The sequence below is a fragment of the Myotis nattereri genome (assembly GCF_964212035.1).
Source record: "Myotis nattereri genome assembly, chromosome: 15".
Classification (NCBI taxonomy): Eukaryota; Metazoa; Chordata; class Mammalia; order Chiroptera; family Vespertilionidae; genus Myotis; species Myotis nattereri.
Window position 1 is genome coordinate 39,437,957 of NC_138090.1, and position 284,180 is coordinate 39,722,136.

A 284,180-nucleotide genomic window follows, 5' to 3' on the forward strand; every position below is an offset into this window, starting at 1 on the left:
TTCCAGTGAAACACAATTTCCCTAAAATCACCTTCATTTTTCATCAAAGAGACTGCGTTAAGTCTAGTTTCAATTTGGCCTGTTTGTTTGCATAAACACAACAAGAATAGCAATAGATCATATAGGCTCTTTAAATCTGCTTTGCTGGAGTCTCAAAAGGAATCTTCAGATTGAGCTTTAATCAGCACCTCTGGGTGAAGAAGTCAAGCCACAGCTGCCATCAGGCTTTTCCGGTAATACCTATAGGTTTGGGTGAATTCCTCATGTTCTTAAGGTCTCAAAAAATATTTTGAAGTTCCTTCCTTGCCATCTTTCAGGAAAGCAACCTTCGTTCCTTACCCGGAAAGACTGCCATGAACCATGTGAATAAGCAAGGTACCAGGCTATTTCCCCAATGGGCTTTTATCAGCTTCGAAAGTCGATCTTAATTCCTTAAAGTTTTCTGGTGACATTCAGGCATGACTCTTTTAGGCATGACATTCCTGTCAAAGTCTTGGATAATGAAACCAGAATTAGAAATTGGTCTTATTGAATTTATGCAAACATATATATTGCCATGAATCATTCATTAAGAATTGCCATATTATCCCAACTGGTGTGGCTCAGTGGTTGAGCATCGACCCATGAACTAGGAGATCGTGGTTCAATTCCTGGTCAGGGCACGTGCCCAGATTGCAAGCTCGATGCCCAGTAGGTGGTGTGCAGGAGGCAGTCTATCAATGGTTCACTCTCATTATTGATGTTTCTATCTCTCTCTCCCTCTGCCTTCCTTTCTGAAATCAATAGAAACATTAAAACACACACAAAAAAGAATTGACGGATGACAGCATGGTGCATGCAGGCTGCAGCTTGGTGACATGGGCACCAGGGGCTGAGGCAACTGGGTTGTCAGGGAAGATCCCCACTGCTATCACTTGTGGCTGCCCTCCAAAACCAGGAAACTGAAGCTTTATGGGCAAAGATTCTTAATGTGTTTTGTTCACTCTTTCTCCAGTGCCTTAAGTCCTGCAACTAATAGGCTCTTTGCCAAGTATTTGTTAAATGAGGGGGTCTTATGCCCAAGATAACACAAGAGTGTGGAAGTATTGAGCCCTGGCTGGATAGCCCAATTGGTTGGAGAGTCGCAATAGCCAAGGTTGTGGGTTCCATCTGGTTTAGGGCTCATACAAGAATCCACCTATGAATGTATCAATAGATCGATGTTTTTATCTCTGAAATCAATAAATTAAAAAAAATTAATAACTGTGGTAGTGTCAAGCTCTGGACCCTGTGGATTTGCCTCCATAACGTGGATTCATTATTATTATTGATTTCAGAGAAGAAGGGAGAGGGAGAAATAGAAACATCAATGATGAGAGAGAATCATTGATTGGCTGTCTCCTGCACGGCCCCCCCTGGGGATCGAACCCACAACCCAGCCAGGTGCCCTGACCGGGAATCGAACCATCACCTCCTGGTTCATAGGTCAATGCTCAACCACTGAGTCATGCTGGCCGGGCCATAACCTGGATCCTTAACCACCATCATATCCCCCTCATGTCCTCCACTAGTGAGAGCAGCAAGTCAGGGAGGGCATCAATCCCATCTTACACGTGTTTTCCCAAGTGCATTAGTCATTCCCCATTTTAGACCCAATTTTCCCAGGGCAGTTCCAATTCTAATGCATCATTTGACAGCTTCAATGTTTTCTACCCCTGGTAGGAATTGTATGGGCAGGGTTCAGGACTTTTGGCATAAATCCTTATCTGGAGGTGGAAACACTGATGTCCTAAATCCCTGATTAGACAAGGCAGTTCATTCTGCCATGGGGGAGCACAGTACCATATGGGGAGGCAAATCAGCAGCTGAAACTGGGAAGCTGGCTCTGCCTTGTGCACATACCAAAGTTTCTTGCAGATGAAGAAAAGGCACCATGGCTTATAGCAGTGGTTCTCAACCTTGGCTGCACATTAGAATCACCTGGGACTCTTTTTAAAATCCTGATTTCTGGGCCTCATCCTCCGGAAATTCTGTTTCTTTGTTACTAATGTTGTGGCCCCACCCCATAACAAAGAAACAGAATTTCCAGAGGATGGGGCCCAGAAATCAGAATTCTAAAAAGATTCCCAGGTGATTCTAATGTGCAGCCAAGGTTGAGAACCACTGGTTTATAGAAAACGTTTAATTGGTTCCATCAGCAATTCTAGCACCTGTTTTTCTGAAAGGGAGGCAGAATCAATCTACCCAGAGGTTCTGAGGTGTGAGGGTCGCTGAGGAGCCCCTTGGCCCCCACCTCCCCAAGAATTGCCAAATTCTGGAGAGTAAAGTAGGGAGAAAAATATAAAGCAAAAGGAAAACCCTTGTCCTTTTAAAAGAGTGAAAAGGACCGAACCCTAACTCTGTATCAAACAGCTAAAAGGTAAGCAGATAGCATTCTTTACATGGGCAAATACATTTCATAACTTGTAGAAACATAGACTCCGTTATTGGCAAACATACACTTTTAAGAGGCATTCTTCCACGAGACAGGTATTAAAAAGCAGAAAGAAACAGCTAAAATTGATTGAACAAGTTAAGCTGATTTGTTCAGACTAAGGTTTTTCTCAATAAAATTTACCTCCTAGAAATTTGCATTCTAAAAGATAGCTCAGATAAGAATTTTTTTTTTCCTTTTAATCCTCACTGGAGAATATTTTTCCATTGATTTTTAGGCAGAGTGGAAGAGAGAGGGGAAGACAGAGAGAAACATTGATGTGAGAGAAACACATCAATTGGTTGCCTCCTGCACAAGCCCCAACCAGGGCCCAGGCTGGGAAGGAGCCTGCAACGAAGGTACATACCCTTGACCAGAATCGAAACCGGGACCCTTTGGTCCGCAGGCCAACACTCTATCCACTGAGCCAAACCGGCTAGGGCAAGAATTCTTAAAGAAGACCATACATTTGCATCTCAAAGGTACAGACTTTGGTTTCATAAAACCAGTTATCTGTAAGCCCTTTCCTTGAGGGAGCCAGAGTTAAATTTCTGCCAGTTGGTGAGTATGCACCCGAAATGGGATCTCTTGAAGCACTGTGGATAGAGGCGATATTGCCCATTGTTTTCGGGGAGAGAAAACTTTCTTCCCTAAAAAAGAGGAAGAAATTGGATAACTGAGGGAGGCGTGAGCATCTTCAGTGCTTCCTAGTCTCATGTCACACAACCAAAACCCAGGATGGTGCGTGACCTCTTCTCTGCTGGCCATTGGCATCCCAAAGTTGTTGCTGCCATACCGGCCAGCTGTGGGTCCCACTGCCTTGCCCCTCCCCTGATGAGGCAGAGACTTTCGTGAAGAGGGCAATACATGTCCAGGTATGGAGCCTTACCAACAGTCACAGAGGTGGTCAGGCACTGCTTAGCTGGACTCACTCTGCTAAGGATTCCTGGTTGTTGGCCCCCCGCAGTAGCTAGCCTTACGGGAAGTCCCCAACCTCATGTCTGCCTGCATGAGGGGTGCCTAGTACCGCCACTGCCTTGGGTGGAAGAACTCATACTATAACTCTGGCCTTTAGCAGTTGGGCTAGTAACTTGTCGCCCTGCTCTTCCTGTTCTCAGCAGCTCCAGTCCTTCAAGAGGTCTAGTAAGGTTAGGGCAGCCTCTCCTAGGAGGGAAAGGAACGTTCCTGTTAAACTGTCCTGAGGATTAGCTGGGCTAGCCAGACAGAGAGAGCACCCAGCACCCTGGAAGATCATAAAATGCTTGATACCCTGGGTATGAGAAGGCACAGAAGGTGTGAGAGAGATTAATATTCAGTCCGTCTCCAGTTTAGTTTCCTATTGTGGGGGTTCTTTTAAAGTCATTATTTCCCAATCTTGGAGGGAAGGTGGGGGAGGGTGGGTGGGTGGGAGGTAACCAACCAAGGAAACCAAGGTTTGCATATGTACACGGCCCATGGGCACAGACAGCTTTGCAGGAGGTGAGGGAGGGCCTGGGGTGGGTGTGGGTGTGGCTGGAGGGGGTGCGAGGGGAGAGAACATATATAATACTTTCAACAATAAGGAATTATTTTAAAAAAATAATAAAATTTTAAAAATAAAAAATAAATTAAAATCATTACTTCCCAATTAGTTTACTATAAACCTTCCTTCCTGTGAGTGCTTGCATCTGAAGCTTTTTACTTACTGCGCACCTGCGGGAACATTAAGGAGGACTTGGATCTGGGCGTTTTGGGCCTGGGAGGCATGACTCACTATGTAAACTGCACAGCCGGGGAGTTTGATGCCTGGGTGCAGATAAGCAGTTGCAGTCACAGCACGAGCCAGGAGTGGGGTGGCAGGCTGGGGTCCCCAGGTGGGCACTCTGGCTGCGGTGTCAGCTTCCATTCCACTGGGCTCCATCCAGGCTGCGCGGCAGGGGGCTGCACTAGCCACTCAATCAGCTCCCAGGTCATGAGCACGAGGCCAAATGGAGGTGCCTAGCCCCTCCGGCCAAAAGTCTATGTGTCTGGTGCTTTGAAAAGCCAAAACTCAAAATGGCAGAGTGTGGAATAAGGGAAGGTCTATCGATTGAGAAGGCGCCAACCCAGAAGATGTGAAACTTAGTGGCGCCTCAAATCCACGTGGCTCACTGGACCGGGCCAGGAGTTTTGAGGGATTAGGGGGAAACAGGTATTGGAAATGCTGATGATGCGAGTTTTAATGGGAGAACCTTGGAACTTGGCCATTTGTGGTCCAGAGATGTCAACACTGGATCTTCCTGGACAAGGACCCTTGGCTTCGGAAAGGGTTCTGTGTTCAAGTTTCTAGTATGCCCTGGTCCTCTGGTTTGTAGCGGGGGAGGGGAATGAGACTGGTTCAGGTGCGTCAGCAGCATGACTTGCAGTTTGGGTCTGTTGACTCTGAAAGGCAATTCAGTATCTCGTTAAACAGGATAGGACCATTTTGATCTGGTTTTTCGGTTACAATTATATACTCCCCCCAAAATGGAAAGCAGAGTGTCAGAGAGATATTTGTAAACCCATGTTTATGGCACTAGAAGGTAGAAGTAACTCAAGTGTTCATCAATGGTTGGCTGGATAAACAAAATATGGTATATGCACACAGTGGAGTATAATTCATATTTAAAAAGAATAAAGAAGAAAAAAGAAAATAAAAAGGAAATAAATTCTGACACATGCTATAACATAGATGGACCGTGAGGGCATAATGCTAAGTGAAATAAGCCTGTCACAAAAAGACAAATACTATGTGATTCCCCTCATAGGAGGTACCTAGACTAGTCAAACTCATAGAGACAAAGAGAATGGTGGTTGCCAAGGCTGAGGTAGGGGAAGTGGGGAGTTAGTGTTTGATGGATACAGTTTAAGTTTGACAAGAGGAAAAGGGACCTGAAGATGGGGTGGACAACAATGTAAATGTACAGTATCATTAAACTGTAACTCAAAAATGGTCAAGTTGGTAAATCAGAACTTTTACCACAATGGGCCAATGCCAAAGCACATCCTCAGGGCAACACGAAGTTGGTGAGTACAAAATGCCATTTACGTCCAACTTGAAAGCATAAAGCAACGCTGTCTAATGATTGTGAGACAAAAGTATGTAGAAAAGGAGACATAACTCAGTGTTATCCTTCCCAAGACCGTGGCTGGGAGTGAGGGGTGGGACTGGGAGGAAGAGGGAGATGTGGAATATCTGGGTTGTCAGAGCTAGGATCTGAAACCTGGTAGCCTTGGCTTTGAATCTGCAATCTGGCCCTTCCTCTAGGCTTAATGCCAAGTCCATGGGTTCCTGGTGCAGAAGGGTCAGGGACTCAGGCACCTGCCTCCATCTGAGAGCCAGCTCCTGGCTGAGACAGACTCCTGCACCCAGTCACTGCCCTGACTCGGTGCCCCTCACAGCAGGTAAGAGGCCAGCTCAGGAACCAGGCTGCAATGGGCCCGGGTCCAGCTGGGTGATGTTGGGTAGGCTGCTGCCCTCTCCCTGTGAGATTTAGTTTTTCATCTTGTAAAATGGAATGGAAGCAATATATAAATCAAGGAGGGCCCTGGCTGGTTTGGCTCAGCAGATAGAGCGTCGGACTGCGGACCGAGGGGTCCCGGGTTCAATTCCAGTTTAATTCCAGTTCAATTCCAATACAGGGTTGTGGGCTTGGTCCCCAGTTGAGGACGTGCAGGAGGCAGCCAATCAATGATTCTCTCTCATCATTGATGTTTCTAGCTCTCTCTCCCTCTCCCTTCCTCTCTGAAATCAATAAAAATATATTTTAAATCAAGGGGGAATTGAGAGGAGTTGATGAAATAGTGTTCCTAAGACTTTTAGCAATGTGCCAGGGACAGGGAAGGGCATTAATATTACTTTTTAAAAAATGCTTTTATTAATTTAAAATTTATTATTTTATTATTTTTCTAATCCTCACCTGAGGATAATTTTCCATTGATTTTTAGATAAACTGGAAGGGAGGGAGGAAGGACAGCGTGGGCGGGGAGAGAGAGAGAGAGAAACATCCATTGGCTGTCTCCCACATGTACCCCAACCAGGCCTGGGGATCAAACCTGCAACACAGGTATATGCCCTTGACCAGGAATCAAACCCATGACCCTTTGGTGTAAGGGCCGATGTTCTAACCACTTAGTAACATAAGCCAAGACATTTTTATTGATTTTTAGAGAGAGAGGAAGGGAGAAGAAGAGAGAAATAGAAACATCTGTGAGAGAGAAATATCCCGCACAAACCCCAACCAGGCCCAGGGGTCGAACCTGCAACCCAGGTACCTGCCCTGACTGGGAATTGAATCGGCGACCTCTGGTGCATGGGAGGACGCTCAACCAACTGAGCCACACTGGCTGGCCGGGCTTACTGTTGTTTTTAAAATTATTATTACATGTTCCCTGGGTGGAAGGGCTCGAGAAAGCTCAAACATCACCCAATGGTAATCCAGTTGGCCCTTGACCTCCCCATTCGCATAACAGATAGAATCGTACCTCTCTGGGGCAAGGACAACAACATTCACACTAACACCAGTTCCCTCCAATGAGGCTGGCACCAAATCAGAACTCAGACATACTCAGAACATTCACCTCCTTCTATGCCCCACGTCCAGCACTAGCTGGGAAAGTCATATATTTTTATTGATTTCAGAGAGGAAGGGAGAGGGAGAGAGAGATAGAAACATCAATGATGATCAGCTGTCTCCTGCATGCCACACACTGGGGATCGAGCCTGCAACCCAGGCACGTTCCCTGACCGGGAATTGAACCTCGACCTCCTGGTTCATAGGTCGATGCTCACCACTGAGCCATGCTGATATGATCCCTGACCCTGATCCGGGCAACCAATGGATGTGTCTCTCTTTCTCTCTCCCCTTCTCCTCCCTACTTTCCACTCTCACTCACTCTCTCAAAATAAAAAAAAAAAAATCAATAGAAAAAATATCCTCAGGTAAGGATTAAAAACAAAAAAAGGAACTGCAACCCTGTGAGGGAGTGCTGCATTTTACTCCTGAATTCCACACGCATTTATGCAGCACCAACTTGCAAGTGGGAACACAGCAGTGAACAAGAAAGGCAAAGTGTTTACCCTTCTGGAGCTGAAAACAGGCAATAAATAAGTAAAGGTGTAAATAATAGAATATAGGAGGGTGGTAAGTACTATGGAAAAAAAAAAAAGAAAAGCAGGGAAGGGGGATAAAAAGTACAGGGGAAGAGGCCCTCCCCAAGAGTTTGAGCTGAGATCTGAAGGGGATAAGGGATTAGTCATGTCAATATCTGGGGAAGGAGTGCTCCTAGAGGGGAAAAAGGAAGTGCAAAGGCCCTGTGGCAGGAGCAAGGAACAAGAAGGCCTGTGGGCTGGACTCCAGGGAGCAAAGGAGAGGGTAGTAGGAAATGTGTCTAGAGAAATGATGGGGGCAGGCGGTGGGGGCTTTGTGGCAATGGTGTGGACTTTGTCTTTTCTCCTTAGTGAGATGGAGCCACAGGCGAACTGAGCAGGGGAGGGATGTGCCTGGCTCAGGTGTTTACAGACACCTGCTGCATGGGAAGCAGGGTAGAGACAGGCAATACTGGAGGAAGGATGCTGCTGTGAGACAAGTGTCAGCAGAGGAGGGTGGACAGGACCAGGGCAGGGCCACTGAGCAGGAAAAAGTGGACTGCTCCTGGATATACAAGGTGTCCCCCCCAAATGCATACACACTTTAATAGCTGATAGCTCAATTTTGAAAATGAAATATCCTATATAATAAAAGGCTAATATGCAACTAGACCGAATGGCAGAACAGCCGAAACAACCGAACAACTGGTCGCTATGACATGCGCTGACCACCAGGGGCTGCGCGCGGAACATGGCGGGTGTCAGCAGCAGGCGGCAGAGCATGGAAAATGGCAGGCATCGGCTGGGGCAGGATGGTGGAACAGGTGACCAGGGGCACCAGACCAAGGCGGGGCGCCGGTTGCTGTCATCAGGGCAAACCTCTGGTGGGTACTGAAAATTCTTTGCTTCCGTGCACCGTGGTCCTGCTGGGCACTTGCACCTGCTGCTGGTGCCAGCCCTGCTGGCACCCTCTGCCGGCACTGGAGCCACCACTCGCACCTGCTGCCAGCGCCCAGTGCTCGCCCTGATCGCTCAGCACCGTCAGCGGGTGAAAGCAGAGGCTGCCAGCCCCGATTGCCCCTGAGGGCTTCTCCACCTCCCCCTACTCCTGATGGGCAATCAGGGCAGCAGTTTCCGCTTGCACCGCTGCTGGCACCGGCCCCAACTGCTCTGTGCTGTCAGTGGGTGCGAGTGGGGCCAGTGCCGTCAGTGCATGGGAGTGGTGGTAGCAGGAGCAGGGCTGCCAGCCGACAGGGGACCTGGGGCCATGGCAGTAGGGGCCGGGCAGGGGTGCAGAGGATGGGCTGAGACCCGCCCCTGTGCCCACCACCACAGCCTCATGGCCCACAGTTCCTTTCAAGGTGCACGAATTTGTGCACTGGGCCCCTAGTATTTTAATAAATACTGCCTTTATAATTATTCAAAGTGTGTGTATATGTTTTTGGAGAACACTCTATATTTGCAAGTGAAATCTACTGGGTTTGCTGGAGAACTGGGTGTTGGGTGCAGAGCCACATTGGGGATGCATGGGGCCGCAGGCAAAGGTTTTTTGTGGAGACCCTGTCTATAGAAACTATTTGACTGAAAAATGTGTTACCAAATTCATGGACCTAAATGAGATATAGTGATTTTCCAATGAAGATTTAGAATAATGGATAGAGAAGAAGTACTATGTGTTTGATTATCATTCAGAGTGTCCAAGTACCATCTCTTTATGTTCTTTATTGCCCGTTGTGTCATTTCTGGCTAATTGAACAGTGCTCATCATGAGAATGAGGCTGCAATACTGTTATTCTTCATGTTCTTCTTGCCTCTGTTGATCTCATGTCCTTCATTTAGCTCTGGTCACATCATTACTCACAACACCGGGAACACCATCATGCCATCATGAACACCAGTGTCTGATGACCTTTTCAAGGCTTTTTTTAAATGTATATTTTATTGATTTCAGAGAGGAAGGGAGAGGGAGAGAGAGATAGAAACATTAATGACGAGAGAGATAATCACTGATCGGCTGCCTCCTGCATGCCCCACACTGGAAATTGAGCCCAAAATCGGGCATGTGCCCTGACTGGGAATTGAACCATGACCTCCTGGCTCATAGGTCGATGCTCAACTACTGAGCCACACCGGCCAGGCTGTTCTCAAGGTTTTCATGGGCTTTGCTGATGATGAACACAAATGCAATTCTTTTTAAAAAATCTTTATTGTTTGAAAGTATTACATGTGTCCTGTTTTTCCCCCACTGACCCCGTCAAGCCTGCCCTGCCTTCCACCCCAGGCCTTCACCACCCTATTGTCTATGTCCATGACAAATGCAATTTTTAATCAGAGGATGTAGGAAAATGTGAGCGAGATTTTTTTCTGGTCAGGTTAAATGGTCGTGCTTAGAATTTCCTGGTGTAAATGCAGAACACATAATCTGATCAGGTGTTTCTTCCTAGTACATCCTTTAGACCATGATCCCTGCAGTCCTAGCATCTTTCAACCTTGACCATGCCCTTGCCTTCCACACACCACCCCCAGCGAGGATATAGGAAGCAAAAGGAGTGGCCGCATGTCCTCCCACATCTAGCAAAGCTTAAGACTGACCTGGGAAGCATGCTGTTGCCCGTTGCCTGGAGGGAACCATGGGGTTGCGGAGTCATGGTCTCGATGGCCGAGTATGGAGAAGGCACTGGCCAGTCCTTTAAGAAGCTGCTGTCTCTTCCGGGCAGAGGGGTTACAGGCCATGAATAAGAATAGTTTCTGGGGTACAAATACAGGGATTGCCACCCATAGCAGAGAAAGAAGTTGGCAACTGTTCTCTGCAGGGACATGGCCTTATTGTAAATTCAAGTTTACTAAATAATTAGCCTCTATATTGAAAATTGGGGAAAGCACACTTCTCAGATAACAGGCCATTTAGATGAGAAGATGCTGAGCGTTTATAATCTGTATTTTGAGCAGGAAGCATACGGTGGGTTCTGATGATGCTTTGTTTTGACTTGTAAAGGAAAACCCGGTTTCTCCTCCCCACCCAGGGAAAACCCTGCTTTCCCTGTGAGCGCTTCTCCTTTGAGTCTCCTTTACTTTTCACACAGAACACTTCACTTCTGATACTTCTGGTCACCAATGCGTCAGTGTTTCCCCCACAGCAAGCAATTCTGTGCTGACATTATTTATTGGGAAATAGCGTCAGATCCCACAGGTTAAGGGCTCAGTCCCACAAGACTGTCCGCCTGAGCTTCTGACCAACTGACTAGATTGGAGGTTTCCACGACCCCCTCCTCAGGTTCGATTAAATTGCTAGAGTGGCTCACAGAACTCAGGGAAACACATTTGCCATTTATTAAAGAATAAGATAAAGGATACAGATGAACATTCAGAAGAAGGGATACAGAGGGCGAGGTCTGGGCTGGGGGGGGGGGCGGCTGAGCACAGGGGCTTTGTCCCCCTAGGCCTGAGGTGTGTCAGCCTCCTGTAGACGTGCTCGCCCACCTGTAAGCTCTCCACACCTCGTACTGTATAATGAGGCTCCCTCATAGGCATGGTCAATGTTAACTCTGTTTCCAGCCATCCCCCCTCTCTGGAGAAGGAAGGAGGGGCTGAAAATTCCAAGCTCTAAGCATGGCTTGCTCTTTCTGGTGACCAGCCCCATCCAGGAGCCAGCCAGGATGGGGTCAGAGACCAAATCTTAGAACAATAATGTTCTTATCACTTGGGAAATTACAAGGGTTTCAAGAACCCTGTGATATGAACCAAGAGCAGAAAAAGGCACCTGTGTTATCGCCACCCCACCCTGGGTGCAGTGGACCGGGGGCAGCTGGGTGGTGAGAACTGGTGCACAGACCCACCTACTCGGCTCCAGCCCAAGGGATGGAGACAGACAGCGGCTGTTCCAGAGCCCTGCACTTGTCCCGTGTTTCCGGGTGAGGCATCTACAATCAGCATGCCCACACTATTTTGGCAGCTGGCCATTAGGAACCATCAGCTTGTCAGGCTGCTCACCTGGAACTGGGGTCCAGCCACAGGGCCCTAGATGACCCACCCCGTTAGGACGAAAGGCTTGGAATTCCTCAGGGCTTCCAGAGGACCCCATGCAAATGTGGGGGTGGGGGTGTAGGGGTAGAGCCTGGAGAACATCTTAAAGGGAAGAAACAGAATGGGACCCACAGGGGTCCTGGTCTGAATTCGGGGTAACCTGCCAAGACCGCACGGCAGCCCTGGCTTAGGGAACATGGAAGAAAGTGCTGCCGAGTGCAGGGCTCCCACTTCCTGGTCTAAGGATGCTCCTGGTGGGGTGTGAGAGACACAGAAAATCCAGATCAACTCCAAGGTTTCTGGTCTAAGAACAGAAGAGATCGCGCTGCCATTGACAGAGCCAGGAAGTATGAGGGAGAAGCAGGTGGGGAAATCAGGACTCAATTTTGGGGAAACTGAGGCTCAGAACCGTTAAACCCAAAGACGTAGTCGGGTAAGGATGTGAACCGATTGTGTCTTGTCGTCCCAGGCGACACTGCCTGCCCCAACCCCATGTGAAGTACCATTTAAAGCATTTATGATACATGAGGCCTAGTGCTGTGCATGTTTCATAAATGAGCTCAGTTCGTCCTCCCAACAATGGGCATTCTGACCCCCTTTCAGGGGAAACAAAAGAGGCTCAGAAAAGATCTTGTGTAAGGCCTCAGACTAAGGAGGTGGCAGAGACCAGTGGACCTTGAATCCAAGCCCATGTGTGCACTCCCAGAGCCATTTCTCCCCTTCTGTCCTGGGATTGTTTTTCCTGAGGTTCCCTCCTGTCCTCCCACTGGGAATCAGGAAGCTGAAGGGCCTCATCTTTGCCACCTTGGGAGCCACAGGGCCTCATTCCTGCTATTTTATTTGCGTTGCTCAGAGCCAGCTGGCCCCAGCCCAATGTGGCCTGGTATCACTAGGCCTGCAAGGCCATGGGAAAGGCACACAAAGGAAGGCACCACTCCACCTGAGAAAGGGCCATTGTGGGTCTGTCCATATCTCCAGGACCCAGGTGTGCCCAGAAGAAGGGTCCCTGCACTGTTGGCGTGGGGGACTTCACTGTGGATTGTGCCCCACGCCTGCCAGGTGCCCAGGTCAAGTACTCAACTCTGTTTTCTCACACCCACATCCAACTCTCAGCAAGCCCTGCCAGTTCCAACTTCATAAATCCATCTAGAACTCACCCCTCCTCTCTTCGCCACGGTGGCCACCCTGGTCCTATTCACACTCACCCCCGGTCTAGCCAATTGAAATAGTTCCTCTATAGTCTCCCCGCTCCCTCTCCCTCACCCTCTGTCTGTCCCTACACCCAGAGGGTCCCTGTGAACACCTGTATCAGTCTCCTCTGCTCAGAGCCCTCTGGTGGTGCTATCCTACACTGGGCTAAGGTCAGAGTCCTCATCATGGCCCCTGAGGCCTCACACAATCTTTCCCCACCTCCTCTTTACCCCCATGACCTCCCACTTGCCCCCTTGCTTCCCTGCTCCAGCCACTTGGGCCTCCTTGCTATTCCATGAACATCTCAAGCATATTTCACACCTCAGGGTCTTTGCACTGGTTATTTCCTCCTGGTGGGACAATCCCCATTGCTCCCTTTCTCCCCTCCTTTAAGTCTTTGCTCAACTGCCACCTTCTCAGCCAGGCCTTCCCTGACAACCATGTTTAATATTACCACCCACCCTTTCTATGATCCTGACCCTGCTCTGTTTCTCTCAGAAGCTTTCCATGGGCTTTTCCACCAGCTGCCCTTCATGGTCTCATTCATCCAGCTACTGGGCATGGCCACCTTCCCAGACTTCCCTGTGCATTCCTTGCCCACTGTGCCAGTGCTCCAGGGCGGCTGGTCAGGTTGGTAGCTTAAAACAGAAATTTATTTTCTCACTGTTCTGTTGGACAGAAATCCAAAATCAGCTTCACTGGGCTAGAGACAATTATCACTATGGCTATATTCTTTCTAGAGGCTCTAAGGCAACGATGGCGAACCTATGACACACGTGTCAGAGGTGACAAGCGAACACATTTTTTTGGTTGATTTCTCTTTGTTAAATGGCATTTAAATGTATAAAATAAATATCAAAAATATAAGCCTTTGTTTTACTATGGTTGCAAATATCAAAAAATTTCTATATGTGACACGGCACCAGAGTTAAGTTAGGGTTTTTCAAAATGCTGACACGCCGAGCTCAAAAGGTTTGCCATCACTGCTCTAAGGGAAAATTCATTTCTGGACTCTTCCAGCTTCTGGTGGCTGCCAGCAATCCTTGGCTTGTGGCTACATCACTTCAATCTCTACCTCCAAAGTCACATTGTCTTCTCCTCTTCTGTGTGCAACCTCCCTCTGCTCCTCATTTATAAGGACACTTGTGATGGCCTTTAGGGCCCATGGGGATTATCCAGGATAATTTCTGCATCTCAAGATCTTTAACTTCATCACATCTGCAAAGGCTTTTTCCATATGTGGTGGTGTGGTGGTGGTGGTGGTGGTGGTGAATCATTTCCCTCTGGCCAGGTGGCTCAGTTGGTTGTAGTGTTGTCCTGTACACCAAAAGGTTGCAGGTTCGATTCCCGGTCAGGGTACATACCTAGGTTGCATGTTTGATTCCTGGCTGGGGCATATATGGGAGGCAATGGATCAGTGTTTCTCACATCTCTTCTCTTTTCTTCTTCTTCTTCTTCTTCTTCTTCTTCTTCTTCTTCTTCTTCTTCTTCTTCCTCTCTCTCTCTCTCTCTCTCTCTCTCTCTCTCTCTCTCTCCCTCTCTCTCTCTCCCTCTTTCTCTCTTTCTCCCTTACCTTCTCCCTTCTTCTCTCTCTTGAATCAGTAAACATATGTTCAGGTGAGGATAAATAAATAAAATAATTTTCTCTTTACCCTTCTGAGTTCTTGGCTGAGATCCTCTGTAATAAAAGACAGATTAACAAGAGAAAAACAAATAGAAATTTACTAACATGTATACCTCACTCACACATGGGAGATATCTGAAATTGAGTAATTCCCCAGGTGGCCCAAGCCACTACCTTAAATACTATCTTCAATTAAAGACAAAAGAATGGGTGGGTAGGGAGCAGTTACGGGAAGTTACCAAGGAAAGAAAAGCAAACAGTGGGTAAGATTGTTCGTAGATTTAAGTGGGTGCCTTCCTCATTGATAAGATTCTCTGATGATTTACAGTCTTCCACCTCTTTCTGGAACAGAGAGGGAGACACACTTACTGAGGGTGATTTCCTTACAAATGTTCTTACAAAAGGGTAACTTCTACTCTGGTTTTAGAGTTTCTCTTGTGTTTGCAGTTTTTCAAAATGATCAGCTCAAAATAATCCCTACACCAAAGAGGCTATTTTGCAATGGTGTATTCTGCTACCCTTTACATATAAGACAACATTCATAGGTTCTAGGGTTTGGGACCTGGATATATTTAGGCATATATATATTTGTGACTGGTAGTTCACAACACGTGTTACTTAAATTGTCACCTGTGATCACCTATCACTTACAGGGTTAGCTCCAGTCCACACGGGTCTCCTTGCTGACCAAGGAAAAAGGCCATTATCAATCAGGGCTGTCTGCTTCCTTGTTCTTATTTCTATTTTCTCCCTGAAGCTCCTTTGAAATGCAAGGGCTTCTTAAGTACAGAGAAAACTCTCCTGGCCTCTCATGGGCTAAATGGTAGTGGGTCCTGGGGAGCTCAGCACATTTCCACCTCAGCATGTACTTGATGTAACAGACTGGCATGTGGGAAAGCCTGCTGTGGAAGTCAGACACTGTGGAGGTCCCCGCCCTCCCCACCCCCCCCCCCCATACTCCTACAACCTCTTCTCTGGTGAGGAGCCCCTCTAGGGGCCAGTTCTGATTAGGCTGATCAGTGAACCACATATCCTTTGGCAGTTATTGGTTCAGATATGGGCACCAGGCCCAATTCTGGCCAATGGGATGCAAAGGGAAGTTTGTTGGGGGGAGAGGGGAGTGATTCTGGGAAAATGTAGAAAAAAGGGATCACAGATCTCAGAGGCTTTGTGGTTTACTAGAACAACATGGAAGGAATTACTGGGGACACCTACAAGTTGGATGAGTACCACATTCCCATTCCTTGAGAGGTGTAGATTGTCAGCCATAAAAGAAGGAAGTAAAAGACAATGGATTTCTTTCAGGACCATAAATCATGGGGCCAGCTGGTCTGGTAGAATCTTACACTGTTGGGAAATAGTGTGGGCTGTTGAGTTGGCAATTAAATTATAGATTAGCCACTGTTTTCATTTTTTATTTACTTATTTTTATTTATTTATTTATTGCCACTGTTTTTAGAGCTGTCTGCAAAGATTCTGATGACATACTCTTTAGGGGATCATAGTATTGGTCCACGAGGAAGAAAACACAGAAATCTATCATGTGGATTGAGATCTTAGATTTTCTCTAAATGACAGTCTACACAACATGTAAATCCATCTACTAAGGCAGCTGATCTATTCTTTGACCTGTCATTTGAGAGGCATCAGAATATGCCACCCCAAAATATGCCATTAAGAACCAACAGACTCGGTGAAGGGGATCAAGATGGTGGCGGTTTAGGCAGATGCGTCCCATGTCTTGTCCTGGAGCAAATGGAGTAAGCACCTGAAACTAATAACACCCACCCCAAATTGACAAAATTACTCAGCTGGTGAGACAGTTTACAGCTGGGAAGGGCAGAGCTCCCCCGGAAAGCAGATCCAAGCAACAGCAACCTCCTGATCGCCACACCCTCTGTCTGAGGAACAGCAGCTGTACGTGAAGCCTCCCCCCACCAGCCAGAAGAGCCACCACAGCTGTGAACAGCACCCACCAGAGGAGCTGCTGCCAACTGAAGAGCAGCTGCTACCACAACAGCCCGAGGAGCCACTGCCACCCAGGGAGTAGCCACTGAACGACTCAACATCTGGATATGTTGGTGAGATCAAACATGGGTAGACAAAGAAACCCCCAAAGGAAAGAAAAGGAGGACTCGTCAGAAAAGCAGCTAACTGATACAGAGGCATGCAACGTGACAGAAAAAGAATTTAGATTAATGGTCCTAGAGTGCATAAACCGGATGGAGGGAAAAAAATCAACAACTTATGCAAGAAGCAAGAAGAAACAGATGAAAAAAAAATTATTAACTTATCTAAGAACCAAGAAGAAATGAAGAGCGATATAGCTGCAATAAAAAACACCATTGAAAGTTTCAACAGTAGACTAGGAGAAGCGGAGGACCAAATTAGTGAATTAGAAGACAAGGAAGCAAAACACACCCAAACTGAACTGCTATTGGAGAAAAAATTAAAAGACAGGAGGAGAGCCTAAGGGAGCTTTGGGACAACATGAAATGAAACAACATACAAATAATAGGAGTGCCAGAACAACAGAAAGAGGAACAAGGATTAGAAAACCTATTCAAAGAAATAATATCAGAAAACTTCCCTGAGGTGGGGAAGAAAAAAGTCACACAAGCACAGAGAGTCTTAAACAAGGTGAACCCAAAAAGACCCACACCAAGACACATCATAATTACCAAGGCAAATGTTCAGGACAAAGAGAGAATCTTACAGGCTGCAAGAGAGAGATGGAAAGTTACATACAAGGGATCTTCCATTAGATTATCAAATGATTTCTCAACAGAAACACATCAGGCCAGAAAAGAATGAATGGAAATTTACAAAGTGATGCAAAGCAAAGGACTGAATCCAAGAATACTCTATCCAGCAAGGCTATCATTCAAAATTGAAGGGGAAATAAGAAGCTTCACAGAAAAAAAAAAAGGCAAAGGGAGTTTATCACCACCAAGCCAGCAATGCAAGAAATGCTAAAGGGATGGTGTAAAAAGAAGAAATAAAAAGCTCAGAAAGAAAACAGCAACACAAAAAAAGAAATGGCTACAAACAAGTACCTTTCAATAATAACTTTAAATGTAAACGGACTAAATGCTCCAACCAAAAGACATCGAGTGGCTGAATGGTTAAAAAAAACATGACTCATATCAAACTGTATTACAAAGCCACTGTTCTCAAAACTGCCTGGTACTGGCACAAGAACAGACATATAGATCAATGGAATAGAATAGAGAGCCCAGAAATCGGCCCGAACCAATATGCTCAATTAATATTTGACAAAGGAGGCAAGAACATACAATGGAGTCAAGACAGTCTCTTCAATAAATGGTGTTGGGAAAATTGGACAGATACATGCACGAAAATGAAACTAGACCACCAACTTACACCATACACAAAAATAAACTAAAAATGGATAAAGGACTTAAATGTACGAAGGGAAACCATAAAAATTCTAGAAGAATCCAAAGGCAAAAAAATCTCAGACATATGCCAAAGCAATTTCTTCACTGATACAGCTCCTAGGGCACATGAAACTAAAGAGAAAATGAACAAATGGGACTACATCAAAATAAAAAGCTTCTGCACAGCAAAAGAAACCATCAACAAAACAACAAGAAAGACCACTGTGTGGGAAAACATATTTGCCAATGTCATATCTGATAAGGGCCTAATCTCCAAAATTTATAGGGAACTCATACAACTTAACAAAAGGAAGATAAACAATCCAATCAAAAAATGGGCAAAGGACCTAAATAGACACCTTTCAAAAGAGGACATTCAGAAAACAAAGAGACATATGAAAACATGCTCAAAGTCACTAATCATCCGAGAGATGCAAATCAAAATAATAATGAAGTACCATCTCACACCTGTCAGACTGGCTATCATCAACAAATCAACAAACGACAAGTGCTGGAGAGGATGTGGAGAAAAAGGAACACTCATGCACTGCTGGTGGGAATGCAGACTGGTGCAGCCACTATGGAAGACAGTATGGAGTTTCCTAAAAAAACTAAAAATGAAACTCCCATTTGACCCTGTGATTCCACTTCTAGGTATATATCCCAAGAAACCAGAAACACCAATCAGAAAGGATATATGCACCCATATGTTCATAGCAGCACAATTCACCATAGCTAAGACCTGGAAACAGCCTAAGTGCCCCTCAGTAGATGAATGGATTAGAAAACTGTGGTACATCTACACGATGGAATACTATGCTGCTGTAAAAATGACGGAACTCTTACCATTTGCAATGGCATGGGTGGAACTGGAGAGCATTATGCTAAGTGAAATAAGCCAGTCAATGAAGGAAAAATACCACATGATCTCACTCATTTATGGATAATAAAGACCATTATAAACTTATGAACAAAAATAGATACAGAGGCAGAGCTGCCTCAAACGGATTGTAAAACTATAGCGGGAAGCCGGGGAGAGTAGGGGGGCAAAAGTGGGTGGGGGTAAGAGATCAACCGAAGGACTTATATGCATGCATATAAGCATAACCAATGGAGATAAGACACTGGGGGGTAGGGGAGGCCAGGGGATTGTCAAAGGCAGGAGAAAAAAGGAGATATATGTAATACCCTTTGTAATACTTTAAGCAATAAAACAAGATAAAATAAAATAAAAACAAACCTGTAGGTGACAAAAAAAAAAAAAAAAAAAAAGAACCAGCAGACACAGGAAAAGCTCTAAAACAGAGCACAACCAGGAGGCAGCTAGTGGATGATTCTCTCTTGTCCTTGATGTTTCAATCTCTCCCTTCCTCTCTGAAATCAATGAAAATATATATTTTTTAAAAATAAATAAAACAGGGCACAAGTTTTCCTTTTGTAAAGTGTAAAATTTAATAAGGAAAACCTTGCTAAGATAGAGTTGGGAGGCCAGAAGAGGAGCCCTCGTTCCCTACCACTCATGGTCAATGATCACAAACAGGAAAAGACTTACCTGGCATATCTAACAGGAAGATGTGTTCTACCTTGCTACCCCAGGCAGGAGGAAGATCTTCTGTCAGTCAACAGCTCAGTCAATGAGAGAGTGTCACAACTCAGCCAACAAAAAGCCACTGTACTTCGAACCCCCACTTCCTCCAATGGACTCATTGTTTGTACCAACCTTCCCATCTCCCTCCTTTCCTCTATAGAAGAACATTAGTCTCCTTTGTTCTACAGACTTGCCTATGATTTTGCCACAGCTTGCATGTCCCAAATTGTAATTCTTTACTGTTTCTGAATAAATCGATTTTTACTGGTAAAGTAACTAATTATTTTATGATTTAGGTCAACAAAAGGAAATTTACATTTATGAAGGAAATTTTCATTTGTAGGTTTCCCTCTCCTTACCAGGAACAAGAGGACTCTTAATAGCTCTCATCAATGGAGAATACAGGACCTCAAGCTGTATAACAGATCTTATTAAACAACCTTTTTTACCAAACTTTTCCCAGAAAACTTCCCTTAACTTGCCTCCCCTTTCCCCCAAAGCCCCAAACTCTTTTTAGTTTGTTTTAGCCTAAGATAATATATTAACTTGAGTTGTAACCACTCCTTTGGTTTACTCAACAATGGGTACATCCATTTGCACGTGTGATGCACATGTTACTAAACTTCTTGTTAGAATGGAAAAAAGGGCCTTTCTTTTCCTTTGCTGTAGCCTTCCACAGTTTATGAGAAGCACCTGGAAATTAAACCCCAAGATTGTTAGCTCCTCTGATTCAAACAGCCCCTCTTGTTCAAACTGCAAGACAAGATAAGTTACTCTCAAAGCTACATTCTTGCATACACCTCCTCCCTGTTGGTTTACAACCCAAGGATAATTAGTATAAAGTTCCCTTCCCTGCTCCTCTTCAAACAAGCCTCTTTTGAACTTTTCATAATTTTTGCTCTAAGAATATCTTACAGGCTTCGGAAAAATTCTGATAAGACACTTCCCTAGGACATTTGCCCAGATTGTCTCCTGAAGAACTAACAAACTACAACCCCTCTGATGTCTGCTCAGTTTCAGCCCCCAAATAGCCCTCTTTTCCTTGTCAACAGCAGCCAAAATTTTAAAAGGGGGAGCAGTTTTTTGTTCTTTGCTTTCCTACTGATTAGAAATGCATCGGCCCTTTCCCTCTGGGGAAAGTAAAATAAATTCCCTCTCTCTATATCTATCTCTTCTCTCAGTTGTGAATTCTTCTAGACGACTTTCTGGATGAAGCCGGGGCTGTGAAAGCCTACTCCTGCACAAATTTTTTGCATAAGGCCTCTAGTATTTATAATAACTGTTATTGTTCTTCTGATTGATAAATACTTTTCATTTGCTTTATCTGATAGTATAGAAATATATGCTTTGAAATTGCCTCTTTCTCTTTGAGTAAACTAGATCTTAATCCTAGATGAGTGAGAGAGACCACTATTTAATTTATTTTTCTATAACTATATTATAGCTCCCTGGGCACTTCAGATTTTAAAGGGGTTTCCCAGAATGTTTGTAATAGATGAAATTTGGTTACTTTTTTTTTTTTTAATGATGACCAGGGTTCTTCTTTTCTAAAAATATGGGGAGATCTCCTGTATCACAAAATAAATTGGGATTATCACAAATAAAAGAAGTTTCAGTGATTGATTTTACAGAGACAGAAAAAGAAGAAGAAGAAGAAGAAGAAGAAGAAGAAGAAGAAGAAGAAGAAAGAGAGAGAGAGAGAGAGAGAGAGAGAGAGAGAGAGAGAAACATCAATTTGTTGTCCCACTTATTTAAGCATTCATTGGTTGATTCTTTTTTCCCCCCAGAGTTTAGGACTTCTAATTTGTCCTATAGCTGATGAAGCAAAATTATGATAAAACATTCTGCTTTTCTTTATACCCCAACACACACACACACACACACACACGCACACGCACACGCACACACAAACTATTTGTAGGGAAAAAAATGGTTTTCTACATGGGAAGAAACAATATAAATTCAAAACTTACAGATAAGGGTTAGCTCTATCATTCCTCTCTTTAAAAAGTTTATACGAATATCCAGACAAAACCAACTGGGTATCTCCTTTGAAATGTTACCTAAATGGATTTCCAAGTAGACCACAGGACTGTATACTGTCTTGGAATGTCCTTAGAAGGCTCTGTCATTGATCAGGTAACAGAGTGAAAACAACAGAGTCCTTTCTTTTTCAAATGGAAGATGGAAAGACAGGGGTAGAAGAAACTATTCAAACTTCATCTTCTTTCCTTGTGGCTTATGGTCTCCTCCTCCTCTTCTGCCTCCTCGACCTCCAAAACTTCCCCAGCCTCTACCTCCAAAGCCACCTCTGCCTCCACCATGACCCCCGAAGCGACCTTCACCCTTAGGCTTGGCCCAGTCCAAATTAACTTTGTTTCCATCAATTTCACCATTTTCCATGCCTCCTTGGCAGCTTTGGCATCTCCCTCACTGTTGAGGTTTACAAAACCAAACCATTTGGAAGAGCCCGTCTCCCGATAAGTGACTATCCTTGCCCGGATAGAGCCATCAAATGTCTCTTCCGCAGTCTCCTCAGACAGACCTTTGACAAACAGAGTTTTGGTTGGCTGGCTATCATTAGGTGATCCTCTGGGTCATTGCAATTCTAGCCTGATTTCTCTGCCCTCTATTTCTCTTTTATTTCAGGAATTTAAAGCTTCTTTAGCATCTTCAAATGAAGCAAATTCTATAAATGCATACCCTTTAGATTTGCCATTTTGGTTCTGGGGCACTTTGGTAAAAGTTGCCTTCTCAAATACTTCCTGAAGAGTTTCTTCTGTTGCACTGTAGGAAAGGTTGCTTAAAACCAGAATTTTTGATTTACCATTCCAAGTGCTGTTCTTTCCATCCCTATGGTCTTGATTTTGACCTTTCCAGTATAGTACAGAGAAATGGATCGCCCATCTATTTCTGTTCCCTGCTTTTCTTCCAAGGTTTTCTCTGCATCAGCTTCTGTCTTAAATTCAATATAAGCAATCCATTTATTCTTCCCATCCTTGCTGACTAATCTGATCTCCATAACATCTTCAAACACTTCTTTTAATTTGTCCTGAGTAACTTTACCACATAAGGCAGATTTTTTTGCCAAAAGTATTCTTGCATCTCTATCTTTCCTAATGCCTTTTTCCTTTGTTTTTTTTTTTTCTAGTTTAATTTCATTGCCAACAACTTTTAAATCAGTGAGTTCTAAGGCTTTTTCCAGGTCCTCAGAAGATTAAAAACCCACATAGCCCAACTTCCTGGACACACCAATTCTGATGTCTACAACAGCAAGATCGTTTTTAGCAAAAACATTACTGATACCCATTTTTTAATTCAGGAGCAGTCTTGCTGGAGTTCAGGTTTCCATCAAAGAGAATGAAAGCCGTAGTTGGTTCTGTGGCTTCTAATTTCTGTTTCTTGGCCTCAGGAGTAGCTTTCTGTTTGGCCATTTCCTTCTTTTGTTTTCCAGGTGCTTCTTTGACAGGCTCTTCCTCCTCCTCTTCATCTTCCTCCTCCTCCTGTTCCTCATCATTGTCCTCCTCATCAACTTCATCCTCCTCCTCTTTATCATCCTCCTCTTCATCCTCAACTGTGCTCTTAGCCTTCGCAGGAACAGCTTTTATGGGAGCTTTCTTACTTTTGGCTGGTGCAATCTCCATGGGTTCTTTTTCAGAGTCATCTTCTTCATCATCCTCATCTTCATCACCATCTTCCATCCTCATCTTCATCATCATCCTCACCATCTGAGGCAGGAGCAGCAGCGTAGCTTTCATCAGTGCTGGCTCAAATTCATCCTCATCTTCATCCTCCTCCTTCTCCTCCTCCTCCTCCTCCTCCTCCTCATCCTCTTCCTCATCCTCCTCTTCACTGTCATCATCATCTTCCTCATCACTATCTTCCTTCTTGGCATTCTTGCCATTCTTTGCTCTCTTGACTGGGGTGGCTGCTCCCCTTTTTCCAGGGGTTGCTACCAGTGCTTTGCCTGTTGTGCCACCCTTCTTACCAGGTGTGGCTAATGCTTTGGCTGGTGTAACTGCTGCCTTTTTTCCAGGGGTGACAACCACTTTCTTGCCTGGTGTGGCAACTGCAATCTTTTTTGTTGGGGAAACCATCATCTTCTTTCCTGGAGTTGTGGTAGCCTTCTTTTTTTAAAATTTAAATTTTTTATTGTTTTAAGTATTAGATGAGTCTCCCTTTTCCCCCATTGACCTCTCCTTGGCCACCCCCACCCCCAAGCACAAGCCCTTACCCCCTATCTGTGTCCATTGGTTTTGCTCATATGTGTGCATACAAGTCCTTTGGTTGATCTCTTACTCCCTCACCCCCTGCCTTCCTTCATAGGTAGTACAGTCTGTTCGATGCTTCTATATCTCTGGTTCTATTTTTGTTCATCAGTTTATGTTGTTCATTATATTCCACAAATGAGTGAGATCATGTGATATTTATCTTTCTCTGACTGACTTATTTCACTTAACATAATGCTCTTTAGTTCCATCCATGCTGTTACAAATGGTAAGAATTCTTTCTTTTTTTAAAGCAGCATAGAATTCCATTGTGTAGATGTACCTGTGGTAGCCTTCTTGCCTTTTTTTCTGAGGAATGATAACTTCTTCTCTACTGCTTTCATCTTCTTCATCTGACATTTCCTCATCTTCACTATCTTCTACCTCCTTTGGAGGGGGAGCCATTTTCTTAGGGTTACCTTGATTTTTACCGGCCTTTGTGAGCTTCACTATAATGGCAGCTTATGACAGTGGAGTGTGTGCCCAGAGGAATCAAACAGCGTCGATGGTGGCCGCTGGTACCAGAAGAACCAGAGCACGTTCATTTCTCTACCAGCTAGAGTTCAAGACTTCATTGGTTGATTCTTGTATGTGCCCTGACTGGGGATTGAACATGCAACCTTGGAGTATCAGGATGATGTTCTAACCAAGTGAACTACCCAGGAAGGGCTAATTAGCTGTGTTTTTTCTAAGATGCCTTTTATAAGCAAGGTATCTTAGAGTTGGTGAAATAGGGTGTATCAGAGCCTATAGCACCGAAAGTGCCAGGTAAGTGTTAATCAGTGTCATTACTAATTGCTTCTTCTGAACACCTGAACAGTATCCTTCTCCCTCTTGGGGAAGGTTCCTCAGGAAGACAAGGTTCTCTCTCTCTCTCTCTCTCTCTCTCTCTCTCTCTCTCTCTCTCTCTCTCTCTCTCCTGCTGAAGTCAAACAAGGAGTCATGTTGTATTGGTGTTGGCAGCCTTCCAACAATAATGTGAGGATGAAGCTGAAGCTAGGGACCGCAGAGTAGGGAAACACAAACCTGGGCTGCCAATGACATCACTGAGCATCTGGACAGACCATCAAATCTCTGTATGTTTATTTGCAGCCCAAAGCATTCATTGATGGAAGTTGTGTGTGTATGTGGGTGTACAAGTATGAGTGAGTGTGCGTATTTGTAAACATTTTCCCTGAAACACTGGTGGGTTCTGAGAGTTCTGAACATGAGCTGTTTTTACTAGTATTTTTATTTGGCCACTGGCCCACTCTAAGCCACCTAAGGGAGTATTCTCCCAGACGCTCTTTCACCACCCAATGCTACAGATGTCTGGGAAGCCCAGTGCAAGAGATTTATGGGTAACCAGGATGTGGTTGTTCAAAAGTGCTCAGAGGCACCTCCTACCCCATCTCCCCAGTACCTTTGACACAGCAGCAAACTCTTCTGTCTCCAACCCTGGAGGGCTCTGACTTTATTACCTCTCTTCAGACATCCAATCAATCATTCCTGTCTTCTCTTCTACATCTCTGGGCCAGTTTCCCACCTTCAACAGAAAAATCTCTCTGGAAATTGTCACCTATTTCCTCCAAGAACAGCATCTCTCAAAGAGTAGAACACACTAGTGAGATCTTAGGTGGTACAAAAAAATGAACATTTATTTTTTCAAAGAAAAAAATGTTAAAAAGTGATATAAAGTTACCCTTTAACTAAATTAAGTCTAAAATTGATTTAAAAAAGAATAGTAAGTAAATAATAGTTGAAGTAGTCCTCAAATATAGCTAAAAATCTCAAATGGTACATGATCCACTGAGGTTTGGGAAACTTGGCCTTAGAGAAACTGCACTGTTTCCCCAGGTGATAGCCCCAATTTGTGTGGTTTGGACATAAACTGGGGCTATCACCTGGGGAAACATAGTGCAGAGTTTACCCTCTTTCTTTCTTGGGTCTTCTCTTCATGTGCATGGGTGTCCAACACCAAGCTGGCCAAAATGAGGGTTGATGGTGATCGCCAAGCAGCTAACTGTCTCTGTGAGAAGCCTCAAAGAGATTATATTTACACTAGAGGCCTTGATGCATGAAACTTGTGCAAGAGTAGGCCTTCCTTCCCCTGGCTGCAAGCACTGGATTCCCTCTGGCACCCGGACCCGGGCTTCCCTCACAGCCCTAGCTTCATCCAGAAGGTTGTCCGGAAGGATGTCTGATCTAATTAGCATATTACACTTTTATTATTATAGACTAGAGGCCCAATGCACAAAATTCATGCAGGCGGGGGCGGGGGGGGGGGAGGTCCCTCAGCCCGGCCTGCACCCTCTCCAATCCAGGACCCTCGGGGGATGTCCGACTGCTGGGTCAGGCCTGATCCCCATGGGACATCCTTCTTTCAATCCGGGACTGCTGGCTCCTAACCACTCATCTGCCTGCCGGCCTGATCCCCCTAACTGCTCTCCCGTGCCAGCCTCATCACTCCTAACTGCCTCTGCCTCAGCTCGGCCACCATGGCTTTGTCCGGAAGGACATCCGGAAGGTCATCCAGAAGACGTCCTGTCTAATTAGCATATTACCCTTTTATTAGCATAGATTAGAGACCCAGTGCATGAAATTCATGCACAGGGCGGGAGTCCCTCAGCCCGGCCTTCACCATCTTCAATCTGGGACCCTTCAGGGGATGTCTGACTGCCTGTTTAGGCTAACTGCCTCTGCCTGCCAGCCTGATCGCCCCTACCTTGCCCCCCTGCTGGCCTTATTGCTCCTACCTTGCCCCCTTGCCAGCCTGATTGACCCTAACTTGCTCCCCTGGCAGCCTAATCTTCCCTAACCACCTTTGTCTTGGCCCTGGCCTAAGCCCCAGTCTGGCCTCCCTCTGCAGGAGGCGACCTGGTGGATCAGGGTAAGGTGCCGCCCCCATTACCCCACTGCTCCTGCCACTGCTGGCCTGATCTTGGGCTTTTTGCAGCTGCCCACAGCTGCCTGAGCCTGGACCCTTCACAGCCACGCCTCGGCCCTCACAGCTGCTGCAGCTTTGTCTGGAAGGACGTCTGGAACATGTCTGTCCTAATTAGCATATTACCCTTTTATTAGTATAGATGATTCAAAGTCAGATGCAATTCAGAATACTTTTCCTGAAGTAGCACCTGCAGGTAATGCTCACGGTCATGTTTCTTAATGCTCGTGGAAGCATGGGGGTGGGGGTGGTGGCTATGGAGTACTGGGATAAGCTGTGGAATGCAAGACACCAGAGTTCAGTTCCAGGCTTTACCACTGACTAGTTAGATGATATGAACAAGCTACCTAATCACTCTGACCTCAGTTTCCTCATCTGTAAAGTGGAAATGACTAATAAGGAAACATACTTCCTGTGCTGTGAGCACTCAATGAGATAAGGAATATACAATCCTTTGAGTGCTTGAAATCAATAAGGGAGGATAGAAAGACAAGTTAGATGACTCCAGAAGTGGGACACTGTAAAGAGCACCCATCCTGGACTTCTTCAAAAAGTCACCATCCTAGAAAATAAATGTATGTATATGTGGAAAACTGTTCTAAACTCAAAGGGAATATAGGCACATAACAACCAAAGCTATGACTGAATCTTTTTTTTTAAAATATATTTTATTGATTTTTTTACAGAGAGGAAGGGAGAGGGATAGAGAGTTAGAAACATCGATGAGAGAGAAACATCGAGCAGCTGCCTTCTGCACACCCCCTACTGGGGATGTGCTCACAACCAAGGTACATGCCCTTGACCGGAATCGAACCTGGGACCCTTGCGTCCACAGGCCGACGCTCTATCCACTGAACCAAACCAGTCAGGCATGACTGAATCTTGATTGAATCATGATTTTGGAAAACTTAGAAAGGGGAAGGGAGGGAGGGAGGTAAGGCAAATAAAACCCACTATAAAAGACAATCTTGAGGCCATTAGGGAAATTTGAGATGGACCAAGTAGAAGGTAATACGGACTTAGGAGGGATGATGGAAGTACTTGAGTCGGAGAATGACCCGATTCTTAGATGTGTGCTTAAGTATTTAGGGTGAACAGTCATCATGTCTGCAACTTACTCTCAAAAGCCTCAGAAAAAAAAAAAAAACACAAAAAAAACAAGAACAAAGCAAACAGAGCAAATTATTAATAATTATTAAATCTAGATGGAAGTAATAGGTTGTGTTTATCCTATTCTCTCATTTTTCTGTATGTTTGAAACTTCTAGTAAAAAAGGTTTTGCAAACAAAACACCCATTGTGACAATAGATTCTCCTGACTGAAGGCAGGGCTGGAAACCCATTGGGAAGGGGGAGTGTTTAGAAGAGATAGACTCCACTTGATGCTCAAAGTTTCTATCGATGGTAGATGTCCCTGCTGAACTAATGGACACGTTGCCCACCCCACAGCCAAGCCCCTTACCCCTGGATTAGAGAGCCCTATTTTTTTTCAGGTACCAGTCAGCAATATTCTCAGGGAATTGTTTTCATTTGAGGTTGAGATGTCCAGGTCTGTGGGAAGAATGATGGGGGTGGGCTTTGGGGAGTTCCTCCTGCTTGATAAAAACTGAGGTATATACACTCCCTTGAGTTGGAGGGGTTCAGAGATTGGGAGGGGCATGATGAGGGGGACTTTGGGATAAGGCAATGCTCTATTTCTTGGTGGTTACATGGGTGTTTGCACTATAGTAATTCATTTATGCTGTATAGTTATGTACTTCTCCATGTGCATGTGGCAGAGTTGAGTGAAAATTCAGTCATGCAGGAGGCACTGGGGCCATCTTGGGACAACGAGGAGGCTGGTCCCAGGACGGATGCCACCATGCTGAGGAGGAGGAAAGGGAAAAATGGCCAGAGACGCCCCTTGCTGCCATCGCTGAGCCACTGCACTAACCAGGTATAGCCCTGCCTCAACCCTCCTGGTTCTGAAGGAGCATAAATGTCCTTATCTTCAGAGCCTTTTGGAATTGGGTTTCCTTTTGCCACATCCCAGATAGTCTTGGGCAACATGTTGGGGCCCTCCAAGACCACCTTTGGGTTTGGTCATTCACTAGGTACACTCACTCACAGGACTCAAAAGTTGTAATCCTCACAGTTATAGTTTGTTACAGTAAAGGATCCAAAGCAAAATCAGCAAAGGGAAAAGGGGGAGAAAAAGGGTTTCAAAGGAAACCAGGCACAAGCTTTCAAGAGTCCTTTCCCACTGCAGTCACACTGGATGTACGTAAGTCCCCCGGCAATGGCATGTGGCAACACATGCAAAGTGCTGTCTACCTGGGAACTCAGGAGTCCAGAGTTGTTGCTGTGGTCTGCCACTCAGGCACATGGTGGCAGTAACTGAAACTCCAGACCCCCAAAAGGGGAGCAGGTGTTCAACCACAAAGGACCTTGTTTGCACACACTATCTAGACAGGTGCTTGGGGTGATTTAAGACTCCAAGCATGCAAGACACTTATCAGAACATTTAGAGAGCCTAATTCCCAGGTGTTGGCCAAGGGCCAGTCATGACAACAGGACCTTCTTGAGAATGTGCAGGATTTGAGCAACTCAGGTCTGTTGAGTTAATTCTTTCCTGCATAAGTATTATCATGATCCTCATTTAAAAATATATTTTTATTGATTTCAGAGAGAAATGGAGAGGGAGAGGGAGAGCTAAACACATCAATGACGAGATAGAATCATGGATTGGCTGCCTCCTGCATGCCCCACTCTGGGGATCGAGCCCCCAACTTGGGCACTGGGGACCAAGCCACACTGGCTGGCCATTATCCTCATTTTTTAATTTGAGGAAATGGAGGTCCAGAGGAGTTAAGAGATGTGCCCAAAGTCACCCAGCTAATAAGGGGTGGAGTTCTTAAGTCCTTATGTTTCTCCTTCAAGTTGGCCACACCACTAGGGCCCACTGTCTGGGTCAGAGTAACATGACCGTGGGCTGGCCTTGGCTCAGGGGCCTGCAGTCTACATGCTTAGAACATCTGGAGATTCCACTGAAATGCCGTGGAATCAAAGAGGGCAAATCCCCAAAGGGAAAGGAAAGGAGGAAGACCAGGCAAAGGGATAGACAAGTCAACAAATTTCTCGAGGAAAGAACTTGTTTGGGAAGCCATTGCCCCTGGAACAGTGAGAGGGGACCTTGAGCCACGGCCTGCAGAATGGGCCTGCAAGACGAGCAAGGTGAAGCCAGGTGGGAAGTGGGAGGGAGACAGGAAATCAGGGCTTCACTGGCTAACTGGCTGCTCACACCCTCTACCTTCCTGCTCCTCCCCACCACAAAGCCCAGACAGCTCAACATTTGAACCCAGGACCCCCAAAACTAATGAGACTATTTTCTACAGCAATGCTTTAGGAATTGTGGTAGAGAGACTCATTCCTGGAGTGGCTGCTACTCCCCAGGGGTGCTTGGGTTTTTGTTACAGGGATTTTGGGGAGCGTGAGGAGGCCAAATGTCCCATGAGGTGGCCCATAGTGTTCCGGATAGTCAGTCCCATGAGACATTGGAGGTAGAGAACCTGTTTCTAGTTACCCAGACTCAGTACTGAGCTCCATTTTACTCATAAAAAACATTTACAATTTTCTAGAATGCAAATACTGGTTAAAACAAGGGAGGTTTATCCTTAGCCAGTTGCTCAATGGTTAGAGTGTTGGCCTGGGGACCAAAGGGTTTTGGGTTTGATTACCAGTCAAGGGCAAATGCCTCAGCTGCAGGTTCAATCCCAGCCCCACACCTATCCCCTACCCCCCATCGGCTCCAGGAGGCAACCAATCAATGTGTCTCACAGCCACGCTTCACTCTCTTCCCCTTCCCTCCTTCCCTTCTATTTTCTCTAAAAATCAATGGAAAAAATATCTTCAGCTGAGGATTAAAAAAAAAACAGCAAGGGAGGTTTGTACATTGTTTACCGTTTTGTTCTTTGAATCACCAGTACAGTGTGCTTGGGTCTGTTTTCATTTGTGGTACTCCTGACAGCATTCTCGAAGATTCTGCCCCTAGTACAGACCCTAAACCCCATAATTATGTTTTGCAGTTTAATCAGACTGAGCATTTCATAATTGTATTACAAATAACTTTACTCTTATTCTTCCTTTGTATTACAATGAGACCATTATCTTGATTAAATTTTTTTGTATGTGGATAGGTTACATTATCCATAAATTTCATTACAGGGTAGTAAAAAGAGCCTATAAAAACATTTATTATAACACTAATCTATGGCAATAAATATCAGAACAGCTGTTATCCCCAGGTGTGAGAGTGGGTGGTGAGAGGACTGACAATAAAGGGGCACAAAAAAACTTTCTGGAGTGATAGAAATGTCCTCTACCTTGACTGGGTGGTATACAATTGTCAAAACTCATCGAACTGGGTATTTATAGTGGCTGTATTTCATTGTCATAGTGATGTAGATTATACCTCACTCAAATTGAATACAAAACATAAATTTTAAAAATATCTGAATAGAAAAGTTTAAAATACATATTTGTTATAGAAAGGAGGCTTTGGGCCTGCTAAGGCCTTGAAATGAATGAAGTGGATTTGGACAGGCACTTAACACAAAAGTGAGAAAGAACAGAACAGCCTACCTCAGCCAGCACTGCTGTGGACAATGCTGGGTTGGGCATCCTACACAAGATACAGAAAACTTTCAGCTAAATAATAGGTGCAGAGATGTATGTGTGCTGAGTTGTAATGTAAATACTTTTCTGATTCTGAACTGGAGGCAAGAAAGTTTGAAAACCACACTCTAAAATAGGAGTCACTGGATGTTCAAAATGATCAGCCGTCTTTTGACACAAGACCCACTCAGGACAGAGGTTTCACACGGAGGTGCCTGTCACATAGCCTTCTTGATAATTTCTGATTCTCCTACAACGACGACAACATTATTGAACGTGACCACATTACCCCAGCTTTACCGGAGAAGCCTGCGGTGAGGAGTTTGTGTTTCCAAGATAATTAAATGTGGTAGCTTAAGTTCTCATAACAGGAATTACAGGGGAGGGAGAGAAAGGGTGGTGGGCTAAGACATTTAAACCTTGATTTTTTTTTTTAAAAAAGAATAGTTTATTGACTTTTAGAGAGAGGATGAGAGAGGGAGAGAGAAAAACATCAATGTGAGAAAGAAACATCAATCAGCTGCCTCCTGCACACCCCCTACTGGGCATGGGGTTTTCAACTTGAGCATGTGCCCTTGACCAGGATTTGAACTGGCAACCACCTGGTGCACCGGGTGATGCCCAACCGAGTCACACTAGCCATGGCTAAATCTTCATCTTTTATAGAGAAAGTCTAAATTTGATCAATTCAGAATTAATACTACCAAAAATGGGGAAAATACAAATCATATCACACACTAAGGGCCAATTTCCCTAATATGTATATAAATTTCCCACAATCAAGGCACAATTCCATGGGGAAAAATGCACAGAGAATATGAACGGATAGTTCCTAGAAAAGGAAATAAATGTGGCTCTTCAATATATGAGAAGATAGAAGGCATGACTTGAAGCAAAATAAATACAGATTGAAACAGTACTGAGATATCACTGTTTACTAAAACAAATTGGTAAGCACAAAAAGGTTGGCAACAGCTGTATTGGCAAGACCCCAGTGGGGGGAAAGCACACACTGTTGGTGAGAGTGTCAACTGGTAGACAGCCTGCGGCAGCATTAGAAATGCACCTACTCTCTGACCCAGAAATTCGTGTGTAGGAGAACGGCACATGCAGAGAGCGCAAAAAGATGCGTGCATGAGGTTCGTCATTACAATGCTCTGAAAGAGCAAAAGATAGGGGACAACCTAAATATCCCTCAGTAGGGAATTGGTTACGTAAGTCATGGTTCTTCCAACACAGCATGATGTGAAGTCATGAAAAACAAATCTCTCAATAGTTCCTCACTGTCACCAATGACCTCTGTGTTGCTAAATCCAGAGTTCAATTCTTTCAGTAACCTTGGTCCATCGGCAGCATTTTAAAAAATATGACAGAGAATCATTGATCGGCTGCCTCCTGCACGCCCCACACTGAGGATTGAGCCTGCAACCCTGGCATGTGCCCTGCCTGGGAATCAAACTGTGACCTTCTGGTTCATAGGTTGATGCTCAACCACTGAGCCACTGGCGGGGCCACAAGCAGCATATGGCATGGTTAAGCAATCCATCCTTCTTTTTTTTGTTTGGCTTTCAGAATAGTACGCCTGTTGGATGTTCCTTTGATACGGGATTTTTGGACTGGAACATGAGGTGTTCCCCTGGGCAGGATGGCTTCCCCCATTCTTTGTCTGTCAGGGTTGAAGAATGAAACCACGGACAGAAGATGGTATAGCAAAAGTGGAAATTTATTGAAGATCAAGTACAGACTCCCACATGGGGAGGAGGAAAGAATCTCACAGCACAGACTCCCACATGGGGAGGGGGAAGAGTCCCACCGAGTTTCTTTTTCCCGGGTTTATAAAGGCTGCAGTTTTGTGCCTCGATATCCCCTCTGATTGGCCACTGTTCCCCTTTGATTTGCTCACCATAGCAATTTCTGAGCTCAAAGGTCAAACCTCACATGGGACATGTGAGGCCCTCCTTCTTTATTTTGTAAATATAGACCTTTGGTTACTCCTAGTTCCCTTATCTTACGGAAATGTAACTACTGCCTCTCCCAACCTCCGTGTCTTATGGAAATATAACTTCTGCTGGCTCCCTGCTCCCTTGTCATATGGAAATGTACCCTTTTGCATCGCTTAGCCCTGTATATAAATTTCCCACATCCTTAATTTTAAAAATTCCCTAAATCTGCCTATTTCACCCCTAAACATTTCTATTTCACCTTCGCAATCTCAAGATTTGGTTCTTGGTCCTGACCTCTTCCCATTGGTGTTCACAACCAGTCTCATGGCCTTAAATACCATTGTAAGCTCTTGGCTTTCAAATTTCTCTCCCCAGCCTGATCTCTCCTCTCCACTCCAAACTCCTAACCCAACTGCCTGTTTGGGGTCCTCATTTGGATAAGAAAACCAAATTCCTGATTTTCTTGCGCAAATCTTTTCTCTCTGCCCTTAGCGAAAGATGACTCATCCTTCCAGTTGTTCAAGCCAAAAACTTTGGGGTTGTCCTTTATTCTTTTGTTTCTCTTTCATTCTCTATCCAGTCTGACATAAAATTCTATCAATTCTACCTTCAAAATCTACTCAAAGTATGATCACATTTCACCACCTCCATCCTCTCACCATACTTGGTCCTGTCCATTGTTGCCTCCTGCCTGTATCATCTCAGCAGCCTCCTCACTGATCTCCCTGCTTCTATTTGTCTCCTTCTTGTGTCCACCTGAGTTGATAAAAATAGACCCTTTCCAGGATATATCACAGTAAAAATTCAGAACTCTGGGAACAAAAAGATTTAACAAGCTTTGGGGTGTGTGTTGGGGGGAAGGTGACAGATCATCATCATTATCAACAACAAAAGATCAAAAAACAGAATGGGTTTAGATCTTTCAAGAAGAAGACAAGGAGAGCAATGCCTTTAAAATTCTGAAGGAAATTACTTTCTGTTCCTGAATTCCTTAGCCAGCCAAACTATCAATCAAGGAGGTTGAAGACATTTTCTGATGTGCAAACTCTCAAAAATTGACCTCCTGAGAAACCTTCCTTAAGAAGCTACAGGATGTGCTCCACCACAACGACAGCATCACCAAGAAAGAGGAAAGACTGGGTTTCCCAACACAAGACAGAAGTGAGGGGAGTCCCCAGGGTGATGAAAATTCCAGTGTGCCAGCTGGGTATCAAGGTTAGAGGTCAACCAGTTAAATAGGCCCATGTGACTCAACAGACAGTCATGTTGAGGGCTGTCATCACCAGCAAGCCAACCGCCATTTTGCTGTTTTGTTTTGATTTTTAACCTGAAGAGATAATGTCTAGGTAAGGTGAACTACATTCTTTTCTCTACTTGACTTGTCCTGCCTATGATGGAGTTACCGCTCTCCCTCCGGATCCACTGAGGATGCTCACTTCTCCACCACTAAACGTGCTGCTTGGCCCCCACGTGTGAGAGCTTGTGGGAGGCTGCAGTAGTCTCAGAAGTGGAAAACACAGAGCTGAAAACATTCCTGCTGGCCATTCAGGACACGGCCCACATTTCAGCCCTGACAGCTACTCTCATTTGTGGTTAGCCATGTGCTTTCTAGGATTCACTCATGTCCTTGCCCACTCAATCCACCAGAAAGGGTTTGCTAGACTCTCAGGTAAGCTGACACCAGATTTTGACCTGGATATGGTCCAGCTCATCCTCTCCCAGGGACTTCTGTTTAAGAGTGGACAGCCTGAAAACTCAACCATATAGTGGAAAACAGGTAAAATTTAAATAGTATGTAGTCTAATTAATAATATTATACCAATATAAATTTGTTAGTTTTTCCAAATGTACCATCTATATATATAAAAGGCTAATATGCTAAGTGTCCCTCCTACTGTCTGACCAGTTGCTATGATGCACACTGACCACCAGGGGCAGGCGCTCAATGCAGGAGCTGCCATAACATGCACTAGCCAGCACCACCGACCTGGCACAGACAAACCAACATTTGGCTTCCCCCAACTGGGACACAGGCCCTGGCACCACCCCAGAGTGACACCCCACCAAATTGCAGCCAACACTACCAAGACCCCATGGCACAAAATGTAGCCCACAGCCCAGCCCAGCCTGGAAATGGTTGCCGTGGGCTCTGGGTAATGATGTCACGTAGCAATGCCTGGCTTCCTCTCCCTAGTGACTAGCCTCCTTAGACTTTCTTCAGCCCAGGAACACGACTTGCTTTATAGCCAGGTGGAAATATTTTACACTTTAACTAAATGTTTGTAAAGTGTTTTCCTGTGACTCCTCTCATTTGATCCTCACAGAAGTCCTGGAGTAGGTAGGAGACTCAGTGGAATCCTATTTTCTTTTCATTAGCCAGAAAATGGAGATTTAGAAAGTTTAGAAACTTGACCCAACTGAAAAGAAGAAATGGTGGATCTTGAAAATGACTTCAGGTTTTCTCACTGCGCAGAATATAATCAAACACTGCTGCAGTTAAATATTTTACCCTTTGTTCTCCCTGCATGATCTACAATAATAATCTGCTTCGTGTTGATATTTACTGCTGTTTTGCTGACAATTACCTGAAAAAGAAGTTGGGGTGCTTCACTGGGCTGGAAAAAGTTTAGCTAAATCAGAAAGCAGGTCTAATTAAGCAATTTTATCTCTATATATAAAGCTCTCTCTGGCATCAATCACATGTGTGTGTTTCCATCTGTCATTGTTGATTGTGAATTTGGTTGACACTTCTATTATAGAGAAAGGGCAAATAGCGATATTAAAATATTTCTTCTAATTACTTTCCTTTCAATGTGCACAAATTCATGCACCGGGCCACTAGTAGTGACATAAAATCCTCCCTAACTCCTCAACGCAACTCCAACAGAAAATGTAGCCAAACAACAGGATAATAAAGTTGGGCAAATACTGATGAGAGCTCTCATTTGTTGAGGATCTATTCTGTCCCAGTTCTCAATCCTGGATCTTGTGGAGTCATCACTCCCACCCCATGGCTGCACAGTGTTAGGAGATGCTGCTGTACTTGAGGCCTGAAGCCTAGGATAGCCAATGTCTTGGCAGAGGGATGATCTGGAGATGGTGGAGCCCAGTGGTTAAGACTGGAAGCACAGGGCCCTGGGGATGAATCTCAGCTCTTCTTATTATTAAGTGTGATCTCAGGTAGGTGAGCTCAGTTTCCTCTTCTAGAAAGTGAGAGTATGAAGGAAGGTGTATGGAATCCACAGTCACACTCATGGTACCTGACACAGAGTGAGTGGCTAACTGGCTGTCGCCATGTTTATGAGGATGAGTGTTCAGGGGGGCTGCCCTGGGTCGGTCACAGGAAGCTTCCATATCCAAGATGGTGAGTCACCTTTCCTTCCTGCTACAATTTGAAGCAGGGTGGAATCTCTCAGGAGGTGAGCTGTGCCCTGGGCATGCCCCTCACCTTTGGTGGCTCACAGGTCCCCTGACATGTGACATCACAGTCAGAATGAAGTCATGGAGCACAAATGTTGGGATGAGAGGAAATGGTTCTCTGCTTGCCTCTTCCTCCCAGCCTCAAATGCTTGGACCCAGCATTTAGCCGGGTTCCTTCTGAAGCCATGGGGCCTCGGGGATGGGCACTGCTGTGTAACCTTAGTTGGGCAGGGGTATGGAAGTCAAGATTAGGTTCATGCTTTCAATAGTTGGTAGGACTCATCCACATGTCCAATGGTTTAACGAATCTTTATTGTGCACCTACATGCGCCAGACAGACCAGCTCCCTGACTTCCTAATGTTGACAGTCTAGTGGGGGAAGTTAGACAGTAAACATAACACATAAGTAAATATTATAGTCAATTGGGAGGTAATGATCGCATGTGAAAATACTGGGCAGGATAAGCTCAGGGCAGTGGTTGGCAACCTACAGCCTGCAGGTCAAGTCCAGGCCATCATTTGTTTCTGTACAGTTCCAAGCAAGAATGGTTTTTATATTTTTTTAATGTTTGGGAAGTCAAGAGAAAAAGATTTCATGACACAAAAAATTTACATGAAATTCACATGTCCATAAATAAAGTGTCCATAAATAAAGTTTTTTTGGAAAACAGCCAAGCTTATTGGGTTACATATTGTCTGTGGCTGGTTTTGTGTTATAACCACAGAGTTCAGTGGCTGTGACAGAGACCATATATAGCTTACAAAGTCTAAACTATTTAATATCTTGCCCTTCATAGAAAAAAGTTTGCAGACCTCTCTCTGGCTTGGGGGACTGTAAATGGTATGTGGAGGTGGATTGCAATTATATTAGAAAGTCAAAAATAGCCTCACTGAGAAAGTGATGTTTGGGTAAAGCCCGAAGGAGGGAGAGAGAGCTATGTATGCATCAGGGGAAGAATATTCCAGGTAGAGGGAACAGCCAGTGCAAGGCCCTGAGGTAGTATGTGTCCATTCTGCTCAAGAAACAGTGCAGAAGCCTCTGTGCCTGGAGCAGAGTGAGCAGGGGGTGAGTAGTGGGAGATAAGGGCAGATGGTGACAGACAGATCATGTGGGGTGGGCCGTGGGGAGGACTTAGGCTTTACCCTGAGTAAGATGGAGCCACAGAGGGCTCAGGGCAGGGGAGGGCCATGATCTGACTCCAGTGTTAGCAAGCCTCACTGATTGCATGAGGGGAACAGACTGAGGGGGCAGGACTAGATCAGGGGGACTCAGGAGGGGCTGCTGAAATTGGCCAGAGGGAGATGATGAGTAGAGGCTGGGAAGGAGGGAAGTGGGCAGATTCTGGGTAGATTTGAAGGTGGAGCTGACAGTAATCCAAAGAGGGGGAAAAGTTCTTCCTAAAAGTGCTCACATTCCAAGCTTTCAAATCAGACACACTAAGGTTCTCATCCCAGCTTGGCTACAGTCCAGCTGTGTAATCTTAGGTAAGTTGCTCAGTTTCCTCATCTATAAAATGGGGTAAATAACTGGGGTGTAATATTAGTGGGATCATTCATGCACAGCACTTAGTATGTGACCTGTCACACGGGGAGTGCTCCCCACAAGGCAGCTGTGATAATAGAATCATTCCCCAGCTTGATCCAGGTCACTGTCCCTGAGGTGTATGTCCCTTTTGGAAGGGAGCTGTCCTTCCCCAACTCACCTCATCTGGCTCTCACACTCCTCCTCTGCCCCTTGCCAAGCCAAGGGTCTGATGGTGGCACAAGGAGGTGCTAAGCCTTGCTGAGCCTCAGTTTCCTCATCTGTAAAATGGACTTTGTAAAATCTGCAGTAGATAGGGCCATTAGATGAACCATTTCACATCCAGAGCTCCTGGTGAACACCAAGTTCGCAGGAACCAGCAGTGGCTCTGTTTTCACCATGACCATCAACAACAGCTACATGGATCTCTTTGAATATTTTCCTAGCATTTTATGAAAATTTTTAAACACACAGGAAAACTGAAAGATTTTACAAGGAGCACACACATATACCTACCTCCTGGATCCTACCATTAACATTTTACTACTTCTGCTTTCTCCACCCATCTGTTCATTCCTCTATCTATCCATCAGTCCATTTTATTTTTTTATGATGAATTTCATCCAGAAATATTTTTATTAAGATTTTGAAGACTCAGTTTACACTAAGCACTGTTTTTAGCTCATTACATCCTTTTATTCATCTAATTCTCATAATGGTTCTCTGAAACATATCAAGTATGCAGTGTGGCATATTATCCCCATTTTGTAGATGAGGAAATTGAGGCACAGAGAAGCAAATGACTTATAGCTACTAAAGATTAGAGTTGGGTTTGAATTTGGGCCATCAGGCTCCAAAGCCTTGACTTTTGTCCCTAATGCCATCTCTCTTCTCAGAATGGGTGAAGTATGCCCACAATGGATATCATGCAGCCAGTATATGAGAATGTTTGTCAGAGTCCAGTAAAAATAACACTGGGCTATGGTATGATCATGATTCAACTCAGATCCTATGTCTAAGAAAAAAAACAATGCTCCAAGGAAGGGCACTCACTGTTACTAGTGGTAGCTTAGGGGTAAATGGACACTGAATGATGAGATGAAATCCTTTGTTAATAATGGTAGCTTCTACTAATTGAGCTCTATCTTTGGGCCCCACCCTGTTTTACAGGTTTTACATGTTGTATCTTTCCAAGCACTTGTGAGGTAAGCACTGCTATACCCATTTTAGGTATCAAGACACTGAGGCTACGAGAAGGGCAGGGCCCACCCAAGTTTCCCCAACCAAGAAGTGGCAGAACCAGGATTTAAATCCAGGCTTGTCAGTTCGCTGAACCATTAATCTCTTTGACTCTTCCTACTTTCTTATTTTTCAATAATAAAAAAAAATTACTTTCATCATGAAAAGATACTTTTTAAAAAGAAATTTTCTTAAGAAAGTAGACTCATTTATCTTTATTTTATTAGCCATGTATGTTCCTTTGATGAAATTTAAAGCCCTACCTCACACCATACACAATTCCAGATAGATTGCCACTTTAAATGTAATGCAAAATGATAATGCTTTTGGGAAATAACATAAGAGAATATCAGCATATTTTGGAGGTATGGAAATATTTCTTATACCCTGGCTTGTGTGGCTCAGTTGGTTGGGTGTTGTCCCATGCACAGAAAGGTTGCCGGTATCATTCCTGGTCAGGGCAGATGTCTGGGTTGTAGGCTCCATCCCCAGTAGGGGACATGTAGGAGGCAGCCAATGGATGTCTCGCTCTCATTGATGTTTCTCTCTCTCCCTCTCCCTTCCTCTCTCTTTCTAAAAATCCATTTTTAAAAAGCTATTAGTATTTCTTAAGTGTGATGTAATAGTAACTATCCTTTAGGAAAAATTTGAAAAGTTGGACTATGCTAAAATTAAGACCTTCTCTGCATTAAAAAATGCCATTAGGCCCAGCTGGTATGACTCAGTGGTTGAGCGTCGACCTATGAACCAGAAGGTCACAGTTCGATTCCCAGTCAGGGCACATGCCTGGGTTGTGAGTTTGATCCCATAGGGGACATGCAAGAGGCAGCATATCAATGATTCTCTTTCATCACTGATTTTAGAAAATCTTTATTGTTGAGAGTATTACAGATGTTCCCTCCTCCTCCCCCATTACACCTCTCCACATGGTTCCCAACCCGCACCAGGCCTTCATCACCCTACTGTCTGTGTCCATAGGTAAGATCTTTGGTTAATCCACGGGTGGGCAAACTTTTTGACTTGAGGGCCACAATGGGTTCTTAAACTGAACCGGAGGGCCGGAACAAAAGCATGGATGGAGTGTTTGTGTGAACTAATATAAATTCAAAGTAAACATCATTACATAAAAGGGTACGGTCTTTTTTTTTTTTTAGTTTTATTCATTTCAAACAGGCCAGATCCGGCCCGCGGGCCGTAGTTTGCCCACGGCTGGAATCTCTTCCTATTCCTTCCCACCCCCCACTCCCCTCAGAGATTCATCAGTTTGTTCCATGCCTCTGATTCTATTATATTCACCAGTTTATTTTATTCATTAGATTTCTTGTTTGTTTATTTTGATTTTTAGATTCAATTGTTGATACATATGTATTTGTTGCCATTTTGTTGTTCACATGTTTTATCTCTTCTTCTTCCTATTCTTCTTCCTCTTCTTAAAGAGTACCCTTCAACATTTCATGTAGTATTGGCTAGGTGGTGGTGAACTCCTTTAGCTTTTTCTTGTTTGTGAAGCTCTTTAGCTGAACCTCAATTCTAAAAGAGAGCTTTGCTGGGTAGAGTAATCTTGGTTGTAGGCCCTTGCTATTTGTCACTTTGAATATTTCTTGCCACTCCCTTCTGGCCTGCAAAGTTTCTGTTGACAGTTGTATGGGCGCTCCCTTGTAGATAACTAACTGCTTTTCTCTTGCTGCTTTTAAGATTCTGTGTCTTTAGCCCTTGGAATTTTAATTATGATGTGTCTTGGTGTGGGCCTCTCTGGGTTCCTCTTGTTTGGGACTCTCTGCACTTTCTGGACATGTAAATCTATTTCTTTCACCAGATAGGGGAAGTTTTCTGTTATTATTTCTTCAAATAGGTTTTCAATATCTTGCTCTCTCTCTTCTCCTTCTGCTATCCCCATAATGTGAATGTTGACATGCTCCCAGAGGCTCCTTACACTATCTTCATATTTTTGAATTCTTTTTTCTTTTTGCTCTCCTAATTGGATGTTTTTCACTTCCTCATATTCCATATAGTTGATTTGATTCTCAGGCTCCTCTACTCTACTGTTTAATCCCTATAAATTATTCTTATTTCAGTTACTATATACTTAATTTCTGACTGATCCTTTCTCATGTCTTTGACATTTTCACTAAGATCCTTGAAAGTCTCATGAGGATTCTTGAGTAATGTTATAACCATGGTTTTGAACTCTGTATCCAAAAGTTTGCTTGCTTCCATTTCTTTCATTTGTGACATGATTCTTTGTCTCCCCATTTTGGCTGCTTTCTTGTGTTTGTTTCTTAATATTAGGTAGAGCTGCTATGTCTCCTGGAATTGGTAGAGTGGCCTTGCATAGTAGGTGTCCTGTAGGGCCCAGTGGCTCAGCCTCCCCAGTCTCCTGAGCTGGGCACTCTAGGTGCATCCTGGTGTGCGCTGTGTGCACAGTCTTGTAGTTGAGCCTTGATTGCTGTTGGCATCACTGGGAGGAATTGACCTCCAGGTCAATTGGCTGTGAGGACCAGTTGCAGCTACAGTGGGAGACCTACTGTGCAGGAGACACCCTTATGGAGCAGAGTGGGGCTTTGGTGTTCACTGAGTCATCCCCTTGAGTGTGTCATTTATGAGTATGTATAGTTGTAATCTGCTATGGTCTGAAGCTGTCCACCAGGTGCACTGGCTCTGGGGCCTCCAGGAAAGTGCAAAGCCAGCCACTGCCTGGGGCCTCCCGCAGGAGCTATTTGTAATGTGTTTGGAGATGCCCAGGTGAAGCCCAGCTGTGAAACAAGGCAGGCTCATGCTAGTGCCAGGTCTTGGGCCTTTTAGTGATAGGTTTGGGGCTCCCTGACCCAGCTGCAGCTTGTTTTAGAGATTTTAGCAAAGTCTGAAGCCTGAGCAGGGACAGGCCATTCATATGAAAAATCAGCTGCAAACAGGTTGGGTGGGGCTGTGAATTGGATGGAGTGGGGTCTCAGAGAATCACTACAGTGGAGCAAACAGCTATATATGCCAGTCAGCCCTTTGACCAGGGAGGTCTCAGCACAGGAACAATGTCCCCTGTGCGCACCTCTGTCTAGAAGAAAGCCACCCCAAGTTCCTGCCCCAATGCCAGTCCATCCAGTTCCTCCTTGTATGTGTCTGGGTCTCTCAGTGCCTTGCCCTGGCCCTGGAGCTCAGAGGAAGTTGGACCTTGTAAGTTCAGTTTATGCACCAGCCCTTTAAAAGAAACCCCTGCATCTCCAGCAGCCTCCTTGTCACTGAGCCCCAATCCCTGCTAGTTTCTACAGCTTGAAGTTATGGGAACTTCTTTTTCCATCTCTGGAATCCTGGGCTAAGGATCTGGTGTGGAACTAGGACCCCTTGGTCCTCATGGGTGGCCTCCACAGAAATAATCTCCCTCCCGATTGAAAAAATGGCACATATGGGTGTTGGTCCAGCCCATTCCAAACTTCTGCCCCTCCTACCAGTCTCAGTGTGCTTTTTTCTTTACTTCTCTAGTTGTAGGACTTCCACTCATCCAGCTTTCAGGCCGTTCTGAATGATGGTTATTCTGTATTTTAGTTGTAATTTTGATGTGATTGTGGGAGGCGTGAGTACAGGCGTTTACCTGTACCACCATCTTGGTTCTTTCGCCACATCATTGATTTTTCTATCTCTCTCTCCCTCTCCCTTCCTCTCTGAAATCAACAAAAAATATATTTTTTAATTAAAAAAAATTTTTTTTAGTCCTCACCTGAGGATAATTTTCCATTGATTTTTAGAAAGAGTGGAAGAAAGAGGGAAAGTCAGAGAGAAATATCATGAGAGAAAAACACACTGATTGGTTGCCTCCTGCATGAGCCTGGACCAGGGCAGGCCTTTGACCAGAATTGAACCCAGGACCCTTTAGTCTGCAGGCCAATGCTCTATCCACTAAGCCAAATCAGTTCTCTCCTGTATGAGCCTGGACCAGGGCTTGGGCTGGGGAGAAGCCTGCAACTAAGGTACATGCCCTTGACCAGAATTGAAGCCAGGACCCTTCGGTCTACAGTCCGACACTCTATCCACTGAGCCAAACTGGCTAGGGCAAAAAATATAATTTGAAAACTGCCATTAAGAGAGTGAAAAGGCAAGCCATAGAGTAGATGTGTATAGTATGTACAACTAATAAATGGCTGGTATCCAGAATATATAAAGAACAAGTCCATTTTTTAAAAAAATGGACAACCCAATAGAAAATTGGGCAAGACACTTGAACAAGAGCATCTTGAAAAGGATGTCCAAAAGGCCATGAAAAGTGTTCAATGAAAAGTGTTCAATAAAAAGTGTTCAATTCTATTACTCATCAGGAAAATGCAAATTAAAACTACAATGAGCTACATCCAACAAAATGTTTAAAATTAAAACGTCTAACATGGCCAAGTGTTGGCAAGGATGTGGAGCAATGGAAATGCCCTGGAGGGAGAAGAAATTATTACAACTGCTTTGGAAAGCTTTTGGTTCTATTGACTAAACACACACACACACACACACACACACACACACACACACACACATACTCTATGACCCAGCCAGTCTTGCTTTCATACCCAAGAGAAATGTATATATATATATATATATATATATATATATATATATATATATATTCATGTTATGTTGTGAATATTCTAGAACAAAATATGTACTAGAATGTTAAGAGCAAAAAGCCAACAAAGGGAAACAATTCAAACTTCCATCAACCGTTTCTGGCAGATGACAGAAATTGCAGTGTACTCCACAGTAGACTACTACTCAGCAAAGAGAAGGACTGAATTGCATTTCCATACTCAGCCCAGATGAATTTCACAATCATAACATTGAGTGAAAAAAGCCAAGCACAAGAGTCCGTACTGTATAATTCTGTTTACATCATGTGGAAAGTAAGGAAAGAAAGCCCCTGTATTCAGGAAGGCACACTTTTACCTACGTCAGTAAAATGGGCACCTTCATAGGGAGAGAGAAAGTAGTGCCTGGCAGGAGGCAGAAGGGGGCTCGTGGAAAGCTGGTAAAATTTGCTTCTTCATCTGGGTGGTGGTGACACAAATGTGCTCCCTTTGTCAAAATTCATTAAGTGGAAAATTTATGTTTCAGGTACATTTCTGTATGTGTGTCATATGTCACAATAAAAAAGATTTGAATAATGTAAAAATAACTTACTGGCCAGTTTGACTCAGTGGATAGAGCATCAGTCTGCGGACTGAAGGGTCTGGGTTTGATTCCAGTCAAGGGCACATGCCTGGGTTGTGGGCTTGATCCCCAGTGGGACCCAACTGGGGCGTGCAGGAGGCAGCCAATCAGTGATTCTCTCTCATCATTGATCGAGGAAATCAATAAAAATATATACTAAAAATACTTTTAAAATGACTTTGAAAAGTAGGTTCACCATAGCTTTATCTTACAAACTGGGCAAACTAATGTCTTAGGTACAATAAATAATTGGAAGGAATGTGTGTGGTATTTGCTCTGTTTAGCACTGTTCTAAGAGATTCATAGCTCCTACCTTATTTAATCCTCACAACAACCCTTTGAGGTAGTTACTATTGTTATGTGCATTTAACAAATGGGGACACTGAGGCATAGTAAGGTATGCTCAAGCTAGATCTAAACACAGGCCATGTAGTCCTACAGTATATGCTCTGCTCACCAGAGTCTTCACCCTAAAGAGTGAAATAAGAGCCCTACTGGCATAGCTCAGTGGTTGAGTATTGACCTATGAATCAGGAGGTCACAGTACGATTCCTGGTCAGGGCATATGCCTGGGTTGTGGGCTTGATCCCCAGTGTGGGGCCTGCAGGAGGCAGCCAATCCTTGTTTCTCTTTCATCATTGATGTTTCTATCTATCCCTCTCTGAAATCAATAAAAATATGTTTTTTTTAAAAAGAGTGAAATAAGAAATAGGAAAGTGGAAGTATATTTCTCAAAACACAAAGGTATCTAAAAAGAGAAACTAGAAATCATTCGATGGTTGTCCTGAGAGTAGGGGAGGGGCAATAAGTGAGCTATGAAGCCTCACCCACCATGATTCCAGTGGGGCCTTTTAACTTAAATGGTTCATGGAATTCAGGGATTGTGTGAACTTGGATGGGAAAAACAATGACCTCTTTGCTTTTACTACATTTTAACTTGGCAGTCTTCAAAATGCAGTTTGGAAACCCTGTTAGTCCCCAAGACCCTTTTCAGGGGGTTAATGAAATCAAACTATTTCATAATAAGAATTGCTGATGTAATTGCAATTTAGTATGCCTTTCTGCCATGTGGTGGGGAAGTGTGGGGGCAGGGGAAAGGGATTGGGGTGTGTGTGAACAGACCACAGGATTATTAGCAATCTCTAGCTTTGTCATGAGAAGAAAACACATGTTTTCAAATCCCATACAGTCACTGCAGGACTCTCAAACATCTTTTACACACACATCAAAACTTCTAAATTACCAGAGTTTTGGGACCTGCCACTAGGACCCGAAGTTTAATGCATGAAAAAAGAAGCATATACTATGCTGCTGCACACCTGAAACTAATACAACATAATAATAAATGAAAACAGTAATTTGAAGGTAAAATAAAAAGGAAGCACATAATTCAACTATCGTTAAACGAGGAATAAACTCAAATATAAAAACTCAAAAAAAAGAATCACATACACTACTGTATCCCATATTTGTTTAAAAAATACTTGTACATCTATAAAAACTGTTTGTACATTTGTACTTTTGCTGCTGCTCCAGGAACCCTCAAGCACTCTTTGCGGCGAGCCACCCACAGCCTTCCAACAGCGCACAAAGGTTTACACATTCTCACTTGCTTCCTCCTAGACCCCAGGGCATTTCTGGAGTTCATGCATTAGTATAGAAATAACAGCTGATTCTTATCCAGCCCTCACTCTGGGCCAAGCTGCAGTCTCAGCATGAAGTTTCATGTGTCAACTGGTTTAATCCCCACAACAGCCCATTAGGGTACGTACCATTATCACCTTCATTTTACAGGTAAAGAACCCGAGACCCGCGCGACCAGCATGGCTCAGTGGTTTGATTCAGGCTCAGGGCTCATGCCCGGGTTGCTGGCTGGATCCCCAGTGTGGGGCGTGCAGGAGGCAGCCCATCAAGGATTCTCTCTCATCATCGATGTTTCTAGCTCCCTCTCCCTCTCTCTCCGAAATCAATAAAAATCAATGTATTTAAAAAACAAAAAAAAGAATCCGAGACGCATCGAAGCCGAGTAACCGGCCCAGGGCACACAGCTCAGAAGCAGCACAGTCCCGCCTGTGTTTTCTCCGGCCAAGGGGTGGGGGTGGGGTGGTCTGGGGGAGACTCGGTGGGCTTAGCTTGTTGGGGGGAGGCAAGTGGGAGGAACTGGGAGGAAGATGAAGCCTGCGAACAGGAGGGGGATCCCACGGGTCCACGGGTCGCAGGCGCTGGTGCCAGCACACCTGGGCACCGAGGGATCCGTCAGGGGCAGGGGTGGGGGTCGAGGTCCGTACCCTGGGGGCTCCGCAGCTGCGGGGTGGGGCGCCTGGGGGACAAGCGCAGCCTTACCCGTCTGGGCGCTCACCTGGTGGCCCGCTTGGAGGTGGCGGCGGCGGCGGCGTACCAAACCTTTCTGGGTCCCCCTTCTCACGCCCCGCCCTGGGGGAGGGGGACGGGTGGGCGTGGGACGCCCAGGACCGGCCGGACCTGTGGGACCCGGGGCCCTAGTTGTCTGCGGAGCCTGTCACTCGGAGAAGACAGGCTCTTCCGGGGCTGGGACGGCTGTGGGCGGCGGGATGCCTCCGCGCCCGCAAACTCATAAATACCGCAGCCGCACTGGTGGCCGGAGACGCGCGTGCAAGCAGTTGGCGCCCTCGAGGGTGAGCCGGGACCCGGAGGGCGCCCCCGCCCCAGCTCCCTGCCCTGGCAGGTCCTGGGGAGCTGGGACCTAACTGGAGCCGGCAGGGAAGGGCTGCGGAGAAGGGGGGTGGGTATAAGGTGGAGATGGGGTGGGTGGGGACTGGGGTCACAAAGGCAGGATGGGGTGCTGGTGGGGGGATGGCAGAGGGGATGGGGCCGCTCCAGGTAGGATGGACTTCTGAGGGATCTGGGGGTGGAATGGAGCATTCAGGTCACTAAGACCAAAACAGAAGGCTGGAGGATGGAGTAAAGTGATGAGGTCTCTGAGGGCAGGGTGGAATGCTAGGGATGTAGGGAATCAGGTAGAAGAAACTGGGGTTACTAAAAGCGGAATGGAATGCTGGGGGGTGGGGTTACCAAAGGGAACTTCCTACTTGAGCCCCCTCTCACTCCCAAGCCTCTTGCGCTGAGAGTGAGCTGTGGTTAAGAGCCAGGGCTCATGGGTTCCAATCTGGGCTCCATCACATCCGAGCTGTGCAGCTGAATCACTGGGTTGCTCATTTTCCTAATCTGTGATATGGGCTGTTGATCACAGTGGCCACCACACGGAGGAATGCTGCGAGGCTCCCATGAGTTAATCTATGCAAAGTGCGAGGCACCGAGGAGGCTCAGATTGCGTTGGCTGCTTGGTAGTGATCATCTTTTTGTTTGCTCTCCAGCATCTGGATAACCACCCCTGGAAGACCTCCCTTCCATCCTGCCTCACTCCCAGTGACATTGCCTGATCCTGCTCCATTCTTCATCCTCCCAGCCCCTCCTGCTCTCCCTGACGGAATCTAACCTTCTACGGCCCCCATCCCTTCCCCCTCTCTGCCCCCTCCACCACCACTATGGGCCCCTTTCTTCCCTGCTGGTCCTGCTGCTGTCTGCTCCTGTTTTTCTCCCTGGGAGTCCAGGGGGCCCCAAAGGATCCCAATGCTGCCCCGGAGCAAGTCCACCTGTCGTACCCAGGTAAGAGTCTGGGACCCCTCCCAGGACAGTTCCCAGTGAGGCCCATTGGGTCGGGGGCTCAGGAATCACACACTGATGGCTGGGAGGCCCTAGGCTGGTGGCTGGCCCTTCCTGAGCCTCAGTTGTCTGCCTCTGTTAAGTGGGGATCGCCAGCAGGGCTGGTTCGTCTGGCTGTGTGGGAGATGATTCTGGTGCCCGGCCTATCGTAAGTGCCCTCCAAAGGGGGCTGCTATTGCTCTTGTTCATTGTGTAACTGCTCATTGTGTCCCCACAAGGCTGTCTCCTGATCCTTGATCACGAGGTGGTGGTGCACTGGGTAGTAAGGTCTTGGGCCATGGACACTTTGCATACAGACTCCTGGGTTTGAATCCCAACTTTGCTACCTACCTGCTGTGTGACCCTGGGCAAGTGACTTAACTTCTCTGGACAACAGAATAACAGTAGTGTGATCTCATAGTGAGGAATAAATGAGATGTTACCTGTGAAGTGGCAAAAAGAAAAACAAACAAACAAATACAAAGCTTGGTGTGTAGCAGAGGTTCTCATATGTTTTTGTCTCAGGACCCCTTAGCACAGCTACAATTCTTGAGAACCTCAAAGAGCTTTAGTTTATGTGAGTTATATCCATAGCATTTGCCATATTAGAAACCAAAACCATTTAGAAATATTTATTGTCATTTAAATGAATAGTAATAAACCCATTCTGCATTAAGGTAAATGACATTTTTCATGAATAATAACGATATTTTACAAAGAAAAGAAATCTAGTGAAAAGAATGCCATTGAGTTACATTTGTTTAAGTCACTTTAATGTCTGGAGACAGCTTGATCCTCCTCACATCTGCTTCTGCTTCAGTCTGTTTCGATAATATGCTGCTTTGGAAGTTATATATGAAGAAAATTTGGTCTCATGCAGACATGTGGTTGAAACAGAGAAGAGGATTTTAAAAGGAGTTTCAAATAATTGTGGCTATACCTTTTTTTGCACCAAAACTCAACCCACCCTCCTGTGTTCCTTCCTTCCCTCTTTTCCTCCCTCCCTTGCTAATTATTTTAGCTTTTTATTTTGAAATAATTCTAGACTTACAGAAGAGTCACAAAGATAGTGCACTTCCCGTACATCTTTCACCCAGCTTCCCTTAATGTTGATTTCTTATGTGTCCATGGTACCATTGTCAAGCTAAGGGCTTAACATTGGTATCACATTACTAACTAAACCAGGGATTTTTTTTTTCATATTTCACCATCTTTTCCACTAATGTCTTTATTCTAATCCAGGGTCCATTGTAGGATCGCATGTTGCATCTAGCTGCCATGTCTCTTGTCCCCTCCTATCTGGGACACTTTCTCAAATGTTCCTTGTTTTCTGTGTCCTTGACACTTTTAAGGAAGATAGTTTCTTAAAGATTAGTTGCAATGTGGAATCTGAAACTGCATGAATGAACTAGCTTTGGCATTTGTTGACCCAGTGACCTTGGACAAGGCACTTTGCCTGGAGACCTCTGAGACAAAAGGAACAACGATAAAATCCATCTCAGGGAGCTGCTAGGAAAATCCAGAGATCACAGCTGTCCTTTGGCCCACAAAAGGATAGTAGGAAATATACTCTGACTAAGTGCTCCAGAAGGATCACTCAACTGACCTCATTCTGGGCCTTAAGCTCTTGGTACTATTGTTATTCCCATTATACAGAAGAGTAAACAGGCTCGTGAAGATGAAGAGTCTGACCCTAGGTCACACATTCTAGAATTTGAACCTAAGCAACTCAAGAGCCATGGTATTTGTTTTAAGACATTATATTTTGTACTAATTTTAGACTTAACAGAAAATTTGCAAAAATATTATAGAGTTTCTATATCCTTCCACCCAGTCTCTCCTAATGTTAACATCTTACCTAACCATGGCACTATTTTTTTAAAAAATATTTTTATTGATTTCAGAGATGAAGGGAGAGAGAGAGAAAGAGATAGAAACATCAATGATGAGAGAAAATCATTGATCGGCTGCCTCCTGCATGCCCCATACTGGGGATCCGGCCCACAACCCGGGCATGTGTCCTGACTGGGAATTGAACTGTGACTTCCTGGTTCATAGGTCAACGCTCAGTCACTGAGCCATGCTGGCCAGGCTGGCACTATTATTAATACCAGTCACATTGGTACAACGCTATTAATTAAACTACAGATTTTGTTCGGACTTCACCAGTTTTCCACTGATTTAGTTATTTAATATTTAGTTGTTGTGTCTACTTAGTATCCTGCAATCTCCAGTTTCTCAGTCTTTCCTTACCTTCCATCATCTTGACATTTTTGAGTACTGAGCAGGTATTTTGTAGGACATCCCTCACTTTGTGTTTGTCTGATATTTTCTCATGATTGGAGCTAAGTTATGTGTTTTTATGGCAAATGACAAAGATGTGATGTTGTGTCCTTCCTAATGCATGATGCCGACATGGCTTATTGCTATTACTGGTGATGCTGACTGTCATTGCTTAGTTCTTGGGTTTCTCCATTGTAAAGTTTTTATTCTTTACTTTGTTGTTAATAAATATCTTGGGGAAGATTCCTTGAGACTACAAAAATCATATTTCTTTTTAAACTTGTCCACTAATATTAGCACCCATTGGTGAATCTTGTCTGCAGCAATTATTAGCATGATGTTCACCTAATTGTGATTTTGTAATCTTCTAATTCTCTCTTTTCATCTAATTGAAATTTTATTCTAAAGAAAGGCTGTCCTTCCCTCCTCCATTAATTTATTTATTCAATTATTTCTTTATATCAGTATAGACTCATGGATACTTATTTTATTCCATGGCTTAAAATTCTGTACTATCATTATTTATTTTGTGGCTCAAATTGTTCCTGATTTGGTCTTTTGCAATTCCTTCAGAATGGCTTCTGTGTCCTTTTATTTTTATTTTTTATTTTTGTTAATCCTCACTCACAGCTATTTTTTCCATTGAATTTTAGAGAGGGTGGAAGGGAGGGTGGGGAAAAGAGGGTGGAAGGGAGGGTGGTGAAGAGAGAGATAAACATTGGTGTGAGAGAGACACATCGATTGGTTGCTTCCTGAACGTGCCCCGACTGGGCTAGGGATCGAACCTGCAACCCAGGTATGTGCCCTTGATCGGGAATCGAACCTGTGATCCTTTGGTGCTCGGACCAATGCTCTGACACTGAGCAATGCTGGCCAGGGCAGCTTTTGTATTCTGTTCACAAAGCCCCTTTATTTTTGAGCACTTCCTCACTGTCTGGCACCTCAAATTATTCCAGGCTCATCCTGTATATTTCCTGCCCATCTCTGTAATCAACAACTTCTCCAAAGAGCCCTGATTCCTTCCATTGGAGAATGGGTAATTAGAAATCAAGTTCTTAACACTAGGTGTGCTCATTGCCACTGAGGTGAGATTGTTTCTAGGTCCTCACAAATGAACTAGGCCATACGTGTGGGTATGTTTATTAGCATGTGCCACGTCTACACTTCTGTATCTATCTGTGTATATATATATATTTTTTAATATATTTTTTATTGATTAAGATATTACATATGTGTCCTTATCCCCACGTTACCCCCTACCCCCCCCTCTCATGCGCTCACCCCCGCCCCCCATTTTCCGTGTCCGTTGGTTAGGCCTATATGCTTGCATATAAGTCCTTTGGTTGATCTTTTCCCCTTACCCCCACCCTCCCCTACCTTCCCTCCAAGGCCCGACAGTCCAATCAATGCCTCTCCGTCTCTGGATCAGTCCTTGTTCATCAGTTTATGTTGTTCATTATATTCCACAAATGAGTGAGATCATGTGGTATTTATCCGCTCTCCAGTTCCATCCATGCTGTGGCAAATGGTAAGAGTTCCTTTTTCTTCTTCCTCTTCTTAAAGAATACCTTTCAGCATTTCATATAATGCTGGTTTGGTGGTGATGAACTCCTTTAGCTTTTTCTTATCTGTGAAGCTCTTTATCTGACCTTCTATTCTGAATGATAGCTTTGCTGGATAAAGTAATCTTGGTTGTAGGTTCTTGCTATTCATCACTTTGAATATTTCTTGCCACTCTCTTCTGGCCTGCATGGTTTCTGTTGAGAAATCAGCTGGCAGTCGTATGGGTACTCCCTTGTAGGTAACTGACTGTCTTTCTCTTGCTGCTTTTAAAATTCTTTCTTTGTCTTTTGCTCTTGGCATTTTAATTATGATGTGTCTTGGTGTGGTCCTCTTTGGGTTCCTTTTGTTTGGGATTCTCTGCGCTTCCTGGACTTGTAAGTCTATTTCTTTCACCAGGTAGGGGAAGTTTTCTGTCATTATTTCTTCAGATAGGTTTTCAATATCTTGCCCTCTCTCTCCTTCTGGTACCCCTATAATTCTGATGTTGGTACGCTTGAAGTTGTCCCAGAGGCTCCTTACACTATCTTCATATTTTTGGAATCTTTTTCTTTTTTCTTTTTCGGTTGGGTATTTTTTGTTTCTTTGTATTTCAAATCTTTGACTTGATTCTTGGGATCCTCTTGTCTGCTGTTGGATCTCTGTATATTATTCTTTATTTCAGTCAGTGTATGCTTAATTTCTAGTTGGTCTTTTTTCATATCCTCCAGGGTCTCACTAAGTTTATTGGCCATTTCCATAAAATTCTTGAAAAACCTTATAAACGTGGTTTTGAACTCTATATTCAGTCGTTTGCTTTCCTCCATTTCTGTCATTTGTGACCTGTTTCTTTGTCTCCGTATTTTTTTATGCTTCCCTGTGTTGGTAGAGTGGTTTTGTGTGCTAGGTGTCCCGTAGGGCCCAGTGGCTCAGCCTCCCCAGTTACCTGAGGTGGACAATCTTGGTACACCCCCTTGTGGGCTTTGTGCACAGTCTTGTTGTAGTTATGCCTTCATTGTTGTAGGATCACTGGGAGGAATTGACCTCCAGGCCAATTGGCAGTGAGAATCAGCTGTGTCTGCAGTGGGAGAACTTCTGTGCTGAAGACACCCTTCTGGGGCAAGACTTGCTTCAGTGGGGCTTTGGTGCTCACTGAGTCTGCCCCCTGAGTGTGTCCCTTATGGATCTGAGCAGTTGTAATCCGGATGGTCCCCCTCTGACCATTGGGTACACTGGCTCTTGGCTCTAAGGAGGTGCTAATTTAGCCTCTGCCTGAGGTTACCCAGCAGGAGCTACGAAGAGAACTGAAGATTCCCCTTCCTTTTTTGGAGTTTGGAGGTGCCCTGATGAGGCCCAGCTGTGAAGCAATGCAAGCTGCTGTGGGGCCTTGGGCCTTCTCTTGGAAGTTCTGGGTCTGTCTGGCCCAGCTGCAATTTGTTAGGTAATTTTCAGGTTGCAAAGGGCCAGGGCATTCATATGCAAAAGCCTCTGCCACAGCCTGGGTAGGGCGGGGTCTCGGGGAATCAAAGGGCGGAGCAAGCAGCTATGGCTGGTCCTCAGCCCTGCCCTAAGGGGCCGCGCGTCTCAGTGTCCCGATAATTGCTGCAAGCACCTCTGAAGGAAAGCCACCCTCGAGTTCTGAGTTCTGCCTGCTGCCAGACAGTCCAGTTTCTCCCCGTATGAGTCCTGGGTCCCCAGAGACTTCCCGGAACCGGAGTTCAGAGCAGTCGGGAGCTTGTGACTCCCTCCCAATTCAAAAAGACAGCCGCGTCCCCAGGTGCCAGCCCCTTTCCGCGCGCACGCGTGTGCCTGCGAGCCTCTGTACCTCTGCACTTTACTTCTGCAGCTCCTCTGGCTCTCAGCATGCTTTTCTCTTTCCTTCTAGTTGTAGAATTTCCACTCAGCCAGCCTTCCTGTAGTTCTGGATGATGTCCGTTTTGTCTTTTCGTTGTATTTTTGAAGTTGTTGTGGGAGGCAGCAATTTCCCGGTGTTTACCTATGCTGCCATCTTCCTGATCTGCTTATCTGTGTATATATTAAATGCCATGGGATCATACTGATATCTCTGATTTCAGTCCAACATCAAAGCTTTATTTTTCCTTCTTTCTTTGTTTGTAACTTCTTTCTCCAACATTGAGAACCATAGCTCCCACTATCTACATACACTTACTTGTTCAGTGCTACTCTATAATAATAAAAGGCTAATATGCAAATGGTCATCACACCCTCACGCCGTAACGACTGATCAGCAGGAGGCTGCGTTTCTGCCCAGCGCCAGCTGGGGACGTGATGCACCTGCAGGGCTTGAAGGGAGTGGGGCTGGCTAGGTCTGGGTCTCGCCCAATGGGGGTGAGGCCAGCCAGATCTGGGTCTCGCTCGATTTCGAGGCACACGCGGGTGGGCGGGGACTTGATTCTGGGTCCTGTGGCATGCCCCAGACTCTGACAGGAGGGAGGAGGGAGCCGGATACCCACACCCAGGACCCACACAGCAGGGCGGCAGCAGTTAGGGGCGATCAGGCCAGCAGATAGGTGAGCAGTTAGGAGCCAGGGGTCCCAGATTGTGAGAGGGATGTCCGACTGCCGGTTTAGGCCCAATTGGACATCCCCTGCGGGGTCCTGGATTGGAGAAGGTGCAGGCTGGGCTAAGGGACCGACCCCCACTCCCCCCCTGCACGAATTTTGTGCACTGGGCCTCTAGTATAGACATAAAGTCGATTCAGAATTGTTTGCCAGTATCCCTGTGAGAACACTTATTGAATGATGGCACTTATATGCAGTCCTTTTTCTCTGTCATCTTACAGTGCCCAGTCAAGACCTATTTTCCACAGTTACTTTTCTTCCCCAACCCTTCAGTGTGGTTACTTTATTCATTTTTAAATATAGTTACGTCCATTTGTTAGTGTTTATATTCCATACTAGCTTCTCCCTACATCCTGGGTAATTTTGTTAGTTTACTTTTAGGGTGTATGAAGGAGATATGAAACATGACTATAGCTTTTAGAATTCAGAATTTTTATGCAAAAAAGATAGACTCAGAGCGGCATCCTCCCTCCTCATTCCTACTTCTCCATTTCTCCTTTCCCCTACCCCTTACTTTCCCAACCACCTCAGGTAAGTAATCCATCTCGTTAGTTTCTAGTATATCCTCCCTGTATTTTCTTTGTACAAATGAGCATATCTTTGTATATTGTCTTATATCCTCGTCCAGGAAGAGTAGCTAACTATACTCTTGTATACTTTGCTTTTTAAATTTATCTGTATGTCCCAGACGTCATTCCATGTCCTACAGCTCCCAGAGCTTGTCCTCTTTCTTTTTGACACTGCGTAGTGCTCCACTGTACACATGTTGTAGGGTTTATTCAGTCACCCTCCTACATACGGGCCTTTCAGTTGTTTCTGGTATATGGTGATTGGACAGTGTGGCAACCAGTAACCTTGTGCGTGTGCATTTTCATGGTGCGGGTGAAGTTATTATCATTGCTGTTGTGACATGATGGAACCAGGAACCAGATGGGAGGTGAATATGCAACATTACACTATACCTCATGATATTTTTAAAACCTTGATTTGGTTGCTAATGTTTAAGAATTCAGAACAATCACTTAAAAGTCTGGATTTGTGTATCTATCTATATATACTCGGGACATAAAAACCACAATATAAAAATTTACTCTAGAAACTGACAGATTTGGTGGCACTGGGCCTGCTTCTTGCATGGCAGGTATCCCCAGAGCTGAGCAATGGCTGCTCCTTTTAGACCAGGCAGAGTCTGCAGTTTGCCACCACCCACCCCCGCAGCGCCATACTGTCTTGCTCCATACAGCTGGCCCTTTCCCCCATTTATATTACCTAGCTGGCCTCTAGACATCTGAGTTTATAACCCCTAAATGATATTATGTATGTAAAATGTTTGGCACAAGGCCTGCACATAGTAAATAATAATAATAATAATAATAATAATAATATCCATTCACTCATATAACCCTAACCATGCCAGGCACTGTTTCAAATACTTTACTTATATTTATTAATCTATGCCTCATAACAACCCTATAGAATAGGTACTTTATTATTCCATTTGACAGATAAGGAAACTGAGGCACAGTGAGGCAGTGACTTGCCCAAGGAAAGCACAGCTTGGAAATGGCAGAGCTGGGATTGAACTTGGGAAGCTCCACAACCTCTGTCCTTAACTACGGAGTCTTCAGGAGCTGTTAATCATTGCCCTCACTCTCTCTGCACATCTCTCCCTGCCCTGCCCTGCCAGGCCTCACTGCCCAGCCCCTCTCTATTCCTTTCTGCCCAGGTGAGCCGGGCTCCATGACTGTAACCTGGACCACATGGGTCCCAACCCAGTCTGAAGTACAGTTTGGGCTGCAGTTATCAGGGCCCCTGCCCCTCCGGGCCCAGGGCACCGTCAGCCCCTTTGTGGATGGGGGTTTTCTCCAGCGGAAGCTCTACATACACCGCGTCACGCTGCAGGGGCTGCTGCCAGGGGTCCAGTATGGTGAGAGGGGTCCCGGCCCGGGTGTTGAGGCGGGAATGGGAAGAGGAGTGGGATATGGATTGGAAGCTGCCACTGGCAGGTGGCTCAGGCTGGGCTGGTAACTCCTCTGCGTGTCTGAGACACTGGGATAAAAATGGAAGGTGTTGGGGACCTGGGGTGAGATGGACAGAAGAGGCATGGGTCAGACTCATCCAACCCCCCCTGCCTCCTCCCTCTACCAACTGAAGATGGGTGGGGGTGGAGGAGACACACGGAGGCCCCCCGCTGACTGTGACCTTCCCCTTCCTCCCAGTTTACCGCTGTGGCAGTACTCAGGGTTGGAGCCGCCGGTTCCGCTTCAGGGCCCTAAAGAATGGGTCCCACTGGAGCCCCCTTCTGGCTGTATTTGGAGACCTGGGGGCTGACAACCCGAGGGCCCTACCCCGGCTGCGCAGGGACACTCAGCAGGGCATGTACGATGCTGTTCTCCATGTGGGTGAGGCATTGGCAAGGGTGTGCCTGGAGGTATGGGGCGGGGGTGGGGTGGGGGGAGTGGGAAACTGGGGTGGGAGGCAACGCCAGGACTGTAGAGGGGGCTGGGGCAAGGGCCAGTGTGGTTCTGAGGGGACTGGGGATGAGGCTGGCCATGGAGATGGTGTCTGTAATGCTGGACTCCCCCGGTTAAAATCCAGCTCCCACCTTAGAGCTACTGCATGGTTTTCTCCTGTGTTATTATTACTGGAATAAGATGTGTTCAGAATTCAGGGGACTGTTGTGATAACTAAATAAGTTGGCATTGCCCGGCACGTCAGTGTTGGTTATTATCATTGTGCTGTGACTTGAGGGACAGAGCCAGATGTGGGGTGAAGCCTGGGCTGGTGTGGTTCGAAGCCACAGACTCGAAGTGGACCCCTCGGTGCGATTTCCGGATCGTCACTAACCGGCTCTGTGACCTTGGGCGAGTGCTTAACCTCTCGGGGCCTCAGTTTCTCCAGCTGAAATGGGATGATAGCACCCACCTCAGAGAGTGTTTTGAAGATTCTAATGATCAAGCATGTACAGGCTTTGGGACTGTGCCTGGTGTAAACCCAGTACCAGACTATGTCAGTCTCAGGGAGGGCACAGGAGGCCGGCAGAGACGAGGCCGCTATGATCCGAGCACAGGAGACTAGCTTGGTCCTGTGGGGTCTCAGGGGCCAGAGGTTCAGGAAACACTTCAAGTGCACACATGGGTGGGTGGGAGGCAGGGGTCAGAGAGCTGGGATGGCTCAGAGGCCAGAGGATGCCCAGCCCACACCTGAGCAACCAGTCTCTCCGTCTGGAGAAAGCAGAGCTAGTTCTGGGTCCTCACTCTCCCCTCGCCCGCTGCCCCCTCCCCAGGAGACTTTGCCTACAACATGGATCAGGACAACGCTCGTGTCGGCGACGAGTTCATGCGTCTCATCGAGCCTGTGGCTGCCAGCCTCCCGTACATGACATGCCCTGGGAATCATGAGGAACGCTAGTAAGGGCCAGGGGCCTCGGGGTGGGCATGGGCCTGGCCGATGAGAACAGATAGGTCCTCTTTAGTGTTTCACCTCAGTCCCTCATACTGCAGCAGCTTCTTTGTGGTAGTGAGAGGAGAGGAGGGATGGTCTGGGAGCCAGACTTGACCTCAGGGACCTCAGGGTCCTCAGGAGATGGGTGGATGGGGCACCCAGACCCTCCCCCCATCCTTTTACTTCCTTTTATCCAGCAACTTCTCTAACTACAAGGCTCGCTTCAGCATGCCCGGAAACAGTGAGGGCCTGTGGTACAGGTAACCTGAGGGATCGGGGGGGGGGGGGGGGCAGCGGGGGGAGCACTGGGGGACTGACCTTGCTGCCCTGAAGGATGGGAGATATAGCACAGACCCTATCTCTGATCCCTGCCTTTTGACCCCTCAGCTGGGATCTGGGCCCTGCGCACATCATCTCCTTCTCCACCGAAGTATATTTCTACCTCCACTACGGCCGCCACCTGGTCGAGAGACAGTTTCACTGGCTGGAGAGAGACCTCCAGGTAACTGGGTGGAGATACCTGTCACCTCTTGGACCTGCCTCCCCTCCCCTCCTACTGCCACCTCTCACGCTGGCCCTGCTCTCTAGAAAGCCAATAAGGACCGGGCAGCCCGGCCGTGGATCATCACCATGGGTCACCGGCCCATGTACTGTTCCAATGCGGATGTGGATGACTGTACGTGGCATGAAAGCAAGGTGAGGACCCCTCCCTGGGCAGGGTGCTGAGAGCCAGCAGGGGATCTGCCCGGATCATCCCTCACTCTTTGCTCCTCCTGCCCAGGTTCGAAAAGGCCTCTTCGGCAAGTTATTTGGATTAGAGGATCTTTTCTACAAATACGGTAAGTGACTCGGGGACCGGGAAGTGCTCCCTGGCCCCGGTCCCACCCTCAACCTGGACGCAGGGGCCTGACCCCCACTTGCTCTGTCTCAGGGGTCGACCTGCAGCTGTGGGCTCATGAGCACTCGTACGAACGACTGTGGCCAATTTACAACTACCAGGTGAGGTTCAGGGAGGGCTGAGGGCTGCTGTCAATGGACCCTCCTGAGACCCTCTGGTCTGGTCTGGAATGACTCACCCCTCTTCCTTGTCCCCTTCTCCAGGTATTTAACGGCAGCCGAGAGATGCCCTACACCAACCCTCGAGGCCCTGTCCACATCATCACAGGATCTGCTGTGAGCAGGGCGGCAAAGGGTGCCTCTGGCTTCTCTCCTGCTGCTATTTATGGAGGGTTGAACTTGTACCAGCTGGGGTGCTGCATGCTTCATACAGTCCCTATCACTAACTCAACCTAGCAACATGCCCACTGCACAGATGTGGAAACAGAGGCCCAGACAGTCAAATACTCACTGACCGTCACAAGTTCAATAGGTGACAGGGGTTGGGCACTTGCCCAGGTCGACTGGATGGATCCACAGGCAGAGGGCTTATTATTATTATTACTAGAGGGCTGGTGCACGGATTCGTGCACATTGAAAGGAAATTAATTAGAAGAAATATTTTAGAGGCCAGGGAGGGACCACAGGAGACTGGCCGGCCGGGAGGGACGGAAGGAGGGCTCCAGGGTGTGTCTGGCCCTTCTCGCCCAGTCCCGATTGGCCGGACCCCAGCAGCAAGCTAACCTACCAGTTGGAGCGTCTGCCCCCTGGTGGCCAGTGCACGTCATAGCAACTGGTCGAACGGTTGAACAAATGGTTGGACACTTAGCATATCAGGCTTTTATTATATAGGATTGTAATTGAACTCCAGACTTCATTCACATTCCACCCCTTTGTCACCAATGGCCTATTTCTGTTCTAGAATCCCACATTGTATGTAGTTATTGCGTCTTCTTAGTCTCCTCCAATCTGTCACAGTCCCTCAGTCTTTGCTTTTCTTTCATCATTCACATATTTGCAGACCCTCGTGTTTTGCAGAGTGCCCTCATTTTGGGTTTATGTAACATTTTCTCATGCTGAGATTCAGGTATGCATTTTGGGCAAGACGACCACAGAGGTGCTGTCATGTCCTCTCAGCGCATCAGACCAGGGAGTATGGGATGTCCGTGTGTCTCTACCCTGGAGGGGTTTCTCGGAATCACCAGCTTAAGGAAGTAGCTGCTGGGTTCGCCACCACAGAGTTATTATATCTCCCTTTTAAATTAATAAACATCTTGGGGGAGATCCTTTAAGACCATGCAAATGTCGTGTTTCTCCTCAAACTTTCATGTATACATGTGTATATATATATGCACAAATTTTTGACTGTCAGTGGGTCTTGCCTGCAACAATTAACACTGTGGTGTTCTCCTGGGATCTTCCAGTTCCCTCCTTCCTCCTAGACTTATTATAATCCTCTTGTGAGGAAACGCTGTCCCTCTGCCTCACTTATTTGGTTAGTTAGCTATTGACTTATACAGAAGTGGACTCATGGGTAATTATTTTATTCTGCACGCTATGATCCAATGCTATTGACTCTTTGCTGCTCAGGTTGCTCCAGCTCTGGCCACTGGGAACTCTTCAGGTCAGTCCCCTTTCCTTTCGACGGGAGCACTTCCTTCCTCTTTGGCACTATAAGGTGCTCAGGATCATCTTGTGGTTCCCCTGCCCCCACCTTGGAATCAGTCACTTCTGCAAGGAGAGAGGCTCATTTTATTTATTTTATTATTATTTTTTCATGGTGAAAATGAGATTTTTAACAACACTCCTGAGAGCGGGTGCCCATTGTACAGGAACACCGAGAGGCTCATTTTAAAAGCTGATTCTTACAAATTAGTACGAGCCTCTGGTGATAAAAATTCAAACAGTACCGAGGTCAGGAGGTGAACACCAGCCATCTACACCCCTTCTTGCTCCCACTCTCAGCTGTTCCCTCTCTTGCTAGCATTTAGAATGTCCTCTGCATGTACAAGTAATTGTCTACATGGAAATGTGTTACTACATCACCCACTTTTTAAAAAATATATATTTCTTTATTGATTTCAGAGAGGAAGGGAGAGGGAGAGAGAGAGACAGAACCATCAATGATGAGAGAGAATCATTGGTCGGCTGCCTCCTGAACGCCCCCTACTGGGGATCGAGCTCACAACCCGGGCATGTGCCCTTGGCCAGAATTGAACCTGGGACCCTCCAGTCCGCAGGCCAACGCTCTATACACCGAGCCAAACCGGCTAGGGCTCTATCACCCACTTTTTAAAAACAACTTGGATCACGCTTCATACCTTTGCAGTTCTCAACCTTGGTGCCTGTTAGAATACCTGAGAGGTTTTAAAACTCCGATGACTGGGCTCTACCCCAAACCAAACACTAGAACCTTCTAAGGATGGGCCCTGGTGATGCACACCTGAGTAGTCACTCCAGGAGCAGGAAACAGAACACAATCATCACCAGAGGCTCCTCAGGCCCATAGGTGATCGCTGATTGCTATTCTGATCTTTATTAGCACAGATTAGTTTTTCTCTAAATTAGAATTTTGAAATGATTCCACATGTATAGGAAAGTTGCAAAAAAATAATACCAAGACTTTCCATATCCCCTTGACCAAGATTTCCCAATGTGAACATTTAACCATACTTGTTTTAATCTCTCTCTATGTATACATGTGTATATATGCACATATATACATTTTATTACTATTTTCAGATCCAGTGAAGAATACGTTTCAGAAATTATGCCCCTGTCCCTCTCTGTCTGTCTTTCCTAAAAAACAAGGACATTATCTTATCTCTTATCATTACAGTGTGATAATCAAATTCAAGTAGTTAACCTTGATAAAATGCTATTACTACCTGATCCACAGAGCTTGTTCAGATTTAGCCATTTGTCCCACTCCTGTCCTTTAAATCAAAGCAAAGAATTTTTCTGGCCCAGGATCTAGTCTAAAATCACATGTTCTATTTCGGTGTCTTGTCTCTTTAGCTTCCTTTCATCGGAAACATTTCCCTACTCCGTCTTCATTTTTCATGACCTTGAAAAATTTGAAGAGTATAGCAAAATCATTTTGTAGAACATACCTCGATCTGGGTTTGTTTGATGTTTGCTCAGGTAGATGGAAGTTAATCCCTTTTTGATAAGAATACACAAAATTGATACCGCGTTCTCAGGACATCCTCCTAGGAGGCAAGTGGTATCTCTTTAACCCCTTTAAGCCTCAGTTTCCCATCCTGTAGATGTGGTAGGGAACCGTCTCATTGCTGATGGTGTTCACGCTGATCACTTCGTTAAGGTGGTGTCTGCTGGCCTCTCCACCGTAGTCCTCTCCCCACTCTTTTTAATTCACAAGTGTCTCCTGGAGAGATACTTCGAGGCTATGCAAATATCATGTTAAACCTCAAACTTTCACCACTAGTTAGTTTTACCATCTAGTGATAATTCTTGCTTCAGTCAGTTATTATAATGATGGCTGCAAATGGTAATTTTTTTGAGCTCCCTCACTCACCTGGCATATTCTCCTGTAAGAACGAGCACTCCCTTTTTGGTAATTTTAAAAAGATATCTTGGAGTGTCTACCGTTCAGTGAGGGTTGAGACCCTCCAATTTCTTCTGCTTTGCAATTGCATTTTCCCTTTAATGATACATCCTGGCCCCTTTCTATATCACCCTGCTTTGTAATGGTTGTGCTATAATTTACTTAACTGACCCCACTGATGGGCACTTGGGTGGCTTCCAGCTCGGGGCTTTTACAGAAAACGCTGCAGTGGACAGTGTCATACGGCCATGCACTTTCCAGAAGACCCGGCCAGGGTGCCTGGCTGGGTCAAACACGCACTTGTGAGCATTATTGACGTCAAGTTTTAACTGACTTTTTCTCCCTTGGGGGCAGCAGGGTCCTGGCCTGGCAGGCTGTTTCTGCGCCTCTGCGGGTCCCCGCCTGCCCGGCCGCCCCGGTCTGAACAATTGTCCCTTGCAGGGCTGTGAGGAGCGGCTGACCCGCTTCACCCTCTTCCCGCGGCCTTGGAGCGCCGTGCGGGTGAAGGAGTACGGGTACACGCGGCTACACATCCTCAACGGGACCCACGTCCACATCCAGCAGGTGTCCGATGACCAGGTCAGTGAGGGGTGCCCGGGTCACCATCCTGAGTCGCCAGGCGCAGCTGAGAACTCTAGGGCCAGGAATCTTGGGTTCAGATCTTGCCTCTGCTACCTACCAGCTAGATGACCTCAAGGAACTTAACTTTGAGCCACAGTTTTCACATCTGCCAAATGGAGATGTTTAATAGTTTCTACCTCACAGGATGATATGGGGTTAAGTGACTTATTATATATAAAGTACTTAAAACAGCTTTTAAAACATGGTAAATTCTATAGCTACTCTGCTGGAGTCCAGCCCCAGCGGGTCCAGGGGTCCCCAAAGGTGTGGACGGAGTCGGCGAAGAAGGAATGACAAGGAGGCAGCGTTCAGTTGATCAGCAGCCTAGCCAGGATCTCTAGCCAGGATCTCCAGCCAAGTTCTGGTCTGGATCTCCAGCGAAGTTCTGTGTCCATGTTCTCTTGCTAGGTTCTCCAGCCAAGTTCTGGTCTGGATCTCCAGAGAGGTTCTGCTCTGGATCTCCAGCGAAGTTCTGGTTAGGATCTCCAGCCAGGTTCTGTGGCCATGTTCCCTCTCTAGGTTCTCCAGCCAGGTTCTGTCCAGGTACTCCAGCCAGGTTCAGTCACCAGGTTCTAGTCAGGTTCTCTTGCCAATTTCTGTAGTCAAGTTCAGTCCAGGATCTTTTGCCATGTTCTCTCCAGCGAAGTTCTTCTGTCTCTAGGTTCTGTCTTCTGAGTTCTGTGTTGTTACATCTGTATTTATACCAGTTGATTCCAATCCTATCAATCTCTATTACAAAGGTTAGGGCGTTTCTTATCTCCATTCCAGGGAGTAAAGATTATGTAGCTTAAGCATGATTGTTCATAGTTAAAGTGATTAATTACCCGCCTGGCACTTAGTTAAGAGGTTTTATTCCCTCCCTAACTTCAGGGGAAAATCCCTACCTGGGGAAACAACCTTTCTCAGAGAGGTGACCTTGGTTAAAACACATAGTGCCAAGAAGGTGAGCAAACATATTAAGAACAGTATGCCATATATGCCAGGTCCCTTGAAACAGCAAGGATGGACCGGCTCCCGGCACTACTTGTCAACATGAAGCAGGGGAAAGAAAAAGATAGGTGCTGGGCGGTGGGTAAGGGAAGCCAATACCATGTGTGTGTGGTCCAGGTGGCTTCAGGTTAGATGGACCCAAATGATCATGCCCACGTTTCTTTATTTTTGTTATTATAATTTTAAAATAATGATAATCACTATGATTTGTTGAGCACCTATTCTGTACCAGGTGCTGGGCTAGACACTGTATATTTAGTAGCACTTTAGTCACAACAATCCCATGGGGAGGATTTTCTTTCCGTTTTACAGATGAGAGAACTGAGCTCAGAGAGAGAAGGAATTTTCACCCAGCCGGAGGGTGGCAGAACTGGCATCTGACCCCAAAGACCGTGCTCTTTTTATTACACGTAACTACCATTTACTGAGTGGCACATATGCCAGGGCAGGCTGTCGTGCGTATTACTTTTTTCTGTCCTCCCTAGTTTATGGAACGTGGAAGCTTGGCTCAGAGTCAGGTCACGTGCATAAGGCCACACAGAGTGGCTGCGCTGGGATTAAAGCGAGGTTTGTCTGACTCCAGGTTTGTGCTCTAACAGCAATAGCCTGCATTACACAGCCCTTTCCAAATCTCATCTCATTCCCACCACGTCTACAAGGTAGATGCTCTTATTACCATCTTGCAGATAAGGAAAATGGAGGCTCAGAGAGATCTAGCAAGTTGCCCAAGGGCACACAGCACATCGGAGGCAAAGCTGGCATGTGAACCCAGGCTACCTGGCTCCAGAGTCTAGGCCAGTGGTGACGAACCTATGACACGCGTGTCAGAGGTGACACGCGAACTCATTTTTTGGGTTGATTTTTCTTTGTTAAATGGCATTTAAATATATAAAATAAATATCAAAAATATAAGTCTTTGTTTTACTATGGTTGCAAATATCAAAAAATTTCTATATGTGACACGGCACCAGAGTTAAGTTAGGGTTTTTTCAAAATGCTGACACGCCGAGCTCAAAAGTTTCGCCATTGCTGTTCTAGGCCTTCAGTCCTTATGTCATCTTTTTTGTTACTTGCAGGATGGAAAGATTGTGGACGATGTATGGGTGGTGAGACCCCTGCTCCACCGGATGATGTACCTCTAGGAACGGGGCGACTCTGAGCCTTGCGGCCTATGTAACCGGACACCACCCATGCCCGGCTGGGGAGCCAGGGCAGGCCTTGACTCCTCTGCCTTCCTGAGGGCCCATGTGGATGAATGCGGCCCTGAGGGGGCTGGGCAGCTCCCCCTCCTGGAGAGGTGGGGGTCCCCAGCGGCTGTGTTCGAAGGGCAGTTGCGGACACAGACAGACACAGACACACAGGTGGGTGGCACAGCCCTGCCCCCTCTGCATAGCACCGACTGGGCGGTGCCCGCAGGGCCTCGGGAATGAAGAGGCTCATGGCTGTGGCTCCTTGGACTCTGCACTTCTGCTGGGGATGCCCGCTAGGGCACGCCTCTCCTGCCTGTGCAGGAGAGGGGGTGGGGGCGAGAGGTGTGGCCAGCCCCAAGTCTGAAAGGTGGGCACGGCCATCAGGCACCACTCTCCAGCAGGTGGCAATGGTGACTTGCCCCCCACCCCACCCCCAGGCCTGCCCTCGGCGCACCCATAGCCAGAAAATGCTAATGACTGTCTTTTTGTGTCACGGTTCCCCAGCCTGGCAATGGCTTATCCTGGAAGTGGAGAAGGGTTACCACTCCTGCCTTCCAGCTGGGGTGGCTGACGAGCCTTAGGTGCTCATTGGCCTGCTGTTTCCCTCCCCTTTCCTCCTTCCCCTGTTTCCCTTCTTCCTTTCTTTTATTCGACCATTATTTATTGAGCACCTACCATGTGCCAGGCTTTGTTCTCAGTCCTGGGGAGACAGCCATGAACAGGACAGAGGTCTCTGCCCTAGTGACATTCTACCCGGTGAAAGATGGCAAACCTAATAAACAAGTAAAATATATAATGGTGTCACTATTTAGTGATATGGGCTCAGAAAAAGCAGGGAAGAGGGATGGAGACTAGGGGAGGGAGTATGAGGCGGGGCCACATGGGCAGTGTTCCAGGCAGAGAAGCAGCTGGTGCAAAGGCCCTGCGCCACAAACGTGCCTGCCCTGTCAGAGGATCAGCGGGGAAGCCAGTGCCTGGAGCAGAGAGGATGAGGGGGAGGAGGGGGTGGTGAGTGAGGGGCAGACTTGCGGGCCCTTGTGGGACACATCCTGAGTGAGAGGGGGTCACGGCAGGGCTCTGAGCCGGTTGATGAACATGCTCTGACTCCAGCTCTCCCGAAGGTATCCGTGACTTCCACTTCTGCAGGCCAACCTCACATCTGTCCTTCCATTGCACTGACTCTGTCAGCCTCCTCACATCTTATTCCCACTCACCGCCCCCCCCCCCCCCCATCCAGCCCAAAACACACTGGCTCCTGGCAGTTTCTTTTTTTAAAAACTTTTATTTGTATTGTTGACACTATTACAGATGTCCCCATCCCCCACACACACACTTTGCCCACCTCCACCCAGCCCCAGCCCCCTTTCCTCTAGCCATGACCTCACTGTTGCCTGTGTCTGTGGGCTATAATTATGTTCTTTAGCTAATCCCGTCACCTTTTTTCACCCAGTCTCCTCCACCCCCACCCCACCCCTCACCCCTGCCCTCTGACAGCTGTCAGCCTGTTCCATGAATCCATGCCTGTTTCTACTTCGTTCGTCAGTTGATCTTGAACACACCAAGCTGCTTCTGCCGTGGGGCCTGTGCACTGGATCTTTGCTCTCTGAGGGCCCTCTCCCCAGCTCATCCCAGGCTGGCACCGTCTGAGGCCTCGGATCACAGCCTTCCCTGACAACCCAGTTAACATAACCACACCCAGTCTCTGTCCCACCCTGTGTACGTCAATTCTAGCTCTTGGCTTTCTACAGTTCTTTTATTGATTTGTTAACCATTCATTGTCAATCTGCCCTGCTGGGCTGGGGGTCTGTGAGGGTGGAGGCCCAGACCATCTTGTTCATTCCTGGGTCTTTCACCTCCCTCAAGCTCTCCCAGGCCCTTCTCAGGCTGGGTTAGGACCCTGGACACCCCCACTTCAACCCCGCCCTTTCTGGGCCAGCACTGTCTGGGGGTGGGTCTGTCTCCACCACTGGACTGTCAACCCAGGAGGGTGGTGTCCAGGGCTCGAACCAGCCCAGCCCAGCACAAGATAGATGCTTAATAAATATTTGTTGCCTTAATGAAGGCTGCCACATGCCAGATGCCGGGCAGACAGCAATGAATCAGAGCTGGTCAGGCCTGGCATGTTCTGTGTGTACTGAGGGAGGCTGTGAGCGTGCCCGGGCGATGGGGTCCACAGAGAGCAAAGGCCTGGCACGGGAGCCAGACAGAAACCCGGTTAAATCTCAGCCCTGCCACTTCCAGTGGGATGTGGAGTCCTTAGCCCTCTCTGAGCCTCTGTTTCTTCATCTGCAACAAAAGACTGATCACACCTTGTGGGGTTGCCTTGGGATTAAATGAGTTGAAAGCTTTGGTGTTGTTGTCCTTGACTCCTCTTTTTTTCATGCCCATAATCAATTACCTAATAAATTCTGTTAGTTTGTCTTTAAATTTATCTAGAATGTGTCTCCTCCCATTTGTAAGGCCACACCCTGGCCTAGTCCTATCCACCTTATCTCTTATCTTGGTCTTGCTGCTCCTGTTCCTGCCACCACCCTCTGCTTCTCACACACAGCAAAGGGACCTGGGGACTCCACATCAGCCGTGTCTCTCCCTTGCTGAGCCCTCTTGTGGCTCCGTCGCACTTGGGGCAAAAGCCAGTGTCCTCCCCGTGGACCGTCCCACATGAGCTGACCCCAATACCTCCCTGCCCTTATCTGCCACTAGCTGTCCTCGCCCACCCTGCTTCAAATCCATCAGGTTACCCTCCTGGGTTTTCACTGGCTGTTCCTGGGCCTGGGACTCTGCCCCCAGGTACTCACATGGCGCCCTCTCACTCCTTCAGGCCTCTGATCAAATCTCACCTTTTCAGTGACGCTTCTCTGACCACCTGTTTGAAAGAATATTTCATCCCCCACCTCCCAGCCCCTTTCCCTGCTTTATTTTCCTTTGGCCATTTCGACTTTGTGACCTACCATGTAGATACATGTTTAGTTACGTATTCTTTATTTCCTCCATCAGAATGTGAGCCAGGGTGCAGGGGTTTCTGCAGCCCCAGTACCCAATACATATTAGTTGCACATTGTAATTACTTGGATAGAAGTTGGTGGAATGAGTGAAGGAAGGAGAAATAAAGGTAAAATGCTTAACACAGACCTGGCACTGAGGGAGCAGGTAGCAAATAATAGGGATGATGGTGATTTAGGTGAATCAGATTAAAGCCCAACCCTTAGGGCACCTGCTGCTAGGCGCACAGGAGACAGGCACGTACAGCTGGTTGCAACACCTGTGATATGTGACATGCACAGGAAGTGACAGGTGGCAGGGCCAGAGACTCTGAGTCTTCTGGGAGACAGAGCTGAGCAAGGCTTTTGGAGGCTGCACAGAGGCCTGCCTAAGCAGGACGGGGCGAATGCTCCCAGAAGCAGCAGCAGGGCCCAGGGGAGAGCTTGTGGAGTGGCTGGGGGTCTGTGCAGAGATAAGGAGTGGAAAGCTGTGGGTTTGGGGATTCATTCATTAACAACTTTTATTTACTAAAGTCCTTCATTGCTCACATCAGTCAGAAATGGTTTCTGCTGATTGTAGCCAAGAACCGTGAAAGATCTGTGCGCTGTGATGCAAGCGCTGGAAATGCTGTGGTGGCCCAGATGACATTTTCCTCCTTGTGAAACTTAAATTCTACCCGGGGAGGTAAAGAAGCTGAAAACATACTGTCACATGGTAATTCCAGTGTGGGATAGCAACGTTGCTCTAGATATGGTATTCAGAGAGGAGGTGACATTTGAACCAAAAGACAGGGAGTTGGTCAAAGCAAAGACCTGGAAGAGTGACCCAAGCAGAGGGGCCAGCAGGTGTAAGGTCCTGAGGCAGGACTGAGTGTGTGTGTTTAAGAATCAACCGTGAGGCCAGGGTGGCTGCTGTGGAGTGAGCAGGATTGCCAGGTACAATATGGATGCCCAGTTAAATTTGAATTTCAGATAAACAATAAATACATTTTTAGTATAAGTATGTTCCAAATATTGCATAGGATATATTTATCCTAAAAAAATGACTTGGGGTTTCTTGAAATTCCATTTTAATTGGGATCCTGTATTTTATTGGCTAAGTTTTTATTGCAGTCCTAAGTGTGAGCAAGAAAGTTGAGGAGCTGAGGACAGAGGACATAGAGAGGGCAAAAGCTCTCCTCTGGGTCCTACATGCATGCCTGAGGAGACAGGGGCCTCTCTGAGGTCTGTAGGGGTCCCTACTCCCCGGGCAGTGGCTGCACCTCCCCACCCCCTCCTCCCTTCAAAGACCTCCTCCAAGATCTTTGCTACTTAATTTCAGCAAATTTAAAAGATGATAATATCCTTATTTTTCTTCAGGAGAGAAAATAACACAGTCAAATTCAAACCATGCAAAAATCTATACATATAAAAGGCTAAGTGACCATGTGACCGGCCGGTAGGTATGATGCGCACTGACCACCAGGGGGCAGACACTCAATGCAGGAGCTGCTGAGCTGCGGTGACTAGGCAGCAGTGGTTCTGGGGTGTGCACCCAGAACCAGAGAGGAGGGAATCTGATTCCAGGGTGTGTCACCCAAGAACCACCATCTCCCAATCTGGGACCCCTCAGGGGATGTCAGAGAGCCGGTTTCAGACCTATCCATGCAGGTCAGTCCAAGGAACTCCACCTGCTGGAGGGACCATTCTGCAGACACCCTTTGAGCCACAGTGCTGCCCCAGGAGCAGCTGGCTGGGAAGTGGGGAGGGACCACAGGAGGCTGGCTCCAAGGTGTGTCTGGCCTCACCCCCCCCCCCCCGCCCCCATCTCACCCAGTCCTTCCCTGCCGGCCCCTTCTAATTAATTTCCTTTCAATGCGCATGAATCCGTGCACCAGGGCACTAGTAAATAAATAAAATAGAGCCAGAAAATTTCTGGCTGTCCTATTCCTAACAGCTTCTAACTTTAAACATTTTAATTTTTTTCATTATAACCCTAGATTTAACAGAAAAAATGTAAAGCCCAGCAGGCGTGGCTCTGTGGTTGAGTGTTGACCTGTGAACCAGGAGGTCATGTTCAATTCCTGGTCAGGGCACATGCCCAGGTTGTGGGCTCAATTCCCAGTGTGGGGCGTGCAGGAGGCAGCCAATCAATGATTCTCATCATTGATGTTTCTCCCTTTCCCTCTCCCTTTCCCTTCCTCTCTGAAATCAATAAAAATATATTTTTTTTAAATGTAGATACTATTGAACTCGCTTTGGCAGCACATGTGCTAAAAGTCTAGTGATACAGAGATTACCATGGCCCTGTGTGAGGATGACATGCAAAGTCGTGAAGCGTTCCATATGTCTCATTTGGCAATACAGCATAAACAAATATTGATTATGTTGTACACCTGAAACTAACATAATATTATATGTCAAATATGTCTGAATTTTTAAAAAGAAAGAAAATACTAATATATGATATGGGTGAGTTTGTACCCTGCTTTTCTTTCCCACATAAGTTAAATTGGGCAGAATATCATCTCCATTCTGTTGTTGATTTTTTTCATTTTAAAAAGTAAACTTTATTTTTGAAACAGTTTTAGATTTACAGAAAAATTTCAAAGATAGAATAGAGTTCCCATAAACCCCATACCCAGTTTCCCCTGTTATTAAAATCTTCTCCTTAGTGGAATACATTTGTTACAATTAAGGAACCACTATTGACACATTATTATTAACTGATGTCTATACTTTATTCTACTGCATTTTAGTTTAAATATAACTTCATTGAGATGTAATTTAGAAAAAAAAGAGATGTAATTTATTACAATTAACTTCACCCTTTGAAAGTGTACAGTTTGAGTTTTGACATGTGCATTCCCATGTAACCACAATCAAGAATCAGAATATTTCCATCACCCCACTTTCCCTTCTGTCCCTTTGCCATTAATCCTTTCCTCTGTCCCCCAGCCTCAGGCAATAACCAATCTGCTCTCTGTCACTACAGAACTACCTTTTCCAGAATGCTAGCAATGGAATCAGGTAGTATGTAACCCTTCGAGATTAGCTGCTTTCACCTAGCCTAACACATTTGTAATTCACCCACGGTGTCCTGCTTACCAATAGTTCCTTTTTGTTACTGAGTAGTGTCCCATGGAATGGATCTACTGCAATGTATTTATCTGTTAACCATTTCAGGGACATTTGGGGTTGTTTCCAGTTTGGGGCAATTATGAAAACAACTGCTTTGAACATTACTGTACTAGTCATGGATATCCAGGGGTGGACAAAAGTGGGTTTATAGTTGTTTGAATGGAAAAAGACATGCAGATTATGATTATTACAATAGCTCTATTAACTCAAAAGACTCTTACAATGGCACAGTCTCACTTAGGTATAATCTCATAAGTGCTCAAATTGCCGGCTTTCATTATTCATATGCTCTTGTACTCTACTTCCTAAACTCCCTGTTTTGCGTACTCACAACTGTATACCTCCGTTTGCCCACCCCTGTATATGTTTTCATTTCTCCTGAGTAAATACTTAGGAGTGGGCTCATTGGGGCCTGTATCTTCGGCATTCTGTGGCTGCATGGATGTATTTCATGACATGTTTTGAGTTCTGCTATCACCTTATTTTGTTATATTATTTATTTGTTCATGTGTTTATTATCTATCTCTTGAGCATTTGTTCTCTGAAAAAGAAGAGAAATAGGAGCCTAAACCCTGGAGTAGGCTGCTGAGTGACTTTAGAGAAGTTATTTAACCTCTCCATGCTTCAGTTTGCACATTTGTTGAATGGCATGCATAGGGCTGTTGCAGAGATTAAATGAAATAGTAAAGGGCCTGCTATACAGAAAATGCTCAATAAATGTTTGTAGTCATCATTAGTCAAGATGGCTTGGCATATAGATGGCATTCAATGAATATATTGAATGAACTTTAGCCATTCTAAGAACATCAGCTTTGAAGTCAGACTTCCTGGTTAAAATTCCAGCAAAGCTGCTTAGAGGTGGTGGGACTTTGCTCCCCTTCCTACCTTACTCCCATGCCTGTTTCCTGGCCTGTTAAATGGGGCTAAGGATCCCATCTTCTAGATAAGTGAGGAGACAGGTAAAATCATGTAGTGTTTAGAGAGGTTGGCCAGCTGGGGGAGATTAGCTGTGGGAGCACACTGACCACCAGGGGGCAGCTCCTGGTTGAGCATCTGCCCCCTGGTGGTCAGTGCACATCATAGCGACCAGTCGTTCTGGTCGTTTGGTTGTAATGGTCGCTTAGGCTTTTATAGATATACTAGAGGCCTGGTGCACGAAATTCATGCATGAGTGTGAGTGTGTGTGTGTGTGTGTGTGTGTGTGACCACAGCAACCCAGCACTGACTTCCGGTTGGTCGAGCCTAAGATCGTTTTGCATGTTATGGACCCTGGGTTTTTATATATTAGGATAGATAGTATGGAGTTTCCTCAAAAAATTAAATATGGAACTGCCATTTGACCCAGTGACCCCGCTTCTAGAAAAATATCCTAAGAAACCTGAAACACCAATCAGAAAGAATGTATGCACCCCTATGTTCATAGCAGCACAATTTACAATAGCTAAGATCTGGAAACAACCCAAGTGCCCATCAGTAGATGAGTGGATAAAAAATCTGTGGTACATTTACACCATGGAATACTTTGCAGCAGTAAAAAAAAGGATCTCTTAGCCTTTGAGACAGCATGGAGGGACCTGGAGAGTATTATGCTAAGTGAAATAAGCCAGTCAGAGAAAGACAAGTATCACATGATCTCACTCATATGTGGAATCTAAGGAACAAAAGAAACTGATGAACAAAATAGATCCAGAGACATAGAAGCATAGAACAGACTATGGAACCTCAGAGAGAAAAGGAGGGGGGGGGGGCGGGGGGGAAGGGCGGGAGAAGATCAAAGAACTTGTATGCATATATGCATAGCCCATGGACACAGACAATAGGGTAATGAAGGCCTGGGGCAGCCTAGAAGGGGTCAATGGGAGAAATAAATAAATAAATAAATAAATAAATAAATAAGAAAAAAGATCTGTTTAATAGTGTTAAAGAACAAAACAACAAAATAAGTTTTAGGATCTAATTAGCTTTATTAAGTGATTCATTAATTAAGTAGCACTCCATCTAGCAACTAGAAGTGAGCATCAAGGAGTTGTACAAGGAGGAAGGTTTTAATAGGCAGAAAGAGGATGGTACTAAGAAAAGAGTGAATTTTAAAAAATCCTCACCTGAGAATATTTTTTCCATTGATCTGTAGAGAGTGGAAAGGAGGGAGAAGGGGAGAAAGAGAAAGGAGAGAGAGAGAGAGAGAGAGAGAGAGAGGTGAGAGAGATAGATCGTACCTCCTGCATGTGCCTGACTGGAGCCAGGAATTGAACCCACAACCAAGGTACGTGCCCTTGACCAGTAATTGAACCCATGATCCTTTGGGGCCGATATTCCTGAGGCAAACTGGCCAGGGCAAAAGTGAATTTTTCAAGCAAGATCACCTTTCCTTAGGGCAGTGGTTCTCAACCTTCCTAATGCTGCGACCCTTTAATACAGTTCCTCATGTTGTGGTGACCCCCAACCATAAAAATTATTTTCGTTGCTACTTCATAACTGTAATTTTGCTACTGTTATGAATCGTAATGTAAATATCTGATATGCAGGGTGTATTTTCATTGTTACAAATTGAACATAATTAAAGCATAGTGATTAATCACAAAAACAATATGTAATTATATATGTGTTTTCCAATGGTCTTAGGCGGCCCTGTGAAAGGGTCATTCGACCCCCAAAGGGGTCGCGACCCACAGGTTGAGAACCGCTGCTTTAAATTGAGAGAGAAACATCGGCAGGTTGCCTCCACATGTGCCCCGACCAAGGCTCGAACCCGCCACCTTTTGGTGTACAGGACGGTGCTCCAACCAACTGAGCCACGTGTCACAGGTTGAGAACCGCTGCTTTAGGGGAAGGCATGGGGGGTCTTATCAGGCAGATTACCTCATTAGTGTTGATCAAGAAATTCCTGACTGGTTTAAAACTCCACTCATGGGAGAGGCTGGAACTGCAATTAGGTTAGTTATTAAGTTTTGGTTTGGTGACGGGTTTAGCAAAAGTGACTCCATTTTGCCCTAGCCAGTTTGACTCAGTGGCTAGAGCGCTGGCCCTCAGACTGAAGGGTAGCGTGTTCAATTCTGGTCAAAGGCACATACCTCAGCTGCAGACTCGATCCCACACATGTGTGGGAGGCAACCAATCGATGTGTCTCTATCACATCACATCAATGTTTCTCTCTTTCTATCTCTCCCCTCCCATCCACTCTCTATAAAGGTCAATGGAAAGAGTTTCCCCGAGTGAGAATTAACAAATAAACAAAAAAGTGACTCCATTTTGGCTGTTTCTTTTTAAAAAAATATATTTTATTGATTTTTACAGAGAGGAAGGGAGAGAGATAGAGAGTTAAAAACCTTGATGAGAGAGAAACATTGATCAGCTGCCTCCTGCACACCTCCTACTGGGGATGTGCCCGCAACCAAGGTACATGCCCTTGACTGGAGCTGAACCTGGGACCCTTCAGTCCACAGGCTGATGCTCTATCCACTGAGCCAAACTGGTTAGGGCTTGGCTGTTTCTTTTTTTAAAATTTTTTAAACAATAGCCATTTTATTAATTTCTTGTTCACCAACTTTATTTTTTTCTTATCTATTGTTTGTATTTTTAACTTTTGTTCATGTCCTTTGCCTATTTTTCTATTGTATGTTCACCTTTCATATTGATTTTTTAAAAATAATTTCATTGATTTTTTACAGAGAGGAAGGGAGAGAGACAGAGAGTTAGAAACATCAATGAGAGAGAAACATCAATCAGCTGCCTCCTGCACATCTCCCACTGGGGATGTGCCCGCAACCCAGGTACATGCCCTTGACCGGAATCGAACCTGGGACCTTTCAGTCCGCAGGCCGACGCTCTATCCACTGAGCCAAACCGGTTTCGGCTCATATTGATTTTTAAATGTTCTTTACATATGATGGAAGAAAGCTTTGCTTGCCATTCATATGTTGTCACTTCTCTTTTTCCTTGATGTATTGAAATGGATCATTTTTATTAACCCAAATCTACCTCACCCGCCTTTCCTATTTCTATCCTTTGAGGGTCACCTCCTCACCACCACCTCCAGGAAGCCTTCTCTATAGAAGGCTCTTTAGAGATGATTATTTTTTTCTCTCAGAACCCCAAAATAAGAGGGCCTGATAGCCTATCCTGAATAAGCCCTTGGAGCAGGTCTGTCACCAGGCTTATTCCAGGGGTCTGATCTCTGGCAGATTCCCAACTAAGTTACAAGGGTGCTTCCTGCAAAATGGGTTCTAGAGCCTAATGCCTTGCAATTTGTGCAGCGCATTGAAGAGGCAAAGGCTGTACCTGGCTCTCCTATCACTGTGACCCGACTAAAGTGCAGACATTTCAGTTACTAGCCTTGTATGTGTGATGCTTTTTGTTTGTTTAAATATGTTTTTATTGATTTCAGAGAGGAAGGGGAAGGGAGAGAGAGATAGAAACATCAATGATGAGAGAGAATCATTGATCAGCTGCCTCCTGCACGCCCCCCACTGGGGAACAAGCCCGCTACCTGGGCATGTGCCCTTGACTAGTATCGAACCTGGGACCCTTCAGCCCGCAGGCCGTTACGCTCTATCCACTGAGCAAACCCTGCTGGTGCTTGTGTATGTTTTTTTTTAAATGGAACCTCTGTACGGATAAAGAGTTCAAAAGTGTGCAAAACCAAGAATGTTTAATGTTGGCGAGGCTACTTTATTTAAAGGGCATATTCCCTCTGAACGTGGTGGGGTGTGAATTGGATCCCTGTAACACAATTTGGCAATGTGTGTCCCAGGCCATGTGGAGGCAGCAGAGGGCAGTTAGCGAGAGCCTGGGAGTCAAAGCTGGGGATGAATCCTAGCTCTGCCCCTTAGCTTGTGAGACTTGAGCAAAGTTATTTCTATAAGCCTCAGGTTCCTCCTCTGCGAAACAGGGGTGGTCATAGCTACTGTTGTTAAAATTACATGGCCTAGTACCATGCACAGAAATGCTAGAAACATGGAAACGGTTACTATTATTAAATCTTAAAAATGTGCATTTCTTCTGATCCAGCAGTTCCATTTGTGATAATCTATTCAAAGGAAATAAGGCAATAATAATTATTATTTTAATTTTTATTTATTGATTTGAGGGGGAGAGAGAGAGAGAAAGGGAGAGAGAGAGATGTTCATTTATTTATGCATTCATATTATGTATGTGCCCTGATGGGGGATTGAACCCACAATCTTGGCATATCAGGATGACACTCTAACCTACTGAGCTACCTGGCCAGGGCCAAAGGCAATAATTACTGATGTGCACAAATATTTGCCTGCTTTGATTTATTTGTGGGGAGAGATTATTTATAATAGCAAAATATTTATCACAGCTTAGAAGGTCAACAAGAAAAAGACTAATGGTCACCCTGGCCCCATTGCTCACTTGGTTGAAGCGTCCTCCCAAACAACAAAAGGTTGGTGTGTAATTCCTGGTCAGGGCGCATATCTAGGTTATGGTTAGATACTGGCTGGGCATGCATAAGGGGGCAGCTGATACATGTTTCCCTCTCACATTTCACATCAATGTTTCTCTCTTTCTCTCTGGGTGAGAATTAAAAAAAACTAAAAAGCTAAAACTAATGATCTTAAAGAATACTTAATGGCATGGGAAGTATTGGTGATATTTATACTCTTGTTTAAAAAGATGCAAAATTCTTTACTACTTTTTACATATTTAAAATTTTTCAATTATAGTTGACATCCATTATTATATTAGTTTCAGATGTACATCATAGTGGTTAGAATTTATATACTCACCAAGTGATCCCTTTCATACATAGTTATTACAATATTATTGACTATATTCCTTATGCTGTACTCTACATCTCCATGACTATTTTCTACCTACCAATATATGCTTCTTAATCCCTCACCTTTTTTACCCAGTCCTCCAATCCCACTCCCATCTGGCAACCATCAGTTTGTTCTCTGTAAAAAGATACAAAATTCTTTATAAATGTGTGTTTCTGGTTCTATTAAAAAATGTAGTTAAAAATACAGAAAAAAATGACTCCATGCATTTATTCATTCATTGCTTCCTAAGGCATTAATTAAATGTCTATTATGTGCTAGACACTGTGCTGGGGCAGGGGAGATACATTACACATTTAAGAGTATCTCTGAGGAGATGGAATTACAATTCATCCAACCATCCATTCAACAAACGTTTATTGAGCATCTAATCTACATGCCAATAACGCCAGGCCCTGAGCATGCACAATGAACAAAACACAAACATCCACGCTCTCATGGAGCCGACATTCCAGCAGGAGAGACAACCAAAAATCAACAACTATGAATAGCTAATTATCCAGTATGTTAAAAGGTGTTTTGAGCAACAGAAAATAAGAAAAAACAGACAAGGTAAGGGATTTACTAGCATGTAAGAGGAATATTTGCTGCTGTTGTTAGGGTGGGAGGAACAGTCCCATTGATAAGCTGTCGTTTGAGTAAAACCCTGAAGGAGCAGAGGGAAGGAGCGGAAAGAATACCTGGGGGAAGGGTGTTTCCAGATAGAGGGAACAGCCACCGCAAAGACCTTGGAGTGGAAGAGCACCTGGTATTTTTCTGGAAAAGCAAAGTCCTGGAGCCCAGTGAGTGAAATCATGGAACATGTTGTCCGAGTTTAGTTTATGATTTCTGGTGTGGTATGTGTGTGTGTGTGTGTATATATACATATATATTTAAAATTTTATTTAAAAGGTTAAGATTAAATAGAATCTTGGTTCCAGGTGAAGTTCCCGGATTCAGACAGACAGACCGTCGTCCAAAACTCATTATTTACTTCTTGTAATCCCAAACCCTTCTGAGCCTCAGTTTCTTTATCTGTAAAACTGTTATCAATAATACAATCGGGTTGCAGTGAGTGTTCAGCAAGACAATGCCTTGCTGGGTGTCTGGAAGATAGTAAATGCTTTAAGAACTGTTTCTGGTCATTATCGTCCATTACTGCCTTCCAACCCCTGAACTTCTTTCCGGGGAAGGTGGGAATGACCATTACAAGAGAATAGTCATTTCCCCTTTAAGAACTAGAGTGGGCTGGGATCCAGCCTCCCCGCACCTTTTCCAAATTTCCCAATCCCGGCTTGGCATTTTCCGCCCGGAGGTCTCCGATTGGACAATCTGCACCAATCAGAGGCCGGAGCGGGCGCTGCCAGGCGCTCATCTCCGCCCCTAAGCGGGCCCTGCCCCCTACCCGGTCAGCCCTGTTGCTATAGGGACTGGTGGGCGGCGAAGGGGGAAAGCCCCGGATGTTCGTTGGGTATTCAACATGGCGGCGGCAGTGGCCGCGGTGGCGGCGGCACAGGAGACCTGAGGGCGACGCGAAGGCGGGAGTTCCGAGCCGAGCAGCCAGGCCGCTAGCGTCTACGGCGTCGAGCCGGTAGGATAAGCAGTCTGGCCAGGGTAATGGGGTGGTCTGGGCGGTGGAAGCGGAGTGGGTTAACGTAGTAAAGAGGGGGCGGGGCCGCTGGGGTCAAAGTTCACTCGTGGAGGGTAGGGTCGCGCCGCGCGTCGAGGGTCAGTGATAGAGGAGGTCAAAGGTCAAACTAACGAAAGGGGTGTGGCCAAGGGTAGCGCAAAGTTCGAAATTTGAAGTGGGGGGCGTGCTAGAGGGGGGTGGGGCGAGTGTCAAAAAAGGGGGCTAAAATAATAATTTGAGGAGAGGGTGCGCCTCCGATGGTCAGAGGTCACAATCTTGGGGGGATAGGAGGACAGGTGGAAGGTTAAGGCAGCAACCAGTGGGGCAGATGAATGAGATTTAGGTTGGGGGGCATCTTTTATGGGATCAAAGGTGAGGCATGGACAAAGGGGAGAAATCAAGGGTCAAAAGTTAAAACCCAAGTGGGACATATTGCCCGGATGGGTTGGGGGACAGGACATCCAAGGGAGAGGTCAAAGGTGATATTTGGTGGGGGAGAGGGGAGCCCCCTTCCACAAATAATGACAATAATAGCAAACAGTCGTAAAGCCCTATGTGTCAGGCCCTGTGCATGTTGAATCCTGACTGCAGCCCGGTGGGGTTGGTGCCTTACTAAAGGCTACGTGACTGGCCCAGGGTCACATAATGAGGAAGTTTGCAGCTGGGATTCTAACTCTGAAGTTCTGGGCTGAGTTCTATGCCTCTTAAATAATCACAGTATCGGTTAATATTTAATATGGGTTAGCACACCACTCAATGCCCTGTGTGCCTGGTCTTATTATACCACAATCTTGTGACGTGGGTACTAAATAGACCCACTTTACAGACAGAAAAGTGAGGTTCAGAGAGCTTCTGCTAAGTCACAGGCAGATTCCAGGCTGGGTCTGAATCCCAGAGCTCCCACCCCTGATCACTACATTGTAAATTGCTGAAGGTCTGTATTTTTTTTTTTCTTTTCTTCATATATATAGATTTTAGAAAGGAAGGGAGAGGGAGAGAGAGAGAAACGAGAGAAACATCAGTGATGAGAGAGAATCATTGATTGGCTGCCTTCTGCCCGCCCCCCACTGGGGACCGAGCCCACAGCCCTACCACTGACGCTCTATCCACTGAGCCAAACTGGCTAGGGCTGAAGGTCTGTTTTTGGAAGCAGAGACTGGGCAAGGCTGGGCCACTCCCTGAGCAGGAAAGGATTGTCTGTTTGGCCTCCATGGAAGGGTGTGATCTGGGAAGAGAGGCTCCCCTGGGCTTATGGGATGGGGTGTTTGTGGGTGGCCTGGAGTCCAAGTATGTCTAATGGGCTTCTGGCTGGGAGGGTGTCCTTGGGTGGTACCCTGTACAAAGTTGGGTGTTTTCTCTGCTTAAAACCCTCAGCTCTCATCCTGGTCCTCAGTTGCTCCCCCTTCATTTCCTCCTGCTCTCCCATTCCTCGCCTCAGTCCACCCGCATTGGCCTCTGCTGTTCTTCAACTCCGTAGACTGACACCTGCAGGTCTTCGACCTTCTTGTTGTCTGTGCCTGGGATCCTTTCCCACGCTGCCCCTCTCATTTGTCACTCACCCACAGCCCTACCAGGACCACCCAGCTCTCCCTGCCCTCAGACACTCTTTTTTTTGTTTCCTCCCCAGCCCTCACCCTGTCCTTACCTTGGTTGTCAGCCTCTCCCACTAAAATGTGAGCTCCTCAATGGGCAGAAATCGCTCCATGTTGCTCTTGCCCTGAATCCCCACTGACGCGCTGCCTGGCTTGTGGGGATGCTCTGTTGTGGGGGTTGAATGTTGGGTGCTGTGCTGGGTGCGGGAACTGTAGCAGTGGACAAGACACATGGAGCCTGGGGCTCTGGGTCCCTTGGTCGGAGAAGACATGGTCTGCGAGGACGTGTCCAGGGAGCCAGGAGAGTGCCCGGACCTGGCCCCCAAGCTGGGCTGGGGACTGTGTCCCTGGGAACATCCCCTGGGTAAGTTCTGAAGGATGAGTAGGACGAATGGGAAATGGCAAACCAGGCAGGAGGAAAAGTTGTCTGTGAGTGGAGGCCAGGGACGGATACAGAGTTGGGGGCTTGTCGGTCACAAGCAGCCTGTAGGCGTACACCTGCAGGCCTGTGGGAGACCACTAGGGTGCCCAGTCTGGGAGGGGGAGGGAGCAGAGGTGGAGGAATAGCTGCCTGTGTCTGTGGAGCTGTGAGGCAATACGAGGGAGCAGTTCAGAAAGCAGACACGAGCAGGGATGCCGGGTTCTCACCCCGCTCCATCACTCACAGGCTGTGTGACCGTGGGCCGGTTGCTTAACTTTTCTGGGCCTCAGTTTCCTCTTCTGGAAAACAGGCCTAATGATAGTGGCTACCTCACAGTGTCCAGTGTGCCCAAGGCCTGGCACACAGTCGGTGCTGTGTGTGCACTAACTTGATGTTGCTGCTGCTCCTGCTACCTCAGAGATGATGGAGGGGCCTCTCTCTACCTGCCTCCTGGCTTTCTCTAGCAGCCACCCGTCCCTGGCTCTAGCAGTGTCACTGAGTGGGTGGACTCTCCAGGCAGCCTTGCGAGGCCAGCCCAGCCCTTGTGGTGCAAGCTCACTCAGCATCTCAGGGCTCAGCACAGGGAAGGAGCAGAGGGGCTTGGCGTTGAGGACCCACGTTCTGGTCCCTGCCCTGTCACTTACCAGCCGTGGGACCTTGGGCAAGAGATTCTTATGTGCCAGTTGTGTTCCTTGTGATACATTTTAGACTATCAACAAAAATAGAGTTTTCAGTATACCAGAACACCGACATCTCCAGCATCTGGCCTGGGACAGAACATGTAGTGGATGCAGTTAAAAGCTCCACTCCTCTGCCCACCCCTCCCAGTCCTTCCTGCCAGTGGCTGCTCCTGTCCTGGAATTTGGTGTATAGCGTTTCTCTGCAGGCTGTCACACTTTCGCTGTCCTGAATTATATTCACAAATGCTAGAGCAATAGCTCTCAACCCCAGCTGCACATTGCTATGTAGTGTAGTCACCTAGAGAGCTTTCAAAACACTGTTGTCCAGGCCCACCATAGATATTCTGCCGGGTTCCTGGCCGGGGCGGGGGGTGGGGAGGGTGCAGCAATAGTATGAGGTTCTCAGGAACTGCCAGGGTTGACCACCACCATTTTACAGGTCATGTAAGTGGCATCACGATGAGCAGTCTGCTTCTGTGCAGCATTAGGGTTGGGTATTTCTTTGTGTGGATGTGTAGGTCTAGGGCAGTCATTTGTTTTCCTTGCTGTCGAGTGTTTCTTTTTGTGATTTCTGCCACACAGGAGTTCACTTTTCGGTGGCCATTTAAGTGGTTTCCCATTGGGACTGTAACAAACAGCACTGCAGTGAACCTTCTAGAAAGTGTTTCCTTTTGTACTATCAATGGCCAGAGTCTCTCTTGAGCACATGTCTTGCTTGCCTTCCAAATTGCTTTCCTGAATGTTTGTACAGTGCGCTTCCCAGTAGGACTTGCGGGTTCCCTTTCCTCTGCGTCCTGCTTTGGGCACTTTGGTGGCTCTTGCTGAGATGATTTATTCAATCATGAGATGGTAGGTTTTATGGCCTTCCAGGCTGGTGGGGCACAGTTGGGGAGATGGTTCATGTGATGGGCTTAGGTGGGGCCTGACAAGCACCGCTGAGCCCCAGAGGGCTTCGACCTTTGCCTTCTAGGGCATTTGGGACAGTGACTGCAGCTTTGACCCAGCTCTCCTTGGGCTTCTCCCACGGCACACAGTTGGGGAAGGAAACTATACTGCCTTGGGCCTCCTCAGGCAGGAGGCAGGGAAGAAGAAGGTGAAGCTTAGACGGGAAGGGCAAAGCCTTGCTACACTCATGTGTCTGACCATTGGTCCCAGTGGTGACCAACACAGCCATTGGCCCATCCCTCTTTCCATGGCCCATTGTATTATAGTACAACTAGAGGCCCAGTGCACGAAATTCTTGCACAGGTGGGGTCCCTAAGCCTGGCCGGTGATCAGGGCCTATCGGGGCCGGGCTGGCCAGGGCCTGCCAGCCAGGGGGAGGGACCGCGGGAGGTTTGCTGGCCAGGGGGAGGAACCCGGGGGAAGTTGGCTGGCCGTGGGAGGTTGGCTGTGGGAGTGCACTGACCACCAGGGGCAGCTCCTGCATTGAGCATCTGCCCCCTGGTGGTCAGTGCGCATCATAGCAACTGGTTGACTTGTCTGTTCCGGTCGTTCAGTTGTAACTGTCACTTAGGCTTTTATATATATAGATGAAAGAGACAGACTTGTCCTCAGACAGTGACAGCCCAGAGTGGTCGGGGCTGGGATAGGGAAGGCACATGGACTGTAGGAATCCAGAGGCGGTGCCTGTCACAGCCTGGGAAGTCATTGAGAACTTTCTGGAGGAAACATCTGATCAATAAGAGTGAGACAGGTCTACAAAGAAGATGGAAAGAATATAACAGTGAGGATGGAAAGTACAAAGGCCCTCAGGTCCAAATTAGTTTGGGAGAGTCAAGTATCATCAAGGAGGCCAGTGTGGCAGAGTGGGCAATGAGATTGAGGAGGTGGGGAGGATGTGGAAGGTAGAGCAGGTGCTTTCAGATTGAGGGAAGGATGGATTTCACTGTGTGTAATGGAGAGTCATTGGAGGGCTTTAAGCAATGTCTGGTTTCCTTTCATAAAGATTTCTCAGGCTACCCTGTGGGGAACAGATCATGGAGGGCAGTGGCAGGGAGACCCGAGGGGAGGTACTGTGATAGTTGAATAGAAGAGGGGGCATAGGACGAGGGTGGCAGTGATGGAGGAGGGTTAGATGTGCTGACCAAGATTTACACACATTAACTCATTTGATCTTCACAACAACCTACAAGGTAGGTACTGTTATCATCCCCATTTTAGAGATGAGTAAACTGAGATCCAGAGAAGAATGTTACTTGTCTAAGGTCACACAGCAGGCAAGTGGCAGAGGCAGGACTTAAACTCCACACCTTCGGGCCCCAGAGTCGCTGCTTGTTGTGGTTACTTGCAATGATTTGGAAGTGTTTTTTGTTTTTGTTTTTATTGATTTGAAAGAGAGAGGAGGGGAGAGGGACAGAGAGATAGAAACATCGATGAGAAATATTAATCGGCTGCCTCACATACACACCACCTACTGGAATTGAGCCCGCTACCCAGGCATGTGCCCTGACTCGGAATCAAGCAGTGATCTCATGGTTCCTAGGTTGACACTCAACCACTGAGCCACACCAGCTGGGCCCAGGCTGCTCTTTAGATGGAAGCTCCTTGGAAGCCTGTTCAACCTGCATAGTTTCCGGACTCTGGGTCCCTATCTCCCTCAGGGACCCCCACATCCCTCTTCCCTTTTTTGTCTATCACCTCATCCCTCCTTGTCCTGCTGGCTCACCGTGAGCCAGACTTCCTGGCCAGACGCCGCTTGGGGTGTCCCCAGCAGCTGTTTCTCCCATCAGCCGAGCCGGGTGGCCACAGATGCAGCCAGCAGGAAGCAGTCTCCTTCCAAGGCACAGTTAGGGAAATGGGACCCTTCCCGCCCCAACCACCCATCCGGGGCTGGGGCTTATTGTCTGCCAGCTGCCTTGGCCCACAGGAAGGGTGGGGGGGCAAGGAGGGTAGGAAGGGGAGCTTTCCTAAGTCCCAGGGAGCCAACCATGGCAGATTTGGCAGAAGCCACTATTCACTGTAGCCTGTCTCCTGGGGCCCTCTGGTCCCACCCTGACCTTCCCCAGGATGCGAGGTGATATGCTGCCGCCCTCAGGGCCACACTGGCCACACATGTCCTTCAGCCTGACCCCACTTTCCCCAGCTGGGGCCCCTGAGGAAGAGACATTCGTAGCCTGTTGGGAGAATTGGAGGAGATAAGGCTATAGAGTGCTTTAGCGCATTGCCTGGCACACGGTAAGCTGGGGGTAGGTGTCCTCCTCTGGGCTGCAGCCTCCTCCTCACCTCTCCCAGCCTCTAGTGACACTGCACTAACCCCAGCTCCCTGCTTACCAGGCGCTGGATCGTGCTTTACGGCCATCAGCACAGTGGCACCACCGCAGACCCTGAGGAGGAGGTGTTATTAACCTCATTTCTCTTTTCCTGCATTTTAATTTTCAGAAGACACATTTTTGCTCCATGTGCCTGTGTTATCTAGTCTCCTAAGTAATCGCTGAGACCCTGAGCCCAGCACAGAAGGGCGTACAGTGACAAGGCCCTCTCTTTCCCGTTCTGGCCGGCTGTTCCTCTCCCAGAGGCAGCCATTGTTCCCAGTTCTCTTTTTTGTGGTATTTGTTCCTACACATGTTCTCCCCCCTTTGTTTTTACGCCAGTGGAGCCAACTTCCCATGTTTGTATTCTGTCCTGCCCCCTTGCATTTTTCACTTTATTTATTTTTTTTGTTAAGTATATTTGTATTGATTTCAGAGAGGAAGGGAGAGGGAGAGAAAGAAACATCAATGATGGGAGAGAATCATTGATTGGCTGCCTCCTGTGCACGCCCCCTACTGGGGATGGAGCACACAACCCGGGCATGTGCCCATTACTGGAATTGAACCTGGGAGCCTTCAGTCTATAGGCCGACGCTCTATCCAGTGAGCCAAACCAGCTAGGGCAGCATTTTTCACTCTTAAGTTCTGTGTCAGGGCAGAGTGCTTCCTTGTGCTGGTGGTGGCTGTCATGTTCCGTGGCATGCCGATGGCCATTCAGGCCTTCTGGGCTTTCCCTCCTCTGAACAGGGCTGCACATGCCTGGGAAACAGCTGTGGATTCACCTCTGGAGTTGGGCTGGGGTCCAGTAGCTCGCCGGCAGTGTCCTGGGCTTCCTGAGAGCACATTCCCCTTTATACCCCCATCCCAGTGGCTGTTGGCACCAAGGTTTCCTCACCTGCTGGTCATGTGGACAGGGTGTTATCTGATGCTTCAAAGTTTGCCTGTCAGATAGGTACCAAATGACTCTTGTTGTGGCTCTGATTTTAACTTGAGTAAAGTCTTTATGTTTATTGAAAGCCATCTGGGCCTCCTTTTCTGGGAGCTGTCTATTCATGATATTTTTACTTTACCTGAGAAGTGGAAACTAAGGGATAGCCTGGAAACCCCACAGCAAGTAAGCCTGACCCCGACTTGAACCCAGGCTTTCCTGGCTCCAGTTTGTAGCTCTTTTTTTCCCCCTTTCCAATTTGTAGCTCTTAACCTGTCTGACACAGTGAAGGGCATGGACTCTGGAGCCGGCTTTGCCACTACTGGCTGTGTGATCCCAGACAAGTCACTTCACCTCTCTGTGCCTCAGTGTCATCTGTAAGATGGGATGTTAATGGTATCTCTTCATAGGGTTGTCTTGAGGTTATAAATGCATAATCATCAGGCAGAATGCATAGCAAGTGCTCAAAGACAGTTATCTGCTAGCATTACTACTCAGTATTAGTCTATATTGTAGTATTCACAGAAAGTACTGTTCTTTCTGTGAACTAATGTATTGGATCTTCCCAGCACCCCCAAGTCGTAGGTGTTACTATTCCCCTTTCATAGGGGAGGAAATTGAGAACCTGGGAGACTTGCCTGGGGTCACAGAGCCAGCAGGGCTGGGATTTGGCCCCAGGCTGCTGGCTGCCCAGTCTGGCTCCAACCACTATGACACACCACCTGTGCTACCCCCTTAACTAAGCCTCCCTCCCGCCCCCTCTTGTCTCCTCAGTCCAGGCAGGCTGCAGCAGAACTATGAAGGGGAACACCTTGACAGATGGGGTCATCAGGCAGGGTCCCCACATAGGGCCTCCCTCTTGGGCCTTCCCTGCTTCCTCTCCAGGTGTCCCAGCCTGGAAACTCCTGATAAAGGAGCATTGTGCTATGGTTTCGGCTGGCTTTCCCAGTCTGGTTTCAGCCACTCCCACACCAGGGAAGTAGCCTGCTGTCCTGGGCCTCCCCCCACCTCTCCTCCTCTCTTTCTGCCCTTCCCTCCTCAGTCAGTGCTGGCAATGGGGAGAAAGTAGGACATTGCAGGAGGGCAGGGCTCTTCTGTATATCAGCCCCCGGGTGAGGATTCCCCCAGGGAGTTCTGCCTCCTCTCTCCCTAGGGACCCCTCCTCTGCTGTCTTCGGGGGCCTCCACAGCCCCAGTCCCCTTCCCCCACACTTCCACAGCATCCTGGCCCCAGGTTATTTGACTCTGAAATGCCATGTATATATACACATAGAAAAGTGTATGTCAGTTTGATAGACACTTCACCCACCACACCAAGGTAAAGACAGAGAGCTCAACATCCTAGAAGCCCCCATCACCCCCTTGATCACAACTCCACTAGTAATCACTCCCCTTATCTCGGGAGTCACCATGTCCCTGTGTTTCCGGGTAGCTTTTACGAGGTGTGCATCCCTGAATTCTAGAGTGCCACCTTGCCTGCTTTTGAACTTCACATAAATGGGATCCTTTGCATGTCCTTGTTTGAGTCTACCTTCTTTCATCCTCTGTCCCCATGTTTGCATGTACTGTCAGTTCATTCACCCTCCTTGCTGTGTGGTATCCTATGCTGTGAACAAATCATAACTTAGTTCTCTGTCTCCTGCTGTGTAGGTGTGAACATCCTCTTTGAATGTGCCCACTGTGCGTGTGTGCATGACTTTCTCCAGGGAATAGGTGCAGGGTGCTCCGGTCAGAGGGTAGGGTATCATCACCTTTAGTGGACCCCGCCCTGCAGCTTTCCAGAGTGCTTGTACCTGTGCACACACCCAATCCTCACCAACACTTGGTTTGTCATACGTTTGAATTAACCTTGAAACATTTTATATTCTGTTCATCTGCAAAAGTAACACGTGCTTGTTATCATTGAGATGAGTCCCTCGTGTCATTTTCTCCTCCCTGTGTTCCTGTCCATGCCAGCTCTTACCTGTCCTACCTACAGGAGTCAAGTGCTTATTCCTGGATAAGCCCTGTGCTGGGGGCATGGGACCCAGAGTTGAACACAAAAGGCTCTGTCACTGAGCTCAGTCCTAGTAGGGGACACAGAGACGGGAAAAAAAGCCCCATCTCCCCTCAGTGACCTTGTTTGGGTAACAGGCACCCCATCCATCCTCTCAATTGGGCCAAGAATCTGGTATCATCCTGACTCATCTTGCCCTTTTCCTCCGTATCCATGAGATCAGGAAAGCCTGTTGCTCTACCTTCAGAATAGAACCTGGTGCCTTTCCCTCTTCTTTATCGTTACCCCCAATTCAACCCACCCTCATCTCCCCCGGGCCATTCAGCAGTATCCTCCCTCCTCCCTTCCCGCTGGCTCCATAGTCTGCCCCCACAGAAGCCAGAGGGAGCCTGAGTCACATCATGACCCTTTCCTGCTGGGGACCCTCCCGTGGCTTCATTTCTCTCAGGAAATGCCTCCAAGGCTCCACAAGATTCTTGTCCAGTTTTTCTTTTCTCAAGGATATTTTTTCCATTGATTTTTAGAGAGAGTGGAAGGGGGGGGGGGAGAGAGAGAGAGAGAGAGAGAGAGGTGAGAGAGACACATTGATTGGTTGCTTCCCGCATGCACCTGACTGCAACCCAGGTACATGCCCTTGACCAGGAATGGAACCCATGACTCTTTGGACCCCAGGCCGATGCTCTAACCACTGAGCCAAAACCCACCAGGGCTGGCCCGGCTTTTCTGCTCACCATTGCTGTACCATTCCTAGAGCAGTCTAGGCTAGGCCCTGTCTCAGGGCCTTTGTTCATGCTGCTCTTTCAGAAACTTGTCTCTCTTGCCCCCCCACCTTCCCCTGCTTGATTTTCTCTATAGCACTCATCATTACTACTTACATTACATTATGATTTGTGGTTCTGTTGGTTTATTGTCCCCACTGTCCATAACTTAGCTTTATAACTTAGCTTACTGTGTCCCTTTGCTATATTCTCAGAGCATGATGTGTAGTAGTCGCTCAGTAAACACTGGTGGACCAATGTGAATGAATGAATGAATGAATGAATGAATGAGCTATAATAAGTAGTGAGTGTCATTGCCAGAATGTAGGATGGGGATCCGCCCTGGGTGAGGAGTACAGAGCAGGCTTCCTGAGGAGGAAATGGCACTTGCAGTTAGCTTAGAGAGGAGGAGGGTAGGGGCACTGGTGGCGGAGGGAGCTGCCTGTGCAGGAGTTTAGGCGGGAGCATGCAGGGGCACTTTAGGACCTGAAGAAAGACCAACATCAGTGTCAGTTCTCCAGGTGGTCTGGATTCGAATGATCACAGCCACTCGAGCCTCTCTCTGTCTCAGTTTCTTTCTCTCTCTAGACCTGAGGTTACTCTGGGTGTCTGGACATCTCTGAAGTTCTGCCCCTAACATCCTTCCCCAGGGCCTGGCATGAAAATGTGAATGTGATTGTTTTTTTCTTCCCACAAATACTCTGGAGTGCCTGGCCCTTAGTGCCCTCCAGGGACACAGTGGTAGATAAATAGACCCAGTTGCTACCCAGTTTGGAGCCTGCCTCCAGGACTCTGAGCCTTCTGAGGCACCCCTGCATGGAGGCAGGAGGAGGCCTGAAATAATCTTGGGCCTGGGCGTCTTTATTCCTCAGGCTGATTGAGTAAAAGGAAAACAAATTGAGGGTTTGCAGTGCCAGGCCCAGTGACCCACACAGCACCACCCACTTCTGCCTAATCCTTCCTGGAATCCCAGAAGGTGGCTACGACCATCGGACCTGCTTCACAGATGAGGGTGAGAGTGACACCAGTGGTGTGTGCTTGGCTCACCCTGCAAGCTGGTGCTGAGCACATGTGGTGGCATCTCCTTGTGGTGCTAATTTGCATTCCCCTGGTGGCAGGTCAGGAGAAAGAGCTCTCCACATGTTTTCGAACATCCCGAGAGCCTGTCCTGTGAAGTAGCCCTTCATGTCGCGTGCCTGTTTTTCCCTTGGGCTGTCTGCGTGTTTATCTCTGAGTTAAATTAAATCCTAGATTCTGGAGGAGAGCCTTTGTTTCTAAGATGTTACACTATCTTCTCCCAGTCTGCAGCTTGCGTTTTCACTTTTTAAATTGTCTTTCGTTGAACAAAAGTGCTTAATTTTAATGTCAAATGTGTCACTCATTTCCTTTGTAGTTTTATGGTTCTGCTTTTCACATTTATTCTATTTGTTCTGGAATTGGTGTGTGTGTGTGGTAAGCATCCAGTTTTATATTTTCCACCTAGATCCCCATTTATTAAAAACAGACCAACTTTTCTCCACTGCGGCCCTGATCATAAATCATGTCTCTGTCTAAGTGGGCCTGTTTCTGGAAGCTCTCTTCCTTTCTCACTCTGTTTTTCTATTCCCGTAGCAATACTACACTGTCCTAATTTTAGTTATAATAAGTCTAGATCATGAGAAAACAAGCCCTCCCACTTATCTTGGTCATTCTTGGCTTTTTGTAATTTTGTTTAAATATTAGACAAGCATCTGTCACACACACAGATATGGCATAGACTCTTTCATTCCATGAATGTGGTCTATATTTATTTATGTCTTTTCTGATGGCTCTCAGAGAAGTGTCATAGTTTTCCATCACAGTCCTTGTTTACCTCTTGTTGGATTTTTTAAAAAATATATTTTTATTGATTTCAGAGAGGAAGGGAGAGGGAAGAGAGATAGAAATATCAATGATGAGAGAGGATCATTGATTAGCTGCCTTCTGCATGCCCCCTTCTGGGGATCAAGCCCACAACCCGGGCATGTGCCCTTGACCAGAATCGAACCTGGGACCCTTCAGTCCTCAGGCTGACACTCTATCTACTGAGCCAAACCAGCTAGGGCACCTCTTGTTGGATTTACCCCCAGGTACTTCATGCTGTGGCAGGGGGAGCCTGGGCTCTCCTCTCCAGTGAGGTGCCTTGCTCACTAGGTTGGGCCTTGTTGGGTGAAGCTCTCATAGCAGTGGCAGGGCCCACCTCCCCCATTCCCTGCTTCCTCCCTGGCACCATCCTGGGCCCTAGCAGAGGACAGGCAGGGTGCCTGCAGAAGAGGTTGTAATTTTCCTGCATGACGTTAAGCCTAATGAAAGGTTTTCCTTGACTAATCAGTTTATGGTTTAATTATCTGGAACAGGCTCAGGAATACGGGAAGTAGGTCTGGTGGGAATCTCACAGTGTGGCTAGAAGGAGCCAGGGCATAGCTCTACCATAGGAGGTGTCAAAACTGGTATACCCCAACGCCCTGCAGCAGGCCAGTTGGGCTTCTCCATGTCTGTGAGAGAAGATGTGGAGGGCAGCAGGTTCGGTTGAGGTTAGAATGGGTCCCTTTCTGCTTAGAATCCTTCACAGCTCTGTTGCCCAGGGAGGAGGCCAGGACCCAGTCCCTCCTCTGGTCCATAGGCCTGCTCCCTTCTGCTTGCTGGCTGCATTAACACCTGGCTGGCCTTTGTTTAGTGCTCTCACTTCATTTATTCTTTGGGTCTTGGCCTGAAGGTCACTAACTCTGGGAAGCCATGCCAGGCTGCCCCACCAGCCAGAGCAGGTCCAGAGCAGGTGATAAGCTCCACCCTCCCCATGCCTGCTGTCAGGGTTACTCATTACACCACTGATAAGTGCTTCGCAAAGGGGATGCCTGGGCTGGGCCTTATGGTCTAGCACTTGAGTTGCAGGGGACCCAAGCGGAGAAGCCGTTCAGGACTGGTGCTCCTACGTGAGGGCTGGAGTGGGTGTTCAGGCCTGGAGGACTGTGTGCTGGCTGAGGCCTTCTCCCGGGAGGCGCCTGGCTGGACTGGACTGGACTGAGGATGGGCTCCTGGGAGTTTGTTGAAGGGGGAGGGGACCTGGAGATGGCCGTGCCAAGCCTGGCTTCATTCCTTGCATTCCTTAGCAGGCCCCAGACTCTTGGTGTCCTAAGGTGGGGGAGGGTGGACAGGCAGAGCGTGTGTGTGGCGGGGGGGGGGGGGGGGGGGGGGGGCCTTCTGGGCAATTGACCCTGTCCCTCCCCACTCTTCCCCTCCTTGTCCCTCCCTCTGCCTAGCTCATCAGTGTGTCTCACTCTATACTTCCTCCAGAGGCTCAGGCCTGGGTCTGTGTGTCCAGTCCTTCCTCCAGCCCCCTCATCCCACACTCACCCTTGGCTACACATTAGAGTTACCTGGTGGGGCCTCTGTACAGGGACCCAAGCCCAGACTGTTTGAATCCAAATCTCTGGCTGTGGGCCTAAGTGTTGGTTTTTTTTCTTAAAGCTCCCTGGTGACTCTAGTATGATGCTGAGCTGGGATGAGAGCCACTGGCCTACAGGAATGACAGCAAACATGTATTCGCTTTTGTGATGTTCAGGACGCTTCTCTAGGCTTCTCACATGGTGTGATTAAGTCATGTCCCCCTCACAGGCACACTATAGGAAGACATTACTCCCATGTTATGGATGAGACCATGGAGGCCCTGGCGGTGCAGCCTCTGCCACTGTCCTGTCTCCCCAACCCCCATCCCTGATCTGGACTGCATCTCTCTGTCTCCCCACCTTCTGCCTTTCTCCCTGTCTCTCTCCCTTCTTCCCACCCTCAATTTCCACTCTCCCCCACCCCACCCCCATCCCCCAGCAGAAGCTTTCCCAGGCTCCTCGTTTAGAGCCAGGATCCCCCTGATGCCACAGAAGGGAGCTGGTTTCTGCAGGCCCAGGGCAAGGATGGGAAGGATGCAGGTGTCATTGTGCACCAGCCTCCCTCACTGTTTCTGGAGTGCAGGGAGTGGGGGAGGGCACCCATCCTGCCAAAGTTGGGGGTACTGGGGCTGGCTCTGCAACCTTGTCGGGAGGACCATCTAGGCTGGTGAACCCTGACAGATCCTGTGACCCTTACCCTTCCATGGGCCCCAAATTTGGTGTCATCTGTTACCATTAACTTTTCAGGATCCTATGGAGCAGCTGATGGTTTAATGTCAGCAGAGGTTTATGCTAAGATGTGAATGCTCTGTATCTGGAGCCTTTATTATTTGATGGGAATGAGAGCCCAGCGCTCCCATGCCTGGCAAGGACTGGGGCCCCAGCTACCTCTGTGACCTTGGGTCAGGCCCTGTGTCCCAGATGTCTCTTCATTGGTTCCCACATCTGGAGCAGGAGAAGGATTCTGGCTGCCTCCCAGTTTAGCTGCGTGCATTAAGTGAGTCAGTGTGAGCGCCTGTGTGACGCTCAGCAGAGGGCTGCCGTCATTATGTCATTATGGTTGCTGTTGCCTCGATTACTGTTACAGTTATTAGAGGCAGGTACATGTTTGGATTAATAGTTAAGATTCACGGGGTGAGTGATCCATAATTCTTTGCTATTATGACTAGGTCACATTTCCTGTTGTATAATGTTAAAAGTCTCATAAAACATCATATACTTTAACTATAAATATTTCAGATTTTCCTCCTTTAAGAGATAAGGCATCTTTAAAAAAAAAAATAGCCACAATACCATTATCACAGGAAAAAACAACAACAAAATAATTCCTTCATCTCCTCACATTACCCCAATTGTCTATCACCTTTTTTTCAGTTTGTGTGTTTGAGTTGGAGTGCAGACAAAGGTCAACGCTTTTGGATTTGGTTGGTATGTGCTCTGTAGTCCATAAATTTACCCTTCAGTTCTTTTGTGTCCTTGCTGTTTGGGTCATTTATCTTTCAAAGACCCTGGCCTTTTGTCTACATCTGGCTGATGCTTTTTGCGGTGCCATCTAACATGTTCCTCTATACCCTGTGCTTTTTGTAAATTGGGACTTAGGTTAGAGACTTGGTTATAATTAAGTTGTGTTTCTTTCATGAATAGTATGTGCCTGGGTGACTTTAAAAATAAATTTAGTTAAGTTTTATAAAAAGTGAGTGGATTGAAAAAGAACTTCAGTTGCTGCTAGTAGGGCTGGTACCCGGATATAGCAGAGTAAGAGGGGAGAACTGAAGGACTGAGATTTGGGAATTCCTGAGAACAGAGGGCTCAGTATTAGCTCCCAGCCTGCAGTGAACCGCTGTCATAAATGCACAGCTTAGGGCTCTTGCTTTGCTAGGACATAAGCCCCCAGATGAGAACTGTCCCTGACCCCTATCCCCTTCAGCCTGGCCTGGTGGTTAAGCCTGAGAGACAGAGCTAGACTCTGCCCTTGGCCACACTGGGAACCTTTCTCATCCCTTGCCTGCTTCCTCCTGCATAACATGATGGGAAGGCTGTGGTCAGGACTCAGTGACCACGCGGAAAAGGGCATGGTGCCTGGCGTGTGCTCTGGGGCTGCTGTTCTGCATTTAGTGTAGATCTCTTTGACCTCAACTGTGTCACCCTCCCCTCCAACTCTCCCTTCCTGCCACGCTGGCCTCCACGCACACATCTTGAAATGTATCAGGCGGGCTGTAGTCCTTGGGCCTTTGCAGTGGCCATTCCCCCCACCTTCAGTGCTCTCCTCATGGCTCCCTCACTTCTTCTGGTCTTGCTCACATGCCACCCCCCAGACCTCCCTGACTGTATTCTCTGGCCCCTCTCTCACTTGTTATATACATTTTTATTTACTTGTGTATTGTCTTATATCCAACACTAGAATTTCTGCTCCAAAAAAGAGGGACTGTCTTACTCACTGCTGTGTCCCCAAAGCCTAAAACAGTGCTTGACAACTGAGTGCATAATAAAGGATTGCTTAATGCGTGAACTAATGAGAGAATGAACATGGTTAAGTGAATGGACTTTGGCACAGGTTAGACCTGCCATGGAACCCTGACTCTGATATACACCGTGTGACCTTGGGCTGGCACCTCTCCTCCCTGAGCCATTTTCCTCCTCTGCAACATGGGGGTGTTAGCAGCACCTTGTTTTGCAACAGCATGCTACCCACATATATGCTTTTTAGCTGGCCTCACGACTGTCCTTTGTCTCCAGCACAAGGCACAGGTGAGCCAGCCAGGGCTGTCCCTGCCGTGGAGACACTTTATCAAATCGTAAATAAGTCCTTCTAGTCTGTGTGACCAGCTGTGGTGCCCCAGAGCCGTCCAAGGATATGGATAGGTGAGTCCCCAGGGCCAGAAAGGCTCCCTGGGGAAGGTGACTCACAAAGGACATGAGAGCGCCAGGATGTGGAGAGACCTGTGTGCTGTGGCCGAGTCAGGGCTCTGTGGCTGGCTACTTCCAGGCCGTTGTCTTCCTTTCAAGAAGCAAGCAAAGAGCTGTAAGGGGCCAGGAAGGACTGCTGCTCTGATTATAGTAGCAGTTCCAGGAGTGCATGCGTGTGTGTGTGTGTGTGTGTGTGTGTGTGTGTGAGAGAGAGAGAGAGAGAGAGAGAGAGAGAGAGAGAGAGAGAGAGAGAGAATGCGTGCAATCTCATCTGGCCAGCATAGCTCAGTGGTTGAGCATAGACCTATGAACCAGGAAGTCACAGTACGATTCCCAGACAGGACATATACCTGGGTTGCAGGCTTGATCCCCAGTGTGGGGTGTGCTGGAGGCAGCCAATCAATAATTCTTTTTCATCATTTCTGTTTCTCTCTCTCTCTCTCTCTCTCTCTCTCTCTCTCTCTCTCCCCCTTCCTCTCTGAAATCAATAAAAATCCTATATAATAAAAGGCTAATATGCAAATTGTCCCCTCAACTAGGAATTCAACCAGGGGGCAGAGCCGGCCAGCCGGTCAACCGCCTGCAGCCCCTCCCCCCATCTGGCCCCACTCCTGATCAGCACCCCCACCCCGATTGGGGGCGGGGCTGTTCCCCAACTGCCTGCAGCCTGATCGGCCCTGATTGGGGCGGATCAGCTGAACCCCACCCGTGCACAAATTTGTGCACTGGGCCTCTAGTATATTATAAAAAATAAGAGAGCCAGTGCGCACATGCATGTGTAGATGAAGCTGCCAGCTGTCAGAATTGCTATCACTGGTGTTTCCTGCATGGGAGTGTAAAATATGACGTGTATATAAAAGTGTATAGAACCTCCCTGTTCAGTTTAATGAATAATTATAAAGCAAACACTCATCTGTTGACAACCTGGTGAAGACAAGCATCGCCAATGCCCTAAAAGCCCCCTCCTTCATGTGCTCTTTCTAGCATTATCAAATAAATGCAATAATCTTTTCTTCTTTTAATTATTACCTCTTTTTGTACAGTATGAAAGATTTCAGATGTCCCAGGAGAATAGAGAATCACCTGATGAACCCCCTCAGGCCTGATGCGCAGCTAGGAGAGAAAACACTCTTGATATGATTAAAGTCCTCCAGATGCCTTCCCCCAGGTACCCAAGAGCCTCACTGTGGTCCCTCCCTGGGCTTCCCTAAATAGTATACTGGATGATTCTCCAGGTTTTAAAACGGTGTAAATGATCCCAGGCTGCCAGTACTTGGCTGCAGCTTGCTCTCAATATTTTGCTCTTGAGGTTTCTCTGGGTGGATAAATGAAGTTCCGTACCAATAGGGATACATCCAGCATTGATCAGAGCCCGCACCCCCTCCACCCCAGCCAGATAAAAGCAGCCTGCCCTGCTGGAACTCAGGAGGGCACTTGGGGCTCGTCTGTCCTAGGCCCACAGCCCCCACCCCAGCCTGGCATTGCCTCCAAGTGAAAGTGGGCATTTTGGGGGGTGGGGAGCACTGCTAGCTTTGCAGGTCACCAAATGGAATTCAGTTACAGGTCCTTGATGTGTAAGGGGCTTCCCCTAAGCATCTGTAAGGTAAGAATGGATTATCACCTGGGATCTGTCCAGAGAAAGCTGAGGCACTCCCTCCATGTGGGAATAGATTGGGGGTTGAGGTGGGAGGGTCTCTTCTCTTTGGCTTCTCCTGAGAGCACTGTTTAGTGATCTCATCTAGCAGCTCATGGAGAGGCCCTCTGGGTTGGAGATTATTATCAAAGGCTCTGGATCTGGAAGCCTGGGTTTGCCACCTAGCTCTGCCATCTACTAGTTGGGTGACCTTGGGCATGTGGCACCCTTAACCCTTTGGCCTGTTCCCCCATTTATAAAATCAGATTGTATAAAGGTTATTTAATCTATGTAAAGCACTCAAAAGAGAGCTAGCACATAGAAACCTCTTAATGAATCCTAGTTCTCAATATTATTGTCATTATTGCCATTCACTCATTCATTTTGTAGATACTCACTGAGTTCATCCCTGGGCTGGCTGATGCCTGAGACAGGCTGGTGGCCTGATAGCCCAAAGTCCTACCCTCATGGAACTTGAGGCAGTGACATTCTAGAGTCACCTTGCGGAAAGCACAGTCCATAATGTCCCAGCTCTAGCCTAGGAAATCAGGGAGGCTTCCTGGAGTAGGAGACATCTGAGCAACTGGCTGGAAGAGGAACAGAAGTTAGTGTGTGGAAGGCTGTTTTAAGGAGCATGAACAGCATATTCAAAGGCTAAAAGTTGGGAAAGGGGTTGACATTTTTAATAAAATTATTTTTAATTAAAAATTTTGAGTTAATTGTTGATTCACATGTAGTTGTAAGAAATAATTCAGAGAGAGCCCTTGTGCCCTTTTCCCAGTTTTCCCAGTGGCAACATTTGGCAAGTCTATAGTTAGTACAAGAAAACAACCTGGATATTGATGTGGATATGGTCAAAATACAGAACATTTTATCACAAAGATTCCTCCTGATGCCTTTTTATAGCTACATCCCCCCCTGGCCTGTCCCTAACTCCTGGCAACCACTTATCTGTCTATTCCCAGTTTTTATAATTCTGTCATTTCAAGAATCTATCTATCTATCTATATAAAAGCCTAAGTGACCATTTGACCTGTAGCTATGATGCACACTGACCACCAGGGGGCAGATGCTCAACGCACAGGCATGGAAACATGGAATAGACTGATGAATCTCAGAGGGAAGGGAGGAGGGGAGAGGGCGGAAAGAGACTAACCAAAGATCTTATATGTATACTAGAGGCCTGGTGCATGGATTTGTGCACCGGTGGGGTCCTTCAGCCTGGCCTGCAGGGATCCGGCAGAAACCAGCCGTTTGACACCCCCCGAGGGGTCCCAGATTGTGAGAGGGCGCAGGCCAGGCCGAGGGATACCACTGGTGCACGAATCGTGCACCAGGCCTCTAGTATATATATAAAACCCTAATATGCAAATAGACCAAACAGCGGAACAACCGGTTGCTATGACATATGCTGACCACCAGGGGGTGCGCGCAGAACATGGTGGGCATTGACCGCAGCAGGATAGTGGAGCAGGTGAGCGGGGGTGCCAGAACAAGGCGGGGCACCTGTCGCTGTCATCAGGGTGAGCCTCTGGTGGCTACTGAAAATCCTTTGCCTCTGTGCACTGTGGCCCCGCCTGGCACTTGCACCTGTTGCCAGTGCCAGAGCCACTGCTCACACCCGCTGCCGGTGCCTGGCGCTGGCCCCGATTGCTTGGCGTCATCAGCGGATGTGAGCAGCGGCTGCCAGCCCCGATCGCCCCTGAGGGCTTCTCCTCCTCCCCCTGCTCCCGAGGGGCAATCAGGGCAGCAGCCACCGCTCACACCCACTACTGGTGCCAGCCCAATCCCTCTGCGCCGTCAGTGTGTGGGAGCAGCGGTGGCGGGAGCAGAGCTGCCGGCAGACAGGGGACTGGGGGCTGGGCAGGGGCGCAGAGGATGGGCCAAGACCCTCCCTCTGCCCACCACAGCCTCGCGGCCCACAGTTTCTTTCAAGGTGTACGAATTTGTGCATTGGGCCCTTAGTGTTATATAAATGGAATCATGCTATATGTAACCTTTTGGGGTTGACTTTTTTTCACTAAGTATATTCTCTGGAGATAAGTACCTGAATTCATTCCCTTGATATGAATGTACCACAGTTTGTTTAACCATTCACCCATTGAAGGACATCTGGGTTGTTTATAGTTTAGGGTGATGACAAATAAAGCTGCTATAAACAGCCACATACAGGATTATGTGTGAATGTAAATTTTCATTTCTCTGGGACAAATACCCAGAAGTGCAGCTGCTGGGTGGTATGGTAGCTGCATGTTTAAAGAAACCGCCACATTGTTTTCTAGCGTGGCTGCACCATCTTACATCCCCACCAGCAATGCAATGCATGGGCGATCCAGTTTCTCTGCATCCCCACCAGCATTTGTTGTTGTCACTATTTTTCACTTTAGCTGGTATAATAGGTGTGTAATCATAACTCACTGTGGCTTTAATTTGTATTTCTCTAATGGCTAATGATGTTGAACACCCTTTCAGGTGCTTATCTGTCATCTGTGCATCCTCTTTGGTGAAGTGTCTCTTCCTGTCTTCTGTCCATTTGTTAATTGGATTGTTTGGGGTTTTTTGTGTGTTTTTTAAACTAAGTTTTGAGAGTTCTTTGTCTCTTCTAGATATTACTCCTTTGCCAGATAAGGAGTTTGTAAATGTTTTCTCCCAGTTTTTAGTTTTTTATCCTCTTCACATGGGCTTTTGCAAAACAGACGTTTTTAATTTTGATGAGGTGTAATTGATTAAATTTTCCTTTTATGGATCTTGCTTTTGGTGTCATGTTTAAGAACTCTGCACCTAGCCCTAGATTCTGAAGATTCACCTATTTGTTGTCTAAAAGTTTTATACTTTTAACATTTTACATTTAGCTCTATGATCCTTAATGAATTAATATTTGTGCAAATTGTAAGGTTTGGATCAAGGTCCCTTTATTTATTTATTTATTTATTTATTTATTTATTTATTTTTTGCATGTTGATATCTAGTTGTTCTAGCACCATTTGTTGAAAATGCTGACTTTTCTCCATTGAATTGCTTATGCTTCTTTGTAAAAAAAAAATAAGTTACCAGAGTAAGATACCCGTTTACACCTACCAAGATGGCTATTATTTAAAAAATAGGAAAATAACAAATATTGGTGAGGATGTAATATTCCTACCATGCATTGCTGGTAGGAATATTAAATGGAGCAGCCACTGTGGAAGACAGTTCAGTCATTTCTTAAAAGGTTAAATACAGAACTACCATAGCAATTCCAATCCTAGGTATAAGTCCAAAAGACTTGGACAGATATTTGTATACCAGTGTTCATAGTTGCATTATTCACAGTAGCTAAAAAGTAAAAGGTTTAAGTGTCTATTAACAAATAAATGAATACACAGAAGAATCAAGATGGCGGCATAGGTAAATGCCTGTACTCATTGCCTCTCACAACCACATGAAAACTAAACAACTCATTACAACTAAAATACTAAACAACCATCGTTCAGAACCACCTGAAAGCTGATTGAATGGAAGTCCTACAACTGGAGAAGTAAATAAGAAAGCACATTGAGACTGGTAGGAGGGGCGGAGGTACAGACCAGGACTGGCACCCATGTGTGCCGCTTTTTTTAATCAGGAGGGAGATCATTTTGTGGAGGCCACCCATGAGGAACAAGGAGTCCCAGACCCACACCAGACCTCCAGCACAGGGTTCCAGAGCTGGGAAGAGGAGTACCCGCAACTATGGGCTGTAAAAACAGTAGTTTGTAGCTGAGTGACACCAAGGCTGCTGGAGACCCAAGTGTTCCATTTAACGGGCTGGGCACAAACGTACTCAGACTCCCAGTACAGGTGGCTTTGGGGGACACAAACACATATGGGGAGGAAGTGGGTTGTCTGGCATTGGGGCAGGAACTTGGGGTGGCTTTCTCCCAGATGGGGTTGCTCACAGGGGTCATTGCTCCTGTACTGGAAACTCGTCTTTCGCAGGGCTGACTGACAGCCATATCTGAGTCTCCATCAGCCTAGACCACACTGTTTGCTGTATCATGGGTATTCCCTGACACCCTGCCCCAACCAAGTTGCAGCCCTGCCCAAGTTTGCAGCAGCTTTTCCATATGAATGGCCTGTCCTGGCTCAGGCTTCAGCCTTTGCTAAAATCTCTCTCAAACAAGCTTCAAGGAGGTGCCAGCATGCCCCAAGCTTATCAATAAAAGGCCCAACCCCAGCACTAGCACCAGCCTTCCTTACTTCCCAGCTGGGCCTTGCCTGGGTGCCGGGGTCCAGCCCCAGCGGGTCCAGGGGTCCCCAAAGGTGTGGACAGAGTCGGCGAAGAAGGAATGACATGGTGACAGCGTTCAGTTGATCAGCAGCCTAGCCAGGATCTCCAGCCAAGTTCTGGTCTCGATCTCCAGAGAGGTTCTGATTAGGATCTCCAGCCAGGTTCTGTGTCCATGGTCTCTTGCTAGGTTTTCCAGCCAGGTTCTCCAGGTTCTCCAGCCAGGTTCTGTAGCCATGTTCCCTCGCTAGGTTCTCCAGCCAGGTTCTGTCCAGGTTCTCCAGCCAGGTTCAGTCACCAGGTTCTAGTTAGGTTCTCTTGCCAATTTCTGTAGTCAGGTTCAGTCCAGGATCTTTTGCCATGTTCTCTCCAGCGAAGTTCTTCTGTCTCTAGAGAACGTTCTGTGTAGGTTCTGTGCCTAGGTTCTGTCTCTCTCTCTCTCTCTCTCTCTCCTAAGTTCTGTGTCTTGTTGTCTTGTTACAACTGTATTTATACCAGTTGATTCAATCCTATCAATCTCTATTACAAAGGTTAGGGCATTTCTTATCTCCATTCCAGGGAGTAAAGATCATGTAGCTTAAGCATGATTGTTTGTAGTGATTAACTACCCGCCTGGCACTTAGTTAAGGAGTTTCATCCCCTCCCTTACTTCAGGGAAAAATTCCTACCTGGGGAAACAACCTTTCTAGGAGAGGCATCCCCTCCCTGACTTCAGGGAAAAATTCCTACCTGGGGAAACAACCTTTCTCGGAGAGGTGACCTTGGTTAAAACACACAGCGCTAAGGGGAGCAAACATATTAAGAACAGTATGCCATATATGCCAGGTCCTTTGAAACAGCAAGGATGGACCGGCTCCCGGCAAATTCCCCCTTTTTTATTTTTTAAAAGCAGGCATTAAAAAGAAAAACCTGAAATGCTCTCTTGTATCCATTTTAAGAATAGGATTGGCGCTTTCCGCTATTACCTGAGTCCTGATCTATCACCCCAGGGAGAGCTTGCCAATCCTGCACTTTCCCGGGGTGGAAAGGCTGCAGTGGGGTTAAGGATAAGGCTCCTTGGGCCTACCTTCTCCCATGCCATTACATTTACCTTTCCTTCCTCAGAAAAGCATGGACATATTTCTTGTATAAAACGTTCTGTCTGACTGGGAGTAACCTTAATTCCTCTGCTAGCAAGCATATATGTTAAAAGATCAATACAGAGTCTTATTTCTTTAGACTCAGTATGGCACATCTTCTTAATCTAAAGATCAATACAGAGTCTTCTTTCTTTGGACTCAGTATGGCACATCTTCTCAATCTAAGTTCTGTACTATCCACCTTCTTACCCTACTTATCCTCTATCCAAGCCCAATACAAATAGAAAATAGCAGCCATATGTAGATCCCTCTATAGCTCCTGTTAGGTGGCCCCAGGCAGTGGCTGACTTTGCATCTCCCTGGAGGCCCTAGAGCCAGTGCGCCTGGTGGGCAGCTTCAGACCATAGCAGATTACAACTCTACGCATCCATAAGCGATGCATTCAAGGGGCAGACTCAGTGAGCACCAAAGCCCCACTGAAGCAAATCCTGCTCCATTGGGGTGTTTCCTGCACAGCAGCTCTCCCACTGTAGCTACAGCTGGTCCTCACAGCTAATTGACCTCCCAGAGTTGCCAAAAGCAGTTAAGGCTTAAATAAAAGACTGTGCACACAGCCCACACAGGGGTGCACCAAGAGTGCCCAGCTCAGAAGACTGGGGAGGCTGAGCCAATGGGCCCTACAAGATATCTACTACATAAGGCCACTCTACCAATTCCTGGAGACATAGAAACTCTACCTAATACATAGAAACAAACACAGAGAAGCAGCCAAAATGTGCAAAGAAACATGTCACAAATGAAAGTAAGCAAGCAAACTACTGGATACAGAATTTAAAACCATGGTTATAAGGTTGCTTAAGAATCTTCATGAGACTTTCAAAAATCTTAGTGAGAATGTCAAGGACATGAAAAAGGACCGGTCAGAAATAAAGCATACACTAACTGAAATAAGGAATAACTTACTGGGATTCAATAGTAGAGTAGAGGATTCCGAGAATCAAATCAAGGATTTGGAATATAAGGAAGCAAAAAACACCCAATCAGAAGAACAACAACAACAAAAAGAATCCAAAAATATGAAGATAGAGTAAGGAGCCTCTGGGACAGCATCAGGTGTTCCAACATTCGCATTACGGAGGTACCAGAAGAAGAAGAGAGAGAGCAGGATATTGAAAACCTAGTTGAAGAAATAATGACAGAAAACTTTGCCTACCTGGTGAAAGAAATAGACTTACAAGTCCAGGAAGCACAGAGAATCCCAAAAAAGAGGAATCCAAAGAGGCCTACACCAAGACACATAATTAAAATGTCAAGGGCTAAAGACAAAGAATTTTAAAAGCAGCAAGAGAAAAGCAGTTAGTCACCTACAAGGGAGCGCCCATACAACTTGTCAGCTGATTTCTCAGCAGAAACTTTGCAGGCCAGAAGGGAGTAGCAAGAAATATTCAGTGATGAATAGCAAGGAACTGCAATCAAGATTACTCTACCCAGCAAAGCTATCGTTTAGAATAGAAGGTCAGATAAAGATCTTCACAGACAAGAAAAAGCTAAAGGAATTCATCACCACCAAACCAGTATTACATGAAATGTTTAAGGGTATTCTTTAAGAAGAGGAAGAAGGAGAAGAAGAGGAAGAGATACAAATTATGAACAATAAAATGGCAACAAATATATATCAACAATAGAATCTAAAAATCAAAATAAATGAACAAGAAATCTGATGAACAAAATAAACTGGTGAGTAAAATAGAGTCAGAGGAAGCATTGGACAGACTGACGAATCTCAGAGGAAAAGGGGGGAGGGACGGTGGAGAGTGGTAGGAAGAGATTAACCAAATACCTTAACTATAGACACAGATAGTAAGGTGGTGAAGGGATGGGGCAGGAATTGGGTGAAGGGAGGCAAAGAGGGGAAAATAGGGGGGCATCTGTAATACTCTCAACAGTAAAGATTTTCTTTTTTTTAATTTTTAAAAAAATATATTTTATTGATTTTTCATAGAGTGGAAGGGAGAGGGATAGAAAGTTAGAAACATCAATGAGAGGGAATCATCGATCAGCTGCCTCCTGCATACTCCCCACTGGGGATGTGCCTGCAACCAAGGTACCTGCCCTTGATAGGAATCGAACCCAGGACCCTTCAGTCTGCAGGCCAACGCTCTATCCACTGAGCCAAACCGGTTAGGCCCAACAATAAAGATTTTAAAGAAATAAAATACGTAGATACACAAATTGTAGAATATTATTCAGTCATGTAAAAGGAAGGAGACCTGGCCGGTCTTGCTCAGTTAATTGGGTGACATCCTGTGCACCAGGAGGTTTCCTGTTCCATTTCCGGTCAGAGCACATGGCTGGGCTAGGTTTTCAATCCCAAGTAGGGGGTGTACAGGAAGCATCCTATCAGTGTTGCAGCCTCACATTGATGTTTCTTTCCAGAAACCAATAAAAACTATTCTTTAGCCTTGGCTGGTATTTCAGTGGTTAGAACACCAACCTGGGCACTGCAGGGTTGCGGGTTCAGTTCCCAGTCAAGGGCATGAACCTGGTTGCAGTTTGTTCTCTGCCCTGGTCATGCTGGATGCAACCAATCAATGTGTCTCTCTCACATTGGTGTGTGTTCTCTCTCTCTCTCTCCCCCCCCCCCCCCTCCGTCTTTTCTATTCTATCTAAAAGCAATGGAAAAATATCCTCAGGTGAAGAGTAATACAAAAACAAAACAAACAAAACTATTCTTAAAAAAAAAAAAAAGAAGGAAATTTTGATATATGCTACCAATATGAATGGACTTTGAAAACATTATACTAAGTGAAATGAGCCAAACATGTGGCTCAGTGGTTGAGTGTCAACCCATGAACCAGGAAGTCATGGTTAGATTTCAGGTCAGGGCATATGCCTGGGTTGCGAGCTTGGTCCCCTATAGAGGATGTGCAGGAAAGAGGCAGCCGATCAATGATTCTCTCTCATCATTGATGTTTCCCTCTCTCCTTCACCCTTCCTCTCTCTGTAACCAGTAACATATTAAGGAGAAAAAAAAAGAAATGAGCCAACCATAGAAGAAATAATGCAAGAATCCATTTACATAATTTGCCTAGAATAGGCTAATTCATAGAGACTGAAAATGGAATAGAATTTACCAGGGGCTGAGGAGGAGAGGATGGGGAGCTATTGTTTAATGTATACAGGATTTGCATTAAAGTTTTGGGTAAAGACAGTGATAGTGATTACACGACATTGTGAATGTATTTAATGTCATGGAATTATCCATGTTACATACAGCTAAAGTGATAAGTATTAGGTATGTTTTAACACAGTGAAAAATATCAGTGTTTTAAAATGTTAGGTATATTTGTGTGGATCTGTTTCTGCGTCCTCTCTCTGGTTACTGATCTATGTGTTTATCCACACTCCTGATTACTGTAGCTGTCTTTTAGGCCTTTATATTAGAGACAGTGAGTCCTCCCACTTTATTCATCTTTTTCAAAATGGAGCTGTTCTAGGGCCTGGGCCTGGCAGTTTTGGAGCTCCTCTCAGGCTCCCTTGTGTGAAAAATGGCACTATGGTTTACCCAGCTTCAGAGTCACCCTTGGCACCTGCCTTGTCCTCAGTCCCCTTATCAATGAGCCTTGCTTTTTCTTGGCAGACATAGCTCTGTCCTCCTCTCTTCATGTCCAACCTTCCTGACTACCTTCATCAGTTGCTGGAGCAGTGATGCGCTCTTGTCACGTGTCCTCACACCTCTCTGGCCCCCTTAGTTCCGTCCTCCACAGACAAGGCAGCTAGAGTTACGTCTTCCAAATGCAGGCCCTCTGGCTCACCCATGGCCTGGCTCCACCACACCCCTGTCCCTCCAGCCTGTGAGTCTCAGCTGAATTTCACATTTAATTTGTGTGATTTTTGACTCTAAGCCCCACAGGGCAAGGACCATGCTGCACCCCCTCCCCAGCCTGTGCAGCACATGGTGGACACGCATTGGACTTCTATTGGTGGAATCCATGAATGTGGGAAGGAAGCTGCATGCTGCTGGAGCTGATGACTGGAGGAGGAGTGTGTTGGGAAATGAGACCGAGAGGTGGCAAGAGCCTGGGGAACCTGGGGAGGAGGTAGCTTTAGCTGTGCTGGCCACAGTAAGTAAGGTGAGGGACATCAGGTTTACAAAGCTCTCCCTGCCCATGCAGAGAAATAGGCAAGAGATACTCAGCAGTAAAGGAATTCTGACTCTTATGAAGGATGTGCAGCTGCTAAGCAGAAAAAAAGCAGATGACAACTAGGCTGAGGGGACAACTTCACCTGTCTGACTGGCAAGGAGTTTGACAATCCCATGGGCTGTGAGGCCCTCACACTGGACAACTTGGCAGTGCTGAGCTTTGCCTGCAGTTTCACTTCTAGACATTTGACCCACGGGCACACCTGTGAAATGACATCTGTACGTGGTTGTCATTGCTGCACTGTTTGTAAGAGCTCAAGGCTGGAAACCACCGGTGGTGACTGGTTCAAGGCACCTTGGCCCTTCCATGCAGGGCTGCACTTTGCGGAGATCAAGGCATGGAAAGACTAAGAGATACTGTTTATATTTTTTCTATTAAGTTATAATAAGGTTTTTATTAATAAACAAAATAGATAAACTATAAATAACATAAGTAAATATAACATTTTAAAATAATATAAATTGTTAGTATACATGATGGAAAGTGAATAAAGCATAAAACATAGCATAACCAATTATTATAAAGGGAAGACCTACATAGCCCCTGCCTCCCCAGGCCCTCCCGCCCCAGTGGCAGCCCCTTCCCTGACTTTCAAAGCAGTCACGGCCTTGCTTTTCTCTTTGGTTTTACCCCCTCTGTATAGATCCCTAAACAGTGTATTTCATTTTGTAGGTTTCAGACTTTTTCTGGACAAAATCATAGGATGTGTTTTATGTCTCACTTCTTTTGTTAGCATCGTTTTGCTATTCGTGCACATGCAGCTATGGCCATTCCTTGTCACTCTTGTGTACTATTCCATGCAGCCAGTAGATCACACTTGATTATCCATTTCCTGTGGATGAGCATTTGCATTGTTTCCAGTCTCTGGCAGATTCAGATTGTGCTTCTTGAACCTTCCCATACCTGTCCCTGGAGCCCAAGGGCCAAATTTTGCGTGGTAGGCTCCTAGGGGAGCGCTGGCCAGGTCCCAAGTGTGTGTCTTCACCTTTACTAGATGCTGCCAAACTCCTCCTGGTGCCAGCAGCACAGGAGAACCAAGAAATGTTCTTGAAAAAAGCAGGTGCAGAATAATTATGTGGTATGCTGCCATTTAAAGAGTGTGTCAGTGTAAGTGTGTACCCACATACATACGTGCATTTGTAGGCTCTCTCAGAAAGGACAAAAAAGAGGTTGTTTCCGGGGCCAAGCTAGGACAGGGCAGGAGGCCATCCTGTCACTGCTTACCCTCTGGTGCCATTGGCTTTTGAACCATGTGTCTGCATTATAAAGAGACAGACACTGAGATGGAAAGAAAGAAAGGGCAGAGATGAAGCCCAAATGTGTCAGAATGTTAATAGTTGGGAATCTGAGCAGTAGATTTTATGGGGGTTCACTGGTTTAGTCTCTATTTTGAGGTATGTTTAAAAAGTTTATAATAAAATCTGTTCCAGTGTGAGAGGATCTTCGACGACCTCTCCTGGCCCCTGAGGCCTATCACCAGGAGAACCTCTTGTTTCCAATGAGACTTCTAGAGGCTTGATGCACCCTCCTTCCTCCCTTCCCCTTCTCTCCTCTGTGCCTCCCCTTAGAAACTCGCTCCCCTTTGCTGGCCACTACTCGCTTCCCCCACCAGAGCCCAAACCAGCCTATCCAGTTTGGGGAGGTTAGAGGAGCCGCCTCCCTTGGCTCATGTCTGGGTGGCTGCCTGACAGGTGCTCCACCCTGGTGGGGGAGGAGTGGCTTGGGATCTGGGACTTCTGGGGTCCCCTACCTACCCTGCTGTAGCCCTGGGAGCCTCTGGCTTACTGAACAGGTGATGGACAGGAGCGGGTTTGAGGGATTTCCAGGCCCTCCTGGTCTGAGTGATGGGAGTCCTGTGGGAGTTGGCCACTGTGGGGGAATGGGAATGACTCAGGTTTCTGTCCCCCTGTCTGCCTGGGCTGCTCACTGTTCTCACTGGGCTCACCAGCAACTGGGCATCTTTCCTGGACCCAGCCACCTACTCGAACCCGGTCCCTGTCACTCACAGGACCCTTCAGTGAGGAAGCCCAGAGCAGGGAGTTTTGTCTAGTTTGTTCATTGCTGAGTTCTCAGGGCCTTCAACCGGCCTGCCTGGTATGTGCTAAGAGCTCAGCCCATGTGTGAACCAGTGGGGGAGACAGACATTCAGAGACAGTGACAGCCGGGAGTGGTAGCACTGGGATAAGGCCCAGAGGGGGCACCTGACCCAGCCTAGCGTGCCAGGAGGGCATCCTGCAGGAGCAGCCTGTGGTAGGCTCCAAAGGGTGAACAGGGGTGAACCTAATAGCCGACCCCTGCCCCCAAGTCCTCCTTCATGGGTGAGACAGACAGAAACAAACAAATTTCACACCAGGAACTCTGACCTGGGCCAGCGAAGGCTTTGTAGAGGAAGCGAGATCTAAGGGCAACGGGTGTGAGGTAGGGCAGCACGGCCCCTTCTTAATCCCCCTTTCTGAGTGTCTTTTTCTCCTGTTCTGGAATGGGGGTTCTGAACAAGTTAGCCTGCTGCTCAGAAAAGCTGGTTTAGGGCACAGGCACTGGGACAGGTGGCAGGCGCCCAACTTCCCTGCCTCAGTTTCCTCTGATGTAAATGGGCCCGATAAAGTACTTGTCCATTGAGGGGAGCAGTGAGGTAAAATGACTGAATGTGTGTCAAGGCTAAGAGTAGAGCCACTTGTTTTCAGAAGGGTTAGTCACATCCTGGAAGACAGAGCCAGCATGGCACAGCCCTTTCTCTCTCCCCATTCCCACCATCCATATCTCCCAGCCCTACACCTAGAGATGGCGATGTGGGGGTTTCACCATGAACTGGATCTTCCCCTTCTGGTTAGGCTGCAAGTCTCAGGCCCGTCCTCATGCATGAGTGGGGCAGAGCTAGAGAGGCTACTTTCGTTGTCTTTTCTCTAAGCTCTTGCTGGACTCACAGCCTGGAAGTGGGGGGAGCAGAGAATACATCCAGCCCCAGATCTCCAGCCACCCCTCCATATCAGAGCCCCATCCCTCTGTCCTGCCCCCAGCCTGGATCATTGTTTCAAACCTAGCTGCCCGCCAGCTGCTCTTAGGCACTGTGCAGCACTGCTTGCTTCCCTAACGCCTGGCATCTAGCCTACCATGGGGAACGAGGTGGGGTTGTGGGGGTGCTAGTGGGGTACTGGCCCTCTGAAGCAAGGGCTGTGGTTGGAGTCTCCTCTGCCTGTGTCCCTGCCTAGCCCCTCCCTCTGCCGGACATTGTGGTGATGGTGATGTGGCCCAGGCTCTCCAGACTCAGCTCCGCCTCCCTCTGTCTCTCCCTCCCATTCTCCCCCTCCCTCCTCCTGTGGGCTGGAGCCACAGGGAGCTCAACTTCTGCCAGGGCAGGGCAGCGTCACCACCCACTGCCAGGGAGGCTGGGGCACAAAGCCCAGCCAGCTCTCCTTGGTGGGTGCGTGTGTTGGAGAGCCAGGGGAGCCCCTTTGGTACCCGCTCCCTGCTCTCCCAGCTGGAAGCCTCTGTCTGTGGCTCACCCAATGAGGGTGGCCCAGGACCCAGGGAAGAGGATGGTGGAGGTGAGCTGGCCCTGGCCTCAGGCAGGAGGGGAGGATAAGGAAGGGCTGCACTGGGTGTGAAGAGGGTAGTCCTGCTGCCTGGTCACCTGAGCCAGTGTGAGCATGTGATCAAGGGGCCACACCTTTACTGGGCCCAGGAGCAGGGTTCCTGTGTTGGTGGCAGGTGTCTTTGCTGGGCCTTACCACATGTCTCAGTTCAGGTCGCTGAGCATGTCAGTGGGAGCGCCTTCCTGGGGTCTGGTTTGCATGGGGTGGTTCTGAGGGGCTGTGCCTCTCTAGGTGACTGACCCTGGAGTTGGCCGTGGCTGTGCCTGGGTCTGCCATGGGGACTCATTGCATAGTGTGTGTGGATCTGGGCTTGTGTGGGTCTATGATCTAACTCTGTCCTGGGGAATGTTCCTGGTGTGTGTATGGGGTCCTGGGTCTGCCTTTCTAGGGAAGTCCAGCAGTTACGATCCATCTGTGGAATTGTGTGTGTGCATGCATGCGCCTGTGTTTCTGGCTGGTGGCCCAGGTCTGTATTGTGTGTGTCATTGACATGTGTCTGTGGGTCTCTTTCAGGAATGCCTGCACCTCTGGGATGTGTGTGGGTCTTTATAATGGTTTTGGAAGGGTCCTGAGTGCATGGGTGCTTCAGAGACCTGGCTGTGACTCTCCTAGTGTCTGACCCTTCCATGCTGAGAGCTTCCCCTGAGCCAGCCCCACTTTAAGACTGCTTCCCCCACCTTCTCCCATTGATGCCTCACATTTCCTTTGGACTTGCTCTATGGGTGCCCATATCCGAGAGGCAGGAGCTGAGGCTCAGGGTGTGATGTCCCTTCCCATGCTCAGGCTCTACAGCCGCTGCCTCTGTGGAGTTGGCATGACTGCTGCTGGCCCTGGCTGCTCAGGGAGTTTTCTGTACAACCATGGTGTGTGTTCCTGTGCGTCTGTGGTTGTGTAGCTGGATGTTTATGCTGAGTCTGTGATATGGTCTCTGTAGATGATTGTGCTTCTGTGTCCAGGATGTGTGTGTGTGTGTGTGTGTGTGTGTGTGTGTGTGTGTGTGTGTCAGGGAGTTGTATGGCAGGGGAGGGCTTGAGTTCCGGGGACCTGGGAGGGCTCCAGAGCCTCTTTTCTGCCTGTACCCTCTCCCTCCTTCCTGCCCTGCCTTAGGGAAGAATGAATGAAGTCTAATCTGATTTCCCCGTCCCTGCGGACTCACCCACACTCAGGTTTGCTGTGGCATTCATTCCTACCCTGGGCAACTCTGGGGGGAGAGGGATACCAACAGAGCCCTTTGTGTCTGTGCCCTCTTGTGCCTGGCCAGGAGGGCAGGGGTATTCGAAGCTGGGGCTGCCAGAGGAGCTAACTGGCCTCCCTTGAACCTCTGAGCACCAGCCTGGGCCCAGCTAGATAAAGGAAGTGGCATCTTTTCATTCAACCACAGTCAGAGCTGTGCTCTCTCCCCCCCGCCCCCCCCTCCCTTTGCTGGGCAGGGCTGGGCACACAGGGTGGCTGAGATGGCCCCAGACCCTGTCCTCTTGGAGGCTCCCAGTCCAGCGGGAGAGGCAGATGTGTCCTCAGACAGTGGCAGCCCATTACACTCTCCCACTCCAGCCCTAGAGAAAGTAAGACTTAACAGAGATAGTAAGACTGGCACATTTGCTCTGGCAGGAGAGGAACTTGCCCAGCACCCACTTTTATTTATTTGTCCCTGATTCATTCAACAGCAGCAGCAGCAGCAACAATGGCAGTAAGTATTAATAACAGCAGCTAACATGTAGTGAGGACCCATGGGTGCCATGCACTCTTTTAAATGTCATCTCATTCTATTGTCTAGACCAGCCGTGGGCAAACTATGGCCCGCGGGCCGGATCCGGCCCGTTTGAAATGAATAAAACTATTGAAAAAAAGACCATACCCTTTTATGTAATGATGTTTACTTTGAATTTATATTAGTTCACACAAACACTCCATCCATGCTTTTGTTCCGGCCCTCCGGTCCAGTTTAAGAACCCATTGTGACCCTCAAGTCAAAAAGTTTGCCCACCCCTGGTCTAGACATTCCTGGGACATAAGAGACTTGTTCCCCTCCGTTTGCAGATGAGGACATTGAGGCCCAGAGAGGTTGAGTCACTTGCTCAGAGACACACAGCTTGGCAGTGGTGGAGCTGGTATCTGAGCCTGGGCAGTCTGCTCTTAGCCACCAACTGCCTGCTGAGCCCTTGTACTGGCACAATCTGTATGAAGGCCTGGTGGGGGAGAATGGCACTGTGTCTGGCCAGAATTCAGAGAGCAGGGCTGCTTCTCACTCCCCAGGCTGCTGACTCCAGGCTCTGCTTCCCAAGACCAGGGTGAACCCAGATAGATCTATGTGCTTCTGTGAGCTTTCACCCGCTGGGGAGACTCATGGATTTCCAGCAGCATCCTCCACTCTATGACTTGCCTCTTGTCTGTAGCCCAAATATGCTGCCCCCTTCCTCAGATTTCCAGCTTAGGCCACATGGCTGGGGCAGGCCTCCCTGTGGTGGGGAGGACCTGGGATAGACTCCCAGTGGGTGCTTCTTGTGTTTGGGACACACACCTGGTTATTTACTAAATAGCCAGGTTCACTAGGACTTGGGCCCCAGTTCCTTCTCAGGCATCAGATCAGACTTCCAGACAGTGTGGGATGGGCCTTGGGGCTCCTATCTGCCCTCTGCCCCCAACACCCTTCCCTGCCTCTCCTCAGGGTCTGGACTCATCACACTGGCAAGAGCATCACTCCTTGTCCACTGATATTTACTGAGTGCCTACTGTGTGCTCGTGTCCTACTCTGGATGGCAGGGACACAGCAAGAACAAGACAGGCCCCTGCTCTCCGGGAGCCGACATTGTACTGAGGGGAGAGGTGATGCCAGGTAGTAATAAATGCCATGGAGAAATTGTGAGAGGGGGTCAGGGGAGGCCTCTCTGAGGCAGTTTTATTTACACTAAGACCTGAATGTCAAGAAAGGGTGAGCCATGCAGCTCTGGGCAGAGAAAATAGTAGATGCAAAGGCCCTAAGGCTGGAACAAGATTCCTATGTCTAAAACGAAAGAAGAGACACCAGTGTGGTTGGAGTAAAGTGAGGGGAGGAGACAAGGTCCTGAGGTTGGCAGGGCCCACTGGGCAGTGCCATGTTAAGTCACAGTTTGAGCCGAGGTGGAAGCCCTTGTCGAGTTTTATTTGTTTAACATTTTTTCAGATTCCCTCCTAACCAAGGCAGCCTTTCTGATCCTGATTCTGGTTATCACTAGTGAAATTGTCTCTGTTCTGGTTCTTATCCCTTAAACCTCTGGGGTCTGTTGTCTGGAATGGAGGCACTGGCTAGAGCCAGGGCCACTGGGAAGCAGGAGGCTGAGGAGGCATCAACAAGGCCTCTCTGTCAGAATGGTTGCTTCTGTGACCTGGTGCTGGGCAGCCCCGTGCAGTGACTTCCCCTCTCTGGGCCTGTTTTCCTGGTTTGGGAAACAGGAAGGAAGAGGACTCCATACCCACCCACCCAAGAACTATTTGGAAGGCTCATCGTGGCCGGATCTGCATGCCTGGCATAGGCTCAGGCCAGAGTCAGCATCGAAGCATGTCTCTGTCCTCTCTATCCACCCAGCTGCCTCTAAGGGGTGACCTGTTCTAGGTGCTGAGATCCGGTCATGACCAACCAAAATGTGGTTCCCACCTGTGTGGAGCCACAGGAGATAACAATAGACACACTCATGACCGTATAACATATTAGGTGATACTAAGGGCCAGCAGAGAGTGGACCAAGTGCCAGAATGTGCCAGGTGTTTGTGGGATGTGTTGATGGGCAAGACCAGACCATGCCCCTGCCCCCGGGGAGCTCACACTCCAGCTCAAGTTGTATCATTGGTCCTTGGCAAGTCCTACCAACTCGGCCTTTATAGCGAGCCTGGAACCTGCCCACTGCTTCCGCTTCCACCATCCCCATGTGGTCTCCCCCTGGACCCTCAAGCCTCCTCTTCCCCGGTTCCCTGCTCCAGTCCCAACTCCAGGGTCTGTGCTGCTCGCACAGCGCCAGGCCCTGTCTCTCCCCTGCCAGATCTTTCTGTGGCTCCATCTCACTCAGGAAAAAGCCAGTGTCCTCCCCCGTGGTTCACAAATTCCTACTCGATCTGCCCCCACGGCCTGCCTGCCCTCCTCTTTCATCTCGTGCTCCCTCGCTGCCCAGGCCCCAGCCACTTAGACTGACTTCTACTCTTTGTCCATGTCAGGCCTGTTCCTACCTCAGGACATCTGCCCTGGCTGTTCTTGCTGCCCAGTGCTCTTCCTCCAGGTACCCACATGGCTCCCCCTTCCCTCCCTATTTAGGTCCCTCCTCAAGTGTCACCTTCTCAGCAAGGCCCTCCCAGACCTCATTGAAAATTCTAACCTCCCCTTACCCTCCTGATCCATTTCATTTTCTTCTCATCACTTATCTGACTTATTAGCTGTTTTTCGGATTTATCTCATCTGTTTACAGTCTCCTTACCCCTAAACCGTGAGCTCTGTTGGGGCAGGGATGTTTCTGGCTGTTCAGGCCACTGCTGTCGGCCCTGCCTTGCCTGGTAGATATCAGCTCTCAGTAGACAGTGATGTTTGGATAGTGGGTTTGTGAGTGTCACGGGGTCATTGTGGGTAGAGTAGGTGTTTGACAAGGAGGGGGGCATGTGTCAGTCACAGGTATGTGAGAATTTCTTGGAGGAACTAGGTTCATGGGGCGAAGCTTGAGTGATTTGGATGGGGGACAGCAAGAGCTGAGGAAGGGTGCGGAGGTGGGAATGGCATGGGATGTTAAGAAGGGCAGTGAGGAGCTTGCTGTCAGCTAGAAGGTAAACTGGCTTTTCCCTCCATTGTCAGAACACAGCCCAGAGAGGTAGGCAGTAAACTGAGGTAGGGAGAGGTTTCCTGGAGCTGGTAGGTAAAGATCACGGCAGAAGGGTGAGCAGGAGCCAGTGGTGGAAGCCCTGAGTGCAGCTGGGGACAGTGAGCGCTTCATAGTCCCCTTCCTGGTTTGGGTTTCAGTTTGGTGAAGATGTTGTGATCCCAGTCACATCCCCTCTCTGCCCCTGGGCCTTTGGGTTCCAGCTGGGTCAGCTCCCTTCACTACCAGGGGAGCAGCTTTATACAGAGCCTGCAGCGGGGAGGGAGTAGGAGGTAAGGATTTTACACATGCGCACACACACCCAGACAGCTTTGTCACACAGTGGCTCTTGCTCTTCTGCCTGTTTCCTCTCATGAAAGGTCAGAGGGTAGAACAAGCCAGAGTGACTGGAAAAACTGAAGCTTTTGCTAGGACAGGTTGAAAACTGCCTGTTCCATATGAGAAATGATGTAATTGAAAAGATTTTTTAAAATTGAAACAAACATTTTAGAGTAGGATGCAAAAATGTGTCTGCATTCTTGGGATCAGACACTGGACTTCAGAGGGGTCTGTGTCCTGGCTGGTGGCTGCGGGCTTCATGCTGTCCTCTTCATTCTGTCTGAGCCCACTGGTTCACGCTCTGCCTCTGGGCTCCACGGCTTTCTCTGCCAGTTTCATAGTCTGCCTGTGCAGAGGCTGAGACACGAGAACAGGAAAGTAATGTAGTGGGTACAGATGAATCTGTGGGCCCAGCCATGTTGCAGGCATTGGGGTACAGTGGGGAGCAATTGAATGACAGGCCCTGCTCTCATGGAGCAGACATTCTAGTAGGTGAGACAGACACTGAAGAATTACACACACACACACACACACACACACAATGTATGGAAATGCAATGAGGGAAAAATAAAGCAGAGAAAGGGGGCATAGAGAGTGATAGGACAGGAACAGGGACATTTGAGCAGAGATGTGGGTGGAGGGAAGGAGAGAGAGCGCCATGTGCAAACCAGTGAGAAGTAAGTTCCAGCAGTTAGCAACCACCAGTGCAAAGGCCCTGAGGTGGGAGCGTTTCTAGGGTTTGAAGAATAGTGAGGAAGCCCATGTAGCTGGGGTAGAGTGAGCAAGGGGGTGTGAGGAAGGACAAAGGGGAGAAGTGATGGGCCTTGTGGGTTACAGGGAGGAGTCTTTGTGGGCCAAAGTAGGGTTTAAGGATGTTGACTCTGGAGTGAATAGGACTGTCTCCCAACTTCAGTTCTGCTGGATGCCCTTAGTGCAGGATTTCACTTTGTGAGCCTCAGTTTCCACATCTTCAAAATGGGCATGAGAATAACCACTTCACTGAGATTGTGAGCTCAGCATCAGCATCTGTGCAGGGTTGTGAGGTCCGCTGGTGTTGATGGGAGTGTAAATACTGGGGCTGGGCCTCAGCGAGCCACATGTGGTAGTAGGGAATGGCTTTCAGACACCTTTTCCGCTGCAGCCTGTCACACCAAAGGCCTGTGGGAAAGGGGATAAGGAATCACGGGGGAGGGGAGGCAGCTGCCCCACTTGTGCTGCCTCTTGCTCTCCCTGGGGGCCGGGGCCAGACAGGTCAGATAGGAAGTAGGGACCCTCCCCCTGAGAAAGGTTCAGGGCAGGAGAAGAAGGACAAGATCTTGGTGGGGAGAGGGGAGGAGGCCAGGACCTACCCCGAGATGATAATGATGATGATAATATCATGGCTGCAGCTGGCTAGTATACCTCAGTGGTTGAACACTGACCCATGAACCAAGAGTTCACTGATTCGGTTCCCGGTCAGGGCACATGCCCAGGTTGCAGGCTCAGTCCTCAACAGGGGGTGTACAGGAGGCAGCTGGACAATATTTCTCTTTCACCAGTGTTTCTATCTCTCTATCCATCTCCCTTTCTCTCTCTCTAAAAATCAATAAAAACATGTAAAAATTAATTTACAAAATAGCATGGCATGGTGTCCAACTCTCTGGGTTCAAAGCCTGGGTGCCTTGGACAAGGGGCTCATCTCTGAACCTCGGGGTCCCATCTGTGAATTGGGGATGATAAGAGTGCCTCTCTCAGAGGTTACTGTGAGGATGGAGTGGGATTAGGCACAGAGAGCATCAAGCAGGGCCCAGCACATAAGAATCTCCCAAGAGGCAGCTGCTGCTAATTTCGAAAACTGGGTTGGACAGGCCTGAAATCTCATGTCCACGCTGCTACTAAACTGTGTCACCTGGCGAGGGGGTATGTCCTCATCCTCTTTATGCCTTGTGTTTTATTGTCTTTTTTCACCTGTAACCGGGGTCAGGTCTGTAGCCTGGGTCAGGTGTGCAGATTAAATGAGGGACTCTGGCCCTAACCAGTTTGGCTCAGTAGATAGAACGTCGGCCTGTGGACTAAAGGGTCCCAGGTTCGATTCCAGTCAAGGGCATGTACCTGGGTTGCGAGCACATCCCCAGTAGGAGGTGTGCAGGAGGCAGCTGATCGATGTTTCTCTCTCATCGATGTTTCTAACTCTCTATCTCTCTCCCTTCCTCTCTGTAAAAAATCAATAAAATATATTTAAAAATAAATAAATGAGGGACTCTGGGTTGAGTGCTTAGAAGAGGGGCTAGAACCCAGCAGGTGCGCAGTAAGTATGGGCTGCCTCTCCAAAGGGCACACTTCCTTTCTGTGTGCAGTTCCTAGGGGCCTGGCCATCGTGCCTATGCTCTCTGTGACTCCTCATAGAACTCCGGGAGCTGTCACAGCCCACTTACAGGAGGAAACTGAGGCACAGAGTGGCTGAGCTGCCAGTGCAGGGCCACACAGTGAGCTCCCAAGGTGGGCTGGCTCTGCTGTTTCACGGGCACAGAAAACGAAGTGGCACAGTGTGTAGCAATAGAGCCCGGGTTTGGGCCCTGGGCTGACTGACTCCCAAGTTCCAAGCTTGTCTGGGAATCCCAGCATCCCCCATTCCTGGTGCAGGCCCCTACCTTCACGTTGCAGCTCCTGTCCTTTTTCTTCTGAGGCCCCCATAAGGTCAGGAGCTTGGGGATTTAGTGGGAAGGGGGGTGTGGTAAAGAGCCAGCTGTGCTTGGAGCTGCCCCAGGGTGGGGCTCCCGCCGCCTGATCATTATAAACATGGTCAGTTCCTCTGTTTGTCCTGCCCTCCATGTGGTGCCAGAGGGAAGGGGTGGCCCCAGGCAAATATCCGGAGGTGTGCCCCTCTACCCCCTTCCCCTGTGGGGTCACTGCCTACACTGTGCAGAGGTGGCTTGGCGGTTTATAGGTGGGTGTTCTGGGTTGGCTGCCCCATGTGCCAGGCTGCTGCCTGCCCACCCATCTGGATCCTGAGCTCCCTCTCCTCGGTTAGTAAGGGGTCATGTGGCTAACCCTCTCCTGTGAGGCCTAGGCTGGGAGATGGAGGATGTGCAGAGCAAAGAGTGAGAAAGGCCAAGGGGAAAAACGAGGCTAGGCCTGGGGCCAAAGGGGGTTACAGCTGGGAAGACAGTGCAGAGGTGATAGGATATAGGGCAAAGATTGGGGTGACAAAGCAGGGAAGATGGGAGAGGGTCGGGTGTAGGGTGTAGTGTGGGTCAGGGTCACCAATGGGAGTCTGGGAGGGAGGGCTGGTCAGTGTTCAGAGGCCTGGAATGGGGGTAGACTGAAGGGGCTCCTGGTTTGGTTGGGGCTATAGAAGGGGCTGAGGCAGAGGCAGAAGCAAAGAGGCCCCCTCCATGACCAGGGCTGTCCCACCCCATATCTAGACAGCTAGGGTCCCTGGAGCATGGAGGACAGTGCCCTTGGCTAGGGGAGCTCGGCCCAGATCTGATTCTGGCCACCTGCTGGCCAAGAGGCCCAGACCAGTTGAGACAGGTTAGCTGCTGGGTTCCTGCCCACCTCCCTCCACTGCCAAACCGGTTCTCCTAGAGGCTGCCCATTGATGGTCCTTCCTCTGAGCAAGGGGTGGCAGCCTATTTGGCCTCACCTTACAGAGCTGCTCCCACAGGAAAGGAGCAGCTCTCTCATGAGAGGAGAGCCAGGGGCTGAAGAGGCCACATCCCAGACATGCTTCTGAGCGTCCTCATAGGTCATAAGACTCACTGAGCTTGTGACTGACCCTGTGCCAGGCCCTGGGAAGCTAGCCATGAACCAGACAAAATCCCCACCTGGGTGTTTCCTCTCGTCCTTAGATATAAGCTCACAAGCACCTCCTCTGGGAATCCTCCCTTATTTCCACCCTGCCATTCCTCCATCTGGGCCCGGTGCTCCCTGACCCAGTCCCTGCCACTCTGGGCTGTCAGAAGCTGTCTCTGTCACTGCTGTGTCCCTAATACCAACCAGCACAGGCTGGGCACAAAGGAATGAGTTATTACTGAATGAGTGGGTGAATAAATGAATGGATGAGTAAATGAGACGTTTTGTTCCCGTTTTACAGATGAGTAACCCGAAGCCCCAAGAGGAGATGGCACCTGCCCAAGGGCACTTCTAGCACAGCCAGTGTCACACCAGGTCTGTGGGCTCCGGGGCTCGTGTGTGGGACAGGGGAGCCTGAGTCCCCCTCCCTCAGGCACTGCTAGAAGTAATCCTAACCATCAACATCGTAAATGAGGACAGGCCCTCCTTCTGTGCCCAGCTCTGTTTGTATTAACTCATTTAATTCTCGCAGCAGTCCTAAGGAGGTTGGTCTAAGCACAGAGAAGTGACGTCACTTACCCAAGGTCACACAGAGCAAGTGGCAGAGAGAGATTTACTCTCTGGGTATCTTGCTCCTTCCCATTATTTCTCTGGTCTCCCTGTGGGACTCCACCATCAGGTGTCTCCCCTTTGGCCCCTTTGGATTTTTGTTTGTTTGTTAATCCTCACCCAAGGATATTTTCCCATTGATTTTTAGAGAGAGTGGAAGGGAGGAGGAGAGACAGAAAGGGAGAAATACCATGTGAGAGAGACAGGGAGACACATCGATTGGTTGCCTCCTGCATATGCCCCAACCAGGGCTGGAGATCGAGCCCACAACCGAGGTATGTACCCTTGACCGGAATCAAACCTGGGACCCTTCAGTCCAGAGGCCTACCCTCTGTCCACTGAGCCAACTGGCTAGGGCTGTCTCCTTTGTTTGTTTTTAAATATATATATATACTTTTATTGATTTCAGAGAGGAAGGGAGAGGAGTGAGAGAGATAGAAACATCAGTGATGAGAGAGAATCATTGATCGGCTGCCTCCTGCATGTCCCCTACTGGGGATGGAGCCCACAACCTGGGTATGTGCTGTTGACTGGAATCGAACCCAGGACCCTTCAGTCCGCAGGCTGACGCTCTATAATGAGCCAAACCAGCCAGGTTTTTTCAATCAACTTTCATTTACACTGTGCCTGGTACTATTCTAAATACCTGACTGGAGACCCCACACCCTAAAAACAGGGACTGTGTTGTCTGTCAGTATCTGTTATGATGTGGGTCTTCCTAAATGTGTGATCTTGGTGAGGAGCTTCCCTCCTCTGAGCTGCAGTCTCCTCCTCCGTGGAGCAGTCAGGCTGCCTGGGCATGGTGAGGCTCAGTGACCATTTGTTGAACAAGTAACCAAAGGGGTGTAGTGTTCCTGGCCCAGAGTCTAGGCTGGGAAAGCATGATGGTTGTGACTAGGCCATCAGGAACGGGTCATGAGCACACTGTGTGCCAGACACTGTGCTACATGGGGGGGGGGGGGGGGGGGGACATGGGAGCCTGGGCAGATGAGACCTGGCCTACAGCACTGATGGAGTGATGGGCTGTAGACACTAAACTAGTAAACATAGGAATAAACAGCAGAATGTCTAGAAGTTAAACGTGCTATGAAGTGGGGCGTGGAGCGTGGGCCTCTTTTACTTGGGGTAGTCAGGAAAGGATTCACCAAGGACTCTGAGACCTGAAGGATGGGAGGGAGGGAGCCATGTATGGATACTGGGGAAGAGTATCCCATGAAGGGGACAGCCAGTGTGAAGGCCCTGAGGTTAAAACGCCAGTGTGAGCAAGGGGAGATACAAGTCGAGAGGTGATGGGGCAGGCCATGCGGGGTGGATCATAGGGACGACTTGGCTTCTCCCCTGAGTGAGATGGCAGGACCAGAGAAGAAGGGAGAAATGGGCAGGTTCTGGTGAGTGGCCCCCTCCCCCAGGCCTGCCACAGGAGCCCACGTCTGCGCCCTCCTGGTACTAAGAGCCTTGGCGCCATGTTTGGGAAGAAGAAGAAGCGGGTAGAGATCTCGGCACCATCGAACTTCGAGCACCGCGTGCACACTGGCTTCGACCAGCATGAGCAGAAGTTCACGGGACTGCCCCGCCAATGGCAAAGCCTGATCGAGGAGTCAGCTCGTCGGCCCAAACCCCTCATCGACCCTGCCTGCATCACTTCCATCCAGCATGAGGCCCCCAAGGTATGCTGGCACCCCCACCTCGCCTGACCCTCACCAACCCCACAGAGGGACCCCAACCCTTAACCCCACACTTGATCCTGTGGCCAACATCTCGCTGACCCCCATCCTTCATGACTTCCAAATACACGCCCCAACCCTCCACACTCATCCTCACCCCCAGTGCTGCCCTTTCATCCACCCCTTTACCCACTGACGCCTTACCTAGCCTCCAGCCCTGAGAACCCCACTCTTACCTCAATCCCCCCAACAGCCCGTTCATACCAGCTCCTAAGCTGTGCTCTCCCAGAGCCTCACACCTAGAGTTCTGTGTCCCTGACCCCAGTGCCATCCATGACTTGTCCTTGGGTCTTTACAGAGCTCCCATGGCAGTGAGGGGGAGCGGGGAGGGCAGACCTATTCCCAGATGGTGACCCCCCCTTAAGTGGTCAGGGCTGGGCTGGGGAAGCCCAGAGAAGAGGCCTGATCCAGGCCTGGGGTTCAGACCCATTTCTCAGAGGGGACACCTGAGCTAAGCCCTGAGGACTGAGGAGGAGGAGGAGTCCTGGGCAGACGGTGAGCAGCAGGGCTTTTAGTGGAGGAAGAGGCCCGTGTGAACCTTGGGGATTGGGGTTTGGGATTGCCAGCAAACGAGCAGAGCTGGGATTGGTTCATCATGCTCTTTTTTAAAAAATATATATTTTTATTGATTTTTTTACAGAGAGGAAGGGAGAGGGATAGAGAGTTAGAAACATCGATGAGAGAGAAACATTGATCATCCGCCTCCTGCACACCCCCTACTGGGGATGTGCCCGCAACCGCAACCAAGGTACATGCGCCTGACTGGAATTGAACCTGGGACCCTTCAGTCCATAGGCCGATGCTCTATCCACTGAGCCAAACCAGTCAGGGCAAAAGGCTCATGCTCTTAATCCCTTTCCTGCCTCCATGGTTCAGGTGCTCTAGCATGGCCTACAGTGAGGCCGGCCTGGTGGCATGGACTTTACCCCAAGGGCAGTGGGAACAGGAAGGGCCTCGGGCCAGGGGAGCGAATCAGGGCTGTTCCGGGAGTGGAGGTGGGTGTAGCAGGCTCAGCGCCCGGGACCAGGCTTGCAGATGACTCATCCTCTCCAGTTGCCCAACCCAGCCTCCAGGTCAGTGAGGTGGGTGTAGACACAAGTGTGGACCCTCTCCCACCAGGGTCTCAGTCTGGGGGCCACTGAAGTGTTCCTGTGTCCCATGCAGGATGCTTCTGAATATTTTGAGTTATTTGTCACCTCTTATAAAGTGAGAGATTTCATGTCCAAACTTCTGTTTCTGGCTTCTCCTGACTGGTCCGCTGAGGCTGAGTGATAGCTGCCTCCACAGCAGGGGACTGGCTCCTCTGAGGTACAGGCCCCACCTGGGCGACCAGGAAGAAGAGGCACCTTGTCTTAATTCACACAAAGGTGCCACACAGGCTAGCACTGTCCTGGGGCCCCTGTGTGTTTGCTGCCCAGTCCTCCCAGGCCCTTCCTCCCTCCCCCAGGCACTTCTGACCCTAAAGCCTGACCAGCTGTCTGCCAGGCTTCCGGGCTGGCAGCCAAGGCCCAGCAGAGGCAGGGGCAGGCCCCATAGGTGGGTTTTGTGGGATCGGTGTTTTCTGCACAGTAGAGGCAATTCTGACTTCGGGCTATCTGGCAGCCCTGGGCCCATGTCCCTGTGTGTCAGTGGTTGACAGCACAGAAGTGGGGGCCATATTCTCTGCTTCCCACGGCCTCCACTCAGCTCCCCTCACTCCCTCACGGTTCAGCAAATGTTTATTGAGTGCCTTCTGCAGACCGACACTGCTCTAAGTGTTCAGGTTTAGCAAGAGCAGAAACAGGAAGACCCAGTCGCTGCTCACACACACATTGCACCTGGGGAGCTGTAGGTGTTTATATCCACTGGTTTTATGTACTTTATTTTTTTAATAAATATATTTTATTGATTTCAGAGAGGAAGGGAGAGGGAGAGATAGAAACATCAATGATGAGAATCATTGATCGGCTGCCTCCTACACGCCCCCTACTGGGGATCGAGCTCACAACCTGGGCATGCGCCCTTAACCGGAATTGAACCTGGACCCTTCAGTTCGCAGGCCGATGCTCTATTTCCTGAGCCAACCCAGCTAGGGCTCCAGTGGTTTTAAGTGCTCTAAAGGCAGGGAAGAGGGTCAGGGAGTGTTAGGGGCTGGCATTTTAGATGGCTGCTCAGCAAAAGTCTCCCTCTGAGAAGCTGAGTTTCCAGCAAAGACCTGAGGAGAGGAGGGAGGGAGCCATGGCATACTTGGGGGAAGATGTTCCAGGCAGAATGAACAGCCAGTGCAAAGGCCCTGAGGTAGGAGCTGCCTTTGTACTTGAGGAGCAGTGAGGCCCATGTGCCTGGAGCTAAGTGGGGGACAGGGAACCCTGGAGACTGTTTCTCAAAGAGGGAGCCAGGACCTGGATGAGGGTGGTGCCCATGGAGAGGGTGAGCACTGGGTGGATTTGGGACACACGCTCCACCCAGCCCCCATCGGCATTCTCATTGCCATCCCCGCTCCTGGGGTACTCTTGCCCTCTATGTTGGGCCCACTCCTTTCTGACTCTCCCTATACCCAACCCTTGGCTTCCAGGGGAACAGAGAATGTGTTTTTGGGGTTAACAACACTGGCAGGCTGCAGGGGAGGAAGCACCAAGCTGTGCCCTGGTCCCAGCATCCTGTAATTTGCAGCTCTCCAAGGCTGATTATGGAGTGACGTGGCCTCTGCCCTCCCCCTTCACCCACAGGGCAGGAACCGTTCCCCCCCCCCCCCCCCCCCCCGCAAGCCAGGAGAGCAGGAGGCAGGAGGGTGCTTCAGCTAGCTTCAGGCTGGGGATGGGGCTGCGGTGGGGCGGAGGCAGCCTGACTGAGGGGAGGTTACTCCTTCAGCCCTCCCCCTGCAACTGACTTCTCTGTGTGGGGGTGGGGGAAGGGTGCTGCGGGGCCTCCCTGGCACTGCCCCCATCTGCCCAGCCCCATCATCACCCATAGCATTTCTTCATTTGTCTCTGTCTTGTCTCTGTGTGTGTTGTATTGTCCTGTCCTTGTGTGTTGGTTACATATCCTTTGTCCCCCTCCTACTTGCCCGGCCCCTCTCCCACCACTGCCCTGGATCCTGGACCCCAGACCATCGTGCGGGGCAGCAAAGGTGCCAAGGATGGGGCCCTCACGCTGCTACTGGACGAGTTTGAGAACATGTCAGTGACACGCTCCAATTCCCTGAGGAGAGACAGCCCGCCGCCGCCACCCGCTCGTGCCCGCCAAGAAAATGGGATGCCCTCCGAGCAGGCTGCCATAGCCAGAGGGGGCCCAGAGAAGGCGGGCAGCCAAAGCCGGGTTGCTGGTCACCGTGAGGGGAGTGGCAGCAGTGGTGACAAGCGGCGGGTGGGGCCGGAGAAGAAGCCAAAGTCTTCCAGGGAGGGCTCAGGGGGGCCCCAGGAATCCTCCCGGGACAAGCGACCCCTCTCTGGGCCTGACGTCAGCACCCCCCAACCTGCTGGTGTGGCCAGTGGGACGAAAGTGGCTGCCGGCCGGCCCTTTAACACATACCCGCGGGCCGACACGGATCATCCATCCCGGGGCGCCCAGGTAACTGATCCCCCACCCCAAGACCCCGTATGTCTCCTTCCCCAAAGCTTTTCCTACCCCCACCCACCTACTCCAACCTGTGCCCAGCCCACTGTGCATCTCCATCCTGACCACCATGTGTCTGTGCCACAGCCGGGCCCCTGTCCTGCTCAGGAGAGCAGAGCTGGCCCCTGGCCCTTCCACTGACAGCCTCCTCTCCTTTCTGTTTCAGGGGGAGCCTCACAACATGGCCCCCAATGGGCCATCAGTGGGGGCCCTGGCTGTCCCCCAGTCCTCTTCCTCCCGGCCTCCCACCCGAGCTCGGGCCCCCCCCAGCCCTGGAGTGCTGGGCCCCCATGCCTCCGAGCCCCAGCTGGCCCCTCCAGCCCGAACCCTCGCTGCCCCTGCTGGCACCCCTGCCTCTGGGCCTCCCGGCCCCCGCTCTCCACAGCGGGAACCCCAGCGTGTGTCCCATGAGCAGTTCCGGGCTGCTCTGCAGTTGGTGGTGGACCCTGGTGACCCCCGCTCCTACCTGGACAACTTCATCAAGATTGGCGAGGGCTCCACAGGCGTTGTGTGCATCGCCACTGTGCGTAGCTCAGGTCGTCTGGTGGCTGTCAAGAAGATGGACCTGCGCAAGCAGCAGAGGCGTGAGCTGCTCTTCAATGAGGTGGGCCTCCTGGCCTCCCTGTCCTGCCCTCACCTTCCTCCCAGTGCTCCTCCACCTGATGGTGTTGAGGCCCGAAAGAGGTAGCTCCTCTGCCAGCAAGCTTGTTACAAAAGCAGAGGGCTCTGGGAGCAGCCTCCGGACTCTGATGCAGGGTCCATCAGCACTGTGCCCCACAGCCCGGCCCTCACCCCACCACCCCCACCCCCGTTACTATGAGCTTCGGTTGAATGTGGCCCTGAAACCAGTGTGTTCCCACCTCTCCCATCCCCATCCCACCTTCCTTTCTAACCTCGGCTCATACCTACTTGTCCTGATCTCAGCCCTGTGCTCAGGCGCTCTCTTCCCACTTCCTCTCCCAACACCAGCCTGGTCTTCAGGGCCACTCAGAGACCAGCTCAGGGCTGGTTACAGATTGGGATCAGAAATGTGTGTGCGTGGGGAAGAGAGCGCCCTCAGAATGAATGGAGGCTTCAGGCCTAAGCTGCCTTTATGGTCTGTTAACTTTGGGGAAGGCCGTCCAGGGCGATCCCGATGAACAAGAGTGACAGGTGGAACTGGGCCTGCAGTGTGGCAGAACCCAAACCCTGGCCCAAGAGTGAGGTAGGAGGGCGGCTGACGGCTGGCGGCCCTCCCCCTACCACGCTGACCCAGCCTCCCTCACCAGGTGGTGATCATGCGCGACTATCAGCACGAGAATGTAGTGGAGATGTACAACAGCTACCTGGTGGGCGATGAGCTCTGGGTGGTGATGGAGTTCCTGGAGGGAGGTGCCCTCACTGACATCGTCACCCACACCAGGTACTGCCAGGCAGCACAGCCCTGGCTGGCACCCAGCCCACTGTCTCCCCAGCCTCCCTAAGGTGGCGCTAGATTCCCCCCAGACCTCTCCTGTGACAGGATGAAGTCCCCTCCAGATCCCTTGGGGTGGCGGAGCCAACAGGGCTATATCCCCCTCAGACACCCAAGGTTGGACTGGACCCCCCTTGGACCCCTTTGCCCCAGTTGCTTCCTCCTCCCACACAGGATGAACGAGGAGCAGATCGCCTCAGTGTGCCTCGCCGTGCTGCAGGCCTTGTCTGTGCTCCACGCCCAGGGCGTTATCCACCGGGACATCAAGAGTGACTCCATCCTGCTGACCCACGACGGCAGGGTGAGGATTCGGGTGGTTTGGGCTTCCGCTGCCCCTCCCCAGCTCCCCTCTGCCATCAGGGCAGGCTCTGGCCCCCAGTGCAGCGTCTTGAGGAGCAGTCAGCTTGTTCCTTGGGCAGCAGTCCAGAGTCAGGTCATTGGTGGCCCAGGCTGACGGGGCTCTGCCATCAGCCCAGGACACTGGCACCTGCACTCTTGCCCTAGGCTCAGAAAAGGGAGAACACATGTGGGTGGCCACCACAGTTTGGCCATGTGCTTCTCCCACCCCTGAGACCAAGCACCTGAGTGGCTGTGGACCCATCCTGCCTCCTGTCTTCTGGACTGAATGAACTTCTGGTCTATGGATGAGCCACAGAGTGCCCAGAACCTGCATGTACAGTCCAAGAGTGGACTCTCAGTGGGAGGGCCCCTTGCCTATCACCCAATTCTTGGAGATTCGACCTTCCTCCCCCAGAAAAGTTAATCCAGACAACAGAAGTGGCAGTGTGGAGCTCTTTTCACTGGGCGGGCTCAGGGGGGCAGCTTCAATCTAGGGCCGTGGTTGGCAAACTGCGGCTCGAAAGCCACATGCGGCTCTTTGGCCCCTTGAGTGTGGCTCTTCCTAAGCCTTAGGAGTACCCTAATTAAGTTAATAACAATGTACCTACCTATATAGTTTAAGTTTTAAAAATTTGGCTCTCAAAAGAAATTTCAATCGTTGTACTGTTGATATTTGGCTCTGTTGACTAATGAGTTTGCCGACCACTGCTCTAGGGTCTGTGAACCCCTGAAGATGTCTACAGAAGTGTTTTAGGGACATGTGTAGCCACCTAAACTTGCACACACTCTGGGCAGGCTTTCCGGGGTTGCGACACACAGACATCCTCAAGAGTCTGGAAGGGGCCTGCGACTCAAAAGAGGTGTGCATCCTTGGTTCTGCAGGCCTGGTTGTCGCAGAGGCAGACCCAGTGTCCTCACACTCCAGGGAAGCAGAGACCCAGGCGTGAGCTTTAGGATCCAGCTCTGGTCTCGGCCCCAGCATCAGCCTGGGTACCCGTAGGACTCAGGTCACTTCCCCTCACAGCCCTAGGGCAGACCCTGTCTGGAAGTCAGATGGTGTGATGTGGAGGCAGTGACACACCTAAGGGCTCCCTACCAGAGGTGGAGACCCAGCATGTCAGAGGCCAAGGAATTAATAGGGGGCTGCCTCTCTCACCCTCCCCATGCCAGCACCTCTGACCTCGCTGCCTGTCCCCTGCCCCAGGTAAAGCTGTCAGACTTTGGGTTCTGCGCCCAGGTGAGCAAGGAGGTGCCACGGAGGAAGTCATTGGTTGGCACGCCCTACTGGATGGCCCCAGAGCTCATATCCCGCCTTCCCTACGGGCCAGAGGTAAGCCAGAGGGAGCTGGTTGTACAGCTGTCAGCAAGAGTTCGTGCTGTGAACAGCATGAGTGGCGGGGTTCAGAACAGCCAGAGTGACGGCGTGAAGTGGGTCTCAGTCTGGGGAATGGGTCTCCAGGGATGATTTTGGAGGAAGAGGTAGACATTCATTCATTCTTGATTAGGTACTAGTTCTGAGCCATGCCTAGTGCTTGGCAGTGAGAACAGAATGCTGAGCAGAAGTGGTCACGGCTTTGACTAACAGCTGGTGCAGAGGCCACAAAGTGGCTGGCTCCTGGCTGGTTGGCTTGAAGATGCTTTTGCAAGCATTTAAAAAAGATAAGTTTCTCACAGAAGTCCAAATATCCATTCTCCATCAGAAAACCAAGATGTTTGGTCACATGGAGGCCAATTCCCACATGGCAACAATTGGCAGCACAGATAGGCTGCTCTGCTATAGAAAGGGCAGCCCCTTCGTCTTGGTCGTAGCCCCCACCCATTCCTATTAGGTACACTGACCGGCGTCACTGCCATCACCTGCCTGGCCCTGAGGCCTGTGAGCTCGTGCCCACGGCCCTGAGGATTCCTCCACAGTCAGCCAGCAAGACCTGACCCAGTGCCTGGTCCTGGGACAGGCATCCTGGGAAGCACATCTTGGGGGGCCTCAGGCTGGAGTGGGGTCACACTGGGAGGGGAGACTAGTATGAGATTCTGAGAGGACATCTCAGTCAGGACAGCCTGTGAGTGACAAACCCTGCTCAAATGGATTTAGCAAAACCTGGAAGCTAAGGGTCCCCAAAATTGTGACAGGCTTCAGGCCTAGCCGTCCACATGCTCCTTCTCTTCAGGCCCTGATTTTCTCTGCAGTGTTCTCTCAGTCAGGTGCTCCCCTGGTGACAGCAGAGATGACCCTGACAACTGGGACATGTCTCCCTGCCTATGAATACCATAGGATATTTGGCTTATAGTCTCAGGGTCGACTCTGATTGGTTCCGCTTGTGTCGTGTGCCCATTCCTGACCCAGTTACTGGTCCCAGCCAACCTGGTCATGCTCTTGCCTCCCCTTCCCCCCGCCTACCCCTGGCTAGGTGTGAGGAAGGGTGGGGGGTCCGCCAGAGGAAACTGGTTGTGCTTAGCAAAAAGAAAGGGGACAGGCTAGGTGGGCAGAACCCTCCAGGGGGTTCCCTGGGTGAAGAATGCATGGGGTTGGCAGGCTCATGTCAGAGCAGGGGTTCCGGGTCCAAGGCTCAGGTTGCAGAGAGGCAAAGGTAGAACTGGGGGCCATCCCTCCCCAGGATTCCCCCAAACCCTGGCCTCCTCCAAACCCTGGCCTACCCAGCACAAGCCCTGCTATCCCTTCCTCCGCTGCAGGTGGACATCTGGTCGCTGGGGGTGATGGTGATTGAGATGGTGGACGGGGAGCCCCCCTACTTCAATGAGCCACCCCTCAAAGCCATGAAGATGATTCGGGACAACCTGCCACCCCGACTGAAGAACCTGCACAAGGTGGGCCCTGCCGGCAGGCAGGTAGTGTGAGGAAGATACACAAGCCTGTAGGGTGGCTGGGTGCCACCCGGCCTCACACCCAAGCAGTGCGCTGGTGGTTGGTGTGGACTGAACTGGGGCATTGATATCTCCTGGGATGGCATTTACTGGGTGCTAGACTCATTGCCCTCCTAATCCCACAGAGGTGCTCACGCTGGCCTGACTGAAGGCACACAGCATGGTCAGGCCCCGGAGAGGGGCCTTCCGGGTAGAGCTATCTGGGGAGAAGGGGTGCCTCCAGGGCCCCGCTGCTGCCAGCTCCTCACCAAACTTTGAAAATAGGGGGGAAATGAGTCCGTGGGGCCAAGCTCTAGACACAGGGCACCTCTTTCCTCCCGACCTGGACAATAGGTGTCACCCATTGACAGGAAGAGGCGACTGAGGCCCCCACAGCGAGTGAGCAGTGGAGCTGGCACTCAGACCTGCCCTGCCTCCCCCACAGGTGTCACCGTCCCTGAAGGGCTTCCTGGACCGCCTGCTGGTGCGTGACCCAGCACAGCGGGCCACGGCAGCCGAGCTGCTGAAGCACCCGTTCTTGGCCAAAGCGGGCCCGCCCGCCAGCATCGTGCCCCTCATGCGCCACAACCGCACCAGATGAGGCTTGGTGCCCTGTCCCTGAACCAAAGAGCCCCTTGGGTTACCCCTCCCTTGCCGAAGGCCAGTAGGGGGCCGGCCCGTGCTCCTCCTGGCCTGGGAGACACTCCATGTGGCATTGCCTTTGTTACTGGGGCAGTGTGTGGGACCCTACTACTGAACTCCAGTTTTGATTTTGTGACTCAAAATATGGGATTTGTGGGAGCAAGTGAGGCTCCCAGATCCCCCCCTACAGGACAGGCCCTCCCTGTGTTTCCCTGTCCCCAGGAAGGACAGGCAGCTTCCCATCACTGGAACTCTGCAGTGGGGGCTGCTAGGGGTGGAAAGAACACTACGAAAGAGGCGTGTGTGCGTGCGTGTGTGCGTGTGTGTGTGTGTGCATGGGTGTGCACACAGTGGAAGGTCCAGCTCCTCTGTCCTCCAGACTGCGAGTGGGTGTCTCTGACCTTGCCTCACATACAACCCCCTCTCCCCCTGAGCCATGGTGGGGGTCGATCATGAATGTCTGAAGAGTGGCCTTCTCCCTTAGCCCTACATCTCCTTTCTGTGGTTGGATGGGGAGACAGGTCAGGGCTTCCCCCCACCCCCAGCCTCTGCAGAAAATGACTACTGCACCTGGACAGCCTCTTCTTTTCTAGAAGTCTATTTATATTGTCATTTTATAACACTCTAGCCCCTGCTCCCAGCCGGGGACAGATGGTCCCTGTTCTGCGGGGGGCACCGGGGACGAACCACTGCTTGAAGAATCAGGTTCCTGTCCCCTTGGCGCAGCCCCACCTGCCCTCCCTCAAGTTAGTTTTACAATTAAAACATTTTCTTGATTTGTGTGTGTGTGTGTGTTTGTGGAGTGTGTAGAGGCCCCTGCCTGCCACACTGTCCAGGCGGAGGGACTCTAGGGTCAGGAGTGGGCGGGCCTGGCCTATCGAGGATTCTAGCCCAGCTTAGGGCAAAGGCTATGTCTGTGGGCGAGTGGGGAGTCCCAGGTCAAAGGATAGCCAGTAAAGCTCCTGCTCACGGGCACATTGACACTGCCCACCCCCTTTCTCCGAGCCTGGAAGGAGTCAGTTTACAAGTCCATGTGCCGTGATGACCACTGTACCAAATCTGCAATTTCTGGCAACTTGTTTCAAAGGTTGTCTTGAGCGTGTTCAGTGGGTAGGAATGAATCCGTGTTGAGTTGATGCTAGTAAATTGCTCAATGGACAGATGGGCTTTGGGGCTTGGCTAAGGTGGATGGACCAAGGCTGCCAGCTTCCCAGAGACTCCATCAGTCAAGCTCTTCCCTCCAGGCTGACTCGGGCCTGGGCCTAGCTCCCAACAGGGGAGAAGCAGTCCAGCTGTCATCGAGTGACAGTGCAGCGTTCTGGACACTGAGCTCTCCGGGGCTTTGTGTGTCCCCCCAGCATGCTGAGGGGTGGGGCAGGAGCAGCTTCCTGGGGGCCGCTGGGAGCACAGGAGAGAGCCCCTCTCCATAGCCCTCCGGTATCACTGGCACCAGCAACCCCAGCCTGGTTTGTGGGTGGAAGTGTGTGGTGAGGACGGAGAGATTCCAGCTTGGTCCACACTACCACTCTCCTCCACTATCACGTGACTATCTCCAGAGCACCCCTCTTCACTGGCCCCGACTTCCCCCAAGAATTGGGGTGCGGTTTTTGTGACAGCCTGGCCGAGTCCATGCATGGTCTAGATAAATAATCAGATTTAAACAGCCCAGCACGAGCAATAATTGCTGTATGTGAATGTGTCTGGAAAAAATATGCCAAAATTGGCATAAGGAGAAATAACCCAAAGACCAAAATATCCCCCGACACACAATGCTTTGAGCTTGAATACCTGTACAAATGAGTTGTGCCAAGCTTTGAAGTATCAGGTAATTCCTACCTTGTACAAATTGTTCCAGAAAACAGGAAAAGGGGATAGCCGTCGGAGGCTCTTTTAGCCTGGAATACCCATAATCCCCAGAACAGATAAGGGTGATGAGGAAAGAGCGTTGCAGCCACACTGGGCGCCTGGAGGTGCCACTGTTGGTGGAGACGCCCACCGAGACTCCGCGATGACATTTGCCCCTTAGGTTGTGGAGGAAGAGCCCACGGCAACTCTGCTCTTACCGTGTCTTCAGTCACATAACTGCAGTTTTAAAGAATGGCTTTGGGGAGCCCCTTGTCCAGCCCCCCTACGTTCCCCCAGCTGCTGACGTCCATGCTGGAGGAGTTCCTACGGTATCAGTAAGAAACTCCTCTAGTTTCAAACAGGATTTAATACAGGGGGTCGGTTACGAAGGCACTGGGGAAGCTGGAGGAGCCACAGAGGGCCAGGAACCCAACCAGTAGTCATTAAAGGCAGGAGCCTCCACTGTGGGGCTAGAGGGACGAAGGGTCAGTGGCCCTACTAAAGTCCACTTGTGTCCCTGCTGCACTGAGCAGAATGGCTGTCCAGCTTCCCACCCTCTACTCCCACTGGAAGCCTCCTATGGGCAGGACCTTACTGATTCCAACTGGCAAGAGTCGTACAGGCAGCTTTTCAGGCTTCCCGCCTCGTGGGAAGGGCAGGTGTGACGGAGCAGAAGAGTCATCTGCTCCGCTGGGATGTGGGACAGGGGTCTCACTCTGCCCAGATGTCACTGTGCAGACATGGCGCTCCACAAGGAGTGTTAACTTAGCCACAGCAAAGGTCCAGGAGAGGGAGTTAAGGACATGTGAAGGTCAGACTTAAGTCAGACCAGTGGTTCTCAAAGTGTGGTTCTGGACTGGCAGCATCCCTGGGAACTTAATGGGAATGCAAGTTTCTGGGCCCCACTCACCCCATCACACCATGTGGGACCTGGCTCTCTGTACTACACAACAACCTGCCAGGGGATTCTGAGGCCGTCTTGAGTGTGAGAGCCACTGAGACCTATCATTGGCCAAGGAGTGTGGGATTCAGCCCTGCCCAGTCAACAGGATCCCAGCCTCCTCCTATCTCACGCTCCTCCATACTGGGACTGTGGCCTCTCCCCGTGGTCCAAGAGCACTGCCACCACCAGAGGGAGCCAGAAAGAGGGCACCTGCCTTTAAGGATAGGACCCCTGTGGTCGCATCAGGGTCTCAGTGGCCAGAGCTTAGGTGACCACAGTCAGAGCAATGAGGTTAGGAAATGTAACCATTGTGTCTAGCTAAAAATTCTATTACTATAAAATTGTGCTCCTTTACCCCTGCTGATAGACTATAACGTTATAGAGGAAAATATTTAATGGCCTAGAGCAGCCGTGGGCAAACTACGGCCCGCGGGCCGGATCCGGCCCGTTCAGCTGTTCTATCCGGCCCGTGGAGCCAAAAGAGCAGAGGGTTCTCTTGCTCTCCCCTCCGCTCCTTCACCAGCAGCAGTGTTAACATGTATTAGTTCACACAAACACTCCATCCATGCTTTTGTTCCAGCCCTCCGGTCCAGTTTAAGAACCCATTGTGGCCCTCGAGTCAAAAAGTTTGCCCACCCCTGGCCTAGAGGCAGAAAAGGATTTAATTTATTTTTATTTTTTAGAGAGGGAAGAGGAAGAGAGAGAGAAACATTGATGTGAGAGAGAGACATCAATCCATTGCCTGCCACTGTTGGTGCTCCAACTAGGGATCGAACCCACAACCTGGGCATGTGCCATGACCAGGAAGTGCACAGGATGACATTCAAGCAGCTGAGTCACACCAGCCAGGACTTCTTCAATAAAACTTAAAAGGAACAAATTATGAAGGAAATAAATTTGGTTATATCAAAAATTTGTTCAAGGAAGGACATGAGCAAATATAATAGGTTCAGAATGGAGGGAAATATTTGCAAAGTATAACACCTTGTAAGATTATTTTAACAAGAAAAAGAACAACCCTCGTAGAAAAATGGTCAAAGGCTGTAAACAGGTGACTTACGTAAGAAAAACCCAAAGGCCAACAAGAGTGCACAGGTGCTCAAACTCATCAGTAATCATAGAAAGGCAGCTTCCATCACTGAGCTGACCCTTGAGCAACACGGGTTTGAACTGCATGGGTTCCCTTATATGTGGACTTCTTCTCATAGATACCTCTACTGCTTTCGATCCCCCGTTGAGAGTCTGAGGATATGGAGAGCCGACCATGCATTGAGCTAAGTCTTTTTACATAGGGAACTTGAGCATCTGTGGATTTTGATATTATCTGGGGGTCCTGGAACTAATTCTCTATGTATACCAAAGGGACAGGTTAAGTTTTGGGGAAGTCAGAAGTTATACATGGATTTTAAACTGCAGGAATAAGGGGGTTGACACCCATAAGCCCCACATTGTTCAAGGGTTAACTGTATTGCACATTAGTATTTCCCAGTAATTCAGCTCCTGGCTGACTTACCACAGAAATCTCACTTGGGACCATGTAGGAGCCTGAGGATGTCCACTGCGGCATGACTGATGGGATGGGAGCTGGAGGCAGTCTGGGTGTCCACCCCAGTGAGTGAGTGAGACACCAAGGGGTGCAGCCGGTAGGACCATGTGTGCCCGCGGGGGGTAGGAGCCAAACCAGTTATGGCAAAGTAAAATTAAGAGCTATATTGCCAGACAAGGTGTATGAATTACAAATTGTCGACATAAAACAATCATTTTGCAAGACCAGAAAAGAGACTCATTTACATATTACAATGGCTCCCAGTGGGAAGCAAGGGAGGAGGATAAAGGTAAAGAATAAACAAGAGATTGGCCTTGGAGGTAAGGCCTCGAAGGCGATGCTGAAGATATGTTCTATAAGCAAGGGCAACCCCATTAGTGTGGATTGGGGCCCAGGTACTGGTATTTAAAATGGAAATTATCCAGATGATTCTAACACGCAGCCAGGATTCAGAATGCGAAGATGGCAGTTTGTCACTGTTGACCTCAAGCCTCATGCCTACCTCTTGCCAACACCTCACACCTTCTCAGAGAACATTTCACACCTTACTCCATTTCACAGATGTGGAGACTGAGGTCCCCAGAAGGGAAGGGCCTGCCCACAGTGACAGGGCTTAGGAAGGCCAAACCTAAACTCTATTTATTTATTTATTTATTTATTTATTTATTTATTTATTTATTTATAATACATATTTTTATTGATTTGAAAGAGGAAGGAAGAGGGAGAGAGATAGAAACATCAATGATGAGGGAGAATCATTGATTGGCTGCCTCCTGCAGGCCCCCCACTGGGGGTCAATCCCACAACCCCAGGCATGCACCCTTGACTGGAATCGAACCTGCGATTCATCAGTCTTCAGGCCGACACTCTATCCACTGACCCAAACAGACGAGGGCCACACATGCCTTTTTGAAGGGCTGTCACTACTCAGGCCACTGTGGCCTTATGGGAGTTTGGCCCCACAATGCTAAATGTTCTGATTTTTCGCCAGAAATCCTCATGTTCATGGAAAAGCTCTTGAATCTTAAAGATAGGCAATTCACTCAAACCATTTAACAATATGCTATGGACCAAGCAAAATCAAGATCACAGCTAATATTCATCAAGATCTTACTATGGCCTGGCCAGGTAGCTTAGTTGGTTAGAGTGTCGTCCCCATACCCCAAAGTTGTGGTTTCCCTCGTCAGGGCACATACGAGAAACAACCAATGAATCCAAAAGTGGAACAACAAGTAAGTGCTTCTCTCTAAAATCAGTAACTAACGCCCTGGCTGGCGGGGCTCAGCTGAGCGCCGTCCCACGCACCAAAAGGTTGCTGGTTTGATTCCCAATCAGGGCACATGCCCAGGCTGCAGGTTCCAGCCCCAGTAGGGAATGTGCAGGAGACAGCCGATGGATGGTTCTCTCATTGATGTTTCTTTCTCTCCCTCTCCCATCTTCTCTCTCAAGTTATTAAAAACATATTTTAAAAAATGAAAAAATATCTTATTGAGCTCCTAATTGTTTGACTTCTCTTAATCTTTAGTGAGTTGAATGCCACTCCCCTGCCCCCATCCCACCCCCCACCCCCCCCCACCCGCCACCAAAAGACATGTCCCTGCAGAACCTATTAATGTGCCCTTATTTGGAAAAAGGGTCTTTGTAGATGCAGTTAAGGACTTGAGATGAGATCATTCTGGTTTGTCTGCGTGGGACCTAAATCCAGTGACGTTTGACACAGGAGAAGGCCGTGTGAAGAGGCGGAGAGTGGAGTGATGAGGCGCGAGCCACCCCACACCACCACCAGCAGCTTCAGGGTGAGCATCGCCGTGCTGACACTGATTTCAGGCTCTGGCCTCCAGAACTTGAGCAGAATACATCTCCTGCTATTTTCAGCATCCAAGTTTGTGGTAATTTCTTACGCAGCCACAGGAAACTAATACAAGCCTCCTGGCAGCCCCCTCAGGAAGCACCTCCCTCACCCCGTTTTACAGCTAGAAGGCGGAGGACAGAGGCACGAAGCCACCAACCAGGTCACACAAGAAAGGGGCAGAGGCTGAGTTTGAAGCCAGGCACTTAGCCTGGGAGTCCCTCCAGGCGATCCTCACGCCACAGCCTCCCGAAGAATGGGGCAGGGACCCCTCCACTTCCAAGCCTGAGGGACCACATGTCAACCTCTGTCTTCCTGTGTGGTCAGTCAAATCAACCAGGGCCAGACCCGAAAAAGGGGGCTCTGGAAGAAAGATGGTTGCTCAAGGAGAAAGCCTGGGGCTGAGAGATGTGTGGGCTGGGGGATGAGGTGAGTAGCAAATAGAGTCCTGGCCGCCAGTTTGGGGAGGTGGGGACAGCTCAGAGCCTTTTCCTAGAAGACTAGAGGCATCTATAGAAGTTTGGGGCCTCCTGGATTAAACAAAATTAAACTCCCTTTCTTCCCCCCTCTCTTCCCCATTCCTTTATCTCTCTCTCTCTCCTCTCTCCTCTCTCTGCCCTTCTTCTTCTTCTCCTTCTTCTTCTTCTTCTTCTTCTTCTTCTTCTTCTTCTTCTTCTTCTTCTTCTTCTTCTTCTTCTTCTCTCTCTCTCTCTCTCTCTCTCTCTCTCTCTCTCTCTCTCTCTCTCTCTCTCTCTTCTTATTTAGTATTTGAACAGGTAACCTTAGCACATGGCACAAAATTCCAAGGGGGAAATTGCAAAGTCCACCTCCTTCCCCATTGCAGCCTCTCCACCCCTCCCCAGAGGCAGCCACCGGTACAGGCATCTTGCATCTCCTTCCAGAAGTGCATTCGCGTACCAGGACACACCCACAGGCATATACAGACATGCGTCCCACTGTACATAACTCCGCAGTACACCTTCTGTGCCTGGCTTTTTTCTACCCAACATTGTATCTTGGTCGTTGGTCCTGGCTGTTACATAAGAAGCAACCTGCTAATGGAGCATGTGAAACATGATTTATTCATATCATGGTTTATTGAATGTCCCTGTTGATGGCCATTCAGGAAGCTGGCAATGCTCCACTGTTCCCATCAATGCCACAGCAGAGATCTGCATGGACTTCATGTGTGACGCGGGGGCATATTTCTCTGTGTGCCATGCCTTGCTTCCTCCCCGGCCGCTACAGGACTCCCACCTGCCCCTGTCCCAGGTAATGCTTCCTGGGCATGTCTGACCTCTGGATCCTTCCCTGGCTCTGGTCACCCCCACCCCCACCCCCACACACACCCCACCCCCCGCCCAAGGATGTACGTCTCTTTCTTTCTGTCTCTGCTACAGCCTCTCTAGATCCCTGTACCTCTTCTCTCTTTTTATCTTTGTCTCTCTCCCTCCCACCCTTCTTCCCTCCCTTTCTCTCTGTCCCTTCTTATTTCTTCCTTCTATCCTCACTCATCCCTGCCTCTCTGCTGCCTCCTGCAGGGTGAAGCTGGCTCCCAGCACAACTGCTCCCCACCCCTGTGGTTTATATTAAAGGAGACAACACCCAACCCAGCCCACATTTCTCCCACACTCAAGCCCCCTCCTGACCTGGCTGGGCTTTCCCATCCCCCACAGTCCGGGCTCCTCTAAGCCCCTGTGCCTGCTGTCCAAGACACCATCCCCCCATTCTCTCTATTAGGGGGATTAGGCCTTGGGACAAACTGACACTCCTAGGGGTGACACTGGCTTTGAAGCAGGAATGGTGAGAGCTAGACTTGAGTGCGTTGAATGTGGTTCCTTGGCTGGCAGAGTCTTGCACTCCTGCCGGGGGCCGGGCCTTCTTGCCCTCCCTGTTAGCAAAGAGAGCAATCAGTCTGTGTCATCTCTGAGCTGGGCACAAATAATAAACAAACCACCCAAGGCCCTACCCTGGTGAGTCTGACATTCTCACGGGGTGACAGTTCATGACCAAGTGAGCATAATCATATACTTAAGGTATTTACAAATACCTAAGTTCATGAAAGATAGAACAGGGTGTGGCAATAGGGAATAACAGGGGAAGGCCCAGATTACTGTTGACAAACCAACAGCAAACAATTACCAAGATATTGTTAGGTAGAAAAAAAGCCAGAAGGATATGTGCGTTATGAAGAGGTGACATTTCAGTGGAGATGAAAGCAGCCATGGAAGCATGGAACGTGAAGCCTTGCAGGCAGATGTGGCAGCATGTGCAAAGGCCCTGAGGTGGGAGGAATTTGTAGGTCAAGGACCAGCAAAACAATGGGACACCATGAGTGAGGGGGAGAGTGGCACAGTTTTATAGCTGAGAAACTAAGGCTTGGAAAAGGAATTCCTTTGCCCAAGGACACACAAGGTTTGAAATGGAACTCGCAACATCTCTGAGGTATGCCTGTATTGCTTTTATTACCTCATTCAGCCCCGCATTTGTGTCTCAGCCCTGACCCTGTCTCAACTCCAGCCTCGAACATCAGCCACCCCTGGTTATCACCCTTTGGATGCCCAGGACCTAACACATGTACAATGGAATGCTTGATTTCCTGTATTGCCGCATCTGTTCTGGTCTCTCTCTTCCCCTCTCTGCAAATGGTGCCACCTTTTGCCTATTGCTCAAACAAAAGACTGAACATTTCATCAACCCAGGAAGTCTACTCCCATATGTCTTTGCAGTTCATCCCCAGCTCAGGCTAACCTCCACCTGCTCTTTTTTATTCCAAACTAGAGGTCCAGGGCACGAAGTTCGTGCACAGGTAGAGTCCCTAGGCCTGGCTGGCGATCAGGGCCAATCAGGGCCTTCCGGCTGCCAGCTGGGGCCTTCCTTCATTCCGTGCCACCCCCTGGTTGGCAGCACACATCATAGTGAGTGATCGAATTCCTGGTCCATTGGTTGAACTCCGGAGGGGACAATTTGCATATTAGGCTTTTATATATGTAGACTAGAGGCCTGGTGCATGAAAATTCATGCACTGGAGGTGGGGGTCCCTCAGCCCTGCCTGCTCACAGTCTGGGAGCCCTCAGAAGTGGGAGGCAACCCGGCCATCAGGGGAAGGCAATGCCCCCATCACACCTCTGCTGCTGCCACTGCCAGCAGCGCAAGCCTCAGCCATCCCTGGTTACCTGAGCCTCGGGCCTGCCCTGGGCAGCTGGGCAGCCAACATCTGAGGCTTGCCTGTGCCTCGGCTGGCCTTAGGTGGCTGGGTAGCCACCATCCGAGGCTTGCCTGCACCTCAGGCCAGCCCTGGGCAGCTGGGGGGCTGAGGGTAGGTCTGGCCACACCATGCGCCTGCCGCCCCCCTGGCTGGGCTGAAAGGACTGTGGGACTCTGGCAGTGGGAGCAAGGAGCAACCAGACCCGCCTGCCACCCCCAGCGGGGCTGAAAGGACTGGGGACTTTGATGGGGCTGAGGGGACTGGACACTGCCATCTTGTAACTATGGGCACCGCCATCTTTGTGACGGTGTGATAGTCAATTTGCATATTCCATCTTTATTAGATAGGATTATTGTTGTCTTTTCTAGAATTTGATATAAATGGAATTACACCGGCCATGCTCTTTTTTTACCTGGCCTTCGTCACTCTTTGTAATGATTTTAGTTTTGCCCATGTGGTTGTATGTTTCAATAGCTCAGGCTTTTGTCTCACTTAGAGTAGTCCATGGTATGGATGGAGGTCGCCTACATTATCCATTCACCTGTTGATGGACACATATTGTTCTGATTTGAAGCTATAGTTGACTCTTGAACAATGTGGGGGTGAGGGATGTATAGTAAAGATCTACATATAAACATTTTTTTGGTTATTTCTCACCCTAGGATATTTTTTTTTCATTGATTTTTAGAGACAGTGGAAGGGAGGGGGAGAGAGAGAAAATCACTGATGTGAGAGAAACACATTGATTTGTTGCCTCCTGCACATGCCCCAACAGGAGCGGGAGATCGAGCCTGCAACAAAGGTAGGTGCCCTTGACCAGAATCAAACTTGCCACCCTTCAGTCCTTGGGCCAACACTCTAACCACTGAGCTAGGGCTCCACATATAATCTTTGACTCCTCCCAAACTGAACTGCTTATAACCTACTGTTGACCAGATAACCTATCGCAGTGATGGCGAACCTATGGCACGCATGTCAGAGGTGACACGCGAACTCATTTTTTTGGTTGATTTTTCTTTGTTAAATGGCATTTAAATATATAAAATAAATATCAAAAATACAAATCTTTGTTTTACTATGGTTGCAAATATCAAAAAATTTCTATATGTGACACGGCACCAGAGTTAAGTTAGGGTTTTTCAAAATGCTGACATACCGAGCTCAAAAGGTTCACCCTAACTGACCTATGGTCTAACTGATAACATAAGTAGTCAATTAACACATATTTTGTATGTAATATGTATTATCCTATATAATAAAAGTGTAATAAGCTAAGTGTCTGACCAATCGGTCAACAGTTCAGTCGACCGCTCGACTAGTTGCTATGATGTACATTGGCCACCAAGGGACAGACATTCCGACCAGTAGGTTAGCTTGCTGCTGGGGTCTGGCTGACAGGAACTGGGCGAGAGGGCCAGACACATCCTGGAGCCCTCCCGCAGTCCCTCCTCAGCCTGCCAGCCCCCATCTGCTCCCATCGGGACTGGGCGAGATGGCCTCCAATCGGCCCCGATTGCTGGCCAGGCCAAGGAACCCCACCCTCTCACGAATTCATGCACCAGGTCTCTAGTGTACTATATTCTTACAATGAAATAAGCTAGAGAAAAGACAATGTTATTAAGAAAATTATAAGGAAGAGAAAATAAATTTTCAGTATTGATTTAAAAAACCTGCCTATAAGTGGACCCACACAATTCAAACCCATGTTCTTTAAGGGTCAACTGTATTTTTAGAAAGTGTTGGGTGCAGGTCTTTGTGGGGACATGGCCTTTCATTTGAGGCTAAATCCTAGGAGCAGGATTGCCGGGTTATAGGGTGGGAGGACAATCAGTTTTAAAAGAAATTATAAAATTGTTTCCCAAGTGGTCACACCATCACTCATGTTTTTTAATGTTTCCTGATGTATGAAGGGTGGCTTTTGGGGAAGGGTGCCATTTGGTCAACAGGCCTGTTTGGAAAGGAGACCTGTAATGCTGAAAGCCGCTGGGCTTTGCAGGGCTCTGGTTGTTCTCCTGGATCCCTCAGAATTAGGTAAAAATGTTTCTCATAGTAGGAATGTGGGATGTGAGCTTCTTAACATTTATTTATTTATTTATTTATTTATTTATTTATTTAATCTTTATTGTTGAGATTATTACAAATGTTCCTCTTTTTTTCTCCCATTGCTCACCTCCACCCGGTTCCCACCCCACTCCAGGCCTTCTCCCCCACCGCTTTCCCCCACTGACCTCGTCCATAGGTGTAAGCTCTTTGTCCAATCTTTTCCCTCACCCCCCACAACCCCTACCCCACCCGCCCCGAGAATTGTCATTCTGCTCCCTTTCCATGCCCCTGATTCTATTCCATTCATCAGTCTGTTCTGTTCATCAGGTTTTTTATTCATTTGATTTTTAGGTTCACTTGTTGATAGATATGTATTTGTTGTCACTTTGTTGTTCATAATTTTTTATCTTTACCTTTTTCTTCTTCTTCCTCTTCTTAAAGAATACCCTTCAGCATTTCATATAATACTGTTTGGTGGTGATGAACTCCTTTAGCTTTTTCTTATCTGTGAAGCTCTTTATCTGACCTTCAATTCTAAATGATAGCTTTGCTGGATAAAGTAATCTTGGTTGTAGGTTCTTGCTATTCATCACTTTATATATTTCTTGCCACTCCCTTCTGGCCTGTATAGTTTCTGTTGAGAAATCAGCTGACAGTCGTATGGGTACTCCCTTGTAGGTAACTAACTGTTTTTCTCTTGCTGCTTTTAAAATTCTTTCTTTGTCTTTTGCTCTTGGCATTTTAATTATGGTGCGTCTTGGTGTGGTCCTCTTTGGATTCCTCTTGTTTGGGGTTCTCTGCGCTTCCTGGACCTGTAAGTCTATGTCTTTCACCAGGTAGGGGAAATTTTCTGTCATTATTTCTTCAAATAGGTTTTCAATATCTTGCTCTCTCTCTTCTTCTGGCACCCCTATAATTCTGATGTTGGTACGTTTGAAGCTGTCCCAGAGGCTCCTTACACTATCTTCATATTTTTGGATTCTTTTTGCTTTTCTGGTTGGGTGTTTTTGCTTCTTCATATTTCAAATCTTTGCCTTGATTCTTGGAATCCTCTACTCTGCTTTTGGATCTCTGTATATTATTCTTTATTTCAGTCAGTGTATGCTTAATTTCTGATTGGTCCTTTTTCATATCCTTGAGGGTCTCACTAAATTTCTTGGAGGTTTCTAGAAGATTCTTGAGTAACATTATATCCATGGTTTTGAACGCTATATCCAGTATTTTGCTTTCATCAGTTTCTTTCATTTGTGACATTTCTTTGTCTCCACATTTTGGCTGCTTCCTTATGTTTGTTTCTATGTACTGGGTAGCTACTAAGTCTCCTTGAGTTGATAGAGTGGCCTTGTGTGCTAGGTGTCCTATAGGGTCCAGTGGCTCATCCTCCCCAGTCACCTGAGGTGGATACTCTTGGTGCACCCCTTTGTGGGCTGTTTGCACAGTCTGGTTTTAGTTAACCCTTGATTGCTGTTGGTGTCATTGGGAGGAATTGACCTCCAGGCCAATTGGCTGTGAGGACCAGCTGTGTCTACACTGGAAGATCTGTTGCACAGGAGACACCCTTATGGGGCAGGACTTACTTCAGTGAGGCTTTGGTGCTCACTGAGTCTGCCCCTTGAGTGTGTTTTTTATGGATGTGAAGAGTTGTAATCCGGTATGGTCTCACTCTGACCACTGGGTACACTGGCTCTTGGATCTCCAAAAAGGTGCAAAGTCAGCCACTGTCTGGGGCCACCCAGCAGGAGCTACAGAGAGATCTGAAGATTCCTACTCTTTGTATGGGGTTTGGAAATGCCCAGATGAGGCCCAGGTGTGAAGCAAGGCAGGATGCTGCTGCCGGCCTTGGGCCTTCTTTTGGAAGCTCTGGAGCTCTCTGACCCAGCTGCAGTTTGACAGGTTTTAGGTGGAGAGAGGACAGGACTGATGCACAAAAGCTGATGCACACAGCTTGGGTGGGATCCTAAGTTGGGTGGGGAGGGGTCTCGGGAATCACCAGGGCGGAGCAAACACAATGACTGCCAGTCAGCCCTGCACTGGAGAGGCCCCCGGGTCTCCGTGTCCCACGCCCCCGTGCAGGAACAACGATCGCTGTGAGCACTTCTGAGAGAAAGCCACCCTCGCATTCCTGTTCCGATGCCAGACAGTCCAGTTTCTCTCCATATGTGTCTGGGTCCCCCAGAGTCTTGCCTGGAACTGGAGTTCAGAGCAAACGAGAGCTTGTATCTCCCTCCTCATTAAAAGAGCAGCACATCCAGGTGCCAGCACTTGCCGCGCCTCCACACCTCTTACCAGTCTCAGTGCACTTTCTTCACCTCTCTAGTTGTGGAACTTCCACTCCGTCAGCTTTCCCATGGTTCTGGGTGGTAGTTGTTCTGCCTTTTAGTTGTAATTTTGATGTGGTTGTGAAAGGCAGCAAGTATAGGTGTTTACCTATGCTGCCATCTTGGTTCTCGCTTCTTGACTTTTAGATTCTGGGGGCAGAGGGACTGAGTAGGACTCCTGGGAGGAGGGCTTGAAAATACACATTTTAAACACGCTCCCTGGGTGAATCTGAGGTGCCTTAATGCTTAGGAACCTCTAAGTGCGGGGGTGTGGGGAGAAGGCAGGGCATTCCAGGTGGGAAGAACTTCAGGAGCAAAATCCCTGAGATGAGAGAGAACAGATCACAGAGGCGGGGGCCCAGGGATCCGGGGCCTCGGATGCCTGCCAGAAACCTGGGACGTGCTGAGGACACTGGGGATTCATGGCAGGTGTAAGTGGGGGAGTGAGTGGTTGGCTTTGGGCTTTCGTAGCACCCCCTGGCTGCCACTGTGTGTGTGTGTGTGTGTGTGTGTCCACTCTCAGGGAAGGAATGATGTGGAAACCATGGCAGGCAGGGGGCAGGCAGAGGAGGGGGGGTGTCCATTTCCACTTTGCAGACTCTCCCTTGCCCTTATTTTTAGGTCTCTGGCTCCCGGCAACTCCCTGCCCTGCCCTGGATTCTAACCTGGAGACAGCTCTGACTCTACTGGCCACACTCTTCTTTCTCCTCCTTGTCCTCCTCCTCCTCCAATGAGGACAGGTGGGCAAGCCAGCAGATAGGGTGTGGGTTTGTGATGCCTGGGGAGAGTCTCTGGTTGTTGGGTTGTCCTGGGCTCTTTGAGTGCTTGTCTGGAAGTCTCCTGGGAACGTGCATGTGCTGTGGGGCCAGGCGCCAGTATGTATTAGTTGGTTTGTCCCCTCCCATGGGTCCTTTCTGCCTGCCAGTATCCTAAATTGGCTAATTCCCAACTTTCCCAGGACAGGTTGCTTCACCTCTCTGCCTCTGATCTGTGAATGAATCAGTTTCTGCTTCCTGAGGTTGTTGAGAAGTTCAGTGAGTTAAAGACAGACAATAAATATGACCATTATTATCTCCTGTCTGCTTCTGTGTGGACCAGTGTTTCTCCTTGGGTGTGATTTGAATCTGTGTCCCTGTGTGTCTTATCTGAAGTTCTGTGTATCCAACCTGCCACATACCAGCTGTGCAACCTTGTGTGAGTTACTAGACCTCACTGTGTCTCAGTGTCCTCATCTGCAAAATGAGTTTAGTATCTGCTTCCTAGGGAGGACGCGGAGATTGAATTAATCACCCACCTGAAGAGCTAGAACAGTCCCTGCCACAGTCAGCCCTCAGTTGCATGAGTGTCATCACTGGGGCGTGAACTCAGTTCCCAGGGTCTGCAGCATGTTTCCCCTCCGATCTGGGGCAGGAAGCTCCCAGGCCTGTGAGGGTGGCCTCTGTTTCCTCATCTGTGAAACAGGGGTAGCAACAGCACCCACATAGGGTTGGTGTGTGTGTGAGATGGGACTGGAGCACGTGGGGCGCACACAGCTCCACAACACGTTTGCTGTTCCCTTTCCTTATCATAGCAGCACCTCCCTCCTCTGGTCTTAGAGGATGAAATGGACGTGTGCGCACTTAGACGGGCACCCAGCAAGCAGAAAGCGCTGGCTGTCACTGGGAATCTGTGTGGAACTCTGCACCTGTGCTTACCCGCTGTGGGATGTGGCGTGGGCAGGACGTGGCCGTGGGCATCTGGCCCTACAGGTTTCTCCACCATCCCACTTCCTCCACACCCCCACTCCTGCCCCCGCCATCGTCCCATCCCTCACTCCAAACTCCTCCTCTGAGGGAGGAGGCTTTGGCAGTCTGTGTTGCCTGCCTCACCCCAGGAAGGAGTGCTGCACCCCAAAAACCCAGATAGTGTTGCTGCTTCCGTCTCTGCTGCTAGCTCAGTGTCTCACCAGCGACCCCCATGTGGGTGACTCCCTATCTCTGGCTATAGGTCTCTTTCTGCCCTGCACCCCACACCTTGGTTTCCAGAACAGGAAATGTCAGGGTCCCAAGGGAGTGTCCCAGGTGGGGACAGAGCAGGACCTCCCCCTCTGCTGACACCCCCTCTGCTGAGAGGAGAGGCTGAAAGAGGGGGTCTTCATTAATTAACCTCCTGCCAAGCTGGATCTTTTTTTAAAAAAAATATGTTTTTATTGATTTCAGAGAGGAATGGAGAGGGAGAGAGAGAGAAACATCAATGATGAGAAAGAATCATTGACTGGCTACCTCCTGCACGCTCCCTACTGGGGATTGAGCCTGCAACCCAGGCAGGTGCCCTTGACTGGAATCGAACCCGGGAGAACCCTTCAGTCCGCAGACCGACGCTCTATCCACTGAGCCAAACCAGCTAGGGCCCTGCGGGATCTTAATGAGGTGGATGGGCCTCCTTAGAGAGCACTAGCTCCCTAGTCACACCCCAATCCCGGGGCCAGCGCTGTGGGGAATTGAGCAGGAGGCTTGGGAAACTGAGGAGGGGCTAAGACCTGGCCTCCTGGTCTGAGACAAGGCGGGCGCTGGGGGCCTGAACTCCTGGCTCTGAGGGAGGAGCGGCTGGGGACCTGGCCTCCTCCGTCCTAGGGAGGAGTGCCTGGGGGCCCAGATCCTTCCCACTACACACCCCTCTCTTTAATTTCAGCTGGAGAGCCCCGCCCCCCGACCCAGTAACCCCGAGCCCTGCGGAGGAGCCCAGACAGTCGCCAGGATGGAGGAGGTGCAGGAGGGACGCGAGCTCGGCGCCCGGATGGATACCGAGGAGCCCGCGAGCCCCCAGAGCCCCCGGGAGCCGCCCTCGCCACCGTCGCCACCTCCACTGCAGTCGCCGCCGTCGCCCGCTACCCCCGAGAGCCCCGGTGTGTCCCCGGCAGAGGAGCCGTCGGAGGCCCACGCGCGGCAGCTGCTGCTGCAGGAGTGGGGGCCGCCGGGCGCGAGCCTGGAGCTGCCGCCAGGCCTCACCTGGAAGCTGCTCTTCCTGCGGCGGCCGCTCTACCGCAACCTGCTGCGCTCGCCCAACCCCGAAGGTGCCCGTGCCGCCAGCCCAGCTTCTTCCCCAGCGCTGCTTACCCAGACCTTCTGCTCTCTTCCATCAGTTCCCTTGTCTCTCTATCCCTGTCTCTGTGCCTTTGTCTCTGTTATTTGTACCTCTGTCTGTCCGCTTGGGGCTCTGTCCTGCCTGGTATCCCTGACTCTCTCCTTCTGTGCCATGTGTCTCTAGCTCTCCCTGCATCTCTTGTCACCCGGCTCACGCCCTTCCTCCTGCTCCCCGTCCCCCCCTGGATCCCCCCTGGCTCCTCCCTCTGCCTATATTCTAAGTGCCTTTTTCTGGGTGCCCCCCTGTCCCTCTGTCTCTGCCTCACCAGAACGCACCTGGTCCCTCTCCCCCAGGGCATTCTCAGGGCTCTCCCTGGGCCCTGGCTCACTCACCCTCCCAGACTGGTCTGCCTGGTGGGTGGCACAGCTTCCTGCCCTTCAGAGGGGCCCTGAGGGTAGGGTGCAGGGAGAGGGTGGACAGGGGCAGCTCCAGCAGGCCTGAGGCCCTGTGTATCACCTGCCCGTTTCAGGCATCAACATTTATGAGCCAGCGCCCCCTACTGGCCCCACTCGGCAGCCCCTGGAGACGCTGGGTGAGTGCTTGGGGGCTGGTCCCCAGGGCAGGGCGCCCGCCACTCTGTGCTTTCTAACCCTTTGCTCCTCCACCTGCAGGCAACTTCCGTGGGTGGTACATTAGGACTGAGCAGCTCCAGCACAACTGCAGGTGAGTGGCCAGGCCGGGCCTGCGATGGACTCCCTCCTCCAGCCTTCCTTGCTGTGGGGCCTGGAGAAAATGACTTTGCCTCTCTGGGCCTCAGTTTCTTGCCCTGTAAACACAGAGTTAGTCACCTGCCCAGAGAATGCCCCTAACACACAGCACAGTCTTTGGCCAGGTCTGGCTGACACATAGTAGGTGTTCACAAGTAGCAGCTATTATTGTTCCTCTGCTGAGCCCTTCCCCTGGGAGGAGGCGAGTCCCCAGGCCCCGAGGATCTGATTCCCGCTTCTGGGCAGCGGGTGAGATGGTGCAACTCAGGGGCTCAGAGTCACCCTGGGCCAGAGCTTCTTTGTGCTTGACATTGGGAAACTCACGTCCCTTCTGAGCCTCGGTTTCCCCACCGCAACACAGGGTTCAGAATGCATCGCCTGCCAAGAGGGTGATGGGAACCGAGACTATAAGGTGCCCAGTGAGGGCCCAGCGCCCATACCGCGGTCCCCTGGATATGAGGGTGCTGTGATCAGGTTTCCTGCTCCCTGGGGTCAGGCTGGCCTGGGAGATGCCCAAGAATGCCAGCAGGTCCCAGAGCCCGCCTCCCCTGTGCCCTCTCTCACAGCTGGACGGTGAAGCATCAGTGTGTGGATCTGCTGGCCGAGGGCCTGTGGGAGGAGCTTCTTGATGACGAGCAGCCAGACATTACTGTCATGGACTGGTACGTGCCTTCCCCACCAGGGTGCACACAGGGGCTGCCCAAAGCACAACCCCGCCCCGCCCTCCCCTTTGGCCTGAGCCTCCCACCAGGACTCTCCTGTCCCTGCAGGACCCAGCCCTGCCCACCTCTGTGGCCCCTTCTCTCAGACACCTTCAGGTTTTGAAATGTGCCAGGCCCAAGGCTGTTCTTTCCTCTTCAGATGCTTGTCTTTCTCAGGACGATTCGTCCTTGTCCTTCAGGAGTCGGTTACACATGGCTCCACCGGGAAGCCTTCCCTGACCAGCCCCCATGCTGGTCCTGACTATTCCTGCTGGTCACTGCCTCCCCACTGGACTATGAATCCCAAGAGGGGGGGGGCAGGGGGCTGTGTTGCCAGCACCAGCCAGTCCAGGGGCACAGGGGGGTGTCAGTGAGTGGTGCTAAATGGTGATTGGGGCAAGACATGGGGTGGGGATGTTGGGTCTGAGGTGGCAGCTGAAGGCCTTCCCCCCACCCCCAGGTTTGAGGACAGCCGGCTGGACGTGTGTGTCTATGAGTTGCACGTCTGGCTGCTGGCAGCTGACCGTCACACCATCATTGCTCAGCACCATGTGGCCCCCCGGACGTCTGGGAGGGGCCCTCCTGGCCGCTGGGTCCAGGTGAGACTCCCTGTCCCAGCTGCCAACCCAGGCCTGTCCCAAGACCTCACAGAGGGAGGAGGAGGGAGAGCGCGGCTCATGGGTCCCTAATAAGGACTTCTTCCTGCCCCGCTGCTGCCACAGGTGTCCCACGTATTCCGCCAGTATGGCCCTGGTGTGCGTTTTGTCCACTTCCTGCACAAGACCAAGAACCGCATGGAGCCTGGGGGGCTGCGGCGAACAAGGGTGACTGACTCCTCCGTGTCTGTGCAGTTCAGGGAGTGACTGGCTGTTTTGGCCCCTTGTCTCATCCTGAGTGTCTGACTCCATCGCCCTCCCCGCCGCGCCCTCTCCACCCCCCCCCCCCCCCAACATCTGAATCTTTGGCATTTCCCCTGCACTCTCGGGGCTCCAGGAGGGCAGGGACCATGTCTTCCCGAGGCAGTGCTCGACAGATAGTAGGTGCTCAATAAACCCTTGTTGATTAAACCAATAAACACCTGTGCCCAAGGATTCTGAGTATTTTGCCATCTTTGCTCCTTAGAACTTCGCTGAGCTCCCAGCCCACTCGCACACCCTCTGCTCTGTGATCCTCCAGCACCTCACACCTCCTCCACCTCCCACGCCTCCCTTGACCACTGATGTCTTCACATACCCCCACCTTATGGTCTCTTAGCATCTCCACCTACCTCTTTCCCCCACATTTCTTAGCTCTCAGAATCCCCCCGAATTCTCCTCCTCCATCCAACCCCAAGTTGTCCTTCCCCGTGAGCTGTCCCCATATCTTTCCTTCCCCAAGACCCACAATTCTCTTCTTTAGCTTCTCCTAAGAGCCCCCAAACCCAGGTATCCATCAAGGGCCCCATCCCTGGGGGAGGGGTTGAGAATAGGTTGCAAAGTCACATTTGCAGCAATATGCAAATTTGCACTAAAGTGTCTTCCATTTGTAGGGGAGGGGAGGTTTGAAGGATTGAACTACCCATAAGTCCTAGGCTCTGGCCAGATCTCACAACAGACCCTGGCCTGGCCTGGGCTGGTCCTTGAAGGCCTCCTGCTGTCTCATGCATGAATCCTGAGACTGGAGGTCCCTGGCAGGCCAGAGCAGCTGGGATCACTCAGGGAAGGGCTGTGCACCAAAAGGTCTGGGAAGCATGTCAATGTCTAATTATCAGCAGCGGTGCCATTGCATGCCACACATGCTTCCTGTGGGCGTGTGTCTTTGTGCACACCTAAATCCATGTCAGAATCTATGGGTGCGTCCCCAATCACAGCACTTCCCCAGGTAGGGCTGATCCTGGCATGACCACCCTGCTGTCTCACCATCCCACCCCCATCCTGGGTGGTCTTGGGTCCCAAGCACAAGCAGATGGCAGACAGGGGCAACTTCATAAGGACTGTATTGCAGGGAAGGCAGGGTCTGAAGGGGGCAGGGAGAAAGCTCTCTTGTTTGGGACTTGGGGCCCTCAGCTGGCCCCAGGGACAAGGCTGGGTGAGGGACTCCTCATTCTGTAGGGGCTGGAGATGAGGGGCCTCTAAGGCATCAGTTGCACCTGCAACAGAATAAAAACTTATCACCAGGAAGTGCCACGGGCTCAAAGGTTATTGGCTTGTGGAGCTCTAGAGCCTGAGATAAGGTGTGGGCTGGGCTGGGCTGGGCTGGGCTCCCACTTCAGGAGCAGGTGGCTCCTGGAGCTCTTGTGGGGTGGGCCGGTGTGGTGGTTTGGAGGCTACTATGGCTAGACTTAGGGTCCCAAGTCCGTGAGTTTGCATATGTGAGTGCAGGGTGGGCTCAGGGCTCCAAATGCTCCAGAACCTTCCCAAGGACCCTGGGACTGGGTCCTGGTCTTGAGGCCGTCCTAGAGGGTGTGAGTGGTTAGGGATCATAAGGGCCAGACAGGGTGTCCCCAGATATGAGTCTGTGGTCTTGAGGTCTGGGTCAGATGTAGAGTCTGGGAGGCCTGAGGCAGCTCTGAGATCTGAAGATTTGGGGAGAGGGAAGAACTGGCTTTGGTTCTGGGATTCCAGGGTGAGGGGGTGAATGGCTCCACATCCCAAGCTAGACTGGGCAGCTCAGGATTTAGTGGCCCTCCCTGGACAGTGTAACTGTGGGTAGGCAGGTGGGGGTTCAGGAAGGTTGTGGTGGGGGCTCCCTAAATGGAGGGGGTTGCATCACTTCTGAGTGTGAGAATCCCAGAACTGGTCTGAGAGATCCAAGGGGCATGGGCTTGGGGGAGGGATGCGGGTGAGAAGGGGCCTCCAGGATGGGTCTAGGGTTTCCCAATTTGGGTCAGGGACTCAGGGGTCTGGGCAAACTGAAGCTGGGGGTGGTGGTGGGGCTGGGTTCTGTGCTGTGGAAGCGGATGTGCGCACTGGCACTGGGACAGGAGGGCACCTGCAGTAGATGGAGGCGATGGCGTTGGACCAGTGGCCAAAGATGCCCCTGCGGTACTCTTCAAGGCGCGGGTAGGTGCCTGACTTGAACTTCCGAGACTTGCCACCCTTGCCTCTTCGGGACCACACCGTGAGCTCACAGCGCGGGGCCACCACGAGTGAGGAGATGACGTTCCTCCAGTCAGAGGGCAGGAAGGGCAGGTCGGTGTCTGGCCCTATGGACAGCTCCGCACCTTGGCAGCAGTTCTCATAATATGGGTCGCTCTTGTCATAGACCTTGGCGCACGTCCGTGTCCCATCAGGGTTCTTGAGGTCAGCGGCTGCCGGGCAGGCGCCTCGGACACCGGGGATGGCCACCAGGGCCAGCGCCAGCAGCAGTGGGCACAGCGGGGCCATGGTGACGCTGCAGGGCTTCGCCCCTGAGCGCTTTTATGCTCCTGACCCGTGGGAAGGGACAAGCTGCGAGATTAGGACTATGCGGGGGGAGGGGGGCGAGGGGGGATGGGGAGGGGGAGCCCTTCCTGGTCCTGGTCGCAAACCCACAGGAAAAATACAGGATGGACATATTTGTATGAAACGTAGCAGCTTATGTCAATACACAGGACTTGAGGGTCGGTCACTGCAGCACAGAGGGGAACAGGGTTAATAGGTTGGGCAGGAAGAGCTCTTCCAAACTGACCAGGAATGAAACACCCCACCTCACCCCACCTCCTTCAACAGGAGAGGCTGAGGGAGGGGGAAGAGGAGGGAGGCTGGGCCTTCAGGCGGGGCAGGTCTCAAGACCTTGGGAAAGTAGAAGCTGGAGATGGGTGGGGGGAAGAAGCGGGGGGAGGGGTGAAGGGGGTGCAGGAGGACGGACAGGGGAGAGCGCCTTCACTCAGGAGTGGGAGATCTTCCTGACCAAGTTCAGAAGCCAGAACCTGTGAAATAGGAGATAGGCCTATTGTGTAACACTTAAAGCCATTACAGCCCGGCCAGTGTGACTCAGTGGTTGAGCGTGGGCCTATGAACCAGGAGGTCACAGTTGGATTGCAGGTCAAGGCACATGGCCAGGTGCAGGCTGGGGGTCCTGCAGAAGGTAGCCGATCAGTGACTCACTCTCACCATTGATGTTTCTATCTTCTCTCTCCCTTCTTCTCTGAAACCAATAGAAATATCTATTTATAAAAAGCAAAGAACGAAAACTATTGCAAGGCCCCCTGGTGGGTGTGGCTCAGTTGGTTGGGCCTGGTCCAGTGCAGGGAAAGCTGCTGGTTCCATTCTCTGAGAGTCAGCTGGTCAACCAGTCACTTTGACATGCCCTGACCACCAGGGGCAGGCGCTCCAATCAGTAGGTTAGCTTGCTTCTGGGTTCTGAGTTGGGGGGAGGAAAGGACTATGGGGTTGTAGGTTCAATCCCCTGTAGGGGGTATGCAGGAGGCAGCCAATCTATGTTTGCTCTCACATCTATGTTTCTCTTTCTCTCTCACTTTCCCTTCTCTCTCTAGAAATCAATTTTAAAAAAACACCACACAATACATTGCAAGGCAATGTGCAAAGACTTGGGGAAAATGGCTAGAAAGGTAAAGAGTGCTTACAAACTGACAAGATATCAAACAGCCCCTTAACCCCTAGAACAGAAGTTCTCAACCTGTGGGTCACCAACCTGTTGGTTGCGACCCCTTTGGGGGTCCAACGATCGTTTCACAGGGGTCGCCTAAGACCATCGGAAAACACACATATAATTACATATTGTTTTGTGATTAATCACTATGCTTTAATTATGTTCAATTTGTAACAATGAAATTGGGGGGTCACCACAACATGAGGAACTGTATTAAAGGGCCGTGGCATTAGGAAGATTGAGAACCATTGCTCTAGAAGGATAAGCCTAGGGGGGGAAGGGAGGGCAGAGAGGCTGCCACCCCACTACCACTTCCTAGGAGTTCGATTTCCCACGAGGTTGGAGATCTTGATCTATAAAATAAATAGGATCTATCGAATTGTATACAAATTTTAAACTTGCATAGCAGCAAACAAACAAAACCAAAAGTGTAATGCAAGAGAAAAGAGACAATTCTTGTAATACACAATGAGTGCTTACCAATCGGCACATTTCGCTGAAATTAGCTTATTGGCCTTTGGTGTAGAAAGGGGGATTTTTGCCAGGAAGGATGATCCCATCATACTTCTGGAACCAGCACACGGCCTCCTCTTTGCTGACTCGTATTTGGCCCCAGTGTAGCCTGTCCTTGTTTCTTGCCTGCGATGCTGAAACCTGGCCTACCCAGCACCTTATAAGCCAAAGGAAAAAGTAGGGAGCAAGACAGGAAGGGCAGGGAGCCTGGGATCTCAGGATGGGACAGGGCCCCGGGCCCTGGGAGGCTGGCCCAGGCCCTTCAGAGGCTCTTTGACATTCCTGGTCTCCTGCCAGAGAAGTACAGGGTCAAGGGTGGGTGAGCTGCTCAGACAGATAATTGTTCAAGTCTGTGGTTCTGTGGGTGAGTGCAAGTCTGGGTCTCAGATTCCTCATCTGTAAAATGGTACTAATTCTTCCTACGCTATAGGGCTGTTGTGAGGACTTGAAGGGATAATGGGAAGTTCGAGAGTAAAAGGAACAGCCTGGCACCAAATCCCAGCTCCTCCACGAGTTCTGCACAGGCTTCCACCTCGGGCCTCATGGAGACAATGGTGGTACCCACCTCAGAGCGCTGGTGCAAGGAGTAAGAGGATCGATGCACATAACAGCACTTACTTTGGGGCCCACTAAGTGCCATAGGAGCATGTGGCATCGTCATTATCATGACAGCCTGGCACCCAATAAGGTCTCAATAAATGTAACCAGCACAACACAACACCTACAGCGATTTGGTATCATCCTGTAACTCAGCTAAGACTCCCTCCCTACTGGTCGCCTCACATGCTGTCTGCCACCTTGGCCAGGGTAATACAGTGATTAAAAGCCAAAGGCTGGACCACAGAAGTGGGTTCAAATTTGACTCTGTCACCTTGCTGTGTGGCATTGCTTGCTGTGTGACCTTGGGCAAGTGAACTCACCTCTCTGAGCTTCAGTTTTCTCCTACCTTCCATGGGGCAATAGAATATGATAATAGAAATAGAATATGATCCTGTAAAATCACTTTCTATTGTAAAGTAATTTATAGCTAAATAATAAAATATTCCTAAACATGAATAATCCACATAATTGTTATTTATAAATGTAACATAAAAAGCACTTAATATGTAATATTGAATAAGATAACAGCATAAATCCTGTATAATAAAAGCCTAACATGCTAAGTGTTTGGTCATTGGTTGGCCATTCAACCAATCAAAGCGTAATATGCTAAGGCTGCTTGACCACTTGCTATGATGTGCACTAACCACCAAGGGTCAAATAGTCAACTGGTCAATAGTCACTATGATGTACCCTGACCACCTAGATGCTCCACCAGTAGGTTAGCTTGCTGCTGGGTTCTGGCCAATTGGGACTGAGCGACAGGAGCCCTCCCATGGTCCCCTCCTGCTGGTCAACTTCCCACATCCCTCCCTGGCCCCAACCATGCACTGGTGGGGTCCTTTGGTCTGGCCTGTGCCCTCTCGCCATCAGGGCTGATGGACCCCACCCCCAGTGCATGAATTTCGTGCACCGGGCCTCTAATATAAATATATAAAGCATGAAATATACTGCCCAGCGCATGGTAGTGGCTTAATAAATAGGAGCTATTGCCCTAGCGAGTTTTGCTCAGTGGATAGAGCATCAGCCTGCGAACTGAAGAGTCACGGGTTCAATTCCATTCAGGGCATATGTCTGAGTTTCGGGCTCAATCCCTAGTAGGGGGTGTGCAGGAGGCAGCTGATCAATGATTCTCTCTCATCATTGATGTTTCTATCTCTCTCTTCTTCTCTGACATCAATAAAAATATATTTTAAAAATAAATAAATAAATAAATAAATAAGAGCTATTATGAGTATTCTTATAATGATTTTGAGACCCTGGACCTTGGCCTGGCCCTGCCCCAGACCAGATCTGGATCCTTCTCCCTCTTTTCCTTCCAGGACCTTGTGAAATCTAATCTCCAGCTGCTACCTTCCCAGGTCCTTGACCTCAAAGACACAGAAGCCCCACCCTCGCAGCTCTGCAGGATCCCAGACTCAGGGATGGAGACATGGTAAGTGCTGCTCGCTTGGACCTTAGACGCAGTTACCTGGAGTCCACCTGCCCAGGAGGGCCAGGGACTTCAGACAGATGGCGAAGTGGGTCAGCAAGGAAACCTGGAGAGGGAGGCAAACCAGGGACAGGAACACAGGACCCATTGGGCCACAGCAGATTGCAGCATCCCCAATCCAGGCACACACACACATGGGCAGGGGGAGGGACACTCCTTCACAAAGTCAGCGACTGATGGCCACCAAATCACATTGGTGACTACGCATTGAGTGTAGGCACATGCTCGATACACAGTCCCAGAGAAACAGTCCCAGACCATGTCCCCCCACAGGAACACACAGCCACCATCACCCACAAGCCCCAGCCCCCAACCACTCCCACCCTACACCCCATGACATCTCAAACTCGAGAACACACTGACATGTCCATGTGAGGACACACACAGCATGTTCACTCCAAAGCAATTTCCTCGCTGTTTATTAGCACAAATGGGACAAATCGTAGAAAAATAAATAACTCCAGTTTGCACATTTTTTTCTTCAAATGGAAGAATGCCTGCCCTTGAGAAACCCATGAGCCCTGGAGAAAGTCAAACGGTAAATCAATATATTTGAACACAATATAAACAGAGTTATAAGAGAGGTATTGCAAAGGACTCTGGGAATGCAGTGGGAAGAATACCCTGGTTTGGGTTTTGTTTTTATCCCCTGATATATTTTGATTCATATAATAAGAAAAAAAATTCTTGATCTGACATTTTTACCAAAGAAAGGAGGTGGGTATATATGTGAAATTGCCACTAGATGAAAAAAGAAAGTACAGTTTCAATCAGGGTACCTGAGCATAAACATGATAGGTGGCATTAATTTAAATGAAAATGCTGTCTGTTGCATAAACATAGGAAAACTAGAGGCCCAGTGCACAAAATTCGTGCATTGGAGGGTGGGTGTCCCTCAGCCCAGCCTGCACCCTCTCCAATCTGGGACCCCTTGGAGGATGTCCGAATGGGGGATCGGGCCTAAACTGGCAGTCAGACATCCCTCTTACAATGCAAGACTGCTGGCTCAGAACTGCTCACCTGCCTGCCTGATTGCCCCTAACTACTTCTGCCTGCCAGCCTGATCACGCCTTAACCACTCCCTGCGGGACTGATCAATGCCTAACTGCTTCCCTGCCAGCCCGATCGCCCCTAACTGCCCTCCCATGCAGGCTTGGTCCCCCTCAACTGCCCTTCCCTGCCGGCCATCATGTGGCTCTGGCGCCGCCATCTTTGAGAGCGTGGCAGTCAATTAGCATATGCCCTCCTTATTGGCTGTGAGCACTGCCATCTTTGAGGGTGGGGAAGTCAGTTAGCATATTCCCTTATTATTGGCTGTGGGCACCTCCATCTTTGCAGCCTGCTGCTCAGTCGTTTGGTCGCCCCTCACTAACCCCCCTGCTGGCCCGGTCGCCCACGTAGCCTGTTTGGTTGTTCATTCAGTTGTGATGGTCGCTTAGGCTTTTATATAGATAGATATTCAGATCAGTGCTTAAGTTCATGCTGGCTCATCAGAACTCAGTACTCACACTTCTGCAAGGATGTCCCTGCATGGGGTTATTTCAATGGGATTAGCATGATCCTCCAAGGCAGCCACAACTGTGTGGCTTGGAAACAGTGGTCCTCCAAGTGTGGCCCCTGAACCAGCAGCATCAGCATCCCCTGGGGACTCCTTAGAAATGCAGGTGCTGGGCCCCATCCAGTCCTACTGAGTCAGAAGTTCTAGGGATGAAGGTCCAACAATATCCAGGGTAAACAGGGGACCCCAGGCATCATCAAGAAATGTCCTCTGAATGTATTTCATCTATTTATTCAATAAACATCTACTGAGTACCTGCTCTGTGCCAGGCCCTGAACTGCATGGCAGTGGACACAGTGTAACCAAGAGAGCCCAGGTCCTGCCCTCACAGCGTTCCCAGTCCAGTTGCTCTTAAACCTGAGCACTTGTTATTTTCAATCTTTTATTTCCTTTTTCATCTCAACCCTTATCCACCTCGAGGATTTTCTAAGAACAGCTCAAGTAAAGCCATGGCCAGCTACTTACAGCAAGGAGGCCCACAGTTCCGAGAGAGACTCCCCCAAGTTCGCCCAACACGAAGCATGGAGCCAGTGGGGCACCATGGGCCCTTGCTTATCTCTAACTCCAGGTCCGGGTCCACAGGCTGGGTTTCTTCAAAACCCTGCTGACCGCACCCGGTAAATGTTCATGTGAGAAACATCCGAACCTGTATAGGATTTTAATGAGTTTATTTGAGCCGAACAGGCCACATATGCCGTGGAGCAAGATCTCAAATGCTAGGAAGAACGGCAGTTTTGCAGTTTCTCTTATGCATTTGTAACTAAGAAGTAAATTCAAAGAAGATTACCTGAAAGTGGGAGAAAGCAAGGGAGAGATTGGATTACAGGCTTGTTAACAAGATTCTGTGCTTTCTTAGCATAAAAAATGCGGAGACAAAGAAACAGGACAAAACTGTCAATGGAGGATATTCAGTTCAGAACCACACTTTTAAGGTCTCTCAAGAACTGTCTAGAAGCCGCCGATAAAGTTATTGAGATCCTCAACAAATCCAATGAGACCCTCGATGTTATGATAAAGAACCAACTAGAAATTAAACATACACGGACTGAAATAACGAATATTATACAGACACCCAACAGCAGACCAGAGGACCGCAAGAATCAAGGCAAAGATTTGAAATGCGAAGAAGCTAAAAACACCCAACTGGAAAAGCAAAATGAAAAAAGAATCCAAAAATACGAAGATAGTGTAAGGAGCCTCTGGGACAGCTTCAAACGTACCAACATCAGAATTATAGGGGTGCCAGAAGATGAGAGAGAGCAAGATATTGAAAACCTATTTGAAGAAATAATGACAGAAAACTTCCCCCACCTGGTGAAAGAAATGGACTTACAGGTCCAAGAAGCACGGAGAACCCCAAACAAAAGGAATCCAAAGAGGACCACACCAAGACACATCATAATTAAAATGCCAAGAGCAAAAGACAAAGAGAGACTCTTAAGAGCAGCAAGAGAAAGAAACTCAGTTACCTACAAGGGAGTACCCATACGACTGTCAGCTGATTTCTCAACAGAAACTTTGCAGGCCAGAAGAGAAAGGCAAGAAATATTCAAAGTGATGAATACCAAGAACCTACAACCAAGATTACTTTATCCAGCAAAGCTATCATTCAGAACAGAAGGTCAGATAAAGAGCTTCACAGATAAGGAAAAGCTAAAGGAGTTCATCACCACCAAACCAGTATTAAATGAAATTCTGAAAGGTATCCTTTAAGGAGAGGAAGATGAAGAAAAAGGTAAAGATACAAATTATGAACAACAAACATGCATCTATCAACAAGTGAATCTAAGAATCAAGTGAATAAATAATCTGGTGATCATAATAGAATCAGGGACATAGAAAGGGAATGGACTGACTATTCTTGGGGGGGCGGGGAAGGGGTGTGGGAGATGCGGGAAGAGACTGGACAAAAATCGTGCACCTATGGATGAGGACAGTGGGTGGGATGTGAGGGTGGATGGTGGGGCGGGAACTGGGAGGAGGGGAGTTATGGGGGGAAAAAAGAGGAACAAATGTAATAATCTGAACAATAAAGATTTAATTAAAAAAACAAAAAACAAACAAGATTCTGTGCTTTCTTACGGGTGTCTGTGCCTTTGAGGGGTATCACTTCTGCCTTCTCAAAGGTGTGTTAACCTGGATGCACAAGAACAATGCACAGAGCTGATTGAAAAGCCTCTCACTAAAGTAGCTCTCAGCCTGGGGCCTGACTACCCACTTAGGAATTTATGCTCAGATCCCCCTGAGAAGCTGCTTTCCATAGAACCCCTTCTATCCATTTCCCTGCTGGGCTGTGGGCTGGCAGTAGTGGTGTCCCAGAATCTCTGCCCAGGACTGATAGCCACTCCCTCTTGTGTTCCTTCCGGGTTAGGAATGGTAGTAGCTTCTGGCTCTTAGCTGGGCCTGCTGCTTGCCTTTACTGGTGTCCCTTAGCCATGCCCCACCACTGTGCATTGTTGCTTAAACAAATCCCTTTCCCCATTTGATGGTGGCATTGGTCTCCTGCAGGGATCCTGGCTGATACAGTCACATAGTCACACCCACACTCATCTCTAGCAGGAGGGATGGGAGTCCCATGCTTGGTTTAGGTCACTGTCGGAGCAGCCAGAGCACAGCTGCTCTGAGTCCGTATATGCTTCGGAATTCTGCTCGATTATGCCACCTGTCAGGGCGGGTTCCCTCTCAAACCCTATCCATTGCACTAACTGCTGGGTCTGAGCCCCTCTGCCAGAGGGCTTGGACCTTCTTGGGGCTGGGCTTAGATGGAGCAGCCATGAGCAGTGTGGGTGTATAAGAATGAGTCTTTATTGTAGAAGCCAATGGCCATATAGTCATCAAACAAAACAGTTCTTCACAGCAAAGTCCCATACAGGCAGCTGCACACCGGCTGGTGAACAAATACATCTTTCCCACAAAAATAGCGTTAGCCTCTGTGCCCACACCTATTATCTGAGCAGCCACACGCTGCCCCTAGACTCATGGCCTCACATAGCAGCAGCACCTGAGCTCTCTGCCTTAGCAGCTTCTTCCACCTCTCTAGCCTCTCCTGCACATATAGCAGCTGCATCCTCTGCGCCTGCCTCTCCCCCAGCACTGGCTGGCTAACATGCATTATACTATTTAGACCAGCGGTTCTCAACCTGTGGGTCGCGACCCCTCTGGCGGTCCAACGACCCTTTCACAGGGGTCGCCTAAGACCATCCTGCATATCAGGTATTTACATTATGATTCCTAAAAGTAGCACCATTACAGTTATGAAGTAGCAACGAAAATAGTTTTATGGTTGGGTCACAACATGAGGAACTGTATTTAAAGGGCCAGAAGGTTGAGAACCACTGATTTAGACCAAAGAGGCTTCTTTCCAAGTAGTGACCCTGCTGCGCACCTTCACGTAGTCCTCGGACATTCTGGGAATGGAGCCTGTTTTTTTGGTTTTTTTAAAAAAGATATTTTTATTGATTTAAGAAAGGAAGGGAGAGGGAGAAACATCAATGATGAGAGAGAATTATAAATCAGCTGCCTCCTACACTCCCCACACTAGGAATGGAGCCCAAAATGCGAGCATGTGCCCTTGACTGGAATTGAACCCAGAACCCTTCAGTCTGTAGGCTGACACTCTATCCACTGAGCCAAACCAGCTAGGGCAAGGACATTCTGATTAAGATTCCCATGTTCAGAGTGGCCTTGGCAATCTGGCGTACTATCAACAAGGCCTCCACACTCTAATTAGCCATGACTATTCGGCAACTGTGGTGTGGTTCCCACAGTCACTCAAGATTCACCAGGAATGATTTGGGGGAGGGGCTTTGCCGAAAAGAAGGCATGAGAAATTTTTGTTTGGCTGGCAACGATGGTGTCTCTTTTATCCAGTTTAGAGGCAAGGATAAAATTTCCTCTCTTATTTGACAGTTCACATGTTAGAGCTTTTTATTTTATTTTTTTTAATATATTTTTTTTATTGATTTCAGAGAGGAAGGGAGAGGGAAAGATAGAAACATCAATGATGAGAGAGAATCATTGATCGACTGCCTCCTGCACACCCCTTACTGGGGATCGAGCCTGCAGCTGAGGCATATGCCCTTGACCAGAACCAAACTGGAGGCCCTTCAGTCCTCAGGCTGACACTCTATCCCCTGAGTCAAACCGGCTAGGGGGATAATTTTATTTTTTATTTTTAAATATATTTTTATTGTTGATAGTATTACAGATATCTCCCATTTCCCCCCTCTTAACTCCCTCCTCCCAGCCCCTTCCCATCCACCCCTGGTCTTCACTACCCTATTGCCTGTGTCTATGAGCTATGCATATAAGTATATAAGTTCTTTGGTTTATCTCTTCTCATCCCCTCAAACCCACATCAAGGTATGTTAATCTATTCCATGCTTTGGGTCTTATTTTGTTGGCCAATTTATTTTATTCATTAGAATCCACAAATAAGTGAGATCATGTGATATTTGTCTTTCTCAGATTGGCTTATTTTATTTCGCATAATATTTTCCAGGTTCATCCAAGCTGTCCCAAAGGATAAGAGATCCCTTTTTTCTACAGCTGCATAGTATTCCATAGTGTACATGTCCACAGCCTATTTATCCACTCATCTAGTGATGGGCAATTGGGCTGTTTCCAGATCTTAGCTATTGTAGGTAATGCTGCTATGAACATAGGGTGCATACATCCTACATCCTTTCTGATTGGTGTATTGGGGTTTTTAGGATATATTCCAAGAAGAGCGATCACTGGGTTAAATGAAAGTTCCATTTTTTATTTTTTGAGGAAATTCCATACTGTTTTCCATAATGGCTGCCCCAATCTGCATTCCCACCAGCAGTGAACTAGTGTTCCTTTCTCCACATCCTTGCCTGCACTTGTGGTTCATTGATTTCTTTTTTATTATTATTGATTTCAGAGAGGAAGGGAGAGGGAGAGAACGATAGAAACATCCATGATGAGAGAGAGAATCATTGGCTGCCTTCCGCATGCCCCCTATTGGGGATCAAGCCCGCAACTCAGGCATGTGTCCTTGACCAGAATCAAACCTGGGGCCCTTCAGTCTGCAGGTCAACGCTCTATCCATTGAGCCCAACCGGCTAGGGCCATTGCTTTTTTTGATAGCTCATTCTGACAGGTGTGAGGTGATATATCATTTTGGTTTTAATTTGCATTTATCTGATGATTAGTGACTTTGAGCATTTTTTTCATGTCTCTTGGCCATTTTTATGTCCTCTTTGGAGAAATGTCTATTCAGGTCCTCTGCCCATTGTTTAATTGGATTGTTTGTCTACCTTTTGTTGAGTTGTATGAGTACTTTATATATTTTGGATATTAACCCCTTATCAGTTGTATCATTGGCAAATATGTTCTCCCATACACTGGGCTCCCTTTCATTGTGGTGATGGTTTCTTTTGCTGGGCAGAAGCTTGTTATTTTGATGTAGTCCCATTTGTTTATTTTCTCCTTAGTTTCCTTTGCCCTAAGAGATGTATCCATAAACGTATTGCTACGTGAGATGTCTGAGATTTTACTGCCTATGTTCTCCTCTAAGATTTTTATGGTTTCATGCCTTACATTTAAGTCTATTATCCATCTTGAGTTTATTCTGGTGTATAGTGTAAGCTAATGGTCTAGTTTCATCTTTTTGCCTGTGTGTGTCCAGTTTTCCCAACACCAATTGTTGAAAAGACAGTCTTGATTCCATTGTATGTTCTTGCCTTCTTTGTCAAACATTTATTGACCATGATGGTCTGGGTCAATTTCTGGGATATCTGTTCTGATCAACTGGTCTATATGCCTGTTCTTGTGCCAATACTAGGCAGCTTGTTTGTAATGGCTTTGTAGTACAGTTTGATATTCGATATTGTGATTCCTCCTACTCCGTTCTTCTTTCTCAGGATTGCTGCAGCTATTCGGGGTCGTTTATGGTTCCATATAAATTTTTGGAGTATTTGTTCTACTTCTGTGAAGTATGGGGCTGTGGGTCTCGGTGACAGTGACCATGGTGGCGCACCCGGGTGTGACCGAACCCAGGCGCTGCTCCCTCTCTCGCTACCGCTGGTTGGACCCCAGGGCGCTGGAGGCGGCCAAGGAGCTGAGGGACCACTATGTGAGTGATGCCAAGACCCCCAGTCCCAGGGGACGCTGGTCCCGCCAGTGTCGGGATCCTGGTCCCTATCCCGAGGGCCCTGGCATCCTAGAGTCACGCAGGCGCATCTCAGATCTCAGGTCTGAATTCTGACCAGCTGCATCCTAAGCACAGAAAGCACCTTCCTGTCATTCACCAAAGGGCGCCCCCGGGCGGACCCGGCTAGGCTCACGTCGGGTGCAGCGTCGCAAGGGGTGCATTTCATTCCCCTTTCCCGTCCTCGTCCTCGGGGAGCTCTGAGGCTCCGTGCACAGTACGCACGACCATCCCGCACCACACAGTCGGGTCACGGGCATGAATCCCCGACTTCCCCGCACTTCAGGGCTCAGGCAAGGGGCACAGCCTCAGCCCCACCATTGTCAAGCCCAAGAGGAAGAGATGCTGAGCTGGAGGCCACGGAACTGCTCCTTCCGCCCACGGAGGGTTCCCCCGAAGCCCTGGGTGAGGCCCGCGGGTCGGCGTGGGGTGGGGGTTGGGGGGTACGGGGCGGCGGTCGCGGCGTCTCTAACTCCGCCAAGTCCCCGCAGTCGTGCGCAGGGCTCCGCCTGGTGGCCCGGGGCCTCTCGGACGCCCAGGCCGTGCTGAGCAGCCTGCCCAGCCCCGAGCTGTTTCCCGGCGTCGCCCCAACCCTGGAGCTGCTGGCGTCCGCGAGGAGGGACGTGGTGGCCTGCGTGAGTGCCCCCCGCGCCCGGCCCCTGTACCCCGCACCGGCCTGCTCTGCGCTCTCTGGCCCCTCACTAGGTCGCCCGGGTCCCATCTGTCTCGCGGAGCCCCAACCCGTCCACACACAATTCGCGTCCCGCTGGTGTCCGCAGGGCTGGGCTGGCAGGCTCGTGGGCTGAGTCGGGGGGAGACTGGGTCCCTTCGCCTCCTTGGTTTACCTCCTGTGCCCCCTCCAGCTCGAGCTGGTGCGGCCAGGTTCCTCAAGGAAGTCCCCGCGGGCACCCAGGAGGCGTCCCCAAAGGCGGAGAGCTGTGAGTGGCGCGGGCGCGGAGCGGGTAGCCAGCAGGGCTGGGGCTGGGTGCGGGGGTCGGGTATGGTGGGGTTGGGGGGTCGCGTGTGTTGGAGCGGCCAGGAGCCGAGGGTCCCCCGATGAGGATATCGCTGCCTCAGGCCCGCTTCGCTTCCTTCCCGGGTTCCAGGACTCGCCTCGGTGCCATGAAGCCACCATCATCTTCAACCTCCTGCGCCTGCTCACGTGGGACCTGAAGCTGGCGGCGCGCTCAGGGCCTTGTCTCTGACCCGAGTGCGAGGCGGGACCCGCGGCTCTGCAGGCGGGCGGCTTAGGTCGGGGCTCTGCGCTGCCCGCTGGTCCAGGCAGGTCTCCAGCCAGTGGGCGCCCGGGCTCAGGAGACTCTGCCGCCGCCACTGCTGGCCTCACCTGGATGCCTGCGCTGAGCGCACCGTGAAGCGCGGGGACATTTCCGGAGAGGACAGCGCGTCCCCTGGGAGCAGGGACATGTCTGTGGAAGGCATTGCCCGAAGACCCGCCAGGGGCCTTGTGTGGCAGGAAGAGACTTGAGTCCTGAGTCCACGGGGGACCCTGACCCCACGTACCATGGGCGAGGCTCTACTTCTCTGGGTACCAGCAGCCCAGGACCGAGTCTCCATGACAGTTCCCACGCCCTGGTTTGAGCCTTCAGCGTCTCCTATGAGATTCTATGAATCTGTGACTCCTGCAGCTCTCCACTGGAGAGGCCTGGTCCCTCAGGGTGAGGCAGTGACAGCGCCCGAAGTCCTTAGGTGACTGCAGAACTTTGGACTCTGTCACCGTGTTTCCTCTGTATTTGTGAAATCCCTGAGTGATGGGCGACTCTGTGTTTCGTTATTAAATCTTCTTGCATTTGCACTGGTTGTTCCCCGGTGACCACTCTGAGCGGCACTTTCAGTTAAAAATGCTCAGCCAGGGCAATCAGGTGACTGGAGTGCAACTCTGACCCTGCCTCTTAATCATGGTGTGACTGCACAAATTACTTCTGTGGCCTCAGTTTCCTCATCCATACCGTGGCATTATCATCCTTCCTTTGCGGACGAGTCGTGTACATTGAAGTAGCATTTATTCAGCTTCCAGTGGAGGCCACAGGATGGTCTCTATTAAATAACCACACACATCTCAATACACAAGTGGTTGCACTTCTTTATTTGTCCAAGCCTGTGGGCTGGAGAGCTTGGCTGCCAACTGCAGGGCTCCTTGTCAAGGTCACACAGCAGGTGAGGGTAGAGCCAGGTTTGAATCCCAAGCCCTTCAGCTCCATGGTTCATGCTCTTTAAAATATATATATAATCCCTAGCCTCCTTGACTCACTGGATTGAGCATTGGCCTGCAGACTGGGGGGTCCTGGGTTCAATTCTGGTAAAGGGCACATGCCCAGATTGGGGGCTAGAATACCAGTTGGGGGAGTGCAGGAGGCAGCCAATCAATGATTCTCTTTCATCAATGTTTCTATCTCTATCCCCCTCTCTGAAATCAATACAAATATACTAGCATATAAAATCAAAATAAAATATTTTTAATTGATTTGAGAGAGAGGAAGGGAGAGGGAGAGAGTTAGAAGTATCAATGATGAGAGAGAATCATTGACCAGCTGCCTCCTGCATCCCCCCTACTGGGGACTGAGCACACAATCTGGGTATGTGCCCTGACTAGGGATCCAACCCTGACCTCCTGGTTAATTGGTGGACATTCAACCACTGACCACACAGGCTGGGCCGGAGACTATTTTTAAAATATGTCACAACACTAAGCTTCTCATTCACTCTATCAATGTTACTTATATTTAAAAATAGAGGGCTGGTGCATGAATTTGTGCACGGTAAGATCCCTAGGCCTGGCCAGCAATAAGGACTGAGCAGGGCCATCTTGCCCAGTCCCAATAGGGGCCTGCCAGCCATGGGGAGGTACCAGGGGAGGTTGGTCAGTCCTGGGAGGTCGGCTGTGGGAGAGTACTAACCACCAGGAGGCAGCTCCTGTATTGACCATCTGCCACCTGGTGGTTAGTGCGCATCATAGTGACTGGTCGACCGGTCATTGTGATCATTCTGATGGCTCAGTCATAACGGTTGCTTAGACTTTTATCCTATACTAGAGGCCCGGTGCATGAAATTCGTGCATGCGGGCAGGGGGTCCCCTCAGCTCAGCCTTCTCCCTCTCTAATCCAGGAGCCCTCAGGGGATGTCTGACTGCCATCCAGGCTAAACCGGCAGTCAGACATCCCTCTCACAATCGGGACCGCTGGCTCCTAACTGCTCACCTGCCTGCCTGCCTAATCGTCCCTAACTGACTCCCCTGCCAGCCTGATTACCCCTAACCATTTCTGCCTGCTGACCTGATTACCCCAAACTGCTCCCCCTGCCGGTCTGGTCACCCCCAGCTGCCCCCCCAGCCTGGTCACCCCTCACTGTCCTCCCTGCTACCCTGGTCGCCCCATGCAGCTTGCTTCTTCAGTCGTTTGGTCGTCCCTCACCACTCCCCTGCCAGTCTTGTCGCCGCACTCAGTCTGTTCAGTCGTCCATTTGGTTTTTTCAGATTGACAGCCCCTGGCTCTTTATATAGAGAGATAATAAAAGCTTAATATGCAAATCCTCCCCTCAACCTAGAGTTCCACAGGGTGTTCCACCTGGAAGCAGGGCTGGCCAACTGCCCACGGCTCCTCCCCCAGGCCAGCCCTGACCCACCCTGATCACGGACCCCACTCATGCACGAATTTGTGCAACAGGCCTCTAGAATATATAGATGTAGGCAAACTACACTGTGCCCCTGATGTTATCATGGGTTCAGTACTATATTGTGGCAAAGCCTCCATGATGGAGTGAGGCATAAAGTACTCCCAGATCAGGAGTAGGGGGTATCTCTTTTTCCTTTCAGATCTTGACATAGCTCACTCCCTCATTTCTCACTTTATGTTTTTGCTCAAATGTGACTTTTCTGGCCTCATTCAGTGCAGCCCCCTCCTACACTCTGCTGTCACCTCACGTTTGTGCTTTCATTTTCTGTTACCTGATGTAATATACAGTGAATGCTTACCCCTCCCCTACTGTCCTCTAGTAAGAAGGCCCAGGAGCCCTGGCTGGTGTGACTCAGGGTTGGAGCGTCCTCCCCTGTGAAAGGTCACTGTTTCAATTCCTGGTTAGAGGACAAGCCCAGGTTTTGGGTTCTGTTCCCAGTGGGGATACGTGCAGGAAGCCACCAATCAATATTTCACTCTCACATTGATGTCTTCTCTCTCCCTCTCCCTCTCCCTTTGTAAAGATCAATACAATAAAGTTGTTTTTTAAAACGCTCCGACAAGTGTTGTTTTATGGGATGTCTTTTAAATGCTCTGATCCTGGCATATTGAGCAGTGCCCGAAACAAAGTTGGGGCTGGGTAATACTTGATGAATGAATGAAGGCATTTGTCACACTGACAGGATCCCTTGAAGCCCTTGGCCTCAGCCAGATTCCCTAGCAGAGACTCCTATCCCTGGATCCCTCTGTGTCTGGACAATTAAAGATGTTTGTTTGTCAAGCTCCTTTCCTCCCCTTCTTTCACAGCCCCTGGTGGGGGAAGGGAGGGAAGAGCTGATCTCTTAACTCTGGGCTGCTTTGTGTTGCCCACTCTCCCATACACACTCCCCCGTCCCAGTGCCGCCCCCCCCCCCCGCCCCTACCGCCCAACCCCCCCAACCTCCCACCCCCGCATTCCCCAGCAGCCTTCTCCCTTTGCCTTCTCTCCTCCCTTGACAGCCTCCTTCTAAGAAGTGGCAATACCCCTGAAGGTGCTTTCCTCCTCCTCTCCCTGCACGGGGGTGTCCTGCAGAAAGGCAACCCCTCTTTGTGGGGCTGAGGCTGCCCTCATCCTGAGATTCCTCTTGGGACCTCACCTCCTGTAGGTGAGCCTGAGTGTGTGTCACTTTCTGTTTCCCCTCCAGCTGCTCACCTGGCTCAAGGCCCCGCCCTGCAAGGGCTTCCCCAGCCTGGGGCCTCCCCTAGTGGCAGGTGTGTTTTCATTTTTCCTTCATCAGCTGGGATTGCCCTCCTGTGCAGGCTAAAAGCTGCACCATGGAGCTCAGTGAGGAATTGCATCGCTGCCTAGCTGGAAGTTCGGGCACACAGACCAAGCAGCAGGCTGAGACCCAGAAAAGGAGACTGAGGCCCGAGACACCACACAAGGCTGAGTGAGACCCAGGTGACAAACTCTGAGAGGACACTTGCATCCCCACTTGGAATAGAGACCAGAGACCAGAGACCAGGATGAAGCTGGGTGAGCCTCCACATCATTGTCCACGACCCTCACTCGCCACAGCCCCACCCACAGCCCTGATACTCTGTCCCCTCATCTGCCCATCCTTCCCTACCACAGACGTGGCTGTGTGTTGTGCGCTGGTGCTGATGCAGATGACCACGGTGCTGACCAGCACAGGAGCAGCTCCCGTCACCACGCCCCTCCCGGCCCTCCTGGGTGCAAGGGGCTGCAACATGGCCCAGTTCAAGTCTCTGTCCCCACAAGAGATGGAGGCCTTCAGGAGGGCCAAGGACGCCTTGGTGAGTCTTCCTCCCTCTCCCCTGCCTCCCCTCCCCACCCACATGCTGTGGGCTACCCTCCACCGTTCCCTCTGTGGGTCACAGCCCCATTTGGCTCAAGGTGGGCCTGTTCCCTTCCTTCCCTGGGCTACCCTCCACCCTTCCCTCTGTGGGTCACAGCCCCATTTGGCTAAAGGTGGGCCTGTTCCCTTCCTTCCCTGGGCTAAGATCACCCTTCGCACGTGGTCTACCTCCTGCTCCTGCTTTGGGGGTGACTCTTGCTCTTCTGCACTGGAGATGCCTCTCCCATCCTTTAGGACGTTAGCCCCCTGCTCCTGTTGCTAGCCGTCCTCCAACCCCACTGCGGGGTCAACCTCCAGCCCCCCAGCTGTGGCTGACCTCTGCCCTTGCTCTCCAGGAGGAGTCCCTCCTGCAGAGGAACCGGAGCTGCGGCTCCCGCCCACTCCCCAGGACCCGGGACCTGAGGCAGCTGCAGGTGAGTTGGGAGACTCAGGCCCAGCCCTGCCCTCACCCGGCCCCGCTCCTCTGGCTTCTTAGGTGGTCCCTTCACCTCCTCCTTCTCACTGTTCTCTGTGTCTTTGCCCGCCCCAGCAGTCCCCCTGACCTCTTCCCCTCACCTGCTCACATTGACCTTCCCTCTCTCCTGTCTCCTGCCCTCACCTGTTCCTTCCTCCGCCCTCCTCACCTGTTCTCTCTCACCTGTCTGTCTGGCTGCTCAGGTGTGGGAGCGCCCTGTGGCCTTGGAGGCTGAGCTGACCCTGACACTGAAGGTCCTGGAGACCATGGCTAACTCGACCCTGGGAGACATCCTGCACCAGCGCCTTCACACGCTGCACCACATCCACTCCAAGCTTCAGGCCTGTGTGAGTGCTCTGGGCTCCAGGCCTAGTCTGTGGGTTCTGACCACCCGTATGTCCTCGTGTGTCTGAGACCCTGTTCACTCACCTCCCTCCTTTGCCCACAGGTCCCAGCTCAGTCCACAGCAGGCCTCCGGCCCCAGGGCCACCTCCGCCAATGGCTGCACCGCCTCCAGGAGGCTGAGAAGAAGGTGAGTGACTGGGGCAGGACCAGTTTCTGGGGACAACTTGGGGCCCAGATGATGAACAGCCACTGACCTGTCCTTTCCTCTCCACAGGAATCCCGTGGCTGCCTTGAAGCCTCTGTCGTATCCAACCTCTTCCGCCTCCTCGTCCGTGACCTGAGATGTGTTGCTGATGGAGACCTGTGTGTGTGACCCTCAGGCCCACCTGCCTCCTGTCCCAGCATCTTGGGTTTTATTTATGCATCCCTCACGTTTCTTAATTTATTGCCACCCAACTACTATTTATGTATTTATGTGTGTGAATTGTCAAACTCAGACCCGATAAAATATTTATTTTTCTACTTTTTGTAAGAATTGTTCATAAATGATAAGAAAACGATGTTTCCTGTGCTGTGGGGCTGTGGGTATGATTGTGCGGATTCATTTTCTCCCGCCGCCATAACAAGGTTTCCCAAGCTTAGCATCTTCAGACCACACACGTTTAGCATCTCCCAGCTCCAAGATGAGAGCCCTGGGTGGCCAGCCTCTTTCCCTGCCAGGGCCTCACAGGCTGAAGCCCAAGTGTGGCTGCTGGGATTCTGCTAGGGAGGCCTTGGGAGGAAGGGTCCACCTCCAAGCTCAGTCAAGCTGCTGGCAGAATTCTCTTCCCTGCAGTGGTAACACTGAGGTTCCCGTTCCCGCTGGCAGAAAGCGTCAGTCCGTCCGCAGCTCCTGCCAGCCTCTCACTGGTCCTCGCACATGGGCCTACATCTCAGAGCCTGCAGCCACGGGTCACATCCTTCTCACGCCTGGAATCCCTCTGACTGCTCCTTCCGCCACATTTCTGTTCTGCCTCCAGCTGGAGCAAGTTCTCTGCTTTTAAGGACTCGGTGTTTAGACGGGGCTCACGGGGATAATCCAGGACAACCTCTCTCTTTTCACATCTATAAAGCTCAGTTACCTCTGCAAGGTCCTTTTGCCAGGTCACATAAGAGATTCACGGTTCCAGGGTTTGGTCTGGGCGTTGGGGCCACTATTCTCCCACCACAGAACGTGCGTGATTGTGTGCGTGTGTGGTTTCTTCGTGGGTATGTGAGTGGATCACTTAGATGCCTTCTGCTATGTAAATCACATGAAATAAAAGTGCCTTATAACAACACTTATCATTGCACGTGATGAGAAGTGTAGACAATAGGGTCCATGTAGAGCTACATTATTGAACCGGCTCCACAGGCCACATGGAGCTCAGCACTGAAATGTTGCTAGTGCAGGTTGAGCTGTGCTCTACGTATAAAATAGACCCTGGAATTGGAATAGATTTTATTTTAAGAAAATGTTTGGATGATGTCTGCCAAGTTTCTCCTCTGTAAAACTACTATTTTTCTCTTTATAATAAATATGTGGAGGACTTTGAGACTATGCAAATACCTGTTAGTTTTCAAACTGCAACCCATTCATTTTAACATCCATTGATGGTGTCAAAGGGTCTCAGACAGAGGGGGATATACGGGTGCTCAGAGCCCACAGCCTGAATGTTTATATTATGTCAGTTATCAAATAACTTCATCCTTCTTCTTGCATTATTCATTGGCATTCTACTCTTAGGAAGAGCTGTGCTCCCCTCCCTCATGCATGTATTTGCTAATTGATTTATAACAGCATGGACTACTGAATTCTTATTTCATTCAGTGCATTATAATTCTTTGCTATAACTTCAGTTGATGCTCGAGCTGTCCTCAATTAGGCCAATGGGAATCCTTTCAAGATGGCTCCTAAGCCCTTTCCATGTGTCCCCTCATCCTTTGAGCACCTCCTTGCTTTCTGGAATAAGATGTTCCAGGCTCGCCTTGTACTGTCCCTGCCTCAGCTCTGTAACCAGCCTTTTCTTCAAGGAGCTCTGGTTCCTCTTCGTGGAGACAGTATTAAAAAATCGTGATCTGGGTGCTAGGAGGGCTGATTGTGACAGGAATATTGTTGCTTCTACCCACTCTCTATGGACAAAGCTAGGAAATAGATGGATGTACAGATTTTTTATCCACTGTAAAAAAGTAAAATCTCAATAATAATACGTTTCATGTTGATTATACATGTTGAAACAATAATATTTTGAATATATTGGGTCAAATATAATATATGTAAAAGTAATTTCACACATTTCTCTTTACTTAGAAATGTGGCTGCTAGAAAATGTTAAATGACACACGTGGCTCACATACTATTTAGATTTGAGCAGTGCTGCCCTAGAGGACAGGCTGCCATAGTGGGTCCAGGCTCTTTATCTCTGGCTGGTGCTCCATCCTCAGTGTATTAGTACTGTCTCCCCTCATGACCGAAATGTGGACGCCACAGCTCCCGTCACCACACAATCATATGACCGCCCACAACGCCGGAGCGGCAGAGACTCCAGCCAGCGCTCTCTACGCTTCTGCTTCTCTTCGTCCTTTACTTGGAGGACCCCGGACTTGAAGTGGATTCAAGAGTGTTCCACTAAACAACATTCTTCAACCGTCCCTGCACCTGTGGCACTAAGTTGTGGCCCATAACACGAGTGAAAGTGATCTGAGCCCCTTTTGAGTTGTGCCTTTGAAGGACATGCCATGCCCTCCTCGTCACCTCTCTCCTTTCTTGCTGAATGACAGAAGTGCTAGCAGCCAGCTCGCTCTGCCTTCAGTGTCTGGGACATGTGCAGGGGCTATAGAGTCCTGTGTTGAGAGCTTACTTTTTTCTTTCAGGACATTGAATTTGATCCTGTTCCCTGAGGTTCTCTCCATGATGGGCTCTCTCCTCTCAATTTCCGACTGCTCTCACAGCCCCAGCTCTGGTGTCTGCTAAACTGAGTCAATGACTGGTTTTCTGCTTGAGTTCACCTTGTCCCTTGCTACATGGACAGAGGCCTGTGCCCATAGGCGTGCCAGGCCAGCACAGCGAAGGGTATGGTGAGCCTGAGGAGGGACGGTGTAGGATTTAGAAAAGACAAAGAGCCCTGACTGGTTTGGCTCAGTGGATAGAGCATCATCCTGGAGACTGAAGGGTCCCAGGTTCTATTCCAGTCAAGGGCATGTGCCTTGGTTGCGGGCACATCCCCAGTGGGGGTGGGGGGGGGGTGTAGGAGGCAGCTGATCGATGTGTCTCTCTCATCGATGTTTCTAACTCTCTATTCCTCTCCCTTCCTCTCTGTAAAGAATCAATAAAATATATTTTAAAAAAAGAAAAGACAAAGAGAATAAGCTGGGTCTAGGTGCATCTCCTGTGCCTGGCTAAGGCCACACAGGGAGAGACCCAGAAGGCAAGCTGAGCCTTTATTTTTTAGCCAGAGGTAAACAAGGTAGGGGTCACCATCGTTACAATGTTCTTGTGAGTTTCACTTGTTTTGGCAGCACTTGCTTCACCTGCCACAGCCCATTAGCTCTTTAGGAAGGATCTAGGGAGTGTCATAAGGTCAAGCCTAATTATGCTAGGAGGGCTGTGCCCTCTAAGCTTGGACTTGTTTGTGGCTTTGCCAATAGGTCAGTCCAAGGCTTAACCTTGTAGCCGCTCCCTACACAGAGGAAAAGCCATATAAACTTAGTCTCACACCTTGGTCTGTTCTTTGAAAGATTCTGCCTGCTTCTGGTCGCTCTCCAGTGCCTTCAAAGTGTTGTGTTTTCAAAACCCGTTTTCCCAGAGTTTGTCATTGTTATCCATGGGGGGTTAGCCAGCGCCCTCGCACTGTCCCTGCCTCACCTGCCTCTGTGTCCTGCTCACCCTCAGGTGAGTGATTGTCACCAGGGGTCTCTCCCCGGGTCACAGTTCGATGTCAGTGGGGTGGGTGTCAGTGGTGGCTCACTCCATAGCTGCCTATCTCCTGGGAGCAGAGCCGGGTTGTTGCTTCTCCATGAGACTCACACTTTTCACAGCACCACAGTCCTTGAGTAGATGAACGTCCTACATGGGGCTGGCTGCCCCCAGAGCAGTGTTTAAGGGTCCAGAAGAGAAATCTGAAGGCTGGTTAATGGATATGCCCGGAACTGACACTGTGTTCTATTGGTCCAAGGCGTCTTGGCCATGCCCAGATTCAAGGGGATGGTGAAAATAGGACTTCCTCTGGATGGTGGAGTGGCAGTCACATTGCAGCAGAGCATGTGGGAGGGAGGTATTGTTGTGACCATCACTGAGAAATACAATTTGGGCCCAATAGATGTGGGAAGAGCTCAGGAGATTTATCTCAGTGCAGTGGCCGATGCAATGGCGTGAGTACACTCCGCTTGTACAAGCTTCCTTGGCACACCGGGAAGTCACAGCGCCCGCCTGAGCAAACCTCCTAGAGCCCCTACATAGTACCCTGATCTTTCCTGCTATTGGCTGCCCTAAGGATTGTGTAAACTTCTGATTGGTCCAAAATGTTATATATACTGCTGCACTTACACAATAAACTTAGATCTGCGTCAATGAACCTGGTATCCGGAGTCGGGCATGCTTTGTTAGGGCTCCGTCGGCCTCACACCCACGGGACCCCCTGCTTTAAATAGACATCCCAGATCCCTCCTTCATACTCAGTACACTAAGTGTGGCTGATGTTGGGAGAGGGAATGTGTCTGCTAAGGTCCATGGTTGCCTGGTTCCCAGAGAAATCCCAGGTCCTGACACTTGAGGAGCTTTGCTGAATGTCAGTGATGGAGGCCATGCCTTCAATGGGTGTCATTCGCCGATGCCCTGAATTCTCTGCCACAGGATGATTCCTCCCCACCCAAGACATGCAGGAGCAAGGTCCTGCTCACCAACATGTTCCCCTAAGCGCCCCCCAGCCACCCACCCACACCCGAAACTGCTCTTCCTGTGGTGGCCACTCTACCACAACCTGCTGCGCTCGCCCAACCCCGAAGGTGCCCATGTCGCCAGCACTAGCTTCTTCCCCAGAACTGCTTACCCAGACCGTCTGGTCTTCTTCCATCAGTTCCCTTGTCTCTCTATCCCTGTCTCTGTGCCTTTGTCTCTGTTATTTGTACCTCTGTCTGTCCGCTTGAGGCTCTGACCTGCATTGTATCCCTGACTCTATCCTTCTGTGCCATGTGTCTCTAGCTCTCCCTGTGACTCTTGTCACCCGGCTCACTCCCTTCTACCTGCTCCCCGTCCCCCCCTGGATCCCCCCTGGCTCCTCCCTCTGCCTATATTCTAAGTGCCTTTTTCTGGGTGCCCCCTGCCCCTCTGTCTCTGCCTCACCAGAACGCACCTGGTCCCTCTCCCCCAGGACATTCTCAGGGCTCTCCCTGGGCCCTGGCTCACTCACCCTCCCAGACTGGTCTGCCTGGTGGGTGGCACAGCTTCCTGCCCTTCAGAGGGGCCCTGGGGGTAGGGTGCCGGGAGAGGGTGGACAGGGGCAGCTCCAGCAGGCCTGAGGCCCTGTGTATCACCTGCCCGTTTCAGGCATCAACATTTATGAGCCCGCGCCCCCTACTGGCCCCACTCGGCAGCCCCTGGAGACGCTGGGTGAGTGCTTGGGGGCTGGTCCCCAGGGCAGGGCGCCCGCCACTCTGTGCTTTCTAACCCTTTGCTCCTCCACCTGCAGGCAACTTCCGTGGGTGGTACATTAGGACTGAGCAGCTCCAGCACAACTGCAGGTGAGTGGCCAGGCCGGGCCTGCGATGGACTCCCTCCTCCAGCCTTCCTTGCTGTGGGGCCTGGAGAAAATGACTTTGCCTCTCTGGGCCTCAGTTTCTTGCCCTGTAAACACAGAGTTAGTCACCTGCCCAGAGAATGCCCCTAACACACAGCACAGTCTTTGGCCAGGTCTGGCTGACACATAGTAGGTGTTCACAAGTAGCAGCTATTATTGTTCCTCTGCTGAGCCCTTCCCCTGGGAGGAGGCGAGTCCCCAGGCCCCGAGGATCTGATTCCCGCTTCTGGGCAGCGGGTGGGATGGTGCAACTCAGGGGCTCAGAGTCACCCTGGGCCAGAGCTTCTTTGTGCTTGACATTGGGAAACTCACGTCCCTTCTGAGCCTCGGTTTCCCCACCGCAACACAGGGTTCAGAATGCATCGCCTGCCAAGAGGGTGATGGGAACCGAGACTATAAGGTGCCCAGTGAGGGCCCAGCGCCCATACCGCGGTCCCCTGGATATGAGGGTGCTGTGATCAGGTTTCCTGCTCCCTGGGGTCAGGCTGGCCTGGGAGATGCCCAAGAATGCCAGCAGGTCCCAGAGCCCGCCTCCCCTGTGCCCTCTCTCACAGCTGGACGGTGAAGCATCAGTGTGTGGATCTGCTGGCCGAGGGCCTGTGGGAGGAGCTTCTTGATGACGAGCAGCCAGACATTACTGTCATGGACTGGTACGTGCCTTCCCCACCAGGGTGCACACAGGGGCTGCCCAAAGCACAACCCCGCCCCGCCCTCCCCTTTGGCCTGAGCCTCCCACCAGGACTCTCCTGTCCCTGCAGGACCCAGCCCTGCCCACCTCTGTGGCCCCTTCTCTCAGACACCTTCAGGATTTGAAATGTGCCAGGCCCAAGGCTGTTCTTTCCTCTTCAGATGCTTGTCTTTCTCAGGACGATTCGTCCTTGTCCTTCAGGAGTCGGTTACACATGGCTCCACCGGGAAGCCTTCCCTGACCAGCCCCCATGCTGGTCCTGACTATTCCTGCTGGTCACTGCCTCCCCGCTGGACTATGAATCCCAAGGGGGGGGGGGCAGGAGGCTGTGTTGCCAGCACCACCCAGCCCAGGGGCACAGGGGGGTTTCAGTGAATGGTGCTAAATGGTAATTGGGGCAAGACATTGGGGTGGGGATGTTGGGTCTGAGGTGGCAGCTGAAGGCCTTTCTCCACCCCCAGGTTTGTGTGTGTCGGCAGGACGTGTGTGTCTATGAGTTGCACGTCTGGCTGCTGGCAGCTGACCGTCACACCATCATTGCTCAGCACCATGTGGCCCCCCGGTCGTCTGGGAGGGGCCCTCCTGGCCGCTGGGTCCAGGTGAGACTCCCTGCCCCAGCTGCCAACCCAGGCCTGTCCCAAGACCTCACAGAGGGAGGAGGAGGGAGAGCGCGGCTCATGGGTCCCTAATAAGGACTTCTTCCTGCCCCGCTGCTGCCACAGGTGTCCCACGTATTCCGCCAGTATGGCCCTGGTGTGCGTTTTGTCCACTTCCTGCACAAGACCAAGAACCGCATGGAGCCTGGTGGGCTGCGGCGAACAAGGGTGACTGACTCCTCCGTGTCTGTGCAGTTCAGGGAGTGACTGGCTGTTTTGGCCCCTTGTCTCATCCTGAGTGTCTGACTTCATCGCCCTCCCCGCCGCCTCCCACCCCCCCGAACATCTGAATCTTTGGCATTTCCCCTGCACTCTCGGGGCTCCAGGAGGGCAGGGACCATGTCTTCCCGAGGCAGTGCTCGACAGATAGTAGGTGCTCAATAAACCCTTGTTGACTAAACCAGTAAACACTTGTGCCCAAGGATTCTGAGTATTTTGCCATCTTTGCTCCTTAGAACTTCGCTGAGCTCCCAGCCCACTCGCACACCCTCTGCTCTGTGATCCTCCAGCACCTCACACCTCCTCCACCTCCCACGCCTCCCTTGACCACTGATGTCTTCACATACCCCCACCTTATGGTCTCTTAACATCTCCACCTACCTCTTTCCCCCACATTTCTTAGCTCTCAGAATCTCCCCGAATTCTCCTCCTCCATCCAACCCCAAGTTGTCCTTCCCCGTGAGCTGTCCCCATATCTTTCCTTCCCCAAGACCCACAATTCTCTTCTTTAGCTTCTCCTAGGAGCCCCCAAACCCAGGTATCCATCAAGGGCCCCATCCCTGGGGGTGGGGGTGTGAATAGGTTGCAAAGTCACATTTGCAGCAATATGCAAATTTGCACTAAAGTGTCTTCCATGTGTAGGGGAGGGGAGGTTTGAAGGATTGAACTACCCATAAGTCCTAGGCTCTGGCCAGTTCTCACAACAGACCCTGGCCTGGCCTGGGCTGGTCCTTGAAGGCCTCCTGCTGTCTCATGCATGAATCCTGAGACTGGAGGTCCCTGGCAGGCCAGAGCAGCTGGGATCACTCAGGGAAGGGCTGTGCACCAAAAGGTCTGGGAAGCATGTCAATGTCTAATTATCAGCAGCGGTGCCATTGCATGCCACACATGCTTCCTGTGGGCGTGTGTCTTTGTGCACACCTAAATCCATGTCAGAATCTATGGGTGCGTCCCCAGTCACATCACTTCCCCAGGTAGGGCTGATCCTGGCATGACCACCCTACGGTCTCCCCATCCTGGGTGGTCTTGGGTCCCAAGCACAAGCAGATGGCAGACAGGGGCAACTTCATAAGGACTGTATTGCAGGGAAGGCAGGGTGGGAAGGGGGAAGGCAGAAAGCTCTCTTGTTTGGGACTTGGGGCCCTCAGCTGGCCCCAGGGACAAGGCTGGGTGGAGGACTCCTCATTCTGTAGGGGCTGGAGATGAGGGGCCTCTGAGGCATCAGTAGCACCTGCAACAGAATAAAAACTTATCACCAGGAAGTGCCACGGGCTCAAAGATGTATGGCTTGGGGAGCTCTAGAGCCTGAGATAAGGTGTGGGCTGGGCTGGGTTGGGCTTCCACTTCAGGAGCTGGGGGCTCCTGGACCTCTTGGGGGCAGATGTGGTGGTTTGGAGGCTACTGTGGCTAGAGTTAGGGTCCCAAGTCCGTGAGTTTGCATATGTGAGTGCAGGGTGGGCTCAGGGCTCCAAATGCTCCAGAACCTTCCCAAGGACCCTGGGACTGGGTCCTGGTCTTGAGGCCGTCCTAGAGGGTGTGGGTGGTTAGGGAGCATAAGGGCCAGACAGGGTGTCCCCAGATATAAGTCTATGGTCTTGAGCTCTGGGTCAGATGTAGAGTCTGGGAGGCCTGAGGCAGCTCTGAGATCTGAAGATTTGGGGAGAGGGAAGAACTGGCTTTGGTTCTGGGACTCCAGGGTGAGGGGGTGAATGGCTCCACATCCCAAGCTAGACTGGGCAGCTCAGGAGTTAGTGGCCCTCCCTGGACAGTGTAGCTGTGGGTAGGCAGGTGGGGGTTCAGGAAGGTTGGGGGGTGCTCCCTAAATGGAAGGGGGTTTGCGTCACTTCTGAGTGTGAGAATCCCAGAACTGGTCTGAGAGACCCAAGGGGCATGGGCTTGGGGGAGGGATGCGGGTGAGAAGGGGCCTCCAGGATGGGTCTAGGGATTCCCAATTTGGTTCAGGGACTCAGGGGTCTGGGCAAACTGAAGGTGGGGGTGGTGGTGGCGCTGGGTTCTGTGCTGTGGAAGCGGATGTGCGCACTGGCACGGGGACAGGAGGGCACCTGCAGTAGATGGAGGCGATGGCGTTGGACCAGTGGCCAAAGATGCCCCTGCGGTACTCTTCAAGGCGCGGGTAGGTTCCTGTCTTGAACTTGCGAGTTTTGCCACCCTTGCCTCTTCGGGACCACACCGTGAGCTCACAGCGCGGGGCCACCACGAGTGAGGAGATGATGTTCCTCCATTCATAGGGCAGGAAGGGCAGGTCGCTGTCTGTCTCTATGGTCAGCTCCGCACCTTGGCAGCAGTTCTCATAATATGGGTCGCTCTTGTCATAGACCTTGGCGCACGTCCTTGTCCCATTGGGGTTCTTGAGGTCAGCGGCTACCGGGCAGGCGCCTCGGACACCGGGGATGGCCACCAGGGCCAGCGCCAGCAGCAGTGGGCACAGCGGGGCCATGGTGACGCTGCAGGGCTGCGCCCCTGAGCGCTTTTATGCTCCTGACCCGTGGGAAGGGACAAGCTGCGAGATTAGGACTCTGGGAGGGAGGCGGAGGGGGAGCTAGGAGCCCTTTCTAGACCAGGTCTCAAACCCACAAAGAGAAATACAGGATGGACATATTTGTATGAAACGTAGCAGCTTATGTCAATACACAGAGGGTCGGTCACTGCAGCACAGAGGGGAACAGGGTTAATAGGTTGGGCAGGAAGAGCTCTTCCACACTGACCAGGAATGAAACACCCCACCTCACCCCACCTCCTTCAACAGGAGAGGCTGAGGGAGGGGGAAGAGGAGGGGGGCTGGGCCTTCAGGCGGGGCAGGTCTCAAGACCTTGGGAAAGTAGAAGCTGGAGATGGGTGGGGGGAAGAAGCGGGGGGAGGGGTGAAGGGGGTGCAGGAGGACGGACAGGGGAGAGCGCCTTCACTCAGGAGTGGGAGATCTTCCTGACCAAGTTCAGAAGCCAGAACCTGTGAAATAGGAGATAGGCCTATTGTGTAACATTTAAAGCCATTACAGCCCGGCCAGTGTGACTCAGTGGTTGAGCGTGGGCCTATGAACCAGGAGGTCACAGTTGGATTGCAGGTCAAGGCACATGGCCAGGTGCAGGCTGGGGGTCCTGCAGAAGGCAGCCGATCAGTGACTCACTCTCACCATTGATGTTTCTATCTTCTCTCTCCCTTCTTCTCTGAAACCAATAGAAATATCTATTTTTAAAAAGCAAAGAACGAAAACCATTGCAAAGCCCTCTGGTGGGTGTGGCTCAGTTGGTTGGGCCTGGTCCAGTGCAGGGAAAGCTGCTGGTTCCATTCTCTGAGAGTCAACTGGTCAACCAGTCACTTTGACATGCCCTGACCACCAGGGGCAGGCGCTCCAATCAGTAGGTTAGCTTGCTTCTGGGTTCTGAGTTGGGGGGAGGAAGGGATTATGGGGTTGTAGGTTCAATCCCCTGTAGGGGACATGCAGGAGGCAGCCAATCTATGTTTGCTCTCACATCTATGTTTCTCTTTCTCTCTCACTTTCCCTTCTCTATCCAGAAAATCAATTTTAAAAAAACACCACACAATACATTACAAAGCAATGTGCAAAGACTTGGGGAAAATAGCTAGAAAGGAAAAGAGTGCTTACAAACGGACAACATTCTCAACCTGTGGGTCACCAACCTGTGGGTCGCGACCCCTTTGGGGGTCGAACGACCCTTTCACAGGGGTCGCCTAAGACCATCGGAAAACACACATATAATTACATATTGTTTTGTGATTAATCACTATGCTTTAATTATGTTCAATTTGTAACAATGAAATTGGGGGGTCACCACAACATGAGGAACTGTATTAAAGGGCCGTGGCATTAGGAAGATTGAGAACCACTGCTCTAGAAGGATAAGCCTAGGGGGGGAAGGGAGGGCAGAGAGGCTGCCACCCCACTACCACTTCCTAGGAGTTCGATTTCCCACGAGGTTGGAGATCTTGATCTATAAAATAAATAGGATCTATCGAATTGTATACAAATTTTAAACTTGCATAGCAGCAAACAAACAAAACCAAAAGTGTAATGCAAGAGAAAAGAGACAATTCTTGTAATACACAATGAGTGCTTACCAATCGGCACATTTCGCTGAAATTAGCTTATTGGCCTTTGGTGTAGAAAGAGGAATTTTTGCCAGGAAGGATGATCCCATCATACTTCTGGAACCAGCACATGGCCTCCTCTTTGCTGACTCGTATTTGGCCCCAGTGTAGCCTGTCCTTGTTTCTTGCCTGCGATGCTGAAACCTGGCCTACCCAGCACCTTATAAGCCAAAGGAAAAAGTAGGGAGCAAGACAGGAAGGGCAGGGAGCCTGAAATCTCAGGATGGGACAGGGCCCCGGGCCCTGGGAGGCTGGCCCAGGCCCTTCAGAGGCTCTTTGACATTCCTGGTCTCCTGCCAGAGAAGTACAGGGTCAAGGGTGGGTGAGCTGCTCAGACAGATAATTGTTCAAGTCTGTGGTTCTGTGGGTGAGTGCAAGTCTGGGTCTCAGATTCCTCATCTGTAAAATGGTACTAATTCTTCCTACGCTATAGGGCTGTTGTGAGGACTTGAAGGGATAATGGGAAGTTCGAGAGCAAAAGGAACAGCCTGGCACCAAATCCCAGCTCCTCCACGAGTTCTGCACAGGCTTCCACCTCGGGCCTCATGGAGACAATGGTGGTACCCACCGCAGAGCGCTGGTGCAAGGAGTAAGGGGACCGATGCACATAACAGTACTTACAGTGGGGCCCACTAAGTGCCATAGGAGCATGTGGCATCGTCATTATCATGACAGCCTGGCACCCAATAAGGTCTCAGTAAATGTAACCAGCACAACACAACACCTACAGCGATTTGGTATCATCCTGTAACTCAGCTAAGACTCCCTCCCTACTGGTCGCCTCACATGCTGTCTGCCACCTTGGCCAGGGTAATACAGTGATTAAAAGCCAAAGGCTGGACCACAGAAATGGCTTCAAATTTGACTCTGTCACCTTGCTGTGTGGCATTGCTTGCTGTGTGACCTTGGGCAAGTGAACTCACCTCTCTGAGCTTCAGTTTCCTCCTACCTTCCATGGGGCAATAGAATATGATAGTAGAAATAGAATATGATCCTGTAAAATCACTTTCTATTATAAAGTAATTTATAGCTAAATAATAAAATATTCCTAAACATGAATAATCCACATAATTGTTATTTATAAATGTAACATAAAAAGTACTTAATATGTAATATTGAATAAGATAATAGCATAAATCCTATATAATAAAAGCCTAATATGCTAAGTGTTTGGTCATCGGTTGGCCATTCAACCAATCAAAGCGTAATATGCTAAGGCTGCTTGACCACTTGCTATGATGTGCACTAACCACCAAGGGTCAAATAGTCAACTGGTCAATACTCACTATGATGTATCCTAACCACCTAGCCGCTCCACCAGTAGGTTAGCTTGCTGCTGGGTTCTGGCCAAATGGGACTTAGCGACAGGAGCCCTCCCATGGTCCTTCCCCTGCGGGTCAACTTCCTACATCCCTCCCTGGCCCCAACCATGCACTGGTGGGGTCCTTTGGTCTGGCCTGTGCCCTCTCGCCATCAGGGCTGAGGGACCCCACCCCCAGTGCATGAATATCATGCACCGGGCCTCTAATATAAATATATAAAGCATGAAATATACTGCCCAGCGCATGGTAGTGGCTTAATAAATAGGAGCTATTGCCCTAGCGAGTTTTGCTCAGTGGATAGAGCATCAGCCTGCGAACTGAAGAGTCACGGGTTCGATTCCATTCAGGGCATATGTCTGAGTTTGGGGTCAATCCCTAGTAGGGGGTGTGCAGGAGGCAGCTGATCAATGATTCTCTCTCATCATTGATGTTTCTATCTCTCTCTTCTTCTCTGACATCAATAAAAATATATTTTAAAAATAAATAAATAAATAAATAAGAGCTATTATGAGTATTCTTATAATGATTTTGAGACCCTGGACCTTGGCCTGGCCCTGCCCCAGACCAGATCTGGATCCTTCTCCCTCTTTTCCTTCCAGGACCTTGTGAAATCTAATCTCCAGCTGCTACCTTCCCAGGTCCTTGACCTCAAGGACACAGAAGCCCCACCCTCGCAGCTCTGCAGGGGCCCAGACTCAGGGATGGAGACATGGTAAGTGCTGCTCGCTTGGACCTTAGACGCAGTTACCTGGAGTCCACCTGCCCAGGAGGGCCATGGGCTTCAGACAGATGGCGAAGTGGGTCAGCAAGGAAACCTGGAGAGGGAGGCAAACCAGGGACAGGAACACAGGACCCATTGGGCCACAGCAGATTGCAGCATCCCCAATCCAGGCACACACACACATGGGCAGGGGGAGGGACACTCCTTCACAAAGTCAGCGACTGATGGCCACCAAATCACATTGGTGACTACGCATTGAGTGTAGGCACATGCTCGATACACAGTCCCAGAGAAACAGTCCCAGACCATGTCCCCCCACAGGAACACACAGCCACCATCACCCACAAGCCCCAGCCCCCAACCACTCCCACCCTACACCCCATGACATCTCAAACTCGAGAACACACTGACATGTCCATGTGAGGACACACACAGCATGTTCACTCCAAAGCAATTTCCTCGCTGTTTATTAGCACAAATGGGACAAATCGTAGAAAAATAAATAACTCCAGTTTGCACATTTTTTTCTTCAAATGGAAGAATGCCTGCCCTTGAGAAACCCATGAGCCCTGGAGAAAGTCAAACGGTAAATCAATATATTTGAACACAATATAAACAGAGTTATAAGAGAGGTATTGCAAAGGACTCTGGGAATGCAGTGGGAAGAATACCCTGGTTTGGGTTTTGTTTTTATCCCCTGATATATTTTGATTCATATAATAAGAAAAAAAATTCTTGATCTGACATTTTTCACCAAAGAAAGGAGGTGGGTATATATGTGAATTTGCCACTAGATGAAAAAAGAAAGTACTAGTTTCAATCAGGATAGTACCTGAGCATAAACATGATTGGTAGCATTAATTTAAATGAAAATGCTGTCCGTTGCATAAACATAGGAAAACTAGAGGCCCAGTGCACGAAATTCATGCACTGGGGGCGAGGCGTCCCTCAGCCCAGCCTGCACCCTCTCCTATCTGGGACTCCTTGGAGGATGTCCAAATGGGGGATCGGGCCTAAACTGGCAGTCGGACATCCCTCTCACAATGCAAGACTGCTGGCTCAGAACTGCTCACCTGCCTGCCTGATTGCCCCTAACCACTTCTGCCTGCCAGCCTGATCACCCCTTAACCACTCCCTGCTGGACTGATCGATGCCTAACTGCTCCCTTGCCGGCCCAATCACCCCCAACTGCCCTCCCCTGCCAGCCATCTTGTGGCTGTGGGCGTCGCCATCTTTGAGGGTGGGGAAGTCAGTTAGCATATTCCCTACTTATTGGCTGTGGGCAACTCCATCTTTGCAGCCTGCTGCTCAGTCGTTTGGTCGCCCCTCACTAACCCCCCTGCTGGCCTGGTCGCCCACGTAGCCTGTTTGGTTGTCCATTCAGTTGTGATGGTCGCTTAGGCTTTTATATAGATAGATATTCAGATCAGTGCTTAAGTTCATGCTGGCTCATCAGAACTCAGTACTCACACTTCTGCAAGGATGTCCCTGCATGGGGTTATTTCAATGGGATTAGCATGATCCTCCAAGGCAGCCACAACTGTGTGGCTTGGAAACAGTGGTCCTCCAAGTGTGGCCCCTGAACCAGCAGCATCAGCATCCCCTGGGGACTCCTTAGAAATGCAGGTGCTGGGCCCCACCCAGTCCTACTGAGTCAGAAGTTCTAGGGATGAAAGTCCAACAATATCCAGAGTAAACAGGGGACCCCAGTCATCATCAAGAAATGTCCTCTGAATGTATTTTATCTATTTATTCAATAAACATCTACTGAGTACCTGCTCTGTGCCAGGCCCTGAACTGCATGGCAGTGGACACAGTGTAACCAAGAGAGCCCAGGTCTTGCCCTCACAGTGTTCCCAGTCCAGTTGCTCTTAAACTTGAGCACTTGTTATTTTCAATCTTTTATTTCCTTTTTCATCTCAACCCTTATCCACCTCGAGGATTTTCTAAGAACAGCTCAAGTAAAGCCATGGTCTGCTACTTACAGCAAGGAGGCCCACAGTTCCGAGAGAGACTCCCCCAAGTTCGCCCAACGTGGAACAGGGAGCCAGTGGGCACCATGGGCCCTTGCTTATCTCTAACTCCAGGTCCGGGTCCACAGGCTGGGTTTCTTCAAAACCATGCTGACTGCACCCTGTAAATGTTCATGTAAGAAACATCTGAACCTGTAGAGGATTTTAATGAGTTTATTTGAGCCGAACAGGCCACATATGCCGGGGAGCAAGATCTCAAATGCTAGGAAGAACGGCAGTTTTGCAGTTTCTCTTATGCATTTGTAACTAAGAAGTAAATTCAAAGATTACCTGAAAGTGGGAGAAAGCAAGGCAGGGATTGGATTACAGGCTCCTTAACAAGATTCTGTGCTTTCTTAAGGGTGTCTGTGCCTTTGAGGGGTATCACTTCTGACTTCTCAAAGGTGTGTTAACCTGGATGCACAAGAACAATGGACAGAGCTGATTGAAAAGCCTCTCACTAAAGTAGCTCTCAGCCTGGGGCCTGACTACCCACGTAGGAATTTATGCTCAGATCCCCCTGAGAAGCTGCTTTCCATAGAACCCCTTCTATCCATTTCCCTGCTGGGCTGTGGGCTGGCAGTAGTGGTGTCCCAGAATCTCTGCCCAGGACTGATAGCCACTCCCTCTTGTGTTCCTTCCGGGTTAGGAATGGTAGTAGCTTCTGGCTCTTAGCTGGGCCTGCTGCTTGCCTTTACTGGTGTCCCTTAGCCATGCCCCACCACTGTGCATTGTTGCTTAAACAAATCCCTTTCCCCATTTGATGGTGGCATTGGTCTCCTGCAGGGATCCTGGCTGATACAGTCACATAGTCACACCCACACTCATCTCTAGCAGGAGGGATGGGAGTCCCATGCTTGGTTTAGGTCACTGTCGGAGCAGCCAGAGCACAGCTGCTCTGAGTCCGTATATGCTTCGGAATTCTGCTCGATTATGCCACCTGTCAGGGCGGGTTCCCTCTCAAACCCTATCCATTGCACTAACTGCTGGGTCTGAGCCCCTCTGCCAGAGGGCTTGGACCTTCTTGGGGCTGGGCTTAGATGGAGCAGCCATGAGCAGTGTGGGTGTATAAGAATGAGTCTTTATTGTAGAAGCCAATGGCCATATAGTCATCAAACAAAACAGTTCTTCACAGCAAAGTCCCATACAGGCAGCTGCACACCGGCTGGTGAACAAATACATCTTTCCCACAAAAATAGCGTTAGCCTCTGTGCCCACACCTATTATCTGAGCAGCCACACGCTGCCCCTAGACTCATGGCCTCACATAGCAGCAGCACCTGAGCTCTCTGCCTTAGCAGCTTCTTCCACCTCTCTAGCCTCTCCTGCACATATAGCAGCTGCATCCTCTGCGCCTGCCTCTCCCCCAGCACTGGCTGGCTAACATGCATTATACTATTTAGACCAGCGGTTCTCAACCTGTGGGTCGCGACCCCTCTGGCGGTCCAACGACCCTTTCACAGGGGTCGCCTAAGACCATCCTGCATATCAGATATTTACATTATGATTCCTAACAGTAGCAACATTACAGTGATGAAGTAGCAACGAAAATAGTTTTATGGTTGGGTCACAACATGAGGAACTGTATTTAAAGGGCCAGAAGGTTGAGAACCACTGATTTAGACCAAAGAGGCTTCTTTCCAAGTAGTGACCCTGCTGCGCACCTTCACGTAGTCCTCGGACATTCTGGGAATGGAGCCTGTTTTTTTGGTTTTTTTAAAAAGATATTTTTATTGATTTAAGAAAGGAAGGGAGAGGGAGAGAGAAACATCAATGATGAGAGAGAATTATAAATCAGCTGCCTCCTACACTCCCCACACTGGGAATGGAGCCCGAAACCCAGGCATGTGCCCTTGACTGGAATTGAATCCAGAACCCTTCAGTCTGTAGGCTGACGCTCTATCCACTGAGCCAAACTAGCTAGGGCAAGGACATTCTGATTAAGATTCCCATGTTCAGAGTGGCCTTGGCAATCTGGCGTACTATCAACAAGGCCTCCACTCTAATTAGCCGTGACTATTCGGCAACTGTGGTGTGGTTCCCACAGTCACTCGAGATTCACCAGGAATGATTTGGGGGAGGGGCTTTGCCGAAAAGAAGGCATGAGAAATTTTTGTTTGGCTGGCAACGATGGTGTCTCTTTTATCCAGTTTAGAGGCAAGGATAAAGTTTCCTCTCTTATTTGACAGTTCACATGTTAGAGCTTTTTATTTTATTTTTTTTAATATATTTTTTTTATTGATTTCAGAGAGGAAGGGAGAGGGAAAGATAGAAACATCAATGATGAGAGAGAATCATTGATCGACTGCCTCCTGCACACCCCTTACTGGGGATCGAGCCTGCAGCTGAGGCATGTGCCCTTGACCAGAACCAAACTGGAGGCCCTTCAGTCCTCAGGCTGACACTCTATCCCCTGAGTCAAACCGGCTAGGGGGATAATTTTATTTTTTTATTTTTAAATATATTTTTATTGTTGATAGTATTACAGATATCTCCCATTTCCCCCCCTCTTAACTCCCTCCTCCAGGCCCCTTCCCATCCACCCCTGGTCTTCACTACCCTATTGCCTGTGTCTATGAGCTATGCATATAAGTATATAAGTTCTTTGGTTTATCTCTTCTCATCCCCTCAAACCCACATCAAGGTATGTTAATCTATTCCATGCTTTGGGTCTTATTTTGTTGGCCAATTTATTTTATTCATTAGAATCCACAAATAAGTGAGATCATGTGATATTTGTCTTTCTCAGATTGGCTTATTTTATTTCGCATAATATTTTCCAGGTTCATCCAAGCTGTCCCAAAGGATAAGAGATCCCTTTTTTCTACAGCTGCATAGTATTCCATAGTGTACATGTCCACAGCCTATTTATCCACTCATCTAGTGATGGGCAATTGGGCTGTTTCCAGATCTTAGCTATTGTAGGTAATGCTGCTATGAACATAGGGTGCATACATCCTACATCCTTTCTGATTGGTGTATTGGGGTTTTTAGGATATATTCCAAGAAGAGCGATCACTGGGTTAAATGAAAGTTCCATTTTTTATTTTTTGAGGAAATTCCATACTGTTTTCCATAGTGGCTGCCCCAATCTGCATTCCCACCAGCAGTGAACTAGTGTTCCTTTCTCCACATCCTTGCCTGCACTTGTGGTTCATTGATTTCTTTTTTATTATTATTGATTTCAGAGAGGAAGGGAGAGGGAGAGAACGATAGAAACATCCATGATGAGAGAGAGAATCATTGGCTGCCTTCCACATGGCCCCTAATGAGGATCAAGCCCGCAACTCAGGCATGTGTCCTTGACCAGAATCAAACCTGGGGCCCTTCAGTCTGCAGGTCAACGCACTATCCATTGAGCCCAACCGGCTAGGGCCATTGCTTTTTTTGATAGCTCATTCTGACAGGTGTGAGGTGATATATCATTTTGGTTTTAATTTGCATTTATCTGATGATTAGTGACTTTGAGCATTTTTTTCATGTCTCTTGGCCATTTTTATGTCCTCTTTGGAGAAATGTCTATTCAGGTCCTCTGCCCATTGTTTAATTGGATTGTTTGTCTACCTTTTGTTGAGTTGTATGAGTACTTTATATATTTTGGATATTAACCCCTTATCAGTTGTATCATTGGCAAATATGTTCTCCCATACACTGGGCTCCCTTTCATTGTGGTGATGGTTTCTTTTGCTGGGCAGAAGCTTGTTATTTTGATGTAGTCCCATTTGTTTATTTTCTCCTTAGTTTCCTTTGCCCTAAGAGATGTATCCATAAACGTATTGCAACGTGAGATGTCTGAGATTTTACTGCCTATGTTCTCCTCTAAGATTTTTATGGTTTCATGCCTTACATTTAAGTCTATTATCCATCTTGAGTTTATTCTGGTGTATAGTGTAAGCTAATGGTCTAGTTTCATCTTTTTGCCTGTGTGTGTCCAGTTTTCCCAACACCAATTGTTGAAAAGACAGTCTTGACTCCATTGTATGTTCTTGCCTTCTTTGTCAAACATTTATTGACCATGATGGTCTGGGTGAATTTCAGGGATATCTGTTCTGATCAACTGGTCTATATGCCTGTCCTTGTGCCAATACTAGGCAGCTTGTTTGTAATGGCTTTGTAGTACAGTTTGATATTCGATATTGTGATTCCTCCTACTCCGTTCTTCTTTCTCAGGATTGCTGCAGCTATTCGGGGTTGTTTATGGTTCCATATAAATTTTTGGAGTATTTGTTCTACTTCTGTGAAGTATGGGGCTGTGGGTCTCGGTGACAGTGACCATGGTGGCGGACCCCGGTGTGACCGAACCCAGGAGCTGCTCCCTCTCTCACTACCGCTGGTTGGACCCCAGGGCGCTGGAGGCGGTCAAGGCGCTGAGGGACCACTACGTGAGTGATGCCCAGACCCCCAGTCCCAGGGGACGCTGGTCCCGCCAGTGTCGGGATCCTGGTCCCTATCCCGAGGGCCCTGGCATCCTAGAGTCACGCAGGCGCATCTCAGATCTCAGGCCTGAATTCTGACCAGCTGCATCCTAAGCACAGAAAGCACCTTCCTGTCATTCACCAAAGGGCGCCCCCGGGCGGACCCGGCTAGGCTCACGTCGGGGTGCAGCGTCCGCAAGGGGTGCATTTCATTCCCCTTTCCCGTTCTCGTCCTCCAGGAGCTCTGAGGCTCCGTGCACAGTACGAACGACCATCCTGCACCACACAGTCGGGTCACGGCCATGAATCCCTGACTTCCCTGCACTTCAGGGCTCAGGAGAGGGGCACAGCCTCAGCCCCACCATTGTCCCGCCCAGGAGGAAGAGATGCTGAGCTGGAGGCCACGGAACTGCTCCTTCCGCCCACGAAGGGTTCCCCCGCTGCCCTGGGTGAGGCCCGCGGGTCGGCGTGGGGTGGGGGTTGGGGGGTACGGGGCGGCGGTCGCGGCGTCTCTAACTCCGCCAAGTCCCCGCAGTCGTGCGCAGGGCTCCGCCTGGTGGCCCGGGGCCTCTCGGACGCCCAGGCCGTGCTGAGCAGCCTGCCCAGCCCCGAGCTGTTTCCCGGCGTCGCCCCAACCCTGGAGCTGCTGGCGTCCGCGAGGAGGGACGTGGTGGCCTGCGTGAGTGCCCCCCGCGCCCGGCCCCTGTACCCCGCACCGGCCTGCTCTGCGCTCTCCGGCCCCTCACTAGGTCGCCCGGGTCCCATCTGTCTCGCGGAGCCCCAACCCGTCCACACACAATTCGCGTCCCGCTGGTGTCCGCAGGGCTGCGCTGGGAGGCTCGTTGGCTGAGTCGGTGGGAGACTGGGTCCCTTCGCCTCCTTGGTTTACCTCCTGTGCCCCCTCCAGCTCGAGCTGGTGCGGCCAGGTTCCTCAAGGAAGTCCCCGCGGGCACCCAGGAGGCGTCCCCAAAGGCGGAGAGCTGTGAGTGGCGCGGGCGCGGAGCGGGTAGCCAGCAGGGCTGGGGCAGGGTGCGGGGGTGGGGTGTTTTGGGGGTGGGGGGTGGCGTGTGGTGGAGCGGCCAGGAGCCGAGGGTCCCCCGATGAGGAAATCGCTGCCTCAGGCCCGCTTCGCTTCCTTCCCGGGTTCCAGGACTCGCCTCGGTGCCATGAAGCCACCATCATCTTCAACCTCCTGCGCCTGCTCACGTGGGACCTGAAGTTGGCGGCGCGCTCAGGGCCTTGCCTCTGACCCGAGTGCGAGGCGGGACCCGCGGCTCTGCAGGCGGGCGGCTTAGGTCGGGGCTCTGCGCTGCCCGCTGGTCCAGGCAGGTCTCCAGCCAGTGGGCGCCCGCGCTCAGGAGACTCTGCCGCCGCCACCGCCACCGCTGGCCTCACCTGGATGCCTGCGCTGAGCGCACCGTGAAGTGCGGGCACATTTCCGGAGAGGACAGCGCGTCCCCTGGGAGCAGGGACATGTCTGTGGAAGGCATTGCCCGAAGACCCGCCAGGGGCCTTGTGTGGCAGGAAGAGACTTGAGTCCTGAGTCCACGGGGGACCCTGACCCCACGTACCATGGGCGAGGCTCTACTTCTCTGGGTACCAGCAGCCCAGGACCGAGTCTCCATGACAGTTCCCACGCCCTGGTTTGAGCCTTCAGCGTCTCCTATGAGATTCTATGAATCTGTGACTCCTGCAGCTCTCCACTGGAGAGGCCTGGTCCCTCAGGGTGAGGCAGTGACAGCGCCCGAAGTCCTTAGGTGACTGCAGAACTTTGGACTCTGTCACCGTGTTTCCTCTGTATTTGTGAAATCCCTGAGTGATGGGCGACTCTGTGTTTCGTTATTAAATCTTCTTGCATTTGCACTGGTTGTTCCCCGGTGACCACTCTGAGCGGCACTTTCAGTTAAAAATGCTCAGCCAGGGCAATCAGGTGACTGGAGTGCAACTCTGACCCTGCCTCTTAATCATGGTGTGACTGCACAAATTACTTCTGTGGCCTCAGTTTCCTCATCCATACCGTGGCATTATCATCCTTCCTTTGCGGACGAGTCGTGTACATTGAAGTAGCATTTATTCAGCTTCCAGTGGAGGCCACAGGATGGTCTCTATTAAATAACCACACACATCTCAATACACAAGTGGTTGCACTTCTTTATTTGTCCAAGCCTGTGGGCTGGAGAGCTTGGCTGCCAACTGCAGGGCTCCTTGTCAAGGTCACACAGCAGGTGAGGGTAGAGCCAGGTTTGAATCCCAAGCCCTTCAGCTCCATGGTTCATGCTCTTTAAAATATATATATAATCCCTAGCCTCCTTGACTCACTGGATTGAGCATTGGCCTGCAGACTGGGGGGTCCTGGGTTCAATTCTGGTAAAGGGCACATGCCCAGATTGGGGGCTAGAATACCAGTTGGGGGAGTGCAGGAGGCAGCCAATCAATGATTCTCTTTCATCAATGTTTCTATCTCTATCCCCCTCTCTGAAATCAATACAAATATACTAGCATATAAAATCAAAATAAAATATTTTTAATTGATTTGAGAGAGAGGAAGGGAGAGGGAGAGAGTTAGAAGTATCAATGATGAGAGAGAATCATTGACCAGCTGCCTCCTGCATCCCCCCTACTGGGGACTGAGCACACAATCTGGGTATGTGCCCTGACTAGGGATCCAACCCTGACCTCCTGGTTAATTGGTGGACATTCAACCACTGACCACACAGGCTGGGCCGGAGACTATTTTTAAAATATGTCACAACACTAAGCTTCTCATTCACTCTATCAATGTTACTTATATTTAAAAATAGAGGGCTGGTGCATGAATTTGTGCACGGTAAGATCCCTAGGCCTGGCCAGCAATAAGGACTGAGCAGGGCCATCTTGCCCAGTCCCAATAGGGGCCTGCCAGCCATGGGGAGGTACCAGGGGAGGTTGGTCAGTCCTGGGAGGTCGGCTGTGGGAGAGTACTAACCACCAGGAGGCAGCTCCTGTATTGAGCGTCTGCCACCTGCAGGTTAATGCACATCATAGGGACTGGTTGACCAGTCTTTTTGATCATTCTGGTGGTTCAGTCATAAAAGTTGCTTAGGCTTTTATCCTATACTAGAGGCCCGGTGCATGAAATTCGTGCATGGGGGCTAGGGGTCCCCTCAGCTCAGCCTGCACCCTCTCTAATCCAGGAACCCTTGGGGAATGTCTGACTGCCATCTGGCCTAAACCGGCAGTCAGACATCTCTCTCACAATCGGGACCGCTGGCTCCTAACTGCTCACCTGCCTGCCTGCCTGGACGACCCTAACTTGCAACCCTGCCAGCCTGATTACCCCTAACCATTTCTGCCTGCTGACCTGATCACCCCAAACTGCCCCCACTGCTGGCCTGGTTGCCCCTAACTGGCCCACCCGCTGCCAGCATGGTCTCCCCTTACTGCCCCCCTGCCAGCCTGGTCACCCTCAATTGCCCTCCCCCGCCAGCCAGGTCACCCCTCACTGTCCCCCCTGCTACCCTGGTCACCCTATGCAGCTTGCTTCTTCAGTCGTTTGGTCGTCCCTCACCACTCCCCTACCAGCCTGTTCTCCCCATGCAGCCTGCTGCTCAGTTTTGGTCGTCCCTCACTAACCCCCATGCTGCCCTGGTTGCCCCACGCAGCCTGCTGCTCAGTCGTTTGGTTGTGCCTCACTAACACCCTTGCCGATCTTGTCACCACACTCAGTCTGTTTGGTCATCCATTTGGTTTTTTCAGATGTGACAGCCCCTGGCTCTTTATATAGAGAGATAATAAAAGCTTAATATGCAAATCCTCCCCTCGACCTAGAGTTCCACAGGGTGTTCGACCAGGGGCAGGGCTGGCCAACTGCCCACGGCTCCTCCCCCAGGCCAGCCCTGACCCACCCTGATCACGGACCCCACTCATGCACGAATTTGTGCAACAGGCCTCTAGAATATATAGATGTAGGCAAACTACACTGTGCCCCTGATGTTATCATGGGTTCAGTACTATATTGTGGCAAAGCCTCCATGATGGAGTGAGGCATAAAGTACTCCCAGATCATGGGTAGGGAGTGTCTTTTTTTCCTTTCAGATCTTGACATAGCTCACTCCCTCACTTCTCACTTTATGTTTTTGCTCAAATGTGACTTTTCTGGCCTCATTCAGTGCAGCCCCCTCCTACACTCTGCTGTCACCTCACATTTCTGCTTTCATTTTCTGTTACCTCATGTAATATACAGTGAATGCTTACCCCTCCCCTACTGTCCTCTAGTAAAAAGGCCCAGGAGCCCTGGCTGGTGTGACTCAGGATTGGAGTGTCCTCCCCTGAGAAAGGTCACTGTTTCAATTCCTGGTTAGAGCATATGCCCAGGTTTTGGGTTCTCTTCCAGGTTGGGACACGTGCAGGAAGCCACCGATCAATATTTCACTTTCACATTGATCTCTCTCTCTCTCCCTCTCCCTCTCCCTCTGTAAAGATCAATACAGTAAAGTAGTTGTTTTTTTAAAAAGCTCCAACAAGTGTTGTTTTATGGGATTTCTTTTCAATGCTCTGTTCCTGGCACCTTGATCAGTGCCTGAAACAAAGTAGGGGCTGGGTAATACTTAATGAATGAATGAAGGCATTTGTCACACTGACAGGATCCCTTGAAGCCCTTGGATACACCCGGATTCCCTAGCAGAGACTCCTATCCCTGGATCCCTCTGTGTCTGGACGATTAAAGATGTTTGTTTGTCAAGCTCCTCTCCTCCCCTTCTTTCACAGCCCCTGGTGGGGGAAGGGAGGGAAGAGCTGATCTCTTAACTCTGGGCTGCTTTGTGTTGCCCACTCGCCCATACACACTCCCCGGTCCCAGTGGCCCCCCACCCCGTACCCCCAACCCCTCCAACCCCCCACCCCCGCATTCCCCAGCAGCCTTCTCCCTTTGCCTTCTCTCCTCCCTTGACAGCCTCCTTCTAAGAAGTGGCAACAGCCCTAGAGGTGCTTTCCTCCTCCTCTCCCTGCACGGGGGTGTCCTGCAGAAAGGCAACCCCTCTTTGTGGGGCTGAGGCTGCCCTCATCCTGAGATTCCTCTTGGGACCTCACCTCCTGTAGGTGAGCCTGAGCGTGTCACTTTCTGTTTCCACTCCAGCTGCTCACCTGGCTCAAGGCCCCGCCCTGCACGGGCTTCCCCTAGTGGCAGGTGTGTTTTCATTTGTCCTTCATCAGCTGGGATTGCCCTCCTGTGCAGGCTAAAAGCTGCACCATGGAGCTCAGTGAGGTATTGCATCGCTGCCTAGCTGGAAGTTCGGGCACACAGACCGAGCAGCAGGCTGAGACCCAGAAAAGGAGACTGAGGCCCGAGACACCACACAAGGCTGAGTGAGACCCAGGAGACAAACTCTGAGAGGACACTTGGATCCCCACTTGGAATAGAGACCAGAGACCAGAGACCAGGATGAAGCTGGGTGAGCCTCCACATCATTGTCCACGACCCTCACTCGCCACAGCCCCACCCACAGCCCTGACACTCTGTCCCCTCATCTGCCCATCCTTCCCTAACACAGACGTGGCTGTGTGTTGTGCGCTGGTGCTGATGCAGATGACCACGGTGCTGACCAGCACAGGAGCAGCTCCCGTCACCACGCCCCTCCCGGCCCTCCTGGGTGCAAGGGGCTGCAACATGGCCCAGTTCAAGTCTCTGTCCCCACAAGAGATGGAGGCCTTCAGGAGGGCCAAGGACGCCTTGGTGAGTCTTCCTCCCTCTCCCCTGCCTCCCCTCCCCACCCACATGCTGTGGGCTACCCTCCACCGTTCCCTCTGTGGGTCACAGCCCCATTTGGCTCAAGGTGGGCCTGTTCCCTTCCTTCCCTGGGCTAACCTCCACCCTTCGCACATGGTCTACCTCCTGCTCCTGCTTTGGCGGCTGACTCTTGCTCTTCTGCACTGGAGATGCCTCTCCCATCCTTTAGGACGTTAGCCCCTGCTCCTGTTGCTAGCCATCCTCCAACCCCACTGCGGGGTCAACCTCCAGCCCCCCAGCTGTGGCTGACCTCTGCCCTTGCTCTCCAGGAGGAGTCCCTCCCGCAGAGGAACTGGAGCTGCGGCTCCCGCCCACTCCCCAGGACCCGGGACCTGAGGCAGCTGCAGGTGAGTTGGGAGACTCAGGCCCAGCCCTGCCCTCACCCGGCCCCGCTCCTCTGGCTTCTTAGGTGGCCCCTTCACCTTCTTCTCACTGTTCTCTGTGTCTTTGCCCGCCCCAGCAGTCCCCCTGACCTCTTCCCCTCACCTGCTCACATTGACCTTCCCTCTCTCCTGTCTCCTGCCCTCACCTGTTCCTCCCTCCGCCCTCCTCACCTGTTCTCTCTCACCTGTCTGTCTGGCTGCTCAGGTGTGGGAGCGCCCTGTGGCCTTGGAGGCTGAGCTGGCCCTGACACTGAAGGTCCTGGGGACTGTGGCTAACTCGACCCTGGGAGACATCCTGCACCAGCGTCTTCACACGCTGCGCCACATCCACTCCAAGCTTCAGGCCTGTGTGAGTGCTCTGGGCTCCCAGGCCTCATCAGTGGGTTCTGACCACCCGTATGTCCCCGTGTGTCTGAGACCCTGTTCACTCACCACCCTCCTTCGCCCATAGGTCCCAGCTCAGTCCACAGAAGGCCTCAGGCCCCAGGGCCACCTCCGCCAATGGCTGCACCGCCTCCAGGAGGCTGAGAAGAAGGTGAGTGACTGGGGCAGGACCACTTTCTGGGGACAACTTGGGGCCCAGGTGATGAACAGCCACTGACCTGTCCTTTCCTCTCCACAGGAATCCCGTGGCTGCCTTGAAGCCTCTGTCGTATCCAACCTCTTCCGCCTCCTCGTCGGTGACCTGAGATGTGTTGCTGATGGAGACCTGTGTGTGTGACCCTCAGGCTCACCTGCCTCCTGTCCCAGCATCTTGGGTTTTATTTATGCATCCCTCACGTTTCTTAATTTATTGCCACCCAACCACTATTTATGTATTTATGTGTGTGAATTGTCAAACTCAGACCCGATAAAATATTTATTTTTCTACTTTTTGTAAGAATTGTTCATAAATGATAAGAAAACGATGTTTCCTGTGCTGTGGGGCTGTGGGTATGATTGTACGGATTCGTTTTCTCCCACCGCCATAACAAGGTTTCCCAAGCTTAGCATCTTCAGACCACACAAGTTTAGTATCTCTCAGCTCCAAGATGAGAGCCCTGGGTGGCCAGCCGCTTTCCCTGCCAGGGGCCTCACAGGCTGAAGCCCAAGTGTGGCTGCTGGGATTCTGCTAGGGAGGCCTTGGGAGGAAGGGTCCACCTCCAAGCTCAGTCAAGCTGCTGGCAGAATTCTATTCCCTGCAGTGGTAACACTGAGGTTCCCATTCCCGCTGGCAGAAAGCGTCAGTCCATCCGCAGCTCCTGCCAGCCTCTCACTGGTCCTCGCATGTGGGCCTACATCTCAGAGCCTGCAGCCACGGGTCACATCCTTCTCACGCCTGGAACCCCTCTGACTGCTCCTTCTGCCACATTTCTGTTCTGCCTCCAGCTGGAGCAAGTTCTCTGCTTTTAAGGACTCGGTGTTTAGACGGGGCTCACGGGGATAATCCAGGACAACCTCTCTCTTTTCACATCTATAAAGCTCAGTTACCTCTGCGAGGTCCTTTTGCCAGGTCACATAAGAGATTCACGGTTCCAGGGTTTGGTCTGGGCGTTGGGGCCACTATTCTCCCACCACAGAACGTGCGTGATTGTGTGAGTGTGTGGTTTCTTTGTGGGAATGTGAGTGGATCACTTAGATGCCTTCTGCTGTATGTAAATCACATGAAATAAAAGTGCCTTATAACAACACTTATCATTGCACGTGATGAGAAGTGTAGACAGCAGGGTCCGTGTAGAGCTACATTATTGAACCGGCTCCACAGGCCACATGGAGCTCAGCACTGAAATGGAGCTAGTGCGGGTTGAGCTCTGCTCTACGTATAAAATAGACCCTGGAATTGGAATAGATTTTATTTTTAAAAAAATGTTTAGATGGTGCCTGCCACGTTTCTCCTCTGTAAAACTACTATTTTTCTCTTTATAATAAATATGTGGAGGACTTTGAGACTATGCAAATACCTGTTAGTTTTCAAACTGCAACCCATTCATTTTAGTGTCCATTGATGGTGTCAAAGGGTCTCAGACAGAGGGGGACATACGGGTGCTCAGAGCCCACAGCCTGAATGTTTATATTATGTCAGTTATCAAATAACTTCATCCTTCTTCTTGCATTATTCATTGGCATTCTACTCTTAGGAAGAGCTGTGCTCCCCTCCCTCATGCATGTATTTGCTAATTGATTTATAACAGCATGGACTACTGAATTCTTATTTCATTCAGTGCATTATAATTCTTTGCTATAACTTCAGTTGATGCTCGAGCTGTCCTCAATTAGGCCAATGGGAATCCTTTCAAGATGGCTCCTAAGCCCTTTCCATGTGTCCCCTCATCCTTTGAGCACCTCCTTGCTTTCTGGAATAAGATGTTCCAGGCTCGCCTTGTACTGTCCCTGCCTCAGCTCTGTAACCAGCCTTTTCTTTAAGGAGCTCTGGTTCCTCTTCGTGGAGACAGTATTAAAAAATCGTGATCTGGGTGCTAGGTGGGCTGATTGCTACAGGAATATTGTTGCTTCTACCCACTCTCAATGGACAAAGCTAAGAACTAGATGGATGTACAGAATTGTTATCCACTGTAAAAAAGTAAAATCTCACTAATAATACGTTTCATCTTGATCACATGTTGAAACAATAATATTTTGAATATATTGGGTCAAATAAAATATATGTAAAAGTAATTTCACACATTTCTCTTTACTTATGAAATGTGGCTGCTAGAAAATGTTAAATGACACACGTGGCTCACATACTATTTAGATTTGAATAGTGCTGCCTTAGAGGACAGGCTGCCATAGTGAGTCCAGGCTCTTTATCTCTGGCTGGTGCTCCATCCTCAGTGTATTAGTACTGTCTCCCCTCATGACCGAAATGTGGACGCCACAGCTCCAGTCACCACACAATCATATGACCGCCCGCAAAGCCGGAGCGGCAGAGACTCCAGCCAGCGCTCTCTATGCTTCTTCTCCTCCTTTTCCTTTACTTGGAGGACCCCGGACTTGAAGTGGTCACTTTCCCTTCAGTGTCTGGGACATGTGCAGGGGCTACAGAGTCCTGTGTTGAGAGCTTTCTTTTTTCTTTCAGGACATTGAATTTGATCCTCTTTCTCTGGGGTTCTCTCCATGATGGGCTATCTCCTCTCAATCTCCGACTGCTCTCGCAGCCCCAGCTCTGGTGTCTGATAACCTGAGTCAATGACTGGTTTTCTGCTTGAGTTCACCTTGTCCCTTGCTACATGGACAGAGGCCTGTGCCCAGAGGAAAAGCCAGAAACTTAGTCTCACACCGTGGTTTGTTCTTTGAAAGATGGAATTCCCTCTTGTTTCTGCCTGCTTCTGGTCGCTCTCCAGTGCCTTCAAATAGTTGTGTATCCAAACCCGTTTGCCCATAGTTTGTCACTATTATCAATGGGGGGTTGGCCAGCGCCCTCACACTGTCCCTGCCTCACCTGCCTCTGTGTCCTGCTCACCCTCAGGTGAGTGATAGTCACTGGGGGTCTCTGCCGGGGTCACAGTTCGATGTCAGTGGGGTGGGTTTCAGTGGGGGCTCACTCCATGGCTGCCTGTCTCCTGGGAGCAGAGCCGGGCTGTTGCTTCTCCATGTAACTCGGACTTTTCACAGCACCACAGTCCTTGAGCAGATGAACCTCCTACATGGGGCTGGCTGCCCCCAGAGCAGTGTTTAAGGGTCCAGAAGTGAAATCTGAAGGCTGGTTAATGGATTTGCCCGGAACTGACACTGTGTTCTATTGGTCCAAGGCGTCTTGGCCATGCCCAGATTCAAGGGGATGGTGAAAATAAGACTTCCTCTGGATGGTGGAGTGGCAGTCACATTGCAGCAGAGCATGTGGAAGGGAGGTATTGTTGTGACCATCACTGAGAAATACAATTTGGGCCCAATAGACACCCCGGATCTCTCCTAAATATTCAGTACTCTAAGTGTGGCTGATGTTGGGAGAGGGAATGCGTCTGCCAAGGTCCATGGTTGCCTGGTTCCCAGAGAAATCCCAGATCCTGACACTTGAGGAGCTTTGCTGAATGTCAGTGATGGAGGCCATGCCTTCAATGGGTGTCATTCGCCGATGCCCTGAATCTTCTGCCACAGGATGATTCCTCCCCACCCAAGACATGCAGGAGCAAGGTCCTGCTCACCAACATGTTCCCCTAAGCGCCCCCCAGCCACCCACCCACACCCGAAACTGCTCTTCCTGTGGTGGCCGCTCTACCACAACCTGCTGCGCTCGCCCAACCCCGAAGGTGCCCGTGCCACCAGCCCTAACTTCTTCCCCAGCGCTGCTTACCCAGACCGTCTGGTCTTCTTCCATCAGTTCCCTTGTCTCTCTATCCCTGTCTCTGTGCCTTTGTCTCTGTTATTTGTACCTCTGTCTGTCCGCTTGAGGCTCTGTCCTGCCATGTATCCCTTCCTCTGTCTCCTTCTGTGCCATGTGTCTCTAGCTCTCCCTGCGACTCTTGTCACCTGGCTCAGTCCCTTCTACCTGCTCCCCGTCGCCCCTCTTCCCCACCCCCCCTCCCTCCTCCCTCTGCCTATATTCTAAGTGCCTTTTTCTGGGTGCCCCCCTGTCCCTCTGTCTCTGCCTCACCAGAACGCACCTGGTCCCTCTCCCCCAGGACATTCTCAGGGCTCTCCCTGGGCCCTGGCTCACTCACTCTCCCAGACTGGTCTGGCCTGGTGGGTGGCACAGCTTCCTGCCCTTCAGAGGGGCCCTGAGGGTAGGGTGCAGGGAGAGGGTGGACAGGAGCAGCTCCAGCAGGCCTGAGGCCCTGTGTATCACCTGCCCGTTTCAGGCATCAATATTTATGAACCAGCGCCCCCTACTGGCCCCACTCGGCAGCCCCTGGAGACGCTGGGTGAGTGCTTGGGGGCTGGTCCCCAGGGGAGGGCGCCCGCCACTCTGTGCTTTCTAACCCTTTGCTCCTCCACCTGCAGGCAACTTCCGTGGGTGGTACATTAGGACTGAGCAGCTCCAGCACAACTGCAGGTGAGTGGCCAGGCCCCAGGCCTACGATGGATTCCCTCCTCCAGCCTTCCTTGCTGTGGGACCTGGAGAAAATGACTTTGCCTCTCTGGGCCTCAGTTTCTTGCTCTGTAAACACAGAGTTAGTCACCTGCCCAGAGAATGCCCCTAACACACAGCACAGTCTTTGGCCAGGTCTGGCTGACACATAGTAGGTGTTCACAAGTAGCAGCTATTATTGTTCCTTTGCTGAGCCCTTCCCCTGGGAGGAGGCGAGTCCCCAGGCCCCGAGAATCTGAGCCCCACTTCTCGGCAGCGGGTGAGATGGTGTAACTCAGGGGCTCAGAGTCACCCTGAGCCTGAGCTTCTTTGTGCGTGACATTGGGTGAAAGGACAGAACAGGACTGATACCTGTGTCCCTAACCCCTCTTCCAAGAAAAAGCCGCAGAATGTATCAGTTACTCAGCCTGCCCTTATCTCGGCCAATGGGAAAGTGGGGGAAACTAACCCAAGGCCAAAAGTATGCTAGCCACCCCCCTTCTTTGTGTAACTAGACCCTAGCTGCACCCTGCCCTTGCATCACTAGCCCCCGGCCCTCACTCAACCAACCGGAATCGGCCAAATCAGTGGTCAGAGTGTGCCCCCACCCCCCAACCTTAAGCCCTATAAATTCTTTGTTCTTTGGAACTCCGGGCTCTCTCTTGCGCGCACCCTATCGCTGCGTCGGTAGGGGAGGCAGAAGGACCAAGCCCCAGGCTTGAATAAAGACTTTATGCTTTTGCATCGGACTCAGTGCTCCCTAGTGATGTCCCTTGGGGGATCTTGGAATCTGTGCATAACATTTGGGGGCTCATGTGGGACCCCCAAGACTCACAAGGGACCCCTATCCGGAGAGTCTGACTGACTGCGGTAAGTGTCCGTGTGTTGTCTGTTGTGTTCTGTCCTGTGTGACCTCACTTCTGAAATCTGTAGTGTCCGAAACAGTCTAGGTGGACGCACTGGGGTACCATGGGCGGGAGGAGTAGGGGGATGCCCCGATCCTCCATCTGGAGGGGCGCAGAAACCTCTCAATCTGAGACGAGGCAGGTTGCTCCCGCCAGTTGGCACATAGCCATCGTCTAATCTGTAGTTTTGCTTCCGCGGAGTCAGAAGGTTGTTTTGGTTTTGCTTCCATAGAGTTGGAAGACTGTATTTGTCTGTGTTCGTGTGTTTTTTTTCTGTTTTCTGTGGACTTACTGGACGGACGTTATGGGACAGACTCAAACTACTCTTTTAAGCATTATGGTTGTTTTAAAGTCAAGGGCTGGGCCAAACTTGCTTGCCAGCCTCAGGTGTGGTTTTCCAGAACCGCTGGGAACTTGGGACCTTGAAGCTTACTGAATTCAAATGATAAAAAACTTATGTCTTGCATTTTTGAAGTTTATTCTTAAAAATGTTACTGATTGAGAAGTGCTGAATATGTGACTTGCCAGCTAAAAGTTTAAGGTTCGGATTGAATTGGGAAAAACTGTGTGTTGTGGTAGCTAAATGCCTTTGTTGAATGAATGTCTGGTGAAAGTGTATGAGTGTGGAAGGAGGGGGCCTGCCCTCTCCTCTCCTTTGTGTGGCTCCACGACTTCGGTCAGGCAGGCATCTGAGTGAGGATCTGTGAAAACAGGTCACCCCCTCCCTTGTCTGTCTCTCGTCACCGATCATAATGGGGTTGGGACAAAATTTGTTTGTGTGGGACTAGCCAATTTACTACAGAGAAGGGGGACTGGATACAGCTCCAGCCTGGGCTAATCTAAGAAAGTGTAAATATGGGGTGTTTGCCTTAGCTGCTCATTACTGGTCTGTGTGAAATGAAAGCTACTTTAATTTATTTTGCATTTCTGTTAATTCATCTGGCTGAACGTTTGGACTAGACCTGCGGTGGGCTGCAAGAATCTCTAGCAGTTCTCAGAGTCTTTTGCTCACCATTACAGAAGGAATCAGCCCACTTCGCTAAGAAAAATTTCTGTCTATCAGTTGCTCTTACCTGGGTTGTAAATCGCTGTAATTCCAAGATTGCTTAGTTCTGAGAGTGCTTATAAAAGAGCAAGAAAGAAGTCTTTTCAAGTTAACTGTTTTCTTTTTTAAAAATATATATATATATTATTGATTTCTTACAGAGAGGAAGGGAGAGAGAGAGAGAGTTAGAAACATCGATGAGAGAGAAACATCGAATAGCCGCCTCCCGCACATCTCCCACTGGGGATGTGCCCGTAACCCAGGCACATGCCCTTGACTGGAATCGAACCTAGGACCCTTCAGTCCGCAGGCCGATGCTCTATCCACTGAGCCAAACCGGCCTCGGCAAGTTAACTGTTTTCTTAGCAAATTAACAAGGTAGCAAATTTCAAAGAACTTGTTATTTATGGTTTTCTTATCTCTTTGGTAGCAATTATGTATTAGAATCCTCATAGAGGACATAACCTGGTCTTTCCCTTCCTCCCTCATCCTGATTCTGAAAGCATCTGTCACTGGATTTCAGATGGTCTCCAGGCTTTCTGTCTGCAAGAAATCTCCCTATGCACCCGCTATCTTTCCAGGCCGCCTAAGAGTCATATTACCCCACAGGTTGGATCCCAGCCTCCAGGAAGGAGGGCTGCTATAGGAGCAGTCTGTGGTTTTCTTCAAAACTCCTATTGTTTAAAGGGAGACAAACAACTGGGCAGTGAGAAGGGGCGCGGGGGTGTTGGCAGTTATGCTACTGGCTGCAAACCTAACAGGTCTTATCAATGAACTTCAAGGTCACAAAAAGTAACTGTAAGCACAGTCTTTCTCTGCCCTGGTTTATTCTTTTTAACCCCTCCAATGCTGAATCAGACCGATACCTGTTCTTAGTTTTGTCACAAAAGGTCTAGATATATCTTAAGAGTAAAAGTACATTTAAAATGTGTTCATAAATATTAATCTAAAATTGCTGAATGTTCACTTTTGGTAATCATTAAAGGATTAAGGTTTCTAAGAATAAAAAAAATTTCTAATACTTTAAAAAAACCAACTAAACTCCCAGGAGAAAAGTGGAGGAGGAACAAAGCTAAAATCCTCAGCCGCCCTGGTGATTTAGAACTGTTTTGCTAGGCAAACTCAGCCTCTGAGAGCCAGGTCAAAGAAGGAGGGGCTGTTGCCAGCGGTGTAGCTAAGGGCCCTGGGTGCATGTAGAGGGCCGCCTGGGAGGCACCTAGGCATTTTCTTATAATTATTGTCAGCTGAACTCAGAGCATAGGCAGAGCCACGCCCTGGGAACATGCTTCCCCAATAAAGCTGGACATGTAAATCAGGCAGGGGCGGAACTAGATATGTAAATATAGGCCTTTAAAATAAACCTGCTGTGTGGCTCAGCCCGCTTTTTGCCGCCTCTCCATCGGAGAGGATGGCGCCCACCTGGCCCCAGCTTAAAATCTGTTTCTGCGTCTTGGTCTTTCTTTAATTTCTTAATCCCCAGCTCCTCCACTCAGCAAATGGACTGTTTCCTTTTCCATGCGGGACATGGAAAAGAGAGAAACAGCCCCCCACAGGTGCACCCGCTGTGCTTTGGGCAGTGCTGGTTATGGCATCGCCCCTGGCGCCCCGACGACGGGACCGTCCGAGCCGAGAGAATAAGGACCTCTGGGAGGCACGGGGGCACCGCAAGGCCCGGAAGCCCCTGGTAGAGAAGAAGCGGCACACGCGGATCAACGAGAGCCTACAGGAGCTGCAGCAGCTGCTGGCGGGCACCGAGGTGAGGCTGGCGGGCCGGTGCCCAAGGGTTGCTGAGCGGGCGGACGGGGGTCAGGGCATTGCCTGGCCTCACCTCCCTCCCCCACCTGGCGCCTCCTAAGCTGGAGAACACCGCGGTGCGCGTGCTGTGGGGCAGGGCTTGCGGGTGCGAGCAGCTGCAGGCAGAAGCCAGCGAGCGCTTCGCTGCCGTCTACATCCAGTGAACCCCCTGCTTGAGTCCATACCACTGCAAAAGGGCAGCAGCTTCCGGGATTTGCTGGGGGACGTCCTGGCTGGGCCCCTGGGAGACCCTAGGCGGAGCAGCTGGCTCACAGGAGGGGCTGATATCCCCTTCTAGTGCACACCCTTGAAAGAGGCCTGGTTGCTGCTCTGTCACAAAGGGAACTGGTAAAAAGGCCAAAAAAAAAGCAGGGCCCTAAGGGTTAACAAAAAGGCACTCTTCCTGGACCTGGGAGCCATCAGGACTTTGAAATTCTCCAAGAGAGGAGGAGTCTGACTCAGAGACTGGCCGAAACCTCGTTGGGTTAGGAGAACTGGAGGCTGCATGTTGAAATTGTAGACTACAGTTTGCTGGGCAGATGTCCGAGCCCAGTTGTGTAGAGGTTAGCTGCCTCTGTGCAGCAAACAACTTTCTCCTGTGCCAGAATGCATTTTATGGAGATTGTTCAGACTGTGTTGGCGGCTAGAGAGGAGAAGAATGACCGCCGCACACAAGCCCTAACTGTGGCTTGCAGAGAACTGAGCAAGATGACTCCCCTGCTACATTCCCAGGTGCTGGTTGCAGCCAAGAGCATGGATCACCCTGTATGGCATTAGAGCAATGCCCTACGTGATGGGCTTGGCTGATGCCTTCTTCTCATGGACATGGCTCCAGAGAGTCAAGGACAGTTTTGTTTTGTGTAGGAAGGGTCAACAGTGAACTTTAGTTGCCTTCCCTCGAAGGTATTTGTATAGCCCTACCATGAGTCACGTTTGGTAGCATGAGATTTGGCTCCTGAAGCGGCCATGCTGCCAATATTATGTTTCATTGTATTAATATGTTGTATTAACCTTTGATTCTCTTGCAGGTTTGAATGTAGCTGTAGCTGCCAAGAGGGCATGTGCCCAACTGGGCAAAGAAGAATACCCATCAGGTTTTGGTCTCTATTGAGAAACAGCTAACAGTTGGCAGCCTGTATACTGTCTTGCAGGCCTGCGTGACCATGCCCATGTCAGGAGTGGTACAAACCTCGGCTGTAGAGAGCTGGGAAAGGCCTATTTGGAATGGAAGGTCTGAGGCATGGTTGTGCATTTTTGAAGGACATGGAGGGAAGGTTTAAAGGCTGGTTTAAAAGTATGAAATTTAGAAAGGTTGTGTATGTGATAAGAAGGAGAAGAGAGCCGAAACCGGTTTGGCTCAGTGGATAGAGCGTCGGCCTGCGGACTGAGAGGTCCCGGGTTCGATTCCGGTCAAGGGCATGTACCTGGGTTGCAGGCATATCCCCAGTGGGAGATGTGCAGGAGGCAGCTGATCGATGTTTCTCTCTCATCGATGTTTCTAACTCTCTATCTCTCTCCCTTCCTCTCTGTAAAAAATCAATAAAATATATTAAAAAAAAAAAGAAGGAGAAGAGAAACGTTGAAAGGAAATTAATCAAATGGTACAGGCCAGTAAGCCAGAGAGAGTAAATAATTTACATTCTGCCTCCCTAAACAGAGGGTAAATAGTTATGCCAAAGTACTTAGGGAGGACTGATAAAAGAAATCCAACAGTTACTGTTTTGTTATAACTCTGAAAAGTCCATGAAAAAGGACTGACAAGAAGAATCAGAAGATCTTAGAGCAGATCAGTATGTTTTTCTCCTTATATAATTCCTCCGAAATCTGGCAATGCTAAATAAGTCATGGCAATACATTCCTTTGCATGAAATCAATAAGACCGAAAAGCAGCAAGGTAAAGAAACTCAGTTACCTACAAGGGAATACCCATACGACTGTCAGCTGATTTCTCAACAGAAAACTTTGCAGGCCAGAAGGGAATGGCAAGAAATATTCAAAGTGGTGAATACCAAGAACCTACAACCAAGATTACTTTATCCAGCAAAGCTATCATTCAGAACTGAAGGTCAGATAAAGAGCTTCACAGATAAGGAAAAGCTAAAGGAGTTCATCACCACCAAACCAGTATTATATGAAATGCTGAAAGGTATCCTTTAAGAAGAGGAAGAAGAAGAAAAAGGTAAAGATACAAATTATGAACAACAAACATGCATCTATCAACAAGTGAATCTAAGAATCAAGTGAATAAATAATCTGGTGATCATAATAGAATCAGGGACATAGAAAGGGAATGGACTGACTATTCTTGGGGGGAAAAGGGGTGTGGGAGATGCGGGAAAAGACTGGACAAAAATCGTGCACCTATGGATGAGGAGAGTGGGTGGGGAGTGAGGGCGGAGGGTGGGGCGGGAACTGGGAGGAGGAGTTATGGGGGGGAAAAGAGGAACAAATGTAATAATCTGAACAATAAAGATTTAATTTTTTAAAAAAAGAAATCAATAAGACCGGTTTTCAATAGTGATTTTATTAACTGGAAACTTTGACTGGAATATCATGTTTTAAAGAAACCTGTCTGAGCTCTGAAGACTTGAAGCCAATAAAAGTGCCACAGGAAAAGCCTGGTATCCTGCTTGGGAGCCCTGAAGACGGCTGGCGCTGGAGCGTCAAGCCCAAGCCCTACCATCACTGGCGGTTGGTAAGAGTAGAAGGGGAACAATAAGGATGCATCTGCATCCCTGCGGAACCCCCACTCACTCTGGGCCACAACGAGTAGGAGGGCTACTGAGATGGGCTTAAAGCCTAGAGCGTGGGCTCAGGTGGAGTTGCTACAGGTGAGGGATTCACCTAACTCAAATACTGCAGGCAGACCTGATGGCAGCTGGATGGCTTGGCTTCCTGGCCCTACGGGGCACATTAAGATTCAATCATGAAATTCCAGCAAAGGTAGTCAGTTACCATTCTTGTTGTGTTTATGCAAACATCAGGCCAAACTGAATACAGTAGATAAATTAATCTTGATTTGCCTTTTTGATAGCCATAGAGGAATTTTTAAGAAGAAAAATCCTATTTCAATAGAAATTGTTAAAGCTAAAATGGTTTCTTTCCCTTCCACCGGACCATTTGTTATAGTTTGTCTCTGCCAGGTCACAAGCCCAGCTCCTTCTGTGACAGCGGACCTCGCGGGACCCCTTATAATCCTCCTAATGCTGTTGACTTTCGGCCCTTGCATTATTAACAGACTAGTCTGATTTGTTAAAAAGCGCATAGGGGTGGTCCAGTTGATGGTTTTGCAAGCCCAGTACAGGCCTCTAGCGACGGAAGGTAAAATAGAAATGCAGTCCATCTCATGATTGAGCCGGAAGTTCCAAGACAAGGGGGGAATGAAAGGACAGAATAGGACTGATACCTGCGTCCCTAACCCCTCTTCCAAGTAAAAGCCATAGAATGTATCAGTTACTCAGCCTGCCCTTATCTCGGCCAATGGGAAAGTGGGGGAAACTAGCCCAAGGCCAAAAGTATGCTAGCCACCCCCCTGTCTTTGTGTAACCAGACACTAGCTGCACCCTGCCCTTGCGTCACTAGCCGCCGGCCCTCCCTCAACCAACCAGAATTGGCCAAATCAGTGGTCAGAGTGTGCCCCCACCCCCCGACCCCAAACCCTATAAATTCTTTGTTCTCTTGGAACTCCGGGCTCTCTCTCTCTCCCACCCTATAGCTGCGTCGGTAAGGGAGGCAGAAGGACCAAGCCCCGGGCTTGAATAAAGACTCTATGCTTTTGCATCGGACTCAGTGCTCCCTAGTGATGTCCTTTGGGGGATCTTGAAATCTGGGCATAACATGGGCAAGTCACGTCCCTTCTGAGCCTCGGTTTCCCCACTGCAACACAGGGTTTAGAATGCATAGCCTGCCAAGAGGGTGATGGGAACCGAGACTATAAGGTGCCCAGTGAGGACCCAGCACCCATACCGGGGTCCCCTGGATATGAGGGTGCTGTGATCAGGTTTCCTGCTCCCTGGGGTCAGGCTGACCTGGGAGATGCCCAAGAATGCCAGCAGGTCCCAGAGCCCGCCTCCCCTGTGCCCTCACTCACAGCTGGACGGTGAAGCATCAGTGTGTAGATCTGCTGGCCGAGGGCCTGTGGGAGGAGCTTCTTGATGATGAGCAGCCAGACATTACTGTCATGGACTGGTATGTGCCTCCCCCCACCAGGGTACACACAGGGGCTCCCCAAAGCACAACCCCGCCCCGCCCTCCCCTTTGGTCTGAGCCTCCCACCAGGACTCTCCTGTCCCTGCAGGACCCAGCCCTGCCCACCTCTGTGGCCCCTTCTCTCGGACACCTTCAGGTTTTGAAATGTGCCAGGCCCAAGGCTGTTCTTTCCTCTTCAGATGCTTGTCTTTCTCAGGACGATTCATCCTTGTCCTTCAGGAGTCGGTTACACATGGCTCCACCGGGAAGCCTTCCCTGGCCAGCCCCCATGCTGGTCCTGACTATTCCTGCTGGTCACTGCCTCCCTGCTGGACTATGAATCCCAAGGGGGGAGGGCAGGGGGCTATCTTGGTCACTGCTGTGTTGCCAGCACCAGCCAGCCCAGGGGCACGGGGGGGGGGGGGGGTGTCAGTGAGTGATGCCAAATGGTGATTGGGGGAGGCATTGGAGTGGGGATGTTGGGTCTGAGGTGGCAGCTGAAGGCCTTCCCCCCACCCCCAGGTTTGAGGACAGCCGGATGGATGTGTGTGTCTGAGTTGCACGTCTGGCTGCTGGCAGCTGACTGACACACCATCATTGCTCAGCACCATGTGGCCCCCCGGAACCTCTGGGAGGGGCTCTCCTGGCCGCTGGGTCCAGGTGAGATTCCCTGTCCCAGCTGCCAACCCAGACCCGTCCCAAACCTCACAGAGGGAGGAGGGAGGAGACCAAGGCTCATAGGTCCCTAATAAGGACTTCTTCCTGACCCACTGCTGCCACAGGTGTCCCACGTATTCCGCCAGTATGGCCCTGGTGTGCGTTTTGTCCACTTCCTGCACAAGACAAAGAACCGCATGGAGCCTGGTGGGCTGCGGCGAACAAGGGTGACTGACTCCTCCGTATCTGTGCAGTTCAGGGAGTGACTGGCTGTTTTGGCCCCTTGTCTCATCCTGAGTGTCTGACTTCATCGCCCTCCCCGCCGCGCCCACCCGCCCCCCGAACATCTGAATCTTTGGCATTTCCCATGCATTCTAGGGGCTCCAGGAGGGCAGGGACCATGTCTTCCCGAGGCAGTGCTCGACAGATAGTAGGTGCTCAATAAACCCTTGTTGACTAAACCAGTAAACACCTGTGCCCAAGGATTCTGAGTATTTTGCCATCTTTGCTCCTTAGAACTTCGCTGAGCTCCAAGCCCACTCGCACACCCTCTGCTCTGTGATCCTCCAGCACCTCACACCTCCTCCACCTCCCACGCCTCCCTTGACCTCTGATCTCTTCACATACGCCCACCTTATGGTCTCTTAGCATCTCCACCTACCTCTTTCCCCCACATTTCTTAGCTCTCAGAATCTCCCCGAATTCTCCTCCTCCATCTAACCCCAAGTTGTCCGTCCCCGTGAGCTGTCCCCATATCTTTCCTTCCCCAAGACCCACAATTCTCTTCTTTAGCTTCTCCTAGGAGCCCCCAAACCCAGGTATCCATCAACGGCCTGGGGATGGGGGTGAGAATAGGTTGCAAAGTCACATTTGCAGCAATATGCAAATTTGCACTAAAGTGTCTTCCATGTGTAGGGGAGGAGAGGGTTGAAGGATTGAACAACCCATAAGTCCTAGGCTCTGGCCAGTTCTCACAACAGACCCTGGCCTGGCCTGGGCTGGTCCTTGAAGGCCTCCTGCTGTCTCATGCATGAATCCTGAGACTGGAAGTCCCTGGCAGGCCAGAGAAGCTGGGATCACTCAGGGAAGGGCTGTGCACCAAAAGGTCTGGGAAGCATGTCAATGTCTAATTATCAGCAGCGGTGCCATTGCATGCCACACATGCTTCCTGTGGGCGTGTGTCTTTGTGCACACCTAAATCCATGTCAGAATCTATGGGTGTGTCCCCAATCACAGCACTTCCCCAGGTAGGGCTGATCCTGGCATGACCACCCTGCTGTCTCCCCATCCCACCCCCATCCTGGGTGGTCTTGGGTCCCAAGCACAAGCAGATGGCAGACAGGGGCAACTTCATAAGGACTGTATTGCAGGGAAGGCAGGGTGGGAAGGGGGCGGGCAGAAAGCTCACTTGTTTGGGACTTGGGGCCCTCAGCTGGCCCCAGGGACAAGGCTTGGTGAGGGGCTCCTCGTTCTGTAGGGGCTGGAGATGAGGGGCCTCTGAGGCATCAGTAGCACCTGCAACAGAATAAAAACTTATCACCAGGAAGTGCCAGGGGCTCAAAGGTTCTTGGCTTGTGGAGCTCTAGAGCCTGAGATAAGGTGTGGGCTGCGCTGGGCTGGGCTGGGCTGGGCTCCCACTTCAGGAGCGGGGGGCTCCTGGAGCTCTTGGGGGGTGGGTTGGAGGCTACTATGGCTAGACTTAGGGTCCCAAGTCTGTGAGTTTGCATAGGTGAGTGCAGGGTAGGCTCAGGGCTCCAAATGCTCCAGAACCTTCCCAAGGACCCTAGGACTGGGTCCTGGTCTTGAGGTCATCCATCCTAGAGGGTGTGGGTGGTTAGGGAGCATAAGGGCCAGACAGGGTGTCCCCAGAAATGAGTCTGGGGTCTTGAGGTCTGGGTCAGATGTAGAGTCTGGGAAGCCTGAGGCAGCTCTGAGATCTGATGATTTGGGGAGAGGGAAGAACTGGCTTTGGTTCTGGGACTCCAGGGTGAGAGGGTTAATGGGTCCACATCCCAAGCTAGACTGGGCAGCTCAGGAGTGAGTGGCCCTCCCTGGACAGTGTAGCTGTGGGTAGGCAGGTGGGGGTTCAGGAAGGTTGTGGGGGGGCTCCCTAAATGGAGGGGGTTGTATCACTTCTGAGTGTGAGAATCCCAGAACTGGTCTGAGAGATCCAAGGGGCATGGGCTTGGGGGAGGGATGCGGGTGAGAAGGGGCCTCCAGGATGGGTCTAGGGATTCCCAATTTGGGTCAGGGACTCAGGGGTCTGGGCAAACTGAAGCTGGGGTGGTGGTGGGGCTGGGTTCTGTGCTGTGGAAGCGGATGTGCGCACTGGCACGGGGACAGGAGGGCACCTGCAGTAGATGGAGGCGATGGCGTTGGACCAGTGGCCCAAGATGCCCCTGCGGTACTCTTCAAGGCGCGGGTAGACACCAGCGGTGAACTTGTGAGACTTGCCACCCTTGCCTCTTCGGGACCACACCGTGAGCTCACAGCGCGGGGCCACCACGAGTGAGGAGATGACGTTCCTCCAGTCAGAGGGCAGGAAGGGCAGGTCGGTGCCCGGCTCTATGGACAGCTCGGCGCCTCGGCAGCAGTTCTCATAATATGGGTCGCTCTTGTCATAGGCCTTGGCGCAGGTCCGTGTCCCATCGGGGTTCTTAAGGTCAGCGGCTGCCGGGCAGGCGCCTCGGACACCGGGGATGGCCACCAGGGCCAGCGCCAGCAGCAGTGGGCACAGCGGGGCCATGGTGACGCTGCAGGGCTGAGCCCCTGCGCGCTTTTATGCTCCTGACCCGTGGGAAGGGACAAGCTGTGAGATTAGTACTCTGCGGGGGGGAGGGGGAGGGGGAGCCCTTCCTGGTCCTGGTCGCAAACCCACAAGGAAAAATACAGGATGGACATATTTGTATGAAACGTAGCAGCTTATGTCTATACACAGGACTTGAGGGTCGGTCACTGCAGCACAGAGGGGAACAGGGTTAATAGGTTGGGCAGGAAGAGCTCTTCCAAATTGACCAGGAATGAAACACCCCACCTCACCCCACCTCCTTCAACAGGAGAGGCTGAGGGAGGGGGAAGAGGAGGGGGGCTGGGCCTTCAGGCGGGGCAGGTCTCAAGACCTTGGGAAAGTAGAAGCTGGAGATGGGTGGGGGGAAGAAGCGGGGGGGGGGGGGGGTGTGAAGGGGGTGCAAGAGGAGGGACAGGGAAGAGCGCCTTCACTCAGGAGTGGGAGATCTTCCTGATCAAGTTCAGAAGCCAGAACCTGTGAAATAGGAGATAGGCCTATTGTGTAACATTTAAAGCCATTACAGCCCGGCCAGTGTGACTCAGTGGTTGAGCGTGGGCCTATGAACCAGGAGGTCACAGTGAAAGGGAATTTTTGGACTGGAACATGAGGTGTTCCCCTGAGCAGGATGGTATCTGTTAGGTTTGATCGAGCAATTGAACTGATACCCTTCCTCCAGGAACTGGCTTTTCAGGTCATTTCACTAAGGCCATTCCCTTTGACCACATTCCATTATCTCCCCTCAGGGTATGCATAAAGAAGTCTCTGCCCAGAAAAAAGCCTGCCAAAAGTCCTCTCAAAGCTGCTGATTCCCGTCACTGGGTGCTGGAGCCATCCAGATTCAGCCACCTGGTGTGTGGATGGTGGAATAAATTCATAATCCCTCACCATTCTGGCCTGTGTGTTCCTCCTTGGGCAGAGGAGGAAACTGGTCTTGCAAGGCGTGTCAGGCCATAAAAACTGTGAACAATATACTGCCCTGAGGGGGGGGGGGGGTCGTTATCACTGGCCCCAGGACAGATCATCGGATATGGCCTGGAGACCCCCAACAGCTGGGGGCCTTCCTGTAAGCCCATGAAAGGGGGCAGAACCACATCTACAAGACAAAGACCCCAGAAGGTTATAAAAAGTGAAGCCCTCTGCGTGTTTCTTCACTCTGGTTTGGAAATTATTCCCGGAGTCCACTATTGTTAATAAACGGGGCCCCTCCCTTTCTCTAGGAAGCGTGCTTGGTATTCCTTTGGTCTTCTGTAACATATGGTTCCCTGAACCAGGAAGCTAACCACATTTGGCTCTTGTCTCCGGTGAGTGGACGAGATTTGGGGCCCCAGGGCGCAGGACAGGCCTCCCTCCGGAAGGCGTGCATTGCTGATTTTAGCAGAATTGAACTGGGGGGAATTCCAGGTGCTCCCAGACCTCAGCCCAGGACCCAGCCGGCATCTGGAGAAAGGGGACGTGTCAAGCTATAAAAACTGTGAACAATGCACTGCCCTGGGATGGGGGGGGGGGTCGTTATCACTGGCCCCAGGACAGATCATCGGATATGGCCTGGAGACCCCCAACAGCTGGGGGCCTTCCTGTCAGCCCATGAAAGGGGGCGGAACCATATCTGCAAGACAAAGACCCCAGAAGGTTATAAAAAGTGAAGCCCTCTGCGTGTCTCTTCACTCTGATTTGGAAATTATTCCCGGAGTCCACTAGTGTTAATAAACGGGGCCCCTCCCTTTCTCTAGGAAGCCTGCTTGGTATTTCTTTGGTCTTCTGTAACAAGGCGACCTAACAGTTTCCAGACCCTTTGTCCCAAGGAGTCATAGAATGCATCCACAGACAAATGGACTCTCATGGGGGAAGAGGAAGAGTCCCACAGAAGGGGCTCCCACGTCAGGAGGAGGAAGAGTCCCATAGAATTCCTGTTTCCAAGGTTTGTAAAGGCTACAAGTCCCTGTGTCCTGATATCCCTTCTGATTGGTCAATATTCCCCTTTGAATTGGTTACTATAGTAACTCCAGAGACCCTCTTCCCTCATTGTCCTATTCCTTCTGGGCTTTCTTCATCCTTTATTTTGTAAATATAGAACTTTTGGCTACTCCCAGTTCCCTTATGTAAATATAACTGTTGCCACTCCCTTATGTTATGAAAATGTACCTTCTGGCAGTTCCCTTGTCTTGTGGAAATGTAACTTCTCCCAGTCTGTAGCCCTGTGTGTTTTTTCCATGGACCCCCCAATTTTAAAAATTCCCTAAACCTGCCTATATTCCCTATTTTTTTAAATAAATTTCATTGATTTTTTCACCAGAGGAAGGGAGAGGGATAGTTAGAAACATGATGAGAGAGAAACATTGATCAGCTGCCTCCTGCATACCCCTTGACTGGAATTGAACCCGGGAACCTTCAGTCTGCAGGCCGACGCTCTATTCACTGAGCCAAACCAGCCATGGCTAAAGTTCCTATTTCAACAGTTGGATTCCAGTCAGGGCCCATGCCCAGGTGCAGGGGGGTGCCTGCAGAAGGCAGCCTATCAATCATTCACTCTCAACACTTATGTTTCTATCTTCTCTCTCCCTTCCTGTCTGAAATCAACAGAAATATCTATTTTTTTAAAGTATTTTTTTTTTATTTGAGAGAGGAAGAGAGAGAGAGAGAGAAACATCAATGATGAGAGCGAATCATTGATCTGCAGCTGCCTCTTGCACACCTCCAACTGGGGATCAAGCCTGCAACCTGGGTATGTGCCCTTGACCGGAACCGAACCTGGACCCTTAAGTCCGCAGGCCAATGCTCTATCCACTGAGCTAAACCAGCTAAGGAAGAAATATCTATTTTTTAAATGAAAACTATTGCAAGGCCCCCTAGTGAGTGTGGCTCACTTGGTTGGGGCTGGTCCAGTGCAGGGAAAGGTGCTGGTTCCATTCCCTGACTGGGCACATGTTGGGGAGAGGGGAGGAAGGGATTATGGGGTTGCAGGCTCAATACCCTGTAGGGGGCATGCAGGAGGCAGCCAGTCTATGTTTGTTCTCACTTCTATGTTTCTCTTTCTCTCTCCCTTTCCCTTCTCTCTAGAAAATCAATTTAAAAACACACACACACACACACACACACACACAATACATTGCAAGGCAATGTGCAAAGGCTTGGGGAAAATAGCTAGAAAGGTAAAGAGTGCTTACAAACTGACAAGATATCAAACAGCCCCCTTAACCCCTAGAAGGATAAGCCTAGGAGGAGAAGGGAGGGCAGAGAGGCTGCCACCCCACTACCACTTCCTAGGAGTTCGATTTCCCACGAGGTTGGAGATCTTGATCTATAAAATAAATAGGATCAGACCCAAAGACTGAGAAACAGCGATCAGGCTATCAATCCCCAGAAGGAAAGTAGGGGAGGGCGGGGGTAAGGGGAAGAGATCAACCGAAGGACTTGTATACATGTATATAAGCCAAACCAATGGACATGGACAACGGGGGGATGGGAGCATGAGTTTGTGTGTGTGGGGGGGAGGTTGGGGGTTAATGGGGGGGATGAGGACACATTTGTAATACCTTAACTAATAATAAAAATAAATAAATAAATAAAGTGGATGAAATACTCAAAAAAAAAAAATAATCAAAAGAAGAGGAAGAAGATTTCTTGAATCATAAAATTTAATTTCTGTGTCCATTAATAAAGTTTTATTGGAAGAGAAAAAATAAATAAATAAATAAATAAATAAATAAATAGGATCTATCGAATTGTATACAAATTTTAAACTTGCATAGCAGCAAACAAACAAACAAACAAAACCAAAAGTGTAATGCAAGAGAAAAGAGACAATTCTTGTAATACACAATGAGTGCTTACCAATCCGCACATTTCGCTGAAATTAGCTTATTGGCCTTTGGTGTAGAAAGGGGGATTTTTGCCAGGAAGGATGATCCCATCATACTTCTGGAACCAGCACACGGCCTCCTCTTTGCTGACTCGTATTTGGCCCCAGTGTAGCCTGTCCTTGTTTCTTGCCTGCGATGCTGAAACCTGGCCTACCCAGCACCTTATAAGCCAAAGGAAAAAGTAGGGAGCAAGACAGGAAGGGCAGGGAGCCTGGGATCTCAGGATGGGACAGGGCCCCGGGCCCTGGGAGGCTGGCCCAGGCCCTTCAGAGGCTCTTTGACATTCCTGGTCTCCTGCCAGAGAAGTACAGGGTCAAGGGTGGGTGAGCTGCTCAGACAGACAATTGTTCAAGTCTGTGGTTCTGTGGGTGAGTGCAAGTCTGGGTCTCAGATTCCTCATCTGTAAAATGGTACTAATTCTTCCTACGCTATAGGGCTGTTGTGAGGACTTTAAGGGATAATGGGAATTTCGAGAGCAAAAGGAATAGCCTGGCACCAAATCCCAGCTCCTCCACGAGTTCTGCACATGCTTGCACCTCGGGCCTCATGGAGACAATGGTGGTACCCACCTCAGCGCTGGTGCAAGGAGTAAGGGGACCGATGCACATAACAGCACTTACAGTGGGGCCCACTAAGTGCCATAGGAGCATGTGGCATCGTCATTATCATGACAGCCTGGCACCCAATAAGGTCTCAATAAATGTAACCGGCACAACACAACACCTACAGCGATTTGCTATCATCGAGTCACTCAGCTAAGACTCCCTCCCTACTGGTCGCCTCACATGCTGTCTGCCACCTTGGCCAGGGTAATACAGTGATTAAAAGCCAAAGGCTGGACCACAGAAGTGGGTTCAAATTTGACTCTGTCACCTTGCTGAGTGGAATTGCTTGCTGTGTGACCTTGGGCAAGTGAACTCACCTCTCTGAGCTTCAGTTTCCTCCTACCTTCCATGGGGCAATAGAATATGATAATAGAAATAGAATATGATCCTGTAAAATCACTTTCTATTGTAAAGTAATTTATAGCTAAATAATAAAATATTCATAAACATGAATAATCCACATAATTGTTATTTATAAATGTAACATAAAAAGCACTTAATATGTAATATTGAATAAGATAACAGCATAAATCCTATATAATAAAAGCCTAATATGCTAAGTGTCTGGTCATCTGGTTGGCCATTCAACCAATCAAAGCGTAATATGCTAAGGCTGCTTGACCACTTGCTATGATGTGCACTAACCACCAGGGGTCAAATAGTCAACTGGTCAATACTCACTATGATGTATCCTAACCACCTAGCCGCTCCACCAGTAGGTTAGCTTGCTGCTGGGTTCTGGCCTATTGGGACTGAGCGACAGGGGCGGGACACACCCTGGAGCCCTCCCATGGTCCTTCCCCTGCTGGTCAACTTCCCACATCCCTCCATGGCCCCAACCATGCACTGATGGGATCCCTTGGTCTGGCCTGCGCCCTCTCGCAATCCAAGCTGAGGGACCCTACCCCAGTGCATGAATTTTGTGCACCGGGCCTCTAATATAAATATATAAAGCATGAAATATAGTGCCCAGCACATGGTAGTGGCTTAATAAATAGGAGCTATTGCCCTAGCCAGTTTTGCTCAGTGGATAGAGCATCAGCCTGCGAACTGAAGAGTCATAGGTTTGATTCTGTTCAGGGCATATGTCTGAGTTTCGGGCTCAATCCCTAGTAGGGGGTGTGCAGGAGGCAGCTGATCAATGATTCTCTCTCATCATTGATGTTTCTCTCTCTCCCTCTCTCTTCTTCTCTGAAATCAATAAAAATATATTTTAAAAATAAATAAATAAATAAGAGCTATTATGAGTATTCTTATAATGATTTTGAGACCGTGGACCTTGGCCTGGCCCTGCCCCAGACCAGATCTGGATCCTTCTCCCTCTTTTCCTTCCAGGACCTTGTGAAATCTAATCTCCAGCTGCTAACTTCCCAGGTCCTTGGAAGGACACAGAAGCCCCACCCTCGCAGCTCTGCAGGGGCCCAGACTCAGGGATGGAGACATGGTAAGTGCTGCTCGCTTAGACCTTGGATGCAGTTACCTGGAGTCCACCTGCCCAGGAGGGCCATGGTCTTCAGAGAGATGGTGACGTGGGCAGCAAGGAGACCTGGAGAGGGAGGCAAACCAGGGACAGGAACACAGGACCAATTGGGCCACAGCAGATTGCAGCATCCCCAACCCAGGCACACACACACATGGGCAGGAGGAAGGACACTCCTTAACACAGTCAGCGACTGATGGCCAACAAATCTCATTGGTGACTACGCATTGAGTGTAGGCACATGCTCGATACACAGTCCCAGAGAAACATAGTCCCAGACCATGTCCCCCCACAAGAACACACAGCCACCATCACCCACAAGCCCCAGTCCCCAACCACTCCCACCCTACACCCCATGACATCTCAAACTCGAGAACACACTGACATGTCCATGTGAGCACACACACAGCATGTTCACCCCAAAGCAATTTCCTCGCTGTTTATTAACACAAATGGGACAAATGATAGAAAAATAAATAACTCCAGTTTACACATTTTTTTTCTTCAAATGGAAGAATGCCTGCCCTTGAGAAACCCATGAGCCCTGGAGAAAGTCAGACGGTAAATCAATATATTTGAACACAATATAAACAGAGTTATAAGAGAGGTATTGCAAAGGACTCTGGGAATGCAGTGGGAAGAATACCCTGGTTTGGGTTATGTTTTTATCCCCTGATATATTTTGATTCATATAATAAGAAAAAAATCCTTGATTTGACCAGACCATAAAAAAGGAGATGGGTGTATATGTGAAATTGCCACTAGATGAAAAAAGAAAGAACTAGTCTCAATCAGGGTAGTACCTGAGCATAAACATGATAGGTGGCATTAATTTAAATGAAAATGCTGTCTGTTGCACAAATATAGGAAAATATTTATATCAGTGCTTAAGTTCATGCTGGCTCATCAGAACTCAGTACTCACACTTCTGCAAGGATGTCCCTCCATGGGGTTATTTCAATGGGATTAGCATGATCCTCCAAGGCAGCCACAACTGTGTGGCTTGGAAACAGTGGTCCTCCAAGTGTGGCCCCTGAACCAGCAGCATCAGCATCCCCTGGGGACTCCTTAGAAATGCAGGTGCTGGGCCCCACCCAGTCCTACTGAGTCAGAAGTTCTAGGGATGAAAGATCAACAATCTGAGTTTTCACCTGCCCTCCTAGTGACTCTGCTGCACACTTGAGTCTGAGAATGTCTGGGTTCAGGCTTTGGCCTTCTAAAGTTTCATATGTCACTGGTTATTACATCTAGAATTTTCTGCGTTGATATCTCAATTTGCTCAGCTCCTGTAATGATTATTTCATATAATTTTCCTGATTAAAAAATTTTATAAGCAAAAGAAAAAAAGGACATTTCTAGGGTCCCAGGTCAGGAATTCTTTTTTTTTTTTTTTTAATATATATTATTGATTTTTTTACAGAGAGGAAGGGAGAGAGATAGAGAGTCAGAAACATCGATGAGAGAGAAACATCGATCAGCCGCCTCCTGCACACTCCCCACCGGGGATGTGCCCGCAACCCAGGTACATGCCCTTGACTGGAATCGAACCTGGGACCTTTCAGTCCGCAGGCTGACGCTTTATCCACTGAGCCAAACCGGTTTCGGCAAGGAATTCTTATTAGACAGTGCCTGGAATCCAAATCCCCAAATCAACTCCAACTTCTCCAACATAGAGGATAGGTCAGCCATCATCTCACTTCGGGACAGGACCCAGACAGCTTTCTCAGATACACCTACCTGCCCCAGGTGAGGAGCCTTGTTTCCAAGTTTTCCTGGGTCCCACCGCGCCCCCTTCTGGTCCACGCCACAGCGACTCAACCTTCACTGCCGAAGATCACTTGGTGGTCGGGGTGCCGACCGCTTAATGCACAGGTCCCGATTCAGCGTGCCTGGGGTATTCAGGTTCAGCATTTCCTGCAAGCTCGGTGATACCAGGCTGCTGGGAGCCCTTGAGTAAGCGGCTTTCCACACACTGGCACCCCAGCCCAGACAGTACAGCTCCAAATCGGGAACCTGCCGTAAGGAGGGCATGGCGGGAATTCACAGGTGAGCAAGGCGAGTGGGGACGCAAGGGACTGGTTGAGACAAAGAAAAATGTATCTGAAACTTCAGAAGGAAGCCTTTGGAGGAAGCGTAGTCTGAAACTCTTAGGGGCTGGAGCAGGTTTGGCTCAAGTGTCCCTGCGGGTGGGCAGTGGAAACCCTAAACTAAGCCCAGCGAGGGGACGGGGTTTCAAGGGTAGCAGGACAGGCTAGAGGAGGCTGGAAGTGTTCGCGAGGTGGTGCTGTAGCACAACTATCCGGCGAGCTGACTGGGAATCCTAGATCTCAGGTTCAAATCCCGGCTCTGGTGCTTGTGTTACTCAACTTCTGTGAGCTTCAGCTCACTCTTGAATGGAGATAAACACAAGACCTAGTTACATCACCAATTTCTGAGGCTCGTAAGGGACGCTTGCTTCCCATTTTATTCCTTGTATTGGTCATTGATACGTTCTCTTTTCAGCTTTAAGATATAATCGCAACATTTTATTAGTCTTTTCCAATTACCGGTAATGTATTTAGCTTTGTAGGTCCTCTCTACTATATACTTGGTTTTTCTTTAATTTTGTCTTGTTTCAATAATAATCATAAATAGCTTCAGTGCCTATTGTGCATTTGGTTTTTATTCGTTCTTCCACTCTACTTTTGTTGAGTTTATTGTGCTCTTGTCCTAACATTTGAGATGGTGTTTAGCTTGCTAATTTTCAGCCCTTTTTCTTTTCCCACATTTGTCTTCAAGGCCCTCTGCTTCCTTTGTAGGAGTGTTGTGTGGCCTCCATAAGATAGTAAGTGTAGCATGCTGAGACTGTGTCAGGCACATGGAAAGTGCTCAGTATGCTGACTGTTAATGCTGGTGTTGGTTTTGATTATTATTATTAATCAGAGTCCTTAAAAAAAAGAAAGATTTGAGGGAAGAAACTTGGATCAATTATGCATTGGTTTCCTATTGCTGCTATAACAAACAATTACAAACTTGGATTTATTATCTGACAGGTCTGGAGGTCAGATATCCTAAATGGGTCTCATTGGGCCAGACCCAAGGTGTCAGCAAGGCCGAATTCCTTCTTAAGGCTTCAAGGAAAAATCCACGTCCTGACATTTCCTAGTTTCTAAAGGCTTTTTTTTCTTTCTTTTTTTTTTTTTCTTTCATTCCATGGCTGGTTGGCCCTTCCTTCTTCAAAGCCAGCAATGTAGCATCTTCAAATCTCTCTCTGCCTCTGACCTTCCCTTCGCCCCATCTTCCACTTTAAAGGGTCTTTGTGATTACACTGAAATCATCCAGCTAGCCCAGGATAATTTCCTTATTTAAGGTTAGATGATTAGCAAATTTTAAAATTCCATCTGCAACCTTCACTCCCCTGGCCATGTAAAATAACATATTCATGAGGACTGAGGGTTAGGACACAGACATTATTCTGCCTACCACATATTAGTATTGAGGTTTACCATATAAATGAGGAATATTTGTCTCTCTTATATGAAGCTTCCCAAGCTGTGTGTGATGGGGGAGGTCTCAGCATAGGAACAATTACCTCTGCTGGCACTCTTGTCTGGGAGAAACCACCCCCAAGTTTTTGCCCTGGTGCCAGACAATCCAGTTCCTCCTGGTATGTCCAGGCATATCAGGCAGAGAAAGGCAAATACTGTATGATTTCACTCATATGTGGAATTTAAAAAACAAAGACAGGAGAGAACCAAGATGGCAAGTAGGTAAATGCTGGTACTTGCTGCCTCTTGAGCTGCTGCCCCAAGGCTGGAGCTCAGAGGGAGCAAGTCTGAGTAAGTCCATGTGCCAGCCCTTTAAGAGGAACTGCCTGGGACTCCTGTAGCCCCTGTGTCACCTAGCCACAATCCTGGCTGGTTTTTACAGCCCAAAGTTATGAGGACTTCTCTTCCTAGCACTGGAACCCTGTGCTGAGGGGTCTGGTGTGGGGCTGAGACCCCTTACTCCTCATGGGAAGCCTCCACAAAGATGATCTCCCTCCCAATTAAAAAAATCCACATGTGGGTGTCAAACTAGCCCATTCTGCACCTCTATGTCATCCCCCACCATCACCACCAGCAGTCTCAATGTGTTTTCTTCCTTATTTCTCAGGTTGTAGGACTTCCATTTAGCCCAATTTTAGGTGGTTTTGAATGATGGTTGTTCTGTATTTTAATTGTAATTTTGATGTGGTTGTGAGAGGCAGCAAGTACTGGCATTTAACCTATGCTGCCATCTTGGTTCTCTCCTGTCTTTGTTTTTTAAAATTCCACATATAAGTGAAATCATACAGTATTTGCCTTTCTCCTCCTGACTTATGTCATTTAGCATAAGTCCCCCAACTTTCACTTATATTTTCATAAATAGCAAGATTTTATTTTTTTTTATGGATGAATGGTACTCCATTGAATATATGTACCACATCTTCTTTATCCATTCATCCACTAATAAATAATGTGGGTTGTTTACATATCTTGGCTATCTACTTATATAAAAACCCTGGGTGGTGTTCATCACAACCAGAACCGTGACTAAGCGGAAGGAAGTCAGTCCTGCAGGGGTTGTCTTGGCAACGGCTACGCCCTCCCCCAAGCTTTTTCCCGGAACTGTTTCCTGTAAGGGTGGGATTTGAGGCAGGAACTCACCCTGGGAGCGTGGAGGCATATCTTTATAAAGTGTGCCGCGCCAGCACAGCCAAGGGTGAACCTGAGTGAGGGCGGCTGAAAGGCTTAGAAAAGACAGACAAGAGAATAAAAGCTGGGTCTCGGTGGGACACTGCTTCTCTGAGAGACAGCGACCACGCCCACAGCCATGCCTTTATTTTATAGCAGATGCTACAAGGCAAAGTAAGGGCGTGACCAAGATGTTTACAACATTCTCCTGGGTTTCAATCCTACTCAACTACATGCATCTGAACTCTATCAAGCCCACATCACTTGGGCACATGGGGCCATGTGTTCCGACCATAGGTTCAAGCTTACAACTACAGCTGTTGGCTACAATTGTGCTGGGAGAGCCCTGCCCTCCAAGCTGGGACTTGCATGTGGCAATGAGAGGACTGTGCCCTCTCATCAGTCCAAGGCTTGAACCTGTCCAAAACACTGTAGCAGCTCCCCACAATAAAGTTTTCAGTCTGTTTCTTTGTTACTAATATTGTGACCCCACCCTATAACAAATAAACAATTTCTGGAGGATGAGGCCCAGGAATCAGGATTTTAAAAAGATTCCCAAGTGATTCTAATGTGCAGCCAAGGTTGAGAACCACTGCTATTATTAAAAATATATCTAAATGTGCAATTCTTTGTCCAAAAAATGAGCATGTTCAAAAATTAAATGAAGAAAATTTGGATATATTCGATGGAGATCTTCACATATATTTGAGTGATGATTCCATTGATTCCACAGATGATGCTGAAAAGGAAAATTTTCCCATCGAATTTCTTAATAGTATTACTCCTTTGGGAATGCCGTGTCATAAATTGAAAGTGAAAGTGGGTGCAATCATCATGCTATTGAGAAATATCAATAGTAAATGGGGTCTTTGTAATGGTACCCGATTTATTATCAAAAGGTTATGACCTAACGTTATCAAAGCTGAAGTATTAACAGGATCTGCAGAGGGAGAGGCTGTTCTGATTCCAAGAATTAATTTGTCCCCATCTGACACTGGCCTCCCATTTAAATTGATTCAATGACAGTTTCCTGTGATGCCAGCATTTTTGATGACTATTAATAAATCACAAGGACAAACTCTAGACAAAGTAGGCATATTCCTACCTGAACCCGTTTTTTGCACATGGTCAGTTATAGGTTGCTTTCTCTCGAGTTTGAACAGCATGTGATGTTACAGTTAAAGTTCTAAGTACTTTATCACAAGGGAAATTAGTCAAGCACTCTGAAAGTGTTTTCACTCTTAATGTAGTGTACAGGGAGATATTAGAATAAGTTTAATCACTTTATCAGTCATTGTTTGCATCACTGTTGTTTTTATATCATGTTTTTGTCATTTTTATATCATGCCTCTTGTTATATCCTTTTGTTACTGTTTATTTATTAATAAATTTATATATTATTTTCATATACATTTTACTAATTTCCTTTCATCTCTCACACTTCTATTATAGAGAAAGGGAAAATAGCAATATTAAAATATCTCTGCTAATTAATTCCCTTTTTTAAAAAAATATATTTTATTGATTTTTTACAGAGAGCACAGGAGACGGATAGAGAGTTAGAAACATCGATGAGAGAGAAACATCGATCAGCTGCCTTCTGCACACTCCCCACTGGGGATGTGACCGCAACCAAGGTACATGCCCTTGACCAGAATCGAACCTGGGACCCTTGAGTCCGCAGGCCGATGCTCTATCCACTGAGCCAAACCAGTTAGGGCAATTAATTCCCTTTTAATGTGCATGAATTTCGTGCACTGGGCTACTAGTTGTAAATAATGCTGCAATAAACATGCAGGTACAGATATCTTTTTGAGTTACTGTTCTCCTTTTCTTTGGGTAAATACCCAGAAGTGAAATTGCTGAATTCATAATCACCTTGGTTCCTTGGAAGACTTCAGCCAACACCCAATTTCTCAGGGAAATCTCCCACCCCAGTTCCATCTGCTAGGGAACATGAGAAGTTTTAGAGCAAAGTCACTATATTCATTTCCTGTGACTGCTGGAACAAATTACCACACAGTGGCTTACAATAACACAAATGTATTCTCTTATTGTCTGGAGGTCAGAAACCCAAAAGAGTCATCAAGGACTACAATCCAGGTGTCAGCAGGACTGATTCCTTATGGAGGAATCGGGAAGATTCAGTGCCCTTGCCTTTTTCAGCTTCTGGTGGCCTCCTGTATTCCTGGGCTTGTGGCCCCTTCCTCTTCAAAGAGCATCCCTCCAGCCTCTGCCTTCGTCATCACATCTCCACCTCCTCTGAATTCAAATGTCCTTCTGCCTCCCTGTTATGTAGGGTTCATTCAGATAATACAGGATAATCTCCCCATCTTAAAATCCTTAACTCAATCACATCTGCAACCTCCTTTTGACATGTAAGGTAACATTCACAGGTTCCAGGACTAGGACCTGGATGTCTTTGAAGGCCATTATCAGCTTACCACTGCCAACTTTCTCTCTACTGCACCCAGGTGTGGAAAGACTGGATTTCTTTTTCCCCTGGATAGCTAGGGCCTATCTGGTTCTCTGTCAGTCCTCAACCTGTCATTCCTCTCATCCAAGCTTTGTGAAAATACCTCAGGATCTGTTTTTCCTTGAGTAATAAGAAACGTGACTTTTTTTGCCAGGCATGTGGCTACTTTGTGGCATTATGTGCCCACCTGTAGCTAAGTTCTGACAGCACAATAGAGACAGCAGTATCTTGTGGCACTTCTGGGAAGGGGTCTTAAAGGGTAAGGTGTTCCATTTTTACACTCCTCCCTCCCATTTTTCACCTGTTGTCTGAGATGCAGATGTGAGGGCTCAAGCAAGCATCCTGGACTCTGAAGAAGCCACATATTGATAAAGGATCAACAATACAGAAGGAGCTTGGGCCTCAGACTGGCAGGAGCCATATCCGAGTTTCCATCGGCTTGGCTTATACCAGTGATGGCGAACCTTTTGAGCTCGGCATGTCAGCATTTTGAAAAACCCTAATTTAACTCTGGTGCTATGTCACATATAGAAATTTTTTTATATTTGCAACCATAATAAAACAAAGACTTATATTTTTGATATTTATTCTATATATTTAAATGCCATTTAACAAAGAAAAATCAACCAAAAAAATGAGTTTGCATGTCACCTCTGACACGCGTGTCATAGGTTCGCCATCACTGGCTTACATTGTTCACTCCACCTTGGTGATACTCTGGGATCTCACCCCACCCAATTTTCAGTTCCACCCAAACTGTATGCAGCAGCTTTTCCATATGAATGGCCTTTCCTGGCTCAGGCTTCAGACTTTCCTAAAATCTCTCAAACAAGCAGCATCTGGCATCAGTATTCCCCATTCCTCTCAATAAGAGGCTCCAGACCTGGCACTAGCAGCAGCCTGCTTTGTTTCACAGCTTTGCCTCTCCTGAGCACTCCCAAGCCCAACACAAGTAGCAGCCATTTTCAGATCGCTCTGTAGCTACTGATGGGTGGCCTCAGGCAGGGTATAGGCAGTGACTGACTTTGTACCTCCAGGGTGGCCCCAGAGCCAATGCACCCAGTGGACAGCTTTAGACCATGAAAGATTACAACCCTACACATCCACGAGTGACACACTCAAAGGGCAGACTCAGTGAACACCAAAGCCCCACTGAAGTAAGTCCTGCTCCATAGGGGTGTCTCCTGCACAGCAGCTCTTTCACTGTAGTCACAGGTGGTTCTCACAGCCAATTGACCTGGGGATCAATTCCTCCCAGTGACACTAACAGCAATCAAGGCTCACTTAGAACAGGATAGCACAGTGCACACAGCCCACATCCACACATGTGGTGCACCTAGGTGACTGGGAAGGCTGAGGTATTGGGCCGTATAGGACACCTACTGAATAAGGCCACTCTACTAATTCCAGGAGACATAGCAACTCTACTTAATACATAGAATCAAACACAGGGAAGCAGCCAAAATGCAGAGACAAAGAAAGACATGTCACAAATGAAAGAAAAGAAGAAATCTCCAGAAAAATAACTAAATGAAATGGAGCAAGAAAACTACTAGATAAAGAGTTCAAAGCAGTGGTTATAAGGATTCTTAAGGATCTTGATGAGAGCTTCAAGAGACTTAATGAGAATTTCAAGAATCTTAGGAGAATTTCAAGGAAATTAGTGAGAACATCAAAGACATGAAAAAGGACCAGTCAGAAATGAAGGATACACTAACTAAAATGAGGAATAATTTATAGGAATTCAACAGTAGAGAATGCTGAGAATCAAATCAGCGATTTGGAATATGAGGAAGCAAAAAAACACCCAACCAGGAGAGCAAAAAGAAAAAAGGGTCCAAAAATATAAAGATAGTGTAAGGAGCCTCTGGGACAACTTCAAGTGTACCAATATTCACATTATGGGGGTGCCAGAAGAAAAAGAGAGAGACAAGCTATTGAAAACTTATTTGAAGAAATAATGACAAAAAGCTTCCCCTACCTGGTGAAAGAAATACACTTACAAGTCCAGGAAGTGCAGAGAGTCCCAAACAAGAGGAACACAAAGAGATCCACACCAAGACACATCATAATTAAAATACCAATGGCTAAAGACAAAGAGAGAATCTTAAAAGTAGCAAGAGAAAAGCAGTTAGTTACCTACAAGGGAGTACCCATACAACTGTCAGTTGATTTCTCAACAGAAACTATGCAGGCCAGAAAGGAGTGGCAAGAAATATTCAAAGTGATGAATAGCAAGGACCTACAACCAAGATTACTCTACCCAGCAAAGCTATCATTTAGAATTGAAGGTCAGATAAAGAGCTTCATAGACAAGAAAAAGCTAAAGGAGTTCATCACCACTAAACCAGTATTACATGAAATGTTGAATTGTATTTAAGAAGAATAAGAAGAAGAAGAAGAAGAAGAAGAAGAAGAAGAAAGAGGAGGAGGAAGAGGGATAAAAATATGAACAATAAACTGGCAATAAATACATAGCCATTAACAATTGAATCTAAAAATCAAAATAAATGAACAAGGAAACTAATGAACAAAATAAACTGGTCAATAACATAGAAACAGAGGCATGGAAACATGGAACAGACTGATAAATCTCAGAGGGAAGGAGTGTGTGTGTGTGTGTGTGTGTGTGTGTGTGTGTGTCGAGAAGAGATTAACCAAAGAGCATATGCATATATGTATTACCTATGGACACAAACAATAGAGTGGTGAAGGCCTGGAGCGGGGTGAGAACTGGGTGGAGTGGGTTAATTGGGGGAGCGGAAGGGGGACATCTGTAATACTCTCAACAATAAATATTTTTTTAAAAATAAGGAGGAGGATGATAAAAAGAAAAACAAAGGCAAAGGAGCAACAACAACAAAAATCAACTCATAGATACGGAGAACAGGTTGGTGGCTACCAGAGGCAGGGGCATAGGGGGTAGGTAAAATGAGTAAAGGGGGTCAAAAGGTACAAACTTCCAGTTATAAAATAAATAAATCATGGGAATGTAATGTACAGCATGGTGACTATAGTTAATAATACTGTATTGTATATTTGAAAATTGATAAGAGAGTAGATTCTAAAAGTCTTCATCACAAGAAAAAATTTGTAACTGTGTATGGTGATGGATATGAACTACACTTACTTGGTAATCGTTTTGTAATATATCCAAATATTAAATCATTATTTTATACTCCTGAACTAATATAATGTTACTAGAGGACCAGTGCACAAAATTTGTGCACGGGTAGGGTCCCTAGGCCTGGCCAGCAATCAGGGTCGATCTGTAGGGTGACTAGTGGGATGACTGGGTGACCCTGCTGGCACCCGCCTTGGCCGGCCTGGTGCCGCCTGCTTGCCGGCCCCACCCCCTGCTGCTACCGCTGGTTGCCTCCCTCTGTGGGGTGACCAGCAGGGCAATGGGGGAGGGGGGCCCTGCTGGCACCCGCCTTGGCTGACCTGGAGCCTGCAGGCTGGGGGCAGCTCCTGCGTTGAGCATCTGCCCCCTGGTGGTCAGTGTGTGTCATAGCGACTGGTTGTTCCACTGTTTGGTTGATTTGCATATTCGGGTTTTATTATATAGGATATGTTGATTATATATTAACAAATGGGGAACTGGGGGAGGGAACTTCCAGGAGGCAAGGGATGGATTAGATCGACTGGTGTCAATTCACTCAAATGTAGTAGTAGTAAGAGTAACCACAGAGTGCTTTGTAGGAACTTTAAGCCACCTTTATAGTTTACAGACTACGTGTAAAGCCTTGCTTCTCACAATGTGGTCTATGCATAGGCAGCTATGCATCACCTGGAGCTTGTTACAAAATGCAGATCTCAGGTGCCATGTAGAACTATTGAACTCAAGCTGGAAGTTTAACAAGATCACCAGATAATTCATATTATGTTAAGGCACAACTTATCTTTTGAAATAAAATGAGGAAAACATAAAGTACCCTGAGTTAATTTAGGTTTAATAGTCCATATTCAGTCTTCTGCTGCTATATATAGGCTAGATCATCCAGAAAATGTTGCCATATTTGATTGGATGCCTTGCTAAGTGGTGATTAAAAGAATAGAATGTTTAAAAATATTTTTAATTAAAGAGAAAAACAGGAGATTAAAAATGGAAGTGGAGTAAGTGGAAGCTACACTGACATGTTACCAGGACCAAACTGGAAATACACCTAAAATATAGACAAACAACCCTGAAGAATCAACTAGCAGAAGAGAACACTGATAACCAAGGATGGAAAGTGGAGACCACATAGACACTGGTAGGAAGTGTGGAGATATGAAAGGGGTGGCTAGGCTCCCACAGCAGCTGAAGGTTTGGAGGGATATCTCAGCTATGGAGGTTCCCACTAAGAACTCTTGGGTTTAAACCCCAAGCTGGGTTTCCCATCCCAGAGCACCAGAACTGAGAAAGGTGTCCACTGGCTGTGAAAAGCAGCAGGGTTGCTGTCTGCTAGCGAGAGACAGCTGGAAATGCAGGCACCCTCTTATAGGGCCAACACACAAAATTTCATGTGCAGCCACTCACCTTGGGCTCCAGCAGATAGAGGGCCAAGTGGACTGGAGCTGTGTGAGGAGAGTCCAGGGTTGGGGGCTCTGCAGTAGGAGCTTGGAGGGCAGTCACCCTGGTTTTCCATGCTGAGTCATTCCCTCCTGGGGCAAAGGAAACTAAGGAGAAAATAAACAAATGGGACTACATCAAAATAAAAAGCTTCTGCACAGCAAAAGAAACTATCAACAAAACATAAAGGGAGCCCAGTGTATGGGAGAATATATTTGGCAATGGTACATCTGATAAAGGTTTAATATTCAAAATATATAAGGAACTCATACAACTTAACAAAAGGAAGACAAACAATCCAATTTAAAAATGGGCAAAGGACCTAAATAGACACTTCTCCAAAGTGGACATACAGATGGCCAAGAGACATATGAAAAAATGCTCTATGTCACCGATCATCAAAGAGATGAAAATCAAAATGTGAATAAGGTTTCACCTCACACCTTTCAGAATGGCTACCATCAACGAATCAACAAACAACAAGTGCTGGCGAAGATGTGAAGAAAAGGGAACCCTAGTGCACTGCTGATGGGAATGCAGACTGGTGCAGCCATTATGGAAAACAGTATGGAGTTTCCTGAAAAAAATAAATATGGACACCATTTGACCCAGTGATTCCACTTCTATGAATATATTCTAAGAAACCCAAAACACCAAAAAGAAAGAATATATGCAGCCCTATGTTCATAGCAGCACAATCTACAATAGCTAAGATTTAGAAACAGCCCAAGTGCCCATCAGTAGACAAGTGGATAAAAAAAGCTGTAGTACATTTACACCATGGAATACTATGCAGCAGTAAAAAAGAAGGATCTCTTACCCTTTGTGACAGCATGGAGGGACCTCGAGAGTATTGTGCTAAGTGAAATAAGCTAGTCAGAGAAAGACAAGTATCACATGATCTCACTCATATGTGGAATCTAATGAACAAAATAAACTGATGAACAAAATAGATCCAGAGATGTAGAAGCATAGAAGACTGTAGAACTTCAGAGGGAAGGCAGGGGAGAGTGGGTGGGAGGGAAGAGATCAACCAAAGAACATGTATGCATATATGCATAACCTATGGACACAGACAATAGGGGGATGAAGGCCTGGGGTTGGGGATGGGTGTGGCCTAGAAAGGGTCAATGGGCGGGGGGGGGGGTGGGCGGGGGGGAAGGAGACATATGTAATACTTTCAACAATAAAGATTTAATTTTTTAAAAAAAGAAAAACATTCCTGTCTGGCATGGTCAGTGGTTGGAGCATTGGCCTGCAGACCAAAGGGTCACTGGTTCCATTCCTAATCAAGGACATGTACCTGGGTTGCAGGTTGTTCCCTGCCATGGTCAGTCAGAGTGCATGCAGGACCAGTTGATGTTTCTCTCACATCAATGTTTCTCTCTTCCTCTCTCTCTCTCTCTCTCTCCCTCCCTCCCTCTTTCCCACTCTCTCTCTGAAACATCAGTGGAAAATATCCTCAGGTGAGGATTAACATCAACAAAAAAATTAAAACAACACTATACAAACTCCATTTTAAATAATGCCCCATTCTCCCCTCCCCCAGACCCTGGTAATTACCCTTCTACTTTCTGTTTCTATAAATTTTGAGTATTTTAGATAACTCATGTAACTAGAATCATACCATATTTGCTTTAAAAAGTAGTAGTAGTACTAAAAATAATGACCATGACAATAATAAAAATAATGCCAGGGTCAGCTACCACCTTTTGAGCCCCTTCTATGTGCTTGATTCTCTGCCAAAGACAAAGAACACATGTTCTCATTTAATTTTCACAGACACAAATGGATGGTGACAATGAGCCTGTCAGTTAAAACAGACTGTGTTTTGCTGCAGTAACAAATAAACCTGCAGGGGCTTATTTCTTTCTCCCCCCAAATGCTCATCACAGATCAGTTTTGGGTTCTGCTTGTCCTTGTCCTAGGTCAGGTTGACAGAGCAGCCAAAACATGGATCCTTGTCTGGCTGTGGTCATGGGAAAAAGTAAGTGAAGCCTGCACTGGCGTTGAAAGCTTTGGCCCAGGAGTGATGTAATACCACTGACATTGTGCGGGGGGAAACGCAAACTTTACATCTATATATATAAAAGCCTAAGCAACCAAGTGACCGAACAACCAGTCCACTGGTCGCTATGATGCGCACTGACCACCAGGGGGCAGACGCTCAACGCAGGAGCTGCCTCCTAGTGGTCAGTGCACTCCCATAGCCAACCTCCAGCAGCTGGCCAACCTGCCACAGCCTCCCTCCCCGTCCCCTCCCCCCCAACCTCCTGCAGCCCTGATCGGCCCTGATTGGCCCCAATTGGCCCCGATCACCGGCCAGGCTGAGGGACCCCACCTGCGCACAAATTCATGCACCAAGCCTCTAGTAATACATAAAAAACATTGCCATAATAGAGGTTACATTCCAGTTGGGAAGGCAGGCAATAAACAAAATAAATGCCACATAGCAGTGCATGCTGTGGAGAGCAGTGAGGCAGACAAGGAGAATGGCGTAAAGTAGGAGCAATTTTTATTTTTAAAGGATATTTTTATTGATTTCAGAGAGGAAGGGGGAGGGAGGGAGAGATAGAAACACCAATAATGAGAGAGAATCATTAGTTGGCTACCTCCTGCACGCCCCACACTGGGGATTGAGCCCGCAACCTGGGCATGTGCCCGACCGGGAATCGAACTGTGACCTTCTGGTTCTTAGGTCGATGCTCAACCACTGAGCCACGTCAGCTGGGCAAGGGTAAGAGCAATTTTGAATGCAGTGGTCAGAAGGATCTCAAGAAGAAACATTTGCCTGGCCATCGTGGCTCATTGGTTGAGCATTGACCTATAAACCTGGAGGTCACAGTTCGATTCCTGGTCAGGGCACATGCCCAGGTTGTGGGCTCAGTCTCCAGTGGGAGGAATGCGGGAGGCAGCCGATCGATGGCCCTCTCTCATCATTGATGTTTCTATCTCCCTCTCCCTCTCCCTCGCCCTCTCCCTCTCCCTTCCTCTCTGAAATCAATAAAAAATATATTTTACAAAAAGAAGAAACGTTTGAGCCAAGACTTGAAGAGAGGAAGGAGGGAGTTATGGTGATACTGGGGGGAGAGCACTCCAAGCAGAGGAAACAGCCAGTGCAAAGGCGTATTGGAGGAATGGCAAGGAGTTTGTGTGGTTAGAGTGGAGAGGTGGGAGGAAAGGGGAAGAGATGGAATCAGAGCGGTCACAGAGGGAGTTTATATAAGGACTTCGTCCTTTACCCTGAGTGTGACGGAGCCAGGAGAGGTCTCTGAGCAGGAGAGAGACCTGACCTGACTCACGTGTTCACAGGGTCCCTCTGGCTGCATGTGTGGAACAGACTGGTGGGTTGGGGCCAGGAGTGGGAGCTCAGGGATGAGGCTGCTGCCATGGTCCAGGTGGGAGGGGGTGGACACGACCAGTGGGGGCAGTGGACAAAGTGAAAAATGGTCAGATTCAGCATATACTTGATGACCTGAAAGAAGAAAAAGAGAGAACGCCACCTGCCTGACAACTTTGAGCTGGGCCATCAGTCTTGTATAGTCTTTGCACTAGAACTGAAACGTTGCCTTTTTTGATCTTAAGCCTCCTGGCTTTGGACTGGTACATACACCATGGGATCCCCTGGTTCTCAGGCCTTTGAATTTAGACTGGAACTACACATTGGCTCTCCTGGTCTCCAGCTTGCTAACTGAAGGTCTTGGGACTTAGTCTCCACAATTGTGTGAGCCAATTCATCATAATCTCTCTCTCTCTCTCTCTCTCTCTCTCTCTCTCTCTCTCTCTCTCTCCCCCCTCCCCCCTCATAGATAGGTAAATAGATATAGATATATCTCCTGTTGGTTCTGTTTCTCTGGAGAAACTTGACTAATACAGGGAGGCAGAGAAATGAGATAGTAGCTGGAGGAGGATGTGGAGATGAGATATAATTTCTTTAACAGAAATTATAAAAATACACAGAGAAAAACTGATGATGCAGGTTAAGGGGGATAAATTGTAAAGGGTGTTGTTGAGTGAGGAAGGGGTGGGATTCAGGGTCCAAGTAGAGGAGTTTGACTTAGAAAGGAGAATGTCTGCCCAGTCAGCATGGCTCAGTGGTTTAGCATCAACCTATGAACCAGGAGGTCATAGTTCAATTCTCTGTCAGGTCATATGCCTGGGTTGCAGGCTCTATCCCCAGTGTGAGGTGTGTAGGAGGTAGCCGATCAATGATTCTCTCTCATCATTGACGTTTCTGTGTCTCTCTCTCCCTTCTTCTCTGAAATCAATAACATTATTTTTATTTTTTTTTAAATATATTTTTATTTATATTATGTGATGGTCATTCATTTTTTTCAATAAATATTGAGTGAGGATCTACCATGTGCCAGGCACTGTTTTGGGTGCTGGGAACATAGAGGTGACAGACAAGAATCCCTGTCCTGATGGAAGGGGGGGAGAGAGAGAGAGAGAGAGAGAGAGAGAGAGAGAGAGAGAGAGAGAGGGAGAGAAAGGAGAGAGAGATAACAAACAACAACATAATCAATAAGCAAATTTGATATAGAAGGTGATATGTACTATGGGGGGAAAGTAGAGCAGAGTAAGGGATATGAGGACACACAGGGGGTTGCAATTTTTAATGGGACGTTAGTCTGGGCTGTTTTCTAGGGGTCTTCTGGGGAATATTTTCCTCAGTGGAAAAAAAAAAACACATGGTAAGATGTTGTCTCTTTTCTTTCTCTGGACATTGCCAAGAGGATGCAATGTCTGGAACTCTGGTAGCCACCTTGTGACCATGAGGAGATCTAACTTGAGGAGGAGACTGAAATGCTGAGAATGGCCAGGTTGAAAAATGGGAAGAATCTGGAATGTTGATAGCATTAATGTGATTTCCTAAATTAGCCAACTTCTGATCTATCTCACCCTTAGGCTTCTTGTTGAGATCATAAATTCCTGGCTTAAGCAAGTTGAGTTGGGATTTTCCATTATCTAAGGAAAAAAATCCCTGATAAACGTATTTCATACACAGTAGGATAGTTCTACTTGTTTTAAAACCGTATGTGATGTGACATTTCATTTTTCAAAAATCTACAAGTGCTGGAATTAGCAGGCATCCACCAAAGTCCCAGGGGTGGAAGAAACCACCCTGCTCTAGTCTAGCAGACAATGATGTTCAAGACCATGGAGAGCATCATCCCACCGGTGCAGCCTTCTCTGCCCTGTAGACTAGCTCTTTTCTTGGGCGTTTCCACTAGTCCCTATATACAAATCACTATTCAGAGGATGGCAAAGAACCCTTTAAGGTCAAAGTCTTTGTTGCTATTGGCTTATTAGGTGGTCCAATTTGGATCTGAACTTGAGTTGGTTTGTATGAACAATAATGAAGCTAATTTGTCCTTGTCTTTAAAATCAGAGTTGAAGATATGAATTTAGGATGTGTTCAACTACCTTATCTTTCTAGATATCCTCTTTCCTTCAGAAGTGAGGAATCCAAATCTTTGCTCCGTTGACCTCAGGCTTGGTTATGTCACTTGCTTAGGCCAATGAAATGGGGGTGGGAGGTCAAGTAGTGCATATAATTTCTTAGCAGAGTAAGGGCCAGTGAACAGTCCACTGTGTGCTCTTATTTCTACTCTAAGACCAGAAATATCCAAGAGCTGCACCTTCATCTTGGATCTCATGAGGAGCTGAGACTCAACCTACCCAAGATGGTCATTGCATGATTGAGCAACAGCCCTTTGTTGTTATAAGCCACTGAAATTTAAAGGCCATTTGTTACTATAGCATAATCCAATGTAAGTGGCCTGATACAAGGGTAATCATCGAGAAGGTGGCTGGTGTCCAGCTCCAGGTTATCCCCGGGGAGTCTGAGATGACCCCAGAGGGAAGTAAACAGGGAAGAGAAAAAAGAGTTCAGGACAGAACCCTGAGAAGCTCCAGTCCTTAAGGGGTGGGGAGAAGAAAGAACCAGAAAAGGTGCCTGAGAAGCAGCAGCTAGAAGTTAAAGAAAGACAAGAAGAGTGTGATATCACATAAATCAACGTGAGAGACAGCTACAAGAAGGAGTTGATGAGGAATGGGTTAGATGCTGCTGAGAGGCCTCCTGGGGTAAGAACTGGAAAAGCAGTCACAGGATTTAGCTAAGAAGAGATTGTTGGTATTGAGTGGCGCTCTAGGAGCAGAAACCAGCTGCCAGGGCTGTGGAGACTGGAGTGGGTACGGAGTGGAGCCCGTGGAAAGGAGAGATGGAGAAGTAGTAGCAGGAGAAAAGAGCATGGATTCAGAAGGGGATGGTATAAAGGGGGAGACAGCTAATGGGCAGGCACTTATAGAAAGGAAGTTTTGAAAAATAGAGAGTAAGAGAGGGGTAATTTATGGAGGGATGGCATAATAGGGACCATGATCAGGCACTGGCCCTCGTTAGGAAGAAAGGCAGCTCATCCACGTTGACAGGGGAGCAAGGGCAGGTGGGTACAGGTAGGAGAGCAGTGTAGATGATGAGGAATCTCTGCCTGGCAGTTGTGTGAGGGGAGGACAAAGGAATTTCTTTGGAGTCAGAGAGGATGTAGTGGTGAAGTGGATATGAGGAAGCGGAGCAGATTTGGAAGACCTGCAGGGAAACTTTCAGAAAACAGAGGTTTGAAGAAATAGTGATGTCACAGAGATGAGGTTAGGCAGAAGTGCCTGGTTCCCTGAAATGCAGCCCCGGTTATCCATCTTCTCATCCCCTTCTATGGAGACGGAATATGTGGACACCTTGCTACTCTATACCAATCACAGCCCCAGGTAATGGTCGAGGCAGAACAACCTATGCAGCCAGAATTCTTCAACTTCAAGGGAAAGTTGCCTTTCATTTCCAGGTGTATCACTAATAATGTTTTTGGCTGCAAATAACAGAAAGTCCTAACTCTACTAGCTTAAAATTGAGGTAAAGTTATTATCTCACACAAAAATAAGTAATGAACACAGACACAAAGATCCTTAACAAAATATTAACACACAGAACTCAGGAATAAATAAAAGAAGTATACACCATGTCCAAATGGACTTCATTCCAAAATGCAATGCTGATTTAATATTTGAAAACTAATCAATATAGTCCGCCAACACAGACTAAAGAAGACAAGTCACATTATTATAACAATCAATGCAGAAAATGCATTTGTTCCTCAAATTGATAAAAAGAAGCATCTCCAAAAACCTACAATTAACATTACACTAAGTGAAGAAAATAAATACTTTTTTCCTAAGATCAGGAAGAAGGCAAAGATGTCCTCTCTCAACATTCTTACTCAACATGGTACTGCAGTTCTACCCAGTGTGATAAGGCAAGAAAAGGAAATAAAAGGCATATAGTTTGGAAAATAAATAAATAAAACTGTAGATGACACAATTATCGGTGTAGAACAATGTCCACAATGGAACTTAAATGACATTTTGGTGACAACTGTCTTTGTGACATTTCTCCCAGCATATCTCCACCCTGACAATAGTCACCCCAGGTTTAGGGTCACAGGAGGTCTGGGTGAATGAACCATATCCTTTGAAATACAGATACTGACCTTAGGTTCATAATGAAGCTCTTGTCCTGCTGATCTGACATCTTATTACTTGGTGTAATGACTGTTTGTGATATTTAAGTCATTTGCAATGATATCTTTCATTACTTGTGGCTAAAAACATCCTTAGTGATCCTTTCAGTCCTCATTCATTCCATCATATTCTCTCCCTTTTTCAATCCTCCACCTCCTCTCTCCCTCATATGTATATGTGATGTGCCTCCTGCAAGTCCCACACTGGGGATTGAGCCTGAAACCCAGGCATGTGCTCTGACCAGGAATTTAACTGTGACCTCCTGGTTCATAGGTTGACGCTCAACCACTGAGCCACTCCAGCTGGGCTTCCCCTCCTATCTTTTTCCCACCCTCCCTGATGCCTGTTCACTCCCTGTCTTCCTCCTCCCACACTCGTACACACACAATCAGGGGGCCACAGCCACATATGCAGCCATGCACTCATTCATACAGTCACATATAAACAGGGTCAATGTCATAGACAGGTTGTTTATTTTCATACATTGTATAGAAAGTGCAAAAATAAACATCTTCGGGGGGCTTCATAAATAAATAAGCATCTGGAGGCAATAATCTAAGGGAGGTAATTGGTGCATAAATAAAATCTAAGATGCTGGGACAGGTTGCAGGTGTTTCTCAGGGTCAGCCACACCGGTCTCCATCGGAAACATATTTCAGGTCATGGGTGAGGTGGTGGAAGAGATTGAAAGTGACAGAGGCTTTGAGGTAGCCATGGGACTCCTATGAGGAGGAAGGGACAGGTCAATGGCTCGAAAGTCTGCCCCCAGACATTGATTTCTCCTCCCCAGTCACTCACCTTCTTCCCGGCCTCCTAGAGGCAGTGCTGCCATTGGCAGAGGTGGCCCCAGGCCTGGGGCCTGCTGTGGACTCAGCTGGGACCTGTGGGTGAAGGAGAGTGGTTTGTAAAGAGGATCTCAGACAGAGGGGGACATACAGGTGGTCAGAGCCCACAGATGAGGCCTGGAGCCCAGAGCACTCACACAGGCCTGAAGCTTGGAGTGGATGTGGTGCAGCGTGTGAAGGGGCTGGTCCAGGAGGTCCCCCAGGGTCGAGTTAGCCACAGTCCCCAGGACCTTCAGTGTCAGGGCCAGCTCAGCCTCCAAGGCCACAGGGCGCTCCCACACCTGAGCAGGGAGACAGACAGGTGAGAGAGAACAGGAGAGGAGGGCGGAGGGAGGAACAGGTGAGGGCAGGAGACAGGAGAGAGGGAAGGTCAATGTGAGCAGGTGAGGGGAAGAGGTCAGGGGGACTGCTGGGGCGGGCAAAGACACAGAGAACAGTGAGAAGGAGGAGGTGAAGGGGCCACCTAAGAAGCCAGAGGAGCGGGGCCAGGTGAGGGCAGGGCTGGGCCTGAGTCTCCCAACTCACCTGCAGCTGCCTCAGGTCCCGGGTCCTGGGGAGTGGGCGGGAGCCGCAGCTCCGGTTCCTCTGCAGGAGGGACTCCTCCTGGAGAGCAAGGGCAGAGGTCAGCCACAGCTGGGGGGTCAGTGGGGGGCTCCTGAAGGTGCCCTTCATCCTCCTAAGGCCCCTCACCCGGCTTCATTCCTGGCTCCAGAGCATCCACCGTGAGGGCTCAGTCTTGTCCGATCTCTGGCCTGTCTCCCGATGCTCTGACCCCAACTGTGTCTAGGATATAATTGTTGTTTCAGCTCCACATTGCAACAGACAGGAGGTCTGGGGCTGAGGTTGGCACAGAGCCAAGGGCAGACCCGGGCTGGGAGACCAGGAGCAGGGCGGGACCAGGGGAGCCTGGGATAGGGAAACTGAGGAGGAGGGTGACCTCCTGAGTGGGACAATCCTCAGGGTGGGCAGATTCAGCCCCACAAGAAGAGGTCATAGGTTCCCAAATGAGGAGGCGGTGGGGCAGGAAGGCTCATCTCTCTGCAGGTTGCTGAAATGTGGAGGGTGGGGTGGGGGGATACCCAGGAAGCCTTTCCATGAAGGGGCTCGAGGCTCCCAGAGGGAAGCTGCTTAGGGGAGGGAAAACAACAGGAGGTGAGGGCCTCTGTTAGTGGGAAGAGAAAGTCAGTAAGGCTGAACCAGCAGAGTGTGAAGAAAAGGACAGATCTCCTTACCCCTCCCCGCCTGCCACCAATAGGAATGGAGGTTCTGCTCAGGATTTCAGGCACAGCCAAGGTCTTCAACCAACTGATTGTGACCAACCCATCCCTACGTTTGTCTGTTCAGTCAATCATTGATTCAAGAATGTAATTATTGAGCAACTACTATAGGCCAACACTCTTCTAGGCACCAAGAATCCAGCAGTGAACAAAACCCCAAATCCTTCCTGCCCTTCATGGAGCTGACATTCCAGTAGGTGGGTCAGACAATAACAAAATGATAAACTAAAGATATATGATGTCAGCTAATAAGAAGTGCTTTGGAGAAAAATTAAGCTGGAGATGGAGTCAGGTATGCAGAGAAGGGGTTTCAGTCTATAAGACAGTTGGGGAAGGTGGCATCTGATTGAAGGGAGGGAGGGAACCTGGGGTCAGCTGGGGGAACAGCACCCCAGCAGTGGGAACAGCCAGGGCAAAGTGAGTACAATGAAGAGATTCTCTCACTGGCACCTCTCTGTCCTGGAGGCTTTCCACACACAGCAGCAGTGAATTCTCACACCTCTGAGGTAGGTACTGTTCTCTCTTCCACCTTGAAAGTGAGAAAGCTGCTGCTCAGAGAGATCACGAGATTTGCCAGGTTTACACAGCAGATGCATGCCAAGGGCAGACAGCCCTAACCCCAGTACCTCCTGTCTCGGAGGTTTGTTGAGGAAATTTGGCTGTACTCTCCGTCACCTGACTCCTCCCACCTGGAGAGTCCCTTGAGGGGATCTGGGAGCTGACTTTGCCTTGTCCACCCAAACCCTCTCATCCTTCCTTGCTCAGAACTAGAAATGGAGGCTGAAATGGGCCACCAAATATAAGATGACATTTCCTGCATCCTCTACACTGGGTGTGGCCATGTGACTGCAACCTCACCAGGAACTGGACCTTCAAACCTGGGGTGGGCAGCCCTGCTCCTTCCCCTTCCCATTACCTGGAACCTGGCAGGGCTGAGAGCCAGGCCCCACAGTGCAGATGAGGACAGTGCTCGTGGCAGGGGCTCTAACCTGGCCTGAGAATTCGGGTGGGCCTGTGAACTCAGAAGGGTAGGAAAAAACCTTTATTTTCACTAACCTCTATCCAAAATCTGACATTGCCTTCCTGCAGTAGATTCTTATGGCCTCTGTAACAAATTACCACAAATTTATTGACTTAAAACAATACAAATTTTCCATCACCTGATGACTGGATAAACAAAATGTGAAATATCCAAACAATGGAAAATTATTCACCTTTAAAAAAGGAAAGAAATTCTAACACATGCTACAACATAAATGAATCTTAGGACATTATGCTAAGTGAAATAAGTCTGTCACAAAAAGACAAGAAAAAAACCCTATGATTCTCTGAGGTACTTAGAGTAGGCGAATTCATAGAGACAGAAAGTAGAATGGTGGTTGCTAGGGTCTGGGGGAGGGGGCACAGGCAATTGCTGTTTGATGGGTACTAAGTTTCATTCTTATAAATGAAAGTGTTCTGGAGATTGGTTGTCCAAGAGAATATACTTAACACTACTAAACTGTACACTCAGAAATGACTAAAATGGTAAAATAAAAATGAAACATCACCGAAGGAAAAGAACAAAATGAAAATGCTCCACAGACTTATATTCTACAGTTTTGGAGATCAGAATCCTAAAACCACGGTGTTGGCAGGGCTGGTTTCTTCTGGAGATTTCAGAGCAGAATCCATTTCCTTGCCATTTTCAGCTCCTAGGAGTCACCTGCCTTCCTTGGCTTGTGTCCTTCTTCACATCGCTCCCATCGCCAATCTCTTGCTTCCGGTGTCCCTCCCCCCCCCCCCACCCGTCCCTCTTGCCTCCCCCCTTGTAAGGAACCCTGTGAATCCTTTGGCTCCACCTGGACAACCCAGGATAACCTTCCCACCCCAGGGCCCTCGGTCACATTCACAGTCCCTTTTACCACATCAGGGGCCATAGCCACAGGTTCCAGGGACGAGGAGCATCTTTGGGGAGCCGTTATTCGGTTTGCCACACATCTGCTACAAATGTAGGCAACAAACCCCAATTGTGTTGGCAAAACTTAGGACTTTGTCATGGGAAGAAATCACAGACATGTTCATATTGGGTTATTTTCTAGCAGGAATCATAAAACATCATTTATACTCATCTCCACCTGTAAGTTACCGTAGCCATTAAAGCTGCCATGAGTTACTTTTTATTTAACACATTAATGTAGAAGCACAAAACTTACTACATCACATTTGAAAATACTTTGATGACTGCCTTACAGTGAACATTGGATCCCTTTGCCCTGTATATTTTCTTTTCTTCTGAGAAGCTTTGCCAAGCTGGCATGAGGTCCAGAGCATGAAAATGATTAAGAACACCCGCCCCAGGGGATTGTGGAGCAAAACACTGGGTCCCTGGCTGACTGAGTAGGGTCATCCTGCCAACTGAGCCACTCCCCTTAGGGTTCCAACTGAGCCACTCCCCTTAGGGCCCCAACTGAGCCACTCCCCTTAGGGCCCCAACTGAGCCACTCCCCTTAGGGCCCCAACTGAGCCACTCCCCTTAGGGCCCCAACTGAGCCACTCCCCTTAGGATTCCAACTGAGCCACTCCCCTTAGGGCCCCAACTGAGCCACTCCCCTTAGGATTCCAACTGAGCCACTCCCCTGAGGAGGTAGAGAATTACACTTGTGTGGTTTTTAACTAACTGGTCATGAGGGTCTCTTTGTTACAGCAGCGCAGCCTTGGTGGGAACTCTACTCAGCATGGATTGATTAGTTTGAGTGGTTTTCCCTTTCAGGGGCAGATCCAGGATTAGTGGGGCTTGAAGCTTGCACAATTTAGGGACTAATTTTAAGCAATGGAATTAAAAGATATTTTGTTTCCAAAAATATATGACAATGTGAAGACACTGAGAAGGCCTCCTCTCAGACCTCACAAAGGCAAGACCCTGAAGCTTGAGCTGTGTAGTAGACAGGTGATGCACCACCCTGACCCCCTGTTCAGGACCCGCACCATGCCCCAGCTGCTAGGAATGCGGCTGCTGGTGGCTCTGGGCTCCACCCCTCATGGAGGAAGTGCTGTCAGCCCCAGGGAACATTAGTTCTGCTCCCACCATTGACCAAGGGAAATGCCTCAAAATTAGTCCTGCTCCCAGGGCACTTCCCTTACCCAGTTAGCTAACATACAGATACCAAAGCACAGGCCCCTCTGAAGGGCCATCCCAGCTGCCGAGCTCACCATAGATTGGGCTAACATCTCTGTTGCAACCACATTGCCCCCACAATCCTGCCTTCCTCATGTTCTTTTTTAAAAATCTTTACTGTTCAGATTATTACAGATGTTCCTCTTCCCCACCCCATAGCTCCTCTGTACCTGGTTCCCACCCCACCCCAGGCCCTCGCCACTCCCCCCCGCACTGTCCTCATCCATAGGTATAAGATCTTTGTCCATTCTCTTCCCGCACCCCCCACACTCCCTTCCCCCATCCTGAGAATTGTCAGTCCACTCCCTTTCCATGCCCCTGATTCTATTACATTCACCAATTTATTCTGTTCATCAGGTTTTTTTATTCATTTGATTTTTAGATGCACTTGTTGATAGATATGTATTTGTTATCACTTCGTTGTTCATAATTTTTTATCTTTACCTTTTTCTTCTTCTTCCTCTTCTTAAAGAATACCCTTCAGCATTTCATATAATACTGTTTGGTGGTAATGAATTCCTTTAGCTTTTTCTTGTCTGAAGCTCTTTATCTGACCTTCAATTCTAAATGATAGCTTTGCTGGGTAGAGTAATCTTGGTTGTAGGTTCTTGCTATTCATCACTTTGAATATTTCTTGCCACTCCCTTTTGGCCTGCATAGTTTCTGTTGAGAAATAAGCTGACAGTCATACGGGTACTCCCTTAGATTACTAACTGTTTTTCTCTTGCTGCTTTTAAAATTCTCTCTTTGTCTCTAGCCCTTGGCATTTTAATTATGATGTGTCTTGGTGTGGTCCTCTTTGGATTCCTTTTGTTTGGGGTTTTCTGCGCTTCCTGGACTTGTAAGTCTATTTCTTTCACCAGGTAGGGGAAGTTTTCTGTCATTATTTCTTCAAATAGGTTTTCAATATCTTGCTCTCTCTTTTCTTCTGGCTCCCCCATAATTTGGATGTTGGTACACTTGAAGTTGTCCCAGAGGTTCCTTACACTATCTTCATATTTTTGGATTCTTTTTTCTTTTTGCTCTTCTGGTTGGGTGATTTTTGCTTCCTCATATTTCAAATCTTTGACTTGATTCTTGGGATCCTCTAGTCTTCTCTTGAATCTCTGTATATTATTCTTTATTTCAATCAATGTATGCTTAATTTCTGACTGGTCCTTTTCCTTTTTTTTTTTTTTTTTTTTTTTTTTTTGGCATTCTCACTGAGATCCTTGAAGGTCTCACTAAATTCCTCAGAGGTTTCTAGAAGATTCTTTTTTCTTAATATATTTTATTGATTTTTTACATAGGGGAAGGGACAGGGATAGAGAGTTAGAAACATCGATGAAAGAGAAACATCGATCAGCTGCCTCCTGCACATCTACTACTGGAGATGTGCCCGCAACCCAGGTACATGCCCCTGACCAGAATTGAACCCGGGACCCTTTAGTCCACAGGCCGACGCTCTATCCACTGAGCCAAACCAGTTCGGCGAAGATTCTTGAGTAACCTTATAACTGTGGTTTTGAACTCTATATCCAGTATTTTGCTTTCTTCCATTTCTTTCATTTGTGACATGTTTCTTTGTCTCTGCATTTTGGCTGCTTCCCTGTGTTTGTTTCTATGTATTGGGTAGCTGCTAAGTCTCCTTGAGTTGATATAGTGGCCTTGTGTGGTAGGTGTCCTATAGGGCCCAGTGGCTCAGCCTCCCCATTTACCTGAGGTGGACACCCCTTTGTGGGCTGTGTGCACAGTCTTGTTATAGTTAAGTCTTGATTGCTGTTGGTATCACTGGGAGGAATTGACATCCAGACCAATTGAATGTGAGGACCAGCTGTGACTACAATGGAAGAGCTGCTGTGCAGGAGACACCATTATGGGACAGGACTTGCTTCAGTGGGTCTTGGTGCTCACTGAATCTGCCCCTTGAGTGTGTCATTTATGGATGTGAAGAGTTGTAATCTGGTATGGTCTCACACTGACCACTGGGTGCACTGGCTCTTGGATCTCCAAGGAGGTGCAAAGTCAGCCACAGTCTGGGGCCACCCAGCAGGAGCTACAGAGAGATCTGCAGATTCCTCCTCTTTGTATCAGGTTTGGAAGTGCCCAGCTGTGAAGCAAGGCAGGATGCTGCTGCCAGCTTTGGGCCTCCTTTTGATAGCTTTGGGGCTCCCTGACCCAGTTGCTGCCTATTTGACAGGTTTTAGGCTGAGAAAGGATAGGCCATTCATATACAAAAGCTGATGCACACAGCTTGGGTGGGGTTGTAAATTGGGTGGGGTGGGGTCTCAGGGAATCACCAGGGTGGAGCAAACAACAATGTCTACCAGTCAGCCCTGCACCAGAGAGGTCCCAGCACAGGAACTATGACCGTTGTGAGCACTTCCGTCTGGAAGAAAGCTGCCCTCACATTCCTGCCCTGATGCCAGACAGTCCAGTTTCTCCCCATATGTGTCTGGGTCCCCCAGAGTCTCACCCGGGACTGGAGTTCAGAACAAGTAGGAGCTTGTATCTCCCTCCCAATTAAAAAAGCAGTGCACCCCGGTGCCAGCCCGTTCTATGCCTCTGCACCTCCTACTAGTCTCAATGCTTTTTCTTCTTTACCTCTCTGGTTGTAGTACTTCCACTCAGCCAGCTTTCCTGCGGTCCTGGATGATAGTTCTTCTGTCTTTTAGTTGTAATTTTGATGTCGTTGTGAGAGGCAGCAAGTACTGATGTTTACCTATGCCACCATTTTGGTTCTCCCCCTCATGTTCTTACAGGTGCATCTCCTGAGACCCCTCCTCAGTAAGCTTTCTGCCTTCTATTCTGTTTCAGAGTGTTTCTGGCAAATCTACGCTAAGTAGTCCTAGACAGCTGACTCAGCAATGAGCTTTGGGAATGAGATCTTTTCGTGGTTGGCTGGCAATGGGGGCCCCATTCCTGGTGGCAGGTGAAGCACTGCCATACTTACTGGAACAATAGTTAAAATTTGTGCCTGCAGTGAATGTGATGAGATACTGGTGAAATGGGAGGCCTGGACCAGTGCAATACCCATGGCACTGAAGCAACACAAAGGAAATAAAAACAAGGACTATGGAATTACATGGCTGTTGCTGAGACCACTGATTCATTGAAGAGAGATAACAGGCTCAGGTGATTAATCACCAATTCAAAACAGAACGTGAGGGTCAGAGTCCACCTTGGTGGTAGATAAAGCAGAAGAACAGTCTTAGGAGCTCTTCTTTAGAGTGTGGGGGTTTGCCTTAGCTGGTTTAGCTCAGTGTATAGAGTGTTGGCCTATGGACTGAAGGATCCCAGGTTCAATTTTGGTTAAGGGAAAATGCCTGGGTTGCGGGCTCAACCCCCAGTAGGGGCCGTGCAAGAGGCAGCCAATCAATGATTCTCTCTCATCATTGATGTTTCTATCTCTTCCTTCCTCTTCCTTTCTTTCTGAAATACATAAAAATATTTTTAAAAATAAAATCGCCCTAACCAGTTTGGCTCAGTGGATAGAGCGTCGGCCTGCGGACTGAAAGGTCCCAGGTTTGATTCCGGCCAAGGGCATGTACCTTGGTTGTGGGCACATCCTCAGTAGGAGGTGTGCAAGAGGCAGCTGATCGATGTTTCTCTCCCATCGATGTTTCTAACTCTCTATCCCTCTCCCTTCCTCTCTGTAAAAAATCAATAAAATATATTTTAATAAAAATAAAAATAAATAATTAAATAAAATTGCTTTTAAAAAAAGAGTGTAGGGTTTTAGGAAAAGTTGAATACCCAGTCCTGCAAATCCCCTATTCCAATGTGGGACCGGAGACTTACAATGGGGATATTTGAGCAGATGCAGAGAAGCTTGAAGGTCATGCAAAGACATCAAATGAGACAAGTGTTTAAAAGGCATCTGGGTTAGTTTCTTTTGGCTGCTTTAGCAAATTACTACTAACTTCATGGCTTAAACAACAGAAATCAGCATGACTACACTTTTTCTGGAGGATTTGTTTCTTGTCTCTTCCAGCCTCTGATGGATGCCAGCATCCATGGCTTGTGGCCGCATCACCGTATCTCCAAAATTCTCCCTGCTCATCTTCACATCACATTGTCCTCTATGCGAATAATCCAGAGGGGCAGATGCCCTAATGAACAATCACGGTCCTTTGCCTGTTTCCATACCTGAGTAGGTATTTAGATCCCAAACTTCAGGGGGAGGTCAGCTGCCTATGAAGAATGACCCTGAAATGCCATAGCAAGTGTGTTCAGTAGTGGTTTCCCCAGTTCCTCCCCAGAGGGACCTATGACCCATGACATGCTATAACTGGCTTGTACCAATACATGAGAGATGATTAAATTGTCAGGAATTTTGCAAATTGATTGTTAAACAAAGTCATTAAAAATTAAATTAAAGTATGATTTCACTCATATGTGGACTCTAATGAACAAAATAAACTGATGAACAAAATAGGTCTAGAGACATAGAATTCATCTGTGTCTGATGAATTTCAGGGGGAAGGCAGGTGTTGGGGGTGGGATAGGAAGAGAGAGATTAACTGGGGAACTTATGTGCACATATGTATAGCCCATGGACACAGACAATAGTGTGGTAAAGGTTTGGGAGGGACGGGTGCAGGGTAGAGGAAGTAAATGGGAAAACAACAAAACCAACAAAAAACAAAGGGGACATATGTAATTGCCCTGGCCAGTGTGCTCAGTGGCTAGAGTGCTGGCACCCCACATTGAAGGGTCATGGGTTCCATTCTGGGTCAATGGCATGTACTGGAGTTGCAGGTTCAATGCCATGCCTACAACCCATTGGTGTGTCTCTCTCATAATTGATGTTTTTCTCCTCTCCCCCTTCCTCCCTCCCTCCCTCTCTCGCTCCCTCCTCCCTCCTTCCTGTCCATTCTCTCTAAAAATCAATGGAAGAAAAAATCCTTCAGTGAGAATTAATAGCAACAACAAAAAGAGTATTGATTGTTATGTGGTGGAAAATGGCTGAGTTAATTGTGGTTATATTGTATTTACCAGTGATGATAACAGCAATACCTCCCTCCCTGCAAGGCGACACTGCCACTCCACCATCTAGAACAGTGGTCCTCAACCTTCCTAATGCTGCGACCCTTTAATACAGTTCCTCATGTTGTGGTGAGCCCCAACCATAAAATTATTTTCATTGCTACTTCATAATGGTAATTTTGCTACTGTTATGAATCATAATGTAAATATCTGATATGCAGGATGTATTTTCATTGTTACAAATTGAACATAATTAAAGCATAGTGATTAATCACAAAAACAATATGTAATTATATATGTGTTTTCCGATGGTCTTACGCGACCCCTGTGAAAGGGTCGTTCGAACCCCAAAGGGGTTGTGACCCACAGGTTGGTGACCCACAGGTTGAGAACCGTTGATCTAGAGGAAGTCTTATTTTCACCATCCCCTTGAATCTGGGCATGGCCAGGACGCCTTGGACCAATAGAACACAGTGTCAGTTCCGGGCATATCCATTAACCAGGCTTCAGATTTCTCTTCTGGACCCTTAAACACTGCTCTGGGGGCAGCCAGCCCCATGTAAGACGTTCATCTGCTCAAGGACTGTGGTGCTGTGAAAAGTCCGAGTCACATGGAGAAGCAACAGCCCGGCTCTGCTCCCAGGAGACAGGCAGCCATGGAGTGAGCCCCCACTGACACCCACCCCCCTGACATAGAACTGTGACCCGGGGAGAGACCCCCAGTGACAATCACTCACCTGAGGGTGAGCAGGACACAGAGGCAGGTGAGGCAGGGACAGTGCGAGGGCGCTGGCTAGCCTCCCATGGATAATAATGACAAACTCTGGGCAAACAGGTTTGGAAACACAACTATTTGAAGGCACTGGAGAGCGACCAGAAGCAGGCAGAAACAAGAGGGAATTCCATCTTTCAAAGAACAAACCACGGTGTGAGACTAAGTTTCTGGCTTTTCCTCTGGGCACAAGCCTCTGTCCATGTAGCAAGGGGCAAGGTGAACTCAAGCAGAAAACCAGTCATTGACTCAGGTTAGCAGACACCAGAGCAGGGACTGCGAGAGCAGTCCGAGATTGAGAGGAGAGAGCCCATCATGGAGGGAACCCCAGAGAAAGAGGATCAAATTCAATCTCCTGAAAGAAAAAGTAAGCTCTCAACACAGGACTCTGTAGCCACTGCACATGTCCCAGACACTGAAGGCAGAGCGAGCTGGCTGCTAGCACTTCTGTCATTCAGCAAGAAAGGAGAGAGGTGACGAGGAGGGCATGGCATGTCCTTCAAAGGAACAACTCAAAAGGGGCTCAGATCACTTTCACTCGTGTTATGGGCCACAACTTAGTGCCACAGGTGCAGGGACGGTTGAAGAATGTTGTTTAGTGGAACACTCTTGAATCCACTTCAAGTCCGGGGTCCTCCAAGTAAAGGAAGAAGAGAAGAAGAAGCATAGAGAGCGCTGGCTGGAGTCTCTGCGGCTCCAGCGTTGTGGGCGGTCATATGATTGTGTGGTGACGGGAGCTGTGGCGTCCACATTTCGGTCATGAGGGGAGACAGTACTAATACACTGAGGATGGAGCACCAGCCAGAGATAAAGAGCCTGGACCCACTATGGCAGCCTGTCCTCTAGGGCAGCACTGCTCAAATCTAAATAGTATGTGAGCCACGTGTGTCATTTAACATTTTCTAGCAGCCACATTTCATAAGTAAAGAGAAATGTGTGAAATTACTTTTACATATATTTTATTTGACCCAATATATTCAAAACATTATTGTTTCAACATGTAATCAACATGAAACGTATTATTAGTGAGATTTTACTTTTTTACAGTGGATAAAAATTCTGTACATCCATCTATTTCCTAGCTTTGTCCATTGAGAGTGGGTAGAAGCAACAATATTCCTGTCACAATCAGCCCACCTAGCACCCAGATCACGATTTTTTAATACTGTCTCCACGAAGAGGAACCAGAGCTCCTTGAAGAAAAGGCTGGTTACAGAGCTGAGGCAGGGACAGTACAAGGTGAGCCTGGAACATCTTATTCCAGAAAGCAAGGAGGTGCTCAAAGGATGAGGGGACACATGGAAAGGGCTTAGGAGCCATCTTGAAAGGGTTCCCATTGGCCTAATTGAGGACAGTTCCAGCATCAACTGAAGTTATAGCAAAGAATTATAATGCACTGAATGAAATAAGAATTCAGTAGTCCATGCTGTTATAAATCAATTAGCAAATACATGCATGAGGGAGGGGAGCACAGCTCTTCCTAAGAGTAGAATGCCAATGAATAATGCAAGAAGAAGGATGAAATTATTTGGTAACTGACATAATATAAACATTCAGGCTGTGGGCTCTGAGCACCCGTATGTCCCCCTCTGTCTGAGACCCTTTGACACCATCAATGGACACTAAATTGAATGGGTTGCAGTTTGACAACTAACAGGTATTTGCAAAGTGTCAAAGTCCTCCACATATTTATTATAAAGAGAAATATATTAGTTTTACAGAGGAGAAACATGGCAGGCACCATATAAACATTTCTTTTTAATAAAATCTATTCCAATTCCAGGGTCTATTTTATACGTAGAGCACAGCTCAACCTGCACTAGCGACAGTTCAGTGCTGAGCTCCATGTGGCCTGTGGAGCCGGTTCAATAATGTAGCTCTACATGGACCCTATTGTCTACACTTCTCATCACGTGCAATGGTAAGTGTTGTTATAAGGCACTTTTATTTCATGTGATTTACATAGCAGAAGGCATCTAAGTGATCCACTCACATTCCCACGAAGAAACCACACATGCACACAATCACGCATGTTCTGTGGTGGGAGAATAGTGGCCCCAACGCCCAGCCCAAACCCTGGAACCGTGAATCTCTTATGTGACCTGGCAAAAGGACCTCGCAGAGGTAACTGAGCTTTATAGATGTGAAAAGAGAGAGGTTGTCCTGGATTATCCCCGTGAGCCCCGTCTAAACACCGAGTCCTTAAAAGCAAAGAACTTGCTCCAGCTGAAGGCAGAACAGAAATGTGGCGGAAGGAGCAGTCAGAGGGGTTCCAGGTGCGAGAAGGATGTGACCCGTGGCTGCAGCCTCTGAGATGTAGGCCCATGTGCGAGGACCAGTGAGAGGCTGGCAGGAGCTGCGGACGGACTGATGCTTTCTGCCAGCAGGAACGGGAACCTCAGTGTGACCACTGCAGGGAAGAGAATTCTGCCAACAGCTTGACTGAGCTTGGAGGTGGACCCTTCCTCCCAGGCCTCCCTAGCAGAATCCCAGCAGCCACACTTGGGCTTCAGCCTGTGAGGCCCTGGCAGGGAAAGAGGCTGGCCACCCAGGGCTCTCATCTGTAGAGTTGTGAGATGCTAAACTTGTGTGGCCTGAAGATGCCTAGTTTGGGAAACCTTGTTATGGCGGCGGGAGAAAACGAATCCGCACAATCATACCCACAGCCCCACAGCACAGGAAACATCGTTTTCTTATCATTTATGAACAATTCTTACAAAAAGTAGAAAAATAAATATTTTACAGGTCTGAGTTTGACAACTCACACACATAAATACATAAATAGTGGTTGGGTGGCAATAAATTAAGAAACGTGAGGGATGCATAAATAAAACCCAAGATGCTGGGACAGGAGGCAGGTAGGCCTGAGGGTCACACACACAGGTCTCCATCAGCAACACATCTCAGGTCACGGACGAGGAGGCGGAAGAGGTTGGATACGACAGAGGCTTCAAGGCAGCCACGGGATTCCTGTGGAGAGGAAAGGACAGGTCAGTGGCTGTTCATCATCTGGGCCCCAAGTTGTCTCCAGAAACTGGTCCTGCCCCAGTCACTCACCTTCTCCTCAGCCTCCTGGAGGCGGTGCAGCCATTGGCGGAGACGGCCCCGGGGCCTGGGGCCTGCTGTGGACTGAGCTGGGACCTGTGGGCAGAGGAGGGTGGTGAGTGAACAGGGTCTCAGACACACGGGGACATACGGGTGGTCAGAACCCACTGATGAGGCCTGGGAGCCCAGAGCACTCACACAGGCCTGAAGCTTGGAGTGGATGTGGCGCAGCGTGTGAAGATGCTGGTGCAGGATGTCTCCCAGGGTCGAGTTAGCCATGGTCTCCAGGACCTTCAGTGTCAGGGCCAGCTCAGCCTCCAAGGCCACAGGGCGCTCCCACACCTGAGCAGGGAGACAGACAGGTGAGAGAGAACAGGTGAGGAGGGCAGAGGAAGGAACAGGTGAGGGCAGGAGACAGGAGAGAGGGAAGGTCAATGTGAGCAGGTGAGGGGAAGAGGTCAGGGGGACTGCTGGGGAGGGCAAAGACACAGAGAACAGTGAGAAGGAGGTGAAGGGGCCACCTAAGAAGCCAGAGGAGCGGGGCCAGGTGAGGGCAGGGCTGGGCCTGAGTCTCCCAACTCACCTGCAGCTGCCTCAGGTCCCGGGTCCTGGGGAGTGGGCGGGAGCCGCAGCTCCGGTTCCTCTGCCGGAGGGACTCCTCCTGGAGAGCAAGGGCAGAGGTCAGCCACAGCTGGAGCGCTGGAGGTTGACCCCGCAGTGGGCTTGGAGGATGACTAGCAACAGGAGCAGGGCGCTAACGTCCTAAAGGATGGTAGAGGCATCTCCAGTGCAGAAGAGCAAGAGTCAGCCCCCAAAGCAGGAGCAGGAGGTAGACCATGTGCGAAGGGTGGAGGGTAGCCCAGGGAAGGAAGGGTAGAGGCCCACCTTGAGCCAAATGGGGCTGTGACCCACAGAGGGAAGGGTGGAGGTTAGCCCAGGGAAGGAAGGGTAGAGGCCCACCTTGAGCCAAATGGGGCTGTGACCCACAGAGGGAAGGGTGGAGGGTAGCCCACAGCATGGGGGTGGGGAGGGGAGGCAGGGGAGAGGGAGGAAGACTCACCAAGGCGTCCTTGGCCCTCCTGAAGGCCTCCATCTCTTGTGGGGACAGAGACTTGAACTGGGCCATGTTGCAGCCCCTTGCACCCAGGAGGGCCGGGAGGGGCGTGGTGACGGGAGCTGCTCCTGTGCTGGTCAGCACCGTGGTCATCTGCATCAGCACCAGCGCACAACACACAGCCACGTCTGTGGTAGGGAAGGATGGGCAGATGAGGGGACAGAGTGTCAGGGCTGTGGGTGGGGGCTGTGGCGAGTGAGGGTTGTGGACAATGATGTGGAGGCTCACCCAGCTTCATCCTGGTCTCTGGTCTCTGGTCTCTATTCCAAGTGGGGATGCAAGTGTCCTCTCAGAGTTTGTCACCTGGGTCTCACTCAGCCTTGTGTGGTGTCTCTGGCCTCAGTCTCCTTTTCTGGGTCTCAGCCTGCTGCTCGGTCTGTGTGCCCGAACTTCCAGCTAGGCAGCGATGCAATACCTCACTGAGCTCCATGGTGCAGCTTTTAGCCTGCACAGGTGGGCAATCCCAGCTGATGAAGGAAAAATGAAAACACACCTGCCACTAGGGGAGGCCCCAGGCTGGGGAAGCCCGTGCAGGGCGGGGCCTTGAGCCAAGTGAAACAGAAAGTGACACACACTCAGGCTCACCTATAGGAGGTGAGGTCCCAAGAGGAATCTCAGGATAAGGGCAGCCTCAGCCCCACAAAGAGGGGTTGCCTTTCTGCAGGACACCCCCGTGCAGGGAGAGGAGGAGGAAAACACCTTCAGGGCTATTGCCACCAAGACCCTGGAACTTCCAACAGGGAGGCTGTCAGGGGAGGGGAGAAGACAAAGGGAGAAGGCTGCGGGGAGGGGGGGGGAGTGCGGGGGGGGGGGGCGGATGGGTAAGTCAGCAACATAAAGCAGCCCAGAATTTGAGAAGAGATCAGCTCTTCCCTCCCTTGCCCCACCAGGGGGTGTGAAAGAAGGGGAGGAAAGGAGCTTGACAAACAAACATCTTTAATTGTCCAGACACAGAGGGACCCAGGGATAGGAGTCTCTGCTAGGGAATACGGGTGTAGCCAAGGGCTTCAAGGGATCCTGTCAGTGTGACAAATGCCTTCATTCATTCATTAAGTATTACCCAGCCCCTACTTTGTTTCAGGTTCTGCTCAAGGTGCCAGATCAGAGCATTTAAAAGAAATCCCATAAAACAAAACTTGTTGGAGCTTTTTAAAAAAACAACAACTTTACTGTATTTATCTTTAGAGAGGGAGAGGGGGAGAGAGAGAGAGAGAGAGAGAGAGAGAGAGAGAGAGACACCAATGTGAGAGTGAAACATGTATATGAGAGTGAACCATTGATCGGTGGCCTTCTGCACGTATCCCCACTGGGAACAGAACCCAAAACCTGGGCATATGCTCTGACCAGGAATTGAACCAGTGACCTTTCACAGGGGAGGACACTCCAACCCTGAGTCACACCAGCCAGGGCTCATGGACCTTTTTACTTGAGGAGAGTAGGGGAGGGGTAAGCATTCACTGTATATTACATGAGGTAACAGAAAATGAAAGCACAAAAGTGAGGTGACAGCAGAATGTAGGAGGGGCTGCACTGAATGAGGCCAGAAAAGTCACATTTGAGCAAAAACATAAAGTGAGACGTGAGGGAGTGAGCTATGTGAAGATCTGAAAGGAAAAAGAGATACCCCCTACTCCTGATCTGGGAGTACTTTATTCTTCACCCATCACAAAGTCTTCGCCACAATGAGTATTGAACCCATGATAACATCTGGGGCACAGTGTAGTATGCCTACATCTATATATTCTAGAGGCCTGGTGCATGAATTTGTGCATGAGCGGGGTCTGGCCATCTGGTCCCAATCTGGGTGGTGGGGGCTAAATGGGGTCAGGGCTGGCCAGGGGAAGGGGCCGAAGGCAGTTGGCCAGCCCTGCCCCCTGGTCGAACTCCCAGTGGAACTCTCAGTCTAGGGGAGGATTTGCATATTAGGCTATATATATATATATATATATATATATATAGAGAGAGAGAGAGAGAGAGAGAGAGAGAGAGAGAGAGTCAGGGGCCATAGCAACCAAACAGATGACCAAACAAGCTGAGTGGGGAGACCAGGCCAGCAGGGGGGTTAGTGAGGGATGACCAAATGACTGAGCAACAGGCTGTGTGGGCAACCAGGCAAGCAGAGGGGGCAGTGAGGGGTGAACAGGCTGGCAGGGGGGAAGGTGGTGGCGACCAGGCCAGCGGGGGGGACAGTTAGGGGCAACCATGCTGGCAGAAGGGAGGCTGTTAGGGGTGACCAGGCTGGCAGGAGGGGCAGTTGGGGGCAACTAAGTTGGCGTGGAGGGACATTTGAGGGCAACCAGGCTGACAGGCAGAGGTGGTTAAGGGTGATCAGGCTGGCAGAGGGGCCAGTTAGGGGTGATCAGGTAGGCAGGCAGGCAGGCAAGCAGTTAGGAGCCAGCAGTCCCGGATTGTGAGAGGAATATCCAACTGCTGGCTGTTGGACATCCCCCGAGGGGTCCCATGTTGTAGAAGGTTCAGGCTGGGCTGAGGGGACCCACCACTGTGCACGAATTTCATGTACCAGGCCTCTAGTATAGGATAAAAGCCTAAACAAACTTTACGACCGAAGGACCAAAATGATCAAAACGACCGGTCGACCAGTTGTTATGATGCATACAAACCACCAGGGGACAGATGCTCAATGCAGGAACTGTCCCCTGGTGGTCATTAAGCTCCCACAGCCAACCTCCCAGGGCTGACCAACCTCACCTGGTCCCTCCCCGCAGCTGGCCAACCTCCCATGGTCCCTCCCCCTGTCCCTCCTCCTGGAAAGCAGGCCCCTATCCCGGGACTGGGCAAGACGTCCCTGATCAGCTGTGATTGATGGCCAAGCCTAGGGATCCCACTGTGCATGAATTCATGCACCAGGCCTCTAGTTTTAAACATAAGAAACATTGGGGAGAAGCCAAGATGGCGGCATAGGTAAACACCGGAGTTTGCTGCCTCAAACAACCACTTCAAAAATACAACTAAAAGACGGAATGGACATCATCCAGAACCACAGGAAGGCTGGCTGAGTGGAAGTTCTACAACAAGGAGGAAAGAGAAAAACATACCGAGACTCAGAGGAGGCGCAGTGCTGAAGTAAAATACTAAGGTGTGGAGCGGGCTGGCAGCTGAGGGCGTGGTTGTTGTTTTCAATCGGGAGGGAGTCTCAGGCTCTGAGTTCCAGCTCCGGGTGAGTCTCTAGGGACCCAGACTCATACGTGAGAAGCGGGACTGTCAGGCATCGCTCAGAACCCTAGGGCAGCTTTCTCTCCGTGCGGCTTGCAGCAATTACTGGGACACTGAGAAGCAGAGCCTCTGAGGGCAAGACTGAGAGCAGCCATAATTGCTAACCCCGCCCTGTTGATCCCGTGGGACCTGCCCGCCAAAGCCCTGCAGGGAGACTTTTGCTGGATAGCCTCAGGCAAAGGCTAGATTAGCACACCTCCCTAGAGATCCAGGAGCCAGGAAGCCCAGACGGCAGAGTGGGACCATCCAGTTTGAAGCTCCATGGAACCATAATAGACAAACTCAGAGGGCAGACTCAGTGAGCACCAAAGCCCCATCGAAGCAAGTCTACCCCCAGAGGGGTGTCTCCAGCACAGAAGTTCTCCCACTGCAGACACAGCTGATTCTCACAGCCAATTGGCCTGGAGGTCAATTCCTCACAGTGATACCTACAACAATCAAGGCTTAATTACAACAAGACTGTGCACAAAGCCCACAAGGGGGTGCACCAAGAGTGTCTACCTCAGGTAATTGGGACACTTAGCACAGAAAGGCACTCTATCGACACAGCGAAGCATAAAAAATGCCGAGACAAAGAAACAGGACACAAACGACAGAATGGGAGGAAAGCAAACTGCTGGATATAGAGTTCAAAAACACTTTTAAGGTCTTTAAAGAACTGTCTAGAAGCCGCCGATAAACTTAATAAGGCCCTCGAAAAGACTGGTGAGACCACCGATAAATGTAGTGAGATCTCCAAGAAGACTGGTGAGACCGTCAATAAATGTAGTGAGATCCTCAAGAAATCTAATGAGACCCTCGATGTTGTGATAAAGGACCAACTAGAAATTAAGCATACACTGACTGAAATAAAGAACATTATACAGACTCGCAACAACAGACCAGAGGATCGCAAGAATCAAGTCAAAGATTTGAAATACGAAGAAACAAAAAACACCCAATCGGAAAAGCAAAATGAAAAAAGAATCCAAAAATACGAAGATAGTGTAAGGAGCCTCTGGGACAGCTTCAAGCGTACCAACATCCGAATTATAGGGGTGCCAGAAGAAGAGAGAGAGCAAGCTATTGAAAACCTCTTTAAAGAAATAATGACAGAAAACTTCCCCTATCTGGTGAAAGAAATAGACTTACAAGTCCAGGAAGCACAGAGAACCCCAAACAAAAGGAATCCAAAGAGGACCACACCAAGACACATCATAATTAAAATGCCAAGAGCAAAAGACAAAGAGAGAATCCTAAAAGCTGCAGGAGAAAGAAAATCAGTTACCTACAAGGGAATACCCATACAACTGTCAGCTGATTTCTCAACAGAAACTTTGCAGGCCAGAAGGGAGTGGCAAGAAATATTCAAAGTGATGAATGCCAAGAACCTACAACCAAGCCTACTTTATCCAGCAAACCGATCATTCAGAAGTGAAGGCCAGATAAAGAGCTTCACAGATAAGAAAAAGCTAAAGGAGTTCATCACCACCAAACCAGGATTATATGAAATGCTGAAAGGTATCCTTTAAGAAGAGGAAGAAGAAGAAAAAGGTAAAGATACAAATTATGAACAACAAATACACATCTATTAACAAGTGAATCTAAAAATCAAGGGAATAAATAATCTGATGAACAATATGAACTGGCGATTGTAATAGAATCAGGGACATAGAAAGGGAATGGACTATTCTTGGGGGGGGGGGGGTGGAAGGGGTGTGGAGTGAGGGAAGAGATTGGACAATAATCGTGCACCTATGGATGAGGACAGTGGGTGGGGAGTGAGGGCAGAGGGTGGGGTGGGAACTGGGTGGAGGGGAGTTATGGTGGGGAAAAAGAGTAACTAATGTAATAATCTGAACAATAAAGATTTAATTTTTAAAAAAAAGAAACATTGATAGAGTGAATGAGAAGCTTAGTGTTGTGACATATTTTAAAAATAGTCTCCGGCCCGGCCTGTGTAACTCAGTGGTTGATGTCCACCTATTAACCAGGAGGTCAGGGTTGGATCCCTGGTCAGGGCCTATGCCCAGATTATGTGTTCAGTCCCCAGTAGGGGTTGTGCAGGAGGCAGCCGGTCAATGATTCTTTCTCACCACAGATGCTTCTATCTTTCTCCCTTCCTCTCTCTCAAATCAATTAAAAATATTTTATTTTTATATACTAGTATATTTATATTGATTTCAGAGAGAGAAATAGAGCTAGAAACATCAATGAGAGAGAAACATTGATTGGCTGCCTCCTGCACCCCCCCCTACTGGGATCAAGCCCCCAATCTGGGCATGTGCCCTTTACCAGAATTGAACCCAGGACCCCCCAGACTGCAGGCCAATGCTCAAGCCAGTGAGCCAAGCAGGCTAGAGATTATATATATATTTTAAAGAGCATGAACCATGGAGCTGAAGCGTTTGGGATTCAAATCTGGCTCTACCCTCACCTGCTGTGTGACCTTGACAAGGAGCCCTGCAGTTGGCAGCCAAGCTCTCCAGCCCACAGGCTTGGACAAATAAAGAAGTGCAACCACTTGTGTATTGAGGTGTGTGTGGTTATTTAATAGAGACCATCCTGTGGCCTCCACTGGAAGCTGAATAAATGCTACTTCAATGTACACGACTCGTCCGCAAAGGAAGGATGATAATGCCACGGTATGGATGAGGAAACTGAGGCCACAGAAGTAATTTGCGCAGTCACACCATGATTAAGAGGCAGGGTCAGAGTTGCACTCCAGTCACCTGATTGCCCTGGCTGAGCATTTTTAACTGAAAGTGCCGCTCAGAGTGGTCACCGGGGAACAACCAGTGCAAATGCAAGAAGATTTAATAACGAAACACAGAGTCGCCCATCACTCAGGGATTTCACAAATACAGAGGAAACACGGTGACAGAGTCCAAAGTTCTGCAGTCACCTAAGGACTTCGGGCGCTGTCACTGCCTCACCCTGAGGGACCAGGCCTCTCCAGTGGAGAGCTGCAGGAGTCACAGATTCATAGAATCTCATAGGAGACGCTGAAGGCTCAAACCAGGGCGTGGGAACTGTCATGGAGACTCGGTCCTGGGCTGCTGGTACCCAGAGAAGTAGAGCCTCGCCCATGGTACGTGGGGTCAGCGTCCCCCGTGGACTCAGGACTCAAGTCTCTTCCTGCCACACAAGGCCCCTGGCGGGTCTTCGGGCAATGCCTTCCACAGACATGTCCCTGCTCCCAGGGGACGCGCTGTCCTCTCCGGAAATGTCCCCGCGCTTCACGGTGCGCTCAGCGCAGGCATCCAGGTGAGGCCAGCAGTGGCGGCGGCAGAGTCTCCTGAGCGCGGGCGCCCACTGGCTGGAGACCTGCCTGGACCAGCGGGCAGCGCAGAGCCCCGACCTAAGCCGCCCGCCTGCAGAGCCGCGGGTCCCGCCTCGCACTCGGGTCAGAGGCAAGGCCCTGAGCGCGCCGCCAGCTTCAGGTCCCACGTGAGCAGGCGCAGGAGGTTGAAGATGATGGTGGCTTCATGGCACCGAGGCGAGTCCTGGAACCCGGGAAGGAAGCGAAGCGGGCCTGAGGCAGCGATTTCCTCATCGGGGGACCCTCGGCTCCTGGCCGCTCCACCACACGCCACCCCCCACCCCCAAAACACCCCACCCCCGCACCCTGCCCCAGCCCTGCTGGCTACCCGCTCCGCGCCCGCGCCACTCACAGCTCTCCGCCTTTGGGGACGCCTCCTGGGTGCCCGCGGGGACTTCCTTGAGGAACCTGGCCGCACCAGCTCGAGCTGGAGGGGGCACAGGAGGTAAACCAAGGAGGCGAAGGGACCCAGTCTCCCACCGACTCAACCCAAGAGCCTCCCAGCGCAGCCCTGCGGACACCAGCGGGACGCGAATTGTGTGTGGACGGGTTGGGGCTCCGCGAGACAGATGGGACCCGGGCGACCTAGTGAGGGGCCAGAGAGCGCAGAGCAGGCCGGTGCGGGGTACAGGGGCCGGGCGCGGGGGGCACTCACGCAGGCCACCACGTCCCTCCTCGCGGACGCCAGCAGCTCCAGGGTTGGGGCGACGCCGGGAAACAGCTCGGGGCTGGGCAGGCTGCTCAGCACGGCCTGGGCGTCCGAGAGGCCCCGGGCCACCAGGCGGAGCCGTGCGCACGACTGCGGGGACCTGGCAGAGTTAGAGACGCCGCGACCGCCGCCCCGTACCCCCCAACCCCCACCCCACGCCGACCCGCGGGCCTCACCCAGGGCTGCGGGGGAACCCTTCGTGGGCGGAAGGAGCAGTTCCGCGGCCTCCAGCTCAGCATCTCTTCCTCCTGGGCGGGACAATGGTGGGGCTGAGGCTGCGCCCCTCGCCTGAGCCCTGAAGTGCGGGGAAGTCAGGGATTCATGCCCGTGACCCGACTGTGTGGTGCGGGATGGTCGTGCGTACTGTGCACGGAGCCTCAGAGCTCCCCGAGGACGAGGACGGGAAAGGGGAATGAAATGCACCCCTTGCGGACGCTGCACCCCGACGTGAGCCTAGCCGGGTCCGCCCGGGGGCGCCCTTTTGTGAATGACAGGAAGGTGCTTTCTGTGCTTAGGATGCAGCTGGTCAGAATTCAGACCTGAGATCCGAGATGCGCCTGCGTGACGCTAAGATGCCAGGGCCCTCGGGATAGAGACCAGGATCCCGACACTGGCGGGAGCAGAGTCCCCTGGGACTGGGGGTCTGGGCATCACTCACGTAGTGGTCCCTCAGCGCCTTGACCGCCTCCAGCGCCCTGGGGTCCAACCAGCGGTAGTGAGAGAGGGAGCAGCGCTTGGGTTCGGTCACACTGGGGTCCGCCACCACGTTCACTGTCACCAAGACCCACAGCCCCACGGACACCGCGGCTGCACCACTGGGCCTCATCTCTGCTCCTGCACAAAGCCAGGGACGTCGGGCAGTCCGAGGGAAGGCCCCGGGTCCAGCCCCTGCCTCCTGTTAGACTGGCAGGGGAACCGACGTCAGGGGGTGGCTATGACCCCTCCTACCCTCAGGCTCTCTCCCCTCACTGCTCACCTGCAATGTGCCCTCCGTGCTGGAGCTGGGCTTGCCTTCCTCTGTCCCCTGCCAGCTGTCCAGAGTGTTGTCCACCTTTGACAGCGGTGTCTGCACCTCCATGGCCGCTTTTATGCTCCTGACTGAGGAATGGTGAGCCGCTGGGCTTCCCCGTTCAGGTTAAGTTTTCGGAACATCAGCGCTGGACGCTGGCCCACTGGGATGCTGGCTTAGGCGTGAGGACTTTGCCTGCCTGTCCCAGGGTGCCAGCAATGGCTCTGCCCTCACCAGACTTATGCAACTCTTGTTTCTTTTTTTCTGGACATTTGTTTGTCTTCTCGGCCTGTATTGGTTTTTCTTTTGCACTCTAGGAATTAACCAAAAATACACCGTTTCCTTATCTTCCAAGGCACCTTGGCAGAGGTGCTGGTAGAAGGATCTGCCTGGAGTTGGTACTGGGAGTTTCCAGCTTCTCCCTTTCATTACGTCTCTGCCTGTCTCTTTCTGTTTTCTATATCAGCATGATTATCCCCCTTCTGTTCTTGCTGGCATTTCCTCGTCTAGGTTTTTGACAAACACTCTCTTTGATGTCCATTGTCTGTTATTAAATTACTAGAGGCCTGCTGCATGAAAATTCGTGCACTGGAGGAGGGCCCCTCAGCCCGACATGCCCTCTCTCACAGTGCGGGAGCCCTCAAGGGTGGGAGGCGACCTGGAAATCAGGGGAAGGTGATGCCCCATCACACCTCTGCTGCTGCCACTGCCAGCAGGGCAAGCCTCAGCTGGCCCTGGTTACCTGAGCCTAGGGCGGCCCTGGGCAGCTGGGCAGCCCCACCTGAGGATTGCCTGCATCTTGGACAGCCCTGGGCAGCTGGAAAGCTGCCATCGAGACTTGCCTGCACCTCAGGCCGGCCCTGGGCAGCTGAGGGGCTGAGGGGACTGGGGGTCTCCGGAGGCAGGCATGTGAAGTGACCGGGCCTGCCAGGTGGTAGGCCCAGCCTTGCCGGGTACCTGCTGCCCCGGCGGGGCTGAGGGGACTGGGCACTGCCATCTTTGAGGGCGGGACAGTCCATTAGCATATTCCCTTCTTGTTGGCTGTGGGTGCCGCCATCTTTTGCAACGGTGTGAGGATCAATTAGCGTATTCCCTCTTTATTAGATAGGCTATTTCTTACTTTACTAGTTAATTTCTTACCATAGGGACACATCGTTAGGTGATTCCATCATGTGCGAGCATTGTAGAGTGTCCCTACACACACTTAGATGGTGCAGCCTCGGCTGTATGGTAGCCTATTGCGCCTTGGCTACAAACCTGTATAACATATTACTGTACCCAATATTGTAGCAATTAAAACACAATGGTTTTTTATGTTTTCTAAACCTAGGAAAGGTACAGTAAGAATATGGTATAAAAAGATAAAAGTTGGTTCACCTGTATAGGGGACTTACCATGAATGGAACTTGAAGGTCTTGATGTGTTGGCAAAATGGAGAAGTATGTTTGGAGAATAACAGACCTTTCAAGACTTTGCTTACTATTTGATTGTGCTCCCAGACGTCCTCCTTTTATTGATGATTCAGCCCAATATCAAGTAGTGTTTCTCCCTCCAAATGTCACCTCTTTGGTCCAGGCAACAGATCAAGGACTTATAGCAGCTCTTAAAGCCTACTACCTGAGGAGCTTTCCCCAGCTATTGCTGCAACTGAGGCAGACACTGATACAACACCTGTGACTGTATCAAGAATTTTGCTTGGACTTGTGGTGATATCACCAAGGAGTATATGACTGGCATCTGGAAGAAGACACTCAAGAGATTGCCCTGGGGGAGTCAGTGAGGGAGTGGTGAGCGAATGTAAGGCCCAGGACAGTGGTCGGCAAACTGCGGCTCGTGAGCCACGTGCGGTTCTTTGGCCCCTTGAGTGTGGCTCTTCCACAAAATACCGACTTCTGCACATGGGCCACAAAGTTTCAATCGCTCTGTACGTGTTCGCCCGCACGTGGTATTTTGTGGAAGAGCCACACTCAAGGGGCCAAAGAGCCGCATGTGGCTCACGAGCCGCAGTTTGCCGACCACTGGCCTAGGACATTGCTGTCCACTACTGTAGACTTCACAAACACTGCACACTCAGGCTACACTAAATTCATTTTTCTTCAATAATAAATTAACCTTAGTTTACTGTAACTTTTAGTTTATAAACTTTTAAAAAGAACTTTAACTTTTCTAGTCTTTTTAACAACACTTAGCTTAAAACACACATTGTATAGCTGTACAAAAATATGTTCTTTTTTATATCCTTATTCTGTAAGTTTTTTCTGTTTATTTGTTTTCTTTACTTTTTAAATTTTCTTGTTAAAAACTAAAACAGAGCCCTGACCGGTTTGGCTCAGTGGATAGAGCGTCGGCCTGCGAACTGAAGGGTCCCAGGTTCGATTCCGGTCAAGGGCATGTACCTTGGCTGCGGGCACATCCCCGGTAGGGGGTGTGCAGGAGGCAGCTGATCGATGGTTCTCTCTCATCGATGTTTCTGGCTCTCTATCCCTCTCCCTTCATCTCTGTAAAAAAATCAATAAAATATATTTTAAAAAAAAAAACTAAAACAGAAATGCACACATTACGCTAGGTCTACATTAGGGGTGGGGAACCTTTTTCCTGCCAACAGTCATTTGTTTATTTATAGCATCATTCTCGGGCCATTCAAAATTATCAACTTAAAAGTTGCCTGCTATATTTGGTCTAATATTTAACGAACTAATTCCTAATGCCTTGGCAGGGCCAGACCAAATGATTTCGTGGGCCTTCTACCGCCTTCGAACGTGATGTTCTCCACCCCTCGTGTACAGTCAGGCTCATCAATATCACCTCATCCCACTGGAAGGTCTTCTGGGTCAATAATACACATGGGGCTGATAGCAATGACTTCTTCTGGAATAACCTCCTGAAGGACCTTCCTGAGGCTCTTCTTGAGGAGGTGTCAGTCATTTCAAAAATATGTCCATGATGCCTTGCTTGGTTTGTTTCTTTTTTTCATCATTGATTTGCTTGTAAGTAGATAATATATCATGAACATTCCTCTCTATGAAAACATTTCAGAGTTCAGGTCCATGTTTTTAAACCTGCTAAGGGGCTTGTGAGCTCTGCAAAAGCTTGTTAAAAATCTTCACTGTGAATTTTGGGGGTTCATCTTCATCTTCTCCTGCAGTTCCCTTTTCTCTTCTTCAGCCATGAGTTCCTGTTTCAGTTCCAACAACTCCTCATTAATCAGTTCCTAGGAACCACCTCAATATCACTCTCAATGTCAACCTCCCCCAAGCCAGGTTAAGGTTGTTTGCCATCTTAATTGCAGCCTTGTGTATTTTTGCAACCTCATCATCCTTGGCAAAATTTTTGAAGTCATGGACTAACCTCTTGAGTGTCTTCTTCCAGATGCCAGTCATATACTCCTTGGTGATATCACCACAAGTCCAAGCAAAGTTCTTGATACAGTCACAGGTGTTGTATCCGTGTCTGCCTCAGTTGCAGCAATAGCTGGGGAAAGCTCCTCAGGTAGTAGGCCTTAAGAGCTGCTATAAGTCCTTGATCTGTTGCCTGGACCAAAGAGGTGACATTTGGAGGGAGAAACACTACTTGATATTGGGATGAAATCACCAATAAAAGGAGGACATCTGGGAGCACAATCAAATAGTAAGCAAAGTCTTGAAAGGTCTGTTATTCTCCAAACATGTTTCTCCATTTTGCCAGCACAGCAATTCAGGAGGGCACCTTGGAAAAGGAGCTGGGTCATTCATGGCTTTTGTACTGCTGTGGTCTGCGTGTTTGCCCCATTGATAGGTTGATGTCTTAACAGGCAAAGATAATGGTATTGGTAGGAGGGATTATTAGGAGGTGATAACTCTGGAGGTGGAACCCTCAAGAATGGGATTAGTTCTCTTTTAAAAGGGAAACCATGGAGCTCCCTAGCACCTTCTACCGTGTGAGGAGAACTTGGCCTCCTGTAAGAGTGCCCTCCCCTGACCATGTTGGAGCCCTGATCTTAGACTTCCCGGCCTCCAGAACTGAGAAATAAGCTTCTGCTATTTACAAGCCACCCAGCCTCTGATGTTTTGTTATAGCAGCCCAACTGGTAAGAGACAAATACTGTCCTTATAGAAAGATTTCCTGTGACCTGCTGTTAGAGACGCCTATTCTATTACAAAAACTGCTTCAACAAACAGACTATGGAATCTCAGAGGGATGGTGGGGATGGGTGGGCAGAGGTGGGAAGAGATCAACCAAAGAACTTGTATGCATATATAAATAATCCATGGACACAGACATTAGGGTAGTGAAGTTTGGGGGCAAAGGAGCTGGGGGCGGGATATGTAATACTTTCAACAATAAAAATATTTTTTAAAGAATTTAACAACAACAAAAGCTCTGGAGAACTTTCTTCTTATGAGTACTACTCAAACACGCTCTAGGAACTGGATCACTCTTGCGTTACTGGTAGGAATGTGAAAAGGGTACAGCCAATTTGAAAACCAGCTTGGCCATTTCTTATAAAACTAAACAGGCAACTGCTAGTCAACCCGACAGTTACAGTCCTGAACATTTATTGCAGAGAAATAAAAATATATGATTACCTAATAATCTAAATGCAGTGTTTATAGTGGCATTACTAGTAATTGTCCAAAACCTAGAAATGTCCTTCAGAAAGGGAATGGTTAAACAAACTCTGGTGCTTCTATACCATGAAACAGGAATGAACAATTGATATACACAACCACCTAAATGAATATCCAGGGATATTCACTCAATAGTGTATGAATGATCCAGTTTCTCTGCGTCCTCACCAACATTGGATGATGTCACTATTTTTTATTTTAGCCATATTGCTAGGTGTGTAATGATAACTCATTGTGGATTTAATTTGCATTCCTCTAATGGCTAATGTTATTGAGCACCTTTTCACATGCTATTTCCCATCTGTGCAACCTCTTTGCTAAAATATGTCTTCATGTCTTTTGTCCATCTTCTAATTGGATTGTTTAATTTTTTACTGCTGAGTTTTTAATTTATTCTAGACACCAGTCGTTTGTCAGGTAGGTGGTTTGCAAATATTTTCTCACAGTCTTTAGCCCATCTTTCCAACCTCTTACACAGAGCCAAAATTTTGGTTCGAGTTCAGTTTAATGGATTGAACCCTTTGCATCAAGTCTGAAAACCCTTTTCCTAACCCTAGATCCTGAAAATGTTCTCACGATTTTAATAAAAGTATTATAGCTTTATATTTTACATTTAAGTTCATGATCCATTTGGAGGTCATTTTTAGTTTAGGTTTGAGGTTTGAATTCAGGTTCATTTTTTGGACTATGACTTTCCAACTGCTCTAGCACCATTTGTTGTAAAGGCTACTCTTCTCCATTGAGTTCCTTTCGCATGTGTGAGTCTTTCTAAATGCCTGTAGTATCACACCAAGTGTATTGTTCAGCAACTTACCCTTTTCACTCTGTAAAATGCCTTAAAGGTTTTCCCATGGTCATCCTATATAACTGTTATAGGTCTAGTTAAACTTGGGGTTCATGAACCACCTCTGCAATTGATTTCAGGGAAGAGTGGACTTGCATGAGGAAAAGATGATTTTTATCTTCACTAACCTCTACCTGAAACTTCATCTTTCTTTCCTTTATGAATGTAACCAATAATAGCAATATACCACAATCTATATATATATGGCTAATATGCTAAGTGTCCGACTGTCCAACCAGTCACTATGATGCACACTGACCACCTAATAATCTAAATGCAGTGTTTATAGTGGCATAAACTTATAGTGGCATAAACAGTGTTTATAGTGGCAGACACTTAACACAGGAGCTGCCATGATGCACACTGGCCATTGACAGAGAAACGGCACCATGAACTTGGCACCTACAAAGCAACACTTGGCTTCCCGCAAGTGGGACATAGGCCCCACCACCACCCCGGAGAGACACCCCACCAAATCGTAGCCAACAGTGCCGAGACCCTATGGTGCAAAATGCAGCCCACAGCCCAGCCCAGCCCAGAAACGGTGGCTATGTGTGCCAGGTAATGACAGGTAATGACATCACTGTAGCAATGCCTGGCTTCCTCTCCCTAACAACTAGCCTCGTTGGAGTTTCTTCAGCCCAGGAACACGACTTGCTTTATAGCCAGGTGCAAACATTTTACACTTTAACCAAATGCCTATGAAGCATTTTCCCGTGCCTCATCTCATTTGATCTTCACAGAAGTCCTGGAGTAGGTAGATAGGAGGCTCGATAGAATCCTACTTTCTTTTCATTAGCCAGAAAATGGAGATTTAGAAAGTTTAGAAACTTGACCCAACTGAAAAGAAGAAATGGTAGATCTTGAAAATGACTTCAGGTTTTCTCACTGCGCAGAATATAATCAAACACTGCTGCAGTTAAATATTTCACCCTTTGTTCTCCCTGCATGATCTACAATAATAATCTGCTTCATGCTGATTATTTACTGCTGTGTTGCTAACAATTATCCAAAAGAGAAGTTGAGGTGCTTCACTGGGTTGGAAAAAGTTTAGCTAAATCAAAAAGCAGGTCTAATTAAGCAATTATCTCTTTCATAGTCCTGTGTATTTAATATTATGCATTTAAGAAGATGTCTGAACCAATAAGTGATTATAGCAAAGTTGCAGGATATAATGTTAATGTACAAAAGTCAATTGCTGGCTTGTATAACAGCAATGAACAAATTGAATTTGAAATAACAAACACCACTTACATTCGCCCTTTCAAGGTGAAATACCTAGATACAAATCTAACAAAATATGAACAAACTCTAGATGAGAACAACTACAAAACTCTGTGAAAGTAATCAAAGATCTAAAAATAGAGATATTCCATCCAGGTACATGGATAGGAAGACTCAATATTGTCAAGATGTCATTTCTTCCCAATTTAATCTATAGATTCAATGCAATCCAATCAAAAGCCTAGCAAGTTATTTTGTGGATATTGACAAACTGAAAGTTTACACAGAAATTCAAATAACCCAGAATAACTAACACAACATTAAAGGATAAGACCAAAGGTGGAGGGCTGATATTACCTGATGTCAAAACTTACTGTAAAGCTACAGTAATCAAGACAGTATTGGAGAAAGGAGAGACAAAGCAATGGAACAGAATGGAGAGTCCGGGAGTAGACCCACACAAATGTAATCGACTGGTCTTTGAGAAAAGCAAAAGCAGTTCAAGGGAGCCCTAACCTGTTTGGCTCAGTGGATAGAGCGTCGGCCTGCGGACTGAAGGGTCCCAGGTTCGATTCCGGTCGAGGGCATGTACCTTGGTTGCAGGCACATCCCCAGTGGGGAGTGTGCAGGAGGCAGCTGATCGATGTTTCTCTCTCATCGATGTTTCTGACTCTCTATCCCTCTCCCTTCCCTCTCCCTTCTTCTCTGTAAAATAATCAATAAAATATATTAAAAAAAAAAAAAAAGCAGTTCAAGGGAGAAAGGATAGTTTTCTCAGCAAATGGTATTGAAACAACAGGACATTCACCTGCACAGAACATGAATCTGGATACAGACCTTATACGTTTCATGAAAATTAACTCAAAATGTATCATGGGCCTAAATGTAAAGTGCAAAACTATAAAACTAGAATATAGCAGAGGGAAAAATGAGGGCACCTTGGGCTTGCTTGGTGATGACTTTAGATACATCAAATGCATAATCCATGAAAGAAAGAAAATTATGAATAGGACTTCATTCAAATGTAAATCTTCAATTCTCTGAAGGACACTATTAAGAGAATAAAAATATTGCTCCCTCCCCTCTCCCCTTCCTTCAGGCCTGGGGATGACAGACCTCCTCCCAGAAGGCCCCAAGGCCTTCCCCTTCACTATCCAATCCCTTTGTAAATACTCCTGGTATTAAACCCACCTCAAATTATCCTAAATGGACTGGGCCATCGTTTTTCTGCTGGGGATCCTAACTGATACAACATAATAAAGATCTGGTGAATGCAAATGAGACATGAAAAGCAGGCAACCACACTCCACAGCCTGGTTCCATTTTGGCAGAAATTGCTCATAAAAGGGGGAAAGAGGAGTAATAGCTACTAATTGTTCAAAAGAATGACCTCCAAGGAGGTTTACTGAGGACTTCCTTTAATTCTCCAAGTTGTATCTTTTTGTATGAAGGTCCCCCGGGTCCCATCTGTCTCGCGGAGCCCCAACCTGTCCAGACACAATTCGCGTCCCGCTGGTGTCCACAGGGCTGGTGTCCGCAGGGCTGGTGTCCGCAGGGCTGGGCTGGGAGGCTCGTGGGCTGAGTCGGTGGGAGACTGGGGCCCTTTGCCTCCTTGGTTTATCTCCCAAAGGAGAAAAAGACCCACCTATAACTTCACGCAATTCTCTCCCTTCATCTCACATCTGGATAAAGTAGGATTTTATTTTTAAACTAAAACAGGAGATTGATACAGACAGACCAACGGAGAGAGCCAGAGACCCTGGCCTGGTAATTTGTTGAAAGAGGAATGAGAGAGAGGGAGCAGACAAAGACAGGCAGCGTGGGAAGAAGAGACAAGACAAAACAGGAGTCGCACGCAGAGGGAAGGCAGAGAGATGGGATGAGATGAAGACACAGACAGAGGAAGGGGAACCAGGTATTTAGGAGAAAATACGGCAAAGAGAACAAGTTTTGAGCTGGGCGGTATGTGGGTGCAAATTCTCCCTCTGACACTCACAGTGACTGGCAAAGTTCCTTCACGTCACTGCCTCAGTTCTCTCATCCATAAAACAGAAGTAATCAATGAACATCATTTGGGGGGGTCCCTTTTTGATATTAAATGAGATATCTGTATCAATTACTTAGAACAGCACCCATTACACAGTAAGCACTAATAAGGACTCGTTATTATACTAAACAGAGAAAAGGACAAGGAGGCTGATGAAAAGAGAGTCTACATGAGGGTGAGAGGAGAACTGGTGAAAGAGTGGGACCAGAGCCATTGCTGGCACCTGGGACGGGCAGGCAAAGTCCTCAGGCCTAAGCCAGCATCCCAGTGGGCCAGCGTCCAGCGCTGATGTTCCGAAAACTTAACCTGAACAGGGAAGCCCAGTCGCTCACCATTCCTCAGTCAGGAGCATAAAAGCGGCCATGGAGGTGCAGACACCGCTGTCAAAGGTGGACAACACTCTGGACAGCTGGCAGGGGACAGAGGAAGGCAAGCCCAGCTCCAGCACGGAGGGCACATTGCAGGTGAGCAGTGAGGGGAGAGAGCCTGAGGGTGGGAGGGGTCATAGCCACCCCCTGACGTCGGTTCCCCTGCCAGTCTAACAGGAGGCAGGGGCTGGCCCCGGGGCCTTCCCTCGGACTGCCCGACGTCCCTGGCTTTGTGCAGGAGCAGAGATGAGGCCCAGTGGTGCAGCCGCGGTGTCCGTGGGGCTGTGGGTCTTGGTGACAGTGACCGTGGTGGCGGACCCCGGTGTGACCGAACCCAGGCGCTGCTCCCTCTCTCACTACCGCTGGTTGGACCCCAGGGCGCTGGAGGCGGTCAAGGCGCTGAAGGACCACTACGTGAGTGATGCCCAGACCCCCAGTCCCAGGGGACACTGCTCCCGCCAGTGTCGGGATCCTGGTCCCTATCCCGAGGGCCCTGGCATCCTGGCGTCACGCAGGCGCATCTCAGATCTCAGGCCTGAATTCTGACCAGCTGCATCCTAAGCACGGAAAGCACCTTGGTGCCATTCACAAAAGGGCGCCCCCGGGAGGACCCGGCTCACGTCGAGGTGCTGCATCCGAAAGGGGTCGGTTTGGCTCAGTGGATAGAGCGTCGGCCTGCAGACTGAGGGGTCCCAGGTTCGATTCCGGTCAAGGGCATATACCTGGGTTGCAGGCATATCCCCAGTGGGGGATGTGCAGGAGGCGGCTAATCAATGTTTCTCTCTCATCGATATTTCTGGCTCTCTATCTCTCTCCCCTCCTCTCTGTAAAAAATCAATAAAATATATTTTTTTAAAAAGTGGGGGGGGGGGGGGTGCACTTCATTCCCCTTTCCCGTTCTCGTCCTCGGGGAGCTCTGAGGCTCCGTGCACAGTACGCACGACCATCCTGCACCACACGGTCGGGTCACTGGCATGAATCCCCGACTTCCCCGCACTTCAGGGCTCAGGAGAGGGGTGCAGCCTCAGCCCCACCATTGTCCCGCCCAGGAGGAAGAGATGCTGAGCTGGAGGCCGCGGAACTGCTCCTTCCGCCCACGGAGGGTTCCCCCGCAGCCCTGGGTGAGGCCCGCGGCTCGGCGTGGGGTGGAGGTGGGGGGGGGAGGGGGCACAGGGCGGCGGTCTCTAACTCCGCCAGGTCCCCTCAGTCGTGCGCACGGCTCCGCCTGGTGGCCCGGGGCCTCTCGGATGCCCAGGCCGTGCTGAGCAGCCTGCCCAGCCCCGAGCTGTTTCCCGGCGTCGCCCCAACCCTGGAGCTGCTGGCGTCCGCGAGGAGGGACGTGGTGGCCTGCGTGAGTGCCCCCCGCGCCCGGCCCCTGTACCCCGCACCGGCCTGCTCTGCGCTCTCCAGCCCCTCACTAGGTCGCCCGGGTCCCATCTGTCTCGCGGAGCCCCAACCCGTCCACACACAATTCGCGTCCCGCTGGTGTCCGCAGGGCTGGGCTGGGAGGCTCTTGGGTTGAGTCGGTGGGAGACTGGGTCCCTTCGCCTCCTTGGTTTACCTCCTGTGCCCCCTCCAGCTCGAGCTGGTGCGGCCAGGTTCCTCAAGGAAGTCCCCGCGGGCACCCAGGAGGCGTCCCCAAAGGCGGAGAGCTGTGAGTGGCGCGGGCGCGGAGCGGGTAGCCAGCAGGGCTGGGGCAGGGTGCGGGGGTGGGGTGTTTTGGGGGTGGGGGGTGGCGTGTGGTGGAGCGGCCAGGAGCCGAGGGTCCCCCGATGAGGAAATCGCTGCCTCAGGCCCGCTTCGCTTCCTTCCCGGGTTCCAGGACTCGCCTCGGTGCCATGAAGCCACCATCATCTTCAACCTCCTGCGCCTGCTCACGTGGGACCTGAAGCTGGCGGCGCTCTCAGGGCCTTGTCTCTGACCCGAGTGCGAGGCGGGACCCGCGGCTCTGCAGGCGGGCGGCTTAGGTCGGGGCTCTGCGCTGCCCGCTGGTCCAGGCAGGTCTCCAGCCAGTGGGCGCCCGCGCTCAGGAGACTCTGCCTCCGCCACCGCCACCGTTGGCCTCACCTCGATGCCTGCGCTGAGCGCACCGTGAAGTGCGGGGACATTTCCGGAGAGGACAGCGCGTCCCCTGGGAGCAGGGACATGTCTGTGGAAGGCATTGCCCGAAGACCCGCCAGGGGCCTTGTGTGGCAGGAAGAGACTTGAGTCCTGAGTCCACGGGGGACCCTGACCCCACGTACCATGGGCGAGGCTCTACTTCTCTGGGTACCAGCAGTCCAGGACCGAGTCTCCATGACAGTTCCCACGCCCTGGTTTGAGCCGTCAGAGTCTCCTATGAGATTCTATGAATCTCTGACTCCTGCAGCTCTCCACTGGAAAGGCCTGGTCCCTCAGGGTGAGGCAGTGACAGCGCCCGAAGTCCTTAGGTGACAGCAGAATTTTGGATTCTGTCACCCTTGTTTCTTTTGTATTTGTGAAATCCCTGAGTAATGGGCTACTCTGTCTTTCGTTATTAAATACTAGTAGCCTGGTGCACGAAATTCGTGCACTGGGGTAGGGGTGGGAGGAAAGGGGCCCCTCAGTCTGGCCTTCACCTTCTGCAATCTGAGACCCCTCAGGGAATGTCCAGCTTCCTGTTTGTGCCCACACTTTTAACAGATAACAGCTCCATTGTTGTTTCTTTCTTATGCTTAAAACCATTGGAATTAGTAGGTATTCAAAGTGTGTATACATTTTGGGGGGACACCCTATATATCTCTAGTCAGCGGTGAAAGAAACCAACAGCAGATAGGGAACCTCGCTCACTCCCCACATGTCTCCCCACTTCACTTTCCACCTTCGTGGACGGCAGGAATATCAACATTTTCTCTCATTAATTCGGAAGAGCAGGTCCTGTCACCCGCTGCCCGGCAGGAGTGCGCTAGGCCCCAAGAAGGCGCCGCTCTGTCAGGGCATCCTTCGCTCATGGGTGCTGGCACCCAAAGTGCACATTCCTCCTCTACAGTCGCCCGGACTATACCACTGTCTCACTGAGAGGACGGAACTCCTCTCTGCCTCTGGGTTCTTGATCTTGAATGCTGACGGAAGGCATCTCAGCGAGAGCCCGCGCCCACCAGGTGTGTCTGTCTGCATCTGCTCCCGCCTCAGCACCTGCATTAACCCCCTAGAGGTGATCTCGTAGCTGCACTGGCCTCCGTGGGAACAGAGCATCACCACTCCACCCTCTCACTGTCATCTCACAGGCACCCACCCTCAACACCCAGAACACCCAGACACTCTCCAAAGGACGTGAGCACATCAGAGGGGATGTGTGCACATCCTGTGGGGGTGTTAGGCATGCTGGGTTGATGGAAGTGCGGTGGAGAGGCGGGGGGAACTTGTGCACGCCTTGGTTTGCAACTGTTGCAGGTGCGGGAGGGTGACAGTGTGCTGGGGGATGTTCACACGCCAGGCGGGGATGTGCACACCAGAGACCTCTGGCTTTGCAGATTCGCAAACCCCCGTGGTGCGGCCAGGAGGACGTCAGTCTGGCCTGCCACGGTGGCTGTCCCTGCGATCCTGCACCTTCTGGGCCAGGAGGCAGATCTTGCGCAGCCACTCCTGGGCACTGATGGCCTGCAGGCACTACTTCAACTCAGCCTGCAGGCTCCGCTTGGCGTGCTCACAGCTGTCACCACCGCCATGTGGGGAGTACAGGCCGCCCTCCGCCGGCCCTTCTCCCCTGTCCAGAGGCTCTCTGCACTGTTCACCTGCCCAGAGTGACTGGGGCTGGGCGGAAGCCAGGCATCCTGCCCTGCCCAATCCTGGCCAATCCGCCATTGTGCGAGCTGCCGCCCCACCGGGAAGGGTCACGGATCCGGGTCCCAGGACCATGGACAGCCTCAAGCACTCCCCCCGGCCTGGCAGGGTCACAGATCCGTGTCTTGATCCAGTGGACAGCCTCAAGCACTGCCCCCCGCCCAGCAGGTCATGGATCCGGGTCCCGGACTATGGACAGCCTCAAGCACTGCCCCCTCCCGGCAGGGTCACAGATCAGGGTCCCAGGACAGCAGACAGCCTTGCCCACTGCTGCCCGCCTTCAGTATGCAAATTAGCTGCCATCTTGTTGCTTCAGGGTGGGGGTCCCGCTTGGGTGCCTGGCCAGCCTGGAGGAGGGCATGATGGCTGTTTGCAGCTGGTCACACCCCCTTCAGGGTGGGGAATCCCCACTGGGGTGCCTGGTCAGTCTGGGTGAGGGGCTGAGGGCCTTTTTCAGGCTGGTGGGCGACTGAAGCTCCCAACCTCTCCTTTTTTTCTTTTTCTTTTTTTATTCTGGGATTTATTTACCTCTGTGGCTGTCACTGGAGCTGAGAGCCGGCTTTAGCTCTGAGGCTCTGCTGCAGCTCTGAGACCTCAGCTGCTGAAAGCAGGTATCTGGGTTTGTTCTATAACTGAAACAATGTTGCAGTCCTGCTGGCTGAAGCCCGGCTGGCTCAAAGCAGGTTTCTGGGGATTGTTTAGCTTCTATACTTGCAACATTGTTTCTTAGAGTGCAAGCTCAGAGGCCAGCAGCGGCAGGCAAGGAACCTTGGCTTCCTCTGTCACTGGAGCAAGCAAGCCTCCTGTTTGCTTCAGCTGCCTGGCTGCCGGCCGCCATCTTGGTTGGCAGTTAATTTGCATATCGCCCTGATTAGCCTATGGGAAGTGTGTCGGAGGTACGGTTAATTACCATGTTTGTCTATTATTAGATAGGATTCTTGCATTTACACTGGTTGTTCCCCTGTGATCACTCTGAGCAGCACTTTTCAGTTAAAAATGCTTAGCCAGGGCAATCAGGTGACTTGAGTGCAACTCTGACCCTGCCACTTAATCATGGTGTGACTGGGCAAATTACTTCTCTGTGGCCTCAGTTTCCTCATCTATATCATGGCATTATCATCCTTCCTTTGCGGACGAGTTGTGTTCATTGAAGTAGCATTTATTCAGCTTCCAGTGGAGGCCATAGGATGGTCTCTATTAAATAACCACACACACTTCAATACACAAGTGATTGCACTTCTTTATTTGTCCAAGCCTGTGGGCTGGAGAGCTTTGCTGCCAACTGCAGGGCTCCTTGTCAAGGTCACACAGCAGGTGAGGATAGAGCCAGGTTTGAATCCCAGACCCTTTAGTTCCATGGTCCATGCTCTGGATTGAGCATTGGCCTGCAGACTGGGGGGTCCTGGGTTCAATTCTGGTAATGGGCTCATGTCCAGATTGGGGGCTGGAATACCAGTTGGGGGAGTGCAGGAGGCAGCCAATCAATGTTTCTCTCTCATTGATGTTTCTAGCTCTATCTCCCTGTCTGAAATCAATACAAATATACTAGTATAAAAAACAAAAATAAAATATTTTTAATTGATTTGAGAGAGTGGAAGGGAGAGGGAGAGAGATAGAAGCATCAGTGGTGAGAGAGAATCATTGACCAGCTGCCTCCTGCACACCCCCTACTGGAGACTGAGCACACAATCGGGGTATGTGCCCTGACTAGGGATCCAACCCTGACCTCTTGGTTAATAGGTGGACATCAACCACTGAGCTACACAGGCTGGGCCAGAGACTATTTTTAAAATACGTCACAAACTAAGCTTCTCGCTCACTCTATCAATGTTATTTATATATAAAAATAGAGGCCTGGTGCATGAATTTGTGCACAGTGAGATTCCTAGGCCTGGCCAGTGATCAGGGCTGAATAGGGCCATCTCACCCAGTCCCAATAGGGGCCTGCCGGCCAGAGGTAGGAACAGGGGGAGGGAATAGGGAAGGTTGGTCAGCTGTGGGAGGGTGACTGTGGGAGTGTACTAACCACCTGTGGGCAGACAGTCAACACAGGAGCTGCCCCCTGGTGGTTAGTGCTTGTCATAGTGACTGGTTGACTGGTCGTTCCGATCATTCTGGTCATTCGGTTGTAAGGGCTGCTTAGGCTTTTATCCTATACTAGAGGCCTGGTGCAAGAAATTCATGTAACGTGGGGTCCCATCAGCTCAGCCTGCACCCTCTCTAAACTGGGACCCCTCGAGGGATGTACAACTGCCGGTTTAGGCCCGATGATGGATCAGGTCTAAACCAGCAGTTGGACATCCCTCTCACAATCCGGACCACTGGCTCCTAACTGCTCACCTGCCTGCCAGCCTGAAAGCCCCTCACTGCCCCCCTCTGCCAGCCTGGTCACCCCTCATTGTCCCCTCTGTTGGCATGGTTGCCCCACGCAGCTTGCTTGTTCAGTCATTTGGTCATCCCTCACCATCCCCCTGCCTGCCTGATCACCCAACGTAGCCTGCTGCTCAGTCGTTTGGTCATCCCTCACTATCACCCCTGCCAGCCTGTTGCCCCACTCAACCTGTTCCATCATCCATTTGGTTTTTTCGGATGTGACGGCCTCTGGCTCTTTATATATAGAGATAATAAAAGCTTAATATGCAAATCCTCCTCTCCACCTAGAGTTCCACAAGGAGTTCGACCAGGGGCAGGGCTGGCCAACTGCCCACAGCTCCTCCCCCTGGCCAGCCCTGACCTCATTTGGCCCCAACCACCCCAATCAGGGAAGGCTGCCTGGACCCCACTCATGCACGAATCTGTGCACTGGGCCTCAAGTATATATAGATGTAGGGAAACTATATTGTTCCCCTGATGTTAACATGGGTTCAATACTACATTGTGGCAAAGCCTCCGTGATGGAGTGAGGCATAAAGTACTCCCAGATCATGGGTGGGGGTGTCTTTTTTTCCTTTCAGATCTTGACATCGTTCACTACCTCACTTCTCACTTTATGTTTTTGCTCAAATGTGACTTTTCTGGCCTCATTCAGTGCAGCCCCCTCCTACATTCTGCTGTCACCTCACTTTTGTGCTTTCATTTTCTGTTACCTGATGTAATATACAGTGAATGCTTACCCCTCCCCTACTCTCCTCTAGTAAAAAGGCTCAGGAGCCCTGGCTGGTGTGACTCAGGGGTTGGATCGTCCTCCCCTGTGAAAGGTCACTGGTTCAATTCCTGGTTAGAGGACATGCCCAGGTTTTGGGTTCTCTTCCCAGTCAGGACACATGCAGGAAGCCACCGATCAATGTTTCACTTTCACATTGATCTCTCCCTCTCCCTCTCCCTCTCCCTCTCCCTCTCCCTCTCCCTCTCCCTCTCCCTCTCCCTCTCCCTCTCCCTCTCCCTCTCCCTCTCCCTCTCCCTCTGTAAAGATCAATACAATAAACTTGTTGTTTTTTAAAAAAGCTCCGACAAGTGTTGTTTTATGGGATGTCTTTTAAATGCTCTGATCCTGGCATATTGAGCAGTGCCTGAAACAAAGTTGGGGCTGGGTAATACTTGATGAATGAATGAAGGCATTTGTCACACTGACAGGATCCCTTGAAGCCCTTGGCCTCAGCCAGATTCCCTAGTAGAGACTCCTATCCCTGGGTCCCTCTGTGTCTGGACAATTAAAGATGTTTGTTTGTCAAGCTCCTCTCCTCCCCTTCTTTCACAGCCCCTGGTGGGGGAAGGGAGGGAAGAGCTGATCTCTTAACTCTGGGCTGCTTTGTGTTGCCCACTCTCCCATACACACTCCCCCGTCCCAGTCCCCCCGCCCCCCATCCTCCGGTAGCCTTCTCCCTTTGCCTTCTCTCCTCCCTTGACAGCCTCCTTCCTCCTTCTCAGAAGGGGCAATACCCCTGAAGGTGCTTTCCTCCTCCTCTCCCTGCACGGGGGTGTCCTGCAGAAAGGCAACCCCTCTTTGTGGGGCTGAGGCTGCCCTTATCCTGAGATTCCTCTTGGGACCTCACCTCCTGTAGGTGAGCCTGAGTGTGTGTCACTTTCTGTTTCCACTCCAGCTGCTCACCTGGCTCAAGGCCCCGCCCTGCACGGGCTTCCCCAGCCTGGGGCCTCCCCTAGTGGCAGGTGTGTTTTCATTTTTCCTTCATCAGCTGGGATTGCCCTCCTGTGCAGGCTAAAAGCTGCACCATGGAGCTCAGTGAGGTATTGCATCGCTGCCTAGCTGGAAGTTCGGGCACACAGACAGAGCAGCAGGCTGAGACCCAGAAAAGGAGACTGAGGCCAGAGACACCACACAAGGCTGAGTGAGACCCAGGTGACAAACTCTGAGAGGACACTTGCATCCCCACTTGGAATAGAGACCAGAGACCAGAGACCAGGATGAAGCTGGGTGAGCCTCCACATCATTGTCCACGACCCTCACTCGCCACAGCCCCACCCACAGCCCCTGACACTCTGTCCCCTCATCTGCCCATCCTTCCCTACCACAGACGTGGCTGTGTGTTGTGCGCTGGTGCTGATGCTGATGACCACGGTGCTGACCAGCACAGGAGCAGCTCCCGTCACCACGCCCCTCCCGGCCCTCCTGGGTGCAAGGGGCTGCAACATGGTCCAGTTCAAGTCTCTGTCCCCACAAGAGATGGAGGCCTTCAGGAGGGCCAAGGACGCCTTGGTGAGTCTTCCTCCCTCTCCCCTGCCTCCCCTCCCCACCCCCATGCTGTGGGCTACCCTCCACCCTTCCCTCTGTGGGTCACAGCCCCATTTGGCTCAAGGTGGACCTGTTCCCTTCCTTCCCTGGGCTAACCTCCACCCTTCGCACATGGTCTACCTCCTGCTCCTGCTTTGGGGGCTGACTCTTGCTCTTCTGCACTGGAGATGCCTCTACCATCCTTTAGGACAGTGGTTCTAAACCTTCCTAATGTCGTGACCCTTTAATACAGTTCCTCATGCTGTGGTGACTCCCAATTTCATTGTTACAAATTGAACATAATTAAAGCATAGTGGTTAATCACAAAAACAATATGTGATTATATATGTGTTTTCCGATGGTCTTAGGGGACCCTGTGAAAGGATCCTTTCACCACCAAAGGGGCTGGGACCACAGGTTGAGAACCGCTGCTTTAGGATATTAGCCCCCTGCTCCTGCTAGTCATCCTCCAACCCCACTGCGGGGTCAACCTCCAGCCCCCCAGCTGTGGCTGACCTCTGCCCTTGCTCTCCAGGAAGAGTCCCTCTTGCAGAGGAACCGGAGCTGCGGCTCCCGCCCACTCCCCAGGACCCGGGACCTGAGGCAGCTGCAGGTGAGTTGGGAGACTCAGGCCCAGCCCTGCCCTCACCTGGCCCCGCTCCTCTGGCTTCTTAGGTGGCCCCTTCACCTCCTCCTTCTCACTGTTCTCTGTGTCTTTGCCCGCCCCAGCAGTCCCCCTGACCTCTTCCCCTCACCTGCTCACATTGACCTTCCCTCTCTCCTGTCTCCTGCCCTCACCTGTTCCTCCCTCCGCCCTCCTCACCTGTTCTCTCTCACCTGTCTGTCTCCCTGCTCAGGTGTGGGAGCGCCCTGTGGCCTTGGAGGCTGAGCTGGCCCTGACACTGAAGGTCCTGGGGACTGTGGCTAACTCGACCCTGGGGGACCTCCTGGACCAGCCCCTTCACACACTGCGCCACATCCACTCCAAGCTTCAGGCCTGTGTGAGTGCTCTGGGCTCCAGGCCTCGTCTGTGGGTTCTGACCACCCGTATGTCCCCGTGTGTCTGAGACCCTGTTCACTCACCACCCTCCTTCGCCCACAGGTCCCAGCTCAGTCCACAGCAGGCCCCAGGTCCCGGGGCCGCCTCCGCCAATGGCTGCACCGCCTCCAGGAGGCTGAGGAGAAGGTGAGTGACTGGGGCAGGACCAGTTTCTGGGGACAACTTGGGGCCCAGATGATGAACAGCCACTGACCTGTCCTTTCCTCTCCACAGGAATCCCGTGGCTGCCTTGAAGCCTCTGTCGTATCCAACCTCTTCCGCCTCCTCGTCCGTGACCTGAGATGTGTTGCTGATGGAGACCTGTGTGTGTGACCCTCAGGCCCACCTGCCTCCTGTCCCAGCATCTTGGGTTTTATTTATGCATCCCTCACGTTTCTTAATTTATTGCCACCCAACCACTATTTATGTATTTATGTGTGTGAATTGTCAAACTCAGACCTGTAAAATATTTATTTTTCTACTTTTTGTAAGAATTGTTCATAAATGATAAGAAAACGATGTTTCCTGTGCTGTGGGGCTGTGGGTATGATTGTGCGGATTCGTTTTCTCCCGCCGCCATAACAAGGTTTCCCAAGCTTAGCATCTTCAGACCACACAAGTTTAGTGTCTCACAGCTCCATAGATGAGAGCTCTCGGTGGCCAGCCTCTTTCCCTGCCAGGGGCCTCACAGGCTGAAGCCCAAGTGTGGCTGCTGGGATTCTGCTAGGGAGGCCTTGGGAGGAAGGGTCCACCTCCAAGCTCCATCAAGCTGCTGGCAGAATTCTCTTCCCTGCAGTGGTCACACTGAGGTTCCCGTTCCCGCTGGCAGAAAGCGTCAGTCCGTCCGCAGCTCCTGCCAGCCTCTCACTGGTCCTCGCACATGGGCCTACATCTCAGAGCCTGCAGCCAGGGGTCACATCCTTCTCGCGCCTGGAACCCCTCTGACTGCTCCTTCCGCCACATTTCTCTTCTGCCTCCAGCTGGAGCAAGTCCTCTGCTTTTAAGGACTCGGTGTTTAGACGGGGCTCACGGGGATAATCCAGGACAACCTCTCTCTTTTCACATCTATAAAGCTCAGTTACCGCTGCAAGGTCCTTTTGCCAGGTCACATAAGAGATTCACGGTTCCAGGGTTTGGTCTGGGCGTTGGGGCCACTATTCTCCCACCACAGAACGTGCGTGATTGTGTGCGTGTGTGGTTTCTTTGTGGGTATGTGAGTGGATCACTTAGATGCCTTCTGCTGTATGTAAATCACATGAAATAAAAGTGCCTTATAACAACACTTACCATTGCACGTGATGAGAAGTGTAGACAGCAGGGTCCATGTAGAGCTACATTATTGAACCGGCTCCACAGGCCACATGGAGCTCAGCACTGAAATGGAGCTAGTGCGGGTTGAGCTCTGCTCTACGTATAAAATAGACCCTGGAATTGGAATAGATTTTATTAAAAAGAAATGTTTATATGGTGCTGCCACGTTTCTCCTCTGTAAAACTACTATTTTTCTCTTAATAATAAATATGTGGAGCGACTTTGAGACTATGCAAATACCTGTTAGTTTTCAAACTGCAACTCATTCATTTTAGCGTCCATTGATGGTGTCAAAGGGTCTCGGACAGAGGGGGACATACGGGTGCTCAGAGCCCATAGCCTGAATGTTAATATTATGTCAGTTATCAAATAACTTCATCCTTCTTCTTGCATTATTCATTGGCATTCTACTCTTAGGAAGAGCTGTGCTCCCCTCTGTCATGCATGTATTTGCTAATCTACACTAATAAAAGACAAAGATGCTAAGTGACCATACCTTCACTACACCCCAAGCCACCCCACAGCCAATCAGAGCAACTATATGCAAATTAACCCAACCAAGATGGCGGCCAGCAGCCATGTTGCTGGAGCAAGCAGGAGGCTTGGTTGTCCGGGCGATGGAGGAAGCCACGCTTCCTGCCTGCCCTGAGCCAGCTGTGGTCTCCGCTCATGGCAACAAAGTTTCAATTATCGAAGAAAAATAAATCCCAGATACCTGCTTCCAGCCAGCTTCCACTGGGAACTTGGGTGGCTGGGGGCCATGGGCAGCCTGCAAACAGCCCTCAGCCCCTCTAACAGACTGGCCGGGCACCCCAGGGGGAACCCCTACCCTGAAGGGGCTGTGTCCAGCCTGAAAACAGCCCTCAGCCCCTCACCCACAATGGCCTGGCACCCCAGTGGGGACCCCCACACTGAAGGGGCTGTGGCCAGCCTGCAAACAGCCATCAGCCCCTCACCCAGGCTGGCCAGGCACTCCCATATAATAAAAGGGTAATATGCAAATTTACCCTAACAGCAGAACAACTGGGAATGACTGGTCACTATGACACACACTGACCACCAGGGGGCAGATGCTCAATGCAGGAGCTGCCCCCTGGTGGTCAGTGTACTCCCACAGGGGGAGCTCTGCTCAGCCACAAGCCAGGCTGATGGCTGCCAGTACAGCAGTGGTGGTGGGAGCCTCTCCAGCCTCCTTAGCAGTACTAAGAATGTCCAACTGCAGCTTAGGTCTGGTCCCCATTGGCAAGGGGACATCCCCCGAGAGCTCCTGGGCTGCCAGGGGTATGTCTGACTGCCAGCTTAGGCCCAATCCCCCAGGGAGCAGGCCTAAGCCAGCAGGTGGTCATCCCCCAAGAGGTCCCAGACTGCGAGAGGGCACAGGCCGGGCTGAGGGATCCCCCCGAGTGCACAAATTTTTGTGCACCATGCCTCTAGTTGATTTATGACAGCATGGACTACTGAATTCTTATTTCATTCAGTGCATTATAATTCTTTGCTATAACTTCAGTTGATGCTCGAACTGTCCTCAATTAGGCCAATGGGAATCCTTTCAAGATGGCTCCTAAGCCCTTTCCATGTGTCCCCTCATCCTTTGAGCACCTCCTTGCTTTCTGGAATAAGATGTTCCAGGCTCGCCTTGTACTGTCCCTGCCTCAGCTCTGTAACCAGCCTTTTCTTCAAGGAGCTCTGGTTCCTCTTCGTGGAGACAGTATTAAAAAATCGTGATCTGGGTGCTAGGTGGGCTGATTGCTACAGGAATATTGTTGCTTCTACCCACTCTCAATGGACAAAGCTAAGAACTAGATGGATGTACAGAATTTTTATCCACTGTAAAAAAGTAAAATCTCACTAATAATACGTTTCATGTTGATTACATGTTGAAACAATAATATTTTGAATATATTGGGTCAAATAAAATATATGTAAAAGTAATTTCACACATTTCTCTTTACTTATGAAATGTGGCTGCTAGAAAATGTTAAATGACACGCGTGGCTCACATACTATTTAGATTTGAATAGTGCTGCCTTAGAGGACAGGCTTTCATAGTGGGTCCAGGCTCTTTATCTCTGGCTGGTGCTCCATCCTCAGTGTATTAGTACTGTCTCCCCTCATGACCGAAATGTGGACGCCACAGCTCCCGTCACCACACAATCATATGGCCGCCCGCAAAGCCGGAGTGGCAGAGACTCCAGCCAGCGCTCTCTATGCTTCTTCTTCTCTTCTTCCTTTACTTGGAGGACCCCGGACTTGAAGTGGATTCAAGAGTGTTCCACTAAACAACATTCTTCAACCGTCCCTGCACCTGTGGCACTAAGTTGTGGCCCATAACACGAGTGAAAGTGATCTGAGCCCCTTTTGAGTTGTTCCTTTGAAGGACATGCCATGCCCTCCTCGTCACCTCTCTCCTTTCTTGCTGAATGACAGAAGTGCTAGCAGCCAGCTCGCTCTGCCTTCAGTGTCTGGGACATGTGCAGTGGCTACAGAGTCCTGTGTTGAGAGCTTTCTTTTTCTTTCAGGAGATTGAATTTGATCCTCTTTCTCTGGGGTTCCCTCCATGATGGGCTCTCTCCTCTCTATTTCCGACTGCTCTCGCAGCCCCCAAACTCCGATATCCAGAGTCAACTGTGGAGTTAGGAGTTCTAAGAAAGGGTTTGTGTTTATTTGTGTGGCAGGCTGAAAATGCTCTCCAAAAGATAGCCATGTCCTCATCCATGGAACATGTAAATGTGACCTTATTTGCAGAAAAAAGTCTTTTTAATGTGATTACATTAAGGATTTTAGTATGAGATTATCCTGGATTATTAGGGTGGGGCCCTAAATACTATTTTCAGTGTCCTAATTATAAAAGAGAGATAGAGGGAGATCATATACAAAGGGAGGAGGAGCAAAGACTGGAGCGATGTGCCATAAGCCAAGGAGTTCCAATAGCCACCAGAATACGGAAGCGACAAGCAACAGGTTCCCCCCAAAGCTTCCAGAGGGAGCATGGCCCTGCTGACCCCTTGGTTTTAACCCACTGATACTGATCGCAGACTTCTGGTCTCCAGGCTGAGAGAATGAATTTCTGTTGTTTTATGCAACAGTTTGTGGTAATTTGTTACATTAACTATGACAAATTTGCCCAGATCATTACAGAGACCGGGACCCATTCGAGCTCACTTTTGCAGAAAGGGATTTATTATGCGGTGTTATGTGGCTTGTAGAAGTGTCAGAAAGGCTGAGCGAATAGACTCTGCGGTGAGCGTTTAGGTGCCACTTCAGAGCCGGACCATAAACCTGGGATTTGCAGTGGCCCACCTCTTTTTTAGTGATAAGGAGTAAGTGGAACTTTAAGAAAATATACTCAGGCCCAGCTGCGGCGGCTCAGTGGTTGAGGGTCAACCTATGAACCAGGAGGCCAAGATCTGATTCCCAGTCAGGGCACACGCCTGAGTTGACGGCTCGATCCCCAGTAGGGGGCATGCAGGAGGCAGCTGATCAATGATTCTTTCCCACCATTGATGTTTCTATCTCTCTCTCCCCTTCTCCCTTCCTCTGTGAAATCAATTTAAAGAAAATATACTCAGGATCTTGACTGCTTACTTAGGAATTGGCTTCCACTGCCATGATCAGGAAGGCAGCACAACCAGGAATTTGTCACAATGATGGGACGACAGCCATCAGGAAACTGCTCTAATCAGAAAGATCACAAGGGGAAAGTAGACGCTTCCACAATGGTGGAGCCAGAAGCATGGCCTCCACCCCATGTCCACCAGTCAAATGTGTGAGTGCATCGATTGGAAGAACCAAAATGTATGGCAGATCCTAACTGCAGGGGAGTCTGAGAAATACAGTTTTCAGCTTTTCGGCCCCTGCATGCAGGAAGGCAGACAAGAGGGAAGTTGAAATGGGTGTTCAGCACCAACCCACCACTCTCAATACAGGTTTC

At 49.3% G+C, this 284,180-nt stretch overlaps 14 protein-coding genes and 3 pseudogenes across 19 annotated transcripts; 10 read left to right on the top strand and 7 right to left on the bottom strand.

Moving 5' to 3' along the window:
• Window positions 1-21,573: 21,573 nt before the first annotated feature.
• On the bottom strand, window positions 21,574-33,829 carry LOC308530575 (nucleolin-like; annotated as a pseudogene). Its single transcript has 3 exons — window positions 33,811-33,829; window positions 23,917-24,082; window positions 21,574-23,473 (listed from the first exon to the last, which is right to left on the bottom strand). The product of its transcript is annotated as a nucleolin-like (transcript).
• Window positions 33,830-48,037: 14,208 nt separating this feature from the next.
• Window positions 48,038-65,239, top strand: ACP7 (acid phosphatase 7, tartrate resistant (putative); the record flags this gene model as incomplete). Its single annotated transcript, XM_081108021.1, has 12 exons — window positions 48,038-48,158; window positions 56,325-56,525; window positions 56,818-57,000; window positions 57,885-58,008; window positions 58,240-58,302; window positions 58,430-58,544; window positions 58,631-58,738; window positions 58,824-58,881; window positions 58,974-59,041; window positions 59,144-59,215; window positions 62,928-63,065; window positions 65,174-65,239. The coding sequence occupies 12 exons, from the start codon at window positions 48,038-48,040 to the stop codon at window positions 65,237-65,239; spliced, it is 1,317 nt and encodes a 438-aa protein (XP_080964147.1).
• Window positions 65,240-78,629: 13,390 nt separating this feature from the next.
• PAK4 (p21 (RAC1) activated kinase 4) lies at window positions 78,630-130,417 on the top strand. Of its 3 annotated transcripts, none has more exons than XM_081108227.1 (10): window positions 78,630-78,762; window positions 118,721-118,794; window positions 120,438-120,695; window positions 123,840-124,301; window positions 124,513-124,950; window positions 125,615-125,748; window positions 125,974-126,100; window positions 127,343-127,468; window positions 128,830-128,964; window positions 129,446-130,417. In XM_081108227.1, exons 3-10 carry the CDS (start codon window positions 120,492-120,494, stop codon window positions 129,599-129,601), a joined length of 1,782 nt encoding a protein of 593 aa, XP_080964353.1. In that variant the 5' UTR covers window positions 78,630-78,762; window positions 118,721-118,794; window positions 120,438-120,491; the 3' UTR covers window positions 129,602-130,417. The 3 variants fall into 3 exon arrangements, with proteins under 3 accessions (XP_080964353.1, XP_080964352.1, XP_080964354.1); XM_081108226.1 differs by having other exon boundaries at window positions 120,449-120,695; XM_081108228.1 differs by lacking the exon at window positions 123,840-124,301.
• Window positions 130,418-135,695: 5,278 nt separating this feature from the next.
• NCCRP1 (NCCRP1, F-box associated domain containing) lies at window positions 135,696-149,011 on the top strand. Its single transcript, XM_081106723.1, has 8 exons — window positions 135,696-135,772; window positions 144,016-144,134; window positions 146,065-146,446; window positions 146,987-147,049; window positions 147,129-147,180; window positions 147,791-147,886; window positions 148,386-148,524; window positions 148,648-149,011. The coding sequence occupies exons 3-8, from the start codon at window positions 146,131-146,133 to the stop codon at window positions 148,786-148,788; spliced, it is 807 nt and encodes a 268-aa protein (XP_080962849.1). The 5' UTR covers window positions 135,696-135,772; window positions 144,016-144,134; window positions 146,065-146,130; the 3' UTR covers window positions 148,789-149,011.
• Window positions 149,012-150,798: 1,787 nt separating this feature from the next.
• LOC308530576 (syncollin-like) lies at window positions 150,799-151,290 on the bottom strand (the record flags this gene model as incomplete). Its single annotated transcript, XM_081107292.1, has 1 exon — window positions 150,799-151,290. The coding sequence occupies one exon, from the start codon at window positions 151,288-151,290 to the stop codon at window positions 150,799-150,801; it is 492 nt and encodes a 163-aa protein (XP_080963418.1).
• Window positions 151,291-168,030: 16,740 nt separating this feature from the next.
• Window positions 168,031-169,555, top strand: LOC308530578 (interferon lambda-3-like; the record flags this gene model as incomplete). The annotated part of the gene is made up of 6 exons (XM_081107296.1): window positions 168,031-168,040; window positions 168,140-168,321; window positions 168,719-168,796; window positions 169,041-169,184; window positions 169,286-169,369; window positions 169,457-169,555. The coding sequence occupies 6 exons, from the start codon at window positions 168,031-168,033 to the stop codon at window positions 169,553-169,555; spliced, it is 597 nt and encodes a 198-aa protein (XP_080963422.1).
• A 4,011-nt stretch (window positions 169,556-173,566) lies between these two features.
• Window positions 173,567-176,546, top strand: LOC308530579 (F-box only protein 50-like; the record flags this gene model as incomplete). Its single annotated transcript, XM_081107297.1, has 7 exons — window positions 173,567-173,571; window positions 174,053-174,204; window positions 174,746-174,808; window positions 174,888-174,939; window positions 175,550-175,649; window positions 176,145-176,282; window positions 176,406-176,546. The coding sequence occupies 7 exons, from the start codon at window positions 173,567-173,569 to the stop codon at window positions 176,544-176,546; spliced, it is 651 nt and encodes a 216-aa protein (XP_080963423.1).
• Window positions 176,547-178,524: 1,978 nt separating this feature from the next.
• LOC308530580 (syncollin-like) lies at window positions 178,525-179,016 on the bottom strand (the record flags this gene model as incomplete). The annotated part of the gene is made up of 1 exon (XM_081107298.1): window positions 178,525-179,016. The coding sequence occupies one exon, from the start codon at window positions 179,014-179,016 to the stop codon at window positions 178,525-178,527; it is 492 nt and encodes a 163-aa protein (XP_080963424.1).
• A 9,968-nt stretch (window positions 179,017-188,984) lies between these two features.
• Window positions 188,985-190,404, top strand: LOC308530581 (interferon lambda-4-like; the record flags this gene model as incomplete). The annotated part of the gene is made up of 4 exons (XM_081107299.1): window positions 188,985-189,122; window positions 189,533-189,604; window positions 189,691-189,834; window positions 190,306-190,404. 4 exons carry the CDS (start codon window positions 188,985-188,987, stop codon window positions 190,402-190,404), a joined length of 453 nt encoding a protein of 150 aa, XP_080963425.1.
• A 4,170-nt stretch (window positions 190,405-194,574) lies between these two features.
• On the top strand, window positions 194,575-196,023 carry LOC308530582 (interferon lambda-3-like; the record flags this gene model as incomplete). Its single annotated transcript, XM_081107300.1, has 6 exons — window positions 194,575-194,584; window positions 194,684-194,865; window positions 195,189-195,266; window positions 195,508-195,651; window positions 195,754-195,837; window positions 195,925-196,023. The coding sequence occupies 6 exons, from the start codon at window positions 194,575-194,577 to the stop codon at window positions 196,021-196,023; spliced, it is 597 nt and encodes a 198-aa protein (XP_080963426.1).
• A 3,021-nt stretch (window positions 196,024-199,044) lies between these two features.
• LOC308530583 (F-box only protein 50-like) lies at window positions 199,045-209,144 on the top strand (annotated as a pseudogene). Its single transcript has 7 exons — window positions 199,045-199,132; window positions 199,454-199,531; window positions 200,081-200,143; window positions 200,223-200,274; window positions 208,126-208,221; window positions 208,744-208,881; window positions 209,004-209,144. The product of its transcript is annotated as an F-box only protein 50-like (transcript).
• A 1,961-nt stretch (window positions 209,145-211,105) lies between these two features.
• Window positions 211,106-211,624, bottom strand: LOC308530584 (syncollin-like; the record flags this gene model as incomplete). The annotated part of the gene is made up of 1 exon (XM_081107301.1): window positions 211,106-211,624. One exon carries the CDS (start codon window positions 211,622-211,624, stop codon window positions 211,106-211,108), a length of 519 nt encoding a protein of 172 aa, XP_080963427.1.
• Window positions 211,625-237,531: 25,907 nt separating this feature from the next.
• Window positions 237,532-238,425, bottom strand: LOC308530585 (interferon lambda-1-like; annotated as a pseudogene). The gene is made up of 4 exons: window positions 238,279-238,425; window positions 237,891-238,034; window positions 237,707-237,789; window positions 237,532-237,630 (listed from the first exon to the last, which is right to left on the bottom strand). The product of its transcript is annotated as an interferon lambda-1-like (transcript).
• Window positions 238,426-250,798: 12,373 nt separating this feature from the next.
• LOC308530586 (interferon lambda-3-like) lies at window positions 250,799-252,324 on the bottom strand (the record flags this gene model as incomplete). Its single annotated transcript, XM_081107302.1, has 6 exons — window positions 250,799-250,897; window positions 250,985-251,068; window positions 251,171-251,314; window positions 251,556-251,633; window positions 252,033-252,214; window positions 252,315-252,324. The coding sequence occupies 6 exons, from the start codon at window positions 252,322-252,324 to the stop codon at window positions 250,799-250,801; spliced, it is 597 nt and encodes a 198-aa protein (XP_080963428.1).
• Window positions 252,325-258,425: 6,101 nt separating this feature from the next.
• Window positions 258,426-260,156, bottom strand: LOC308530587 (interferon lambda-4-like; the record flags this gene model as incomplete). The annotated part of the gene is made up of 5 exons (XM_081107303.1): window positions 258,426-258,626; window positions 258,731-258,805; window positions 259,277-259,420; window positions 259,507-259,578; window positions 259,989-260,156. The coding sequence occupies 5 exons, from the start codon at window positions 260,154-260,156 to the stop codon at window positions 258,426-258,428; spliced, it is 660 nt and encodes a 219-aa protein (XP_080963429.1).
• Window positions 260,157-269,423: 9,267 nt separating this feature from the next.
• Window positions 269,424-271,350, top strand: LOC308530588 (interferon lambda-4-like; the record flags this gene model as incomplete). Its single annotated transcript, XM_081107304.1, has 5 exons — window positions 269,424-269,532; window positions 269,668-269,843; window positions 270,479-270,550; window positions 270,637-270,780; window positions 271,252-271,350. 5 exons carry the CDS (start codon window positions 269,424-269,426, stop codon window positions 271,348-271,350), a joined length of 600 nt encoding a protein of 199 aa, XP_080963430.1.
• Window positions 271,351-277,592: 6,242 nt separating this feature from the next.
• Window positions 277,593-279,271, top strand: LOC308530589 (interferon lambda-3-like; the record flags this gene model as incomplete). The annotated part of the gene is made up of 6 exons (XM_081107305.1): window positions 277,593-277,602; window positions 277,703-277,884; window positions 278,435-278,512; window positions 278,757-278,900; window positions 279,002-279,085; window positions 279,173-279,271. The coding sequence occupies 6 exons, from the start codon at window positions 277,593-277,595 to the stop codon at window positions 279,269-279,271; spliced, it is 597 nt and encodes a 198-aa protein (XP_080963431.1).
• Window positions 279,272-284,180: the final 4,909 nt, after the last annotated feature.

Coding starts and splice junctions, on each gene's coding strand:
- PAK4 (XM_081108227.1), top strand. CDS start 120,492: ATGTTTGGGAAGAAGAAGAAGCGGGTAGAGATCTCGGCACCATCGAAC. Junction 124,302..124,512: donor ATCCATCCCGGGGCGCCCAG/GTAACTGATCCC, acceptor TTTCTGTTTCAG/GGGGAGCCTCACAACATGGC. Junction 125,749..125,973: donor GACATCGTCACCCACACCAG/GTACTGCCAGGC, acceptor CCTCCCACACAG/GATGAACGAGGAGCAGATCG.
- NCCRP1 (XM_081106723.1), top strand. CDS start 146,131: ATGGAGGAGGTGCAGGAGGGACGCGAGCTCGGCGCCCGGATGGATACC. Junction 146,447..146,986: donor GCGCTCGCCCAACCCCGAAG/GTGCCCGTGCCG, acceptor TGCCCGTTTCAG/GCATCAACATTTATGAGCCA. Junction 147,050..147,128: donor GCAGCCCCTGGAGACGCTGG/GTGAGTGCTTGG, acceptor CTCCACCTGCAG/GCAACTTCCGTGGGTGGTAC.